This window comes from Neurospora tetraspora (genome assembly GCF_033439725.1).
Source record: "Neurospora tetraspora strain CBS 560.94 chromosome Unknown B0H65scaffold_6, whole genome shotgun sequence".
In the NCBI taxonomy this organism is placed as follows: domain Eukaryota; kingdom Fungi; phylum Ascomycota; class Sordariomycetes; order Sordariales; family Sordariaceae; genus Neurospora; species Neurospora tetraspora.
Genome location: NW_026944388.1, coordinates 1,112,507 through 1,349,872, shown reverse-complemented (window position 1 = coordinate 1,349,872; position 237,366 = coordinate 1,112,507). Strand labels below are relative to the sequence as shown.

General features: G+C 49.3%; 52 protein-coding genes and 2 non-coding genes across 54 annotated transcripts; 27 read left to right on the top strand and 27 right to left on the bottom strand.

The window, feature by feature from the left end:
- Positions 1 to 1,714: 1,714 nt before the first annotated feature.
- Positions 1,715 to 4,235, top strand: B0H65DRAFT_431600 (microtubule associated protein-domain-containing protein; the record flags this gene model as incomplete). The annotated part of the gene is made up of 3 exons (XM_062824954.1): positions 1,715 to 1,825; positions 1,900 to 2,164; positions 2,224 to 4,235. The coding sequence occupies 3 exons, from the start codon at positions 1,715 to 1,717 to the stop codon at positions 4,233 to 4,235; spliced, it is 2,388 nt and encodes a 795-aa protein (XP_062679300.1).
- Positions 4,236 to 8,157: 3,922 nt separating this feature from the next.
- On the top strand, positions 8,158 to 8,239 carry B0H65DRAFT_t371. The gene has a single exon. It is a non-coding gene; the product is annotated as a tRNA-Ser (tRNA).
- A 942-nt stretch (positions 8,240 to 9,181) lies between these two features.
- On the top strand, positions 9,182 to 12,170 carry B0H65DRAFT_256308 (uncharacterized protein). The gene has a single exon (XM_062822561.1). It carries the CDS (start codon positions 9,354 to 9,356, stop codon positions 12,066 to 12,068), a length of 2,715 nt encoding a protein of 904 aa, XP_062679299.1. The 5' UTR covers positions 9,182 to 9,353; the 3' UTR covers positions 12,069 to 12,170.
- Positions 12,171 to 12,857: 687 nt separating this feature from the next.
- On the top strand, positions 12,858 to 14,251 carry B0H65DRAFT_256296 (uncharacterized protein). Its single transcript, XM_062822559.1, has one exon. It carries the CDS (start codon positions 13,067 to 13,069, stop codon positions 14,054 to 14,056), a length of 990 nt encoding a protein of 329 aa, XP_062679298.1. The 5' UTR covers positions 12,858 to 13,066; the 3' UTR covers positions 14,057 to 14,251.
- A 3,215-nt stretch (positions 14,252 to 17,466) lies between these two features.
- Positions 17,467 to 19,101, bottom strand: B0H65DRAFT_432030 (uncharacterized protein; the record flags this gene model as incomplete). Its single annotated transcript, XM_062824975.1, has 1 exon — positions 17,467 to 19,101. The coding sequence occupies one exon, from the start codon at positions 19,099 to 19,101 to the stop codon at positions 17,467 to 17,469; it is 1,635 nt and encodes a 544-aa protein (XP_062679297.1).
- A 9,262-nt stretch (positions 19,102 to 28,363) lies between these two features.
- On the bottom strand, positions 28,364 to 28,984 carry B0H65DRAFT_472076 (uncharacterized protein). Its single transcript, XM_062827131.1, has one exon. It carries the CDS (start codon positions 28,870 to 28,872, stop codon positions 28,660 to 28,662), a length of 213 nt encoding a protein of 70 aa, XP_062679296.1. The 5' UTR covers positions 28,873 to 28,984; the 3' UTR covers positions 28,364 to 28,659.
- Positions 28,985 to 30,181: 1,197 nt separating this feature from the next.
- On the bottom strand, positions 30,182 to 36,189 carry B0H65DRAFT_256241 (uncharacterized protein). Its single transcript, XM_062822558.1, has 3 exons — positions 35,270 to 36,189; positions 30,834 to 35,207; positions 30,182 to 30,768 (listed from the first exon to the last, which is right to left on the bottom strand). Exons 1-3 carry the CDS (start codon positions 35,723 to 35,725, stop codon positions 30,205 to 30,207), a joined length of 5,394 nt encoding a protein of 1,797 aa, XP_062679295.1. The 5' UTR covers positions 35,726 to 36,189; the 3' UTR covers positions 30,182 to 30,204.
- A 55-nt stretch (positions 36,190 to 36,244) lies between these two features.
- B0H65DRAFT_472073 (uncharacterized protein) lies at positions 36,245 to 39,786 on the top strand. The gene is made up of 4 exons (XM_062827130.1): positions 36,245 to 36,907; positions 36,960 to 39,025; positions 39,083 to 39,232; positions 39,344 to 39,786. Exons 1-4 carry the CDS (start codon positions 36,641 to 36,643, stop codon positions 39,636 to 39,638), a joined length of 2,778 nt encoding a protein of 925 aa, XP_062679294.1. The 5' UTR covers positions 36,245 to 36,640; the 3' UTR covers positions 39,639 to 39,786.
- A 294-nt stretch (positions 39,787 to 40,080) lies between these two features.
- On the bottom strand, positions 40,081 to 42,376 carry B0H65DRAFT_528738 (mitochondrial processing peptidase alpha subunit). Its single transcript, XM_062828902.1, has 2 exons — positions 42,022 to 42,376; positions 40,081 to 41,965 (listed from the first exon to the last, which is right to left on the bottom strand). Exons 1-2 carry the CDS (start codon positions 42,163 to 42,165, stop codon positions 40,379 to 40,381), a joined length of 1,731 nt encoding a protein of 576 aa, XP_062679293.1. The 5' UTR covers positions 42,166 to 42,376; the 3' UTR covers positions 40,081 to 40,378.
- A 1,177-nt stretch (positions 42,377 to 43,553) lies between these two features.
- B0H65DRAFT_256210 (uncharacterized protein) lies at positions 43,554 to 46,338 on the top strand. Its single transcript, XM_062822557.1, has 3 exons — positions 43,554 to 45,166; positions 45,260 to 45,365; positions 45,442 to 46,338. The coding sequence occupies exons 1-3, from the start codon at positions 43,776 to 43,778 to the stop codon at positions 46,108 to 46,110; spliced, it is 2,166 nt and encodes a 721-aa protein (XP_062679292.1). The 5' UTR covers positions 43,554 to 43,775; the 3' UTR covers positions 46,111 to 46,338.
- An 875-nt stretch (positions 46,339 to 47,213) lies between these two features.
- Positions 47,214 to 50,093, bottom strand: B0H65DRAFT_528733 (vacuolar protein sorting-associated protein 16; the record flags this gene model as incomplete). Its single annotated transcript, XM_062828901.1, has 3 exons — positions 49,816 to 50,093; positions 47,635 to 49,741; positions 47,214 to 47,559 (listed from the first exon to the last, which is right to left on the bottom strand). The coding sequence occupies exons 1-3, from the start codon at positions 49,961 to 49,963 to the stop codon at positions 47,214 to 47,216; spliced, it is 2,601 nt and encodes an 866-aa protein (XP_062679291.1). The 5' UTR covers positions 49,964 to 50,093.
- A 356-nt stretch (positions 50,094 to 50,449) lies between these two features.
- B0H65DRAFT_510498 (autophagy-related protein 16) lies at positions 50,450 to 51,274 on the top strand (the record flags this gene model as incomplete). The annotated part of the gene is made up of 2 exons (XM_062828404.1): positions 50,450 to 50,534; positions 50,667 to 51,274. The coding sequence occupies 2 exons, from the start codon at positions 50,450 to 50,452 to the stop codon at positions 51,272 to 51,274; spliced, it is 693 nt and encodes a 230-aa protein (XP_062679290.1).
- Positions 51,275 to 51,562: 288 nt separating this feature from the next.
- B0H65DRAFT_256068 (putative DOT1 protein) lies at positions 51,563 to 53,888 on the bottom strand. The gene is made up of 2 exons (XM_062822556.1): positions 52,911 to 53,888; positions 51,563 to 52,821 (listed from the first exon to the last, which is right to left on the bottom strand). The coding sequence occupies exons 1-2, from the start codon at positions 53,591 to 53,593 to the stop codon at positions 51,909 to 51,911; spliced, it is 1,596 nt and encodes a 531-aa protein (XP_062679289.1). The 5' UTR covers positions 53,594 to 53,888; the 3' UTR covers positions 51,563 to 51,908.
- B0H65DRAFT_256067 (uncharacterized protein) lies at positions 53,889 to 54,933 on the bottom strand. The gene has a single exon (XM_062822555.1). The coding sequence runs from the start codon at positions 54,788 to 54,790 to the stop codon at positions 54,185 to 54,187; it is 606 nt and encodes a 201-aa protein (XP_062679288.1). The 5' UTR covers positions 54,791 to 54,933; the 3' UTR covers positions 53,889 to 54,184.
- A 2,624-nt stretch (positions 54,934 to 57,557) lies between these two features.
- Positions 57,558 to 61,002, top strand: B0H65DRAFT_256025 (uncharacterized protein). Its single transcript, XM_062822553.1, has 4 exons — positions 57,558 to 57,934; positions 58,003 to 58,330; positions 58,394 to 58,896; positions 58,955 to 61,002. The coding sequence occupies exons 1-4, from the start codon at positions 57,806 to 57,808 to the stop codon at positions 60,650 to 60,652; spliced, it is 2,658 nt and encodes an 885-aa protein (XP_062679287.1). The 5' UTR covers positions 57,558 to 57,805; the 3' UTR covers positions 60,653 to 61,002.
- A 3,892-nt stretch (positions 61,003 to 64,894) lies between these two features.
- Positions 64,895 to 68,694, top strand: B0H65DRAFT_528720 (DNA ligase 4). Its single transcript, XM_062828900.1, has 2 exons — positions 64,895 to 65,237; positions 65,301 to 68,694. The coding sequence occupies exons 1-2, from the start codon at positions 65,134 to 65,136 to the stop codon at positions 68,386 to 68,388; spliced, it is 3,192 nt and encodes a 1,063-aa protein (XP_062679286.1). The 5' UTR covers positions 64,895 to 65,133; the 3' UTR covers positions 68,389 to 68,694.
- A 2,007-nt stretch (positions 68,695 to 70,701) lies between these two features.
- On the top strand, positions 70,702 to 75,912 carry B0H65DRAFT_577934 (uncharacterized protein; the record flags this gene model as incomplete). Its single annotated transcript, XM_062830711.1, has 6 exons — positions 70,702 to 70,766; positions 70,998 to 72,840; positions 72,880 to 74,058; positions 74,143 to 74,390; positions 74,472 to 74,973; positions 75,271 to 75,912. The coding sequence occupies 6 exons, from the start codon at positions 70,702 to 70,704 to the stop codon at positions 75,910 to 75,912; spliced, it is 4,479 nt and encodes a 1,492-aa protein (XP_062679285.1).
- Positions 75,913 to 76,479: 567 nt separating this feature from the next.
- On the bottom strand, positions 76,480 to 78,087 carry B0H65DRAFT_431430 (CrcB-like protein-domain-containing protein; the record flags this gene model as incomplete). Its single annotated transcript, XM_062824942.1, has 1 exon — positions 76,480 to 78,087. The coding sequence occupies one exon, from the start codon at positions 78,085 to 78,087 to the stop codon at positions 76,480 to 76,482; it is 1,608 nt and encodes a 535-aa protein (XP_062679284.1).
- A 1,047-nt stretch (positions 78,088 to 79,134) lies between these two features.
- Positions 79,135 to 79,955, top strand: B0H65DRAFT_510492 (uracil phosphoribosyltransferase-domain-containing protein; the record flags this gene model as incomplete). Its single annotated transcript, XM_062828403.1, has 2 exons — positions 79,135 to 79,414; positions 79,552 to 79,955. The coding sequence occupies 2 exons, from the start codon at positions 79,135 to 79,137 to the stop codon at positions 79,953 to 79,955; spliced, it is 684 nt and encodes a 227-aa protein (XP_062679283.1).
- A 746-nt stretch (positions 79,956 to 80,701) lies between these two features.
- B0H65DRAFT_444350 (mRNA capping enzyme, catalytic domain-containing protein) lies at positions 80,702 to 81,984 on the bottom strand (the record flags this gene model as incomplete). The annotated part of the gene is made up of 2 exons (XM_062825680.1): positions 80,702 to 81,731; positions 81,806 to 81,984. The coding sequence occupies 2 exons, from the start codon at positions 81,982 to 81,984 to the stop codon at positions 80,702 to 80,704; spliced, it is 1,209 nt and encodes a 402-aa protein (XP_062679282.1).
- A 678-nt stretch (positions 81,985 to 82,662) lies between these two features.
- B0H65DRAFT_255952 (sorting nexin-41) lies at positions 82,663 to 85,280 on the bottom strand. The gene is made up of 5 exons (XM_062822552.1): positions 84,995 to 85,280; positions 84,555 to 84,862; positions 84,227 to 84,493; positions 83,080 to 84,171; positions 82,663 to 83,019 (listed from the first exon to the last, which is right to left on the bottom strand). Exons 1-5 carry the CDS (start codon positions 85,089 to 85,091, stop codon positions 82,924 to 82,926), a joined length of 1,860 nt encoding a protein of 619 aa, XP_062679281.1. The 5' UTR covers positions 85,092 to 85,280; the 3' UTR covers positions 82,663 to 82,923.
- Positions 85,281 to 86,837: 1,557 nt separating this feature from the next.
- Positions 86,838 to 88,071, top strand: B0H65DRAFT_431596 (uncharacterized protein; the record flags this gene model as incomplete). Its single annotated transcript, XM_062824952.1, has 2 exons — positions 86,838 to 87,075; positions 87,131 to 88,071. The coding sequence occupies 2 exons, from the start codon at positions 86,838 to 86,840 to the stop codon at positions 88,069 to 88,071; spliced, it is 1,179 nt and encodes a 392-aa protein (XP_062679280.1).
- A 446-nt stretch (positions 88,072 to 88,517) lies between these two features.
- On the bottom strand, positions 88,518 to 91,739 carry B0H65DRAFT_255891 (RabGAP/TBC). Its single transcript, XM_062822551.1, has 3 exons — positions 91,587 to 91,739; positions 90,578 to 91,512; positions 88,518 to 90,507 (listed from the first exon to the last, which is right to left on the bottom strand). The coding sequence occupies exons 1-3, from the start codon at positions 91,607 to 91,609 to the stop codon at positions 88,700 to 88,702; spliced, it is 2,766 nt and encodes a 921-aa protein (XP_062679279.1). The 5' UTR covers positions 91,610 to 91,739; the 3' UTR covers positions 88,518 to 88,699.
- Positions 91,740 to 92,096: 357 nt separating this feature from the next.
- On the top strand, positions 92,097 to 94,494 carry B0H65DRAFT_472027 (uncharacterized protein). Its single transcript, XM_062827129.1, has one exon. The coding sequence runs from the start codon at positions 92,442 to 92,444 to the stop codon at positions 94,236 to 94,238; it is 1,797 nt and encodes a 598-aa protein (XP_062679278.1). The 5' UTR covers positions 92,097 to 92,441; the 3' UTR covers positions 94,239 to 94,494.
- Positions 94,495 to 94,734: 240 nt separating this feature from the next.
- On the top strand, positions 94,735 to 96,523 carry B0H65DRAFT_472026 (PGAM-domain-containing protein). Its single transcript, XM_062827128.1, has 2 exons — positions 94,735 to 94,974; positions 95,422 to 96,523. The coding sequence occupies exons 1-2, from the start codon at positions 94,939 to 94,941 to the stop codon at positions 96,412 to 96,414; spliced, it is 1,029 nt and encodes a 342-aa protein (XP_062679277.1). The 5' UTR covers positions 94,735 to 94,938; the 3' UTR covers positions 96,415 to 96,523.
- Positions 96,524 to 98,782: 2,259 nt separating this feature from the next.
- On the top strand, positions 98,783 to 101,101 carry B0H65DRAFT_444345 (uncharacterized protein; the record flags this gene model as incomplete). Its single annotated transcript, XM_062825679.1, has 6 exons — positions 98,783 to 98,838; positions 98,965 to 99,058; positions 99,973 to 100,119; positions 100,463 to 100,492; positions 100,524 to 100,616; positions 100,643 to 101,101. The coding sequence occupies 6 exons, from the start codon at positions 98,783 to 98,785 to the stop codon at positions 101,099 to 101,101; spliced, it is 879 nt and encodes a 292-aa protein (XP_062679276.1).
- A 615-nt stretch (positions 101,102 to 101,716) lies between these two features.
- Positions 101,717 to 103,481, top strand: B0H65DRAFT_255658 (uncharacterized protein). Its single transcript, XM_062822550.1, has 2 exons — positions 101,717 to 103,220; positions 103,296 to 103,481. Exons 1-2 carry the CDS (start codon positions 101,843 to 101,845, stop codon positions 103,415 to 103,417), a joined length of 1,500 nt encoding a protein of 499 aa, XP_062679275.1. The 5' UTR covers positions 101,717 to 101,842; the 3' UTR covers positions 103,418 to 103,481.
- Positions 103,482 to 103,988: 507 nt separating this feature from the next.
- On the bottom strand, positions 103,989 to 105,522 carry B0H65DRAFT_255594 (KptA family-domain-containing protein). The gene is made up of 2 exons (XM_062822549.1): positions 105,493 to 105,522; positions 103,989 to 105,402 (listed from the first exon to the last, which is right to left on the bottom strand). Exon 2 carries the CDS (start codon positions 105,306 to 105,308, stop codon positions 104,181 to 104,183), a length of 1,128 nt encoding a protein of 375 aa, XP_062679274.1. The 5' UTR covers positions 105,309 to 105,402; positions 105,493 to 105,522; the 3' UTR covers positions 103,989 to 104,180.
- A 1,444-nt stretch (positions 105,523 to 106,966) lies between these two features.
- Positions 106,967 to 110,736, bottom strand: B0H65DRAFT_255559 (uncharacterized protein). Its single transcript, XM_062822548.1, has 2 exons — positions 108,988 to 110,736; positions 106,967 to 108,910 (listed from the first exon to the last, which is right to left on the bottom strand). The coding sequence occupies exons 1-2, from the start codon at positions 110,383 to 110,385 to the stop codon at positions 106,979 to 106,981; spliced, it is 3,330 nt and encodes a 1,109-aa protein (XP_062679273.1). The 5' UTR covers positions 110,386 to 110,736; the 3' UTR covers positions 106,967 to 106,978.
- A 13,995-nt stretch (positions 110,737 to 124,731) lies between these two features.
- Positions 124,732 to 124,802, top strand: B0H65DRAFT_t372. Its single transcript has one exon. It is a non-coding gene; the product is annotated as a tRNA-Sec (tRNA).
- A 4,069-nt stretch (positions 124,803 to 128,871) lies between these two features.
- B0H65DRAFT_255515 (dual specificity phosphatase) lies at positions 128,872 to 131,600 on the top strand. Its single transcript, XM_062822547.1, has one exon. The coding sequence runs from the start codon at positions 129,111 to 129,113 to the stop codon at positions 131,556 to 131,558; it is 2,448 nt and encodes an 815-aa protein (XP_062679272.1). The 5' UTR covers positions 128,872 to 129,110; the 3' UTR covers positions 131,559 to 131,600.
- Positions 131,601 to 132,583: 983 nt separating this feature from the next.
- On the bottom strand, positions 132,584 to 134,664 carry B0H65DRAFT_528682 (UAA transporter). The gene is made up of 3 exons (XM_062828899.1): positions 134,161 to 134,664; positions 133,259 to 134,061; positions 132,584 to 133,114 (listed from the first exon to the last, which is right to left on the bottom strand). The coding sequence occupies exons 1-3, from the start codon at positions 134,385 to 134,387 to the stop codon at positions 132,891 to 132,893; spliced, it is 1,254 nt and encodes a 417-aa protein (XP_062679271.1). The 5' UTR covers positions 134,388 to 134,664; the 3' UTR covers positions 132,584 to 132,890.
- A 1,027-nt stretch (positions 134,665 to 135,691) lies between these two features.
- Positions 135,692 to 137,176, bottom strand: B0H65DRAFT_255445 (uncharacterized protein). Its single transcript, XM_062822546.1, has 4 exons — positions 137,125 to 137,176; positions 136,591 to 137,061; positions 135,974 to 136,539; positions 135,692 to 135,916 (listed from the first exon to the last, which is right to left on the bottom strand). Exons 2-4 carry the CDS (start codon positions 136,997 to 136,999, stop codon positions 135,773 to 135,775), a joined length of 1,119 nt encoding a protein of 372 aa, XP_062679270.1. The 5' UTR covers positions 137,000 to 137,061; positions 137,125 to 137,176; the 3' UTR covers positions 135,692 to 135,772.
- A 3,053-nt stretch (positions 137,177 to 140,229) lies between these two features.
- B0H65DRAFT_255353 (uncharacterized protein) lies at positions 140,230 to 144,136 on the bottom strand. The gene is made up of 3 exons (XM_062822544.1): positions 142,401 to 144,136; positions 140,637 to 142,344; positions 140,230 to 140,551 (listed from the first exon to the last, which is right to left on the bottom strand). The coding sequence occupies exons 1-3, from the start codon at positions 143,847 to 143,849 to the stop codon at positions 140,280 to 140,282; spliced, it is 3,429 nt and encodes a 1,142-aa protein (XP_062679269.1). The 5' UTR covers positions 143,850 to 144,136; the 3' UTR covers positions 140,230 to 140,279.
- Positions 144,137 to 145,163: 1,027 nt separating this feature from the next.
- Positions 145,164 to 145,974, bottom strand: B0H65DRAFT_255402 (uncharacterized protein). Its single transcript, XM_062822545.1, has 2 exons — positions 145,609 to 145,974; positions 145,164 to 145,543 (listed from the first exon to the last, which is right to left on the bottom strand). Exons 1-2 carry the CDS (start codon positions 145,884 to 145,886, stop codon positions 145,432 to 145,434), a joined length of 390 nt encoding a protein of 129 aa, XP_062679268.1. The 5' UTR covers positions 145,887 to 145,974; the 3' UTR covers positions 145,164 to 145,431.
- Positions 145,975 to 150,276: 4,302 nt separating this feature from the next.
- On the top strand, positions 150,277 to 152,739 carry B0H65DRAFT_444336 (uncharacterized protein; the record flags this gene model as incomplete). The annotated part of the gene is made up of 2 exons (XM_062825678.1): positions 150,277 to 152,485; positions 152,714 to 152,739. 2 exons carry the CDS (start codon positions 150,277 to 150,279, stop codon positions 152,737 to 152,739), a joined length of 2,235 nt encoding a protein of 744 aa, XP_062679267.1.
- A 1,116-nt stretch (positions 152,740 to 153,855) lies between these two features.
- B0H65DRAFT_471977 (uncharacterized protein) lies at positions 153,856 to 156,163 on the bottom strand. Its single transcript, XM_062827126.1, has 3 exons — positions 155,662 to 156,163; positions 154,544 to 155,599; positions 153,856 to 154,456 (listed from the first exon to the last, which is right to left on the bottom strand). The coding sequence occupies exons 1-3, from the start codon at positions 155,741 to 155,743 to the stop codon at positions 154,164 to 154,166; spliced, it is 1,431 nt and encodes a 476-aa protein (XP_062679266.1). The 5' UTR covers positions 155,744 to 156,163; the 3' UTR covers positions 153,856 to 154,163.
- Positions 156,164 to 157,759: 1,596 nt separating this feature from the next.
- Positions 157,760 to 163,360, top strand: B0H65DRAFT_471957 (uncharacterized protein). Its single transcript, XM_062827125.1, has 4 exons — positions 157,760 to 158,527; positions 158,592 to 160,710; positions 161,029 to 161,679; positions 161,737 to 163,360. The coding sequence occupies exons 1-4, from the start codon at positions 158,229 to 158,231 to the stop codon at positions 162,868 to 162,870; spliced, it is 4,203 nt and encodes a 1,400-aa protein (XP_062679265.1). The 5' UTR covers positions 157,760 to 158,228; the 3' UTR covers positions 162,871 to 163,360.
- A 44-nt stretch (positions 163,361 to 163,404) lies between these two features.
- On the top strand, positions 163,405 to 165,898 carry B0H65DRAFT_471951 (ATP-dependent RNA helicase mrh-4, mitochondrial). Its single transcript, XM_062827124.1, has one exon. It carries the CDS (start codon positions 163,660 to 163,662, stop codon positions 165,532 to 165,534), a length of 1,875 nt encoding a protein of 624 aa, XP_062679264.1. The 5' UTR covers positions 163,405 to 163,659; the 3' UTR covers positions 165,535 to 165,898.
- An 18-nt stretch (positions 165,899 to 165,916) lies between these two features.
- Positions 165,917 to 168,563, top strand: B0H65DRAFT_590489 (putative phospholipase C; the record flags this gene model as incomplete). Its single annotated transcript, XM_062831070.1, has 2 exons — positions 165,917 to 167,954; positions 168,013 to 168,563. The coding sequence occupies exons 1-2, from the start codon at positions 166,373 to 166,375 to the stop codon at positions 168,561 to 168,563; spliced, it is 2,133 nt and encodes a 710-aa protein (XP_062679263.1). The 5' UTR covers positions 165,917 to 166,372.
- A 603-nt stretch (positions 168,564 to 169,166) lies between these two features.
- On the top strand, positions 169,167 to 169,629 carry B0H65DRAFT_431215 (mitochondrial import inner membrane translocase subunit tim-13; the record flags this gene model as incomplete). The annotated part of the gene is made up of 2 exons (XM_062824931.1): positions 169,167 to 169,259; positions 169,462 to 169,629. The coding sequence occupies 2 exons, from the start codon at positions 169,167 to 169,169 to the stop codon at positions 169,627 to 169,629; spliced, it is 261 nt and encodes an 86-aa protein (XP_062679262.1).
- A 187-nt stretch (positions 169,630 to 169,816) lies between these two features.
- On the bottom strand, positions 169,817 to 172,012 carry B0H65DRAFT_254945 (coiled-coil domain-containing protein 55-domain containing protein). Its single transcript, XM_062822542.1, has one exon. The coding sequence runs from the start codon at positions 171,541 to 171,543 to the stop codon at positions 170,221 to 170,223; it is 1,323 nt and encodes a 440-aa protein (XP_062679261.1). The 5' UTR covers positions 171,544 to 172,012; the 3' UTR covers positions 169,817 to 170,220.
- A 1-nt stretch (position 172,013) lies between these two features.
- B0H65DRAFT_254907 (concanavalin A-like lectin/glucanase domain-containing protein) lies at positions 172,014 to 174,068 on the top strand. The gene is made up of 3 exons (XM_062822541.1): positions 172,014 to 172,640; positions 172,731 to 172,801; positions 172,868 to 174,068. Exons 1-3 carry the CDS (start codon positions 172,455 to 172,457, stop codon positions 173,625 to 173,627), a joined length of 1,017 nt encoding a protein of 338 aa, XP_062679260.1. The 5' UTR covers positions 172,014 to 172,454; the 3' UTR covers positions 173,628 to 174,068.
- Positions 174,069 to 175,317: 1,249 nt separating this feature from the next.
- Positions 175,318 to 177,598, top strand: B0H65DRAFT_255053 (cAMP dependent protein kinase A catalytic subunit). The gene is made up of 4 exons (XM_062822543.1): positions 175,318 to 176,433; positions 176,492 to 176,745; positions 176,810 to 177,184; positions 177,240 to 177,598. Exons 1-4 carry the CDS (start codon positions 175,540 to 175,542, stop codon positions 177,265 to 177,267), a joined length of 1,551 nt encoding a protein of 516 aa, XP_062679259.1. The 5' UTR covers positions 175,318 to 175,539; the 3' UTR covers positions 177,268 to 177,598.
- A 985-nt stretch (positions 177,599 to 178,583) lies between these two features.
- On the bottom strand, positions 178,584 to 181,089 carry B0H65DRAFT_550783 (transmembrane amino acid transporter protein-domain-containing protein; the record flags this gene model as incomplete). The annotated part of the gene is made up of 7 exons (XM_062829768.1): positions 178,584 to 178,737; positions 178,827 to 179,224; positions 179,292 to 179,357; positions 179,418 to 179,578; positions 179,660 to 180,072; positions 180,140 to 180,826; positions 180,902 to 181,089. 7 exons carry the CDS (start codon positions 181,087 to 181,089, stop codon positions 178,584 to 178,586), a joined length of 2,067 nt encoding a protein of 688 aa, XP_062679258.1.
- Positions 181,090 to 183,452: 2,363 nt separating this feature from the next.
- B0H65DRAFT_254818 (3-isopropylmalate dehydrogenase) lies at positions 183,453 to 185,485 on the bottom strand. The gene is made up of 5 exons (XM_062822540.1): positions 185,460 to 185,485; positions 185,120 to 185,236; positions 184,935 to 184,955; positions 184,626 to 184,697; positions 183,453 to 184,548 (listed from the first exon to the last, which is right to left on the bottom strand). Exons 2-5 carry the CDS (start codon positions 185,168 to 185,170, stop codon positions 183,589 to 183,591), a joined length of 1,104 nt encoding a protein of 367 aa, XP_062679257.1. The 5' UTR covers positions 185,171 to 185,236; positions 185,460 to 185,485; the 3' UTR covers positions 183,453 to 183,588.
- A 3,154-nt stretch (positions 185,486 to 188,639) lies between these two features.
- On the bottom strand, positions 188,640 to 191,083 carry B0H65DRAFT_550781 (uncharacterized protein; the record flags this gene model as incomplete). Its single annotated transcript, XM_062829767.1, has 3 exons — positions 188,640 to 188,651; positions 188,795 to 190,943; positions 191,058 to 191,083. The coding sequence occupies 3 exons, from the start codon at positions 191,081 to 191,083 to the stop codon at positions 188,640 to 188,642; spliced, it is 2,187 nt and encodes a 728-aa protein (XP_062679256.1).
- A 2,798-nt stretch (positions 191,084 to 193,881) lies between these two features.
- On the bottom strand, positions 193,882 to 196,603 carry B0H65DRAFT_254759 (uncharacterized protein). Its single transcript, XM_062822539.1, has 3 exons — positions 196,534 to 196,603; positions 194,735 to 196,484; positions 193,882 to 194,673 (listed from the first exon to the last, which is right to left on the bottom strand). The coding sequence occupies exons 2-3, from the start codon at positions 196,415 to 196,417 to the stop codon at positions 194,239 to 194,241; spliced, it is 2,118 nt and encodes a 705-aa protein (XP_062679255.1). The 5' UTR covers positions 196,418 to 196,484; positions 196,534 to 196,603; the 3' UTR covers positions 193,882 to 194,238.
- A 6,297-nt stretch (positions 196,604 to 202,900) lies between these two features.
- On the bottom strand, positions 202,901 to 204,106 carry B0H65DRAFT_528638 (uncharacterized protein; the record flags this gene model as incomplete). The annotated part of the gene is made up of 1 exon (XM_062828898.1): positions 202,901 to 204,106. One exon carries the CDS (start codon positions 204,104 to 204,106, stop codon positions 203,297 to 203,299), a length of 810 nt encoding a protein of 269 aa, XP_062679254.1. The 3' UTR covers positions 202,901 to 203,296.
- Positions 204,107 to 205,090: 984 nt separating this feature from the next.
- On the top strand, positions 205,091 to 207,946 carry B0H65DRAFT_254630 (actin-like ATPase domain-containing protein). Its single transcript, XM_062822537.1, has 3 exons — positions 205,091 to 205,385; positions 205,447 to 205,525; positions 205,596 to 207,946. The coding sequence occupies exons 1-3, from the start codon at positions 205,346 to 205,348 to the stop codon at positions 207,721 to 207,723; spliced, it is 2,247 nt and encodes a 748-aa protein (XP_062679253.1). The 5' UTR covers positions 205,091 to 205,345; the 3' UTR covers positions 207,724 to 207,946.
- Positions 207,947 to 209,294: 1,348 nt separating this feature from the next.
- On the top strand, positions 209,295 to 211,581 carry B0H65DRAFT_254633 (uncharacterized protein). Its single transcript, XM_062822538.1, has 5 exons — positions 209,295 to 209,483; positions 209,867 to 209,950; positions 210,014 to 210,075; positions 210,138 to 210,319; positions 210,383 to 211,581. Exons 1-5 carry the CDS (start codon positions 209,397 to 209,399, stop codon positions 211,483 to 211,485), a joined length of 1,518 nt encoding a protein of 505 aa, XP_062679252.1. The 5' UTR covers positions 209,295 to 209,396; the 3' UTR covers positions 211,486 to 211,581.
- Positions 211,582 to 213,511: 1,930 nt separating this feature from the next.
- On the bottom strand, positions 213,512 to 216,110 carry B0H65DRAFT_254606 (kinase-like domain-containing protein). Its single transcript, XM_062822536.1, has one exon. The coding sequence runs from the start codon at positions 215,645 to 215,647 to the stop codon at positions 213,656 to 213,658; it is 1,992 nt and encodes a 663-aa protein (XP_062679251.1). The 5' UTR covers positions 215,648 to 216,110; the 3' UTR covers positions 213,512 to 213,655.
- A 2,676-nt stretch (positions 216,111 to 218,786) lies between these two features.
- On the bottom strand, positions 218,787 to 219,338 carry B0H65DRAFT_254596 (uncharacterized protein). The gene has a single exon (XM_062822535.1). The coding sequence runs from the start codon at positions 219,155 to 219,157 to the stop codon at positions 218,873 to 218,875; it is 285 nt and encodes a 94-aa protein (XP_062679250.1). The 5' UTR covers positions 219,158 to 219,338; the 3' UTR covers positions 218,787 to 218,872.
- A 6,326-nt stretch (positions 219,339 to 225,664) lies between these two features.
- Positions 225,665 to 225,877, bottom strand: B0H65DRAFT_429809 (uncharacterized protein; the record flags this gene model as incomplete). The annotated part of the gene is made up of 1 exon (XM_062824846.1): positions 225,665 to 225,877. A coding segment is annotated over one exon (213 nt), but the record flags the coding sequence as incomplete, so codon positions are not given.
- Between the last annotated feature and the right edge of the window lie 11,489 nt (positions 225,878 to 237,366).

Genomic DNA, 237,366 nt, shown 5'->3' with positions numbered 1-237,366 from the left:
CTATCATTGTTGTTTTCCGAGTACGAATATGGAGGGTTTGAAGATGGATGTTGATGACTTGCATCTGTCTTCTTTTCCACAGGAAAACAAGAAAAGATGGACCTGAAGGATGATGGTGGGTTGGTCTGCTTTGTCTGGTCCATGGTGATTCGCGGAGATCTCCCGAGCATGATCTTTGCCAGCCATCAACCAGGTAAAGTGCCTTAGCTAGTGCCTTTGGACCAACGATGCCCTGACTAGAAATAGGATACATATGCATGGAAGAAAAGGGATGGCTGCTGGCTGCTTGCTGCATGAGAGATGTCGCAAGCTGTGTTCATGCCTGGTGCATCAGGAACAAAGGATGGAGGTTCCGAAGCTACGGTTACGGACATGACTTTGTTCCATTGCTGTTGCTGAGTGAGGTGCTCTGGCAGTGGAAAGAGATAAGACAGGAAGCAACAGAGAGGCACCGCACGAGGGATAGAAAGACAAGATTGGTGCAATGGCGGGCAGGCGGGGTAAACGTCCTGTTTCAAAGCAAGGAACGGGGAGTGGAAACCGGAAGGAGGCCTGGGGCGCTAGGAGGTTCCGGTGTGTGGGCGTGGTGGGCTTGTGGGCTGTCTCAAAGCTCTTATCCCAGGCTGAGCCATCAGGGCCAAGACTATGCAAGGAGGAGAGGAGGGGAGGAGGATTCATCATGGCTTGGACCTACCGTAGCTAGTAGTCGGTGAACCATGGCGGCATGGTCTGAGGCGCTCTCCCTTCTAGTTCATCGGATCAGTCCTTCTCCTCCTGAGACATTCTTTTCCCTTGGGTTCGTCGCTCACAATCCCACGAATATCAAGGCGCTGGAAACCGAAGACTGCTTACCGTGCTGCGCTTCCACTTATCGTCCATCTGCTGGGACCCGGATTCAGGTCGGAGCAAGTTAACGGGAGGACCTGAAGAGTGGGGACGCTGCTGTGGGGCGCATCGGGATCTGACACTAAAAGCGGGCGTTGCTCTGGATACGACGAGAAACAGGCGCCAAACAGCCGCACACCAGGCCGTCCTCGTCCGTGCTCTGCCCGTCGCAAACACTGAAAAACAGCCAGTGGAAGTGGTTGGTGGTTGGACCAGGATCCTGTCAAGTAATACCTACGTACGTACCTGAAAAGTACCTGAAGAGTCTCAGCTGCGAACCTTAATTCAGAGCAAAAAAGTGCATCTTGGACGGACAGTCAAGAGACTCGGCCACAAACCGTCATTTCCTCAAGTTGTTCCTTCCTGGGACTATTCACCACCTTGTCACCACTTCCACTTCCTTCTTTCCGCCATCTCTCTCCCTTCATTCCAACTTTCTTTCTTCTCATCACCTCATCCTCACCCACCATCGCTTGTTCTTCCCTTCCCCCTTCATGGAATGTTTGTATGCCTCTTGATTTGAGCGCATCGCATATACTTTCCGACCGACTACTGCGGTGGAATCTCCCGTCGACTCGACTCGTGTAAACCCAGCTGCCCGCCGTGTGGTTCCAGGCCTCACAGCTGCAGACCAGAAGCAAGTCCCAGCTGCACGTCATAACTCGCCCATTCTTTCCTCTCGCTGCAGCCAGATATCACCTTATTGGTACGCCCCGCGCCTGTCCTGCTCGACACGACGCTCCACCACGACGACAACCTCACCGTCGTTCACCTGCATCATACTCCCCACTCGTTATACCATATCCGAGAGAGCACAAGTCCACCCAACATGGATACCAGCTACCTGGCACAACAGGTCAACACCATTATCGGCCAGTTGCATGGCCTATTTGACGAGATCGGTGTTGCCCACAATGATCGCGAGCATAGAGAGGCCGAGGTGAGCAAAAACAAGCAAAGGCGACAATTGGGCATAAGGCGCGGCGAACATTGGCTAACCTATTTTCGCAAAAGCTCTTTGCAGCTCTATCCGAGGCACTGCAGAATCAAGTGCGCCGTGTGACAAACGAGAAGCAGGAGATGATTGAGGAGGCACAGAGGATCATCACAACAATCCGGCAAATGGAGGTGGCCATGGATGACACCAAGAAGGCCCGCCGGTCACTTGAAGACGATGGACTCAAGATCACATACCCACTCGTCCAGTGCATCCAGGGTCTACAAGAAAAGCACAGCCAGGTTGCCAGGGCGCACAGAGAGCGATACGAGGAGATCAAGAGTACGTTTTCTACCAGCTCTTCTCATGGAAACCCCCAAGTTGTACTGACACTATAGCAGAATTGGCGCAAGCACTGGAATCGTATTCTCTACACCTGGAACCAGGCTTTGTCAAGCTCGAACTACCTCCCACCGGACCCGATCAACCAGTATCAACAACTTTCGATTTGACCGACTCATATGTGCAGAAGCTGGACGAGCAGTTCACCAGAGTCTTTGAGGAGTACACTCGCCGAGTCGCAGCCGTAAAGTCTGTGGCAGAAGAGATTATTCAGCTATGGGCTGAGCTTGGGACACCGCAAGCGCAAACGGATGGTGCTATAGTCAAGTACTACCGGGATGCGCCAGAACAGCTGGGTCTCCACCAAGTAGACATCGAGCGACTCCGAGCCAAGAAAGACAAGCTGGCCGATGAGAAGAAGAGCCGAGAAAACCGCCTGGCCAATCTCAAGGCAACAGTTGGAGAACTATGGGAAAAGCTTGGGGTGGACGAGAGTGCGCGCAAGGCCTTCCTTAACAGCAACCGTGGCTGCGGCATGCGACAAATCAACGAGTTTGAGGATGAGCTGGCGCGCTTGAACGAGCTTAAGCGCCAGAACATGCACATTTTCATTGAGGATGCTCGCGTCAAGCTCCAAGGGCTGTGGGATGCTCTGTATTACTCGGAGGACGAGATGCTCGAGTTCACCCCAGCCTTCTCTGACGTGTACAGCGACGCTCTGCTTGAGGCACACGAGCGCGAAATCGCTCGTCTGGAGACCTTGAAAGAGCAGAGAGCTCCATTGCTGTCTCTCATTGACAAGTACAAGAGCCTCGTTGCTGACCGTGAGGAACTGGCAGCTTCCAGCCAGGATGCCTCACGCTTGCTGATGAAGGGACAGAAGGGCGAGAGGCGCGATCCTGGCAAGCTTCTTCGGGAAGAGAAAATGAGGAAGCGCATTGCAAAGGAGCTGCCCAAGGTCACAGTGGATCTCCGCAAGTCTTTGGAGCAGTGGGAAGAGGAATATGGCCGGCCGTTCTTGGTTCAGGGAGAACGGTTTCTTGATGCCATTGAGGAGGAAGATCCCAGGGCCGGGCTTGGGACGAGCAGACCCAAGACCCCAGGAGTATCTGCTTCGCCAGTCAAGCCCAGAGAAAGAGCCGCCACATTGAACCGTGCTAACAGTGCTCACGCATTGAGGGGACAACCACCAAAGAGCCCTACCAAGACACCAAGCGCTAGCACCTCGACACTCCCGGCAAGGAGCGCGACTGTGAATGGGAAGTCCGGTAGCCCAACCCGTCTTCCAGCTCGAGCGCCCCTTTCAAACCTTACTTTTATTAACAGCGCTCCGGCTGACCGTATCACTGGTCGGCCGGAATCGAGGGTGGATGGGACCGGAACGCTCCGGGGCGCTCCATTACTGAGGGCTCCGCCGCCCAAGATGCGTTCCCTCCTACCACCTCCGGATCTCGAGAAGCCGAACAACCCTTACAATGGTGCTAATCTTAGGTCGAGCATCGCCCTTGTTCGGGAAGTTGAGGCGGAAGATATGTACGATGATAGGGGCTCATCCAGGTCCTCCACTCGGCCTGGTCATTCCAACTCCATCTCATCGCACACATCTCGCACTTCCCATTCCTCTTTGACTTCCTATACCGCATCACAGTCATCGTTCAAGCAATTGCCTCAAGCACCACCTCCTCCTGTGCGCCAAATTTCCGACCGTGAATCTGCAGGCTCGGCGGTGTCGGAGTCAGAGAACTGGCAGACGTACGAGGATGGTTCAGATCTTGAGGAAGAGGCCGGGAATTTATACCTGCATAAGGTGCGGGGGGCTCGCAGTCTGGGAGGTTTCAGACGGTCGACGCCTGATGATTCCCGACCTCAGTCGCATTCTAGCCAACATAGCCAGTCACAACACGGGTTTGGCCAGCTTCAGCAGGCGGCGCAAATACGAGCAATGAAGCAGAGCGGACTGCAACCGCCGGCGCATGCAGGCCGTGTCGCCTTGGTGGACGCGGATGGGGATAGAATTATGGGTGGGCAAAGCGAGTGGGCTGATGAGGATGGGTATTCTCATTACCATTGAGTGTAGGGATTGGGATACGGCATGGATAGGTGTTGTGGTGGGGTCTGTCCCACTCCCCTTCACTGGCATTGTCACGTGGGCCCAGCCAGCCCACACCACCATGTATTTTAGCCCTCCACATTTCTTTTCCCTTTCTTCTCTAGCTTAGGACAATCAACACACTTCTTGTGCCCACGAGTCCAAGAGGTTATGAGCCCTCTACACGCGATCGCATTGTATCGCATCGCTGCGCGCAGCTATCACGAGTATTGAGAGCCCCAAGAACGAGCCCCGCGTTGTTGCAACACCGAGTGCACATCGCTTTCGAGACCAGAGATTGTCAAGCGACAACAGAACCCAGAGATCAAGACCAAGCCCTGGACCATGCGGTTGTGTTCTCTGATCAATCCATCGAGGATGTTGACAAGGTCTTGGAAAGTAAGAAGACGGTGTGGATCACTGTGAACAGACCTAAACCCGTGGAGGTGATGGGAGGAGCTCAAGAAGGACCAAAGGAGAAAGAGAAGGAGGAGGAGTTGATGGAGGAAGCTGAGCAACCGACGATTGAGTCGATTATGGGTATTAAATCAGCGAAGGCCGGGATCCCAGTACTCCCTACTCCATCACCAAGCGTTACTCCGGTTCCAGAACCAGTACCACCGACTCTGTCACGGATCCCATTGCCAGGGGACCCATTATCACCATCCACAACAGTCTCGATGCCGTCGACGGTGCAAACAAACCCGACGGAGCAATCTCTAGGCCCGATGGATCAATCCCCAGGTCCGCGTACGGAAACCCCAGGCCCGGAAAGGAGTGATATAGGACCGCCGGTTGAGACTCGAGGTCCAGAAGGAGGACGGGATACTCCGAGGTTGGTCTTGCAAAGGCCGGAGATAATGGGTAGGGAAGGAACACCGAGGACACAGCCACGTGTATCATGGAGAGCAACACCGTCAAATCTGGATATCGCACCCTCGATTGAACAAGATAACGAGGACGAATTCCAGTCGTTCGTTGAGGACGACGACGTTGAGGACGACGACGAATACGAGCCTTTCGATAATTGTCCCTTTGTTGATCCTCATAATCTGGATGAGGAGGAGCCCATTCCATTGAAAAGGAATCCAAGGAGAAGGTCGTCATCCCCAGACCCCCTGGCGATAGATACCCCTTCGAAGCCGCCCAGGATTCAAACAGCGGCAACGATTCCACAGCAAATCCCACAAGAACAGACCTCTACGGAACCAGAGTCGGCGACAACGGAGAGGCTCGAGACAACTACGGGGCCGGAGGCGCCAACAACGGACCGAGCTGGAGAAACTACGGGGGCGGAGGCGCCGGCAACGGACCAACCTGAGGCGAATCCGGGGACGGAGGCAACGAGGACGGCGCGGCCCAGGCGACAAGCGGCACCAACGTCAGGCTCAATGGTCAATCGATGGAAAGTGGTGGACAGCAACAATCGCCCTGTGGATGTGGAAATCCCTAAATTCTATCATGGGTTGCCAGAGAGGGGAGTAGCGCAAAAGGAGGTGGAGATATTGTGCTTAACCGCTGTCAAAGTCATGCATGACCTTGACCGTGAGACATCATCGTCGATACCAAAGAACTATCGCCAGGCAAAGAAACGCGACAACTTTGAGTCGTACTGGAAACCGGCCATGGAGAGACAGCTGGCAGCACTGGAGGAACGAGGCGTTTACGATTTGGTTCCCTTTGAAGAAGGAATGGAGGTTCTCCCTGGAAAGTGGGTATATGATGAAAAGGAGAATGTGGGCTTAAAGACAACCGACCCAAGGGCACGCTGGGTCGCTTGCGGTAACTTTGAACAAGGCTCCTGGGATATCGAAGATGTCTACGCGGCTGTAGCGAACGCAGCGAGCGTAAAGATCTTTCTGGCTATCATGGCAGTCCTGGATCTTGAATGCCACCAGTTTGACTTCAACACAGCCTTCCTGAACGCCTTGATACCACCCGAGAAAAGATACTACGTGGAGCAACCGACAGGATTGGAGAAGGGACCGAGGGGTGTTAAACGACTAGTCTGCCTGCTACGCAGAGCACTATATGGTCTCAAGAGCAGCCCTCTTTACTGGTTCCAAACATTATTACCTATATTGAGGGGTCTGGGCTTTGAGCCAATCAGCGACGATACATGCCTGTTTGCAAATGGGAAGAAGGGAGCATTTCTGGTTTTATATGTCGACGACTTCCTAATTACGGCGCCATCGGAAGTGGTAATCTTTGAGATCAGGGACCAACTGCTTCAACACTTCAAACTGAAGCATATGGGAGAGGTGAGAACGTTTCTGGGCTTCGATATTGTGAGGAATCGAGAGGAGAGAACGGTATTTATCTCTCAGGCTCGCTATACCAGATCACTACTGAGAAAGTTCAAATATGACGACTTGCATGGGGTCAATACACCATGGCCACAAGAAGTAAAGGTTGGGGACCATAAGGCTGGCGACGAGTTGCCAGAGCAACAGAAAGCATATATCAAGAAGACTGGTAGTCTTAATTACTTGTCAATGGGTACCCGACCAGACATCACCTTCACTGTCAACAAGCTCTGTGAGGCCAATGCGAAACCCACAATGGGATCAATAACCGTCATGAAGCACCTTTTCAGATACCTCACGAAGAATACGGACATGGGTATCATTTTGGGGGGGAGGATGTCGCCAAGAGATATGGATATGAGGGCATTCGGAGATGCATCATACGCAGATGATCCTTCGACTCGTCACAGTACAGGAGGTCATATCGTGTTTATTGCTGGGGGCCCAGTCTACTGGAAATCAAAGAAGCAAGCATTCGTCACGACAAGCACTACCGAGGCGGAATTCACGAATCTGGTACCCACAGCGAAGTCACTACAATGGATAGCACATATGATGGAGGAATTGGGCTATGCACAACCACCTCTGAAAGTTCTGTATACGGACAGCAAGAATGCAAGGGATTGGATTCTGAATCGCCGTATGCCCGGAAGAAACCGTTGTATGGATGTTCGATTCAAATGGATCATTGAACAAGTCGAGGGGAAAGAATTCGAGATCATCCACATCAAGGGAGAAGACATGATTGCAGATGGCTTGACGAAGCTGTTGAAAGCGGACAAGCATGCAAGGTTCGTGAGATTACTGGGACTGGAAGAAAGGATCGTTCCCTGGGTTTGATTGAGATCTGAAGACTCAACACCAGGGACTTTTGTTTGTTTACATCGTGATGGATCTCTGGGAGCTGTTTCGGGCTACGGGGGCGTGTTGTGGTGGGGTCTGTCCCACTCCCCTTCACTGGCATTGTCACGTGGGCCCAGCCAGCCCACACCACCATGTATTTTAGCCCTCCACATTTCTTTTCCCTTTCTTCTCTAGCTTAGGACAATCAACACACTTCTTGTGCCCACGAGTCCAAGAATAGGCTGGCTTTGGATGGATTCTCTGTTTTCTTATTATTTTGTGGCTTTCGATTCCCATCCTGTTCCTACTTTCTCATTCTTGTCGTTCATATGGTGCTTGCTCCTTTCTCTTCTCTTGTCTCATTTACCTTTCCTGCATTTACCTGGGTTTTTGTGGTTTTCCAGCGGTTGGCGGGATGAAGTATGGATCAAAAGGCGGTTTCAGTCACATAGCATGCCATGTAAAGGAGGTAGCATGAAGTGATGAGTGGAAGGAAATGGAAGGCGTTCAAGGGATTGTCTCCGGACCTTTTCTTTCAATCACTGCCCATATATCAAAAAGATTCCTGTCATCGAAGCTCTTTCAGCGGTTCCGCCTTGCCGGACAAGCGAGAACAAACAGATTTGCAATATCTCACATGCAGTGTGGTCACTTGATAACACCCAGTTGTCTCTTCGTCCGATGTTTTCGGAAAATGTGGTGCACACCCCACGTGGCTATGTAAACATGAGATTCACACTGATTAAACAACAATAGGCGTGGTGGCAGAGTGGTCTAATGCGCAAGACTAGAAATCTTGTTCCTTCGGGAGCGTCTGTTCGAATCAGGCCCACGTCGCACGATGACCATCAAAAACTTCTTTTTTGGACTTTTTTTTTCTTTCAAAAATTTCCACCTGTGTTTACGTGCTTGGACCTCCATCTCCAGGTATGAACCCAGGGATCATTATAGGGCGTACACTAGCTTCGCTGCTGGCTCTGTGCGGCTATGCAGGGGCACCCCACTGGATTGGTCCCACTGTTGAAACCGCCTGGTTCGTAGCGGGTTACCGCTTTTTCTCATTCAACTGGGTTTTATCCTTCCCTCTTACCGTCTAGCATATCTAGGAGTCACCTCAGAACTGGGGCGCCATCGTCGCCGACAGACTTAGCGGACCACTCAAAGCTTGAATGGCAAGCTGGCATGCAAGTGACTCGCAGCGGCTAGAGCGGATGACACAACAGCGCAAGCGTCCTAGACTAGAGTAGGCCTAGTTTCTGCGGGTAGATAAAACCCAGTTGAATGAGAATTAGCGGTAGAGCTGACACCTGGGACTGGCGGGATGTGCCCCTGACACTTTGACACCTGATGACATCGTGACGATCCCATTCGCAGACATCAGACCAAATCAGCAAAAGGGACTTGGAGGTCTCTTGTGTGGAAAGACCACAAAAGCAGCAGTCTCGCGTCGAACCCGACACGAATGGAAGTGACTGAAAGTGCCAAAACGTGCCTGCCAATCATCGGGATCGCTTCCAGGGGTACCTCTGCTGCGCGCATCCATCCCTCTGGAGCCTCTCTCGCGGACTCGCTTGCTGTTGCAGTCGGTGTTGTCATCCATCATTAACAGCTCGTCGTCACTCAGCTGCACGTCAAAATAGCCCGAGTTTCCACTTGGACCGGCCGGGGTCCCGAACAAACGAACGGCCTAACAATCGCTTAACGAACCTAGAATCCATCCACAACCCATCTATCTCTCCTATGTGCTCGGGGATCATGTCCAGGTAAAAAGACAAGACCCACGTTACCAAACGCAGACCGCAGATCCAGTTCCGGTTCTGCTACTTTCTGCTTTTGGCACTTTGCTGTCACGCCGTGGAGGGGACCCAACGCTCTCAACAAGTCCCGTCAGTAGCAAGTTAAAGACTCCGGCTGTTAACAACACCAACACCAACCCCAAGTCTCCAACTTCATGCCCGCCTCAGTAGCTTCCAGCGATGGCCGTGGTCCTGCCAACCCAACCTCGTCCCTGACAGGGGCATCTGCGAATCCCGCTACTTCCGGTCTTGCTGCTGCTCTCAAGGGCGCAACCTTGGCTTTTCAACAACAGCAGAAGACGGCGGCTAAAGGCAGCGATACCGCCGTTCCACGGGGTCTTGGGGGTTCACGGGTACCGACTCCAGGGACGTCCGTCCCGGCATCAACCTCTAGGACAGTTGGTGGCAGCAATGGGGCACTCCTGGCGGCCACCCTCGCTGCTAGAGAACACTCCCCTCCAACCACCTCGAAGAACGAAGGATCGCGGGTGGTCACCTCAACGTCATCCTCAAGTGTTGGATCAGCGGGCAGGACGAACAGGCAGGAACCGCATGGCCAGGCCACTGGCGGGAGCTCGCAACATCAACAACATGTCGAAGCTCGGGCAAACGATCATGCGCCAAGCAAACGCCCAAAGATGCACTCGAGGAGGCCATCCCTAGCTTCTCTGTCTAGCCAAGCAGCCAACAACTCCCATTCTCATCCTCCTACTCCAACAACCTCAAAACCTGGTTCTGAACCCAAGTCGGCTTCCTGGATCGCTGCAACGCTGGCCGCCAGTAGGTCCGGTACGCCATCACCAAGCCCGTCGGTGAGCTCGACGACTCAGCAAATGCATCCGGCCCTTTCTCAGCAACATGTCCGATCAGGCCGCACACGCAGTTCAAGTGTAGCGACCTTTGACACACCTACTCCTCCGGCTCTTGATTCTCAGCACCTGGATACAGCATCGATTCCACCCACAACATCTTTGGTCGCTATGTTCGACGGTAAACAGGAAGAAGCGGAACCTGCCAAGAAGAAGAAGAAGCCTCGTCCGGCATCACAAGCGGAATATCACCAAACACTAACGTCACCGTCTCCTACACCATCGGAAGGGCTCAGCATGGAAAAGCAGCGGGGAACTGGTGGAGAGCCCGCTGTTGCGTCTGGGAAGACGAAGCTTGCCCCAAAACCGAAACCTAAGCCAAGAAGGGATATTTCACTCAGCACCGTGGAATCGATAGCAAGTTCGACTGGGACCATGGGACGGGAGGGAGAGTCTAGTAGTCAGGAACAAGTTGAGACACGGAACCATAATGGAGATGTCCGTGGCAAAGCTAGCATAGAGGGAGCTCAAGACACGGAAACGGGAGCGAAGGATATAGTATCCGAGAGAACGAGTGGGCGAAAGAGTCAACAGAAGGCTCCTGCAACGCCCCGAACCGTGCAGTCGAAGCAAGGGGTAGACGTTCCTATGGGCAAACGACCATTAACGCCGCCTGTTCCCCAACACGCTCATATATCCGAGACAAAAATTGTCTCCCCACAGCCTAGAAGAGTCGTTTCGACACCACGCCTTGAATCTTCTCCGGCTCTACCAAAAACTACCAAGCCCATTACCAGCTCGAGACCTGACAACAAGCCAACCATCAGGAAAAGTTCTCGGGTTGTCTCATCGAGCATGGACCAGTCTCAGACAGCCCGACAAAGCGCTGAGACCAGTCTCGGGGAGCGCCGTTTGTCTCAAAACTCTACTTCGTCCGACGAAACCTTTGTCTCAGCCTCCTCTAGCCCATCTCCACGACCTCAGTCGCCGGCCAAGGAACCGGAGAGAGTTCGCCCTCGACTGGACAGGGCCAATACCGGCAACTCATCCAGGGCGTCCCGGGTGAGTACCCCGGCGTCTGTGCGGTCTCCGGTATCACAAACTCGACCATCACCCGTTTTGCGTCCGGGGACCGGATTACACAGTTACAGCACTGGGGCCAGCCCAACTCCCGAAATGAGCCTTGACTCCCTTACGAATGCCATGATAGCAAGCAACCTCGCGTCATCACGTCTCGCAGCACTCACCCAGACATCCCTGGAATCAACCGGTCTTCCACCCGTTCCTCCTCCCCGCCGTGGCCATCGTCATCACCACCTTTCTCACCCTCACCTCCGTCACCACACACAGAGCCCTCCCCACGCCAGCCCTTTGGTACCACAGCGCACGGCCGACAGCCTACCACTCCGAACAGGACCCAGCCGCCAGACGGAACATAGCCAGCCAACCAGCCTCCTCAAGACGCTCCGCGCGCCTCGCTCTCTCTCGGACGACGAAGACTTGCGCCTTCAAACGCACCGCCACCGCAAAAAGCACCTGGTCGGCAAAAAACATGCGCACAACGAGGGAGCACGTCGGCGCTGGCGCGACGAGATAACGATCCGCCAGCGACGGCGGTACGAAGCCGTCTGGGCCAGCAACCGGGGTCTCTTCCTGCGACCGGGCTTCGCGTTCGAGCACCCAGAGAACTGGCAGCCGCTCCCGCCGCCGGACGACTCGCTGAGGCAGGTCGACCTATCGCGGGCGTGGGAAGGCCCGGAGGCGGATCTGGTGGTGAGCGTCGTGGTACGGGATATCTGGAGTCGGAGCCGTCTGCCGGTGGACGAGCTGGCGGAGGTCTGGGAGCTGGTGGACCGGCGCAAGTGCGGGGCGCTGGATAAGCAGGAGTTTGTGGTGGGCATGTGGTTGATTGATCAGAGGTTAAGGGGACGAAAGATACCGACGGTGGTCGGGGAGGGCGTGTGGGAGAGCGCGAGGGATCGGGTCATGAGTGTTAATGTGAAGGCGCCCAAGGCGCATCATAAGGGGAGGACGAAGGGGCATTTGAAGGGGGCGTTTTAGGAAGACTCCTTCGGCCTGGACGTAGCGTGGTAGAAAGCGATGGGTGTCGACGTTGGGTTATAGAATAGATTATCTAATACATATTTATTATATATTATATCCTTGTGGCTTGTTTCATCCGGATACCTTTTACCTCACGATGTATGCTTGTTGTGGCCAGATGGGAGGTCATCATGACTGTGTTCAGGAGTCTGTCAACAAATCTGCCAGGTGTCTATGCCACTGCCGGCCCGCTGACAGCTGTGCGCTTCACACCTTGATCGGCTGCACTTCTACAGCCGTCATCCCTACAAGTGCCATCCACTGACAGGAACAGGGGTTCCGGGCAACCTCCACATTGCCCCGCGGACCGAGGCATATCACAACTTGAAGATCAGATAACTGTGTGCGCGTGGCCTGGAAACAGTGGTGAAATTGAAAGCAATCTGGGGAAATGGAACGTTTCTCTGGTTGATGATTATACGAACCATTGTGTCTGCGTAAGCTGACTTGTTGGAAACGACACAAACACGGGTTTATGTTGAACCGTGAGACTGGGTCATCAAATAAAGACGGAAAACGTGGTGTTGGAGCCTCCATCCAAACATATTGGAGAAGCACGACATTCCCCTCTTCGTCCCTTTTTGTCCCCTCGGCTCGGTCCCCTCCCGTACACTACAACCTTGACACTTTGACAAGCTAACCGAGCATCGGCACATCGACCACCGACCCCAGACCATCATACCATTTCATCTGCTTTTTATCTTCTTGGGTCCAAACTCGATCTTTTGGGAGGAACTCAAGCGAGCTTTGTTAAGGGACATACCTACCCATATCCATTTCTCCGCAGTTTATACACGTGGGAGATTCCAGTCGACCGAGTGATTTCCTGTGACTTTGTTCTTCTTTTCCCAATTCCACCGTCTCTCTCCAATATCTTGAACATCTCGGCATATCTCCAACCAACTGCCACCACAACCAACCAACCAACCACCACCACCCCAAAACCAATAATCATAATGTCCGACTCAGCGCCCTCCGTCGCGTCGGAGCCCGTCGCGCCCGTCGCCGACCTTCCCTCCGGCGAACCCATCCCCCCTCCCTCCGCCGCCGGCGCCCTCGAGCCCATCACCTCCGCCAACGAAAAGAAGCAGCAGCCATCGCCGGCCGCCCTGACCAAGGCCCTCTACGCCTCCGACGCCTTCCTCGCCCGGCTCAACAAGTGCCTGTCCACCCCCACGGGCATCGACACCGTCCTCCTCCTGCTCTGCTACACCTCCAAGTTCGCCGGCTCCATCCTCGGCGTGCTCTCGCGCTCCATCCTCCAGCGGTCCTTGCGCGAGTGGCTTGCCGTCATCGCCGGCGCCGTTCCCCCGGGTGCCACGACCGCGGTCGTGGTCGACTCCAAGACCGCAGCGGCCGTCGCGCCCGCCGCCGCCCGCGCCCTCGTCCACGCCAAGCGCCTCAATGCTCTTTCCACGCTGCTGAGCGAGGCCCGCACCATGACCCGCCTCTGGGCGTTGGTGGGCATGTACTTCTGGGGCAAGGGGATCTTTGCCAAAGCGGTGGCCGTGTGGCGCGCGAAGCGCAGCAACTCCTCCATCTCGGAAAAGGAGCAAGAACAACTCCCCTCAACAACCGAAACAGCCATCTCCCTCCTTCAATTCTCTCTCTGCGTCGCCCTCCAGGTTCTCGAAAACGGCGCTTACCTTTCCTCCAAGGGCGTGCTTGGTTGGCAACCGGCGCGCATCGGCAAGGCGTACCTGTGGTCAGCTAGGTTCTGGGCTGCGTATGTCGGGATTGAGATTGGCAGATCCCTGGCGCTGGAGCCGAAGGAAAAGTGGAAGGAGGATAGTTGGAAGGGTAACTTGGCCAAGAATTTGGCGTGGGCGCCGTTGACGGTGCATTGGAGTAGTGAGAAGGGGCTGGTGAGCGAGATGGTGGTGGGGTTGTTGGGAAGTATTCCGGGGTTGGTGCAGATGAGGGAGTTGTGGGCTTCTACTGCTTGAGTTACTTGGGGGGGGGAGTTGAGTTGAGTTGAGTTGAGCTGGCTGTGAGACGGGATGTGATGTGTAAGGGTTGGATATGTGATGGGGAGAAAGCAACTAGGTTTGATGTTGTCATGTCATGGCTTATATACAGAAGGATGAGGCAAGCGTTGGGGTCGTTCATGCGGTGTTCTTTTTCGAGAAGATACTTTTCATGTTGGAGGTCCCGTTTGGGATGGTCGAAGAGGATGTTTATGTCACATCACTACAAAATCTTCAGAATGGTGTTCTTGGTTTAGCGACGTTGTCAAGAGAGACAAAATATGCCATTGCAGTTGTCAGACTCCATTGCTTTCTCTTCTCAAGAACACTATCAGGTATATATACCAAGTGTGTTGTTTTGTCCCTCGTTAGGAGAAAAAGTTATTGTCGGTCGTAGAATATAGGTTGTCATGGACTCTAAAGGTATGTACCACCCAGACCAAAGGCGAGATCACGGTCGGGCAGTCGGTGCTGCAAACCTCAACATCACATCACATCACCAGACATCACCTCATCCATCTCCCATCGTATTCACCTCGCATTTGAGGTGCTATCATCAATGGTTCATGAGCTCTTTCATGGGTTGGAAGAAAGCAACTCGGAGCTTTGGGGCACGTTCTCTCGATTCCATTACCTCGGCTCTATGGTGATTTTTCTGCTACGTTTTTTTTACCACCGTGTCTGTCTGTGATATGGTCTCTAGATACGAAACCATCATTGACAGGATGATTGATGATTTGAAGCGAGCTAGCCGAAAGAAACGTATTCGAAAATGCAAGTTCCGTCGACTTGACGAAGCAAGGCCTTAACTGCGCGCCTGAGAAGGAAGAAAGAGCCAATTGCAAATGAAATGAAATGTCCAACAATACCTAGGTGAAGTATAAGACCGATAGATATCCATCTATCAGTTCACCTTCAGTTCCTTTTCAAATTTTCACCCTGCATCTTCCAGTCCAGTAGAGACATGTTTGTTTGTCAAAGGTAACCAACCTACTGCTTGTTTCGTGTCAGCATAACTACATACCTACATTGCATCCACTGTTGTACCTCTATAATAGTAACGGAATCTTTCTACTGTCTCCTCTATTCTAGTGCCCACTTACTGTCTTTTCTCTTCCTCCTTCCGTGAATGGGTGTGCGAGCACAACCAAGTGCCAATCGACGTCATTAGGTATTCTCGGTACAGCGCAGCCTCCGTCTGTTCGTTGTCCTTATCACCGTTCGTTGTAATGGCACCGTTGTACATACCTAATGGTATCAGTAGCACCATTCAGCGTCCCCCAGAACTTGAACCAGACCAACAGAAGGAACGGGTTCAGAAACCCTTGGTTAAGTTCTGTGCCACTGATGGTACTTACATATACTACACACGGAGCAGTTCCTTCCTTCCTTTCTTTGAATCTGTTCCATTCACCTCTCACCTGGTTCATTCGATATGGGTGGGCATGTGATAAACAAGCAAGCAGAGGACAATGCGATTCTACACTACTCCTCCTTCCTGAACTTGGCTCTTTTGTTTGTCTGGAGACAAAGCTTGATGTATTGTACATCGTAGGAGAGGTGTGTGTGTGTGACCGCAGTACACAACAGTAACTGATAACCAAAGATCGGAACTTAATCTGGCAACTGGCGACTGGCACACATCCTCCCGCTGTCGTGCAAGTGTGTTGCAAGAAAATTTCCAACCAAGCAATTTCATTCCATAACATCAAAAGCAAGAAATCAGAGGACAGCCGGAAAGGCACCAGGGGCCAAATGTCCCGATAAAGCAAGCGATGCCGACACGGGATGGTCGGGAAGGGGGAATTGTTGCACGGCGGTTCACGAAGGACGCAAGATTCGGGAACAACATCATTTGTTGCCACCGTACATCGCAAGGAACGGGAGCTTGTTGACGTACCTGACAATGATAGGCTGGACGGCTACACCAAACTGGGTAAGAATGATGATCTCAGTTGTTACGGCAGAAAACAAAAGTCACCAACATGATATCGCGAGAAATCACAGACCAAGAGACATTGAACGGTTGGATAAACATGGTAAAATAGATACGTATCTACTTGTATGCACTCTTTTCCCTCTAAAAGGTGTAAATGCCCATATGCATGCGAAGGTGGTATCTTCCATTTCTCGCCGTGTCCAAGACAACGGGGCCCAACCACTAACCAAAAACCCCCACCCTACTACAATAACCAAGTGATGAAACGCCTCTCCAAATGCCATGCCTAGGTGATAATGATATGCTAGAATAACGCTGATGATAATGATGATGATGTGCTGTCCCCTTTCGCCGTCTCCTCCAAAAGCGGGAGAGGCATGTGTGACAATGGAAAGGAGATGGGTATGTAACGATGCAATGCCGGAAAACACAATGGGAAAAAAAGGAAATGAAGAAATGTACAAGGTGGTCTTTCGGCCAAAAAGAAAAAAAAATGACCGACGCCTGAAGGAGTAATGATGCCAAGGGCCAGAGTGTTCCAAGTTGCCGCAGAAGCGTTCTCAGCCAAGCGAGCAACCCCCAAGCTCGGAAATCCCGCGAAGACTCGAGAAGACTTTGATCAGGCTGCTGTCGCGTGGTGGCTCATCGGAGGACGTTGGGCTGAATTTCCGCGGGCGAAGACAAAAAAACACTCGATCGGTCCGCATGCAGTTTTCAAGCTCTCCGGTAGTCCAATCCAGTGCATCGTGAAGAGCATCGAACCATCTTGGAAGCGCAAAAAGGGGGGGTCAACGGACCCACTCCCACCGCGTGGGAGAAAACCTGACCCATCCGCCGAGTTGGTGCCATTGAACCGGGGGGCTTGTCGGGATTCTTTGCACCGAGAAAAAAATTACCCTGGCCCAAAAAATTACCAGAGTTGACTCAGAGGGTTTTTGATTGCCAATCATGACCGGCAATGCCCAACGGCATCTGTGAAACCGCCGAATGTGTCAAACTCGGGATTCTCACGTTTGAGAATGACTGAGAATTCCACAGGCGTCTCTGAAAAACTGCGCCTCGCTGGCATCTCAGCTGGACTGTCCACCACCCTCGCGATACCTCGTGACGCGGCCGGCAAACAGTGGGAGAATTTTTATCCAACATCACGTGCGGTGAATTGTGACCGCCAGTTCCGCTGTGAGCTGGTGGATATCGAGCAATGACCAAAACCCTACTAGGTGCAGGACACCAGTGGCCGACAGCGCTGCAGAAACGCGCATCGCAGTGGGATTTTGTCGGTCGGGACCGGTCGGGACGAGGCGGTTCGGCCGAATGTGACGTAAAAGGTTGCTCTTAGCTCCTTGGAAAAATGCGGAGAGCGTTGGTTCCCGTTCAAGCCGGACATATTTTATGCGAGATGCGTCGGGGTCTGGTGATGGTGGATCTTCGAGACGCGCCAGCTACGTAGCTAGTACGTGTAAGTGACGGCGACCCATCGAGCAGGCACCCCGTCGGCCCCAACCACATACGGCTTCGTGCTCGTCTTACGGGGAGGAAGCGCCCACCGAGCTCGGCCCGGCTTCTGGTCATCAAGCTTGCCGCATTTCCGCATAGCCATCTCCATAACCGCAATGCGGATGAAGTCTGAGTTCTCGCGCATCTCGCGCTGTCTTGGCCCAGGCATAGGATACTCGGGTTTGGCGTTGGAGGGTTGCTGCGCTTGCGGCGAAGATGAGAGACCGACGGATGGGCAAGGGACCCGGCTGGAGGAAGCAGAGGAGCCCCGGGCTCGCTGGACCCTATACGTTTGCATCTGGATAGACGCCGTGAAAGCTTTCGTAGTGGGCGCCTGGGTGGCAGAGTGAGGCTGCTCCAGCCGAACGGTCGTAGTCGGGTTAAGGTAGCGACGTAGAGCGGCCGTCGGCTCCTCCTCGAGCAGCGGAGGTCTGCGTTCATCGGTAAAAGGGACTTGTGGGTCGAGTGTCAAGATCGATCGGGTTAGGAAGTCCTCTGGAGGAATGGACGGGAAGTTCAGCGTCGAAAAGGACCTGGCGGCTTGACGAAGCGCACGCAATGACGCAGTAAGGTTCGACTTGAAGACCGACTTAAAGGGCCTGAAGGCGAGCCTGGACTGTTTCTTTTCCTCCACCTCTTCCTGCTTGTCCTCGAAAACGCGGAAATCCAACTCGTCATCCGCAATCTCGGGATATGACAATGGGTGGTCCTCCAGCTCTCCCATGGGGGACGATACGGGCTCCAAAGACCGTCTGGTTGGTTGGGTGTTGCGTCTCCTGCGCGGTGTAGGGGGTGTTTCCAATGACGAAAGCGTGTCGGTGTCGAAAGAATCGCTAAGCGATGGCATCGAGTCTGAAGAGATAGTCCTGGCCGAGAGTAAGGACCCAATGTTGCTATCACTGATGGAGGAAGAATCATCGTCCTCCAGGAGCTCGGGTGGCGTTAGAAGCAGGTCCATAGGGCCTTTGTTGCCCAACGAAAGACTGAACTCCTTCTCAGACTCGTGTGACTGGGCAATGATGGACTCGACTGTCATCCTCCTCTCCTCAAGAGTCTTGGCCCGACGAGCGCTTCGGGCAGCCCTTGGTTTCGGGATGCTCGTCATGGCTAGTAGGGCGGCCACCGAGGGCGGAATAGCATCGGGGGAGTGCACATCCTTGGGACGGTGCGAGGAGTGATGTCTCCGTTCAACATGGTGGCGATGCTGCTTCTGCTGGTGGGCGGCGTCGCGCGACCTCGGCCTCACGGGAATCTGAACAGGGCTCGAGGGCATTGCCTGGACGTAGGGAGCGGTGGAAGGCATTTCGATGACGGGTTTCGTAGTGTTAGTGTATCTGCTTGGTGTTTCCTGGGCATCCTTAACACGAAAGGATCCTGTTTCTGGGCGCCAAGAAGGCGATGGTGACGATGTGTTGATAGGAGTTGTCAGAATTGGATCGGATGTGAAGTGGTCGAGTTTCGAGAGTGGTGGGCGAAGATGCATCTGTGGAGGTTTTGTTGTTGGTTTATGGAGTTCCTGCTTGGGTTGGGAGGAATGACGTTGAGGTTGCCGCTGGCGCGAGACAAGGAACGAAGAGGCAGTGATCATGATGAAGAGGTATCGGCGCAGGCGCGCTTCATTAATACGTAGGGACGGGAAGGAGGGCGTAGACGCAAGCTGTGCCTAACAGTGGGCAGCCAATGGCGGGTGTGTGTGTCACTGCCCAGTGGGACCAGGAACCTGACCCTTCGAAGTACCACAGTAGGTACTCCCAGCCAACCCGAGGCACTGGGAAGGTTTGAGGCGATTTGGAGCCCTGGAGCCCTAGCGAGACTTCTTTCAGTGGGAAATTCAACAAATTGCCCGAACACCAGATTGGATGGAAATTAGGAGCGTGCCGGCTCGCGTGTTTGTCAGTGCTGTTCCGTTCTGTTCCAGGTTGCTGCCGTTGCAGGGGGGCCAAACCACGCCGGAGGGTTCAATCGAGTACGTAAAAGTGCGTCCGAATTGAAGGTACCACGACGGGGCCGCCTGGGTGGCTTCTGACGGGATCCACCGATTCGGGACCCTTTTTTTGCTCGAGATGGATTGGGTTCGGAAATTAGAGTTTCAGGAACTGCGAAAAGTTGGTACGGTACGTAGGGAATAAAGATGAGTCGAGGATGAGTCGAAAGATGTTGACAGGTGAAAGTTGCAGAAGGTCCAAGGTAGAGTGGCCGTGACGTGATAGTCCGTGGGATCTCTTATCATGGAGTGTTCGCCTCTTACTTATCTCGGTTCTGCCTGCCTGGCGCAGCTCGTTGTCGTCACCTGAAAGGCCACCGGTGGGTATCTCTCACGAGAGGTTCTCAGATAGTCTTCCTGCAGCGTGATCTCGTTTCCAGTCACCCAAGCGAATGCCCAACAGGTCCCTGGGTAGGCTGAGGTGTGGCTTGCCGCTGCCCTATCGTGCTCTGGGAACCTATACTGCTTTGTCAGGGGGTGGTAATTGGGTCGGGTGCAGTGTCGGTCTGAGACTGGTTACAACAAATAAAGACCGGCCAAGTATCGAGAGTTGCATTCACACAGACACGGAGGAAAATCTGAGATCTACCGTGACTTGACCTTGATACATATGCCAAACTTTGTCGGCGATTCATCGCGGTGGACACCAGCTGATAAGACACATCGGGGAAATGGCGTCGGACAACTATCTTCCAGGTTGCTCCCTTCCACATGTGCATGCCTGGCGATATGCCTGAGATAGGGAGGTGTAGCACGTCCAGTCGCCGCCCAGCTTTGTGACTTTCCGACTCCCGTTTCGTGGTCTCGTGGTACAGACCCCCAAGGTCCAAAAATGGCAAACAGAAGCATGATAAGCCGGCCTGCCTGATACGGCTTGAAGCTCTATCAAAGGGTACTTGTCGGCGGGCGCGCTTGTGCTAGAACACAAGCCTGTCTTGGCCCGTCCAGCAGGTATCGCTCGTTGTGGGGGTTTCTCCCCTTGTCGTTCTTGTCATTCGGGCTACACACCTGGGCTTGTGTCCTGCACGGTACGACAATGCGCTGCAGGTGACAAAGACTCTTTTCTTTGATATCGCGCTTCACCGAAATCTGTCTTACCTCAGCTTCAGATATACGAACACCTTCTACTTTACAGCGAAGTGAAGAGTGGTCGTTAACCGCGGCAAGTGGGCGCACATTCCCCTTTTCGTAACGAATCGAATTCGCGCCGATTCCAAAGTCGGGGTTCAAACATTGTGGAGGACCGAGACAAGAGCGGGTCGCTGCAAAAAGCGGAGCGACTCACCAAGTGGGTTCGTCCGGCAGCTCAACCGACGAATTGGCAGTTTGAGAATTCCGACCTCCTTCGAGCGAGCAAGTTCCGAGAAGTTCGCTGTCCCCCAGCCCAGCCTTCGGATCGGGCGGGCGGCATGCGCAAACTGTTGAGGTTTCACACCACGGGCCTGGAAATCGACATATCGCAGAAAGGCCCTGTGAGCCTCGGGAGTTTTAGACAGTCAGACACCAGCCTCGTGGATTGCTGTTTGTCCAGCAGTCCAAGTATCAATCTGATATCGACCGTTTTTGGACGTACACAGGTACTCTCGGTGGTCTAGCCCTTCCGGGACTAACTCGTAGCCTCGTGCGCCGTCTGCTGCTGCCGTGGGAAACAAAAATGCACGTCAAAATTTGCGCTTTTCTCCATGATAAAATGTGGGTGGACCTTGATGGTTTTTTTTCCCTCGCCCAGAGCGCCAAATTGGCCGCCGAGGCTCAAAAATTTCTCAACTTGCCCCAATCTATCCCTTTAATGGTGCAAATTTATCCTTTTAGCGTCATGCAGGTTTGTGCCAATCGGTGGTCCCCATTCTCTTGCAGGTTACATCTTAAGCTTGCAGATACCTCGGAAACCCCAGCCTTAGTAGCACTTACTAGCAGTATAGGCGGACTGCTTAGCTGACAAGCCACGTCACCAAGTCCTCCAGGTCTCTTGCAGGGCGCGCTAAAAGGATAAATTTGTATCATTAAAGGAATTGGAAACGAATATTAGGGCTATACGAAAGATACGTACCTTTTCTGCCTACATCTTGCAAGCCAAACCAAACCCAAGTACCTGCGATTTTCTTCACAACCGTTACATTAATCTCAGCACGACCCAGTATATAGCCAACCCATATAAAAAGGCCCCTTTTGGGCGTGCTAAATTTACTAGTGAAGTCCATTTTTAATATAGTAATTTTTTGTAAAGTTGTAGTGAAAGTCTTAAAGAGGAGAGACTTGGGGTTGGACCAGCGACTTGGCGCCAAGAGACACTGCTTGGCCACCAGAAAAGGGCGAAGTAGAGAAGGTACGTATCTTTCGTATAGCCCTAATAATCGATACCCCGAGATTCGAGACCCTGGATCTTCTCGAAGCTTTCCCAAATCATGCATCACTCCCGACACCGGCGGAGCGGCGACTCGTTCAACTCCTCGGGGATCCATGACATGCGGACACACTGACACACGCGCGTCGGCCGAAACTCCTCCGTCCCAGCCGCCAGCATCTCAAAGAATTCCTCGAGATGCTGGGTCCGTAGATACGGTGAGGTTCTCGGCGCTACGCAGCCCTTGACTCCGATTTATTTCCGTCAACGAACGACACAAAGAACGCCGATAACACTGGCAATCCTGCACCCCACACGCCGCCATGAACGCCGGGTCTTTGATGCCCCACCCCCAATAATACTAAGGATGAATCCTAGAAGACGGTGCGGACACTGCCCTGGGGTAGATGTCTTCTACGCCGTAGATAATTCCCATTTCCAACGGATATAATCCAACCACTCTCCTCGCCCACACCTACACCACACTAACACAAGTGATCGGCATCAACCAAGATAACCCTACAAACGCTTCGTTGTTGTCCCGCAAAGCCAAGGCATGTCCGGTTATACTTTTATCAGCAGGTTCGAACACAAAGGGAAACCTGAGTCTACTGGTTACCACTGGATGGGTTGCACCCCCCAACAAGAGAAGATCGATCCACGTGTGAGATCAAGCCTCACACCATCCGCCCATCCCTTTGATTCCCGTCCACTCAAACGATATCAAACATGAAGGGCTCCACTATCTTCTCGCTGAAGTGGTGTGCATGAATGCGGGGTGCATTAGGCCTAGGCAGACCTGTACGAGATGTAGCCCAAAGCTCTCTAAAAAGGAAGATTGTGTTCACTTATTACCGCTTTTTTTCACTCGATGTGGTTTTGCTCAAACAGGTATAGGGCCGGGACCATCTGACAGAAGCAAAGCCAACAAGGGGTTCAACCAATCTGTTACCGAGTTGATGCGGGTCACAGTCGATCGCACGCTTGCCAACGTGGTCAGTTGGTTCCTCGGAACACTTCAGTAACAGACATTGGTGGGATTGTCGGTATGACCTGCATCCCCGTGTTAGGCTTTGCTAGTCCGGACCTTAGCGCAGGTTGAGTAAAACCACATCGAGTGAAAAAAAGCGGTATTCTACATTGACCAGACGTGCCAGACTGCAGCCAGCCCAAAGAAATCACACCTGTGTGATTGTGGGGGCAACAGACACTGATATGAGGAGTTCTATCAAGCGGCGCTTGGCTTTCCTGCTCATCAAACGACTGGCCACGAAGAACTGATTAATCAGAACAGCGGATCAGAAAGGACTCGAAAGAATCATCCTGTTGAACAACACGAGACGATCTCAAATCCCCAGGACAATAAAAAAATTTCCTCTCGGCAGATTACAGATCCTACGAGCCAAGACAGAATGGGCACACGACCTTCTGGAAATGTTCTTTGCGCCGAAAGTGGGCTTAGGTAGCAGCGTAGCAGGCCTCGGCTCTTCTCATGATGCTGTGGCGCTCCTGGCGCTTCTCACAAAATATCGTGGCCATGGTCGTGGTACTGTAACTATAACATTGACAGGCCATGTCTTGACTCCACCAGCTCCATCGGTCAAAAAAAGTTAATCGAAAGCTATTCTCCAGCGACCGAATTGAGAAGGCAGTTTATCTGGAGAAGAAGACCAGGGGGATGGATAATGCGACATGTGCAGCATTCGAGAGCGGGATTCAGGAACCAACAGTACCGATCCATACCCGTTGGTAGCCGTATCACGGCGCGGCTTATGTTCCTTATCAGTCGAGTGGACAGATCTGAAAAGAAAAGTCATGTCATGATTTCACGTTCAGGCGTTGACTGAATGGTAGGTACGTATGGTGGTGTAGCATTGAGAAGAATTCCCGTGGGGAGAAAAGCTTATCTTTGGCGCAACGTCATAATCCGTCCTTTTTACACTACGACTGCCGATCGTTTTCAGCCCGCAGCAGCAGAGTGCTTCGAGAAGCTGTGGTAGTATCTCTAGAAAGGGGACATGGTGTTGCTTGTGGCAAAAGGTAATTTCAACTTCTGTCTCGTCCATCAACCTCGACCGGGCTCACAACAGCTACTTGTATAAAAGCAACTACATTACGCTTCATTCTCATTTTCGACATTTTTGTATCGACGGCGGGAACATCTCCACGACACTTTCAACGTCCTCCACCTCAAGCACGTGGGTAATAAATACATAGAACAAAAAAGTCCGGGGTTACATACTAGGTAGGTCTACTCGTTCAGTATCCACCTATGCACCTTCCTCCCAAGTCCCAAGAGCCAAGAAGAAGAGCCCTTTGTTTAGGCTCACCAACACCCAAATAGGAAGGACAGAAAGGGCCTCCTTGAAGAAAATTTCCCACAACCCAAGCAGGAAGCAGCGGGAACTCAAAAAGCGGCCCTGCCTGCCCTTGCTGGCGACGGACCAACGGCGACTCGGGGAAATTACTTGGTTGGTGCTAAGGGCCTAATCGGCTGGATGTGCTTCCGTCGGGAACACGCCTTTTCTATTGCTTTTTGACCGCCAAGATCGATTTTTTTAGGAAGCTAGACCAAGATTAGCAATAGATTACCGCTGTGCGCTGTTCTTGACAGCCTGTGTGCTAACCAGGGTGCCAAATTTCGTACCGCGCTAATATGGACCGTATCACCTCCCTATTTAGGTTTAAATATTTCCACTTTTTATAGTATTAAGCGCTATACACTCGATATTCTACTAGAATCAACGAGAACTCCCAAACTACATTCATAATCGAACATACAAAGTATACGAATATATAGCAAATACAAATATAAAAAGTCCAACTAAATCAATATAGTTACGGGATATAGTTAAGGCTTTATCGTATCTAAGAATATTTTGTCGTAAAATATTAGAAACGACTACTTGCTATAATGCCTATATAAATCAATTCTTTAAATCCTAATATAAAATTAATATAGATAATACTAACCGAATTACTTTTACTTTTACTGCGGCCAATACGATACACATTCTTTTTAACAGGAGAAAAGACTGTAAATTACCTACCCCCATATACCCGGGCGGTCTAAAATACGCTAAAGAACTAGCAAATACTATATACTATAGATCTAAGACCTAATTTAAAGACCTCTTTCGCATAGATCGATATACCTTCAATACCCTAGTGCAATAGCTTCAAATCCATACTGGTATAGAATCGACTAAATACTAAACTATACGTTAAAAAATGATAGTAGTACTATATATCCTAGCCTATATAGAAGCTTAAAAAACTATAATATATAAGTTCCAGATTAGTTAAAGTATTATAAGCGAGATTATAAAAGATCTACTCCTTAGATTAGTCACCCTCTATTAATATTTTGTACGGTTGCTAAACGATAATTATCTAGACTTTAATATCAAATTAGATCTAACCCTCAATACCTTTAACGGTTATATTAATATTATTAATAGGATTTACGTAGCCGCCTATATACCGCTACAGTAATAACTTCGGTATTATATTTAAAAAGGCAATATTACCCAAAATATATTTACTATAGTAAAATTCGACTATACTTTTACGTACGTATTAGCGGGCGTAGAAGGTTCTCTTAATAATACTTTACTTTCTGCCTATATATTTAAGAGATCCTTTCGTATATTAGAATTATATTATTACGTAATAAATACGGAGTTTAGAATACAGCTAAACATTATAATTCCTTTCTCGAATATTAGATATTATTTATAAAATTAAGATAATACGGACAAACTGCCAGAAATAGCAAAGGAACTATACAATTTATATTATATTTGCATCTGTATTATCGTAGAATAAATCTTTAATTTCGTTAAGAGAGGGTAGAAGATTGTGAGGGTTGCGCCTATTAAATACTCTATAAAGAAATAAGTCCAAATTATTTATGCGATAACCGGGCTTTATAATTTCATTATTACGCATTCGAGAAAGGAACCGAAGGTATTAATGTAAGTAGAGGAGAAGATAATAAAAGTAGTACGTCGGCGAACGAAATAATTAGTAAAGAGTATTCATTTTAATAATATCCGTTATAACGCGGCTTAATTAATAAATAAATAATAGTAATCGATTTATAGAGGGTACAGGAGGAGAGAGGAGGGGAGGGGAGAGGAGGAGAGATAGGGATTCTTGTATATAAAATCGAATTATTTGAACAAAATTATATAAAATCGAATAATCTATATAAATCGAATAATATATATAAATCGAATAATATATATAAAGATTTCTATATAAAATTAAGTATTTGATTTTACTTAAATTTTACTAATATTTTACTAGGATAAAAAAAAAAGGGTATTTACTTCTATAATTCTAATAAAATTATTAAATTTTTAATTTATACCCCTCTTTTTTAGATCCCTCTTTCTAAATCCCTCTTTTCCATCTATTTATATACGTACCCTTTATCGATTCGCTTAATTTCATTTATATTATCGCAATTAGCAGATTATTTATAACATAATTAATATATACTATTATCTCTAATTTGATTATCTTTTTAGTAAAGCGCGTTTGTAAATTATTAATAGTAATATTAATATTAATTGTACTAGGAAGTTTAGGAATTTGCAATAAGGCCGTTACCTTCTTTATCGAATTTCCCAATATTGCTATATTAAACTTCTTCTTACCTCCTCCTCCTCCCTCGATATTTATAAATGTAATGGCTTAATTAATTAAAATCTTATTTAGATTAGTAACGAAACGGTATTTCTATACTTAATTTATCGCTAGTGTAATAATAGCAGCGGCGGCAACGGTACGCCTTCTCGAAATCGTTATAGATAATTTAAATTTATTAGTATCCTTTTCTTTATTGCTTTTATTAAATTTCTTTCCGCCAATATTTTACTTATCCTTCCCTACCTCTTCCCCTACCTCTACATTATCGAATAAATTATTATCGTTTACATCTTCCTTAAAAGTTTAATTAAAATTGGTATTAAATATATCCTCTTATTATATTTTACTAGTTTTAATAATATTGTATCCCGTCCTATTTGCCTTAAAGAAAACTTATTTATATATATCGATATTACTAAGAGGCTAGCGGCGGACCTAATCGACTTTATATGTTTTAATAATATAGTATTTAACGAAAGACTCCTAGTACTTATTTGAAATAATAGGTAATTAAATATTAAAGTCTAGGTTAATATTAGAGTACTTAGAGAAGAGGCTCTATTATATTCTATATCGATGTATTTCGACCTTCTACTTACCGTTAATATATTTAAAATCCTAATGATACCCCGGCTATATTTTAATATATATTTCGATAAAGTAATCTTATACGTCCCTATAATCTTTAATATAGGTATTATTAAATTACCCTTTAATCCTACAATATAGTAGCTATTCTATAAAGGTAGTAGTGGTTCTAAGAGTGAACTTTATAAATTTAATACTATCGAATATAAGCGTAACCTTCTTTACTAGAGCTCTAGGTTTTTTAAGCGCCGTCTTATTCACTAGTTTAATTAGTACCTTCCGCTTTGCCTTAATTATAAGTTAGGCTAATAAAAGAGTACTTTATATAGTAGTAACTTAGCTAGTGGAAGGATTAGGTGCCAGTTCCTAGATTAATTGGTTTAGTATAATAATTAGGGAGGGGAAGGAAGGCGGCTAGTCATTATTATGGCTAGCGGGCATTGGGTTATTAAAAATATTCTAGATAGGCTCTAACAATAGGTCGTCTTCTATTAAACCTAAAGTTAGGGGTTGGGTATAGAGCTAGAATAAGTCAATACCCTCTATAGTATTGAGAGGCTCTATGAGGTCTTGGGAATTTATAATATCTAGTTATTTAGTCGATTGCTAGTATTATTTACTTCCTTTATAATATTACGAGTTACAACGACGACGAGCAATAAGGTCAACCCCTCTTTCTAAAAGCAGTATAGATTCCTAGGCATTAACTATATTAAAAAGGGTTACTCCAGTGCTAATGCGGGTACCCTAGTTGACTCTAGTTCAAATACCCCTTAAAAAGTAGTATAATTACTAGCTCGCTTGGTTGTAGGGCACTAGATTATATTGAAATATCCATGTGCTCGATGCCAGCACATCCAGCCAATCAGGACCTAAATAAAAAAAACTTCATAACTTTATAGCACGATGTAGAGTAGCATGGCATCATGCGCCCCATCGTCGGTGTTCCTGACTGACAAAAGTCTCTCACTCATGCTCATACGGTAAGAAGTCGGCACAAGGATAACATGTGCACCACAAGATTGTTTCTGTCGTTCGTATAAATCTCGATCTCAGGATCATCATATCTTCGAGGTAAGCGAGTGTACATGCACACACGCACGTATATACGCATTTTGGTTGGGAAAAAACGTGGGGGAGAATACTTAGGCGGCCAAACATGACCCGGGGGGAAATAAATGTCCGGCAAACTTGGGTAGGCCGATGATATCCAGAATCCTACAACGAAACCGATCATGATACGTGGGATTATTATCATGAAGTGAGAGTAACAGGAGGGAGGGAAGACTAACGTACCTCCAAGAGGAAGGTAAGTAAAAAGGGGAAAACGACGCAGACAAGAACAAAGTTGTTACAGCAAAAATACTACACAGAGATCCTCCGATCTGAGTCTCCTAGAGGTCAGGTAGCAGAGGTCAGGTAGCCACGATCAGAAACGCTTCGCTGCCTCTACACTCTCTTCTCATCACTCCGACCCTACTGTGGCCCACTACTGAACGGACGTCAAAGGGCAAAAAAAACTCTTTTAACGCTCCTCAAATGACTACCTAGTAGCATTGATGACAAACTGGAACCTAAGTTCCAAAGTCACATCCAGGGTGCTCCTCCTTCCCATTTGGCGGCAGCCAGAAGGACAGCATAAAAAAGAGATAATCGCACCTTCCAAATATGAGTTGAAGGGTAATAAGGGAGTCGTACCTTCCATCTTCTGACTTCACATTATAGGTAAAGTCATAGAAAATGGAGCTACAGTAAGAGAGGGAAAAAAAAAAAGAAACAAAATACATACATAGTACAAAACCAGGGTGATTCGCCGGCCCGTCACTTGCTTGCTTACCTGGAGGTACCTAGGGAGAGCAGAATGGGATTCCACTAAGTTTGCTCAAGTGCCTACCTATGGTCGTATGTTGTTTAGTTATATCCGCGTCGTAGTCTCTCATGACAGTCGTGCTCCGATGTCAGCCCCCATCCGCTCCGCCGCCACACGTGGCGCAGTCTCTTTGTCCTGCGGGTCCAAATGGTGTGACATTATGATTGGTGGGTGGGTGAGTGTGGTGGGGATGTCACAACCATTTGGACCCGCAGGTACAAAGAGATACGCAAGGGCCATGCGTAGGTGGCTGAGTAAATGAGACTACCGCGTCGGACAATGCTTCAGACCTAATGTCCTTTCTTCGTATTAGGTGCTGATGTCTGATGTCTGTTGTCCGACGACTGCGCCGCCTTCGTCAAGTCGCTTGAAAAAATATAACGGGTAGCAATACAATACCATTGTGATGCATCTTGTGTGTATTCATCGTGGGAGTATAGGTAGGATATAGCAGGGTCTCTCTGTACGATGGTAAACAAAACAATTTAGGAGCTTAAGCCAGTCAGTTAGTTAGTGGCCTAGTTGACTTCCTTTCTCTCCTCACAGATAGATGCCTTGTACTTGGTAACCAACAACGGAGAAACCCTCATGTGTCTGTCTAACAGCGGGAGCAAATGCTAGAAAATACTTCATCAGACAATAGTGGAAAGCAAGTACGGTTCAGGGACAAAGTTGTACCATGCCATAGCTTGGGTTAGTTGTGGAAGATATATCAAAACCGAACATGTGTTCTTATTGTTTTTGGTTTCGTGTTTCGATTTCTAGTCACACCCCTATCTCGCGCCGTGAAGAATTGTGGTTGACAAGAAGAAAACATAGATAGGTAGGCAGCGTGGAGAGAAAGAGAGGATATGCAATATCAATCAACTTCTTACATGGTCGTCACCGGGGCGTCCGACCGATGATCTAAAACACAATTGACCTTCGATGGAAAACGAACGGGATCTCAAGTTCTACTAGGTCCATTCATATCCAATTCTTACAGCCGTACATGTTCAACGATTACAGAAAAAAAGTGATTGAGACCAAAACATATGAAATATTTAAACATCAGCCTTTGAAAGTAAAAAAGACAACCGAACCCTATATAAAAAAGTTACTACAAAGGCGCCTGGGCATGCTCCTCCTTTTTTCCTGCTGCCTCTCTATAATCGTGGACGGGTGGGTGGGTTGGCAGCGAGCCCTAGCCCGTCTTCTTCTTTAACAGCTCAATCAAACAACCGTAAAAGGGATATCATCTTCATCACATCTACTCCTCATCCTCGCTCTCCTCCTCCTGCGCCGCAGAGGCAGCAGCAGTCTTCTTCCTCTCAGCCGCCGTCCGCGCCCACTCCTGCGCCTTGGCGCTGACTCTCTCCCTGCTCTTCTTATCACCGTTCTTCTCCTCCCACTGGGCCCACCTCTTGAACCAAGCCTTAGCCTGGCGGGGCTTGAGGCCCTTGGCCTTACTACCGCGATCAAACAGGTCGCGGACGACGCCCTTGTCGGCGTCGGCCGCCGAGGTCTCGAGGTCGATGAACTGGTTCCACAGGTCGAACTTCTTGGGGTAGGTGGCCAGCAGGTTCTCGAAGAGGGTGCGGCCCTGCTCCTTGTCGCCGTTGGGCGAGCGGAACTCGAGCGCGGCGAACTTGGGCAGCAGGGCGAGGTACAGGTGCGTCTCCTTGCCGAGAACCTGGGTGGCGCGCTTGAGGAGAGCGCGGGCGCGGTCGGGCGAGTGCGCGGTGGTGTGCAGGAAGTGGGCGTAGTTGACCCAGACTTCGGGTGACTTGTAGCCGAACTCCTTAACGATCTTCTCAAAGAGGTCATCGGCTTCCTGTTGGAGAGAAATCAGGTTAGCGAATATGCAATCATAGGGGATTAGAGGGGGTGGAAGCTTACCTTGCGCTTGCCGGACTGGATGTAGATAGTGGCCAGACGCTCGTAGACCTCCTGCTTGTCGTTGTATGTGCAAGCCCGCTTGAACACCTCGTCAACGGTCTCCTCGTTGCCATAAGCAACCTCCAAGTTGAGGTAGGCAATCCAGACGTTCAACTTCTCAATCTCCTCCTTGATGTTGATCGTCTTGATAGCACGCTCGGCAACTTGTCTGGCAGTGGCCAAATCGCTCACCTGCATCTGGAAGGCCATGTAGGCGATCCACAGCTGGGAGGAGTCAGGCTGACCAAGAAGGAGACGCTCGTAGTCGCTGGCGGTTTGAGGTCCATTGACATCGAGCGAGGCAGTCTTATCGACCGTAATCTGAGGTTCGCGGCGAGCCTTCTTCTTCTTGGCCAAGGCCTCGAGATCAGCCGCAGAAGCGTCAGCCTTCTCGTCGGCGTCCAGAGAGGCAGACCAGTCGAAGCCACCGGCCTCAAGACCCTTGACGTCGGCGTCAGCCATCTCGACATCGCTGGCCTCATCCTCATCCTCGGAGTCGTCCTCGACGTTGTCGGTACCGGTGATTTGGACGGCACCGTCAGCATCGCTCATCTCCTCATCAGAGTCGTTGTCCTCACTGTCCTCGGCAGCCTCCTCATCAACGTCCATCTCATCCTCGTCATCCTGCTCGCCGAAGTAAGATGGCTTCAAGCCAAGGTTGATTCTCTTGGCAGTAACATCCACCTTCAGGACCTTGGCCTTGACCTTGTCACCTTCCTCATACAACTTGCGAGCATCCTTGACAGACTTGTCAGACATCTCGCTGCGATGGCACAGACCAGAGAGGTTGGCGGAGCCATCGATGTCGATGAAAGCACCGAATTCCTCGACCTTACGGACCCGACCAGTAATGGTCTGGCCTTCCTTGAGGTCGGAGATGGTGGTGAGGGGAACGTAGTCCTTGTCGACAACAGAAGGCTTCAAGCTTATCTCGATACGGCCGTTGGCAACAGAGATGATGCGGCCCTTAACGAGCTGATCAACCTGGAACTGCTCCTTCCAATACTTGAGGTAAGCATCAGAGAGGTTCTTGATCTGGACGAAGGCCGTAACATTGCCACCAAGAGTGACGAAGAGACCCTTGTCAGAGACGTTCTTCACGAAGCCACGGACAATCTCGCCAACTTCGAGCTTAGTGTTCTGGGTAATCTCCTTATCCTTGACAGGGAGAGAAGAGTTGAGAATGCGAGAAGGTCTGGTAGACAGACGTATCCTCTTATTGCTCTTGTCAACCTCTACGACAGCAACACGGACGATCTCGTTCTTGGCAAACTTGGCAGGGTTGGCCTCTTCGTAGTCATCAGCAAGATCAACCTTGTGTACGGGACCAGCCAGGCTCTCGCTAAGCTTGACAATGACCTGGCGCTCATCGATCTTGGTAACCTTGCCGACAAGGATGACATCCTGGGCGATCTTGTCCCAAGTCAACTCGTCCTCGGAACCAGGAGATCTGGCAGAGAGATCGAGGCGCTTGGACTCGGCATCCAGAGAGACGACGCGGACACGGAGGGCCGAGCCGATAGGGAAGTTCTTAGCAAGGTTGGTCAACAACGACACATCGTCGGAGGCCTCCATAGCATTGACTCTGCCGCGAACGGTGGGGGAAAGGTTGACCCAAAGGTGGCCTTGGCCAACATTGTTGACGAAGCCCACGTAGCTAGAACCAACCTTGAGGTTGTCGAAGGACAGCGGCTCGGAAGCGGCGCCCTCCTTGACATCGCTCGGCTTCGCGGACAGTTCAAGGACGGAATGGCTGGATCGGTGGGAGATAGGGAGGAAGCGGTGGTTGCGAGCGTCATGGACGCCCAACACGCGGACGGGGACGACCTGCTTGGGCTGGAATTTCTTCAAGGGCTGCTTGGTGTCCTTGATCTGCTCCCAGTTGTCGTACACCTGAGAAACATCGATACGACCCTGGATGTTATCAGCGAGCTGGACGTTGACCTGGGTGTCCTTGACCGACACAATGCGAGCCTTGGTCAGCTTGCCAATGGAAATATCATCCAAGGAGGTGATGGATTCATCCACGGGGTTAGCGAGCTTCTCGCCCTTGGTCTCGACCTTCTTAACCTGCTCCGCAGCGCCGGGGATAGCAACAACCAGGCGGTTGAGCTCGTTGTTGACGGAAGTGATCTTGACAGTAATAGACTGAGACTTGAACATGCCGAAGTCGGGCTTGTCCTGATCCTCCTTGGGAATCATAGACTTGGGAAGCAAGGCAGTCAACTTGCCACCGAACTGGACGAAGACAGCTGTAGCAGTGATGTTGCGAACGTAACCAGAAACCTCATCTCCGACGCGAGCACCATCGAGAGTAGTAAGGAACTTGCCTTCCTTGCTAGCCTTGACGAGGCTGGGCTTCTGGGAGAGAATAATGGAACGGCGAGCCTCGTTCTTTTCCAAGATCACCAACTCAGCAAGAGTCTGGTTGACGTGGATCTTCTTGAGGGCAGACTGAGTCTTGCTGACCGACTTATCCGTCAAGTGAGCAACGGGGAGGATGGCCTTGAGAGAGCTATCGGCAAGCTCAACGAAGACATCGTCGTCAGTCTTCTGCGTGACCTTGGCCGACACCACATCACCGATCTGAAGCTTCTTGAGGGCCAACTGCTTCTCAAGACCGAAGGCAGATGGGTCCTTGCAAGAAACAATAAGCTTGGCAGCGTCGGGGTCGAAGCTGATGACGTAGATGCTGACAGTCTGGCCAACGCGGAAGTGCTCCTTGGGGTCGTGGATGTAGGCCTCGCTCATCTCAGAGACTGGCAAGAAACCACGGAGCCTGCCGTAGAACTGCACAATCGCACCGTGTTGCAAGACGTTGATGATGGTACCGAGCGCCTGTTGGCCAACCGCAATCTGCTCATATGACTGGATGGCAGGAAGATCAGAGTTGACGAGCGTCTTCTTGAGAGTAAGGCGAATCTGGCGAGAGGCAGCATCAGTCGAGAGCACACGGGCCTTCACCTTCAGGCCTTCCCTGAACTTCTTCTCGGGGTTCTGAAGGTGAACATCGGCGAAGTGCATCTCAGGTACCAAGCCAGAGATACCATCAGCGATCTTGACGATAAGGCCACCAACACCGGCGGCGTTGACCACCATCTTCTCAACCACACCAGAAACAACAGCACCGACAGGAATGTCCTCGATGCGAAGGAATGGTTGCTCGAGAACAGTCTTCTCCAGGGAAATGAGATACATGCCGTCGAAGGCGTTGTAACCAACAACTCTACCAGCGTGAACAGATCCCACCTTATAAGGACCGCTGTTCTCGAAGAGAGCATCAACCTTGCCATCCTTGACACGGGAAATGTGCACGAAGCCAGACACGCCCTCGACACCGACATCAACGTAGAGACCAATTTCGGGCTCAACCTGCTTGACCGTGCACTTCTCCACGATTGTTGAGTGAGGAAGAGCCTGCAATGGCACAACTGGTTGGTCGTCCTTGGAAGCGGTCTTTGGCTTCAACGATGTGACGTGTTTTAGTACGGAGATACCCAGCTTGGGGTTCTTTGCAGTAGGGAAATTGCAGATGACTCTGGCCTTTAGGCGATCGCCAATCTTGTATGTGTCTTCGAGATCAACGCCGTCGGGGCCAGCACCAGAGTGAACCAGATCAGCGGTGACATCCAGCGATCCCATAATCTTGCCAACAATTCCGTGGTTGGAAACCTCGGACACGAGCACGTCGGCGGCAGTACCGGGAAGGAATGTGTCGATAGTGGTAGCAGCCGAAGGGACGTTCTCAACGTTGCCAATGGTTTCACCCAATGTGGACAACTGAACGACCTTGCCCTTGGCGTTCTTGGTGACGATGCAGAGGAGGACGGCACCTGGCTGCAGGGCCTCCTGGGGGATGCTCTTGTCGACCTGCTTGCGAGCAAGGAAACCTTGCAACTTGGAATCGGCGATCTCGATGTCCATGACATAACCGTGGTCCTCGACACTGGCAATGGCGGCCATAACTGTGCTGTTCACAACGACGTCTTGCTCCGCCATACCGGTGTTGGCGAGAGAAGGCTGAAGAGAGAGTTCGATATGGCGCTTGGCCTTTCCAGGGGTGTGTGTAGAAGCCTCGTCGACCGTGGATACGACGTAAGCGCGCACATACTGGCCGATCTGGAAGATGGATTCGAGGTCAACGTCGTTATCGTTCTCGTCGTCCGACTCTTCGGCGTCGTCGTTGCCGGCGCTGGCCTCCAGGCGTTTTGTGAGGGGGGCGGAAATCGCAGTAATGGGGACATGGCCGATAATATTATTAGGTAAAGCAACGGCGATGTCGAGGGGGTTGATGGCACAAACGGAACCGAGGACCAAGGAGCCCTTGACCAGACGCTGCGAACAGTTAGTACTTGGACCAGACTCAGACTGAATCCCACGAGTGTTCCGGCGCATACCTTGAAGTTGAGACTTTCGACCTTAACGGCGTCCTCATCGGGCTTCGCGGGTGTGTCGTCGCCCTTTGACCTCTTCTTGGACTTCTTCTGCTTGCCCTCCTTCTCAGTCTTCTTGGTGGCAGCCTTGGCGGACTGCTCCTCGAACAGGGCGTCGCTCTTGGCCTGGACTTGGATTTGCTTGTATTCGAGAGGTGTCAGAACGCTGGCGCCGCCTCTGGGGAACATGGGCTCCTCTTCCTTGAGCAGCGTAGAGTTGGCCGGGGCCGAGGGAGCAGGAGGAGCGGGCTTGTCGGACTTGGGGACCGGTTTGTTGCCCTGCTTGCCCGTCTTTGCGCCCGCCTTGTTGCCGGCATCGTTGGACTTTGGCCGCTTCGACGGTCTCGATTCGGAGGCTGGTTGTGTTGATTTGTTGACCGGGGCGCCGCCCGGGCCTTCCTTGCGCTTTTGCGCACCCATGATGAACTGATGGGTATAAAGAAAGGATGGATGGATGTGTTGGAGTTGCAATTGGAGAGATATCCGCACTGGATCCCTCGTCCCTTTGCCCGCCTTCACACTTCAGAATCGACAGCACTGACAAAAACTGACCCAGGCCGCTTCCACTGTCCGCTGCCGAAAATTTTTGGTGGGTCCGTCGTCGTTCACCGTGGCCCGATAACGATAAGGAATGCGGTGAGCAACGGCTGCCATTCTGCCATCTCTACGGCGTGCATGTCCACTGGCATTGGGGTCGTTGGGGTTCTGGAGTCTTGCGGGGTTGCCCCGTCGCGCCTGTCCACGAGTGCCACGGCATCAGCTGACAGGACGTTGTTACATTGGCCGGGTACCTTTTGCACAGCGGGTCAGCCGCATGCGTTGCAGGGAAGGTTAGGTACAGTACAGTACGGTACTGCAGGCCGTTCGGTTGTTAAGAAACTGCAATCGAGGGTTATTGGATCATTGCGAGGTATAGCTGTTCAAGACGTGTGACGACTACACGTCCTTAAATGCCATGTTCGTACAGGATTGGAATATTCTTCAGGCTGATGGAAGATAGTCGTCGGGTTCACGTGGTTCAGTCTAGGTACCTCTTTGGTTCCCTGGACTGTGCGCTACCTGGCAAATGACGTACATGCATCCGAGCTGGAGCCTTTGAATAATGGATGAAAGCGCTCCCTCCCCGGTGACCGTCTAAGTAGAAGTACACCCGGAACATCGGATTGTAGCCTGAGCGGTGCCTCGTCTTGTCAACTTGTCCCTGTCGGCGCCACGCAACACTTGTCGCATTCCCATTTTCCATCATTTCGACTCGACAACTCAACAAAACAACCGGCAATGCGGCCCAAGTTCGCCCTATAATCTTAGAGGTATCCGTTGTTGACCTTGCTCGCCATGGTCTTCACCATGGGTCCTCGAAAGAAGGCGAAGCCAAACCCTCCGACCGAGACGGCGGAATCCTCAACGCCCACATCCGATATGCCGCCGAAATCGTCCTCAAGTCTGGCAGCCTCTATATGGCGTTCAAAAGCCGTTCCAACGCCGACCGCTTCGAACTCAGCTTCGACCACAACCTCGACACCCGATAAGACTCCCTCAACATCCCAACCTAATGCGGCCGCAGATACAACATCCATCTCGAGCAAGCGAGCGTTGAAAGAGGTAGCCTATTCCTCTTCTGTTAGTGTTACACACGATGCTAACAGACTCCCAGCCCCATAAAGCTCAAAGTTGGTACGGCTCATGGCCACGCAAATCGACACCCTCGACACAAGTCGCCCGTGAAACAATAATGGGCGGGACACTCAAACCGAAAAAGCGAGCAGACTTTAGCCGTTTTGATACAGAAAGGAGTACCGACAGTGTCAGTCTCGACGGTGCAGCTTCATCTTCGTCTCTCCCAAACATGTCACGATCCGAGAACCTTGATGATAGGGGATCCACAGGCGGTGAGGTACCAAAGCCGGGGCAGGCAGTGGACGATAACGCTGCCAAGACCGACCAAGTCGCTGTTAGTACCACTGGCAGCAATGAAGCCGAGGATCGCCCATCACAAGACACCGAACAACAACAACAACCGATGCCAGATACAAATGGTACACAACAGCCTGCGGAGTCACAGTCTACTACCACAGAACCACAGTCGGGAGAAGCTGCTTCCTCCAGCTGGCTAGGGTGGCTGGGTCAGTCTGCATATTACTATTATCCAGTGTTAACTGCCTCCGCCCCGGCTATGCCAAAGCCCAGCGAACTCAAGTCCAACGAGAGCGAACCTGAAGTACCTGAACCCCCCAAACCGACCGACGAACCCTCAAACAACATGCCGTCAGACGGAGATCCGCCAAAGGCCCCAGATGCCCAGAAGCCTACGTCACAAGCTGCAACTCAAGAAAAGCCGACTTATAGTTACGGAAGTTATTTATTTGGGTTCTGGTCAGGGAGTGGGACAGCAGAAACAAAACAGACAGATTCAACAGCATCGACGGGGGAGCCACAACAGGAAACAACAAATCAGCCGCCAAAGGATTCTGAGGATGTTGAGATGCAGGATGCGCCTCCAGTAGAGGAGGCTAAGCCGGCCCCAGCACAACAACCAAGATCAGGGTCTACTTGGGCGTTCTGGTACCGTGACTCAGGGTCGACGTCAAATAAGAAAGATGGCCAGAAAGAGGAATCTGGCCAGCTGGCTGTGATGGGGGAAAGTTCCGAGTCCCAACCGAAGAACGCAAATGCGACCGAGCCGGAGACAGAGCCAGCCAAAGAGCCATCACTAAAGTCGGTAAAGAAAGACGACCAACCTAGAGCGGCCACACCTTCATTAAAAGAAAGCTCGTCGAATAAGGGCAAACGGGCAAGACCGCAATCCATGGTCGACGAGCCCATTTCCCGCCCTGATACACCCAAGGTTGAGCCTATTGCAAAGGCTGAAGGAACACCCAAAGCTGGAACTTCCAAGAGTTCGAGTTCGATCAAACTGCCGCCTCCCAACCTTGTCCTCCCATCATTCCACAATGTGTACCGCATGAAAGAGAACCCTTCTATTGTCAGACAGATTAAAAATTACCTACTACGAACGCAACAACCGGCGCCCAAGCATGTGAACCTGGCCAGGGAGCCGCCAAAGATCAAAAAAGCCATAGCGTTTGGAGTACACGGGCTGATCCCCACATACTATTTGCGTCCGTTAACAGGACAGCCGACGGGAACATCGATAAAATTTGCAAACCACGGCGCTGAAGCGATTAGAAGATGGGCCGAGAGTCACGGCTGTGGGGATTGCGAAATTGAGAAGGTCGCCCTGGAGGGAGAAGGCAAGATCGATGAGCGTGTGGAAAATCTCTGGAAGCTTCTCTTGAACTGGATTGACAAGATCCGCCAAGCGGACGTCGTGATCCTAGCATGCCATTCTCAGGGAGTTCCCGTAAGCATCATGCTGTTGGCAAAACTGTATGAACTGGGTGTTATCTCTCCAACAGCAAAGGTCGGTGTTTGCGCGATGGCGGGTGTGTCTCTCGGCCCATTCCCGGATTACAAGACGGGACTAGAGATCATCATGGGATCTGCAGCCGAGCTATGGGAGTTCGGAGATCCGCAAAGGGAGGTATCCAAGAAGCTTGAAGCGGCTGTCAAGGCAGTATTGAGCTACGGGGCTCGAATCACTTATATCGGCAGCATCGACGACCAGCTTGTTCCCTTCGAATCTGCCATATACGCTCCCGCTCATCACCCGTACATCTACCGGGCCGTATTCATCGACGGTCGCATCCATGCTCCTGACTTGTAAGTGACCCTCTATACACAAACCAACTGTGCTTTACTAACACGGGTAATTCCCAGCATCGCTCACCTGGTCGGTTTCGTACTGAAACTACGAAACCTTGGCGTCACAGACCACGGGCTCATCCGTGAGCTCTCCGTCCCTCTGGCTGGCAGCTTATACACAGGCGATGGCCACTCTCGTCTTTACGACGATGAGCAAGTCTATGAGTACGTCAGCCCCTACCTCCCTCCTCACCTTTTCCCTCTACATTCCCCCTTCCCACTTTCCCTCCCTCCACCCACCCATAACCGCCTAACTAACCCACCTTTCCCAACCAGCCTAGCAATCTCCCACGCCCTAGAAACAACCGACATCAGCCCTTCTCCCACCCGTCCCAACAGCAAATCCCCCATTCCCTGCGACATGGCCACCCGCCAACCCGGTACCCTCTCCAACCCGAACCCGTACCACCTGCCCTGGATCATGCGCGGCCTGCTGGAGGAGGACTTTGTCAAGTCGGAGCTGTCGAACGAAGTGGAGGAATTACTGAAACAGTTTGACGATTGGAAGCCGACGACTAAGGCCCTGAAGGATGTTAAGTATCGGTTGGAGGCTGTTAGGTCGAAGCTTTGAGGGGTGGTGTGGTTGGTGAGGCGTGCTTGATGGGTGATTTGAAGGACACATGGTGGTTGTGGCGGTTGGAGTCTGTTAGCGATGGGTTACTTGCGTTACATACATGAGAGGTGTTTTGGGGTGTTTGATGCTTTTGATTTCTCGGGGCGCTGGGAGTTGGTATACAAGGATGGGGCAACATCACATTTACATGTCCTCGGTATATGTACACGCATTCTAATGAGGAGTTGAGAGGGTGGTAGCGTTGCTTCTGTTCGCGGTGGGATGATGTTTGGGATACTTTTGCTTGGTTTATACTTGCACTTTGGTGGCTGAGATCATATATACGAACGTGTAACATAGACCCAATAGAATAAGAGACCAATAACGGAAACCCCTCGACTGTGGAAATGACAGAAAAGAATACCACCGTAATTTGGATGCTTAGCAAGTATAGCACATTACGAGTTTTGACTTTATATATTCAGAAATCTTGCTATAGTACAGTTTGATATGTTTGGTAAATTGTATACAGGCATCTCGTACAACTCACCAAGAAAGAGTTGTGATTGTACAGAACAACCAACCATCTAGCCTCTTTGCCTCTATATCACAGTCCACCGCCAGGATGCTCAATGGTTACCTAAAACGCCTTTTATCGTTCGTTCCGACATGCGTTTCGTTAACCGAATACCGACTGCTCCTCCTACAAACTTCTCCACGCCCAGTTTTTATTTAGTCATCAAGTTCCTAGCAGACTTTTACCGTCTGCCAAGCTTCCACTGAGCAATCGTATCCTGGATCTGGTCCCATCCCAGCTCCGTAGTCTTGAGCCCTTGCACCGTCGCCTCCTGCAGCACCACCGTTGGGGCACCGCTTCCCTGGCCGGCATTATTCACCATGCCACCAACCACGCGCTTGGCGACCCTTCGGAGGTCCTTGACCGTCAGCTCGTTGATGCGGCGCGTCATCTCGCGGACCGGAATCTTGCGGCCGTGGACCTGGACCTGGCGGCCCAGATCCTCGAGCTCGACCATGCGGCTCTCGAGGTTCATCAGCAGGCTGCTGCGGAGCTGGTTCTTGGCGCGCGAAACCTCGATCTCGCCCAGGGCCGAGTACCCGTGGTCCGTCGTGAGGGCGTGCAGCTCGCGGCACATGACCTGGAGCATGGGCAGGGTGCGGCCGGGGTAGCACGAGGCGGCGATGCCGAAGAGACCGGAATCCGTGTACGAGTGGTTGAAGGCCACGCAGGACTCGACCCAGCCGTGCTGGTTGAGCACGTTGGTGTAGAGGCGCGAGTACATGCCCTTGCCGGGACCGCCAGCGGAGAAGGAGCCGCCGCCGCCGAGGAGGGTCTGCAGAGTGGCGAGGGCGTAGATGTCGTCGTCCGAGATGGCGAGGCCCTCGAAGGCGAGCTGGATGTGGGTGAAGGTGGGAAGATTGGGGTTGAGCGGTGGAGGCTGTGGTGGGAGGGTGAGGAAACCGCCGGTGTAGTGAGCGGGTCGGGTCAAGTCCTCGGTGCTGATAGGTACCCGGGTGAGGAAGGGGTTGGGGGTGGCCTTCTTGGCCTTGGGAGAGAAAAGCTTGGAGAGCAGCCCACCGCTCGACTCGGAAGAGTCCGGAGGGGATGAAGATTCACTCGAGGCCTCGCTGGACTCGGACGCTAGCGAGTCGAGAGAGGTTTCGGAACCTGTCCTCGAGAGAGCATCAGAGGCCTTCATATCACCGAAATACTTCTCGGCGAGCTTGACGGCCTTCTCATGAGGAACACCAGCAAAGGCAACGACAATGCGATCGGGTCTGTAGAAAGCGTCGCGGTAAGTTTGGATGACATCCCTGTTGATGTAATCTAACCTCTCCTTGGGGCAAAGCAACGGGTTGCCGAGAGTGTTGTCCTTGAAGGCAGCCATATGCACCAGCTCGGGCAGAATCAGTTCGGCCTTGGACCAAATCTCGTTGACCTCATATTGCGCCGTCATGATCTGTCCCTCAAGCTCCTCGTCCGTAAGCTTGGGATCGCGGATGGTGTCGGCCATGAGCTCAACCGCGGTGGGAATAGCCTTGTTGAAGGTAGCCGCCTGGTACATCATGGACTCGCGCGACGAGGCGCACTGAATGTTACCGCCGAGCTTCTCAACCGTCTCGAGCATCTCGTCGGCAGTCCTCGTACTTGTGGACTTGAAGGCTAACCGGTCCATGATGTGACTGGCACCCCGAACATAGTCGTTCTCGTATCGGGACCCCGCATCGATGTAGACACCCACGCCGGAGAAGGCATCGGGAAGGTCCTCGGAAGCGACACGGACGCCATTGGAGAGAGTGGTGATGTTGTCGCGTTCGGTCGGTTCCTGGAGGCATAGTCAGCATGCATCATCATGGCCAATTTTCAGAACTTGGAGCGTACCTTGGTGTTGACAGCGGCGGCTCTCGTAGCCAAAGTCCTAATTGCCAAAGTGCTAACAGGCAAGGGACCTGCCCGCGCCCTCGTCAAGGGCGAGCATCTGGAGGATTGGGCTACTAGCCGCGCTGGCCGGAAGCGATTCAGCATGGCTGCAACAGTTGTGATGCGGCAGCGTGATGTGGGTGGTCTACCTCGTCCGGTATAATGTCATTGCTCAACCGCGACTTCTGGGCACTTGGATGCAAATGCTGCCGTGCCGCCAGTGGCCACTCAGTGTTGCCGCCAGTGAAAATGCGGCAGGGCACCAGCCCACCAGGCAGCTTGCCAGCACCAGGGCAGCGACGGGGAGGCACCCCACTTGATCGGCCCAGCGTCAATGCGCAGGTTCCGGGCATTCAGAACTTCAATCCACTCTGCCCCACAACCCATCCTGGCTCCCCTGCAAAGGCGCCTTATCGATTGCCAAGGCTGCCCATGTCCACATGCGAGATGGCCCACAGCGCGGGACTTGGCACGCAAGCACTTTGGCTTCCGGTCTTTGCTCAGCTGAGCACTGTGGCACTCTTTTTGGAGGTTGCGGTTGCTGCCGCGTGAGTGCGAAAATGGAAAGAGTTACACTCGAGGGTTTCATGGAGGTTTTAATGGTCAACCTGGGAGAAGATTGTCCGGAAGCAGCCGCTCGCCGGTAAATGCCATGAGTGGGTGCCTTCTTCAGATGAGAAGGAGACTCGCATGTCGACAACATGGCAGACAGCGGACAACGTGCAGCAGTGTACCTACACAGATATCTACAGCCTCATGGTCTGAGGATTCGTGATATGTAAAGATAAGATGAGTACCTGTAGTGTATAGGGGCACCTGAGGTGTCATATCCAATGTGCACCTGGCCTCATATAGCAACATAGCCGCATGGGGAAAGGTCGATTGTGCTTTTTCCAATCCATGCCTCATCTCCCACGCCAGACTCCTGCAGCAAGGAGCATTCATCAGCATCTAGGGAGGCAGCTGAACCACACAAGTCAGCACCCAGGGCGATATCAAGGGCATCATCGGCATCATGGACATCATGTATGGACAACGGTCGCATGTGGATGGATGGTCCGAGGGCCTCGTAGTGACGACGTGACGGGCACACGGCGCACCCACCCCCCATCCATCCATCTACGGTACCATGCCCATTTCCACTTTGGACCGCTTGTCTGCTCTGGGGTCTCTGGCTTGGTCGGCACAGCTCGACAGGCACGACATGATGTGAGGCCTTGAGAATCGCCCAGGGACTGGCAGAGGACCCCCATCAGAGCCACCAGAGGGGGACCCCCTTGGGCCTTGGAACCTGGCTTGCCTGGGCTAGACTCCTGGTCAACTTTCCAGGTTGTTTGCGGTGGTGGATGGATGGTAGGTACGGATAACGGCTCTCTTTAGAAGAAAAAAACATTAACAGTACAAAGTTGCTTGACTTTGACAGGTCCTGACCTATTAACCTCTCCATATCTCTTTTTTTACAAATCTACCGCCGCCTCGCTGTTATTTCTTTTCTCTCCTTTTCCAATCTCTGACTCGGGATAGTATTCTTCAGTCCGCCCAACCTCTTGGTTCCTTCTGTTTGTTTATAATTACCCCCTTGTTCCTGCCTCTACCGCTGGTCGAGTCGTATACCTACATCGGATCTGATACAAATCGATCCATCTGCCTGCAGCTGTCACCGGCACCTTCCTCTAAATACCCTCCTACCGACCTTACATGTTACTTCTAGAGGGATGACAGTGTTCACCCACTCGACCCCAGCGCCCTTTCCGGGCTTTGGGAGTGACCCGGTCGCTTCTTCGCCAGGTGTTGCTGCCTCACCCACGTCCGCCGCCGCTGCCACTGGAAGCTCGGGGTCAACGTCGAGAACAAGCCGACTGCGCGGGCTGAGTTACCTCCGGAATTATACCCAGACTCACATCCTGTCGCGGGATCACTCTTCGCACAACACGACGGCGCCCAACTCGCCTGTCAACGCCTCGGGACATCACTCCGTGACCTTACACACCGACACCACCCACCAATCCGCCGCCAACCCGCAAGTCTCCAACTCGTCAAGCGGCACGGTCAGCAGCACCACCTCTGCTGGCCCTGGTTCGGGCCCCGAAGCCCCCACAGCCACAGCACCAGCGTCCGGTGTAAAAGCTGCCGCTAACAACAACAATAACACCGCCATCCCCAGCGCAAACAACGGCCGCACCCATCGCCAGAATTCCTCCTCTCTCTCCGCCATCCATATCCCCTTCATTTCCCGCGGCCACAGCGACCCTGCGCGCCTGTCCGGACATTCGCCTTCGCTCTCGACCAACGACGCGACCGTAAATCCCAACCACTCGGCCTCTGTGCGGCCCAATCGAACGCCCTTTTCTCTTCTTCCGCACCGTTCCCACTCCATCTCCCTCACCGACGGCATCGCTTCTGCGTCTCTGGAGTCGCCTACTACCACCACGCCGACGACATCAGTACCTCGAGGGACAACCTCAGCCGGACCCTTATCCCCTCAACTCTCGGATGACAACGGCATTCGGGTGGCTGCAGACACTTTCGATAGCAACAGCTCCTCTTCGGATAACATTAATAATCACAATAACGCGCCCATCATGACTAGGGCTCGATCCGCGACTACAAGCGACGTTGCGAGCAGGGCTGAAACCGGTGGAAGCATGGAGCCACTTCCTTCGATACGTTTTAGCATCTTCTACGATCCTCGGGCAACACGCCCGTCGCTTACCTTCTCTCCGATCTCACGCACTCTACCAACCGGAAAAGAAGTCATTCGCGTCGGCAGATATTCCGAAAGAGATAAACCTTCAGCGGTTCCGCATAATGTGCCCTCGGCAGCGCCCGTAGGATTTAAAAGCAAGGTCGTTAGTAGGCGGCATTGCGAGTTCTGGTATGAAGACGGAAAGTGGTTCATCAAAGACGTCAAAAGCAGTAGCGGAACCTTCCTCAACCATATACGCCTTAGTCCTCCAGGGACCGAATCCAAGCCCTTCCCCGTCAATGATGGCGATATCGTACAGTTGGGAATCGACTTCAAGGGAGGCGAGGAAATGATATTCCGCTGTGTTAAAATGAGGCTCGAGCTAAATCGTGGCTGGCAGGCCAAACTCAACGCCTTCAAGTTAGTATTCCACCGCTTGCCGTCTTGTCCTACGCTGCAGGCTCTTTGACCTGTCGTGCGTTCTCTTTGACATATCAGCTGACTCTCTCGCAGTATGAACACGCACAAGAGGCTTAGAAACATGACAGCCCAAAGTTCTGCGAATGGCGCTTCCCAGTCATATTCGCAAGACTGCTCGATCTGTCTTAATAGTATAGGGGTTAGTAACCCACAACCTTTCATCCCATCAACTATTTCATCTTGCTCTGGTGACTAATCAAACCTTCGGATGACAGCCCTGCCAGTCTCTGTTTGTTGCCCCCTGCTCGCATACATGGCACTACAAGTGCATCCGATCATTATTGTCATCGCCATCTTATCCTCAATTTATATGCCCGAACTGCCGTGCCGCTGCCGATCTTGAGGCTGAAGTTGACGACCCGGAGGATTGGGAGGCACTGGAGGCGGATGAACAGATGGAAGACGCCGTATACGTTCAGGATGGAAGTCAAGCCAGCTCCAACGACGCTCAAGCTCGACCGGTAGCGGCCACGCCGATTCACCAGCACGAAACAGACGCTAGCGGCGACGTAACGATGCTGTATTCGAACCCGCAACAGCCCGCCGTATCTAATCCCTTCGACGGGACTAGCCGCCCCGTGGTCTCGCATAACTCAACGTCGCAGCCAGTGCCCATTCGGCAGAGCCCAGCTGCAGTCAACGGTCAAGCAGATGAAATTCGTCGAGATGCCGCCAGGACTCCGTCGCCCACTGGAATCGCCCACGTTGTCAGCACTCACGAGGGTCCGATCACACCACGTAACGACGTTGGGCCTTGGGTCTTTGATGGCGGCAGCACCACACGTACGCGAGCCAACGGAGAACCCGACAGTGCTTCGAGACTAGCCAGTCTCGAAGCCGCAGTAGCAGGTGCTCACATCACTGGGGCTCCTGGGAGTACATAGCCTCTGTTCCTGTCCCCAGTGATTCTAGTGTACATCAGCCCCCTTTTGCATGGGCTAGTACGGTCTATTACGGGCTACAGTCTACGATCAACTCATCAGCTATCCAGCACCTGAACCACGACGGGCCCCTTTTTGCATGGGCTAGTACGGTGGTCTAAGGTCTGCGGTCTACAATCAACTCAGCTATCCACCAGGTTACCCACGGTGACACTCTGGTTAGCGTTTACTGCATGGGGCGTTATTTGTTCTTCACCATCTCTCCTTCGTCGGTCATGGTGGATTAATTTTTTCTTATACTATATGCTGTCAGTTGGGTCTTTGTCGATAAGGAGTATGGACGCTGGCATCTAATGGAGTTGCGAGGTCTTTGTTGATCTGGGAAGTCAAAGGAGGAGGAAGTGTTTGCAAGTTGTCTGTCACATACGACGACACGGGGCATTTGTCACAAGCGACAAGTTAAAAACCATTGCCCGGTGCTCGATCTCTGCTTTGAACCTTACAAGAGGAAAAAGGCCAGAACACAACAGCTATCCAGGTCAGGCAGGAGAGAGGCAACGTCGTTGAGTCGGGAAGGGAGGAGAGTATAGAGGAAGAAACGATTACATATGTTAGTGGGAGGGGAGGATAAGTTGATAGTATGTAGACAGCATCATCATTGTCTGTGTCTTGAGGAGTTTGTTGTGGGGGAAAAGAAAGGCTTGATTCATTTTCTCGGATAGTGCGATCACGGGTTTGGGCTGGCATAGTTATTTACTGTCAGACCTACACATAGCGATATTGATCATGGCGAAATAATGGGGCATAGCGATACGAGTTTACTTGGCCGCCAGATAATATACGTGCCGGAGTCTTGTTGATTGAAGTTTCGGCTGCGTATTGATACCACGCTCAAGAATGAACCTCACATCGATGAGTGACATAGAAGACATATTTAGGAAAGGTCTTCCTGGTGATGTTTGTTCACTTCAACATGAAGTCCCCTGATCAACAGTCATACCACGTATATTCGCATCATATGAAAATTTCAAAACGCAAAATGCCATAACGAAGTCATAACTCATACCCATCCATCCACCAACCAACCCAACCCAACCCAACCCACCTCACCTCCTAAAAACACTCCCACCCAACCGTTCAATCTCCCTCCCCTCCTGCGTGCCCCTACCCGCCTCCTCCAACAACCTCGCCCAAGCTTCCGCATCCCTGTACTTGACCGCCTCCTCAGCGGCCTTCACCCGCATCCCGCACTTCTCGTACATGCCGATCGTCGCGCCCGGTTCCAGTCCTCCAGCAGATGCGCACTTGGGGATAAAGGTAGCGGCTAGTCGCTGGTTACCCGCCTGCAGGACTTGGGTGTAGAAGGGTTCCCACCCGATCGGGGATTTCCGGTTTTTGGAAGAGAGGTCTTCGATTTCGGACCAGTCGCGTTTGGAGACTAGGGCTTGGAGACTGTTTTTTTTTTCCGCTATTAGTATAGTAATAGGGGGGCGAGGGGGGGAGGAGAGACAGAAAAAAAAAACATACCGAATCCACCAAGCAATCTTCTCAGTCACCTTAAACTCGCTCTGCACCTTCTTCGCCCTGCCATGGTATCCCAATCTAATCAGCTTGAAGACGGTCTGGTTGACCGACAAGCCCGTGAACGTCTCCGGGTGCAAGTCGCGATCAAACGCCTCCTGCATCCTCAGCAGCGTCGTCGCTTCTTTTAGGGCAGACAGCTCAAACGCGTTTTCTTTGGCGTTGTCCGCCAGCAACTTGGCTGCTAGCGCGAGCTTGTCCGCTGCCGTCCTGGCTTCTGGTTGGCGTAGAGCCTCGCGCACGAACACGTCGGACCCGTCGACGCGTCGGTCGTCTTGGTAGTAGAGGTCTTTGAGGAGGGCGGTGTCTTCGCACGTGGTGCTGCCGCTTCCACTTTGGCTGTAGTTATGGCTGGCAGCATGGGCATGATGGTCCTCATCAACGTTACCGAGCACGACACCACCGCCGAGTCGCGCCGACGCCTCCACCAGCGCCGTGGCCGTCGGCCGGCTGCTGATGACCCGGAAGAAGGTCGCCAAAGGCAGCTTGCGCTTGAGCTGGTGCAGCACAAAATAGACGAGGTCGGTGTCGCCGGACTCGATGGCCTTGTCCAGGGCTACTTCGTCTTCTTCCATGCTAAGCAGCAGCGGTACCTGTCGGCCTGCGCGCGGCTCGTGGTTGAGCAGTTCGGTCGCCAGACGGCCGCGGCCTTCGTCGTAGGCGGCCCGGGCGATGGCTTCAAAGGAGATTCCCGGTTTGCCGGACAGCTTGTCGACGATCTTGCGGCAGATGGTGTCGTCGTCTTCGGCGCCGACGCGCACTTTGGCCGAGGCCCAGTGCACGTAGATCTTGTCGGTGGGGAGGCGGAGGTAGCCGGCGATCTTGAGGGCGAGGAGGTATTCGCGGCGGTTGAGCAGACGGGCGATTAAACCCGAGGGGGAAAGGCGCTGGTATTGCTCGTAGGATAGGGGGAGGCCGATCTCGAAGAAGCGCACGGCGTTGAGCACGCGGAGGGTCTCGCACATGTCGACGAAGTCGTCGCTGTTGTAGATGTCGAGGACGGACTTGCCGAAGGAGGCGGCCTTGAGGAGCTGTTTTTGCCAGTGGATGCTGAATTCCTGGCCGGCGGCGTTGACGCAGGTGTCGACGGCTTCGACGAGGTTGGAGCGGATGAGCTGGATGTTGTCGTCGGCCTTTGGTGACTGCATCTCCAGCTGTTCGACGGCGTCTAGCAAGATGGATGAGGGCGAGTCGGTACCCAGATGAAAGACCTCTTCGATGACGTCGGGGACTTTTTGCAGGAAATCGCAAGTGTCGTTGGCAAGAACACGGACGCCGTCGAAGTCGGGGAGGATATGGATCCGGCCATTGTCATAATAGAACCTGGCTAGTGAACCCCCTGGGCCAACGAGTCGAACTTCATCCTCCCAGGCGATGACGACGGCATCGTTGCCGCACCATTCGAAGTATTGTGGCGGGATCTTGGATTTGGACACGTATTCGCTCAGGCGAGTCTGGAAGTCGCTGCTAATGACATGAGCCTTCCCGGTTGTTGTGTACAAGGCAACAAACTTGCCATTCGGCGAGATGCTGATATGTGAAAAGGGCCCGATATCGATGAAGCGGTCTTCGCATTCGCTTGCGTCGGAGACGTAGATTGTTTGACCGATGCTCAGCAAAACCTCAACGGATCTGGACAAGGTGTAAGCAGGCGGTACGAGAGACCATGAGTGAACCTGGCCTTCCGGAGGTTGTGCCAGGAGTTTGGGTCTCGGTTCATCATAAGCCGAGACCGATACGAGCGAGTTGTTGTTCAAGAGAGCGACGAGACCGTGGCCGTAGAACTTGCATGACCGAACCCCAACCTCGTCGGCGTCGTGTCCAAGCGAAAACTGGGTGAAGTCGCCCTGAAGATCGTAGTAGCACCTCACGGTGCCGTCTCCGGTGACAACCAGAAGCTTCTCATCCTCAGACCAACCCAGGCCCTTGATGGAGCCCTTGTCCCACGGAATGCGCCTGATGAGCTTTCCGGCACAGCTGTAAATGTCTATGCTCGGTTTTGAGGGCCTTCCTGCAGCGAATGCCACCAACTTCTCCTCATCGCGGTAGAGAGCTGTGATGGCAACGTCAGAGCATGACCTTTCTGAAACACGTCATCATCGAGTGGGATCACAAGGAAAACAATACCAACAGCTCCGCCATAGGGGGCACCGGCAACAATGTAGTTGTCAAGGTCTAGGTCCGCATCAAAAACTTGGGTGTACAGTTGGGTCTTGCGGTAAAACTTTTCGCCAACCTGTTCCCATCCTGCTGTTGGATGAGGGACCTCCATCATATCATCATGTTTGCATATTGTGAGTGTGAGTGAGAGTGAGGAATGAGCATGAGGTCTCCAGCAAGGTACGAGATTCCCCAACACCTGCCCAGCTCAGGCTGCACTGCAGGCGGTTACTGGTGCGCTAGCGGAGGTTCCTTGGATGACCTGGCAGGCGCGCACAGTGGGATGCCTCCCCCTGCCCCCTGCTCCTGTCGGGTTGTCGTTGATCAGGCCTGCGTGGAGCCGGAGTCACCGTGTGGGGACAGTACCCAGTTGTCAGCCCCACAAGCCCCTCCATGCGCTAAAGACAAAAGTTCCCGGTCCGACCAACGTCGCTACCTTATGTTTGCATCATCTCCATCCTCCGGCACAGGAACGAATCAATGCCGGTTAACCTGTACCAACTCCCAACTTTCCGGAGCCTTATTCTTCTGACTTCCCGCTTCTTGATTGTTTGAGCCCAGCTTCCCAGCCATCTGTCACCTAGAATTCGTACCCAACAAAATGCCCGGCTGGCGCGACGAGTACCTTTCATCCCTCATGGATGCCGACCAGCGGAATCCCGTCAACCGAGAGCTTGTGGATACCTGTCAGTTGCTTGCCCCGGCCTTGCCCTGCTTCCTTGTCTTGTCTTGCTTGCTTGAAGTCCCACCGCAACTCCCTTTCATTCCTTCAGAACTTACCACCCAGCAAACATCATCCTGAATATGCAAGTCTCCAGGCCAGCAACTCTTCGACCGCATATCCGTACTAGAAGCCGAAAAGGCGGCCCTCCAACAGCAAGTCGAGACCTACCTATCGTCCTCCTCGTCAAGTAGCGGCGCCGCCAACAAGCCCCGAGACCGAGACCCGACCAAGACCGATGCCGCCGCTGACTCGACAACAACTGCGCCGACCGCCGCCGACTCCGCCCTTCTCGCCCGTCTCCGTGTCGATCTAGCCGAAGCCCTCCGCGCAAAGGGCGATTTCCAACGGCGCCTAACGGCAGTCGAAGAGGAGCTCGTCCGCTTGCGCACGAAGACGACAGCCGACAACAAGGCATTACAAACATTGACGGCTGAGAGGAAAACGCTCACCATCAAGCTCCGAGACCGCGAGGAAGAGCTGCGCGCCAAGAGCAAGATGTTGGCGGACGTGCAGGATGAGTTGCAGGTACTTAACACCCACCTGGATCTTGTCGAAAAGCGGCGCTCCGAGATGGAGGCGGAGAACAAGCAGCTGGTAGCGCGCTTCATGAAGCGGGTTGGGCAGGAGGCGGAGGCCATGAACATGGCGAATGATTCGACGTCGGGTTCCGGTCATCGGTCATCTGGTTCCAGGAGGAGATAGAGGATGGAAAGCAAGGAATATCGAATGGGGGAATCCCAGCAGCGGGGGAGCGCAACAAAAACCGAGACTGCGCATATAGACGACAAGAGGAGGGTGAAGATGACCGTCCGAGAACGCCAAGAAGTTTCGACAATCCATGCCAGCACCCTGATACAGCAGCGCCAAAGATACCACAAGGAAAAGGCGGACGATTTACGATAATGTGATCGGCATAGCGCAGGAGTTTCGGAAGGTTGGTTGGTCTCTTTGCTTGTATGCTTCACAGCCAGCATATTATTACTACACGGGGACTGTTACAAAAGGTATGTATGTACTTGATATAAAACCCTGGTAATCCTTTCCCTTTCCCTTTTGCCCTTCCCTTTCCTTCCCTTCCACCTCTATTTTACGCATACATCTGGATATATCAGATGAAACAAAAACCCATACGACGCGGATGATACAAGCTCGCTTTTCAGGCGCGCCATCCAGAAACCGCTATGCTAGAATAACAAGACACATCATACGCGCATACTCCTGCGAATATTTTGATCCCAGGTATCATCATGGTACCAAGAGCCCATCAAAGCAGGAAGAGCTCGCTAATCTCCTCCATCTCCAAATCCAGCACAGCATTTACCCCCTGGCCATTTCATCACCTCCGGGTCGAGATACAATATGTCCCGCTAGCGCCAGTCCAGCTGACATAGCCTTCAGGATACGTAAGGTGCTCGACATCCAGGATCGACGTGGCCACGTCGTTCTCTGCATTCTTGTTGTCGTGCACAAACGTCTTGAGCGAGATGATCTTGCATCCGATCTTGAGGTCCAGGAACATGCTGACGAGGTTGTCGTTGAGCTGCGACGTGAAGGCCTGGTTGTTGACGAGCACCACGTCGGCCCGCTTGAGCACCTCGAGGACCTTCTCGTTCTTACGGAAGTCCCCTCTCTCCAGGCGCACCTTGCCGGGCTTGACCCCCCACAGCCGGCAGCGGGCCAGGAACTCGTCGTACTGCGCCTCGGCCAGGTTGCACGCGTTCTCCATCATCTCGCAGCCCCAGCTCTCGCACCCAATCTCGAGCGCCGCCTGGAGCGTGACGTTGCCGACGCCCGAGCCGAGATCGACAAACACCTTGCCCGAGGTCAGGTTGGTCCGCTCGAGAATGTCGGAGATGAAAGGGTGGTTCAGTTCGCCGTAGACGTTGTCGCTGCCGTTCTGGTACTTGGCCAGGAGCTCGACCCGTGGGGCGACGGTGCGGTCGTATACCTGGTCGAGGATGAAATCGACCAGCTCGCGCGGTATCCCGTGCATCTTGTCGAGGTTTCGGACAATGACGCCCTTGCGCATGAGCTTGAGGAGTTCGTCATTGTATTCGCGGAGGGCGGCTTTGAAGCCGGGGCCGTCGGATCGGTTTTTGCTCTTTACGAGCTTTCGGAGGATGCCTGTCTGGTGGTCAAGGAAGATCTTGCCCTCTTCTTCTGTAAGATAGGTCGAGGCGACTAGTTGTACAACTTTTTCGATGTCCTTGACGGCATCAATCTTATCTTTACCTTCTACCAATTCGTATCTACCATGCGCGCGTGACAGATTAGCTTCATGTTCCAAGACGAGTATATGGTGCGGGGAAGGTAAAGAAAATCGTAAAGGGCCACCCACCGTTCAGGATACCTGACCCCAGGGTACTGCAACCTCACAGCAACCTCCTCGTTCTTCAGTCCCAGTGCGGGCTTGCACTTGTGTTCCAGGCTCGCGACCTTGGCCGCATGTATGATTCCCGATCCGGGTATCCGCTCCACCTGATCCGCATCCTCGCCCTTCCAGATCTTGGGGTGTCGTAGCTTCCGGTTCACGTCGACGGGTCGCTCATCGTGCACCCGCTTGCGACGCTTGCGCGCGTCCAGGTTGTCCTCCCAGTTCTCGTCCCCGTTGCTGTCCGAATCCGAGTCTTCAGAGAAGTGCGGGCTGATGGGCGACCGGCTCGAGGCCTTGGCCGCACGCCGCTTGCGGCTGCTCCGGCCGTCGCCGCTGATGGACGGGTTGGGCGACGCGCTCTGGACCCGTCGTGCGGTCGAGGTGGTGCTGACCTTGGTGAGAGAGGCGCGTGCGGAGGAGGAGGTAGAAGTGGTGTGCTTGGTTCCGTTGAGTCTGGATGTGGACGAGGCGCGCGACAGCGATGACCCCGCCCCCGCGGTCCGGACGTTGGAGTGTTGTGAGGAACCGGTGGTGGGTATGCTCGAGGAGGATGTCGACGCTTTGAGTTTGGGGCGCTCGACGGTCTCGCGGACGGTGCGGATCTCGGTCTTGATTTTGAACTTGGATTTTTGGTTGAAAATGCTCATGTTTCTTGTCTTTCCGCCTCCCGGTCGTTCGGTCGTTCGCTTTGCGTGGCCGGCTGTTGGTTTACCTTGACAGTAATATGGGTTACTGATGACAGAAAAAGAGAGAGTGACAAGAAGGGACAACGACGTATGACGACGAAGAGGGGCGCAAGGCTTGAAGAGAGCCTAGTCGAGCTGTACGGCGTAGCTAGGTAAGCGTATCGGTACGCTTTTTTGGGCTTTGTGAAAAGGCAGGCGACGGAAGTGGATTCGAAGATCGAGCTTCCGTTGGAGCAGGCTCAGCACAGAAAAAGATAGTATGGATTGGGGTCTCTTCGCTTCGGGAGGCCTGCGCCGAGAAAAGGCGCGGCGCGACGGAAAGGTGGACTCGCCCCGTTCTTAGTTCGGTGGAATTGTTCGGTGGGTATCCCGTCTCGGCGGAACCTAGTAACGAAATGCCTTTGCGTCTGGCTCTGGTCCACGTTCGGGGTAGGGTGTTTTGGTGTGTAAGCACGCCTCGCTCGCTATCTCTGTATTTGTATGGAGATGATATGTCCGGATGATCGAAAGGCTGAAAGATGCAATGGGCGCTCGGCGACAGTTGAACCAAATCTATTGGGTATATGGCATAGCAAGGTGTATCTTCCTGCAGGTGGTGATCTCCAAGGTGAAGAAAAGGGCAGAAAAGTGGATAAGGTGGCAGGCAAGAACAGACAAAAAAAGATGAGGAAAGTCAAATGCAGATTCCATCCACCATGCCGGGCTTTCCACTTCTTCCACTGTCGCTGCACAATGCACGGGGCTAGCAGAATTGCCTGGACTCCCCAAGACTCCCCAGGCGGGTGCAACCTTGCGACCCTGACCTTCCAGTCGGCGTCCAATCCCGCTGCTTGTTGGGGAGCGCTGGAACACGGCGTGAGGCGAGTTGACAGCTGCAATATCTCGCCGCATGGCCAATCCTGTAGGCTGCAGCTGCTGCTGCCAGTCATTCTCTTTCTCCAGACTGTCAGGACTCGGCACCGACCCCTCACCGACGGGCCCGTGCAACACAGCACTTACCCCGCATACAGCCCTCTGGAAGGAAGGCATCAATATATATACAAAAGGAGCCCACGAAGATAAGAAGAGGTTATTCAGAATAGAAGGAAGCCAAGTACACGAGGAAATCAGGTACCTAGCAAGGCCTAACAGGAAGGATAGTTGGGGACGGATTTCCATATATTTAAGACTAGCCGCCCCAGGCTTCCAGAGGTTCTCATTTTCCTCCTAATCTTCACCTTCTTCTACCAATCAATTCAATTGACACAAGCCTTTTCCCTGACACAGACTTCCAGCTCTCGCTTGGCGCGCCGCTGGGTGGCGCGACGTCGACTTTTCAGATCCGTGATCATGTGACTCTCTTTATTGATATTGATAGGTGCACAGACCAGCTTCGTTATTCCCGTCATTCCGTTCACCGAGGTGAGACAGCGGGTGCCCTCAGCCTTCACCGACGATAGACTGTTCATTCCATGCCAAGCATCACCATCACTGAGCTTCCATTATATCGGTGAGATAAGGATAGACAGATAAAGTATATTGCATTGGATCTTATTAGCTTCTGTTCTATGGACATGTCAAATGCGAGTTCGTGAGAGCATAACAGCAAGTGAAAGTGACATACGCCTTCCCGCCATTCTGTGCTATCAGTGTTCGGGTTACATGCTGTTCCTTAGGAGATAAATTGTCCTGATTGTCGGGTGTGAAATGTGAATCTCTTCAACATTTCCACATTTTGGTCGTGGATCCAGTGACCGAATGATTGATCTGTCACTGTCTATATAGACTATAGGTAGGGACAGGCAATAAGTTCCGCACTTATGAGGCAGCAAGGTTGACAGCTTGAGGTTATTTCAACGTCGCCTTACAGCCCAGCCTTATAAGCCGCGCTTCAAACCCTTGATGTCCACACCCAGAAATGGCCATCAACATTGCAGTCGGCAGAATCTACCGACGGAAGAACTCGAATATCAGCCCGTATTTTACAAACCAGAATCATACATAACGTTTTACCTCTCGTCACGAATGTACGCTCTACGGAGGGAAAGGGAAAACGGCTGATCGATGATCACTATCGACAATCACAACCGTTCGCTGCCGATTGTGCCGTGGCCGACAGCGGCCATTCGGGGTCCGTCTTGGCAATGGCATGCATCGAATATCAACAAACATGATGCAAGGTGGCTTGGAGGTTCACCATTGTGTGGTGATGAAGCTTGATGATATTCGATGGCTTCAAGTTTTCCAGGGTCTGGGCTTCCATGTTTTGTTTGTTTGGACTGGAGGTTGCATTGATTGTGGCCCCAGTCCAGACCGCGCCAAGCCTTGACCCACAAGCCGGCGGTCCCACATTTCGTGACGTCATGGGCTGCGATTTTATGTGCTGGATTCTTGAACATAACTATCAAAGTCGCGTTTGTAACAGCGCACGGAATTGGTCTCCTTTTTGTGCTCAATGTTAGCCAATGGCCCAATTATATCGGAAGTTACGTCAAGCAAACTCATGATATCTAGCACATTCAGTCACGGGTTGGGAGAGAAAAAAAAACTTTTGACACTCGGAGAGAGTTCGGGCTATTCTCGATCAAAGGGGCCGATGGATGATACATAATTCAGTCGTGCGGCGGCCCACGAGATGGAAGTGACCCTGACACCCACATGGTGCATGCCGATGTAAGGCAGCTCACTCGGATTTGTTTCGTTTCTCGCTGCAGAAAGCGAAAGCGTGGACGTTGGTGGATGGTGAATGGAATCGATGTGCAATCACGTCCCAGCAGGGCTGGGAATGGGGGATGGAAGCCAGCTTAAGTGCTGCCCTGACTGCCCTGCTGAGGCAGACCCGGGCATTGTATCACCAAGATGGCTGGCCACCGCAGCAGTAAATACAAACACAAGCGGGTGGCCTGATATTCTCGAGAGTGACAAAGAGGCACCTAGAGCGTCCTGAGGCCGTCTGAACTGCCGCTTAATTAGCATGAGGGACTGATTCACACTGCCGACGTCGCGCAAGTGCTCCGTTTGTGTGCATTTTGGCGCAGCCACGGGGTGTGCCAGCCCCTCATCTGGAAGGTCTTTGTTTCAAGACGAATCAGAAAAGACCATTTCGAGATTTTGGAGAGGGTTGAAGGTGTGACGCACGTATTGAATCGTGATGCATCTCGTCAAGCTTCCATGCTTGGCTTGGTCTACACTACTTGACCCCCCTGGCCGCCCAATTGGCGTCAAGACCCCCGTCCATATCTCAACCGATCGTCACGGTTACCACCCGAGTCCCAACTTTTCCATGGAGTGTCCCTTGAGCTTCACCCTTGTCTGGCAGACAGCTCCGTGAAGGGGATCGAGTGGATAATCAACTGGCATGTTTACTAGCCCTTCTAGAAATACATAGCAGGTAAATGCGTGTTCCAAATAGAAAGTAGGTACCAGGGAGACTCGGCGAGAATGGAGAGCAAAAGTGAAAAAAGGGAGAGAGCATTGGCATCGTCACTCCCTCAGATTCCCTTTTCTTTTTTTTTCTTTTTTCTTGTGAGATTTCTTCTGCACCACCCCTGCCTTCACATGTAGACCCCCCTGCTTCTCCTACCCTCTTGCCTTACCTACCCCCCGGAAACAGGTCTGGGCTTTCTGCTTCCTCAAAGGGCTGTCCAACCCCGATGTCTTGCGTGCCTTCCCTATGACGCATACCATCCCTCCGTGCCGAAGGTAGGTTGCTCCCACGTCACTCAAGAACAGAACCTGGCGTCAAGCATCAAGCAAGCTGCCCTCCCGGAAACGCACACACTCCCCGGACTGTGAAAGGTCAAGTCTGATTTTGGTCCCTTCCTGCTATAAACCGACTTATACCACCTGGCACCCACCCCGTCTCCATTTCAACCCTTCACCTGCATCGATCTCGACTTGGACCTATTTTCCATTAATTTCTTACTCAGTACCAAAACAACAACAATACGATACCCGATACCCAATACCCGATACCCAATACCCCATACCCAATACCCGATACCCCCGCACTCGTCCGCGTCTAATCGTCGTTTGCTTTTCCAAGTTGAGGACCGATATTCGAATAGTCCAGCATCCTACCCGCCTCACCTCACGGTTTTCCATTTTGTTTTCCTGTGATACCCAGCAACCATACCAACAGACACCCTAATACCATTGCGCGTCCTTTGATTTCAGTTCTTTTAATCAGTCAATATGGCGACCGTTAACGGAAAGGCAAACGTCAACCGGCCGGTTGATGCTAAGCAGAAGGAGGCCGATGTCAACCGCAAACTTCAGCTCTACGGAATCGCCAGCGCTTTCCAGAACGGCAAGGTTCCTTCGGTATATCTACCCATCGCTGTATGCAGTCGCAGTTAGATACAGACCACGCTGACTGTTTTTTTTTGTAGAACGACCAAATCGATGTTGCGTTGAACAGCTTCCTCCAGTCCAAGGCACTCACAAACCCATCCACGAAGCTCTCCACAGAGGGACAGCAGCTTGTTGCCGATTTCAGGGAGGTTGTGAGACAGGCCAAGAATCTCCTGCTCTCCAAGAATGAGGGAAACCTTCTCCAGGACTTCATTTGGCAGACACAGCAGTTCGACCCCAAGGCTGTCAGCGTCCCTGGTGCTCCTGTGAATAAGGAACAGGCCCAGCAGCATGGCAACCAGGCTCTCGAGGGATTGCGCACTTTGGGCACTCTTATTATCACCAACGGCCAGTTCCGCAAGCTGCGTAAGTTGAACTGTCTAACCTGGTTGTAGACATTTGCCTGATACAGATGCTAACAAACACCAGTCAAGGATGCTACTGTTTTGCTCCGTGATATCGCTGGCGATGCTGCTACCAATGCCGCCGCTCGCGTGAGGCCTTCCCAGGAGGATCTCCAGCAGATTGATGCGCCCGCCCCCGATAACACTTGGCACGAGAAGCCTGAGCTTTCCCGTGATCAGGTGAAGAGCAAGTTCAACGACTTCTACAAGGGGAACCCCAAGGAGGACGCCAAGCATGTTATGGGCGAGGCCACCTCTGCTGCTCACCCTGATGGATCGGCCAACCCCAGAGATTTGGCCAACACCGCTGCTCACGATGGCCGCACTGGCGCCTCTTCCGGTATTGACGCTCAGAAGGGCATCTCTGCTGCTGCCAACACCGCTCAGCGCAAGCTTGACCAGAACCTTGATGATGAGACCAGGGAGAAGGCCAAGAACAAGAAGGAGGAGTACAAGGCCCGTACGAGGGAGTATTTCAAGAAGAAGGTTCCCCAGGAGCGTCGCGAGCAGACGATCTGGCGCTTGAAGGTATGTTTATGCCGAGAAGTGCTAATTTCAACTGACAAATAGCTAACATTATCTGAAGAAAATGGTTGTTGAATGCCAGCAGCACCCTGATTACCAGCGTGCGATCACCACTTTGCTCAACCTCGCCGAGGAGTACGGTCGCCACGTCAACAGACTTGCTCAGGAAGGCACTGGTACTGTGAAGGATACCCATACCGCTTTGGCCCAGGCCGAGGGTGATCTCAAGACCCTCATCGAGCGCTTTGCCAACGGCACTTCCAGCGATGATCTCTGGGATTCCATCAAAACCATCTATGAGGATGCTGACAGAGATCCCGAGTTGAAGAATTGGTTCAAGGCTATGAACAGCTACATCCGCCGCTGCCTTCAGGAGGAGGGCTACATTCTCGATGATGCTTCCAACGAGGAGTGGAACCGCCTCTACGACCACGGCAACTACCTTCTCCGCAACAAGTATCGTGCCCACACCGACCGCATTGTCGATGAGCTTAAGTTCTTGGCCGATCAGTTCGACCAGGATCCCCAAAACAAGAGCTTTGCGGCTTCCCTGAACAAGTTGTTCACTGACCTTGGCAACGATGAGAACGGCAAGCCTACCTTCAAGCCCCATCTCATTAAGGATATGACCGAGGTGATCATTCCCGCCATGTTCGAGAATGTCGCTTACATTCCGGTTCCCCGTATCGAGTACTCTGATCACCAGATCGACGCTGTGATCGAGAACCTTGTCCTTGAAAGCGACAACTTCATGCCCAATGTCCTCGAAGTTGCTAGTGAAAACTACATGCGCTTTGGTCGCAAGAAGATCGCCAACAAGAACAAGATGTCCGTTGATGTCAAGGTTGCCGGTATCCAGATGGATCTGCGCGATGTGAGCTACTACATCAAGCGGAAGCAGGGCTTCCCTTCGCTCAGCGACACCGGTATTGCCAACATTTTGCTCGAAGGCGATGGCTTCACCTTCAGAATGAAGATGTCTTCTGCCGATGCTAAGGACAGGCAGAATTTCTTCAAGATTGATAAGGTGGATGTTGATGTCAAGCACTTGCGTATCAAGTTGATCAAGTCCAACCACAAGCTGCTTTTCAACCTCTTCAAGCCCATCATGCTCAAGGTCCTCCGCCCCGGTCTCCAGAAGGCTCTTGAGAAGGCCATTCGTGACCAGGCTGCCAGACTCGACAGCATCCTGTACGAGATCAAGCAGGAGGCTGACAGGGCTCTTGACGAGGCTCGCGAGGATCCCGAGAAGACTCCCAACATTTACAAACGCTACGTCACGGCGGCTCAGAAGAAGGTTCTCCAGGGCAAGCAGAAGGCCCAGGGCGTTGTTGCCGACAAGAAGGTCAACTATGCCGTCACTAAGGAGGACAGCATCTTCCCCCACATCAGCCTTCCCGGCGGAATCAGCTCCAAGGCCACGGAGTACAAGGAGCTCGCTCGCAAGGGCGACAAGTGGGAGAGCCCCGTGTTCTCGATTGGTTCTGCTGGAAAGAGCCGCGACATCCCACCCGCTCCTCGTGTTGTCCGCAAGCCGCACTCTGCCACTAGCACTAACGGTGCAGCCCACGGCACTGGCAACGGCCACGCGCTCCACAGCGGTCCTGGCATGAACGTTGGCAATGGTAGCCTGAACGTCGGCAACGGTGGCCTGAACGTTCCCGGTGGTGGCTACCTTCCTAGTGATCCCAATGTGAGCGGCCATGGAATGAAGACTGTCGGCAGTGCCCCTAATGGCCGCGTTGCTGTCGGTGTCTAAAGACATGACGAGATGACGTTTCTTTGGAATGAACCTGGAAAGCTTGCTTTTGCAAAACTAATGATTGAATGCTGAATTACTGAAAGGTCCATGATTTATACCCATTGCAGTCTAATTGTAGGAGGAAGCAAGTCAAAAAATACCCAAGGAGGAATGAAAAGTACGGGATACCCAGAGACTGCGTAATACGGTTCGATTGGTTTTACTGAGCACCTACTTTTCCTTTGTAATATTTCAGTAACGGTTTCTTAACAACACACTCCCTACGAAGCTCCAGTAAAAGGAAGATAGTCGGTTAATTCTACTTGTTATAAAAGCTTGATCAGTCTTGGTGCACTCGTGATGGCCGGTCGTTGTGCTCGTGTAAGGATGTGTTCCATTCGGTTTTTTTTTAGCGTTTTCACCAGGTGAAAAGCTCCGGTGGAAATCGGGTTCCCCGAACAACCTCGACACCTTTATACCTTTTCACCGGGTTAACACGTCCGTGCACGTCTTAACCACCCGGTGAAAAAAAAATCCCCGCTTTTCGACCTTCTAGCTAACCAGAGCGCAAAACCACATTTTCACTTAGTGAATAGAAAAATTGCTATTTTACAAGTCGCAACTGGATAGATTTTTACAGATTTTAATGCTAAAACTCGCCATCCCCTTCTAAAACTCAATATTTATAATAATTTCAATACTACATATACTATAATACTATATATCGTATAGTATATTACCTCCTCGAACCCTCTCAAATACAGCGCAAATCCCCCAGCACCACCGCAATTATAGCACGCAAACGTAAAATATATATATATATATAGCCTCCTTTCTAATTATTATAGCGGTAATACAATTAGGTCCCCGGCTCGTTATAAACCTTAATTCTTTAAAAGGAATCTTTATTACTAAAAACCTTTTATTTAAGCATTAAGGTCGATTATAATCACTCATCTGCATACAAGCAAATACAGTATTTATACTAACCGTATAACTCTAATACAATACTAAGTTATATAGGAAAAGGACCCTACAACCATATAAAAAGGTTATAATCTTCTTATTAATAACATTATAGGGTACCACTCGTTAAATATCAGGATGGATTATTAGGCGAAGCACTTCTATAATATATAGGTTAATATCGAAGTCCTATTAAAATTTAATAACCTATATTTACTTCGATTCTCTATATAAATAAAGCCTTTTACTAAATATTAAAAGCTTATATTTAATTTACCCAATCGAAGATTAGACTTCCCCCTTTATATACCCTGACGAAGATCGAGAAAAACCTAAAGTTATATCCTTACTTTAATAAAGTACTAAGTACCTTCGATAATTCCCACTTTCTTATAAGGGTAGGTAGTAATAAGTAACCTACTTAGCGAATCTATAAGAGTAGGCTCTTAATAAACGTTATATTCGTATATAATTTTAATAACTGTATTATATATACCCTACCTGGGTATAAAGGCTCTATATATAACGGTTAAATATTTAGGGCTTCGCTAGTACGTGGCTTCTCGATTCTAATAAATTGCTTTTATTTAGCCGACGGCGGGTATAGTTATTTATATAGACTATTTATATTATATCATAGCGTACGATATTATCTATAAGAATCAAAGAAGGGGGGTATTAGACCAGTAATATATAAGGAGTTATATAATTTGAAATATAATTAGACTAGGGTTATTATTGAGAGGGTAATTAGTAGGTTGAAATTGGCTTTTAAAATCCTTACCTACGAACTAATCTTTTCTAGTAAAATGTAAATTCTTATTATTTATATTTATATAGCAATCTTAAATTTTATATTAAAATATAACAATATTGACTTCGAGGATAAGGACGAGGCCTTTACGTACTTTGAGGAGGAGGGAAAAATCTTAGCAGATAATAACGAAGAAGAGGAAGTACTATAAATTAATTTTAATAAGGCGGAGATACGGAGTAGAAAGAATAATTTAATATATAAGCATTGTAAGAAAATTGTAAAATAAATATAGTGAAATTATTACGTATATTTCGAAAGGATTAAAGGGGTAAAATTATAAATGGGAGAAATCAAATAAAAGGGAAAGTCGAATAGAAGGAAGAATTAATTAGAAATAAATCATTTTAATAATTATTATTAAAAATAGGTAAATATATTTAAAATTGAAAACTTCGCCAAAATTCGAACGAAGAGAATTTAAAGGGGTATTTATATAAGATACGTCATACTAAAATCTTAATTCCCGCTAGCCCGCCCCTATTAGGAATCCTACTTCCATTTACTACCACTTTTATTTCTAAACTTTTATTGATAATAATATAAAATCACTAGTATTTATAACTCTTCGAGACGATTCTAGCATTCTTTTTATATTAAGATTTGAAGGAGTATAAATTTTATTATATTATAGTAAAAACTATAAAAAAAAACGAATATAAAGTCAGCAGGAATACCCGCGTACTAATTTCGCTAATTAGGGGAAACAAGGCGGCAATCGAATTTAATATAATAAATACCCTCTAAAATATAGTAGGATTACAAAGTATTTATAAAAGGTATAAATTTCAAATACTTTACTATCTATCCCTCCTATTATTATTAATCCCCTTCTAATTCCTCCTCAATTTTATTAAAGTACCACCTTATTCTCTCTAACTTTAATCGATAGAAGCATTCAATCTTTCTCTCAAACTTCCCCTATCTTCTTTAAACTTCTTTAATAATATCTTCAAATATATAATTATCTTAATCTTCGTTAAAAATCCCTATTGTAATCGTAAATTACTTCGAACCCCCCTTAATCGTAATAGCCGTAATAACCGTTAATACACCTTCGAAAATAGTCTCGTTATAGTTTATCCGCTTCTTTTTCTTCGAATTAATATTAAAAAAAGCCGACAAACTCTTTTAAAGACCGCAGGCATAGCAAGAAACTGGCAAAAAATCTTCATTATCATCGTTATCATTATTATTATTATTATTATTATCGATTTATACAACTATCTCTTCTTTATTACCATTACCTTCGCCTTCTTTAAATAAAGTAGAGTTAACTAATAATTAAAAAAGGGTAACCGCGTTCGTACTAATAGTACTTTAATTACCTTCGAAAACGCGCTCTATAAATTCGAAGTAGGGGAAAATAGTATACTTAAATTAGGAAATTTTAGGGTATTCCTATAAAATATTACTTTATTAATAAATCCTCTCCCAAATAAATATTTTAAATAAAACTAATAGCAATTAAATTATCCTAAACGTCTAGCAGCGCCGTAATTACGCCCGTATTATTATCGCAACTAAACCCCAACTACGAACAAATAAAGTCCTAAAGCCGCTACTTCGTTTTAAAAGTCCTATATTTATTACAAACCTACGTAATAGTAAAAGTAGTACCCTTCGCAGCGAACTGACGTACAATTAATTAATACGTACCTTCCTTAAAACTATTTTATAATACGCCGCCGCTAGTAACGGCTTTAACGAAAATTTTAAAAGTAACTTCTTTTTAAACTGGGGTCTATCGAATCTTTAAAACGCTAACTTTACCCTTACCTTTCTTACTAGAAATAGAAAGGGTAGAGAGGGTAAAGGATTAAATAAACGAAGGCCTAACTTAATTAATATTAGCGATACTCAATTAAATAAAAAATTAGAAAATATTAGAAGAGGAAGTATATATTATCGAATTTTAAAAAGCTATAGCGGGCGGCTAGGAGATTAGTACTAGCGGTTATAGAAAAGGATAAACGAAATTAAGTATATAAATCGATATTTATCGACCGTTTTATACGACTTAAGTATATCGAAAATTTTCCCCTTTTTGCCACAATCGACAGATAGTCCAGATCTATAGCCAGATTAATATCGGGAGGGGTCTCTAGTCATATAAATATATACGTTGAAGGACCTTCTATATTATAAAGGTATTTACAGCTATCTAGGGACTTAATTAGTAGATTTATCAAAATACGTTTATAGATTTCATGAAATACGATTTTCACTGACATTTTCACCAGAATACCAAGCTACCTAAACGCTAAGGCTAAAACCTGGTAAAAATTAGTCTATACAACCTTTTCACCCAAAGTACCTAAAACCCAGTGAAAAGACCCTAAAATTTCGTTATAGAGCACACCCTAAGTGGTAGTACAAAAACAAACTGGGTTAGGGTTATGTAAGGGTTTTTTGTCATAGTGCCAAGTTTTAAGTGCGATGCTGTAGCCTGCCAACCCCTGTAACCCGCAGCGCGTCATAGTGAACTCTGCTCCAGGCAACAACCGCGTCCGGGACAATGAAATTCTTATATCCATCCGGGAACTACTAGACAGTTCTGGTTGATTGACTTCCATACTTTCTCTTTATTTCCGCAAGGTTTGGAACTGGGGTTGTGTTCGAAAGTCGTGATCTCATTGTAATGATTCAGTACACTCGGACATCTTTGAATCACCTTGAAAACACAACCATTTGAGGTAGCCAGTGTGACGCTTTCACAATGAATACCAACAGACGATCCAGATCACCAGATGAAGAGGCATTGGAAGAAGACCAACACCAGTACGGGGCTGGTACTCTAAGCCTGGAAGAACTTGATGAACAGTGAGTCTTCACCATCATGGAAACCCCATCCATCTGTCCAGTCCACTAATTCAAGAAAAACAGCTTCCCAAACAGACCACGAAACCATTCCAAGACCTTTCCCTTCTCCGACCTCTTCCGCACCCTCTTCAACCCCCTCATCGACTGCAAACCCTCCACCTCCGGCACCGTCCGCGGCCCCAAACCCGGCCGAGGCGGCCACTTCTCCAAGGTATCCTACCATGAACAGCGCCGCCACATCATCGAGCGCTTCATGTTGCGCTGGCGCTCCGAAGTCGGCAACGACTTCTACCCGGCTATGCGCCTCATCCTGCCAGACAAGGACCGCGACCGCGGCGTTTATGGGTTGAAAGAGAACACCATCGGCAAGCTGCTGGTCAAAGTCATGAAGATTGATCGGAACTCTGAAGATGGGTATAACCTCATGCACTGGAAGCTTCCCGGGGGTGGACAGAGTGGGATCAGTAGGTCTGTGGGCGACTTTGTGGGGCGCTGTTTCGAGATAGTTAGCAAGCGCGCGATGTGTGCTCAACCTGGGGGGATGACGATCGCGGATGTGAATGTCATGTTGGATAGGCTGGCGGGCGCCAGCGGGGAGGCGGAGCAGTTGCCTATTTTTGAGGAGTTTTATCGGGGGATGAATGCGGAGGAGATGATGTGGTTGGTGAGGATCATATTGAAGGATATGAAGGTGGGCGCGACGGAGAGGACTTTTCTGAACCTGTGGCATCCGGATGCCGAGGCGCTGTTTAGTGTGAGTTCGAGCTTGAGGAGGGTGTGCTGGGAGCTGTATGATCCGGAGTTTAGGCTGGAACAGCACGAGACGGGGATCAAGTTGATGCAGTGTTTCCAGCCGCAGCTGGCGCAGTTTCAGATGACGACCACGTTTGAGAAGTTGGTGAAGAATTTGGGTGTGACGGAGGAGAACCAGGAGTTTTGGATCGAGGAGAAGCTGGATGGTGAGAGGATGCAGATGCATATGCAGGAGGATGATACCGTGCCCGGAGGATTTCGGTTTGCGTTTTGGTCGAGAAAGGCGAAGGATTATACTTATCTTTATGGTGAAAGCTTGGGAGACGAGCAGTCTGCGCTTACACGGCACCTTCACAAGGCCTTCGATGACGGCGTGCGGAACTTGATCCTCGACGGCGAGATGATTACTTGGGATATCGATATCGACAAGATGGTGCCCTTTGGAACGCTCAAGACGGCCGCGTTGGAGCAGCAGAAGAACCCGTCCAAAGCCGGTCCTCGTCCCCTCTACCGTGTCTTCGACATCCTGCTCCTAAACGACAAGCCTCTTACTGAGTACACCCTCAACGACCGGCGGAGAGCCCTTGAACGCGCCGTCGTCGGTGTCCACCGCCGCTTGGAGATTCTTCCCTTTGAGCGAGCCACCTCCCCAGACGCCATCGAGCCCCTTCTGCGACGGGTCGTGGCCGAAGCATCAGAGGGCCTAGTCCTCAAGAACCCGCGCTCTCGCTATTCACTCAACAGCCGCAACAACGACTGGATCAAGGTGAAACCCGAATACATGTCTGAGTTCGGCGAATCACTCGACTGTGTAGTAGTAGGCGGCTACTTCGGCTCCGGCCGACGCGGCGGCACGCTCTCCTCGTTCCTGTGCGGTCTGCGTGTGTCCCAGAACTTTATTAAAAGTGGCAAAGCCGCCACCGCCGAGAAGTGTCTCTCCTTCTTCAAAGTCGGCGGCGGCTTCAAAGCCGAGGACTACGCCGAGATCCGGCACCACACCGAAGGGAAATGGCACGACTGGGACCCTTCCAGTCCACCCACAGAATACATCGAGCTCGGCGGCGGGGACCGTTTGCAGTACGAGAAGCCGGACGTGTGGATCCGACCGAGCGACTCGGTCGTCATCTCCGTCAAGGGGGCCAGCATCACGCCGTCGGACCAGTTCGCCATGGGCTGGACGCTGCGGTTCCCGCGGTTTCGAAAGCTGCGGCTGGATCGCGCGTGGGACTCGGCGCTGGACATGGACGAGTTTGAAGCGCTGAGGGGAAAGATCAAGGACCAGGAACAGGAAAGGAAGAAGATGGAGATGGAGAATCGCAAGCGGAAACCGGCGACCAAGCGCGCGAGGAAGGATCTGGTTATTGCGGGTATGTCGGATCCCTATTCGTTGGCATCTTCTTCTGCTACACCGGTGATTGTTGCACCGAGAGAGACAAGAGAGGCAAGCACCCACTTGTTCAAAGACTTGGACTTTTGCGTCCTTTCGGAGTCTCTTAAACCAAACAAGATGGCTAAGCCGGCGCTGGAGAAACTTATCAAAGACCACGGTGGCCGCATCCATCAGCAGGTTATGGACCGACGCTCTGGTGAGGGGAAGAAGATAATCATCCCTATAGCAGATAAGAACGTGGTCAAAGTGGCTAGTCTGAAGAAAGCCATGCCGGAGATGGATATTATCAGGCCTAAATGGATCTTTGACTGTCTTGCGCAGCCAATGTCACAAAAAGAAAAGGGATATCTCCTCCCCTTCGAAACCTCCCACCTCTTCCACGCCGGCAGCGAACAAACGCAAGAAGAAGCGGAACAAGCAGCAGATAAATTTGGAGATAGCTACACCCGTGACTTGGCAGATACAAATGAGTTGAAGGCGGTTATGGATGGTATTGAGTCTGATGATTATGTTTCTGATTCTGACTGGGATTCGGACTCTGGCGGAGGAAGGGGAGTGGGTGGTGGGTTTGACGTGAACTATTTTCTTGACCACTTGGAAGCGCAGGGGACTTCGCTGGATGAGTTACGGTCGTTTATGTTCCGGAGGTGTAGGGTTTTCTTTGCTCTAGCTAGCAACGGCACCAGCGATGGGACATCGGCAGCAGTCGTCTGTGAAAACAAAGCCTTGAGACTAAAGAACTATGTACGATTTGGGAACGGGAAGGTAGTTGACGAGCTGGAGACGGCGACGCATGTGGTTGTTGTTACTGCTTCTTCTGGTTCTGGGGCAGGAGAGGAGAGTAAGAATGCAAAGACTGAAGAGAGAGAGATGGCGGCGGAGATTCGGTATAAGATTAGCTTGGGAGAGATGGGAAGTCCGGTGCCGAGGATCGTGAAGGGGGAATGGGTGGAGGAGTCGTGGAAGGAGGGGACGGTGGTTGATGAGGAGGGGTATGTGGCTGGGTGAACTTGATGTTTACCTACTGAGGAAGTGGTATCTAAGGTTGTGGTTATGTGATGTTGGTGTTGGGAGGGCAACGGATGGTTCTGTTTTCAGGTTATTGGGTGCCTTTAGTTTGAATTGGCGCCAGAAAGGGGCGTCTAATGAATGGTAACTGGTTTTGTTGATATTGCATGGTGTTTCTCCATGGAAACGAACCTTTTGCTTGTTTTCCTTTGCAAGTGCCTGCTCAAGGCGACTGTCTTGAAGGCTGCTTTGAAATCGTTTTGGCGGCTACTTTCGCCTTCTGCACAAGAAACGTCTTGACTTCACCTTCTTGAACTAGGATATTCACTGTCCACCTTGAACGACGGTTTTGAACAACAGTATCCGTTTTGTTTTTCTGCAGTACATGGTTGTCTGCCTTTTTGACCCACTTTTTCTTGACGACAGAGGAACTACCTACTGTCATCATAATCCTTTTCTTAATCCTGTTGGCTCGTAGCCCGTTATCGCCATCCCCACCCTATTTTGCACCTACGGTCCAACATTCCTACCCTCATGACCATCGATACCTGGCTCTGCCTTGTCTTGGTATCTCAACCAGTTTGGTACATTGTGGTCATCCTTTTAGAACCAAGGTATGGTCCGGCGAATGGCTTTTGCATTATTTTTGTGAATCTGCTTCTGGAAGGTTCAGTGGAGAAGTGGAAGTTAAGCTGACTGTATTCATTCATCTGAACTTTTGATGACCTATGAATGGCATTGTTAGCGGGGATGAAAAGATTGGTAACGACCGGCGGAACATTACGTCTCTTGCACATCGCTCAACAGCACATTTTGCAAGAATGCCTCAGAAGGGTATCACACAATAGAAAAGGGTACGAAGAAGAATCTTGAGAGATAGCTGCAAGGTCTTTGGCCGAAGCATATTGACATTATCACTGAGTGTCTTGGGGTGGAGTTTGGTGTACTCGTCAGGTGCCCGCCCGCTAGTCAGACGGTCAATTTTGTAGACCTGACGAGTACCTAATACGTGGAATGGTTCAATCTGGTAAGGTATATTTGAAAATTTGAGCTGTTAGTAATTTTCTCAACCGGAAAGTTAGAGTGGAGACTTTCGGGCATGAAATCACGGGAATATTAAGGCTTTGGAATTGCAGATCAGGTTCAACTTCGAGCTAGATGATCTTGGAGGTCGGTGAGAAATGGGTGTGTATAGGTTCCATTGTTGTTTGTACGGGTTGGTTTCGACTTCATCAAGACGAAGTTGACACACCCAAGAGATCCCACAAGTAACCCATTACTAACCAATACACAGGGTTAGGTATATCTTTAACCACATCCATGCTGACTTATATGGATTTCCGATGTCTACTTACCTTCAAATTAATGCCTGAAGACTTCACTTCTAAACTAGAGTCATGGAGCCAAAAGCTGGGCATCTGATAACAATCTGACATCGGACAGACACTCGAAATATTTGAAATGTTCCACACGAAACAATAAAAAACAATAAGCATGAATGGAATTGGCATGTCAAAGAGAACAAGGAAGCATGATTTGGTTTTGTTCATGCTTGTTTTCCTTGGTGATATAAGGAACAAGGTGTTGGGCGCAGGATTGCTTGGGATATATCGGTCCGCGAGGATTCCTGTACCAGTTATGTTGTATGTATGGGAAGCACTCTTGAAGATCACGTTCAGGCAGTCCTGCTTCAGGATTCCAGTAAGTGTCTAGATCCTGACTGTCACTAGTCAAGACCGAGATTCGGCTGGCGCCCATGGTGTCCTGGCCAGCAAGAACCAGGCCGAGGGCCAGGCGACAGTGTATTCGGTCTCCATGTAAACAAACCCCCTGAATCATCTCTCACTCTACTTTCAACATCATACCACCGGCCCGGTATTTTTACCTCTACTCACCGCCCCACGCGAGGTACCTTCCAATCTGTCTCCTCGCGCAGACCCCTTTTGCTGCCAAGGCTAACCTATTGTGAACCTTATTCAATCGACTGTCCCTTAATCCGCACAATACTAACACCTTCACTGAAACCACCCCGCCCCCTTTCTGGTGTTTTTATTCTGGAAATTCGACAATAAGTTCGTGCCTCTCCCAGATTCCTCCCCTCGACTCTTTTCACAGACTTCCACAACCAACACCATCATCTCACTCGCAACAATCGCTTTCTACCTTACAAGACTTGTGCCAAACCATTCTCGACTCCCATCGTCTTCGAAATTTGTTGTCTTCACGAACAAAAACTTAAATCAACGACCTTCTACTGCAACTTAGTCGTAACCCACCATTCAACACATCACCCCACCTTTTCTCAACGTCGCCATGGATCAGACTAGCTCTAAGAAATCGGACACCATGGATAAGACTAGAGGTACCCTCAAGAAATCGTAAGTCTCACTAAATACTTGATTCTTTTCTTTCGCATTCGTGGTAAATCAACCGTCCTTCGACGACGTGGTGTCTCCGTCCAGCACCAACACCACAGTCACCCACTTCTCAAAAGCATAGGGAATCACGCGCACACGCGTACTCTCCCTCACTCCTTTCCCTTCAACCCCTCTCTTTCAGTATGGAATATCCTAACCTACCCGGCATCTCACTAACTCATCACCTGGTAGTATTCTCGCCATTGATCTTGGCAGCACCGCGCTCCGCGCCGCCTTCGTCGAGTGCGAAGCGCCCTACAATTACATTCCGATTCAAAACAGAAATGCACAAGCCAATCAAGACGCAGGCGCACCTGTCTCGGGCATGGGCGACTTTCCCGTTACTTGCTGTCCCCTCGACCCCAACGATCCCTTTGCCAGGATCGGAGCCGATGCGGCCTCCGAACCTGGCCATGTATCCGCCAAGTATTTAATGTACATCCTCGCCAACGTCGATGACTCGGTCTTGGCCGATTACCCTCTCCCGGCGGACCTTATGACCCTTAAGGAGGACGCACAGCTCCGTGAAGACTGCCGAACTATCTTGGCCGTGCTGTTTGGACGCCTGAGAGAGCGCGTGGACGAGTACACCAAAAGAAGGGACCTGTATTTCGACGAGATCATCTTGACCATTCCCAGCCAGTGGGACGCAACTTTCGAGGCAATTTACGAGTCTATTGTCAAGGAGGCTTTCGCCTATGAGAGCAAGGATGGCGAGAAGATCGAGAAGAATGTCCACTTCTGCGGCGAGGCTGACGCGCTGGCGCGTTATATCATCCTCCATGAGGAAAAGGAGCTCGATGACTGGGAGGTCGTTCTCTTCCTCGACTTTGGAGGTCACTCCATGTCTTTTGCCACTATGGAACTGAAGAGGACCAAGAACACTGGTGGCTCTGACAACTCCAACATGACCTTCCTGGACCTGGACTCGGGCGGCTGTGCCGGTGGAAGCGAGATGTGGTCTCACCAAGTCGGCCAGTTGATCAGCGAAAAGCTTAGGGAGACCGGAGTGGCAGATGCTAATGAAAGGAAGAAGTTCAAACTTCTTAGTTATTTCAACAGCAAGAAGATTGGCTTGATGGATCAAATCAGGGAGGGTGGTGTTCTCCCCCTTGTTTGCTGGGATGAACATGCTACCCTCACCACTATTAATCTATCACACGAGGAAATCAAGCGCTGCTTCGACACGGCGCTTGAGAGACCAGTCGCAATGGCCAAAGAGCAGCTCAGGAAGTTGAAAGGCTATAGCGGAGACAAGAAGATCGGCGTAGTGGTAGCCGGAGGAACTCTCAAGAGCAACACAGCAAGGGAAGCAGTCTTCGCCGATTGTGATATTCCGGAAAACCGGATCAAGTATACAACCGAGATCGATGTCACTTGGCTTTCATCGTGCAACTGTCACGGCGCAGCATTGGCCCACGCGAAGAAGATGACGGTGGCCCAGTTTTTCGAGCAGGGCGCTGTGATTGCTCTTCAGCAGAAAGGTCCTGAACGCAACGCTGAGTGGGAGGGTTTCGCCTATCTCCTGGTCGGGAATGATAAGAAGTATGTGGCGAGCGTGTATAACAGAAAGACGGGCGCGGAGTTCAAGTTAGTCTGCAATCCCAACTATGCTCAGAAGGTTACGGCAGACAAAAACGAGCAGGACAACGCCGGTGAAGCAGGAACAAGTGCTGGTTCAGTCACAAACGCGCCAGACAACAGCGACTCGGACCCCAACACCAATTTCATCATCCCAATCGAGGAATGCTATGATTTGTGGCCACTTGGCCCCCAGCTGGCTGGAAGAGTTATTATCGAGGCATCCTTGACCTCACCAAGCGGCACTGCGTCATCTGAGAGGACTCTCCATATTTCAATCAGCCGCAAGAGTCAACGAGCTGGTCCAGGAGATAAAGTCATAGACCTCCCCCTATTCCTCGACCCCGGACACAACGCTGTTCATGTTGATGTTGACGCGCTCGGCCCAGAGGCGTCCAACCAGCAAGCAGCGTTGAGACAGCGTGAAGAAGAGGAGGCAAAACCTGAACACGCTGTGTCAGAGCTTCCAGAGCCTGCTCAACCCGAAAAGGAGACAACAGAGGCTCCATCTGAGCAAGGCTCTGGAGTCAGGCCTAGTAGTTCTAATAAGTCGGCTACAGCAAAGGCATCTAGGACCAAGCGGAAACGGAAGGACACAAATGCTGCTCCGGCCCAACCCAGCAAAAGGCTACGAACCCGTGCCGATCTTGGCTCCGACCACGAGTTTCAGCAAATTGACTACTATGCCCCCCCTGTGCAGCGCAAAAGAAAAGCGACTGCCCCTGCTTCTTCTACAGCAACGAAGAAAGCACGAATTGCTACCCCCGCCCCCCAGCCCAACACCCACCAGATTCCTGGCAACCAGTCAGATGAAGACCTCCAAGGGCAGCTCCAAGAGCAGCTGTCCCGAGAGTCCAATGCCGCCCAAGATGACGAGCAAATCGAGGAGCAGCCACAAGAGTGTTCCCATACCCAGGAAGTGCCCCAGCACAATGACGAGGACACACATGTCCATATCGACGACCAGCTCGACAACGAGCTGGATAAAAACCACGAGCCTGCCGCCACAGCAAGCGGCAACCACACCCAACCACCACCCCCACCCCTTTCCCCTGAGCGCAGCAGCTCCAATAACCTCAACGTCAACGGCAACAACAACAACAACCTCAACGGCAACAACAACAACAACCTCAACGGCAACACCTCCAGTTCCACTCGAACCCGAACCGCCGCGAACGCCAGGGGGGCCACGGCCACAAGGACTAGGTCCCATACCCCTGCACATGCCGACCGGCCGGCAACAACATACACCAACGGCAGGTTCGCTCCGAGGAGCAGCCCGCCCAAAAGACACCGGACAGAACCCCTTCCGGAACAACGTGGGCAACCCCAGCCCAGGCGATCAACTCGCCAACAAAAGGGGAAGTCACCGGTGGTTGCCTCGCCAGCAGCCACCCGGCAACAGCAACAACAACAGCAACAACAACAACCTCAAAAAGGGCAAGAAGACCCTCAACCCGGTCCCCAACACGCACCTCGCCCCGAGCAAGAGGCTAGACCTCAAGCCGGGCCATCACAAGCCCAAGCCCAAGCCCAAAACGAGGCTGATGATACCACACCCCCCGCTACCGCCGCCGACCCCAACACTCTCCAACAGGTCGCCACAACGGTTCTGGCATACGTGGCAACACACCCTCACCTACCCCCCCGTCCCACCCGCATCCGCCAGCCTGTTGCCCCCGAGGCTCCCCGCCGCACCCGCGAACAAAATCTCGCCAAGGCCGAAACCCAGGCCAGAAGGGATCAGTGGAGGAAGGCTCCGGAGGGAAATAGGGAGGACGAGGGGGTGATACTAGATAGTATTACGGTTAATCCTGACCCTGATGATCCCCAGGCTGATCAGGTCAATGTCGATGAGGATGACCAGGTTGATGATGATGACAAGGAAGATGATGACGAGGATGAAAATGATGGTGACGGCGGCGATGATGGTGATGGTGATGATGATGGGGATGATGATGGAAATGGGCCGGGGTTGCCGGATCTTGCGAACGGGGAGGGGGCGTCTACTTCTCTTCCTTTTGCGTCCTTTACTTCTTCTTCGCAGCGGCAGCAGGAGCAGCAGCGGCAGCGGGAGCAGGAGAGGCAAGGCAAATCATCTTCGTCTGTGCAGAATCTACGGGGGGAGAGCTCTGGCAGTGGAAGTGGTAGTCGCAGTGGAAGTGCCAATGGACGGGGACATGAGGACGAGGCGGAGGAGGGCAGCGTGGGGGAGGAAGTCACCCTTCGCGGCCCTGTCCCCTTTTCTCGGCTCCCAAGGTTTCAGGCCCGCGCCTCCGCTTCTCCACAGGCACAGGGACAGGCACGCGGCGAAAGGGGTAATCGGGTCAACGCTGCTGAGAGGAATAAGGAGAACCAGCGGCAGCAGACGACCGGGGCCGGGACTGGGGAGGAAAGCCGACCCAGACCCAGCCGCGAAGAAAAAGGCAAGGGCAAGGAGGTTGTCAAACCTGCGCCCAAGCCTGCACCCACGTCCACGCCAACGCTCGCCCTGCGGGCTTTTTATGGTCAAACCTCCTCCGCCGCAGCCTCTTCTTCCTCCTCTGCCTCCGCCATCCCCAACACCGCCCCGCCCTCCAAGCCCAAGGTGAACAAGGGCAAAGGCAAAGGCAAGGTCGAAGAACCCATCCTCGCCGCGACGACCACCACCACCACCACCACCACCTCCTCCTCCTCCTCCTCCCAGTCTTCCTCCTCCTCTGCCTCCACCATCCCCAACATCATCCCTTCCCCTAAAAAGAAGGGCAAAGGCAAGGCCAAGGCCAAAGAAACCACCACCACCACCCCCGCCCCTCTCGCCCCTCTCGCTCCGACATCCTCAACCGTCCCTCCCTATCCACGCCTCTCGCGCCTCCTCCGCCCAGCACACAAAACCACGGACAAGGGCAAGGCCAAGGCCAAAGCCAAAGGAGCCGAAATCCTCGCCCCTCTCTCCCGCACCGCCCTCGCCGCCTTGATAGAATCAACCGGCCCAACCGGCCCAACCGGCTCAACCGCCCCAACCGCTCCTCCGCCCATCCCTCCCCGCCCCAAGCCCACGGACAAGGGCAAAGGTAAGGACGATGTGGTCGTCCAAACGACTCCGATCCCTCTGCCTAGATATGCTTCGGCGTCGAGGGCTGGACGGGGGGTGGACGGGGATGGGACGGAAGTCGAGGGGGGGCGGGAGCAGGTCGTGGACGTGGACGGGGACGAGGACAGTGTCGAGTATGGGAGTAGAGTGCTTCGTAGTGGTATTAGGGGAGATAACAACAGCAAGGGGAAAGGGAAGGAGAGGGAGGAGGTCAACCAGACGGCTGGAGAGAGTAGCAGGACCGGCGGCAGCAATGCCAATACACCTCTAACGAGGAAGAGGGCCCGTATTGGCATTGAGGACCTCCTCTCGTCTCCGCTTCAGCGTCAACCTCAACCTCAGGAGGAGGACGACTCTTCTCCGGCGAGGAAGAGGCAAAGAACAGGTGGAGGTGGAGCTGGAGGAAAAGGAGGAGAAAGTTCGAATGCGAAGAAGAAGAGGAAGCGCTCTTGATAGCAGAGCGTCTTTGGGTGTGTGTGTGTGTGAGAGAGAGAGAGTGAGAGAGAAAGAATTGATGAAGGGGTGATGAGATGAACGAAGAAGAAAAGAAAGAAAGGAAGGAAAGGGACGTACGGACTTGTTTGCTTTGAGAGTTTTTGCTTATGGTTTGTTGATTTTTTTAAGGCTTTGATAAAAGGGGTTACTAGCTGGAGAGAAGGATTTGTATCAAAGAGTTCTTGGTCAGATTGGTGCTCGTAGGATATTTTTGCTCAGGAGGATATCGATTAGTTCATTAGCTTTGCTCGTCCAGATGCCGGTGCTCCGGGTCTTTGATCCTCTCGATCGCTACTGTCTTTGGTAGAAGATGATTAGCGTAAGAGCATTACTTTTAGAGGGGGTATCGTATTCTAAACATTAAATTACCAGCTTCTTCCTTCCCGTGCTCACCCATCCATCCTTCCTACCTTCCTTCCGTCTGCAAAGAACATCCCCTCGAGTGAACAAACGCCTAACTTTTCACTCCCAGTTCACCCTCATTACCTATTACCTAGGTACCTACCACCACATTGTATCAATGCATCAATGCAAACACCTAACCTCCCCAAACCCCTCCGTCCATCTCAAACTCCCCATAACAACCACCAACAACGCCAACCCCCCACCCACACTCACACCCCCATAAACATACGCATGTCTCCTCCTCAACGCCGCCAACTCGGAAACCCACGTGCTCACCGTCGTCAAGCACCCGCAAAACCCATCCGCCACCCCCTGCAGCACCTGACACCCCACCACTCCTCCCAAGCTCGGCATATGCGCCAAGTCCCAGGCCATGCCCAGCACCGCAGTACCAAACATGTTCACCACAAAAGTCCCCAAAGGAAAACTGGGTAGTCGGCCGTTGAGATGCGCCGAGGCGTAGAACCGCAGGAGACAGCCGAGCGGAGCAAAGACGAGGGCGAAGGTTGCGGAGCCGCGCCAGCGCTCTTCACTTTCATTCGGAATAGAGTGCCGGTCGGGTGGGAAGATACTCAGCAACACAGCGCCTAGCCAGCAACCGAAGCCCAAAAGGACAGCGAGGCGGTCGAGGATGCGACTAACGAAAGTGTAGGGGAGGGTCAAAGAGAAGCGGGTAAAGAGGGGTGAGAAGGCGATGGCGAGGTGGGCTCCTAGAAACAAGCCGGCGAGGGAGAGGGAGATGGTGGTTATGCCGACGGAGAGTAAGGCTAGGAAGGAGTAGCCGCCGTTTCGGGAAACTGGGGTAGTATCATGGGCGGCGAGGTCGTTGGAGAGCGCCAGAAAAATATCCCGGATGAAAGAGGAGAAGGAAGTAAAAGAGCCGCAGAAGCCGGTTGCGAGACCGATGTAGAGCGGGATGGTCTTTTTGAGGGAGAGGTGGGCTTTTTTGGCTGCTGCTGGGTCGATATCGGCTTTTTCGGCTGGGACACTGCCGCCGGTTTCTTCATCGTCATCGTCCTTTTTAGGTTTGGGGGCTGTTGTTGATTGTTGACCCCAGTCTGATGCCCGGAAGAGCATGCGATCCTCGGCTAGGAAGCCCATGACCACACAGCCGGCGAAGTTGGGCCATATCGAGGGGAAGATGATGGGTGATTGTGGGTACGAGGAGGTGAGGGCTTGTAGGCCCAGTCTGGCGAGGGTGCCGAGAAGGGAGAAAAAGATGAGGTAGGAGATGGTGTAAAGTTCTGTGGCGAGGCGGGAGACTTTTTGTTGTCTTTTGGCGTGCTGCTCTCCCTTTTCCTGTCCCTTTTCCCTTTCGTAGTAGTTCTCTGATGACTCGGGCTCTTCCCGTCTTTGCTGCTTTTGTTCCCGGAGGTAGTCCTGGTCACGACTCCTGACTTGTTCTAGAGTCTCATGGCGAGTGATGGACTCCTCGTCTGGGTTCTGGACTGGTGATATATTGGATGCCTCGAGGTTTGCGTAGTCGTCTGGGACATCATAGTTGACGGGTGATACGACTGAGGCACGACGCGAAGAGGCTCGAGAAAGGCGGCGTTGTGATTGTGCCTGGTGGTGAGGATGTAACTCTGTCCCTCCAGTTACATGTCCCTGGTTGTATCCATCATTGTGTCCGTGATTGTGGTCGTCGACGAGGTTGCGCTGACGGTTGCGGTCAGGTGAATCAGGGGTACTGGCAGTGTATCCCTCGGTATTACTTGGGGCCGTCATCATCACCAATTCGCAATATCGATAGGGCCGTCCGTGGGGGAGGGATGAGATACCACAGCAGATTACGCATCACCATAGGCCTCGATGTTTCCATTACCAAAGGGTCGTGGTTCGGGCTCGCTCTGATTCGCATGTTTGTTTCAAGGTCTCTGTAATTTACCTGACAGCCGATGACGGATCTGAATCTGATAGTGACAGTGCCGTTGCGACAGTGACTGCTAGCGGCTACTGTACGGGGTCTATCTTATCGCCGTGAATGGGGAATGGAGACCGACTGGAGAATGACGGTCCCTTGTCAAGCGCCCCGCACCCCACTTGATCGTCCTCAATGCGGAGATGTCCCAATCACTGACAGAGTGACCTTCCCTGTAAAGTACCTTGCTGTCCTTCCCCCTCTTTGATGCTCATCATGTTCACCGTCCGGTCCCTTTGAAGCCGAGTACTGTTGCCTGGATTACAATTCAAAGGTGATGGGGATGGTACCCAACCCGAGTCCGTCATTCATAAACCTCACGATGTTGTTCATGTGTTGTCGTGATGCTCTTAGTGCCGGGTCACGGTGTCTTACGTATACACCAGACTCGAACACAAGGTGAGTTGCTGATAGATTCGCGGATAACAAAACTACGCTAGAGAATGAGTGCAACCTGCCCGAGCTCCAATGCCCCAATCCCACTCGGAACACGGCGATGGGAGCTGCCATCTCACTCGCCGGAGTCGCCCTCTCAGCTATGTGGCCCACTCGGGCTCTCTCTGTCTGATAGAGCTTGAAGACAATATGTAAGGCCGGCCAGCACCTCCATTAGATTCCCGAGAGGTCTTCGTATTCTTCCTGTTCCTTCTCCCCTTCTCTGTATTCGTGAACTCTTTGTTATCCAAATACACCATCGACAGTCGTGACTTCTACAACCTTGGGTCAGCCACCTCATCACATCATCTCGACACCACCACCACCACCGCTGGGATAGCAAACCTGAACCAACGATATCAACACACCGTCGAGTACACCAACAACAACAACAACAACAACAACACAAATCACCCACCATGTCTTCTCTACCACCCAACGTCCACGTCTCCACGCACCCCTGCCTCCTCGCCAAGCTCTCGCAGCTGCGGTCCAAGACCACCAGCGCGCGAGACGTCAAGACGTTGATCCACGAGATCTCTTTGCTCCTGGGGTCGGAAGCCCTCGCAAAGGCCATGACCACGGCCCCCGGTCCCCAAGGGGAAACGCCCCTCGGGTTTACTTACGAGACCACTACCGCTGCGCCGGGGAATATCTCGCTGATTCCGATTTTGAGGAGTGGATTGGGGATGGTTGAGGGTATGTTTTGCTTTTGTCTTCTTTCTTTTATTGTTTTTGTTTTTGTTGCCGTTCCCGTCCAGTCCTCTTTCCTGCTACTTACTCATGCTCTCCCTCCTCTATTACAAAAAGCCCCGCTAACAAACCCTCCCCCCCAGCAATCCAAACCATCCTCCCCCAGCCCGTCCCCGTGCACCACCTCGGCCTCTTCCGCGACCCCATCACCCTCGCCCCCGTCGAGTACTACAACAACTTGCCCAACCATCTCGTTTCCCCCACGCAGGAAACCGCATCCGACCTAGCCATCATCCTCGACCCCATCATCGCCACCGGCGGCACCTGCGCGGCCGCCATCCAGACATTGATCGAGTGGGGCGCCAAGCGGGTGATTGTCTTGTCTGTGCTCGGTGCCGCCGAGGGTGTGAAGAAGGTGGCTGAGGAGTGGCCTGAGGGAACGGAGATCTGGCTGGCCGGTGTGGATCAGGAACTGACGCAGGGGGGTATGTTGAGGCCTGGTTTGGGGGATGTGGGGGATCGGTTGTTTTTGACTATTGGGAAGTAAGATTAGATTAGATGGGAGGTAGAGTAGGCGGGGTTGAGCTGCTGTTAGTTAGTTGTGACTTGGATATATAACACAAAGTTATATGCTTGTATTGTTTGTGTGTCTTGCTATGGTTATGTCCTGGTGCTTATACAACCGGTCTCATCCAAGTTACCTACTCACTTGTGTTTGACTTGGACTCGAGATGGTAGTTTGGTCTCTTTGTATATGGACTCGGTGGGAGAAGACATGTCACTCCGTCGGGGCATAATGACCGATCGGTTCTTCCAGCGCCGTTCACCTAGTTAAAGCAGTAAGGTGGTTCACTGTTGTCCTGTCTATTATGTCACTGTTGAGTAGTCCAGGGGGTATCATCACCACAACTCGAAACGAGCATATACCCAGAACCAAGTTAAATGATATACATAGATAGAATGGATCAAGAAGTCGTATTCACAATCTTCACACAGCGATTGCTTGGCGTTTCATCAACATGGGTAACCACCGCCGTCTATTCCATATCACCATTGGAAACTGAAGGTAAAAAAAAAACATGCATTAAGAGCTAGAGCCCAAAACAAAAGCCCAGTCCCCAAACGCCCAGGTATAGTTAGTTCACATATCAAGCACCTCTTTAAAACCCCAGACCACTAAACACCGATTTAAAAAAAAGAATAAGGGATATACCAGGAAGCGAAGACCAAGCTACGAGGGCCAAGCCCTTCTTCATCCAGATTGAGAAGAGGACCACGAGTCCGCTAGCGCTTTCAGTGCTTAGGCTGCTGCTGCTGCTGCTGCTCCTTCCTCTTCTGCGCGCGTATCTTCCAGCTCTCCTTAATCGCCGTCGCCGCGCTGAGGAGTTCCTGATCCGACACGCCATCCCTTATACTCGCCATGACGCTCGTGACGGTACTCGTATGATTCGCCTCATTCTTGTCGTCGCGGAACCTAAACAGCCGCCACCGGTTTTCGGCATCCAGACAGCACTCCACCACGCGGTCCTGCAACGGGTCGCCCAGCGCCTTGAGCGTCTCCCACTCGTCCTCGGCGATATAAAGCGGGTCGGGAAAGAGCTCGTATTTACTGCCGCCTGGTCCGTCGTTGCCGCAGAAGATGTGTAGTTCCGCTTGCGGGACGGAATCGTAGTCGGTGAATTGCTCGGGGAAGCCCTCGTCAAGTTCTGCTTCGGTGGCTTGTACCAGTGGGAAGTTAAGGCGCATGCGGAAGTCCAGCGTGTTTTCGTGTGGCGCTTTCCATTTGAGAATGTGCGGGTCGGTGCCGAAGTGGTAAGGGGTGGTGCGACACGTGAAGATGAGGCCGTCGCTGTCGTGTTTCAGGGCCGGTATTACTTCGCGGAACATGGTCTCGATGCCGTACGACAGTTCCATGCGCTTCATCTCCACCTTGAAGGCCATAAAGGGGATTTCCTGGGGAAACTGTTGGAGGAGCTTCTTGTAGGGTTCGTATACGTAGGCGCTGAAGTAGCCGAGGCGCTTGTCGAGGGGTTTGTTTAGGAGCTCGGCCTTGTCGTCGAGCGCGAGTAGGTCGAAGACGAGGAAGCGCGGTTCTTTTCGACCGTTCGTGCCGGGGACTGTGTCCATTACCAGCTCGCCGTCGATGATGGTGCCCCGGTGGAATGCTTGGATGTCGTTGGGCATGGGGAAGTGCATGCTGTTGCGGGGGAGGAACCAGTAGTCGTTTTTGCGATCGATCAGGTATTGGACTTCTTGCCCTTCTTCGTCAACCGTGAGGTAGAGGAGGTAGCGAATACCGTCGGATTTTTCGCAGACATAGTAGCTTTACACAAGTGGTCAGCCTGAGTTGTGACATGCGCAACCGCACAAAGAATCTCTAGACGGGGCCTTGCTTACTCTTCTCTTCGTAGTTCCTCTAGATGCTTGCGAGCAAAGCTAACAGGTTGTGCTCCGGGGAAGCCAATAGAACTCCTCCCTAGAATCCGGGCAACTTCTTCTCGCAGAGAAATGGCCAGATCGCGCGGCGCTTTGATGCCAGGCTTAGCAATGTCGGCAATGGGCCCTGGTTGTTCCATTGTGAGGGCGGCAGCGAGAGCGGATCGTGGACGACTAGACGTAGACGGTGGTGATGGTTTGCGACAGCTGTCTGGAGTAACGCTGGCTATAATCGATAGCTGTGATATGCCGTATATTCGATTCGATGTTCCTTTGTTTAAGTCGTGTCGCGGAAAGAGGAATCGAAATAATGCCGAGTGGTGAACAATGGACTGTAAAAGTTGTTGAGTTGGTGTTGAAGGCCACGAATTGGCAAGTCCTCGACGAGAACGGGTCGTCATGAACTCTTGGGCGTGGCGCTTATCTTATCGCATCCCCTGGACGACACGCTATAAGTGCCATGCCAACAGGGACAACCTGAACCTCCATAGCCGTGAAGAGCAACCAAGTGAAGGCGAAGCTACCGCCGTCATTCACCATCTCTATATGTAGTCAGAGCAGGTTCCTCGGCCGTAACCATTCACGTCCAAGGTCTACAACATACAGTGACAATGGTTGAGCAACCTCGAATCCAACGCTGATCATCCCTTTGTTCCAATAGTAACTATTTGTTTGGGCCTATGCAAGGTACGGTGCACTGACACCTCCAGTCCCCCCGAGATCCCCTGAAAGAAGTGTGGAGCATGCCCGTTCGATACACGTTGGAGGTTGTGGTTGTCTGACCATTGCAACCCGTCCAGTCTTTACTCAACATGCCTGGGCTAGAGAAGTAAAGGTATAAATATCATAAACCGGTCTTATTCCATCTTAATGCAATAACTCTCATTATTCTTATTCTCGTCTAAAAGTAATATTCCCGCCCCGTCGTCTGCTAACGGCATCGTCATCAAGACACAAACAACCCTTTTAACATCTCCTGAACGCCCGGAAAGTTGTTGCTACACTTTCCACATGATAAATCATTCCTCATGACGTTTAATATGAACCCATCGACTCGGAGGACGAACCACTTTGTCCGACTAAGACTCGTTGATCTTGTTGACCTCGGCCTTTGCTTCCTCCCAAGTTTCCTGGTTCTTCTTTGCCCACTCAATCTGGCTCTTGGCATACGCCAGCTACGACCCAAAGTTAGCAGTTGGTCATGATTGGTATACTGTGGATCGAGGTGGTCTTACCATATACCGCTTGAGGTCATCCTCCTTCTCGCGTTGGAATCTCTTGAGATCCTTCAGAACGCTCGCGCTCGCGTCCTTGACATCCTTGGCCGATGCAATCTGTGCTTGCTCCAGTTGTACGATTGATTCCCTGGTCTTTCCAATAGTGTCACGCCGGGTCCGCTCAGGATCAACGTCCACCACTCCTTGAACTGCGTGCCGAATTGGTCCAAAGATCTTGTTCGTAATCGAGGTGCTCGCCGCCTTCTTATGACTCGGGCTACCTCCTGTCCGCTCTGGCGCCCCGATCTTAGCGGATGGTGCCTGAGAGAAATCGCCGTGCGTAGGAGGAAAGTCCGAATCGATAGATGCAGTGTCCTCGCCACTCCCGTCCCTACGGTGTTGCGCCGGCGCTTCCCTCCTAGGGGGCTGGATCTGCTGGCTACTGCTGAGATATTGATCGATCCTCCTGGCCTCTGCCTCACTTCTCTCTAGCGATTCCAACAGGGCTCTCTTTTTGTTGAGTTCATCCGTTGTCATCTCTTGCTGGACCCTCTTCAGAATCCTATAGCGCAGCACATTTCGTACCACCCCGGCGAACTGCGCACTTTCCCGCATCGGTTCGGCAAAACTGGCGCTCAACGAAGTGGAAAGCTCCTCCGTGGCAATGTATGACGAGTCTGCCGCCTGTCCAACCCTCTCAATGGCCGCTGAAACGGTAGGCGCGGTCTCTGACAAAGCAAAGGCGTTGTATCTGGCACCTAGTTCTGAAAGGTCTGAAGCCAACGAAGACAGATGGTTCAGCGTGCGGCGGTTCACTTTCTCGATCGGCCCAGTGAGTAATGCTTCGAGGTCCTTGATGGAGGTCTCAAAGGCAATGAAATAGGCGTCCAATTCTTGCTCGCTGAGGGAGTTGGCGTCAGGCGGAAACCGAGCAAGGGACCCGGGCGCAGCACTGTCGAGGGCTTGCGTCGGCAACGTCTTCAACTTGGCCGAGCTACTTGGCACAGGAAGGAAGTTGTGTCCAGGAGTCGGGTTCGCAGGATCCAGGGGAGGCGCCTTCATAATCTGCTTCGGGATGGAGGACACGGGATGCGAATGGAGTACCTCCGTCTTTGGCTGCGTTAGCTGGCTGATCTGCTCCGTATCAAAAGGCCTTGTGACTTACCCAGCTTGAGTTTGGATCCAGGAATCGCCACCATACACCATCGGTACGGACCTGCTCCATGCGCCTGCACCGGTTTAGGAAAACAGCAAGCATGCGCTTTCGCAAGTCGATAATCTGCTGGTCTTGTTTGGCATTTGTTGGGTTGGCAGCATAATCGGCCATGGTATGCTTCTCTGGTATGGGGGGAATGACCAGCGTAGGGTGAAGTCTCGTAAGGGCGTCTCTTAGCGACGCAAACTCGGAGTATCGCCGGCGAACGGTCAGGTCCTAGGAAACAAAACTGGTTAGCGAACACAATGCCAGCTAGTCGAGGGAAGCCGAACCTTACTCCAGTCTTAATGGTATACACAATGAATCTTCCGCCGCTCTCCTGGCTTTTGCCTGCCTCGGTAATCAAAATGGGTAGTTCGGGATTTTCGTAGAGCATCTGTTCGATCCTGCTGTCATAACCACCTGGCTTGCGCCGTGGTACAAGCTCGCCGTGGGCTTGGTCATCCGCCTCGTCATCGGTCGCAACATCGCTTGCTTCCCTAGGGTAACTGGGACCTAGTACCTCGTCGTCACCAGCATCCGAGGACGTCAGGGGAGCATCGTAGCGAGCATCTTGGGGAGTTGGGAAGCGAGCGTCTATGGAATCTATCAAGGACCAGTCGGTATCAGCGTCATCATCGTCATGGGCAAAACCCCCCAGGGATATATCATCCAACTCGCCGTCCATGGCTAGTCCAGAGCAGGCTTAGAATGGGCTGTCAAGATGGTAGAACTCACAGTCGCGAGCGGTCGGAGAAGCGGGATTGGTTGACGAAGCAAAAGAGTCACGGCGCTCAAAGCTCCCATAAGGGTTGTTGTCCTCGTCGTTCCACATGACGCAACGTTTCTTTCTGGACTTGAGCGGACGGTGGCAGGAGAGTCAGAGAGTTGACAGGACGGCGCAGAGTCTAGAACCTGAGACGGGATGTGGCAAGCAATTGGACCGGGGTAGGAGACGAAGGTAGACAAGAGACGTGGGTTCGCGGGACCAGGACCAGCACAATGGCGGGGTTTCGAGACCAGAGGCCGAGGGCAGGTTTGGCAGACGGAGATGTCGAGGGCCACAGACGAGAGTCGCGAGTAGAGGTGAACGTTGAGGGTAGACGTAAAGCTAAACGGAGTCCAAGAAATGGGGACGGCGCATATGTAAGTATGAGTGGGCGTATGATGATCACAAGAGCTTCTGCTTGGTTTGCTTGGATAACGCGAACAGATGCGGGAGGTTGACGATGGAGAGGATGGCCACAACCCAGTACTGAGTGCGATCAAGATGATATGGAGAGAAAGTGGTGAGAGGATCCCTGGAGTGGAAAATGGGAGTTGTTCTTTCTCAAGAAGTTCCAGTTGTTGCTTCCATGGTCCAAGGTCAGTTCATGCATCATCCAGGGCGGCGCAGCTCGGGGCGGGCACGGCGGGCAGCGGGCAGCTCATGGCTATCACCCCAGGAATGACGACGACTACAGCGCTGCACGGACCATTCTTGGCGTGTACCTAGTACAGTGAGGTCCATGTACGCTGAAGTGGAAGGCTCGGCTTACATAAGGTATTGGGGCACAGGGCAGGGCACGAGGACCTCGACGGTCCTGTTCAGGTTTGTAGTGTATGATTCCTTTCCACATCCTTGACTCGAAAAGAAGCTTCTTGGTTTTCGATTTGGTCTTTTAAGATCTCAAAACGCCCTGCTGTAGTTCTGTCAGGCGCTTTATTAAATTTCGTTTGATCTTGCCTAGGTCATTGGCCACTGAGCCACTGTCAGAGGCCTACCCAGACTTCTGTCTCGTGGTCGCTTTCCTTTTCTCCAAGTACGCAACGCGCAGTGCGTCGGGTCGCCATTCCTCTTGTCTGAAAGGACAAATTGTCCAAGAGAAGGGCAGTCGTGAAGCTGTTCTTCAACCGTGCCTTCCTTCAGTTTGCCGGCAGAGTTTTCAAGAGCGACAACCCTCCGTCATCTGAACATCTCTTTACAATTCAGCTCTCTTCACTTTCTCTTCTTCTCTTCAAATCAATCAGTTGCCAACGTATTTCTATGGCTTCACTTTACTCCGCTGCACCACCACTCACAACAAGACTTGCAAGGTTTCAGTCTCGTTGCCCCGTTACCAAGAGGTTTCTTGGAGATACTTGCAGCTCCAGTGCCGGCTCTGCGCGCATCCTGCACTCGCTCCGGCTCCAAGACGTCCTCGGGAAACGGCTCGTCACATATTGCTCCAAGATTCCGTCACCAGCCATCTCGCAGGTCTCGCGTCGACAAACGATTGGCGACATTGACGCGTACGAGGCTGCTCTGTCCGGTCAACTTTGCCCAGTCATCCTCAGTGAGAAGCGTCTTAGTGGTCGTCTCAGTGACCTTCCCAGTGGCCTGTAGGTCTACCCCACTCTCGCTGCGCCTCTAAGGTTGCCCTTCAGTCAAAGCTCTTCATCCTGTTCTCAGGCTTATCAGATATAAAGCACCATGTCCGACTCCAACTCTCAGTCTAATAAACGAAAGCATCTCTCAACATCTTTTGCTCACCACGGCGGAGAACTACACAAACGAAGCAAGCAAGGACTCAACGGGGCAACAACAACCGTGTTCACAGCCATGGAAGTCGACAAGACCAACCGCCACCCCAATGCTGTCCCCGTCGGAGCGGCCATCTTCGACGAACCTGTCTCATACCTGGACCTCAAGGCCTGGATCGCCGAACAAGAAGCGCTACCCCAGCCAGAGCCACTCACTGATATCCAGAGGAGAGCCATTCTGGACCTGAAGAGATCCATCGTCAAGACGAAGCATAGTTTTAGCATCGACGAAGCTGATTGGGTCTCTCTACTTATGAGTAAGTCTATACCCTTGTTTCTATGCAGGCTCCTACTTACAAATGCACTACACAGGATACCAGCAGGCCCATCAAACGGAAGGATGCGAGACCGAGTATAATGATAACCACCAGAATCAGGTCGGCAAGGTTGGCTTCATGTGCTTTGTCTCACTTCGAGTTACCAGGGACTGGGAGCCGATACTCTTCCCCAGCGAAGCGAATGGCCTGTTGCAGGACGAGACTACCGGAGCAGGTTTTGTACCGCAATTCACCAGGAAAAAGGACGCAAAACGGTACGCAGCCAAGTCCGCTATCGAGTGGCTTATGTATCAAAAATACATGCCCTCAGATTGCCAAAACGTGACTTTCAAGACAAAGTCCAAACCTGCCAATCACCAAAACGGGCAGTCGAAGCAAACGCCTCGAGTTCCGGCTGCGGTCCCTTCGGCCATTACTCCCCAGCAGAGCCCTACGGCACCGGTCAAAAGCAACGGACTCGCTAATGGTAATGGCGTCGTGTCTGCGCCCATCTCCATCCCCGCCACGCCATCGCCTCCCGCGACCGGGGAATCGGAATCAAACAACAGTAGCAACGGTGCCTCCCTAAACCCAAATGCCGTGAGTAACACCGGGAACTCATTGGCACCCTATCTTGCCAAACCACCTCCGGCTGCCCAACCTACTCGTAGGAGAGGCACCGACAATCTTCTTGATATTGACGTCCATGACAATAGTATCTCGGTTCAACAACGAGTAGCTGAGATGTGCAGGAGATTGGGGATGAATATGCCGCAAATTAAAGTCGAACCGATTCCTGATACTCAGAACATGTTTCGCGGATGGGCCATCTTTCCGATCGAGGCCGGGCCGGTACCCGAGCATGTCGGGCGAGTGGAAAGCGGTTTATTGAAGACCCCCACCAAGGAGATGGTGGCTGAGCAAGTACTGGAATTTTTGTTCCAACTTGAGCAGGAACGGATTGCGTTGTGCGAATCTTTCATTGCGGATGACTGAAGGTGCACAGAGAGTGAATATTGTAGGATCAGGCAGAACAATAATAAAGTTGGTGATGGGATTCATGGTTGGTAGCGCATACTTCGTGGTGCTTACCTCGGTCGGTATTTGGTTGCCTCTCTCGGACGATAGGAGAAACATGGCGCAAGCATCTGTCCAAGCCACGATCTCGGAGCGGTCTTGGAGTTGTCAGTCTGCCCGTAGGTGGGATGAGGCTTGTGTCGTTCACGGTATAACTACCATCTCGCAAGTTTACTGCGGACATCCCGCCTCGAACCTACGGGTGAATTTGTTAACCATCATCGTTCAAGGCAACATCAGAGCAGCGAAGTTACTGTAACACTACGATCAGCGATATATATCTTCCATCAAAAAGCGTTAGGCCTCAATCTCAGCACAAAATAGGATCCCAGGCAACCATGCTCTCTTATTGCTTGTGGTGTAAATGCCACGCCGCAGAGAGTCATCAAGGCAATACCAAAGCGATGGTCTGTTTCCGTGCTCAACGCCTTACCAAGGTAACAACTCAACCACTAGGATTACTAATGTATAAGTGGAATTTCCATGGTATCCCGCATCAACTCAGCTCAAGTGGAATCCTCACTACAGTACTCAGCCCTAATCGGTATCATTCCCCCCTCTCAGCCTCAGTTTCTCCTTCTCCTTCCACCCCTCCTCCCCCTTTCCCATCCTCCTCCCCCTTCGCACTGCCCTTCTCCCTCTCCCTCTCCTTACTAGTCCTCGAAATAACCTCCAACCCAAAAATCCCATCCCCCAACGACCCCATCCCGAGTCCCAACTTCTTTCCTCCCCCTCCAGCAGCCTGGTCCTCCCCATCCTCATCGCCAAAAAGAAACGCATTACGTTCCCTCGAGGCGTTACTCATCCTGTTACTCTTTCCGAGACTTTTCTTCCTTGGCTTTGTTTTCGTTCCCGCTGTTCCTGCTGCTGCTGGTCCTGCAAGGATGGAATGACTAAAACTAGATGGTCGACCACGGCCTAACTCGGGAAAGGCGGTGGTGGGTGGTGAGCGAGGTGGGGGGAAGGGACTGTTGGTTGTGTGTAGTGTTGATGAGGAGTTAGGGGTGATGAAAGAAGGGTCTTCTGGCTCGAGCATCCAGGCGAAGGAGGATTGGGCTATTGTTGAACGGGTGGGGAGGGGTTCAGGGCGGTGAGGCGGTTCTTGTTGTTGTTGTTGTTGTTGTTGTTGTTGTTGTTTTTCTGGGGTTTCTGGTTGCGAGGGTGAGGAAGAGGAGGAGAGGGGGTCGGGGTTGGCTGGTGGTGGTGGCGAGGATGGTGTTGGTTCGCTGGGGTTTGTAGAGGGCGGTGATAAGGGTGGTTTTACATGGATGGCGGCGGGAGATGGTGAGGGGTCATTGCCGTTGGTTTCAGGCTTCTTCGTGGTAATTTCCGGCGTCGTCATCTCCGTTGGGGTTTTGGGAGGTCCATCCGCTTCCCCTGTTGATCCTGGCGCAGCTGCAGGTGGAAGAGTGGTAATAGTCGACGCTTGTGATATGCTAACTTCCGCTTCCGCTTCCTCTTCCTCTTCCTCTTCCACGGCAGACGAAGTCATCACCACGGGCGTCGTATCCAAGGCAACTGTTGGCGCCCTTGAATCGGCACTACCCCTGTGGTGCGAAGGCGAGAGGCTGAGGGCGTTGAAAGTCGGAGCAGAAGGAGGCGGGGACGACGGTGCTTGCGGCTCACGCTCAGCAGGGGCAGACTCCTCCAAATCAGGGAGTATCAGAGATGAGTCCTCCAGGCACGCCTTGACAAACTGGATTTTTGCCGCGGTAATCTCCACGGTTTCGATGTGCTTCTCCTTGTCGGCTGTTTCCCCTAACCCTGAAGCGGCGAGGTGCTTGAGACTGGTGATGGACTCGTCCAACAAGGCAGCTAGCTGTCGGTTCCTCCTCTGCATGCTCGTAACCGTGTGTTGTGGTGGTTGGTAGAGATACCCGTCGCGCAAAGGGCTGCGGCCCGCTGCACTCCTACTAGACGAAGAATTACGAGCTTCCTGGAGACCCTTCTTGATCTCGCCCATGGCGTCCCGTACGGCCTGGTTGATGCCTAGCTTCTCTCCGCGTTCGATCATGTTCTTAGCAGCGCCGGAGAGTAGGGCTTCAACGCCACCGGGTTGTTGCAGGGAGGATAGTGGTGACCTGGCTCCTAGAGTCCGTTGGCGTAAGCTACCAAAGCCGTGTTTGGAGGGCGAGGCTGGCGGTTGAGGGCCAGGACTCGTGACTGAAGGAGCGGCCGATGACAAGAGTGGGTGCTTTCTGGTGTGTTTGAAGATGATGGTGGCGCCGCCAGTAGCGTTTGGATGGTCTCGTAGGTATAGGGCGTCGTCGACGAAGGTGTGAGGTCCTTGTGAGTCCGGAGGAACTGGGTATCGAAGGAGGAGTTGTAAGGCCATGGCGTAATCGGATTCGAGTACTGTGTGTTTTTGTTGATGTCAGTTGCTCAGTTTGGCCTAGAAAGAGTGACAAAGAGTGAGTGGTCTCACATGTCCATCGGATTCTCAGTAGCATGGCTACACATATCAGATCTATCAGATCCAAGTTCGGGTCGAGAGCAAAAATAGTATCCCATAATACAAGCAACTGTTCAAAAGGGAACTCTCTGCCGAACAAAAGGCGGATCCAACGAATGAGGAATATTTGAGGAAGGATTTCAATCTCCTTTAGATGGCTTGCAAGTTCGGGATCCACCTGCATGAGCAACTCGTCGTGAATGTGCCTACTCTTCTCGACGATGGTGTTTTGTTCGCCCGTTTTGTCACTACCCACTTCGTAAAACGCGCTTGCACGTGCCATGAGCATCGAGAAAATAGTGTAAGCGTCATGTTCAACGTATGCTGAGTCCAACATGTCAAGCATAAGAGGAGGGCCAACCTCTTCATCGGCTGCCACCGTCTTCTTTCGGTCCAGAGCGTCCTGGGTGAGAACATGAACGATAGGGGCAAGCAGTTCGTGCATCCCCTGCCGGTAGCCGCCCACACCCGGATTGAGTTTGCAGTAGAGGAACAGTATATCAAGGATCATGGCCTGGACAGAGTCTTGGTGATAAAGGGGGTCATCCGGCAGCCGTTGGACATCCTGCAGGATCTCAGACCGGATGAGCTCATCTTTGCGCACAAGTTCCCAGGGCGAGTCGGGGTCGTCTGCCAGAGGATCAACGGGTAGCTCGGCCAGCAGTTCGGGGTGCTTGATAAAGCGAAGATGTTTCTCATGGATGGATGTATAGGAGCTGCGACATCCGCTCAAGATCTCGGCCCACTTTTCAGTTGGCGAGTCTCGAAATAGAAGGAGGATCTTCCAGCAGACGGAGCGACAGCCTGTCAGACATGGACTGTCTTGGGGATGGTGCTTGATTGCCTGCTGGAGATCCAAGAAACTGGAGGGCTTGGAGCTATATCGCATTGTCTCTTCCCATTTTGACCTGAGGACAGGTCAGTATGTGATGTGGTTGATAGTCTACAGAGTAGTCGTATGCGGCATTGTGATATAACATACTTTGCTTCGGACAATGGTCTCATGACTTGGGTGACGGTGTGACGTCGTTGATGGTACAGCCCAGTATCTTCCTATTTTATTTTCCGGGTGGTCACCTCGGGCGATGTGGCTCAGTGATGCTATCACGGAGTTGCTTGTTGTTGTTGATTAAAAGGTTGGTCAGGATTGGAAATGTTAAGTACTGTATATATCTCTTTGGGCACAACGCCATCAAGGACGCTGAACTGTGAGAAAGATGAGACGAAAGAAATGCCAGGAACTTGAATCCTGAATGTTCACCTCGTCAGTAAAACTGAATCTGGGAAGGCAAGAGTGGTACTGATGAGTGACGGTGGTGAGTGACCTGACCAGTGACAGTTCTTGGCTGCCAAGACTTCTTCAGCGCTCTGTGAGCGTGCGAGTGCACTGAATGGTGGGGCACCTCGGCGGTCAGGGGAGTGTAGAGTGGGGCCGGACTTGTCCGCTGTTCCGCGTTGACGACCAACGTCACGCTCGCCCGGCAGGCATCCCGTCCATTTCATCCTCAACTCTCAACACCATACAAAAGACATTTGCCTCTCCACGATCTTTTAGATCTATCTTGGCCCGCTTTGGGCTACCTAATCACAAAGGGATTCAAAACGGAGCAATAAAGCTGTGGCTTGTTCTACCCACCACCTTCAAACGCCAACAACGCCAACGTCGCAACGTCGCCCCGTGAGACGGTGAAGATTGGGGCTCAAGCTTCCTCGACAACACTTTGGCCCTCCAACGTTCAACTCGAACTCTTCCCCTTCAACTTGTCGACATATTGCCATTCCCTGGATAAGACCCGGTGGGATCACCAAATCCTTCGATTCCTGAAGCACAACCATCATGTCAGCCGATCTTTTTGCGGCCTTTGGGGCCTCATCTGAGGATCAAGGTTCTCAGTCGAATCGGAACAACCCTTCAAATCCTTTAGCTAGCGACCCTTTTTCTTTCCTGGCATCAAACAACAGCACGTTTCCATCACAACCACAACCACAGCCGCCAAAGCCGCCGCAACCACAACAGCAACCAGTTCCTGTCTCTATTCAATGGCCGTCAGCACCGCCTATTCAACCTCAGATATCAAATGTATGGGGGGATCTCGGTACGCTAGGTGGATCCCAAGGAGGATTTCAGAGTTTCCAATTTGTATCGCCAGTTCCGGCACCCCCGAAGCCCGCTGCGCCGGACGTAGAGGATGAGGACGGTTGGGGAGACTTTGAGGTTGCCGCCCCTACAACGACAACACAGCCCATACAACCTACACCAAGCGCATTCTCTCCGACTAGCAACGCCGAACCGCCACGGAACCGTCTCGTCAGAAGCCCAACGCTTGATTTGGTGTCCAATAAGCTCGTCAACCTGGACTTGTCCTCGACTGCTACTCAGCCATCTGCCAATAAGCCAGCTCAGAAACAGAAACCTGTGATCAAGCCTATCCGGAACGCTGACCCAAATGTCTTGTTTGATGCCGATGACTTTGAGCTCCAGGGGGTAGACGGTGATGATGACGACGACGACGAGTTCGGTGACTTTGAAGGCACTTCAAGTCCCGCGCCAATTGTCCCAGCCGCCAGTTCTGGCACGAAAGAACCCAAGAAACAGCCCCCTGGCCTTTTCTTATCGGGTGGCAATTCCCAGACGCTATATCCAGAAGCGCCAAAGTCTCACACTCGAAAACTCAGCGATGTCAAGGAGCTCAAGATCAAGACACCGGTGACCTCCGACTTCCCCAAAGAGGTCAAGGAGCGTGAACCTTCCCCGGTCACAGCTTGGCCGTCAGGTACTGGTGATGGTTTTGGGGATGATTGGGATGAGTTCAAAGACCTTTCCGTCAGTAGCACCAAGACACCGGCAAAGACGGCTGGTAATACCAAGACGCCAGCAAAGAAACCAGACCTAGACTCTTCTTTTGACTCAGACTGGAAGGACTGGGGGGAAACAGAGAACGAAAAACCAAAGATTGTCGGAGTTGCTTCCCAACCCACCAGCTCTGACAAAAGTCCTCCGCCTACGAACGTGCCTCCGCCATCCATCTTGCTCTCCATACTACCCCAGCTCCTCGACCTCTCCAGAACATCTCTTCTCAAGATCAAGGCTCTCCCCGCGGCCAAGCAGCATGCTGTTGTTTCCGATCCTGCCACAATGACATTCTTGCGCGGTTATCTGGCCCTGGCTACTGTGACAGGCAGGATCATCGCTGGCCGGAAGCAAAGGTGGCAACGCGACAAGTTTCTCATGCAGGGCATGTCCATCTCAGCCGCGGGAGGCATGAGGGGAATGAAGCTTGCCACTGTTGATAAGACTCAGTCTGCTAGAGATGATCATAGTGCCGTTGCGGTTCTGGATGTCTGGACCCAGCAAGAGGGAAGTCTGCGCTCTACAGTTACGGCAGCTAATGCCGCCTCGGATACGAAACTCAAGGTCCCACAGCTTAAGCTCGCTCTCCAGGTTCATGTAGCCAAGAACGTAGCCACGGCACCGAAGCCCTGTGTGATCTGCGGCCTCAAGAGGGATGAGAGAGTTACTGGCGTTGACTTCGATGTCGAGGACAGTTTCGGTGAGTGGTGGATCGACTTTTGGGGGCATAGGGCATGCAAGAACTTGTGGGTAGAGCACGAAGCCAAGTTGAGACAGCGATGATCACCACTCTACTCGCTTGTCGCCAAGCGTCAACACCATAAACCATATGCGGGCATCCGGGCCGAGTAACCACCAGGCGGCCAGTAATCCAGGAGCATTCAACTGCGTACGTACAACTTGCAAGTGGACGTTCATGTGAAGAGAGTGTCAACGAGTGTGTACGCCAAGCCGTACTGTACCCAGCTCAACAGGGGCCAGACTCCCACATTAGCCCCGCTCCTTTGGTGATAAAGTGAATGTACAACTTCGATCTCATCCTTGGCTTTACATAATATCAACTATTTTTGTCTAGACGCTCTCTTACCACGATAGCGACAGGTCACATATGGGCAAGTGCTAGCGTGTTAGCGAAGTTAGCCAAGCACTAACGGCTTACCCCGCACTTGGCATGTGAAGCTGTTAAGAACTGGTTTAGGCCGTTATCAGCCTTCTCGGGGGGGCAATTGCCCGATCGGTTTCGGTCCGGGTCAGGACCCGGGAATTAAACATCCGGACCCGCTAAACCTCGGCGCCCCATCTAGACAACAACAACATCCGCTTGTTTGGCTCTGACATCAACAGACAGACAGCAAGTCAGAACCAGACACCAAGCCGACACACCATCAACCAGCCAATCTCCCATTACGAGAATTGTGACATCTCTCACCTCGCTCCCACATTATTTCCTAGAAAGGTCATTATTTGGCATCAGTCAGAAACCATGACATTGGAGGTTATCTACGTTACGCGCCACGGTGTAAGTGCGACTGATATCACCTTCCCTTTCCCCGTCCTTTCTTTCCTTTCTTATTCCCCATTGTCAAGCCTCGGTTCCGTCTTCCCCGTCCGCGGTGAAACTTTAGTATGCTACCCAATACTTGGTCTCGGCTACGCAACGTGACACCAAATCCCTCTACGCAATGGACAATGGGCGTGTCCATGACCACTGGGGGTCAGTCACCGCCGTGCCGTGCCGTTCAAAGTTGCGATTGGTCTCCGGAGATCACTCCGCTGGCCCCCGGCATGGACTATCACGAGTGCGACGTCGGGAACAACACAAGCATGGAATAACCCATACCGGTACAATATGGATAACATGCTTTCCCATAGCAGACCTCCAGCTAGCTACCAGAGTGCTGCTGGCTCTCTCGAGAATTACGGCTAAAAAGTAGAATTGAGCTGACGCAAAAGGGATGGCTCACAGTTCCGCTCCAACTGGCTGGTTGACCATACCAACGGCAGTTACTCGTCCAACCTCAGATCCCCTACGGGTATTGCCGCAGACCCAGCCCTCACAGCCCATGGCGTAGATCAAGCCAAGGAGCTGGGCCAGCGTTTGGTTACAGCAGACCCGCCCATAGAGCGTGTTTACTCTAGTCTTTACTACCGTTGTTTACAGACGGTAGAGCCCTTCGTCCGATCAGCATCGTCCTCTCCGTCGTCTGTGCCAGAAGATGCCGAAAAGGGCACTCGCCACTGCCAGCGACAGCTGCATGTTCGAGGAGAGACAGGATTAGGCGAGTGGTACGGTTCGGCGCCGTTCGAACACCCCGTACCTGCGAGCCTTGCCACGCTCGAGTCTCATTTCCCTTCCCTGCTGGACCGTGATTATCAGCCGGCAGTAGTACCGACGCGGATGGGCGAGAGTGTCGATGAGCTGCATGACCGCCTTGCTGTCACCTTGGAGCGGCTGGTTGCCGAGTGTGATAGGGATGGCATCCGTGCCGTTCTCCTCTGTTCGCACGCTGCCCCCATCATTGCTCTTGGCCGTGTTCTGACAGGCAACATGCCGGAGAACATCGAGGTCGAAGACTTTCGAGCCTTTACCTGCGGCCTTAGTGTGTTTCGGCGACGAAATGGAGCTTCATCAGGAGCCAACGCATCTCTTACGGCCATCAACCCGGTCAGTGTAAGTGCGAATGCACCTCGGGCCCAGACGGTGACGGATCCCAGCACCAGCAGCAGTAGCAGCGGCGCGAACAACACCAGCAACATCCTCGGCAGCACTCCTGGAACGGCAAAACAAACCGCCAAAGCAGGTACCGACGATCTTCAGGGTGCGGAGAGTGATCCACGGGAGCAGGGTCTTCATGCTCCCGTAGTCTGGAGGGGTGGCCGAGGCGTAGGGGGTGGTTGGAACCGCGAACTGAACAGTGACTGTTCACATCTTTCTCAGGGAGAGGAAAGAGGATGGTAAGCGAGCTTTGATTAATCTAACGCTTTGTTATTTTGATGCCCACCCCTGATTTTAAAAAGAAACACGACTACTAACCAAGCCACGCAGGCGGTTCTCGGGCGACGAGTCCTTTAAGAATACCCCCAACAAGAGCATGCTGGATGCTGGAATATCACTGGGGGTCGTCGTGGAGGGCAACAAGGAGAGTGGCAAGTCTCACGGGAAATCTTCCACCGGTGGCTCTCGTCTCTAAACCGGAGAAGATGAGAGGACGAGACTCGCTCTCCCTTACTTTCACTACTGCAAGTCAGTGAAAAAGAAGCCGAAACGGCATGTATGACAGAAACGACGAGACGTGGTCCTTCATGCACAAAACACGACAATCAGGCCAAAAGGCCCACGATGTTCGAGACCGCCATGTCGATCTCGCCGATTAAGCATTGACACTTGGACGCTTCATTATGGCAACACGCTCCATTGACCATACGATTTGCGGCATTCATCACAGACATGCTTCTGCAGAAAGGGTCTCGAGATATGTCGATTGCCGTGAGAATTTTCTCGTTACCACTGTGGTGAACGTCTGACAGCCGTTGGTGTCTCGAGGGTGTGTAACGAGAGAAGAAAGAAAATGGACAATCTCACAACTGTCCCTGCTTTCGCCGTGCCCTCCCCGGCTTTTACGCCGTGCCCCAGGAAACGGATTCAGATGACAGGATGGGGAACAGCTAGTTACACCAGATCCAGCAGGCGGCCAGTGAGCATCCGGGCTACCGCTAATTCTCATTCAAATCGGATTTATCCCCCCCCCTGTCCTGCCAACTATGTGGCTTTCTGAGGTCTGCATGCCCCGTTGAGGCGTCGCTGTGAAGGTCTCTCTCCAGATGTAATTGGCTAGTATAGTGTGGGGATAAATCCGATTTGAATGAGAATTAGGTATTGGAACTGGTTTTCCTAATTGCTGCTGCAAGCCAGAGGGGTTCGCTCGGGCGTTGAGGCGTCCATACGAAGGGCTGACGGCGTTAGAGAAAATAAGTGAACACGATAGTGTGTACCCGAAAACTGGGTCCGAAACAGTTCTTACACCAATGCCACTTGAAAGCTTCTCGTCAAACATTCCCTTCGGTCTCGAGTTCGCTTTTTCTTTGCTTCTTCTTCTTCAGAGTTTTTCGTTTCTCTCTGGTTCTTGAGCACCACCGCACGGGAATGTTACCCGTCATCTCTCGGCCGATGACGAATTTGAGTTCTCACTCCTCCATCCCCACGGGTGTCACCCACCATTATCGAAAACCGAATCTTGACGGCCTATCCAATCACTCCCACAATGCCCTTTCTTTCCCCCCTCCTACCCAAACTTGTCTCGTCAGCTGTGCGTAATCGAGGCGGTCAGAGAGGCAGAGAAGCTGCATGCTCTTTCACAACATGTTGTGGCAACGCGAGATGAGAGAAACGATGGGGAAGATTGTGTCCCGTGGTTGTAATGAGATTCCATGCTGAAGGGCGGTAGGGAAAATCTGATACATCACAATGTTTCCCCTCCTGCTCCGTGTCGAAAACCAGGGAAATATTTTCCATGGCGGTTTGACACACGGCCCTATCTCACTGAGAGATATCGGCGGTGCGCCGCAGTGGCTGCCAAGAATCCCTTGCAGGCTTTTTCGACTGTATACAGCCCAGCAGCAAAAAAGTAAACAAGGGGATTGACTGGAGGGAAGGAAAGCTTACCGCAAAGAAAGGGAAAAGTGCCCTTTCCGAAAATGGTGGTATTATACTGTACACACGGTACGGTCCCAGCTTTCTGTCCACAGCTTGCGAGTCCCGTGAGAACGGACAGACTAGATTGATAGGATGCAAGAGCAATCGAGATGAGATCCGATCTCGTCGACTTCCTTGTCATTACTATTACTTTTCTGGGACCGCGAAGCAACCTCAAGGCTACTGCGCTACACCAAAAGCAAAATCCAAGGCCGAGTCGAGTTAACTCGAGGAGTGCCTTCCTCTTAACTAGAGAGAAAGTCGACATACCAAGAGATGGCGTTACCTATATGAGGCTATGACCGACGGGACTAGTCGACATGCCAAGAGCTGTCAGGCTGGAAAGGGAGTACCATGCCTATTGTGTTCTGACACCGCATCCAAAGGGGCCCTGGAAACGTCCTTTCCCAACTTGGTCAGAAGTGACGTCTATCGGATTGTTGCGCAGTTGCAAGGGACAGTTGCAAGTGCGTTTTCCTCATTGGCCAACATTGGTTAAAAACGGCAACCTCTAGGCATGGTTTCTCTCACAGCCTTCACCATACACTACGCTATGGATTTCACTTTCGCCGCGTCTAGCCCTACGTGTACTGTGGTACATCACACTAGCGACTGCGTATCCGTATACTAATTAATGCAGTCATTTACGGCCAAGCCTCGTGACATTGACGTATTCTGTACACTCACACGGTACGTCAAAACCGTGTTAGGTACCGGCCGCACTTAACACCGAAGAGCAAGAAAACCTCATACTACTGATGTCAAGCACGTTGTTCGGGCACACCAAAAGTAGTGGACACTACCACCAACCTCAAGGTATCGTGGTGTCTATCGTCCCGTTGTGTCAGGCCTCATCATTCCCGTCTACCGCCTAACCGCCCACGTTCCCGCTCCCGTTTCCCGGGCTGTGGTAAGGACGATGCTACCCCGAACGAATGGTATTGTACACTACGTATTTATTCCATCCACATCACTGCCACCCTTGGCAACGGCAAGTGAGAAGGCGGATCCCTAGCATCAAATAACATGCAACCATGGAAAATGTCGATCGAGATCCACGGTCTGGACAAGATGGGATTCTTACAGGCGGGCAAGGCACATACATACCTCTACGTGTACACGGAGGGAGGCATAGGGCACCGCTTTTTTTTTTTTTGATAACACCACTCGAAATGGGGAAAGCATCAGTCACTTCAATATCCGGGAAAGGTTACCGGATCTACCGATATCAGATCCGATATCACAAAGGTCCCGGGATGTCGACCTACTACAACTCTGGGTTGGGTCCCAGCAAAAGCTTAGAGGCGGCGTCCTGGCGTCCATCTCTTTCCGTTCCCCTGGGTACGACTGTGGCTTATGTTGAGGGGAACGCTGCCCTCTCTGGGCTGGAACAGCAACAAGAGCCGAGGTTCATCAGGTTACATTTACTTGTCTATCAACACCGCCACAACCAACACGAAACACTAACAACCACGAAGCAACCGCCACGGGTATGTATACCAGATAGCTGGCTCGCTGAAAGCGGTACTTCCTTGCGAGAAAAGAATCGCGGAAGAACCCGCGAGCTGCAGACCTGCAAGCGAATGTGCCTGTGACACTGGCAGACAACACATCTTCTCAGCGGCTGGAAAGACCATTCAGACACCACGCAGTCCTCGAGGGCATGAGGAGTCAACTCCTGCACCGACCTGAATCTTTAGTTAAAGCTGAACTGTTCGAACACACCAATCGCCGACGTTGGTGACTATCCCCGGTCCTTGTTTTAAGAACCGCAAAATGAGGGGGGAGTTGACGGGGTTAAGCTTCTCTGAGCGACGAGTACAGTATGGGCAATTTCCTCCACACCACCATGGATGGGGAGAGGATGAAAATGCACCTGAAACTGAAAGTAGTATGGTTCCAGATATGCCATCCAAGGCCATTGATGGCTACGCAGTATGTGAGAAGTCAGGCAAGTCCAATACGCACAGTGTAAGGCTCTGCCATAGGTATCTCTTTCGCTTTTTCTAAAACCCGAATACTCACACCTGTTGCTCAAAACCAATCGACAAACGTCGCTAACCGCAAGTGGACAGACCTGCCTTCTTCAACCACACCCAATGATCCCAATTGGCCAAGTAAACAAAAGGGTTTTAGGGTTCCCTACCTACATGAGGTACTTCCAACAAGTAGACCGGCGTTCGGATGTCGAAAGCGAGATGCTACACTGCCACACAGTCGATCCCGGACCATTTCCTCCACCAACAAAAAGGCAAGACCCGGCCCAAGCATTATTGCGCCCCGATGTGACTGCCTCTTCCAGAATGCGGTACAGTACTGCTTGACACTAGAGTCGTCTACAACGGTAAGTTCCAGGCCTTTGGTGCCTTGGGTAGAAGGACCCCTTCTTTTACCTGGCCCCCAATGCCGAGCCGAGATCAACATCAATGACTGCTACATCACAATATCCCTCATCTTCTGCTATTTCAGTAAGCATGATGACTTCAAATTCCAGGTTTTTGGCAACAGACAGATGCCAACATTCATGGATGAAGCTTGTTGGAGACTTCATAGTACGCCTGGAAGAAGCAAAACCAGTTCGTCCCTGCCCCGCAACCGAGTGATACCCCTTGAGCCAGACGAGCCTGAGTCAACAAAAAGGCATGGCTCTCGGGCCCCCGGACGAACGTTGGAAGTGCCCCGGCGGCTGATTGAGACTAATTCGCCGCCTGCTTGTCTCAGACATTATACCGCTCATGACAGGACTTGGCCTTCCTACGTCCTGGTTGCAATACCCGGCCGGGGCCACCACAGTTACGACTTACGAACGACACCAACATCCCTTACTGCCACATACCTCTACTACTCATCTAACTGGAAAGTGCTTGTCGTTGTCCAAAAGTTGACATGCCCATCGGCCAACGGCCGCTTGGCGAATATGGGGCCCCACGTCGACGACATGGTTTCCGTTTAGGGAAGGCATAACTGGTAGGGCAGAACGGGGCCTGACAAGGCAATGAGGAGAGGGATCAATCAGACTGGCTTACCACTGATGGGTGACAACAACAGACACACATGTTAGGAAAGAAACTAGACAAGGTAGTATACTCATTTAGGGTCTGGGTACTAGTGATCCCCACTTGTCTACCCTACCTACACTGCTAACCTCACCAGCTCACTGTACCTGTTGCTCATTCAGTTTCTGGCTAACTGCCCTGGGAGAACAATGCATACCGATTGATTACGGATAGGCTAGTCTGTCTTTTGGGCTGCCTGACATGTCTATGCTATCATGAAACTCGCATGCTGCCAAATGCAATGGGGGAAGATCTCTATCTGCCACACCTACGGGATGCCTGTCTTCGAGACGATGGAGGCGACCAGGTTGCAGATGTCATACCTACCCCCCCTCCTCCTCCTCTTCTCTCCCCAGACCCCATTCGTTATGTATATAGGGGTTAAAGGTCCCTTGATGATCTCCATCCAGGGTCTCGGATTGTCCACAACCATCATTTGCATACTTGCTTTGTATCATCACATTGTCTGTTCTTGTCTATCGTTTGCCTCGCTTCAAACCCTCAAAGTCGAGAAAGTCTTTACATAAACCTCTTCGAATCCCACCTCCTCAAAACCACGATAGTTTCACAGCATCGGTTTACTTCAGTCATCATCACAACCTCAAAGAACGACTTCACTACTACATAAAGTCATCATCATGTCTTCCACCACTTCACAGCGCTTGTCTTCTCGGGAAGAGTTCGAGTCGAGGACACTCGCTTCTCTCAAGCTCCCAAACATCCGAATCAACGAACTGACCTTCCCATCACCACCATCGACACCCAATTCAGTTCAGTTGAGCCCAAGCTGCAGCTTTCGATCAGTATCATGGAGCAGAAGACCCTCGGTCGACTCGGACTACTTCTCCGGAGCCCTCTCCGGTCTTTCAATCACTTCATCAGTGTCTTCTACTGGCTCGGACTTGAAGAGAAAGGCAAGCATCACCAACTTGGATACTCGCCCAGGGTCCAGCATGCGCAGTCTGCTCGGACCCCAGCAGCAACAACTCTCCCTCCCTCCCATTTCCCACATCTTGAATGCTGTACCCTCACCCTTTGAGCATCAGCTCAGCCAGCACCGAGCCCAGACATCTCCTGGTCATCCCTCACCACGCTTCGCACCTTTCCAGCAAGGCATGTTCACCCCACTGCCATCACCAACCTGCAGCATCTCATCGTCATCATTTTCAAGCCAAGCCCAGCGCCAACCCTCTTCCCTGCCACGGTCTTACTCCGTCCCAGACGTGTGCTACAAGAGTTTATCTGCTGCTTCGCTGTCGATCACCAGTCCCCAGAAGAAGAGACAAGCATCGACTACCTTTGAAAGTGGTGTCTCCTCCCGTTTCTCCGCCTACACCAACAAACTTCAAGTCCGTCCAAGCAAGAGTCATCGCACGACGAGCAGACGGTCTCCCTACGAAAGCGCCGTTGTTCTGCACCGGGGCAGCAGCGACCGCAAATCATCCACCTGCTCATCTACCTCCTCTTCTTCTTCTTCTTCGTCATGCTCGCCTGGCCCTACCACAGACGACGAAACATCCGACCACCCTGACGAGGACGAAAAGCTCGCCACGTCTTCTAGCAGCAGCAACAGCAAAGGCAAAAAGCAAAACATTCAACACACCCCCGAACAAAACCTGTTCATTATCTACCACAAAGACGACCTCGAGCTTCCCTGGGCCGAGATCGAGAAGCGGTACAACGAGCGCTTTCCCGGTCTCTACCGGACCGCTGGTGGATTAAACTGCAATTACTACCGTTTGAACGCCAAGCTGCCGCGGACGGAGGAGTCGGACAAGTTCTCGCTGATCTTTGACGAGCGCCCCCGGTACGACCCGGAGAACCCAGGAAAACTGTTGCCGTTGACGTGGGATGAATACGAGGGGGTTCGGTTCCAGACCATCCATGTCCAGGTTAGGCAGGCGGCCAAAGTGTTGGGGCACCCGATTGGACTCATGTGGAGGTGTCCGGAGGAGCTGGTGAAGAGCGAGAATGAGTGGGTGTTGGAGGAGCATAGGGTTAAGGCTAGGGAGTTGGGTGAGTTTTTTTCTCTTCTTTTTCTGTGATATGAAGGTTTGGTGAGGAAAAGAGGCTAACAATGGTAACAAACAGCTGCAAGAAGGTATTACCAGAGAGAGGCGTGGAAGAGGAGTCAGCAGTTGCAGCAACAGCAACAGCAGCAGCAGCAGCAACAACAGGAACAACAACAAACAGACTCTTACGTTCAAGGCTGAGCAGTTCCGATAAAGACATCAAATCTCGTTGTTCCTACGCATATACATCAAGACTCCCACGAGTTTACCTCAACTTCTAGTACATCCTGAAACCGCATACATATTCTTCCTCTTTCTCTTTTATATTTTCATCTTTCGGGGTTTCTGTACAATTTCTCGTATTTCTTTGCATGTGTATCATCTACAAACATACGGGGATACGGGGCAACACCTGCCAACCATGATACCCTTACTAGAGGGAGGCAGTCTCTTTTGCATTTTTGGTTGGCAGTTAGGTGTTCAAAGGCGAAATAATGGCAGTCATGGGATTCTTGAGTTGATCGTGCTCGGGGACTGGTATGGGACTGGTATGGGACGTGGAAGGGAAAAAGTGGTTGCATATGTTTTCTTTCGGTAGGGTATGGTTGGTACTGGTAATTGGGTGATGAATGGAACGGTGGGGGTTAATGAACACGGGTTAATTGAGTCCTTTTGTAACCATCTTTCCTTGTCATTCCATGTCCATGTACTATTATCAACAACAACAAGTGTCTTGAACGCATAGTCCTTACGGTAGCCATTGGTTGGGAAACATGGCTACGTTTGGATCATTTTTGCGGCATTGGGTGCCTACACTGCTTTTGAAATTTACAGCAACTTCAAAGAACAAGAAACAGGTCTGGTATCCCGATTTGAACCTTTCGTTGCTCATCTTGATTCGTGACTCCTTCTCTCTGTCCCATCTACCGCATGGTAGATAGGGGTAGTCTATCGACCCATCCATCTATTGTGAATCCACCTCCAGATGCTTCACCTCCTCACCCTTTTCCTTTTCCTCTCTCCCCCTTCCTCCTTTCCCGGCACCTCCCCTTCCACCACCACCGCGTCCATGTCCACCACGTCCTCCACCTCTACCGCCCTTACCACCACCACCACCAACACTAGCCCTCCCCTTACCCATCGGCATCCTAATCTCCAACCCCTCCGGCAAATCCGCCACCTTCTGTCCATCTTTCCACAACAGTCCCACGCCCTGTCTCCTCCCCCTAACCTCCTTGAAATACTTGAGCGGGACCAACCCGTCCTTGTCGCCCTCCGTCAACACCACCCCATTATCGCTCATCCACCACTTAATCCCTTTTTCTCCGTCCCCGCCTTGCTCCTCTGCGTCCCTGATACTCCTCTCGACATCCACAAAAACTAACACCTCCGCATCGCTCCTCATCCCACTAATGACACCCCTTTCCGTATCCTCCGGCAATCCAGTGGAGAAATGCACGTGGTTCCTTCCCATGGCTTTGAGTCCGCCGCTCTGGACGATCTTGTCCCAGAAGGCGAAGTAAGTACCGTGGATTACCGTTTCTGGGACCGGAACGGTTCCTCCCTCCGTTTCTCCCTCCTGCTGCTGCTGCTGCTGCTGTCCCCCCTTACCCTCCTGACCAGCCAACACCAACCTCCTCAACAACCCTTCACTCTCCAATTTGATCGAATGCCCCTGATTAGCTCTAATCAGCCAATCCTTCGGGTCCTCACTTTCCTCTCCCACCCCAAGCGCGTTTTCCTCTTTTCCAGGTGCCAACTTGATAGCAAACCTTTGCTTATCACTCTCCCTGACCGCCTTCAAAATCTCCTGAAAGGTGGGCTTCAGCGAGCGGATCGGTCCCCACGCTAGAACCTTGTCCAGGGGCGCGTACCCTTCGGCGTCGAGGGTGATGCCTGCTGAAGAAGCTTGGTGGCGCAGGAGGCGGGAGAGAGCGCGCGAGAGGTCGACGTCGCGACCACCCTTGCGATGACCGCCATGACCGCCACGGCCGGATTTGGGAGCGCGGTGACCACCGCCGCGACCACCGCCGCGGTTGGAGTCGGCGAGGTCTTGGTAGTGGGTTGCTTGGGCTTGGTTGGGAGACGCCATTTTGAGGTGGTAATGGCGGGGATGATGGCGGTGGTGATGGAGTTTGGTTTTGGTTTTGGCGGGGGTTGTGTTTGTGTTTGTGGTTGTTGTGGTGCTGAGGCGGGTTGGTTAGCCGAATTCTCTTCTTTTTTCACGATGCCTGCAAGACAGGAGGATCCCTTTATACTGTGTATGGGGAGCTTGCTTGCTTACCTGCTGCAGGTGAATGTGCGTGCTTCTTCTTGTCTGGCGACGATGAGCCTCGAAAGATGCAAAGTTGGAGGAGTGAATCGAAGTTTTCCAACAGTAGTCCCAACTGTCCACAAAGGGTTGATGTTGCTGTTGCTGATGCTGATGCGATGATGAAATTTTATTGTTAGCAGACTGGGTCACTTGGGTGGGTGAAGAAGTTTTTGATTCAGTCCAGGGTAGGCAGGCAGCAGCAGCAGTCAGAGAGGACAAACGCACCTTCTCATTCAGATTGGATTGAAGAATGAATCTCGCCTCGTCGTGGTTGGTTTTGACCAAGGGGATGGGGATGAATAACTCGAATGGTGAGACGAGATGGACGGGGTGCCTGTACAAAATAATTGTGACACGATGATGGAAACCTGACTTGTCAATAGTCAGCCGACAGATTTTGTTACCGTAATAAACGCAGTTTTTGCGTAAAGACCCGCACTCGCCGCATCATGAAATCATACAGACCGTTACAATTCGCCCCAGATACAAGGTTTCATTCAGGTGAACAAAATCAACCACTTTGATGATTCATGGGCTTGTTGACCCGAAACTGCGAAAATTATCACGCCGACATGAGTCACTGCCGAGTTCAACTTACGCCTTGCCAAGCTCACCGAAGTGGGAGACCTTGGGGACTATGGTACGCTTTTCTTGTGGTTGTAATACATCCAGTTTTCGCTTTGCTGCTCCATGATTATGTTTACACCGATGATGCACGCTGACTGACGCCCATACTAATGACCCGAACACAGTACAAAGATGAAGATAATGGATCAAAATTCCAAGATATCTAACCATCCCACCACATTCCTCGCCTAGTGATACAACTTATCGCATCCTCGCGACAAACCACAGCGTTTAGCTCTAACCATCCTACCCTCACCGTGTCACCGTCGCCCCGTACCGTCCGTGTATACATGTGTATACATGTGTAAATGTTCAATGTAACAGCTTAATGAGGTACCATATGTAGATGCATGCATTGCACAACGCGCTATGCTGTATGCTGTCCGTCCGGTCCCTTTTCTCCCCCTTTTCACCGGCTAACACGGATGGTTGACAAAAGAGATTCGTTACAGAAAGATGTGGTTTGTTGCGCCTCTTGGTGCGTCGTCGTAAACACTGAAGGCTCTCTCTAGCCCCAGCCCTCTGAAGATAAAATATTGAAAGAAAAGTTTGTGTAGGATGTGGGTTCCTCCCGACTTTCCGCTTCGTATCTGTCGATTAAACAGACACGAAAGACGGAGAAAAAGAAAACGAAAAAGGTATAAAGACAACGCCCAACGCCCAAATGGTATATGTCGAAAGTGTTGTTGTTACATTCATGAACAGCATGGTCTGAACGTCATAAGGGGGCATGATTTTCCCGCAATTTTTTACTCTCCTACCAACCGCCACCGCCACCATTACCTCCTCTCCTCCTAGCTCCTCAACTCCTCAACTACTCCTCATCTGTATCCGCCAACTTGTTGCGCGCTGGCTTGTTGTTGATGTTGCTGCTGTTGCAAGTTCGACGTGGAAATGCTGGGTATCCCCGAGTCACGCGTCCGTCGGCTGATACTACCAGTCCGATTGAGCATCGCCGTCTGACCCAGCGACAGCTGGCGCTGCGCCCTCTCCTCCGCAAGCCTTTCCGCGTAGCTGCTGGCAACGACGGTCTCCCGCTCTCCACCTGCTGTCCTGTCGAGGTATCGACGGCTGGCCGAAGGCTGAATTACAGGAGCAGTAGGGGCACTCAGCCTGGAACTTATCGAGGTAGGGACCAATCGCCTGCGGGGCAAAGCTGAAGAGCCAAGCGGAGTATTGTCAGGAGGAGACGAAGTTTGACCGGTGAATTCACGCGGAGTACCTCGCAATCCATTGACCTCTGTTATGGCCCTGGATGGGGTGCGATACCGGTCCTCGTCCTCCTCGTTAAAGACTTTCCGGGAACGGAGCAGCAACGATGTCTTGCGGCCCTCCGCAGGCATCTCTTCTTGTTCCTCTGGTCCTACTCTCCGGCTCCTCAAAAGCAACGACGACCTTCTGCCATTGACTTGCTCCTCCGGTTCCTCTACCGCAACCCGGCGGTTCCGAGCCAACAGCAGGGACGATTTTCGCCCGGGGGTACCAAAGTCAACGGGGGTAGCTGGCACGGCTGAATTCCTGGGACTCGGTAGAGCACTCGCAGCCAAGAGTGATATCCTTCGCTGTTCCATTGTCGTTGGAGCCCTAGGACTAGTAACGCTCGGTTGTGGCAATGCTGTCTCTACAATAATGCTCGATCGTCGCTGGCCCGTGATGCCTGTGAACTTGGCCGCTGTTGTTGGTGTTATGACCTTTTCAGTCTCGCGGTTGGGAGCCGCGGGCTGAGCTGGCTTGGTCTGGTTAGCTTCATCCGTCAATGCGATGCATAACTCAGTCAAGCTCCTGCAGATACTATCCGCTTTCCTTCGGAGCTGCCGATCCGTGACACCACTACCATAGCCCCCAACAACACTCGCGCCGCTCGATATCGGTCCCGGCTGTCCGGCAGCACCAATCATGGAAGTCAAAGCCAAGGCGTCATTTGCTGCCGACTCAATAGCATTGAAGACTTCAGCACTGATCAGGCCTTTTGTCTTTAACAGGGCTGATAGAAGAATGGGCTGTGTTTCTCGTGATGACGCATTACTAGCCGTCTCTCCGTGGTTAACAGTAGTTCCTCCCGATCCACGCTTCGGCGACGCGGACATGGTTGTAGCATTGGTCGTCGCTGTAGGCGGACGCTCCTCTGAACTCCTGGAATTTCCTGCTCCTGACGGTGGCTTCTTCCCCGTCAACTCCAACCTATGAATGCGAGACTTTAGGTCGTCCAGCTCATCCCAGACAGTAGAGGGGTCCGCCGTCGATGTTGATGAATCCGTCCCTTCGGCGCCTTGATTTGTCTCCACGTTCTGAGGTGGTTCTGGTCTTTGCGGCTCAGGAGCCCGGGGAACTAATGGCGACGAGTTGTAAATCCGGCCGCCAAGGGCAAGGTTCGAATTCCGATATTGTGAATTCCTCCCAACGGACGAGATCTCTGCCATTGACGATCTTCGTGAAAGTCCGGCGCCCGCCTCATAAGCATCCTGGAACGCTATCTGCCGGGGGGTTGGCGGGGCTTGTCTCAGAGAGGTTCGAACAGACTGGGAGCGACCAAGATCCTCCTGCGGTAGGTTGGTAATGAGACGATCTCTCGTGATGCCTCGGAAAGGTTCGCGGGCTGTTTGTGAGTCGGAACGCAGCCGGCTTTTGGACGAGGTTGTGTCGCGGGAATCGGAAAGTCGCCGAGAAGACACCTGGGGCGGTGATGACGTCTGATAAGATGGTATCGCTGTAGATAGTGGCCGGCGATGGGAGGAGGTTCGATTTATGCGTGACTGTCCGCCAGTTAGCCAATAAGCTACCGCGCAAATTCCGTAGGCGAATAGCAAACACCCCAGATAAACCGACTTACAATTGCGCTCTGATCCTCAGTCCGGCTTTGCGCCGGCCGCGGTGCTGGATCCTCGCGGGCAATATTCATAAAGATTTCGGCCGTATTTTCATTGTCGGAAGCGGCAGCAGCCGAATCTGGTGGTGTCATCCGCGACATATCGTCATCCCGTCTGCCCTCCAGGGCCCTCAATGCGCGTTCTCTCTGGGTTGAGTTCGACATGTCCCCCTCGTTTGTATCGCCCGCGGTGCGCCCGGGATCGTAGTCGTCGAACAACAGGTCGTCGCGAGATGTCGACGAGCGTAATGTTCGGGTCGGGGAGGTATTTGCTTGCCCTCCGGAGCCGGGACCGGAGGCACTTAGGACAATGGCGGGTTTGGAAGAGGCTGGCGGGCGGGATCTCCTCTTCTCATTAATCTTCCTCGACTTGGTGGTCGCGGGCGGTACCGGTTCACGTGGGCCCTGCGCAGTATCGATGGAAGGTGAAAGTCCGATCGAGGTCGTTTGGCGACGTTTCCCAACGGGTGTTACGATAGATGCAGACCGGTATCTCGACGCATACGGGCCCCTGGCGGCACTTTGACTATCGCAGACGGAAGAGGCTGGGCGCTTTGAGCCAATAGACGAGTGCTGTGCTGTTGGCGAAAAGGGCTGGAACGTCGAGGCTCGAATGGCAGGAGAGTCTCGTAATCGCTTGTGGGCTTGTCTTGGCGGTGTTGCTGCAGTAGTAGTCGAGCTCGAAAGCTGTGGGTGGTTGACGAGGTTATGATTAAATGGGCTAGTCGATTGCTGCTGGTTAAATTGTGGTGGACTGGCAGTTGCGGCTAGCTGTAGGTCAAGAGGTAATTGCAGGTGCGCAGGGTCTCCAGCTGTCGACGAGACTGGGCCCCGTCTAGATTTATTAGGTGAGGGTGGGATGTGGATGGGCTGCAGGAGCGGCAGCGAAGGGAAAAGCGACCTGGATGCGTCCTTTTTCTGAAGGTCGGCGAAGCGAAAAGCGGGAAGTTTGGAGGAATTGTGGTTCTGACGGTGCGTGTGATGGACGTTGCTCTCATCGGCAGTCTGTGAAATGCCGTTGTTGAGGTTGTCACTGCCGTTGCCGGTTGCTAGGCGAGCGGTGGTGGTGGTGACCGTGGTGTTGTAGGTGTCAAGGTTGGATCCAGGCCCGGGCAGCTGGTTGGTGTTGGAGTTGGAGGTGATGACGGCCGAGTTGTGCTTCTTTCCCCCAGGAGCTCGAGTTCCGGCGCTAGGGCTGTCCGTGCCCTTCTTCTTCCTGTCAGCCCCAGTGGTGGTTCCTCTTCTGCGCAATTGTGTGCGTGCGCTGAACGAGTCCACTGTGAAGTGAAATGTGGAAGCAGCCCCAGGGGCAAGGCCCTGGCCCGGGCCCGCCGCCTGTTCCCCCAAACTGGACGATGTCATGTTGACGAAACTGGACCCGCGCCGTTGCTCTTCGAATCCCGGATTGTGGGCACTCGACGTCCCTGTTCCTCCACTGCGCAATTCGGAAATCCCCTGTCTCCCCTGACTGATCCACGCCTAATAACAACCCGATCAGATAGATCGTCTTGGGCTCTTGGGGCCTCTCCTTGTTTGATTTCACACCAATCTATTGTTGGGTTGGCTTCCAGGTCGGTCTTTGCGCTCCTGACATCCGCACAACACTAACAATGACACGGGACTTGGTCCACGGGAGACCAACGCGTGATCCCCTAGCTAACAGCGAGCCGGTCGTGCGCAATACCTAGGTGTTGAGCATTCAACTCCCAAGCTAGGTGAACCACAGCAAGATTTCCACTTGCTGCCGGCGAGACCCGAGTGGGTATAGATGATATTAAGATTGCAATCGATAACGGACTTGTTAAAGGGCCAAGGAGTAAACAAGATGATGGCGGCAAGGATGAGAGTGGAAAGAGTGGAGAGAGTTTGATATGACAAGCGAGGAGACACTCCTACCCAGCACGATAACCCCCCGATGAAATGAGATGAACGGGTGATGTGACTTGACTTGGGCGGTCTCAACCCTAGATGAGGGAGCACAGATGGCACAGATAGGTGGCCGGTGAGCAGCTCCCAAGGAGAAATATGAAATTGATGGCTTCAACACACATACCAACACAACAGTCAAGCCACGAGTGAGGCGACCGATGGTTGGAAGAGAGGATAGAGCGTTCCTAGACACCTGACGGTTACCTCATGCCACTGATGTCCGGGCCCGAGAAAGTAAGACTCGAATGTCGACGAGCCTCCACTCGGATTGGTATAAGACGGACGGGCGAACGATGGGATTGGCCAAAGCTGCAGACGATGCAGAACTGCTGCGTCGTGTACCGGAAGATATATGTAAGTGTTCTGCAGGGCGTGCGCCGTCGACTTGACTGGTGGGAAGCCAGGGAGTTGCGGCATGATTCTGCAATCCCGCCTCCAGAAAGACGGCCCGTCCATCGTCGTCAGTCATTGGGGGCAGCAGCAAGGGATCGATTGGGATCCAGAACTGCGGGAACGGAACGAAGCCCTATCTCCAAAAGCCGTCATCGGCTCATCGCAGAGTTTACGAGCCTATGAGAGTCTCAAGAAGCCCTTCACGACCAGTTCAAGAAAAAGGCCAATGCTAAATGCTCCCACACTCCCTTTCCGGCTCCTCTTTGGCCATGTGCGCATGAAGCTAAAAAGCGGAAGACTACCTGCACGACTATAGCGGTTCAGGGCCTGATTGGGCTGTCTCCACTCGCAAAGGGGCAAAGTAAAGATGTTGAATGTCATCATAGCTCCATTCCAAGCAGAGCTTTTGGTGGATGTGTGATGGAGCCAATGAGTGAGCCTCTTTTGCACTTGAATCAGCAATATTCCAAAGGTTATATTGTCAGTAAAATGTGTTGAAAAGATGTTTGAAGAGCCTCTCAACCCGCTCCTGAGATGGCCCGGTCGAGAAGGCGGCGCAATCTCCCGTCTGCCCACACGCCCAACCCGTCTTCAATTGAACCCCGCATACCAGCGTCGTTTTTTTCTCTTCGGCTCGTTTACATGTTGTTTGGAGGCTTCTGGGGAGCAATACCCCCAGTCCGCATTGATGCCTCATTAATATTGGGGGTTCGATATAATATTCAGAGGGTAATATGTCACCCCGACCCGGTGATGTCTCGCGTGTGTGCCGTGTTATCAGGGTCTGTTTGTCAAACTGTCCTGGTAGTTAATGTCCCCTTGTCCCCCTTGTTTGGCTCCTGAGTCCTACCCTAACCCCGGTGCTTCATATCGACCTCCAACCCGCCGAACCCCCAGTGCCCCCGTGCTCTGTAGCACCGAGTTTGGAGTGTTCGAGGTAGGTCCCGCTGTGCTCGATAATTGCTTTTCTGTGCTAATAAGTATCCAAGAAACCGTTCATGAGGATACCCCTTGGCTTGGCCTAGGGGGCTAGGCTTGCGAGTGTGTAAGCGAGGGGAGATCTACCCGAGGATGAGGCCGGAGAGGAAACAAAGATGTTTTGTCCCCATGCCAACTGCGGTATGGCGGTAGAACTAAAGACCACAAGGGTTGAGGAGCTTTAAATGATGGAGAGGAAGTTTGAAGAAAAGAGTCTCACGTCACCACGGGAACTGCAACACCACAAAGGTCCCAATGAAAGCGCGACTTGACCAGGCCTGGCCTAACCTGGGCTGCTCTCCCAGAGTCCTAGGGCCAAGCAAGGGGCATACGTGGAGGCTGCATGCTATCAAATGTGACGGTGCAGAATTGATTGATTGAAGAGTATATGTGACTAACTCGCCCAGAAGGTATGGGGGGTGCTGGAGTAACCTAGATATACCTAGAAATCAAGCAATATCAAATAGCTAGAGCGCTAACCTCCATATAGTATAGCTAAAACCACCCTTAAATATAACACACCCCCTCACTTACAGACCTTCCAAACAGGGTAAAAGTAAAGCTATTTATAAAATCTCTCTTCTAATACGTTAATTTCTCTAACTAAACTATAAATATCCTCTAAAGCATCATCCAAAATCTCCTTATCCATCCCTATCTCCTTACAAACTAATATATTCATTATTCCCATCAGTTCCCAGAATTTCTCATAATCCAATTATCCTAAAACCTTCGTCAATCTATCAGCTAGTATCTTCTTCGTCTCCAAATACTCAACTTTAATCCTTCCCTCCATAATCTCCTACCTTAACTAATAATAATAAATATTAATATACTTCAACTTAATTATCAACTTCACTACCTCAATGATTAACACACAAATTATTTATATATTATTATAACCGATCACAAATATATCCTTATCGAAAGGAATATCAATCTTCTTATATAAACGCATAATAATAATAATTTCCTTAATAACATTTAAAATGGATAATAACTCTACTTATACTATTAAAATAGATACCGTCTTTTATTTAATTATACCCAATAAATTAAATTACTAAAAAACTTAATTGTAAATATATATAAATTCTTTCAATTTAAAGAATTATTAGCCTACAATATATTTAAAACGATCTCGAATTTCGTTAACTTATTATAACAAAGGGAGAAATTAAAATAATATTAAAAATAGTACAAAACCTTATTAACAACCTTATAATATTAAAGACTAGGATTATAATTATAATAAACTAATCGGCTAGCAGCAAAAATAATATTAAATTAGGTAATTACAATAGCGTATATTATAAAACTGATAACGACCTAATATTTTCGTATTTTATTAAAAGAAGCTATGATATTATAAAATATAAATTCTTTATTATTTATCGGAATAAAGGCGAAAATATAGGGATTTTTAATCAATTTAGTAATTTTATAAATATATTCCCGTTACGACAACCAAATACAACCTACCTCTTAGTCTCGAATAATTTCGATACCTCAAAACTATTAAGAATTATTACTACTAATAAACTTATACTTCTCCTCCAACTTCTTCGTAACCCATATAATTTTATCGTACTATAATTTATTAAAGGCGAAAATAATATCGTTAATGTAATTAAAAATTAAAAATCTATTATATTTAAAGATATATAGGTCTTTAAATAATAATTTAAACCCTAAACTTTCGAAAGTCCTATTAAATTTTCGTTACTATAATAAAAGAATTCGTTAAAAATTATAAAAGGCCTTAAGGATCTTAAAAACAATATTATACTTTTGATAACTAAGGGGTATATATATATAAATCTCCTTATCGAAATAGGTATTAACGAAGGCATTTACTATATCATATTTAATAAATTCGAAATCGAACTTAATAATGTAGGTAATAATTAACCGAAATAAATAATTAATTAATATAGAAGTATAAATTTTTTATTATAATTATACTATTAGTTTCTTCTAATTACGAGGCGAACTTTTACTTTTAATAACCAATTATATTTATTAAACATATATATATATATACCTATATACAATCGAAAATTTAAAAACTTTTAATACGGGAAATATCTTTGTCAATTTTGACCTATAACATCATCTCTTTATAATTATCGAAATATACTTCCTCCATTTACTTAAAAAAATTACTTAAATCGTAATATTCGAAATCGTAATAAATCTTTAAAACTAGAAGGAAATCTTAACATTTAATAGACTCCAATCTACTACCCTTAGAAATTAAATAATTAATTTCTACCTTTATAATTATTTTACCCTACTACTACCTAACTAATTAAATAAATTTCTTAACGTTAAATGTAATTTCCTATAATTCGAAAGTCGGGAAGGAAATAAACTCTAGTAAATCTATTATAAGGCCGGTAATAAAAGTAGCTAATAATATACTTAATAAAATAGGGTAGCTAAATATAAAATTAATAAATATTTTACTCTAAATAGTAAATTCTATTAATTTCGAGATAGTTTCGTTACTATCTTCTTAAAATTCGTTATCGAAGAATAATGATAAGAGAGGGGTAAAACCGTTTTTTTCTATATTTTAGGTTATATTAAAGGGCTCGAAATATTGCATAGATAATTAAAGAGGTTAATTAATTCAATTAAGTAAATTGGCAATCTCATCGCTAATTAGCCTTAATCCTTCTTTAAAATTATTAAAGTTCCCTAAATAAACTAAATCTTCGTCAAAGAGTATATTACAGGTATAAATAATATAATTAATTTACGGGTTCTAAACTTAGTAAATAAAAGAGGCAGTATAACCAATAAAGAATCCGATTTAAACTTTTAATTAAAACTTTTTACGCTATTATTCTTTTTTCTATATAATACCTATTATCGCATATATTTTATAACTATAAACACGTAAATAATTGAAATTAAATTTATAGGGTTTAATTTATACCCCCTTATAATAGGCCACGAAAATATAAAACTACTTATATAATAACTTCTAATTATAAAAATACCTAAGCAATTAATTAATAAAATAAACCGAAATTAAAATAATTTAAAACTAAAGGTTATAAGGGAATATAATGCTATTTATTATTATACGCGCCTTTTCTTTAATTATACCCCTTAAACGTTCAATACCGCCGTTTTAAATTTAAATATTGAATATTAAAGGCTCGAAAATAATAAAGCGTATAATTAGCTTATCCCTAATATCTTAACTATTAAACTCGTTATCATATTCAACGTGTTTAACTTTAATATTATATTAATAATTAATTATATTAATAACAGAAAGAAATTCTTCAATAATAGCCTTAACTATTTAATTCGCTACATAAATATCCCAAACGAATCCAATCTATCAATCAATAATAAATATAATGTATTTAAAGCTACCTCTCCCTATTTTATATTCGAAGAAATTGACGGCGAAACGCTCTCTCAGACTAAATTTCCTATTTTATAATTTTCATTTAATTTGTCGTTTAATTTTTAAAATACCGTACGTATCACACTAGTAAATAGCGGGCCCTTTAAATTTAGCGCCTTCAACGTTATAAAAGGATTTAAAAATTTAAAAACTATAATAACTGAATTGTTTATATTAGAATTTAACGGATATTTTATATATACGACGGCCGGTAAAGGAATTAAAGGGATTTCGACGAATAAAGAAAACGGCATAATTAAAAGAGAGGGGAAGGTATTCGAAGAATATTTAATGATAAATATTTTAAAAGAAATAAAAGAGTAAACCATTTAGCCGACGGAGGTAATTATTAGACGGTTTATAATTTTAATAAAGACCTTACTTTTAAAATAAATATAGTAATATAAAATTTATAATAAAATTAGGGTAGAAGGCTACTTCTTTCAATTGTAGTTTTAGAGTTCCTTTCTCTCCCTATATTTCTACGTTAATAATCCTAAAACCCTTAATAAATCTTTAAAATTTACTAGCCTAAACGCGGTCCTTTAAGTACGTTATTCGAAACGAAGAGAAATAATTAATTTTATTAAAAATATAAATAGAAAACCCGGAATCGAAGATTATAAAATTTTTAAATAAATAAGTATTACTCTTACTATTATTTGTATTAAAAGTACTTTATTTAATAAGAAATACTAAATTATAAGTACCGATTTTTCATCTCCTTTAATTTTTCAAAATAATAATCTACGTAAAGGTAATAAAATAATCCCGTATTTAATTCCTAACCTTTTCAACCTCTTTACTGATTTCGGGATACTTTTTAAAATTCTTATTAATAAACTTTTAATTAAAGCCGCTTAATTTCCATTTAAGATTATCCCTAATTTTAAATATTAAATACTAATAGCGCATTATTAAGTGAGAGCTTCGCTCGTAAACCTTATAAAGTAGTGTCATAGGGCTAAGGCCTAGGCTGTAGCGCTCTGGTTATCGACTAGAGCTATTATAAAGCGCCGTAGCTATATCTATACAGCCCCTATTAAAACCTCGCATTTCTAATAGAGCTACCTCTCAAACAAAACTTTCCTTCTTTGTAAAACTTCAATTAAACTATACAACCAGCACCTATATTAATCGTACTATCTCCGTTATATCAAATTCTATTGTAACAGACCTAATAGAATAAAATAAACAGCCGCTACAATAGTAGTAATAAAGCCTACCTACCTAAATGGCTGTAGTTAGAATTTCCGTGGAATTTTCCGCCGCTATAGCCGCCGTAGCCGTAAAATAAAAAAAGGCTACGAAGAGAGAAATTATACGCCTTGTACAAAAGAAGGAAGATTTTGCTAGGACGTTATTTATTAATAACGCATTTGCTTAAATAGTAAAAATAATATTCAATATATAGCATACTATTTAAAATTAATAAAACCCCTTCAACGTTAATATAATTACCGTAATAACTATTATTACCCCGAACGCTGTAATTAATATTATATAAGAAGCTGCTCCCTATTATAATTCTAAACGTAAAAATATCCGCTGGCTGAAATAGGATGGAACCCCCTCTATATTTAGTTTCTATCTTACCTAATTACGCCTTATATATAAAGAAGAGAAATTGGTAGGAACTATTACTAATAATAAATTAGATTAGTTAATATTATTAGACGCCTTCCCGGCCGATAAAATAGTTAAAGTAGAAGCCTTCTAGCGTTCTAATAGTATTAATAGTATCCGTAGATTCGAGGATTTCTTTAATTACTTCGAATTAATTTTCGGTAATAAAAATGAAAAAGAATTAGCTTTAACCCGCTTACGTACTATATAATAGAGAAAGAACTAATCCCTATCGGATTAATTTCCTACGTTCGAAAAGAACCTTACGAAAGTTAAGGGCTTTATTTAGGAAAATAATTCTAAATTACCCTAATTAAACACTTTTATATTTAATATTCTCTACGATTAATTAATTATAATCTGTATACCTGAAATTTACGATTTGTATATTAAATAATTAAAAGATATTACGTAGAAATTTAAAGCTAATAAAGCCTTCCGTAATATTAGGGGTAATGATAAAGAATATAATTATTATTATTAGAATTCCCTTTTCCGGCGCGACCCTACCCCTATTTTTAAATATTTTAAAAATATAAATAGTAATATTACGATAGGCTATATTAAAATAAAGGGTAATTTTAATAATAAGGACGTTAAACGTACTAAATAAGTTTCTAAGACGAAAGAAATAAACGCCGTACTTTAAATTTCTATTTCTATTACAGAGTTAATAAGTATATAGTCAGTAATTATATATATTAACTAATATAACGTCCTCTTATAGGCAATAAATTTATTAAAATTAAGTTTAAAGTAGAACCCGTATTAGAAGATAATAATAAATATTCTTCCTCTAAAGAATCGGAAAAAAAATAACTCCCTTATAAAGTCAAATAAAAGAATATTCTAAAGTACTAAGTAAGGAAGCGAGAACTAAAAGCTTCCCAGGACCTATAAAGATAAATATTATTAAAATACCTATTATTATTAATAATAACAATTATTTCTATACCCTCGTCAATAAAGGTTACTAATACTATACTGTAATTAGTAAAAATATTATTAAAAAACTAAGAATTCCTATTATACCTATATTTAAAAAAATAAGTACGAAGAGCCTCAATAAAAATAGAAAGGGCGGAAATTAAAGGGATTATTTATTTTAAAGTAAATATTTATGAGTATAAATCTATCGTCTATATTTATATAGTCTTTAAATTAGAATTCCCTATTATTCTAGAGAAACTATAATTGACTATTATAAAGGCCTACTCTATCCCTTATAAATATAAACTTTGGTATGGAGTAGCTGATTACTAAATCCCGTACTTAAAATATTCCCCGAAAAGTTTTTCCTTAAAAATTAAAGAATTTAAAAAAGTAATATACTATTCAATAACTATATTCGTAACTATAATAAATAAAATTAGGAAGAAAAGCGGCTAGTAAGCTGCGGAATTAACGATATTCGTAATAAGTTTACGAAATATTAAGAAGGCCTTTAAGCCTAAAGTCGGTATAATAAATAGAAAACTACGAAAAATAATCCTTATAGAAATATATAATTACCTATTCGTTTAGAAGTAAGAGGAGCTTAATAAAGTTAATCCTAACCGCTTAAATATCAATTATAAAATCGAATTTAAGAAAGACAAAAACGGTAAGAAGTTACTTTTCTTTTATAATTACGTTTATAATATATTACGAAAAGAATTCTTAATACTAAAAAAAACCTTTACAAATTTTCTTAATAAGGGTTTTATCCGTATTAATAATTTGATTACCGTTACGCCAATTCTCTTTATTAGGAAGCCGGGAAGAGGTTTTCAATTTTATTACAATTATAAAATTCTTAATATTATTATTAAAGTAGATTAGTACCTATTACCCTTAATTAAAGAGACGTTCAAAATTATCATTAAAGCGAAATAGTTTACTAAGATAGATATTGTACAAGTATTCTATAAAATCCGTATAGCTGAAGGAGAGAAAGGGAAAACGGTATTTCAAATTCAATATAAATTATTTAAGTAATTAGTTATAGTTTTGGGATTATTAAGAATATTAGTAATATTTTAACGGTATATTAATTATATTCTAGGGAATTATTTCGATAATTTTACCTTAGTATATATAAATAATATATTAAATTTCTTATCAAGTTCTAAAGTAAATTATTTAGTTGAAGTGTACAAAGTTATTAAATATATAATTATTATTAAATTCTATTTAAACCCTAAAAAATAAGAATTTGTAGTAAAGAGCGTTAAATATTTAAATTTCATTATTATTATAAATATTAGTATTCAAGCGGACCTAGAAAAGATTAGAGCGATTATTGAATAAGAGGTACTTATATTTTAAAGAGGGGTACGAAGTTTCTTTAAGTTTACTAACTATTACCGGATATTTATTAAAAACTTCTCTTCGGTTGTAGGATTGCTAATAGCCCTTATAGGTAAGGAGGTCCCTTTTGAACAGACCGAATAATACGATATAGTTTTTAAAAAAATTAAAGGAATTATTTATTAAAGCCCCTATTCTTACTTAGTAGGATCCCGATTTACTTACTTTTTTAGAAGTAGATTATAATAGGTATAATTCTAGTAATATCCTTACCTAGGAGAGCGATAGGTAGAAAATAGCGGTTATTTATTATTCCTAAAAGTTTACCCCCGTTAAATATAATTACCCTATTTATAGTAAGGAGATATTTGTAATTATTAAATATATAAAAGAATAGTTTACGGAATTTAAAAGCTATAAGAAGTTCGTTATTATTATTAATTATTGTAATTTCGAATATTTTATAGAAAGGTAAAAATTCTTTAAACGGTAAGCGCGATAAGCCGAATTTTTCATATAATTTAATTTCGAAATCTTTTACTGTCCGAAGAAATTTATTATAATTCTTAATATTCTATTCCGTTGGGATTAAGACTGCCTTAATAAGGAGGATGTAAACGTTAGGGAAATGTAATTAATTCTCTAATTTGCTCTCAAAAATTATATTTGTATAGTCGCTTCCTTTATTATAGTAGGGGAGGGCGTAAAAGTATTTAAAAATTTAAATTTGTAATAATTTTTCAAAAAAAGTTTCTTAAAAAGACGAAGTCTGTTAAATTATTTACTAAGCTGTTATTAATAAAGATAGGACCTTCTTAATTTCTATATAAGGTTTAAAAATTCAATTGGGTAAATATATTATTAATAGGCTTAGCAAGTTATATTACAAAGGCTGTATTTAAATTCTAAGAATTTTTATTATTATTGAAGCTGTAACCTTGTATATATCCTTAGAAAATATTGAAAGGAATGTTCTCTATACTTGTATTATTTAAGAAGTATACGATTCGAAGGCTCTTGGGTACCCCGGAAGAGAAGGTACTATTTATATTATAAATAAGGATTTCTATTGGCTGCTAATAGGTATTTATATCTATTGGTTCTTAGCTAACTATAATATTTATAGTAAGGTAAAATACTAAAGAAATTATAAAAAAGGGTTATTAAAGCCTCTTTCTATCCTAAATTAATTCTTTAGAGATATTTAAATAGATTTTATTACTAATTTCCCCCCTATAAAAGGCTACGTTAACTTCTTCGTTATTAAAAATAAATTTAGTAAATTAGTAATTCTAGAGCTAATATCCTCTATAGAAGTAAAAGCAATAGCGGAAATTTTCTTTAAGTATTTCGTATAATATTATAAGTGGCCGCAATTTATTATTAATAATAGGAGTATTAATTAAACTAACCAATTTTAGAAGTATCTTTATGATTTATTAGGTATTAATTAATTTTTGAATACTACTTTTTATCTTTAAACTGACGGTAGCCCCGAAAGAATAAATTAGGAGGTATAAGTCTTCTAAAAATCTTCGTTAATTACGCTTAAAATAATTTGGATTATTAGTACCTAATAATATAATTAATAATTAATAATCGAATTAATACCTCTATTAATATATTTCTATTCTTTACTATCTACGGTTATTATCCGCAATCCCTAATAGCCCTAGTAGTTTCTCTAGCAGAAGTAGATTTTAAAAACCCGTAAGTAAAAACTAAGGATTTCATCGCAATACTATAATAAATTACGGATTTATATTAAATAATTATAATAATTTTCGTATAAAAGTAAGAGCGTTTCGCTAATTGTAAAAAGTAATTAATTAAAATTCTTAAAGTAGAGGATAAGGTTTGGCTAAATTTTGAAATTTTTATTATAGCGCGCCCTAAGAAAAAATTCGATTAAGTTTATACGAAATATATAATATTTAGAATTTTCAACCCTTTCTTAAGAGAATTTTCCAATTTCTTTTTAAGGGTCTTTAATAAATTTTATATAGATTTATTTAAGAGGGTTTGCAATAACCCTCTACCGGATTAAATTATTACCGATTTCCAACCGCTAACTATTATAATAAATAGGAAAAAGGAATATATTGTAAATGAAGTTTTCTACTATACGATTAAGAAAGGTTGTAGAATAATTTTAGTTAATTAAATTGGCTGGGTATAATAATTTTAAGAGCTACTAGAAAAATTTATTAATATAATAGCCTTAGACCGCTTCGAAGTGAAATATAGCCTAGCCGATATTAATAATAGATTAGTTGAATATTTTAATATAGAATATATAAAGTAATAGAGACGGTAGTAAAAGAAGAAAGAAGGAGGGTAGTAAATATCGATTTTAAATATTTTTATTTTTTCTTCAGTATTTTATATTTCTAATTATTCTTAATTTTTATAACCTCTAATTATTTTTCGAATAATTCGAAGCGGGCTATTAGCTCTACTATAATAAATTTTTTAAAGGGGAGGGCGGGGGTCGGGAGAGTAGCCGGGGTAATAGGAGCGGTAAGGGTTAGGGGAACGGCGGCGGTATTATTAAGGGCTGAAAGGAAGTGGCTATATTTTTATTTAAAAACTTTAATTAGTTGAAATTTATTTTTATTAAGGTAAATAAAATAGAAAAGATTTACGAAGAGATAATATCATTTTGATATAATTTAGCAGCGTAATATTAGATAATTATAGTTCTACGGACGTAGTTAAAGGCCTTCGTCTTATTTTTACCAGAAGTCGCCGTTTCTCAAATTATAGTAAACTTCTAGGTTAAAGACGAAACCCGGTTATATTATTTACTATTATTATAGTAGGCAATATATGCCCGGTTTTTAAGCTTAGTATAGTATTCGTGCGGAACGTTTAAATATAAGATATACGGGATTTCGGAGAGGTTATAATCCGCTTAAAGAATAAATAAGGTTAATAATAATTTTTTAAGGTAGGAATAATAGGGAAGATTTATTAATAAGTATTTAAATTTTATAAGTTTAGACTTTTTAGGGGTAGCGACAGGGTTTTTAGTACGTTTACAATAAGTACCAGCCTCCTAGGAAGGGGATTAGGAGCTGTGCAATAACGGCGAGGACGAAGCCTCGCTCTCAATTGGCTAAAATAAGGACGAAGATAATTTAGACAAAATTAAATAAAATATTTACTTTAGTTAAGAAAGGCAAGCAAAAATTAATTAGGGGATAGTAATATTTACTTTAGTAATTTGAATGACGGTTAAAAAAAATGGAAAGGAGAGAAAGAGGGAAAAGAAATTGGGGGAGGGGTTTTTATATATAATTCTAAAGGTACGTATATACGTACGCTATTGCTTATTATTTACTACTTTCGTCGGTCGGGATAGAAGGAGCGAACGTATAGAGGGGTAGGAGAAGGGAGGAGGGGGCAAATATTATAGGGCTAAGGCCCGGACTATAGTACTCTAGTTATTGATTAGAGCTATTATAAGGCGCCGTGGCTATATTTATGCAGCCCCTATTAAAACCTCGCATCTCCAGTGGAGCCGCCTCTTAAATAGAACTTTCCTTCTTTATAAAACTTCAATTAAACTATACGACCAGCATCTATATTAACCGTACTGTCCCCGTTACAAGTAGTATAACGCCTCCTTTCTTTTTCGGCTGTAAAGAATTTTTTACGTTTTATCCGTACTACGTTTCTTCCTTATATTTACCTTCTACTTCTTTTTGCAATTAAAATTAAAAACGTCCTCTTTATTAAATACGAACTCTTACGAACCAAAGCAGCCAATACCCTAAACGCTACGAACTACAACCTTTTTAAAATTAACTAATAGTATAGTACGTTTTAATATATTAACCCTTTTAAAATTAACGGATATATCCTTATATTTTAAAATATTTCTTTAAATTCGTTATTAAACTTTTAAAAATTGTTAGCCTAAATAAATTTATATTTATAAACTATATTAATAAATTTAGTAAATTATAAAATAGGGAAAATTACTTTACTAATTCCGAATCTCTTTCCGTTTATAATAAGGATCTCCTAATCGGATAACTACTTTTCGAAATCCTTAGATTACTTCTTTATAATTTCTTTAATAAAAACTCAATAATTTCGACGAACTTTAGCGATTTAATTAATAAGTTAATAATTAATTTAATTCTTAATTTCTCTATGTTAATCGTTAATCGATTTATTCTATTTAAATAAAGTATTAGTATAATAGGCGGCGATATAGGTATTTATCTAATTATAAATTCGGGTATTAATATTATTAAAATCTTTTTAATCTTTGTAGTAAACGTTGTACGTATTATTAATTTAATCGTATACTACTTTCCTAATAATTATCAAATTAGTAGAGGGGTTAATAACTATATTTTCTCTAATATCCTATTTAATATAATATTTATTTTCCTCCTCTTCCTCTTTTTCGTCTTCTTCTCCTAAACTCCCTTCTTCATCGTCTTCATTAACGCCGGTAGCGGCTTCTTCTTAGAATTAGGTAGTAATAATAATCTTAATAATAGTACCGTTCGTATTAGTAGCTATAGTAATAGTAATTATTACAGTTATAATCACGGCCTTTTTAACCTAAATTCCTCTATTAAATCTAACGAACTCCTTCTTTACCGCCAAAAGGCAGTCCTTTACTTACTTAATAAAGAAGAAGTCTTCCGGCTTCGGGGGTTAAACCTTCTAAATTATAAGTCCTCCTTTAAGCAATTAATTACTAAAATCCTAATTACTACTAACAAATCTCTTAAAAATTCTATACTAGTTAGGCTAATCGGTAAAGGTATTAAGAATAACCGTAATAGCCTTATTAGTAAATTCCTTTAATAAAAATATAATTAACGTTATTAGTTTCGTAGGGATCTTACTTATAATCAATAATCGTAGCGTTAAACGTAAATACGCAAATTAGACTATTAATTATCAAATGTAATGGTGCAAAATTAATTAATTGAAGAGTATATATGATTGACTCGCCTAGAAGGTATAGGAGGTACTAGGGTAACCCAAATATACCCAGAAATCAGGCAATATCAAATAGCTAGAGCGCTAACCTCGGTTAAAAGAGTATAGTTTAATGGTAAAATAGAAAGCTTCAACCTTTAAATTCTTAGTTCGAGTCTAAGTACTCTTGCATCGAGTCCTCCCCCCTTGAATACTTTTATCGCCTACCTGAGTATAAAGTTGTAAATATTGCACCAATAGTAGCTATGATATATACAGCTACCCCTGAAAAACTAAATTGTCCATAAGCAGACTCTAAAATAAAATCTTTACTATAAAAACCAGTCATGTATGGGAAAGCCACTAAACTTCCATATAGTATGGCTAAAACCACCCTTGAATCTGACACATGCACCCTGACGACAACGGCACGAAACCTCCCGTTTGTATGGGGGGTGATTCCGATCCTATGTAGAATTGGGCCGGCATCGAACAGGGGAAGGGGAGGAAAGAGAAGGGTCGTTTACAAGATCCGCACGAAGCGACCAGCAACTGGCAAAATGCCGGGTACTGTAATTTGAAGTGAGTGGTGCTCTGCGGGTTTTAAGCGTGCCAGTTTTCTCGTAAACGTCGATAGCCGAAAGCATGGCCGACATCCTGCTTCCGCGGTTCTTCTCGGATGTGGCGATCCGTTCGGCCTGTAGTGTACAGGACCAGGAGGATTCGTCTTGGTTGCGGAGATCAGTTGTCTGCGAGCCTGAGGACTCGTGGAGTTCAAGGACTGAAAAGTGGTGACTGCCAGGTCATGAACTGGAGCCCATAGACGAAGTCTCTAGCGGTTTCAGTGCTAACGAAACCGGTGTTTTGATTCCATGTCCTGGGAGCGATCGCCCAGGTTTACAACCTGGAACCGGAGCCCGGATCTGAGGACTGGACCAGGCGAGATGGGTGAAATAGAAGTTACCGGTGTGTGTGCGGTAGATGTATGGAACTGCCGGAGTGGTTTCGTCTGCTCGGATGCATATGTCGCGGAGAACGCTGCGCAGAAGCAGACCGGCCCCGACCGTTATAAGGACATTTTTATCGGAGGGTCGCCGAGATCGGATCCACACGGGGCCGCCGAAACCTGTCATCCCTCGGGTCAAACGAGCGGGCTTTCCGAATGCCGCATTCCATCTTACAAGAAGCCGTGTACACTAGCCATGTAGCCTTTCTATTCGAGGCGGAATATCCCATTGTTAACGTGAGGGAGTGACAAGTTGCATCTGAGATGTCTCATGCACAGCTCACAGGTTTGGAATGTTTGCATTTATCGAGCCAGCGTCAACAAGGTAATGCAAGGTACGTAAGAGGAGAGCTTCATACAAAATCGATGCCATCACAAACAGAATCGGTGATTTCCTCCTGTGACAACATCAGTCATGGAGAATTCGTGATGGCCGATTTTTCCAGAGGTCATCCCCGTGATGATCATCGGAGTGACCGTGACATTTGAAAGGAGCTGCAAAAGGCAGATCAACGTGCACAACTCGTCGATCATGGTCGATGTTGAAGAGGCGACCGAGGCGATGGTGGTGAAGGCGTGGAATGGTTTTCCGTTCTCGACGAGTGAAAATGGTCCAAAGTGTCTTCCCCAACACGAGCCAGCTTCCACAGCGAGGAGAACTCCACGATCAGCTAAAAGGCCATCCTTGCCTTGTCTACCCGCTCTTGTTTCAGGATTCAGCTCCGATGTCTGATTGGTCTTCAAGGCTGCGGTTAATACTCCACCAGTTCCAACTGAGAAATTTTGCCGGGGGCACAGTTGGAAGGAATGTTACAGCGCACTGTAAGTACTTCTTGGAGATCCATCGCTGCGTTGAGTGCAGATGGAGCGCCGTCTCGGTTCCAATTCCAAATTCTACGAGACGTGTGATCTTCCTCTGACTTGAAGCCATAGCAAGCAAAAATAATGGCTCATATCTTGACCATAATATTCAAACTAGAGACTAGGGAGAAGTGATTGAATGGGTCTTGAGAATTGACATGTCTCAGTCTTGTACGTTGAGTATTGTACACTTTGCGGTCTACACTGGCAGCTGAACTTTTGGGTGGAAAGAGAAGGATCATGATACAAGCTTTTCTCAGGACGGCGGGGACCCCGCTTGCTTGTGGCTTCTCTGAAGGACAGGAGCTCCGTTAGTGTGAGTGCTGCGGCTCCGTGAAGTGGATGCGGACGGACGGACCTCCGGTATGGGAATGCCCTCCGGCCAGATCTCCGACCGGCGGCTATGGACGGACCTCAAGTCTAGCGGGCCACGCGGGCCTCGAATTGAGGAGATTGCGGCGTAGCAGCTATTCCCATGATATGTATATAAGCGCCGGTGGCAATAAATTACGAGATGAGTCGCAAATGTGAGCCAGTCGTTCTCAGCTGTCCGCATCGCCTAAACTCATCACGAATCCCTCTCGTGAAGATCGTAAGCGCAAGAAGTCAAAGCTCCAGAAGCAAAGAGCTCAATGTCACACTATTTAAGGACCATTGGAGTGTCAATAATCTCACTTTAGCGCTGTGATGTTCGAGACAACTTCATCGCTCCTTGCCCGAGTTGAAGAGCTCAAAGAGCCGAAAACATCAACTTGGGAAAGCTGAGCAAAAGAGAGCGAGAGAGAGCTGGGTGATCATCCATTTCAGTCTGGTCAGACAAGCCAGCCGCGGGTGACTGGAGCAATCATGATAATCAAACCAAGGGCAACAGCCAATCATCGACCAGGACAATTTGCGTCTATTTTTAGCATTGAGTGGCAGCTAGCCGCCGGCCGCTGTAGCTGGCAGCGGAGGCCACCTGCGACGCTTCTCTGATTGGTTGTAAGTGTGCCCCCTTGACCCACACTAGCGGCCAACAGCCTGCACGCAACCAGGAGCACCTAGCAGCAGTGGCCGGGAGCAGCAGAAGCAGAGAACTCGACACCATTCGTTCGCTTTGGGCGCAAATAAGGTATCCATGTGAAGGGCTGAAGATACCGCATTTTTTCAGTCGTAACGGAAATCCTCAATCGGGGAAGGCCACACCTTATGCGGGCGTTTTGAGCTTGCTCTTAGCTGCATATGCAGCATCTTGCCAACTGGATTGGCTCATAAACCTTGTATTATCCACAAAGCATTTCCGTTACGACTGAGTAGATGCGGTAGCACAGGGAGGGCAGCAGGGCTCTAACTTTGCCCCAAGCTCCCGTCTGGACGGACTCGTGGAAGCGTTCATTGCTTCGAGAGCCTCTCTCCTCCTCTGCTGCGAGTTCGCTTTCGACCAATGGTGAAGCAGTGTGCAGTGTGCAGGTGAGCGTGACAGGGCCGATACCAAAAAAAGGCTGGTGCAAAGACGACCAGCGTTCCCTGTTCCCGTTCACAGGTTCTTGCCCTGGCCCCACAGTGTACCTGCCTACAGTGTGAGAGTGTCAGAGAGTGTGTGGCAGGAACCTCTCAACCTTAGGAAGGTGCCTGCGTGCGTGGGTGCAGCGCAGCAGTGAAGCACTTTTGGCACTCCGTCCCAGCTCGTTCTAGCCTGGAGCGTGCCGTTCCATTCTGCGTCTCTCCCTCTGCAGTGAATGTGGCTCTGCACCTGTGTTGTCTGCTTTCTGCACGCTGCTTCCAATTTTGTTCTCTTGTTCACAACACAACCTCACAATTCCACCCACTTTTCCCTTCTCTTCAACACCGCACCCGGTCTTCCAATTCGTTGAATTTGCGCCATTCCCATTTCCCTTCTGGCCACCCTCCTTCGTAATTCACACATCCTCCACCTCAATTCCTGATCTCCTCTTTTCCTCCACATCTTTCCACCCCCCAATTCCTCCACCTTTTCAGCTTTCGAACTCGACGAGGACTTCAAGTGTCAAGACGCTAAAGAGCTTGGACCGCACCAAAGGAACAGTCTGGATTGGAGGTAGCCCAGGACAAAGAAACCTCTTCCCCTCCTCTTCCTTCTTGTCAGTCCTTCGATTGTCAATCGACCACAACCCGACGACCGCTCTTCTTCTCATGCCGCCTTGGAGGCTGTGACCCTGCGACCTCTCGACAGACCCGATAATGATAATGTCTTGACGCCCAAGGCTCCTTGATCACCATCCCGTCCTCGCGCAACCCTTCTCTTTTCGTCCGATCTCGATACCCACGAGGCGACTCATTGCGACTTTTGTCGACCAGCAACGACTTCAACCCGCGCTCTTCATCTGCGCATTCACATAATTCATTTCTACCTCAAGGCTTGATTGTTTTCCCTCGGGTGGGATAACAATTACAAGTCGATTACAGTTGGGAAAGGAAGAAGGATTCAGCAGTGCTGTCCCGCCTGGCCCAAACTTTGGCTGTTAACCAACACTCACGGCCTTACTCATTCATTCATCTTTGTTCTTATTTCAAGTTAACCGACAGGATCCTTTTCCTGCGATATCGATACCGTGGTCGCGACTCGACCGCAGCAAGCGACGGTGACCTGTTTTCACACACCGGGTATCGAACATGCCTTCGGCCACGACACGGCGGTTGTATGAGGATCAGATCCCTTCGTTCATGTCCGTGTATGACCTAGGCCCAGAGGGCATGGACCAACAGAGTGCCATCACCGTGGTCGACCCGCAGTCAGTGATGTGCCTCGAGTCCGGAAAACTACCCGGCGATACACAGCCACCCCAACTACGACCAAATGCAATGCATGCGGATGCTGCCCACAAGCATCACAACAGCGCGTCAAGCCGAGCAACCGAGTCGGCCGAATCCTCGCCTACTACGACTGTGTCGTGTACGGATTCTTCAGATCTCTCCGATCCCTCTCCATCATCTTCTCCGGACTCGCCAGTAAACCTACTACCTCTTTCTACCTTGGCGGCGCCGACACAACCCTTCACAAGCGATTTGTCTCGCATGGCCAGTCTCTCAGTATCGGACCCCAACCTTAGACAACGCCCCATGACCTCGCCCGCGCCGCGGAGATCTAAAAACATGAAAGGGCTTTCCATCCAACCGTCCTTCAGCTCCCTGGCTTCCTCTCTGGTTTCCGAGCCTTCCTCTCCATCCTTCATCAAGCCAACAATTCCTGGCATGAAGCGGAAGCCAAGCTTGCTCAGCCTCAAGACGAACACTTCAGACTTGATGAATCGCACAACATTAGAGGTGCCCCCTTCACCTTCGGTCCCTCCTATCCTCCAGCGCCGTGCATTAAAGCATTCCACCTCGACCCCTCACATGCTCTCTGGTCTGAAGTCTGCAACATTTGGTCCAGCAGGGGGAATGACAATACCGACTGTCTTGGAGCGCAATGAATCTGGACTTTCAGAATTCTTCAGGCCATCAAGACCTTTGGCACCCAGTGGCTTAAGCTCTACCATTCCGGAAGAAGAGGCGCCAATCAAGGCACAGGTTGCGAACAAGGCGATATACGAGGTCGACCCGTACCATGAAGTGGAGAATAACGAGGACCAGAAGTCGCCAGGCTATCCCGATGGGCCAGTATGCATCTATAACGATAACGTTTTCCTGTATCTTGAGCCTACCGCGGAGGAAGCTGCTCGTTTCGATGTGGTCATCAACGTGGCGCGCGAGGTCTCGAACCCGTTCAAGGTTGGGATGGGAAGCAAAAAGGATTCGGATTCCCAGGAGAGACCAGATATTGACTCCCCAGTACCTGATACCGCGGTTACCACTTGCAGCTTCGCCACGGCATTCGAGTTCATCCCAGAGAGCGATACGCCAACAACCCCCAAGGCTCAATCTTTCAAGGAGCCAGAGTACATTCACATCCCATGGGATCACAACACGGATATTGGAAATGACTTGATGACACTTTGCGAGATGATCGATAAGAGGACCAAGGAAGGGAAGAAGGTTCTCATTCACTGCCAGCAGGGCGCCAGTCGATCGGCTAGTTTGATCATCGCCTACGGAATGTATCAGAACCCTGATCTCACTGTCAACGATGCTTATCATGCCGCACAGGCCAAAAGCAGGTGGATCAGCCCCAACATGAGGCTGATGTACTGCCTACAGGATTTTCAGAAGGAGGTTTCAAAGAGGAAGCTAACGACCTCGAGCTTCAAGCCACGCCTGGGAAGAGTCCCTTCAAAGCACAGGATGACTTTGTCAGTCGATAACATTGATCTACCGGTGAAACAAGAGCCATTGACTGCGCCATTGCCAAGGGAGGATGTTGCGTCGAAACTCGCCACGCCCGAGATTAGTCCTACACGAGGCCGAGGGCACTCTACTCCCAAGAGAGGGGAGCCAATATCGCCAGGTCCATCATCCGCTCCTTCGACCTTTTCATGGGCTATCAAGGAAGACGAGAAGGATCCTGGAAGATTTGGTCGCTTTGACATTAACTTCAGCAACTTCAGCTTCAAGTCTCCCGAGCCGGATAGGGGAAGGTCTTCCACCCCATCACCCCCGTTGAAACTGAAGCCTTCTCGTGGACTTTTTGCTCCCACGTTGGCAGAACCTCCGAAGTCACCTGGCTTTGGTCCACCTCTCGAGGCAGCCTTCTCCAAGCCGCCACCATCCCCGGGTTTTTCAGCTCATCGGTTCGGTTCACAGGCAGGGTTCGGGTTTGTGCCGTTGACACTAGGAGCAGCGCCAACACTGGGAGCACCGCCCAAGCGCAAAAAGAGCAAGGACGTTACGCCTCCAGAGAGGCATGTAGCCGTCGTACGAGACTTCGAGGATGCCGCACTCATGTCACCGCGTGCCGAGACAATGACAGCGAACCCTCTTCATGAGCCCTTTGCAGGCATTCCCGGTATGCAGTTCGTGGAGGTGCCGCCCACACCAGGCGAAGGGTTGTTCTCACCCCGGGAGACACTGTTCCCCCGCGATCCTTGCTATCCGTTCGGGCGGCCAAAACAGGTGGCAGACCCTAGGAGTCCACCAACAAAGGGAGAAAGCCCCATTGTTCGGTCTATTGATGAACTGCTATGAGGACGCTGGACAGTCATCAGTCTCTGCAGGGAAATCATCATCCTTTGTATCTATATCATTACTGTACTCATTGGTTCAGCATTACTATGCCAAGCATTGAAAGGTGGCGTTATGTTGCGGACTTTGTTCTTTTTGTTTTGTGCTGGTTGGTGGTGTGGTTTGGTAAAAAGGTGTCAAGGTTCGGGGTCTGGTGTGAAATGCTATACACGTTTGTCCCGACCTTTTCGTTTCTGCGATTTCCCCTTGATTGGGTGGCCTACTTATTCTTTTCCCTTTGTTCTTTTTCATGTTTGTTTGGGCGTTGTTAAGCCTCTTCTTGGTTGTTCTTTTGTTGGTTGGTTGTTTCAGCCCGGCAGACACACAGTGGGAGGAAGGTATAGGGGCAACGGATGTGTTCCGATTTACATGGTGAAAGAAAAGAATGAATTCACACAACTATTCACTGGTCCATTTACGAATCCTCGCCGCTGCGCTGTGTCTACTTGTGCATATTACCAACAATGATATGGACAATGAGCAAATGTCAAACACTTGATCATCTGAGAATGGGAAGAGTTGTTGCGGAGATTTGATGGTCTCAACGAAATTCGACATCTGCTTGGTTTATCTGGGGAAAGGATATCCATCCGCCTCATAAAATAGGTGGAGGAGGAATACAAAACTCTGGTTCGTAGGTAAGTAGACGACAGTACGCCTATCTGTCTGTCTACTTTACAAAACATGAAAACTACAGGCACGAGTAGATCAGAAGGCGCAACTCTTAAGAGATCGCAAACCTTACCTATGATTCATTCTTTATGGATGATCAGTTAGTTGGACGGGGACATATGTGAAGAAGAACAAGTACACGACGGAGGAAGAAATGAGACGAGATCTACCTAAGGATCAATTTACCCGCGGGCCGATGATAATCGAGACTATGTTCTTGAACAGCATTTGCCAACAAATACCACTTGTGTGTGTATACCTACCTACCTACCTGCCTTCTAGACCTTCGCGATAACGGATATAATCACGATTGAGTTGTTTATGTACTAGCAGTATGTGTTTTCACACTAGATATATATATATATATGTACATGCGAAATACGCCTAGACCTCCCGAGTCACATCCTACAAACAAACAAACAATATTCGTACACAATAAAAACCTCCAGCCCCAAGTAACCAACTGAACATCGGCACACATGCATACGTGCATGATATCGATCAATATCACATCCTAACCTCTCCGTCTCTCTATCTCGCACCATACCATCTACCTATATAGACCGAAATAATTGCTTCAGTTTCATTTCTACCCGACATGGAACTAACTGAGCAAAACCCAAATCATTGCGCCTTCGCCTTCCTCTTCGCCTCTTCCTTAGCCAGCTTCTCACGCCTCGCGATCCCGGCCTCGACACCGATACCACCAAACACGAGACCGACGCCGAGCCACTGCATTTGAGACAAGCGGTGGCCGAAAGCCACGACGGAGAGGATCATGGTGAACATTTTGCGGGTGACGGTGACGGTGACGAGGAGGACGGAGGAGAAGGTTGAGAGGGTATGGACTAAATGATGGGTTGTTAGTCACGGGTCGAAGAGTGAAAATAGGGGAATCAAAAGGGGGAAGCAAAACGGGAGAAGGGGAGAGAGAAAAAAGGGGAAAAGAGAAGGAGGGAGAAAAAAAAAAAGAAGAAAAAAAACAAACTCACAAATAAAAACCTGCCCAACACACCCACAAACCGCGAAACCCAGCACATCCCTCCAAGCCTCGGGATGTCTCGCCAAAAACGCCAACGCGCCCGCCAGCTCCCCTTCGCTGCCCGTAGCCTGAGCCATGCCAAACCACTCGCCCAACCCGGTTTTAACCAGCCACGGGGACAAAACCAAATACCCGCCCGTGATCACCGACGACAACAGATTATTCGCCATCATCATCTGCGGGCCCGTATAAGGCTGAAACGTCTGGAAAATGTAATCCTGCGTGCTGTTGGTCAGGCCGTCAAACAACAGATTGATCCCCAACAACAACAATCCCCAACTTGTCTGGCCTGAATGACTAGAAGAAGTCTTGTGCTTTTTGGAGCCAGAATGCAGCGTAAAGACCGCCACGCCCGCCGTCACCGCCGCCACGACTAAATACTTGTAAAGCGGATACCTTTTTCTGAACAAAGTAATATGCAAAAACATCACCGGCAACAGCTTACAGCTTTTGGCCAGGATGTACGTGATGTAATCGATATGACCGAGCGCAGCGTACCCGAAGGGAGCGGCGAGCGCGTTGGTGAATGCTACTAGTAGCAAGGGAGGTAAGATGGCGCGCGAGGGGATCATGGCGGGGACTGGCTGGCCTTTGGGGGTGGACAGGACGGTGAACAGTTTGCCGCCGAGGGCGGCGAAGAGGGATTGGATGGTTAGGAGGAAGACGGGAAATTTGAAGCGTTCGCCTTTGGAAAAAGAAGAGGCGCCGTAGTTGGTTGTTGTGAGCTTTTCTTGGAGGTAGGCCCAGGTTAGACTGTTTCGTGGGTTTTGGTTCTGTGTTAGTTGCTGATTCATGATTCAATGCTTCTTCTTCCCCGAGACCGGGACCGGGACCGGGACGACGACGACTTACAAAGAAATGTAAATGCCCGCAACGTCAATGAGGAGCGTGACGACGCCGGCTTCCTTCTTCATTGGTACCGCAAGGGATGATGATGATGATGATGACGGCTTCACACTTCCATCTGCGCCGGAGACAACAACTGCTTCCTCCCCAGTTGGCGATTTTCGGTCGGCTTTGCTGATATATTCGGAGGAAACCTCACGCCGTACGGGCGTTGGCTGCTTTGCGCGAGCCATGATGACGGTTATGTGTAGTGTTCGGGGCCGGTTGTGTTGTGGTTCGCGGTTGTGTGATGCTACACTCGAACGGCCCTTGACGAGGGAGGAAGAGAGGGAAGGGAGACAACGGGATATGATCAAAGGTCCGTTGAGAATTGGCTCGAGTAAAGACAAAGCCGTCTGGAAAGAGCTGGCTGGTCAATCAATTGGAGAGTGTTGGTCAAGGAAATCCCATGGAAAAAATAATTACGGAGGAAGCTGTCCGTAAAGGTTCTTGTATGTAGATCCGTCATCCGGACAGGGTGGCTTTTCCATCAAGCTCCATGCCCCATTTCGCGCGGCCAGCCCTGTCATCTTGTCAAGATTGGCCGGCACATGCGCCGTAATCACCACTGCGTTGCGCTATCTAACCTTATTTGGTGGGAACCAGGGGTCGGCCTACGCTAGCGCCGCCAGTTTCACTGCCCTTTTTGCGGGGTCTAGCGTAAGATTCCAGGGGCAGGTTCCCCTCGACAAAAATGTGCCGAAACCGGGGACGTTAAATCCCATCTTCAGCAAGACATGTCAACTTCATAAACACGGTTCACGGATGTAAAACTACGCAAAATAGAATTAGACCAAAAAACGACTTTTATTGCCCTTCATTTTTGTGCTATCTACGCCCAAGTAACTACCAAGCAGGTTTTGACCCCCACTTAACAGGTGGTTAACGTTCTGGCCAGATCCAAGCACAGTGATATAGTTCCTGACGATGGACATTTCAGGACTGTCGTATGTATCAGCGCAGTAAAAAAGATTCGGTGTAAGAGATGCGAGAGGCCTCGGCGGTAGTGCTGAATGCCGAGAAAGCACGCCAACAGGCTCGGGTGATGAGATGCGGGAAAGATGTTGAACGGTGTAAGGAATCGCATGGGTGTCTGCTGCGAACACGCTGGACTATCCCATGTCGATGCTGGAATCGGCTCGTGGATACAAACAACGACACCAAGTCAAAGACAAGGCTTGTAGTCTGAGTGCCCTCACACGAAAATTTCCACCACCCAGGCCGGCTTGCGCGGCCTATCTAGGCAAAAAATGTGTGAACTGGCGAGATAAGGGAGGTGTTGCCGAATACAGTGCGGAATAAGGAATGACCCAGTTCGTAAAGGAGAACCAAAGGTGGTCCGTCGACTATGCTTTTGATCAAGAAATTGTCGTCCTGTCGTGCTTCCTGCCACAATTCCGAGCCTTGCGGCTGTCATTTTTGGAACGACCCGTAACAAGGGGCTGCCGAGCGTACTCCTTTAATGTAAAACAACCTGGGTAATGTGGTCAAATAACTGAAATATTGCCGCCATCAACTCTTTCAGCAAAGAGGAGAGTCTCGTTGGCTACAGCCTCGGGCCATAAGATTCCTCCGCACTCTACTCGGAAGGCTCAAGAGCCTGGGAAGAGCGGCGCGTCTTCTCCGCCTCCAGGTTCTCGTAGAGGAGGTACAGAGCGGTCTCGTTGGCCTTGGCAGAGCCCATAATGGTGAACATGCGCTCGCCAGATTCGTCATGAGGACCCTATCAGTCGTGTTAATAACCGTTTCACCTTGAACATATTAAAGGCTCATCACTCACCTTGGCAATCGAGATGCGCGCACCAGAGGCCTTGCGGATCTCGCTAATCTTGGAGCCTGCACGTCCAATGATGCAGCCAACCATATCAGCGGGGATGCTGATGTTCTGGGTCTGGATTTCCTCTCCGTTCTCATCATGGGTAGGAGGGCCACGAGAGGCGGCGTCGGAATCAGAACGACGGTTGTTGTAAGGGCGTCCACCACTGTTGCTGCTGAAATCGGCACCATTGCCAGTCCGTGTGACACGAGAGCTACCGTACGATCTTTCCTGGGGATAGTTGCGCTCGCCGCCGAGAGGTTGGCCACCGCCACGGACAACAGGGTTGTACAAAACGGTGCCGGTGCCCCGCTGCCAGTCATCGACCAGGCACTTGCAAATCTCCCAGACAGCGCGCTGAATGCCCTCGGGAGTACCCTGCACCTCAACTACGCGTTCGGTTGATTGCGGCAGCATCTCCTTCTGCGCAACCATGCGAACGCCCGAGACATCCTGGATGTGCTTGATCTTGAGACCTTGGCGGCCGATGACTGTGCCCATCTGGTTATGGGAGATGAGCAACTTGATGGCTACACAGAAGGTTAGCGGTGCTCAAAGCATTTCAGTGGGTTCAATCGTACGATGAGTGCCGTTGGCAGAGATGACGCCACCCATGCCAACAGACGGGGCGCCTTCGAGAAGGGAGCGAGCGACAACAGCGTACGCCTTGGAGACAGCATCGCAGCCACCGGTAATGGTCAGGACGCGGTCATGAACACCCTGGACAACCTTGCTAACACCGGCCTTGACGCCAGTTTCGTCACGGAGGTTGGCAACGTTCTGGCCGCCCTTGCCAATGATCACACCAGCTTCCTTGGAAGACACGATGGCTCTCAGAGTAAGGGTAGTCTGTGCGTATTCTTCGTCGGTTCTGGGGGCGGGCTCGCCATCGGGGCCCAGGCGGGGTTCATTGTCATCGAGCTTGAGGTGATCGAGGTTCTCCTCGATGCTGCCACCGTTGGCGGGAATGGAGTCTTGGCTGGCAGACATGATGTATTTCCGAGAAGCTGGGAAGTGAATGGGTTGAGAGGTTGGAGGAGTAGAAGTCCGATCTGGATGGAGGAGGAGGGGATTAGTAGACGAACCACCTAGCTTGTAGACAGGTAGTTGTTTACGTTGAGAGGGAGGGCTGGTTGGGGATAGTTTGACTTGATGGCCGAGGGTGTTGGGGGAAGTCAGGCCAAAGTCAGTGGGCAATGTGACAAAGAAAAGCTCAAGCTCTTGTTGCTGCACCCCAAAAACGGCAAGAGCCTTAGGTAAGCCACAGGGTAAAATGACAGATGGAAGGAAACCAACAGTACAAACTTGAGGACCAACAGAACAGGTGCCCTTTCTTTGATAGAAACTCGAAATAACAGATACTTGGAAGTGATGGAAGGCCGCGAACGCAGCAAAACAGAAGGAGAAATGGTGGGCCGTTGCAGAGCTGTCCCTGCAGACGGTGGAGTGGGAGGCTCCCTAGTAGCGGGGCAGGCAGGTCCGGGGGATGCACGTACCTTTTTGGGCGTTTGAGCGGCAGGCAAGCACTCAGAGACGGGATAGTCAAAGAGTCTAGCTGGGCACAGATAGAACGTGTTAGTCGAGGTTACCTCGAGTCCTATCAGAGACTAGAGCTCGAGAGCGTGTGGTGAATACAGTCCGCAGTCGGAATGCTGCCGGTTTCCTCCCCCAGGCGCAAGGTAGCGAGGGAGGTCAAGGGCAACCGGGGAGGCGATGCTTTGCGTTGGAACGACGGGGGAAGACTCACAGTAGATCAAAGTGCCGAGGAGGGGAGGAGGAGATAAGAAGAGGTCCGGAGACGAGGAGGTGAGGAGGGGCGGATGGAGTAGAGGTAGAGAGAGAGGTAAAGAGGAAGGGATTCGGAGCGGACACGAGAGAGGCGTGGAAGGTTGAGGTGGGAAAGTGTAGAAGGGGAAGAGGTAGAGAAACAGAGAAGGTAGAGAGAGGTAAGGTGGAAAAAGTGGACGGGAGGGGTGATGGAAGACGGTTAAATTTCACACCAGCAAATTTGGAGAACGAACTTGCAGGTGGATGGAAAGACGAATCCAGCAAAAAGAGGAAGAGGGGTCGACAGCAGACGGGTAGGGGAGTGGTGGCAGCCCCATGGTGCAGGGAAGCTCAGGAGCTCTCCCCTAGACACGCCTACGCAAGGTACGGTTGGAAACAGCCTGGGGTTGGTACCACTACCATTGCCTACCACAACAAGGTAATGGCCCAGCACGTCAACGAACTTTGCCCTCTTTTGAAGATATCGAGGTTGTTTCATGAAGCTGTTGATGTCGTTAATTATTGTATCACTTGTTTCTCCATCAGAGGAAGCAAACCAGAAGGCATCTAGAATGGCATGCCATGAAGACAAGGGCGTCCACGGCTCAAGTTGTTGACACTTGATAGTGACTTCATTCACCGAGTGGGGTTCCCGCCCTGTGCTACGCTTGCTCCGCTCTCAGTGGCTGCTTCTGACGGCAAGGGCAGGTGGGCAAAGTATCTGGGAGGTGCCTTGTACCTGTCGCCGGCTGCCGGTAGGTGTTGTCCTGTTTGCGTCGTTCTCGCCCATCAAAGGTACCACACAATCACAACCTCAGCTGGCCTGAAATACCATCAGAAGAAGACTGAGTCGCCATGACAGAACAATGTCATTGCTGCCCTTCTGTATACGAGTAACATCAACTCGTCCCATTCTTCATCCCTCGTCAATTTTCTAGCCAATACTGGAGTACCCACTTGCGCAAATGACGAGCGTTTGATCGTTGTGGTTGAAGGTGTTCACTAACAGCCAGACTGACGGCTCAGTACCAGGGCAGGTACCTACCTACAAATCGCATAACTGCCATTCTTCCCAAAACCCCATTCCGCTTCCACCTCCTGGGGATGACTTCGTTCACTTTTCTTCCTGAACTTATGATCCCAGCCTCACAGTTTTTTCATTAACATTCATCTGGGTGCTGTGACAGTTGAGCGACACTGGGAGTGTCACACACGCCAACAACACCAAGTGACTAGAAAGAACTAAGCCTGCTACGTACATATCTGAAAGTCCACGTTAGCTGAGAGCTCCCGTCGTACCTCCAGTCAGTCGAGGGTCGTACTGCGCTCCAATTTGCCGTGGTTTTGTCCTTTTTTTTGTTCCTTCTACTCGCGCATTATTTAATTAATCCCGTCCGACTGAGGGGGATTGACCTGACGGAGCCTCGATTATCAAAAGGGAAGAGAAAGCCTTATAGCTGCGGAAGGGTTTCCAGTTCCATATCTGAAAGTCCACGTTAGCTGCGAAGCTCCCGTCGTACCTCCAGTCAGTCGAGGGTTGTACTGCGCTCCAATTTGCCGTGGTGTTGTTGTCCTTTTGTTCCTTCTACTCGTGCATTCATTATCTAATTAATCCCGTCAGAGGGGGGATTGACCGACCGAGCCTCGATTATCAAAAGGGAAGAAAGAGAAAGCCTTATAGCTGCGGAAGGGTTCCATCATGACAGCTCAAAGAAAGGCCTGTCAACAGAACGACACATACATACACATCTCGATTTCTCTCCGCAATCAGGAAGAACAGACATATGCTGTGTGACTCGATCCTGCAGCCGTAAGCAGCCGGCGGCGAGCGGGCGAAAGTTGAACATGGCTTTGAGTGGCTGCCGTGATCGATGGACGGATGTGTGGCATTTTAAAGGTGTGTTGTGTTGGGAAGAGGCTTTGGACCGGAGGATGTTGATCCTTCGGGGATATGATTGAAGGCGAAAGAAGTTATTGAGTGTGAAGCGTACAGAAGCATGACTTTCATAGGTAGACATCATGGAAAAACACAATTGTTGATTGCGCTATGAGGTCGTGGTCTATCTTGTTTATCTCATGATTCCACAAGAACGAAATGGTTTTAGAAAATATCTCCAGATAAAAGCTAACAGGTGCAAATGTAGGTAGGTAGGTAAGATATGCTCATGACAAGAGAATCATAAAAATAAAAAAAACGCCTCTTTTCTAACAACCAAAAATACTTGATGTTTTTAGGTTGATGATATGCAATATGGATATGTCGGTATCATGGGTAACAAGGAAGAAAGAACAACCACCACCAACCACTTTTCTCCGTCGTTCCCACCCCCCCAGGCCCCAGGTATCTCCTCTCTTATCCCTGCTGGCAGCACACGCTCAGAACATACAACATCTCCACGCGTAGTAACAGAATTCCGTTTCATTCATTCACATCAGCTTTTCCTTCCTCTTCTCCCGTCTACGCTTTTCTCCCTTGACTTAACGCGCGAACAGAATCCGGACCCTAATCATCCTCCATATTACACCAAGGATGCGCCAAGACCTCCTCGATTGTCAACCGCTTCGAGACATCGCGATCGAGCATCTTCCGTATCAAGTCGATACTCTCGTCGCTGATGACGTAAGGGACGCGCAGGTCGCGATCCATGATCTCGTCGATACTGTAGAAGGGGTTCTCCTTGTAGATGATGGTGTAGAGGAGGATGCCGAGGGCCCAGATGTCCTGTTCCTTGCCGCCGTAGGGCTTGCCGGCGAGGACCTCAGGGGCGGCGTAATCTGTAGGTTGTTTCGGTTAGTATGCTATAAAAATCCTCGAAGGAAAATGTTGGAAGGGGAGGATAAGGAGCAAAAAAAGACTTACCAATGGTACCCACAAACACATCAAAGGGTCCGCTCTTGATGTACGCCGCGCTTCCAAAATCGATCAACTTGACCTGTCCCTCTCCGTCCAGAATGACATTCTCGTCCTTGATGTCGCGGTGGACGACCAGCGCCTTGGTGTGCAGATGGTGGATGGCGCGTACGACCTGTACGAAAATGCTACGACACTCTTGCTCCTCCATGTTCGTGCGAAGCTCAATATAGTCGAAAAGATCCATGCCGGGCAGCCCATGGGGGACCATCTCGATGTAGTAGTTGATGTCGTCCTCGAAGAAGTCTTCCATTTCGACGATGTTGGGGTGCTTGAATCCTTCCCTTCGCAGGAAGTCGAGAACGTGGATCTCCAGAGGCACGGTGCCGAGTCTTCTGTCGCGCGTCCAGGTGTCGACGAGAATGCGTTTCTTGGTGACGTACTTCAACACGCACTTCTTGCCGCTGTTCTTGTACCGAGCCAGCTTCACCTGACCGTAGGCACCCTGACCCATGTCTTCCAGAATCACAAAGTCGTCGATTGTTTTCTTCGTTGGAGGCTCCACCGGCTTTGGCGTCTGAATGTCTTCCTTTTTGGGCTCGACGGCCTTTGGTGTGCCCGTGAGCTTGGCAGCAGCTGTCATTGCGACTTCCTTCAGCTGGCGGGTGATGAGTGAGGTTGCGGATTCCCTTCGCTGGCTTGGAGTCTCCGATTCTGATTCCGAGCTCGAGTCGGAATCCATTTTCGGAGGGGTATGGGCGGGAGTTTGTCCGGGTGAAGGTTGATGTAGTGGAGTTGCTGTTCCAGATAACAAGGGCGATGCGGAACCCAGATTATTTTTGGTGGCGTGAAGGTGCCGTGAATAGGTAATCCAAAGTGCATAAACAAGTTCGGACTGAGAAACGGTGAAACTGTCCGTCATGTCCGCGCCGGACACTGACTCTTCATCCTCACTTTCTTCGACGATTGCTTGATCCGATATCTGCGTTTGCTTTTCGCTCTTTACAACCCGCATTTGAATATCGATCTTGAGCTCAGACCCATCACGATGCTTTGCAGGAAGTCCTTCGGGGCGCAGTAGACTTGTTGCAGCATCCGGACGTCCTTCTTTCAATGCAAGGAACGCTGCAGCTTTTCGGAAGGAGTGTTCGGGTACAACGATACCGTCTACCAGGTCGATGCCATCTTCGTCCGTTAGAATGCGTATTACACCTGCAAAGTCCGGAACGAGATGACTGATAGGCAATCCATCGGGCTTTTCGTGGCCGAAGAGTGCACCGCAGAAGACCGAATTCGAGCTCTTGATGGTAAAGGTCTGAGGATCGACAACCACAATACCGGCGATATGCGGGAAACTTGCTACTCGCAGTTCGGACTGACCCCTGACTTGGTCAATCGTTGCTGGGATGTTGATTTTGTCAGAGTTGCGGCAAGTGTAATATCTTCGCTTCGCAATCTGTGCGTAATCAATATCTCCAGTGCGTGGGTCGAAACCTTGGCGGGGAATGCGAGGTATTAGTTTGCCCACATCCATACCGGGCTTCAAGTTCTCATCGCCCCAAATTGGACCGAGAGCTCCAGAAAGCTTGAGGACGATGCCCTCCTCATCCAGCGTCAAATACGCAACGTCCTCATGGATCTCTTCAAGAACCCAAATCAGACCCACTTTTTTCTCCTTGACCCAGAGACTGGCCGAACCCGTCGCGCCATTGCGTTTCTGTACGTCTGGTTAGTGCTAGACTTTTAATTATTTTGCAAAGTGCCAGAACTTACCTGAATTGGTACCACATCGCCGCAAAGCAATACGCCCCTCGACTGGGACGCAGGGTGATGACCTTGTCCTGGTTTTGGTGGTTTCGGGTCGCCATTGTGAATCGTCGCTGCTCTTCTACCGGCGTTGCTTTTTGGGGGTTGGTTTCGGGAGTTGGGCTTGCTTAGGAGCTTCGCGGTTATTCCTCCGCCACGGGATCCTAGGATACTGGACATGGGTGGAGGGGAGACTGGCTTAACGATCTCGCTCTCCGATCCGTCACCAGCGTCGTCGGATGATCCCTGAAGTAACTTTCGCTCCAGCCACGCCCTCCTTTCCCCCTGCACGACTTCTAGAATTCCCATCTTCCTGACCTCGGCTTTGGTGACTCCAAACAAAAGGCACGCAAGATCGTTGGCGGCAAGAATCGTCCAGGGGGGCTTCGACTCGGTAGTAAAGATGGCTTGGGCAGCGGGTGCCCACCTTGTCGAGTGACCATGGACGGCGGATGAGATTGCAGGTGGCTGACTCGAAATGCTCGAGAATGACTGTCGGGCGGGGGAAGACAGGTGGTCTTGTGGACCGGATTCGACGGCAAGAAAAGGTGTCGCCATGACATCCATGAGCTTCTGCTGCATCTGCGCATGCTCCGTATCGGTCATGGTTCGCTTCAAGAAGCCTGGACGCAGAGAGGTTGATGGCGATGTCTGCGCAGTAGTACCGCTCTCGTTGGTTGTACTCCTGGATGAGTGTTCGGAGTCGTTGCCGAGGCTGAACTTTGCTGGCCGGGACGTGTCTATTTCCTTTTGACGTTTTGTCGCTCCAATAGTCTTCTGAGAGGCCGGTGATTCTGGCGCTATGCTGTCGTCGTCCTCGAGTGGCTCTGGACTCGCGACCCTGGGTACCATAAACTGTTTGTCGAAGATGTTCTCCCCTGACAGCTCGGCCGGTCCGGTAAGAGGCCCCGTAGACAAGGTCACAGCACCGTTGGGGAGGCTCCCAGCTCCCACCAGCTGTGCCCGTGCCAACAAGTCCAACATGTTTTGAGTCTCGACGTCGCCTGTTACTCGTGCTTGCGCACTAGCAAGAGCCGCATTGGCGGTATTGGACGCCACTGACCACCCCATGCGATCCTTCATAAACTCGATAGACCTCTTCAGAACGTTTTGGCGGTTGTGTATCAAGTCTTCAGACTGGTGGGCGAAGGAGAAGGAGTGGAGGGATTCGGAAGGGAAGCGGCTGAGGTCTTCGGTGAAGGCTATGCTTGGCGAATTGGGGACCGAATGTAAGGGTATCGAGTTGTTGTGCACATCCAGCATGGTTGAGACGGAGGCAGATCTGGTAATGGCCGACCCGAAGGAAGGTTTCCGACTTCCGGGTGCTGAGGGCAGAGTGCCGGTACGGAGGGGAGGTGGTTGCTGTCGAATGCGTCGCAAACCGGAGAGACCAAGACCGTGGTCGTGGTCGGTCATGACAGAACTTCTAAGGAAGGGAGAGGAAGTCAGCAAGCAGGCTGGCAGGGTGCGAGATATGGACGGGCGGTGGCGGTGGGGGGCCCCGAATCAGATTGTGCGACTGTGCATCCGCAAACCGGTGAATGTGAGACAAGTGAAGGGCTTCCAGATTCGAAGCAGCCTTGCGGCCCTGTGAACCTTGTGTTGACTCCTTGCAACCATGTAAACATTTGCTAACCTTGTCATGGCATCGTACTCAACGGCAGCCGGGCCGGCATCGAAGGAGAAGCGAAGGCGCGCCCTTTCGGAGCTGTCACTCGTTACGCAAAGGTTCCCGGTGCTCTTGTTCTTGGGCAGATGCAGGGCGGGCGACACTGACAGCGAGGCTGACCGGCCTTGCCCCTCCGCATCGTGTCGTTGTCTTTCTTCGCCTGGGATCAATGGCACGGCATGTGTCAGTACAGTCTGCGCTGCGAATCATGTTTGAGAGTAGAAGCAGTGCTTGGCTGAATGTAATGTCCGGGCAACAGGGGCACGCCGCGTACGGGATCAGACTGAAGGATGACGGGCGCATGCATGATGATGATGGGACGGAAAGATAGTTCGCGGGAAGGGGGACAGGGCCAGAACCCACCATTCTCCAGGTTTCCACCATATATCCCGAGCATAATTGAGCAACACGCTTGTCAAACTGGAGGCACGCCAAATTCAAGCTAGACGACGGGGCGCAAGGAGTTGTCGCGTTCCTGCTGATTGTTTGGCCCCGAGGGATAAAGGAAACTCGGAGTGTTGCAAATGTGTGTTCGGTCGGGGTCTCGCAGGACTCGCAGGTCAGGCGGGCGGGGCTGCAGATCGAAAGTCGAGAAAAGCTCTGTCGGAGTGTCGGGGGTGCTCCGCCTGCGCGTCGTAGTCGGGGCGTCTTTGGAAGTTCGATGTTCTGCGATGCGAAGCAAGGACTGGAGAGGGGGGGATCTGGATCGAAATACAGTTGGCGATAATCGGATGGACAATACGCAAGTCGAGCGGATGCGCAAGCGAAGCAGCCGGACGGGACCGTTGGGCTAGACCAATGTGACCTCTGGACGGAGGCGTTGCTGCCCCAAGAGAACTGGACGGGAGCGTATGGCGTATGGCGTATGGGTTCGTAAATGTCGGGAAGAGGTGTCCGGCCCTCGGAATTGGCCAAGTGTTGGTGGTTTGGAGGTTTGGATGGACGGGAGTGTAAAGGACGGAGGTTAGGTAGAATGGTTCGTTTAAGGGAGATGGCAGCGGGAGGCGTCACGGTGGGTTTCAAGAACGGGACCGACCCAAGTTCCAAACCCGACCCGAACAAGTGACGACGCTCGGGACCAGTTCGTCGGTGATCCGGGATTCCTAGTTGTACTGAGGACCCCGTCAACACGCCAAAAACACGCCGAAAAAAGGGACACCGCGCTGGCCAGTTAGCGACCGGAGCTTGGGTGTTAGTGCGCACCGCAACTATGAACCGTACGTAAACAGCCTGGTATAGTAGTGTAATATCTCACAAGTGGAAACTAACAGAATGTTTCCTCTTCAGTCCTTGGTCGGACAAGCTTGTCGAGGTAGGTAGAGGTAGTATCTAGACCGTCTTAGGTGCGTCTTCCGGCCTACCAATTGGGATAATTGGTGTCTTGACTTGAAGCTCCGGACTTGAGAGAATTATATCCGTTTGGGCTGCACTGATGGCGCAACTGCGACGAGTGTATACGAGCTGGAGTTGGCGATTCAGTTCTCTCCCTTTCGGGTTTCGACTTACTCGATAGCAACTGTCTGGAGACAGATATAAGACCCAACTCGAAGCGTCGCGGTTGGCTTCGGATGCTTCTCTTGTTCGCAACGAGAGGCTTTAAAAAGTCGCACTGCGCACGTTTTTGGGCTTGGAAGATTTTGACCTGTCACGCTTCCCAGTCCGAACCCGCCGTTATTTTTTAGCGGCAGTACGATCTGAAGGCCATGCAATGCAAGGCATGACGACCTGGACGCCCAAAGATGGAGAAGAATCTCAACACAAGAGGGTCCCGTCCGACCCATCATCCATGGCCACCCACGCGGTAACGGAACGGAATAGTACTGTACAGTGTTGTCTACACGGCCCTCACCTTATCGCTGCAGCGATGGAACACGGCCGGGCCCATTCTTGGGCTGCCAGGCATCAACAGACAACAGGTGTTTTTTTTGGCCTTTGGACAAATGAGGCTTCTGAGTTTATAACTAAGTGGTAGTGGGGAAGACTTCATTTGTCAACTTGAGTGGAAAACATAGGAAAGATATGTAACAGATATTGAACGTTCTCTTGTGTGCGACTTGGGCACAGTCGATACCCAACCGAGGCATACTGTGTGTTCGCCTCAGATCATGATCTTGAAGCTCACTGCATGTTTTCTCAAGTTCCATGCTCTTGGTTTTCATCACTTGGAAGACAGGGCACTCAATCTTGTATGTGAGTATTCATCATGAGACCATTGACCTAGATTGGTATCAAGACTTCTCGTCTGTGAGATAACAGAGAAGCCAAATACCGCTTTTTCTCACTCCCGTCGGATTTATCCCCCCTGTCCCACTAGTCCTACTCAAGTTTAGGAGTTGTGCTGTCCTGCCATCCACTGCGAGTCACCCGCATGCTGGAACTTGCCAGTCGTCTTGAGTGGCCTCGCTAAGTCTGTCAGCCCCATCTGCTACGTTGGCGCTCCGGCATGCAGGTCCTTTCCCCGATCTACTAGACCGTATGTGGGAAGGATAAATCCGACGGGAATGAGAATTAGCGGTACCCCTGAAGTGTCCATCACCTTGAAGCTCCGAGTTGTGTCCTTCATTCGGGCTTCCAGGGGAACCGGAACCCAACAATGGAACAACCACGGTGCATCACAGCATTGCCTCAAAGAGATTGATCGACAAAGCCAAAACACGGCACACGCAATACACAGGCATGATCAGCAACCCACGCTTCAGTTAAGACTCTTTGCCTCGATTGTTCCAAGCACATGAGAAGATGAGCGAGTCTTGGAACGCCAACTCCTTAGCGCCGAGGTTGATGGCTTCGGTTCTCTCACTGAGAGCGGCCGGGGGACTTGGCAGGTCGGGTTAGCTCCGACCGGTGGGTCTCCATTATCGGCGCAATGGCGCCCCGGAATGCCGGGGCGCGGGATGCGGACAGGAGGACTGCAACTTGGGATTTAACTGACACCCGGCCGGACGGTTCATCGGGAATCCAAGTCCGGATGACAGACCCCCACATTTGCCGTTGGTGTCGTCCGCACTTTGCTCCTCCACGTTACTCCAATTCCATCCCAACGTTGCTGCGCTAGCCCGACAGCCCGTGTAAGTCGGCGGCTTGGCGGGGTTGAAGGACCGCAAAAATCGGATGACGGGCCGGCACCTTTCATACAACTAGCGAGACAAAATTCGAGATGGGACATGAAGCGTACATATAGTATAGTGATCTTCAGACTATCAATCAATGGTCGTTACATAGAACTACCCCAGGCTCGCCAGGTCCGTATGGCAGGCAGAAATACTCAATTTTGAAACATGATCTGCCATGCGTAAAAAGGAGGGTCAGCTGGATAGGGAATGGTTTTGGATGAAGTGATATTCAAATCCCGTGCTCGTTCCCTGGTTATCTTCGTCGTTTTTTTGTTTACACTACACCTCTGCATGGATATAACTTGTTAGCTTGGTACGTTGATTCTACGAGAAACAGGGGCCAAATAAAGGACAAGCCAGATATTTCTTGTGTGAAATTTAAAGTTCTTTGCCACCCCCAAAAACCACGCTAACAAGTTATATCCATGCAGAGGTGTACAGTCAGCAGAGCCGAGTGTCGTGTGACAACCTTCAAGAGAGTTTCCACCTGACCCGCCATCCACCAGTCCAGCCCTACGGCTGTACCGTGATGAGAGGTACGTCTTGTTCGAGAACTGTAGTGGTCTCCTTGTGGTGTGGTTCCTTTGAGCCTATTGACGGCTCTTACAAAGTCGTTCCATGGTGTTAAAAGATGTCGAGGTGAAGTCTGTGTTAGATATCTCTTAGGATGACTTTTAAGCTTTGTGATGCCGCATGCCGCTTTTTAAAGGTCTTGCTTGTTGATACACGCATTGAGGTTATACTTTGTGCCTGGCAAATGCGTGTCTGTACCTATTCCGCGTACGTAGGTGTTGCAGACAAGCAGGTCGTTGACAATGCGTGTACCAAATGCAGGTCGACAGTTCGTCAACAGGCCTTGTGGTCGAGTTTGTTTCTTCTCAACTTGAGAAAAAGAAACGTCAAAGAACACGGGCAATGCCCCACTATCACTGCCACCGTCAAGGGTCCCCGGATTCTGGACGCTCCTGGCTTGTCTGTGCTTTTCGCCTCAGTGGGGTACGCTGAGCGCATACAGTGGGGACTGCACGACGGAGCGGGGCATTGCTGATCAACTGAATGGTCGGTTTCTCTTTTCCATTTCTGCCAAACATCAACATTGTCGTCGGATGTCAGCATCATCAGGAGTTTCATCTCATTGAACAGCACTGTGATGAAAAGCAACGAACGCTCTTTGATAAACTCCGAGTTTAACTAACACGAGTGGCTTGACAGGACAAGGGACAAGTACAACATAAAGAAAAACTTGACGGGGTCGCACAGGAACAAGGCAACACAAGCACGCCCAACTTCAAAGAGATTCCAAATGTGCAAAGAATTGATGGTTGTCAGAAGGCTCGGTCAAATGTCCCAAGCGAGGGACGGAAAGTGATTAGCCGCCAGCCACATGGGAGGTCAGCAGCTGCTTTGTGCGTGCTCGAGGCGTGCAAAGACCCCTTGGACCCCTAAAACCAGCAAGCGGCCAGGTGGCACGCCGGCATGATCATATGCGGTCCGCCCAGGAGAACCCAGACAAATGGGATTCTGGCATGTCCGATATGGAACAATGGATTCGGCCTGGATCATCAGCCATTCAGCCATTGCCCGCCTGCCCGCCTTCGAGAATGGAACCCAGCCCGCCCTCGCCGCCCGCCCCCGCCCATCCCCGTCAGATCAATGCCTCATGTCTTTCCTCCAGTCTGTTCCTTCGACAGGCCTGGCAGGGAGAATACTGTGTACACTATGTGCCAAGCACAGGCGTGACAGACTGACAGGATACCTCTACACCATGCACTGGTCTCGGTGATCCCTTTGAGGCCGGTTGCCAGCTGTATCTCTCCCCACCATGCACACCACCTGGGGCTTCCCATCTCCAATCGGCCCCCCCTCGGCCAGCCAGTGCTGCCTCTCACACATCCCCAATCCGCTCAGCTGGCTGCCCAATATGCGATAAGGGACCTCACCCTATGTCGTGCCACCCGGGAAAATAACCGCAAGACCCCCCTGCCTTTCACGGCTGTCCATCCAATATCACAGGAAACCGCGTCTTTTTTCCTCTCACCTTTGCTAGCGTATGATACTGTAGCCCGGTGTCATCTGTCAGCTTACCTCTCTTATCTTGCCCTCTACATCCTCAAGATCGTCCGATCCTCGTTCCTCTTGAACTATTCTCTCTTCTTTCCTCCTACCCATCCCCAAGAAACAGTTCCTAGCTTACACGTGTAACCGGAGTGGGAACGACTTATAGAGGCCGTACAACAATAACGACTCAAACGTTGACTGGCTGCTGTTCGAATATCATCACAGCTCACGACGGAACTACCGACAACTACAACGACGGAACTATATACGAGAGAGAAATAAAAAAAGTGTGGAATCCCAAAAGGCTGGACTCAATATTCACAGGTCCCGATATCCCGACCTTCTCCCCTCGTCTCCAACTCCAACTGACATACCCCTGAAAGCCCCCCTCTTGCCCCTCCCCGCACTGTTGATCCTCGAGCGGACGGTCGAGCTCTGCGAGTTTGGGAACAAAAGCCAGCGATATTTTCTGGGGTCCCTGCACCGGAACACTTGGAAGAACACTTCCCGTCACCGAGCTGCCGATCCTCCGCCTCACATTCCATGGGTTTATAGTCAGAGCCGTGCTCCCCGTGGTCTCGGAGAGGGCGTGCCTTCGTTCGCTCATCGTTGGGCTTCTTTCCGTTCTTTGTTCAACTCCGTTTGTCCCGAGCCCCTGGTCACCTTGCGTCTGTTGTCTGCTCAGGCGATCCATTGGTTATCATTTGTCAGTGTCCCTTACTCGCTCTGTCCGCCAGGCTGGCCAGACCCCACACACCATCATCATCGTGGAGAGACGAGCACACTATTTGAAGTTTGGGTGCCTACTCGACAGCGCCACCGCTCGTCTCGCTCATCTCTACTGCTGGAAACATTGCTTGGTCTGTCGACACCCAGTCAGTTAAGGGCAGATAAACACCGACTCGTATCAGTGGTCTTTTTTGAGTCTTTCCTTAAGTACATCGAGCCGGTTTCGATCACTTATACGGAGAACTCGCGGCAACCAACCACACTCGTTGCTATCATGGATTCACAACTAAGCAGGCCGTCAACGCCCAGGTCGGCCAGCAATGGCGCACTTGAGAATGGAGAAGGGATAAGGGGAAAGAGCAAAGGACGCCAAAAGCTGCTCCGAGGTCTCCAACGTATCTCATCATCACCGGCCTTGGCTCCCTTTCAACGCCAAAGGTCATCGAGCAGTCCTTACCACGGCCATACCAGTCTGTCATGCGTTAGTCTGGCCACGCCCAATGCGCCATCTCCGTTTGGTCAGGCCAGCATTAGCTCTTCCTACTTCTCCCACGGAGCGTCCTCAGCTTCTTCCAGCGTTCCTTCTACGGCTCCGACCACCCCAGGACTCGACACGCCCGGTTGCGATGTTTCGGATCCTATGCTGGCGGTCCGCAAAGTCGGCCATCCCATCCACATGACGACTTCGATCGTCTTACCTCATCATAAGAAAAGGTTGACGGCATTCAACCTTTGGGCCAACATGCCGCATGAAATCAGAATCCATGTCCTCTCATTTCTCAGCCCCAAGGAGCTGGTCCGCGCATCGCGTGTCAGCAAGGAGTTCTACGACATGTGCTATGACGGGCAGCTTTGGACCAGATGTGACGCTTCCGAATTCTATCAACAGATCCCGGCTGAGGCGTTAGCCCAAATCATCGTTTCAGCGGGCTCGTTCATTAGGGATCTCAATCTTCGAGGATGTGTGCAGTTGGAACACCACAGACGCGCAGAGATGGTGGTGAAAGCTTCTCGGAATCTCGTCAACGCTACCCTGGAAGGTTGCCGAAACCTACAACGGCAGACACTACACGATTTGATCAAGAGGAACAACAGACTTGTCAATCTCAACCTTACCGGCCTGCCAGCCGTCTGCAACACAACACTCAGACTCATTGCCGAGTCCTGCCCGCAGTTGGAGATGCTGAACGTCTCCTGGTGCAAACACATGGATGCTAAGGCCATCCAAACCGTGGTAGAAGGATGCCCAAAGCTCAAAGACCTGCGAGTCGGTGAGGTCAAGGGATTCAAGGACCTGGAAGTCGCAAAATCCATCTTCACGACCAACAACCTTGAACGCCTCGTCCTGGCAGGGTGCGAAGACCTGAGTGACGCTGCCCTACAAGTCATGATGCACGGGGTGGATCCCGAAATCGACGTTCTCACAAACACCCCCATGGTGCCACCTCGGAAACTTCGTCACCTCGATCTTTCCCGATGCAATCGACTCACCAGCCAGGGTGTCCAAGCCCTAGGCCACCTGGTTCCAGAGCTCGAAGGTCTAATCCTCTCCGGCATCACGACCCTGACCGACTCTGCATTGGAACCGATCCTGGCGTCTACTCCCCGCCTCACTCATCTCGAACTGGAAGACCTCGAGGAGCTGACCAACTCTCTCCTGTCCGAACATCTAGCCAAAGCGCCCTGCGCGAGCAAGCTCGAACACCTCAGCATCGGCTACTGCGGCAAACTAGGGGACACGGGCATGCTACCCGTCTTCCGTGCTTGTACATCGCTGTGCAGCGTAATCATGGATAACACGCGTATCAGCGATCTGGTCCTGGCCGAAGCAGCCTCCATGGTCCGTCAGCGCGCGATGGATGCCAAGCGTCAAGCCATCTCTCTCAACGCTCAGCAGCAGCAGCCCTCAGGCTTGCCAAAAGTCACTCTACACTTAACCGTCTACGACTGCGGCAACGTCACCTGGACCGGAATCCGGGAAGTCCTTAGCCGAAACACCGAACCCATGAAGATTTCGGTTCCCACCACCACCACCCTCCCTACCACCACCACCGACTCGCAACCATCATCACCCTCATCATCCGACCTCACAACCTCCATCTTCGACACCGACAACAAATTCGTCACCACCACCACCACCGTCACCCCCATCAACCCCCCTCCCACCACAACCACAACCACAACCACAACCATCACCACCCAGAACCTCCCCCCCACAGAAACCATCGCCCTAAAATGCTACTACGGCTGGCAACAGACCGTAGACGAGCACACCAAGCGCGTCCTCCGCGGTTCCTTCCCCTCCGCTCGTCGTCTCGAAGCCAAGTGGGCGCAGTACATGCAAGCCGAGGAAGAGGAGCGAGCAGGCGGGGACGGTGCGGGCCGCAGACGGAGGAGGAGGAGAGCGAGGGAGGCGGCGATGGTGCATGCTGATGAGGAGGGGTTGGGTGGTCAGCTGGGTGAGGATGGTGAGGATGGTGAGGGTGTGTGGGGAGGAGCCGGGGGAGATGGGGCTGGTGAAGGGGTGGGAGCGGGGGGGAGGAGGAGGGCTAGGACTGCTGTTTGTGTTGTTATGTGATTTTGGGGGGTTGTATAAAGGGTGTTTTTTTGGTTTCTTTTGTTGTTGTTGCTGGGCAGGCAGGGCCTTTTTAGAGGCATGTTGATATGGGTTCGTTATATAAGCGCATGTTTGTGGCATTTTGTGGGTATAGGTATAGGTTTGGGCATGCATGGTTGAGGCGTTCGTTTTTAAATGTTACAGGAGATTTTTGGTCCGGTTCAATTGGGCCAAATTACACAATAGGGGGGCGAGGAGAAGAGTAAGAAAGGAAGAGAGAAGGAGAGGGAGAGTGAGGGAGGGGCAGAAAGAAGAGAGACAGAAGAAGCTGGCACCAAGAAAGACCTTATAAAGGCTACACACGGGGGGTTTACAGCAACTTCCATGTGTTTGTTTGGGTTGATTTGATTTATTCCGTCATTTACACTTTTCTTCTCTTCATCTTCGCTCTCTATGTTTTATATATCATCATCTTCGTCAGTCATTTTGCCCATTTACAACCCTCCGTTTTAGCACGTTTTGTCAATTTCGTATTCAAGTGTGTTCATAGACAGCAAGCAGTCGTGTAGTTGTTGTTGTACGTATATCAAGATCTCTTCATAAAATAAGAAGAAGAAGAAGAAGAAGCTACTACATCTGAATTCAAACTTTACCTCTACTACTTGAACTTGTTCTTACTGGTTGGTCTCTATGCGCGTTTCTTATATACATACATACATACTTTCTACTAGGCTTACTTACATTGGATGTTTTACCATCTGAAAAAGATACCTATCTGGACTTTTACTGAGTGGTACATTGGCTTGGGCTATACTATGACTATGCTATGTTATGACTGACTATAGTGGAATTTCTGTACATTGATTGTATGGAGAGAAAGCACTATTCAGTCTTTCAATTTTTATGTGTCATGCATGTGTTTGCCTGTCCTCAGTGCCTCGAGATATATTCCGTTCATGATGCTTTATAAGAGTTGTGCCTCTCTCTGTACGCCCCAGTCAATCAATGGCTTCCTGCCAGTCTTGGAACTCTACGTACTGATTGAGAGGCGCACTGCCACTTCAGGGGCACATCAGGTTCTACAAACACAAAAAGTACAAAAGTTGGGAGAAAGGCTTTGATTCCATGACACATTCGTTAAAGAAACCTTTTTGCGTTGTGGTGGTGTTTTTTTCTAGCAAGTTAAATGGTAGTAGTGATTTGATGGTATTTTGTATGGAAAACTGGGGTATGCACACAGACTTTTGCTGCATCACTGTAAGTCAAAAGCACGGGAGGTAATCTCTTACCAAATAGTTTGTAGAACGAATATGAATGGAGTTATGAGGAAGTTAACTATATCCTAACTCTATCCGCTCTGCTGTGGTGTTGTAACAACTACCGCCGGTGCAGTCCATATATTTACTGCTTTGTGGTATGCCGTCATACTACGCACTATGTGATAGCCTATAAGCAAGTAATCCACCTTGAGTATGCAATCATAGTATAATGACTGACGGTAATACTCCCTTCAGCCACCTCCTCCCCTCTCCTCTCGCTCGGGTATCCCATAAACCTAACCTCCACGTACCAAGCCTCCCAAGAGCCAAGCATCCCTATCAATCCTATTCATAAGGGAATCCCCTCGGGAACCCAGCCACCGCAGGCTCCGGTCTATCTCCATCATACCCTCTCGCATAAGCAACCATATCCGCCATCTCATTACTAGTCTGCCAGACATGATCCATGAATCTCTCGTCAGCTTTGACGAAGTCGTCGTCGTCGTTGTCATCCAATTCGGCGTCAAACTCCTCCCTATCCGAGGCGTTGCCCGTGACGTATTCGTAAGGGTTGCGGTCGAGCTCGTCGTCCCATTCGAGGTCTTCGTCGGGGTAGTCGGCTGCGTAGTAGTTCTCGTCTGTTTGTTGTTGGCGATGGGTGTTAGTGCTGTATATCGAATAGAGGGCAAGGGGGGAAAGCAGGGAAGGAAAAAAAAAGCACATACGGTTCTCATCATCTTCATCCTCCGGGAACTCATACTCGTCATCCTCCTCCGTGCCAAAGAAGAACTCGGTCTTATCGGGCTCGGAATCAAACACCAGCAGACCAACCTGCGTGGCCGCCACCTCTTCCTCGTTGAGCCGGCTGGCGGGCACGCGGTAGTATTCCTCAATGACGTACTCGTCATCATCCGAGGTGTCCATCATATCGATGTCCATATCATCATCCACCGGCGCAGCAGCAGTGGCCTGAGGGGCCGCCTCCTTAGTAGGAGCAGCCGCAGCCGCAGCCTCCGGGTGTCGTTGCGCGTACCTCAGCGCGGGAGCCTTGGGCTTGAATTTGGCTTTCCTCTCCGCAGCCTTGGCACTTGCCTCGTCCAGCTTGCTCAGATGGCTGGTAATAGCGCTGAGTGTGTAGGCGTCCATTTCCTGGGCGAGCTGATCCATGTCGACGTTGACATTGCGATTGACCAGCGATGGGGGAAGAGCAGGGTGGGCTCCGGGTTTCGACGACTCAGCCGGGGGTTGGAAGCGCCTCGTACCGGGCCGCTTGTATGATCGCTTCACGCCGGTGTCGTTGGGATCGGCTGGAGGAGGCTCCTGGTAGGTGTAGCCGGTCGAGGGCTTGGGCTGAAGGGCGGCCGGACCATTTTGAACGCTCGTGGGTTTCGACTGCTCGAGAGCTTGGTTCTCGTGAAGTGACTTTCGCTTGGAACTCCGCTCGACGAAGATGGCGGTGTTGGCGCGCTTCTTGGAGACGGGTCCTGATGTTGCGGCTTGCGATACAATGGTTTTGGACAGGTGGAATCGTCGAAGAGTGGGTTCCTTGGCCGTCTGGGACGTAGATGTCGGCTCGGTGGATGGCGTAACGTCGGGCTGGGGTGTAATCCTCTGCGATCTCGGACGGGGTAGAGGCTTGATGATGCGTCTCTTCTCATCGCCTTCTTTCGTGGTCTGAATGGTCGGTATGGTTGGCTGCGGGGCTATGATGTCTGTTGCTTGTTTGAGCCGATACACCCAGCTGCCTTCTCCATTTCGAGAACGCTTGCTTCCCTCGACCCCTTGAGTCCAGTAGTTAGCATTGCAACTAGGAATTGACAGAAACTTGTTGGAGATAACTAACTCAGGAAGTCGACAGGCGCGTCTTCTGCGCCACGCTTGCGCCGCTTGACCGTGATGGTCTCGGGGGGCAGGAAAACCGACATGTCGACCAAAGGCGTGGTTACACGTCAATTGATGCAGTGGTTTACGGTTGGATGTTGATTGTTGAGTGCGGCGCCGATCCCGTTGCGGATAGACCACGGCAAGGTATCGGATCCGGTAGGTGGTCTCGGGCAAGTGATTTGTTGCTGGTTCTCGGAATTGGTGAGCGATTCGTTTTATTGAATTCGTGGGTAGATATTTTCGGAATGTTCGTCGCGGGGTTGTTGATTTGTCAGAAAAATCTATACTTGCCGCAGGGATGAAAAGGTTGGGAAAAGGCAAATTCACTTGTACGTGAATGTTCAATTGGAAAATAATGATGGGCCCTGATGCCGAGTGTTTAAAGTTTTGAGATGGATCTGAGACAACCATAACCTTGCATGTCAGAATAGTTCACAACAAGGGTGGCATGTGAATGGAGGCGTCAGAACAAAGGCGGTCGTTGAAGGCATGAAGCTCTGTGCCGATTTTCACCGCCCAATATTGCCCACTTGACCACTTACTATGGTAAGATCCATGTCGCCAACCTGGCAAATGTCCACCTTCAATGCGGGGGATCTGCACCTCGAGAGCCCGTGCGTTTAGCGCCATCGGTACATGGCGACAACGAAGCCAAGCTCTTTTGCTTTGTCAGTTGAGCATCTGGACTTTTTGTAGCGTCTTTTTGCATTTCTGCATCACCAATCGGCAAACGGCTCGAGTGCAGCTAAATTTGAGGTTGTTGAAGAGATTTTCAAAACTATTCTTGCGGTGTGCCCTGGTGTTCTTCTCAACAAGAATCCATCAGCCTATCAATCGCGCCCGACGTGCAAAGGGTGCAAACTGACGGGAACCCACTGCAATTTGTGTTTCTGGCCTTGCTCGTCCTCGTTCGCGTAAATTTGGTGCAGTGGCACCACCACTTGCCACTCGGTCTGACCTTGGACCGCAAGAGAGGGACGGGAAGGTGTGCTCATGTACACAAATGCTGCAGCTCCGCGCTTTCCAGTTCGTTTATCTTTGTGCAGCGTTCACAAGCAAGGGTACCTATGTATGCAAGGCAGCCGAAGCAGGGCACACATCCATGTCGGGACGGTTGCGGTCTTGATTACATTGATGCAGTGAGGTACCAGTAGAGGTATGTATGTTTGAGGAAGAACGACGAACCGTCAAAAACAAAAAAAAGACGAGTGTCGGGTGGCTGTAGGTAGGCAAGCACGGCAAGGTAGGCGTAGGTCAGCACAGCAAGCTTCAGATCACTACACTGCACTGCACTGCTAGCGCCGTACAATTGTGCCGAACTGCAGATCCAGGGAGAATGAAGAAAACCTGGAAGCTGAAGAAAACAACCACCTACCTAGCCGCCTTCCCTTGTCCGCACCGGTCAAGGAACAACGTCCATTCTGATCATGATAAGTTGATAACAGCCATCGAACGAGATGCTGCCATTTCCGTAGACGAATTGCGTGATAGGTTGCACTGCGACAATTCCTAGGATAAACATCGATCAGCCATATCCCGGACTCATATGAGGTAAACAGACTGAAGAGGGGAATTTCCACTTCTCTGGTCTGCACCTGCCTCGTCCATTTCTGATTCCCCGCGCGTCAGACCTGCCAGTGAGGGGCTTCATCCAGCACTGCACCTCTCCCCGAACACACCAAGGACTGCACCACCCACTTGCACCCAAGCACGCACCGCACCTCACAGTCGAGCACAGCACACACAGTATCCATATCCCTTAGAGGTATCCACAGTCAATACCACCCAACAAATTCAGGCCCTTATCTCGGAACTGGTCTGCCTGCCTAAATAACCCCGACTGCCTCGAGATCGGCTCCAGTGGTGAGTTGTCCGTCCGATTCCTTCTCCCCCTCCATTTTCCCAACCAGCAGCTGCTCGACCTGCACATTTCGCTGGCAGCCTTGGAACATCCATCCCACATCTTCTGCAAACCAGTGTTCGACGCTGTCATCCTCTTGCCGTCGCGTAGCGCTTCTATCTTAGACGTCACCATCTGGTCGAGGCTGAGCTTACGATAGACACTCTGAAGAGAGACAAGGTACCCAAAACTCCCAAACCCCGCACCTCACTCCAGCACAAGCACATCCCGTCAGTCATCAGCCCACCCAAGCAACATGGAGAGAGCTTCGAGAAACGAGTTTCGAGCTTCTGTTCTTCTGTGTTGCGCACCTTCGCTTCCAACTCCCGTCGCCTCTCCACTGTTCAAGATCCACTCCATGATATCGCTTGTCAACATACTAATCTCCATGATTCGAGCAGCTGGTTGATCCCGTCAACAAGGCCTGTGCGACTCCAGCTACGAACCAGCAGCTAACGTCGAATCACCGCCAACCTACAAAGCTACCCTAGAGCGCTCTTTCAGGAGCTATCACTTTATTTTATCGGTGCACAGCATTTGGGCATCCGGGCCAATGACCCAATAGTCTCAAATTACACTTCAACTCCCCACACTTTCCATCTATCGAAACCCTCAAAGCCCAAACCATGGCTTCCACCAAGGTGTCTACGACCATTACATTCCGGTCATCCGGCACTCAGCCGCCACTTTTTATTGCTGGCTCTTTCTCCGAGCCAGAATGGCAACCCCAGGAGATGGACTGCACCACCGGTGCTGACGGAGAACACGTCTTCACCAAGGAAATCTGGGGTGAAGTCGGATCCAAGGCAGTCTACAAGTTCCGTATCGGCTTGGGCGATTGGTGGGTCCTTGACGAGGGCGCGCCTACCGTCACAGACAGTTCTGGGTTCAGAAACAACGAGTTGGAGTTCCAACACCCGCCAAAGTAAGTGGAAGACTGCCTTGTTCTTGTCGTCGGTACCAACTACTGACCTGTACACCGTATCTAGGGAGGAACCCAAGCCCGACCTTCCCAACGACGAGGCAACCCCAGAGGAGAATGCGCCTCAAACAAATGGAGATACTGCTCCCGAGGTTGAGGCTCCCCAAGAAAAGGACACTGCTACAGAAATCACCGCGGTCTCAGAGACAAAAGACACCCCGGAGCACGATGTTGTCCTCAAGGCTGAAGATGTCTCCACTACCGAGGCTCCTGGCGCAGATGATACTACCTCCAACGATGATGCTGTTGCCAAGGACGACGCTGCGGCAAAGGACGACACTACCTTGGAGGCTCACACTGAAACCAAGGCTGAAGCCCCTTCGACTACTGAGGCTACCTTGAAGGATGAAGCTCTCTCGGAGGAAGAGGATAAGACCAAGACAAAGGATTCCACAGAGAGCAACGTTGCGCCCGTTGAGGTCTCAACATCAGTCGAGGCTCCTTCATCCGCTGAGACACCTTCCAAGGAGGAGGAGGCCACCCCAGAGGAGGCCACCCCAGAGGAGACCAAGGTCGAGACAGCAACCGATGTTGAGGAGACCAGCTCGAAGCCCGAGGACTCTCAACAGCACGAGGCGGCCCCGAAGGAGGAAGTCCTCGCCCACGAGACTGCTCCAGAGGCCGAGTCGGCGCCCAAGGAGTCCCTTTCTACAGAGGAGGAAACCTCTGCCGAGCCTACCATTGAAACGGAAGAGTCTAAGCCCGAGGAGACCACCGTTTTAGACGCTGAGCACAAGAAGGAAGCTGAGGTCGACGCGGAATCACCCGTTGAGAAGGCTGATGTTCAGGAGGAGAGCACCTCGCAAGTCGAGGCACAAGAGGAAGCCACTCCAGCTGAGGAGACTGTTTCCGCTGCTCCAGAGGCCGAGACCACCCCCGAGACCGAGACAACCCTGAAGGAGGAAACTCCTGCTACGGAGTCCGACTTGCAAGAGACCACCGAGTCTAAGGAGGAGGTCAACCACAGCGAGGACATTACCCACGAGACGACTGCCCCGGAGTCTGTTTCCAAGGACGAAGAGACCCCTCTGGCGGAAACTGAGAAGGAGGACTCTGCGCCCATTCATGAAGATAAGGTTCAGGAGGACACCTTGAAGACCACTGAGGAACAGCCTTCTGAGGAGAAGCCTGCTGAGGAGGAGACTGCCCGCGAAGAGGCCAGTCCGGAAAAGGCCACCGAAGAGAACGCGATCAAGGAGACTTCGGAAGAGCCTGCCCACGAGGACGATACCAAGGACAAGGCCACTCGGGAGGAAACCGCTCACCAGGATACCCAAACCGACGATGAGGTCACTCAACAGACTACTCAGGAAGAGATCACCCAACAGACAACCCCTGAGGAATCCACCCAGCAGACGACCCAAGAGGATGTCACTGAGGATGCCCCTGAAGTTGCTGCTACCAAGGACGAGGTCGACGTGAAGGATGACACCACTCCTCACAAGACCGATCTCAAGGACGAGGCTCATCCAATTGAGGTGTCCGAGGAGGAGCCCACTCAGAAGGAGGATGCCGAGGAACATGCCGTCCATGAGACTGCTCAAGAGGAACAGCCTACCAAGGAATCTGCTCCCGAGGAGACAACAGTAACCGATGAGGCCACTTCGGAGGAGGTTGCGCCGGAGAAGGCTGATGAGGAGGGAACTGACGCCAAGACCTACGCAGCTGTGGCTCATGAAGCTCTAGAAGCCGAGGCTTCCCCAGAGATTACTGAGGCTGCTCCGGAAGCAGAGGCTCCTCAGGCCGAGGAGACTGCTCCGGCGGTTGAGGCGGCTCCGGTTGCAGAGGATTCTGAAGTTGATAAGGCTGACGTGGCGACCGAAGCTGCTCCTGCTGAAGAGACTTCTCCTGCTGTTGATGTTGCTCCTGTTGAGAAGGCCACCCCAGTTGAGGACGACGCTCCGGTTGAGAAGGCCACCTCTGTGTCTGAGGAGACTGCTCCCGTCGCTGAGACCAACTCTGCTGAAGAAGCTGCTCCTTCTGAGACACCTGCTGATGTCTCTGAGGAAGCCGCTCTTGCTGCCGAGGCTACCCCCGCCGAGGAGACTGCCCCTGCCACTGAGGCTTCCCATGTTGAGGAGGCTGCGCCTGTTGAGGAGGCTTCCCATGTTGAGGAGGCTGCGCCTGTTGAGGAGGCTTCCCATGTTGAGGAGGCTGCGCCTGTTGAGGAGGCTACGCCTGTTGAGGAGGCTTCCCATGTTGAGGAGGCTGTGCCTGTTGAGGAGTCTACTCATGCCTCTGAGGATGCTCCTGTCGAGGAGGCTGCTCCGGCGGTTGAGGCGGCTCCGGTTGCAGAGGATTCTGAAGTTGATAAGGCTGCCGAGGCTACCCCCGCCGAGGAGACTGCCCCTGTTGCCGAGGAGACTACTCCTGCCACTGAGGCTTCCCATGTTGAGGAGGCTGCGCCTGTTGAGGAGTCTACTCATGCCTCTGAGGATGCTCCTGTTGAGGAGGCTCCTCTGGAGGCCGCCCCTGTCTCTGAAGAGCTCCCTGCTGAAAAGGCCGCTTCTACCGAAGAAACTGCTCCTGCTGTTGATGCTGCCCCTGTTGAGACCGCTGCAGTTGAGGAGGCAACTCCTGCCGAGGAGGCCGAACCCGTCCCGGCGACCTATGCTGAGGCCGTCCAGGCGACCCATGCTGAGGAGCCCGCTCATGTTGAGGAGACTGAGGCTATCGAGGAAACTACTCTTGATAAGACTGCACCTGCTGAAGAGGCTGCTCCTGTTGAGGAGGAGGCGGCCGACACGCCTGCTGAGCAGCCCGAGCCTGTCGCTAATGCGGCCAAGGAGATTCTTGCCCGCTCGGAACCTGTTACCGATTCGCAGTCAGGTGCTGCTACGCCAATCTTTGCCAGGACTGCGGCGGAGGTCGCTGATTCTGCTGCACTCCTCAACGAAGGAACACCTGAGGATCGCGTCTCCGATGAAGAGGCTGGAAGGACTGGTTTCCGTCGCTTGTCTGCCACGCCCATTGCCGAAGTTTCGGAAACTGCCGCGGAGGTCGCTGATAGCGCGAAATATCTGGACGCGCCCGTTGCCGAAGTTGCGGACACTGCCGCGGAAGTCGCTGATAGCGCGAAATACCTGGACACCGAGGTGAGAATGGTTCTGTAATGCTTTGAATGATTTACAGTATGCTAACATTACAAACAGTCAACGGAGGCCGATCAATCTGAGCTTGCTACTCCCGCCGAGGACGGCCCCCATAATCCAGCTCTGTTCTCACATGAGTGCGCCGGTATGTACGGCGAAGAACCTTCGATCACGATTGTATCCGAGGACGTGGACCAGGACAACGAGATCCGAGAGGAATCACCGCTCGACGAGGAGAATATCGATATTAACGATCCCACCCTAGAACGCTTCCCATCCAACCGCGACGAGATCATCGATACTGTTCGGAAGCTTGAGACTGGTCTCGAGGAGGACCAGGTTCTTATCGAGGACGCTCCCCCATCACCTATCATCGGCTCTTCGAATTCACGGAGGGAATCTGAAGTGTCCCACGACACCGCTCTCGGAGCAAGCGTGATCCCCCGCACCGTGAAGAGGCTAGATGTTCCCCATTCACCTCGTATGTCCGTCAGCTCGGCTCAGTCGTCGGCCTTGTCGCTGCAATCGATTTCGGAGAGCGAGGAGCCGACCAGCAGCAAGGAAGATGATTCCTCAACGGTTCAGCTTTCGCCTCCCCACAAGACCGCAGCGTCAAACGAAACTACACCTAGGGAGGCTGTTGAGGATGAAGGAATCTCTCTAAGCCCTGACTCGCCGAAGAAGACGAAGCACACCGAAGATCTGACCACCAAGACGCTGGAGCCTCAGGCACAGGATATTCCCGAAGTCGCAGTACACACTGTCTCGGTCGAGGCGCCTGTTGAACCTACCGCTCAGGAAGAGCAAGCACCTGAGGATTCCAAGCCCACGAACGGCCTCCTTCCCAGCCCAGAGGTTGTTGCGGAAACCACCGAACGCTCGAAGCCATCTCAACCTGATGCTCAGCAGAGCACCGATGAGCCCGTTGCTGCCTCAGATGCTACCGGTGCTGATGTCCGTAGCGAGGCCGAGGCATCGGTCACAGCAACAGGCGCGGACACAGACAACGCCAACACGGTCAGAAAGAGAGGCGGACAGGGAACACAGGCCAGCTCGCCGCCGCCCAACGATGCTCCAGTCATCAAGCAGGACCCGAACGGCGGATGGTTCACCACCTTCTGCAAGCTGATTATTGTGGACTTCATCGGCGGTATCCTGAGCCGAATTGCGGGCAACCGCAAAAGACAGACGTAAGGCATACACTGAGCTCAGACGATAACCTTTCTTCAGATTATCGATTGACTCTGTGTTGCTTTAGGCTGTTGGCAGCAGGCACCGCCGCCGTCGCCATGGGGGTCGGATGGTGGAGGATCAAGGCCAATGCAGCTAGGAGCGCTGCGGGTGAATTGTTGAATTAGCCATGTGTTTTATGCAGGGACGTGTAATGGGTGTATATGGGTTAATGAAGAACATGAGACATGGATACAGTATGCGATTACCTATGGTTCCCGGAGTTCAAGTTGTGTTGGCAGAGACACGACAAGGCCTCTTGAGATTGTTTTGATGAACGAAAAAAAAAAGAAGGAAGAGAACGACCTAGTACATTGTTGAGTTTTGTTATTCCCTATAGTCAATATCCCTACAATAAGTAGTACTCAGCTCTTGAGTTCCTTGTCACGAATTTGTGATGTGATTCCATGTCGAAAGTGAAGGCATTCCCATCATGAGTTTAGTGTACAATGACATGGACTTTTACAGGGACATGGTGGTGAAGAGACCCCTGAAACACAACGCTAAGCAGAGACCCCTACAGGTGGTGAACAGTGGCAGAACATTCCAGCAGTCTGAGATTGCCGATAAGCACCACTGGTTTGTTGGCGCTTGCCCCTCCTCTCTTTCAAACTTTTGGAGAAGGTTGGGGTAAACACATCACGAAATTCGCCTGCCAAAAATTTTGTCGACGACGGAATCAGCCAAGAAGAGCAAGACGACGGACAGCATCTCTCGACACCACAGCCGTCGGCGCACGGGAATCTCAACATAATGTGGAAGACAGCGAGGGACTCGGTGTGCCTCATCTGCCGTTCGGCCGCAACGACAAGCACATCGACGTCAGCAAGAGCAAGCCTTGAACCATGGGCCGGCCAGAGAACGTTTTCGACACGGCGCGAGCAGCGCCCTTCGCGCATGGTGCTGTCCGATCGTGTTGCCCGACCACCACCAGTACGAGGCCCTGGCGAGGGCAACAAGAAGCCCCGGAACAAACCTGATGGCCCTTGGGCGGGCATGAACCGACGAGTCGCAAATATCGACCCGCGCAAAGCACCCAAACCGAAGCCGGTAGAGGAGGACGACAGGAGGGACAAGAGGGACAAGAAGACCAAGGGACAAAAGGCACTGAAGATGCAACGTGCGCTCGCGACCATCAGCTACGGACAAAGAACAAGCATCAAGGAACGGATGCAGGAGATGCAGTCTTTCGACCAGTTCGACCTGCTGCCGGTGGTGAAGGAGGCTATTGCGCAGGAGGCACTCAAAGGCATGACGGAGATCAAGCCCACGCCCGTACAGAGATTGGCTATCCCGGCTCTGCTAGGGCAGCCGATGGGGAAGAAGCCGAGGCGACCGAAATCAGACAATGGCAGGGAAGAGTTCCTTTTGGCTGCCGAGACGGGATCTGGCAAGACGTTGGCATATCTGGTTCCCGCTGTCAACGCCTTGAAGAAGGGTGATGCTGATGATGAGTTGGTCGCCTCATACAACGAGCGTCTAGCTGCCGAGAAGGAACATCGTGGAGGTGCGCCGGTGTCTGAGTGGATCGAGAAGTTCGAACCTCATCCCAACACGGCCCGGCCTCGTGTGGTTGTCCTGGTTCCTACGGCAGAGCTCGTCGACCAGGTCACCAGCGTTGCCAAGAAGCTCGCTCACTACACCAAGTTCAAGGTACGACCTCTGTCCGCCAGCATCAACCCGCTCAGGAACCAGCGCAACCTGTATAGCCCCATCGGCGTGGACATGATCGTATCGACACCTCACTTGCTCGCCACCATCGCCAAGTCGGATCCCAACGTTTTGTCCCGCGTCAGCCACCTCGTCATCGATGAGGCCGACTCCCTGCTCGACCGCAGTTTCTCCGGCGACACCACCAGCATCGTTGACCGCGCCATGCCCTCACTGAAGCAGCTCATCCTCTGCTCGGCCACCATCCCGCGCCGTCTGGACACCTACATGGAGGAGCAATTCCCCTACATCAACCGCATCACCACTCCCAACCTGCACGCCATCCCCCGCCGTGTCCAGCTCGGCGTGATCGACGTGTCCAAGGACCCGTACCGCAACAACAAGATGCTCGCCTGCGCCGACGCCATCTGGTCCATCGGCAAGGAGGCCGCCAAGCACGAGGGCCCCAGGGACGAGATCGACGTCAAGCGCATCATGGTCTTCGTCAACGAGCGCGAGACCACCCAGCAGGTGGCCGATTACCTGGTGTCCAAGGGCATCGACGCCATCGCTCTTCACCGTGACACGGAGGAGCACCGCAAGTCGGAGATGCTGGCTTCTTTCACGTCGAACGAGCCGATGAAGATCAGCAAGCCTGCTGAGGATGTTGCTGCTGCTGCTGCTGAAGGAGGCAAGGCCGGTGGTGCCGTGAGCAGCTCCCCTACCAGGAGGCATCTGCCTAATACCAAGGTCATTGTGGCGACGGATCTGGCGTCTAGAGGTATCGATACCCTTGCTGTGCGCTTTGTCGTGTTGTATGATGTGCCGCATACGACTATCGACTTCATCCACAGGCTGGGCCGCGCTGGTCGCATGAACCGTCGTGGTAGGGGTATCGTGCTGGTGGGCAAGGATGATAGGAGGGATGTCGTTGCTGAGGTTAAGGAGAGCATGTTTATGGGCCAGGCCCTTGTTTAAAAAGGCCGGTGTACAACATCAAAGATGGGACTTGTAAGACTAAGGGTCCAATGGACGATAATCTCAATTGTGTCGGTATCATATGATGTCTGATAGATATACCTAGATCTAGACTACTGTAAAGCACACAGAAACGGACGGGAACCTGGAGGTCCTAAAAGGGAAAGTAAACATTTATAGCACTTGGCGTTACTTGGTGGTTTCAACAGACATTGTTACACTATTTTGTATGTCTACAGGCCCCATTTTTGTTAGTTGAGGCTGAAGCTATCACCGTCCCCAACCCAACCTGGAACTTTCCACGCCAAGTTGAGACGAAACAGCAGTCCGGTCTTAGCACCCCTGACCTGGACCACTAACGGCCGCCAATCCGCGCCAATCTCGCTGTTCGATCTGATGGCTAGGGGATGCCCCCACTGGTCAATGACACGGGAGGGGTCCTGTGGGGTCCAAGAGCTTCCACGGCAACGGCAATGTTGGAGATGGATAGGTCGTGATGAACCGGAGCCTGAAGAGCTGTTCAGCATCATTTATACCCAATCATCACCTCATTCCACCTCTATATTTTTCCCTCCTCTTTCCCGCCGGTCTCCAAGTTCACAACCTTTGAAGAAGTCAAACACCATCAAACGCCAGGTCAACCTTACCAACCAACCATCAACAGCTTCAAGCGGGGTCGCGGGGTCCCCTGAATCGTGAGCTAGGTCTGGGCCCGGTCTGGCCTGTCTGTTGGCTCTTTGGCTGCCTCCTTGTACAACCCATTCTCACCTTCTGTCATCGTACAGACATTGGATTCACGCCTTTTTTCCCCTCGGTCGTTGTCTAGTGCTCCCATTTTATGCATCGTCTCAAGTCAAATATGTCTCTCCCCGATGGAGCTCACCAAGGAGGCGGTGGCTTATCTGGCGCCGAGCAGAAGGTCAAGACATTCAGTCCAGGCATTGCGGCTCATTTACAACGCATCTACAGCGCACACGCCGATACCGTGACCAAGGCCTGGCGCCAGGAAGATGTTTCTGTCTGGCTCAGGTGCTGTCAAGGCGACGACGAAGCCGAGCTGGCTCGGGACTTCCCGCTTCACCAGGACTGGGACTATGAGAGTTTTGTTCGGTATATCACTTCTTCAGCCGCCAACTCGATTGCGCCTCCGCACTCCCATGACCTCAGCTACCCGCTCTCGAGCTACTTCATCAGTTCCAGCCACAACACGTATCTGACGGGCAACCAGCTCTCCAGCGAGTCGAGCGCCGGTGCGTACAAGAACGTGCTGTTGCGCGGGTGCCGCTGCATCGAGGTGGACGTCTGGGATGGCTCGGATTCCGAGTCGGAGGATGGTGATGACGACGATGCCGAGTCGGTGACTTCAAGCAGTTCTAGCTCCAGCTCTGATGCCTATGGCAGCGGCGAGGAGGAGACGGCGAGCAAGATGAAGAGGAAAGCCAAGAGTAAGCTGCCTAGCTTTCTCGGTGGAAGGAAGAAGTCCAAGGACAAGAAATCTCCGCAGCCCACCACAACAAAGACGGCGGCGGCGGCGGTACCAGCGGCACCGGTAGTGGCGCCGGCAGCAACAACCAACGAGACCGCCCCGGCAGGATTGTCAGCGGAAACGAACCCCCTAGAAAAGAGCAAGAGCGGTGGCTCTGCTTCCTTATTCCAAACACTCAGTAGGAAGAGCACCAAGGAGCCGCGAGTCCTGCACGGGTACACGCTAACCAAAGACATCACCTTCCGGGACGTGTGCGAAGCTATCAAGGACTACGGCTTTGTCACAACCGACCTGCCCCTGATCGTCAGCCTCGAGGTGCACTGCAGTGCTGAGCAACAGGAGAGGATGGTCGACATTATGCGGCAGACCTGGGGGGACCTGCTGCTTCCCGAGCCGGAGGAGGATGCCAAGTGTCTTCCCACCCCCGAAGAGCTGCGCGGCAAGATCCTCGTCAAAGTCAAGTACGCTCCGCCTAACAACGATGGGGGCTCGACGACCCCCGAGGACCTAGACAGCACAGTCTCCGCGGCTTCGGGGCTACCAGAAGAAGCAGGCCAACCGAAGCAGCGGGCGAAGAAGCCATCGAAGATCATCTGGGCTTTGAGCAAGATGGGCATCTACACGCGCGGCGTCACGTTCAAGAGCCTGATGCAGCCCGAGGCCAACATGCCGACGCACATCTTCTCTGTGTCGGAGGGTGGCGTGATGGAGCTTCACAAGGAGAGTCGGAAGGCGCTGTTCGACCATAACAAGCGCTACCTGATGCGGGCGTACCCATCTGGTATGCGTATCTTGTCGTCGAACTTGGACCCAGCCGTGTTTTGGAGAAAGGGGATCCAGATTGTGGCGCTGAACTGGCAGAATTGGGATGAGGGTATGATGCTGAATGAGGGCATGTTTGCTGGGACTGGGGGTTATGTTCTCAAGCCTGCTGGTACGTCCACTTATTCCACCCCTCTTTAAGGCAGACAAGAACACTAACAAGACCCTAGGCTACCGCTGCGGCAAACTAACCGGCGGCAACCCCTCCCCCGAAGCCTCAGACACCCAAGCCGACGCCGTCCAGCACTACACCATGGACCTAACCATCGACGTTCTCGCCGCCCAATCCCTCCCCCTTCCCCCCGGTGACACCAAAATCGACTCCTTCCGCCCTTACCTCAAAGTCGAACTGCACGTGGAAGAGCCCGGCGAGCGACACGGCACGGACGAGCTGCCGCAGGACGGCAAGGAAAAAGAGGGCGAGTACAAGGCCAAGACGAAATCTCTTAAAGGTTACGGACGCGATCCGGATTGGTGGAAGGGTGGTAAAGGAACACAACAGCTCAAGTTTGAGAATATCCCCGGTGTGGTCCCGGAGCTATCGTTTGTGAGGTTCTTGGTGCTGGATGATGAGATTGGAAGGGATTCGTTGGCGGCATGGGCGTGTGTGAGGCTGGATCGGTTGAGGGAGGGGTATCGGTTTGTGCATTTGTTGGATGCGAAGGGGATGGAGAGTGATGGGGTTGTTTTGGTGAAGATAAGCAAGAAGTTGAGGTTGTGAGTGGGTGCGGTGCGGTGCGGTGCGGTGGTTTGTCTCGCTGTGGCCTGTGGGAGTGAAGGTAGGAGGGAGTTGAGTTTGTCGAGAGCACATGGAGCGTACATAGCATGGAGCGTTGAGTAGTAATATTTGGCCATGTCATTCATGTTTTTAGCAGTGGTCAATTTAACTGGTCTTGTCGGGAACTGATGAAACTATTTGTATACGGCTTCTACACCAACTCCATTACCCGTGGGTCTTGAGTGGGTGTAGTCTGGCCAGCCTCCCTTATATAAGCCAGCCTCACACCCACGGGTATTGTTGTGTTGTTGTTGTCAATTGTTTTGTCAACTTCCTCCATAAAGGGGCCCCCTTTTCCTGCCTATCCAGCACTTTGCCTGCCGGGAAAGAACTGCTTTTGCACCAGCCTCACCTTATCACCGGCAATCACCACTAACGCCACACCTCCATAACGTAGCGATAAACAATGCGTTGCATCCGGAGCTTCGAAGTTCACTGCATCATTTGGTTGAAGCCGTCACCAAGATCTTACTTAGCCCCGCCAAGATCAATTCGTATCTAATAACCAACCACCACCAAACCCAAACATCCACAATAACCGCAACCATGTCCGACTCAACCTCCGAGACCGTCAAGAAGGCCATCATCAAGCAGGTCCTCATCGAGTCCCAGAGCGCCAATGCGCGGACTTTGATGGAGGTACGTACCTCTCTTTCTTTCTTTCTTTCTTTCTTTCTTTCAGTCTCTCTCTACCTTCAGTTCTCTCGCAGCTCTCCCTCACAGCCGAGCCCCCATTCCCAAGCTATACTATACACCCCTCAGCTCTTTCTCCCCCAATCCAGCTACTTTTGAAATATATAATCCCAATCGTTTAACTAACCTCTCTTGTAACGAAAAACAGAAAATCGGCGAAAACTGCTTCACCTCGTGCGTCCCCAAGCCGGGCTCCTCCCTCTCCAGCGCCGAGAAGACGTGCGTGGCCCAGTGCACGGAGAAGTACATGGCGGCGTGGAACGTGGTCAACACGACGTACTTGAAGAGGATACAGCAGGAGATGGGTAACCAGTAGAATGGGTTGAGGAAGTACGGGGCCGAAGCCGAGAGCAAAGAGGAGAGGGAGAAACGATTGTTATTTGAACGCCATGCCAATACCGTAACCGACCGCCGGACCAACCTTTAACTTGTTGTTTTGAATGGAAACTCTGGACGATAAACGAGGAATGGTGGATGGTGGTGGCGTGGAGAGTTTCGCATTGGGCATAGGGTCCGGTTACGGCTGAGGGTTGGAAATGTAAGAGGGCAGGCTAGAGCAGAGAAGCGAAAAGCAAGGAACGAACGAACGAAGGGAAAAAGAGCGGCTGTTTAGGTTGGGGAGGTGACATCGTTTTCCGTACCGTATACGTACGTGTGTATCAACATCAGCGCAATTACGGGCAAGGGAAATGGTATAGGTAGAAAGGGAAGGAAAACGGGGCACAAGGCTTTTTTATAGACCTTTGGAAAAGTAGCATTTATTTTCCTTCTTCTGGCATATGCTTTTACTGGGGACTGGGCGTGGTCTGGGCCAGGTTCCCAAAAAGAAGGGGGTATCTCATGTCAACAAAAACGGAAACTAAACAAGTTAAAAACATAACAAAACCGAGCTGTTCAGAAAACAACACTACGGCGCAGCACCCTCCTCCAGCCCCTTCTTCTTTGCCTCCTCGGCCGCCCTCTTTCTCGCCAGGTACCGCTCCTTCGCGCTCGAGATATCCGCCTCCGTCTTCCTACTCTTGGCCACCAGCTCCACCTTCTTCCTCTCTTCCTCTTCTTCCTCTCTCGCCCGTTTAAGCCTCTCCTCAAGCTGAGCCTCCAGCATGCGCGTCTGTCTTTCCCGCATTGCCTGCTTGTTTCCGCCATGGAACACGCCCTTAGCCGGTCCGCTTGCCGCAGCGGGCTTTGCCGCCTGCCGAGCCTTCTCCTGTTGGTGTTCGACCTTCTTCTTGGGCGCCACGTTCAAACCGCCCTTGAGCAGTTGTCGCTTGTCCACCACCTCACCGTCATCATTGATAATGACGTTGCCGCCCATGGCATTAATCTCTTTCGCCTTTTCCGCCGCCCTCTTTTCCGCGTCCTGCTCTTCTTCTTGCCCTTCCCCTTCCCCTTCCTCCCCCTCTTTCTTCTGCTGTGCAGCTTCCGGCCCAGCCTTAACCCGCTCCTCAACAGCCTTCATCTTCGCCACATGCTCCAGCTCCTCCTTCTCCAGCATCTGCTTATAAAAGTCCGTTAACCCTTTATTCTTATTCTTCTTCGCCTCTTCCTCCTCCCTCTTCTTCTCTTCTTCTTCCAGCCGTCGGTTTTCTTCCTGCTGGCGCTTGTACGCCTCCGTGACGAATTTCTCTTTATCGGCAAACGCGTCCCCCTCGGCTTCGCGCTCGCGTTTTAGTTTCTTCTCTTCGGCGATCGCCCGGTCGCGCTCGCGCGTCTCGGCCGCTTTTTGTAAAGCGTCAAAGTACCGGGGCCGCTTTTCCTTGTTGTCGGCTTCCTTTTCTTTCTTTTGGGGAACCTTGAAGGAGTCGTAGACGGCGTCGTAGTCGTAGATGGAGGGGTCGGCGTCGGCGGCGGCTTGGGCGTATTTGCGCGATTCGAGGGCGGAGGAGAGGTCGCCGAATTGGGCGGCGACGGGAGGTGCTTTCTTGTTTGAGGATGCTGATGCTGATGATGTTGATGCTGATGCGGACACGGGCGGTGGTGGTTGTGGTAGTCCCTTTGATTTCTTTTTCGATTTGCGGTCTTCATCTCCTGTCTCTATAGGGGTGCTCGTGTTATCGTCGAAACCGTCCAATTCGGTGATTTCAATGGCGGCGATGGGCTTGGGCTGGCCATCTCCAGCTGTCGTGTTTTCGTCATCGTCATCGCCGCCGAAGGTCGCGGGTTTCCTCTTGGCCGGCGCTGGTTTTGAGGAGGCCGCGGCCTTTTTCAGTCCAAAGGAGAAGCCCACCATGATGAAGCTTTGGTAGATCGATCAATAAGTGAAACAGTTGAGGAAGAGAGCGTTGTCCTTGAACAATTGGCGGCGACTACAGTGCACTTGGAGTGAAGAATAAGTGGGTCGCTGCACCAGCCACGGGCTGCTTATCGCTTATCGTTCATCGATAAATCACATAGCTGCCTCCCGGCAGGCAAGAGTCTGGAGCTTGCCCAGCTTTGGTTCCACTGCGTTTCCCTTTCAATCTTCGAATCCGCAACTCATCATCATCCACTGATTGCAAGCTCCTAGGATCCCTGTCGTAGAAGCCGAATGGTCGAGCAAAGCTTCTGTGGGTAAAAGATGGTAAACTTTGTAAGATACGATTGTTGTTTCAACCATTTGTTAGTTAGTGTCACAGAGTTAGACCGTGAATAAGCCGAGGCATTAACAGAGAGGCCAAGAGTGGAAGGTACTGTACGGTATCACCACTGATAATTACCAGCCTCGCATAGGTCGTTGATGTGTCGCAGGCTCGCTGCCAAGCTGCCCCAGATTCCATTTTCTGCCTCTCGGGCGCTGCACGGTCTCACGGTGACCCCCTCGTTCTCGGCCTGCCCGTGCGGAAAGGCCAGCTAACCTGAGGTTTAACAGTTCGTGGTTGGTTCAACAACCGCATCAAGAACCACCAAACCAGCGGCGCGAAGCGACACCACTTCGGCTCAAATTCCGAAACGACATTATCTGAATACCTTCTGCACGCTCATTTCCCCCCTCCCCTTTTCCTATTCCTTCGTTTTCTTCAATCCCATTCTTCTGCATTTAACCCCCTTGCGGGCTTCTATCGAAACAACGACAACAACAACAACACTATCATTACTACTCCTCCCCCTTCTCCTCCTCCCAAAGCAGATCCGCCGCATCGTTAGGTTAGGTTTCTGGGCATCATGATGTTGTTGACGTCGGCACTGTCGGCCTTGTGGCTGGCCACGGCGGCACACGGTGCTGTGCAGCAAGATGCAGAGGGCAACGTGAAGAGCATTGGAGTGAGTTCCGGAAGCTCTGCCTCGCGCCATTCTGCGCATGGTACTAACGCTTTCTTCCAACAGCTCAGGACGCATAGCTTGAACCAGGTATGCGCGCACAATCTCCGGATCCCGAGGGCCTTGTGTCGACAACGTCTTGTTTACAATGACTAACGCGGTGTTGTTCACAACCTACAGCCATACTTGGACTCGGACATGCAAAGTCGGTGGTATGACTTTGGAGGAGACACCATTATTCGCACAGACCAGTGAGTTGTTCTTCAACGTCGGATAGGAGGCCAAAGAAGACGTCGCTAACCGTACTTCTTACCAAGGTACATCCGTCTCACATCCGACCGGCAGTCGCAGACGGGCAACCTTTGGTCCAAGGTGCCCTTGACAGCAACCAACTGGGAAATCGAGGTCGAGTTCAAGATCCACGGAAAGAACACGCTCTACGGCGATGGATTTGCCATGTGGCTCACGAAGGAGCGCGGGAGGGAAGGACCTGTTTTCGGCAACCAGGACCGATTCGAGGGTCTCGGCATCTTCTTCGACACGTACAAGAACAACCGGCCCGGCGTCGTCTTCCCCTACGTCATGGCCATGGTGGGCGACGGCCGGACCTCGTACGACAAGGACACGGATGGCAAGAACCAGGAGCTGGCCGGCTGCTCGGCCCGCGGTATCAGGCACGCCAGCGTGCCGACCAAGTTCAAGCTGTCGCACTTTCAGGATAAGTACCTGAAGCTCGAGCTGCAGTACAAGAACGAGGGCGAGTGGGTTCTCTGCTTCGAGACCAACGAGCCGCCCACGATCCCTCCTGTGGCCTACCTTGGTTTCACGGCCGAGACGGGCGAGCTTAGCGACAACCACGATATCATCTCGGTCAACGCCAGGAACCTCTACACTACCGCTCCGCCGACCAAGTCTACACCTGGCAGCGGCAAGGGCAAGAAGGTGACGGGTCAGCAAACTGAGGGCAGCTGGACCTGGTTCTTGGTGAAGACTCTCTTCTTCTTCTTTGCCGTGGGAGGCGCCTATGTCGGATACACGGCGTACAGGACGAAGCAGCAGCGCAGCCATCGTTTTTAGGGGATAGGATATGCGGTGATTACAATGGAGTGGTGGTGGTGAATCGCGACACGCAATCGAGAAGAGGAGAAAAAAAGAGGATGAGGATTCGCACATATAGTTTCTGCATCGGCGCGGGTGGCACGGACGGTCTATTTTCTTTTATGTTTGTGTACTTTGAGCTTGCCCCTCTGTCGAAGAGGTGGTATTCCGAGACGACTGCCCTTTACTCATTGCGACGGTCAAAATGAGACTTTTCCTATCTATCTGCCTTTACCTGTTCCCGAGATATATAGGCCCTGATCCTGGAGGTGACTGTACTTGTAGAAGAGGCGCGGGTTCCAGCCTTTTACAAACTGCCGACAAGCGGGATCCTATGCCGGTGGGTATAATGACGGGCCGGGTAGCCTCCCCGAGTGTCCGCCGAGTGTCAATGGTCGGTTGATAACAGTATTCCCAACTTGGGAGCTCGGAGTTGAGGACATGGTATGTAATGGACCATTTTCTGACCCCCAGTTTCGACACGAGTCCAAGGTGACGTGATTGGATCCCGAAGGCGATGACGATGAGGCGGGTTAGCGACAAGTCTATCCAACAGGGACGATCCCTTCCAAAGGGTAAAGGAAACCCCACCTTTTACACCACCAGCCGCTCCTCGGGCCCCTCCAATGTCACTGGAATTCCACGACGTCTTCAAAAGGAGAGGGTTGGATTCGGCCAAGTGTACAAAAAGTCTATCTAACCGCTCTCTCTAGGGATCGTCTCTAGCAAGGGGAACTTGAGACTTCACCAGGGGCGCGCTCCACATGGAGCCAAACAAGAAAAGCAAAAGGCAACGAAAGCAAAGAAGTCAGCTACCAAAAAACAATTGGGGCGTGCGTGGCTCCAAGTACAAAGGCAGAGAGACGTCTCCCTATGGAAATAGGACAAGCAGTCCCAAGAAAGAGCGCACATGTCGTCCTGACCGTTCCCGTCTTTGTCAACCCTCTTCTTGTTTCCTCAATCTCGACATCCCTCTTCTCCTCATTCAGCCCTCAGCCCTCAGCTCCTCCATTCGACAACACGTAACAGCAACAGCAACAGCTTTCCCAGCTCAGTTTGTTTCACGACACTGACAGGGTTCCAGTTCAAAACACCTTACCCCATCCCGCCCTACAAGGAAAAAGCAACCTGCAAGGGAGGGGGAAATATATCGCTGCGTGACTTCACCTCCGGCTTCAATTCCTGACGTCGCCGCACCTTTGCGCTTTGCTTCACCATAACATATACGCAACTACTCGAGCTTTCTGGCTTCTTTCGTCTTTTCATCCTCTCAGCCACACACACGAGCGCTCGCTGGGTAGTCCTGTCAAAAGGTAGCAAGTTGTCTGGTATGTGTCCAACTAATATCCAAATGTCAATAAGCACATGTCACTGCACTGCATTGCTCTACACCCCTCCGCTCCCGTCTACCTTCCCGCTATCACATACTCCATTTCAACGCGGCGACGCTGCTTGTCAATGCATGAGGTCCTGAGGTGTTCAGTTGCTGAGATAGCACCGATACCGCAGCCCGAGTTGCATCGCGACTGCTTTGATCAGAGCGTTTGCGCTTGCCCTCCTCGAGCTTGCCGTTCCCTATCTCTTTCTTCTTCCGGTGTCACCCAACATCAAAGCTCAGAAGCCGGGTCGTTCCTTCCCCATGCGCTGCAGCAGCCGCATGTGCCAATTGGCTTTTCCTCCGTTGAAGCTTCGTGTTTACTGATTGCCTTGCATTCATCCTGCAGTCGCGACAGCCGCCGCCGCCTCCTCCACTCCTGCTCCTCCTGCTCCTCCTGCTCCTCCTGCTCCTGCTCGATTCTCTCCTCCGCGTCTCGGTCCCGGCCCCCGTCTCCAAGCTCCCCAATTAGACGGCCCAGGTCTCGCTCGGCTGTCGACCCGAAAATAGGATTTGATGCCTTTGCCAACCCTCGGTTTCCTCAAAAAGAAACGGACGAAAGAGGGCACGACTAGCCACCCAACCAGCCCAGTCACCCCTAACTCGGCCTCGAGCTTCGACCACAACTCCATCCAGAGCAGCATCGCCCAGGCCTCGTCGCACTCGAGTGCGTCGCAGGCCACTTCCCAGTCAGCCACGACCGGCACCACCACCATCGATACCGCCCATACGCCCATTACCTTGCCGCACGAGACTCCCGTCAACATGAATTCCCTCCCGGTTCAACAGCATTCCTATCCCCCTCAGCACACGCCCTCTCCTGGAGCAGCGGAGCAGCAGAACCTCCCGTCCATCTCCAACCTCATACACCAACCGCAATACGACCAGCCCGGCTCCTATCAACAGTCGTCTAGATACGTTCCATCTGTATCCCCAGCTAACGGCGGCCTGCCTGCGCCGCACACGCCCCAGCCCTCCATGCCTCAAACACAGCAAGCATCACTGCAGCCGCCGCAGCAGCAGCAACAACCCCAACAGCAGCAGCAGCAGCAGCAGCAGCAGCAACAGCAACTACAGCCTCAGCCCAGTCAGCCCAGGGCCACCAAGGGCAAGTATTCGCTCGCCGACTTCGAGATATTGAGAACCCTCGGCACCGGTAGCTTCGGCAGAGTCCACCTGGTCCAGTCTCGGCATAACTCGCGCTTCTATGCCGTTAAGGTGCTGAAGAAGGCCCAAGTGGTCAAGATGAAGCAGGTCGAACACACTAATGACGAAAGAAGAATGCTAGCGGAGGTCAAACACCCCTTCCTGATCACGCTATGGGGAACGTTTCAGGACGCCAAGAATCTCTACATGGTGATGGATTTCGTGGAGGGTGGCGAGCTCTTCTCGCTGCTGAGGAAGTCCGGAGTGAGTTTAAATGGTCTTTTAGTCAAGGAGTATATGCGGCTGACACGGGACCTTATAGCGCTTCCCTAATCCCGTTGCCAAGTTCTACGCTGCAGAAGTCACCTTGGCTCTGGAGTACCTGCACTCGCGGGATATCATTTACAGAGATCTGAAGCCTGAGAACCTTCTTCTTGACCGCCACGGCCACCTGAAAATAACGGATTTCGGGTTCGCCAAGCGGGTTCCAGATAAGACGTGGACACTATGTGGTACTCCAGACTACTTGGCACCAGAGGTTGTCTCCAACAAGGGTTACAACAAGTCTGTAGATTGGTAAGGCACCTACCTGTTCGGCAACATTTCATTGCTTTCAATTGCTAATATGAAATCTACACAGGTGGTCCCTGGGTATTTTGATTTACGAAATGCTTTGCGGTTACACACCCTTCTGGGACGGCAGCTCTCCCATGAAGATCTACGAAAACATTCTCAAGGGCAAGGTCAGATACCCTCAGTGGGTCAACCCCGACGCCCAGGACTTGTTGGAGCGGTTGATCACGGCAGACCTGACCAAGCGCCTTGGAAACCTGTACGGCGGGCCGCAAGACGTCAAGAGACACCCTTGGTTTGCCGAGGTGACTTGGGACCGACTTGCGAGGAAAGACATCGACGCGCCCTATACTCCGCCGGTCAAGGCCGGAGCAGGAGACGCAAGCCAGTTCGACAGGTACCCTGAGGAGACTGAGCGGTATGGACAAGGAGGGACAGATGAGTAAGTTTATTGGTATTGAAGGTTCATATAATATGTGGATGCTAACGCATATCAGGTTCGGCCACTTGTTCCCGGACTTCTAAGCAGCTTCGAAGATACGAACCGCTGTGGATTCGAATGGTGTATAATCAGTCCTCAATCAGCTGTAATGCGACCGTGCGGATCAAATACGCAGAGGCCAGAGAATCGGCATGACTAACGGGAACATGTTTTTTCCTCGACCGAACCAGCGGGCTTCGAACCCCGGCTGTTTTTTGTATAAATCTGAAATTCGAACCCAGAAGTATAGCAGCAGTGGATACGTGTAGCATGCGTTATGAGACGAAGAAGGAAATGGACTCCTTGCCTTGGGTATGCATAGTCAACTCAGGATGAGTCAGTGGGGAAATAGGGGTGGGGTTGCAAAAGGGGTGGCCAGTTTTGTTTACGTCTACGTTCAGGCTGTTGTTATTGTCCCCCTCCCCCTATTTTTGTGTAAACAAATCATACGGATGGCGCCCTGGAATGGGGTTTGATGGCGCGATGGTCTAAGTGAAGCAGTGAGTGAATGGCAGACAACATTGGAGTGAGGAGTAGTGGCTGGCCGTTTTTGGCTTATCGTGGAAAAATGAAAGAACGACATACAACGTTAGGCACCTCGTGTCACTTTCGATGGTGGTGAGCTCCTTCAACTCGTTGTTACGTGGAAATGATCTTGTTGTCTTGTGAGCTAACGCACCTCGACGACGTCTCTGAAGCTTGCTTGACCCTAGGTGCTGACATTGGCTCGAATATCCTGGGTGCTGATGCCTGACATTCGTGTCAAGGTCCTTTAGCAAACATATATGCGGTGGCTTTCATTTCGTATTGTCACAACAAGTGTATTCAGAGGAGGAAGAGAAAGCAAAGCTACATTGGATGGGATGAAAGACCCAAGGTTCTGCGAGTCAGTGCTGGCATGTGCCATCACGCATATCGTCGACGTCTTTTCACTCTGTACTCGGTTTCGACTTTTATACTCGAATGGACACTCGCTCGATGCTATGTTTCTTGAGCTAACAGCCAGCCAGCTTTATTCAAACTGAGAAATTACCAGAGAGAGTAGTAGCAAGACACACGGGAACTAGACTAGTAGACGGTTGAGATGGAGCCGACAATTGACAATGGAATGAATACCTATCATAGACATCATATGTATGTGCTTTGGCCGGAAACCATTTGATAGCAGAAGGTTGAATGTGAATGAATGTATCCCCCCATAAGCATTTAAAGAGCTAACCAGACCAGACCAGAACAGATGCAAAAGCGACACCACCATGATACAATGCTGTATAACAATGATTCATCCCACCAAACCAACACCCATAAACATCAACAACATGCTATGTTCATATGCAACACCGCCCTGCCCTGGGTCCCACTATTCAGGAACAAAAAGGGTCTTGGGCAGGAAAGCCCAAACAGTGCCCACGGTAGACAAAGTAATCGATATCGCAAGCAAGAAGTAATTAAAAATCCTCTCTCTACGCGAGATGCTGCTTCCGAAGAGCTTGAGGTGGAAGAGGATCGGTAGACTGTTTGTCGTCAAAAAGTTGCTTGTTAGTCTCCACGTACGCATGCATACCAGCCAGTGAACCAAAAGAGCAGAGTAAATGGAACTTACATGACGCAAATCTGGAAACACAACGCACTCCCCATAAAAGCCATGATACTATCAAAAGCCGGAAAGACGATCGAGATAACCAGGAAACAGAAGACGGTCAGCGCGCGAATGGCAATCTTCATGACGCCGCGGAAGTACATGGAGCGGCCCACGAGCCCGGAGCTCAAATCGGCGACCGTCGTCGTGTGCAGGCCGAACAGGACCTCGAGCGTGGCGATGATGGGGCGTGCGTTGAGCGGGATCTTGGTGAGCGGGATGATGGCGACGAAGGCGCACATGAAAAAGGTCAGGACCTTGGGGTAGCTGGTCTCGAGCAGGATGTTGGATGTGATCGCGTCGCGGACGTCGTCACCGAACATGAGGAGACCCGCGACTGCTGTGGTTGCGTCTAAAATATACTGCAACGCAACGGCGGTTAGTAAGTGCTGCTGTATAAATAGGGAGAAAAGAAGAGAAGCGACTCACAGTAAACGAAAAGGTTATTTTCAACGCCTTTGTATACTTGTACGGATGTCTCATATCTCGGTAGATCTGGGTAAAGGAGTTAGTATATGATGACACACCTGAATTTCCCAGAACTATTCATCTTACATTGGGGAATACGCCATGGCCGCCCCAGGGAGACATGAGCAGACCAAAGGAAAGAGGCAAAGTCAACCAATTCTCCGGGAATATGTAGGTTTTGGCAGGCTCGATAAGGGAACCAGGCGCTGTGGGCTTGAGGAAGCCATCGGTAAGCAAGATGAGAACAACTGCACATCAACTAGTTAGCCATGCCCCATAACAGATACAGGAACCACCTTATGAGAGTAGAACACTTTAGCGCAACTTACTCGAAAAACAGCAGAAGATGCCAATAATGCTCGTAAAGCTCAAAAGCCTCAACGGCAAAAAGTTTACCGGCACCATGATGACCGCACAGATGATCTTCCACCCTGTGACCGACAGGAAGCCTGGGAACAGCAGATCCAGAGAATCGGCAAAGAGAACGATGAGGGCGACGCAGGCAGCTAGTAGCTCTAGCGTGAAGAGGATACTGGTGGCTATGCGCGCGTTTCGGCCGAACGAGATGAAGGCGAGGTCGGAGAAGGTGATCAGACTAGGATCCAAATCCATGCATTTCGCCAACAGCTTCGCGGTGTAGACGGTTACGGCGGCGCATAGAAAGAGAGTGATCATGCCGCAGAGCCAACCGGCGTATTTGATGCCCATTGGCAAACTCAGGAGGCCGACTCCAATGAGGACACTATAGAAAAAAAGCCCGTGTTAGTAAGAATGAGACGAAGTTGAAGAGAGTGTGAGAAGCGCCTTACTTGATAGAGTTAAACACCGTCTGCGGGAGAGTCGACTGTCCCTCAACAGCCAGAACGATCTTCCCGTCCTGCTCAACCTCCTTCACCAGAATAGGCGGGATCTCCTGATCGGGCACGTTCGCCGGCACCTCTTGCGGTTCCCTCCACAGAACCGAGACCTGGTCTATTGACTGCCTGCTGATGCTACCCCTGGTCCGTATCGTCCCGTAATCAGGAATCGTCCCATAGCTGCCCACGATGGGCGGAGTCGCCAGGTGTGGCGGAACAGCAAATATCGATCCTGCGCTTCCTACACGAAATCCCTGGGCCAGCTCATTTTCGAGCGCCTTCGCCTCGCGTTCTCGGTAATCGGTCGAATGCCGTTGCGTCGTCGTTGTTGTCGTGCTAGGTTCCGCGACTTCGCCTTGAGGAGCAGAGCCGGCGGCAGATTCAAAGTGTTGTCGCAACAGAGATGACCGGGGGGGCGTTGCCTCGCCAGCTTCGAGATCACTCCTTCCATACTGAATGGGAGTCGCGCCGGAGGGCGGTACTGCTATTGGGGCTTGATCCGGGGCGAAGACGAAGGACGGACGTTGGGGGATGACTTCGCTGAAGCCGGCGGCACGCTGCCAACTCCTGGTGAAGGAGCGGATACTGTTGACGCCACCAATGTCGGCCACGGCGGAAAGACGGTTGGTGATGGAAGATCTGCGACCGGTGGGTGGTTAGCAGTCGGTCTCGTGCGTCTTGTTGAAGAGTAGTTAGAAAAGTTGGTCTGCTCACCTCCTACGCCTCAACTGTGGCCATTCCCCATCCTCGCCGTAGCCATTAGCATCAGCACTGCGGCCAAGCAGCGACTCGTTCTCGAACTGAACGCTTCTGTTTCCCACCGAGGAGAAGCTGCTAGTTCTGCCGGGAGACCGACCCCCGCGCTCGTACTGGTCCCAGGTTGTCGGGTTTCTTGACGACATGGATGGTGTGACCTTGGGAATAGTCTAAGATCGTTTCTTGTACCACTATGGTGTTGTAGCGAGGAAGAGTAGATAAGAAGAGAGAGAGAGAGAGGAAAAGAGGGAAAGAAAGCGAGGCGATCACGAAGAGACAAGAGACGACGATGGATGGAGGATCATACTAGACAAAACACAAGACACAGCTGGTGAACCCCCCCGTTACCCGTTCCACTTCCAGACCCGACGTGGCGGCAATGACCAAGACTGATTTGAGATCACGATTCGGATTTCCCTAGCTTCGCAAGTTGCAACGAACCGGGCCCGGTAGACGCGTTCGGTTCGACGATGGGCTAAGTCGAGGGCTACTGCGTACTGCGTCACACGGCAAGCCGGGGTGATGCCGGCTCCAACTGGAGGCTCGAATCTCAAGTGGAGATGGGATTAAAAAAGCTGGAGTGTTGGTGGACTCGACGCTGGTGAGGTGTGTGACGGGAACGGGCTGTGGATCTGTTTGTGGGACATGCAAAGCGGAGAAAAGAAAAAGATCGAGGGATCCCTGGTTCTTTTTGGGGTTTTAGGTTGGTGTTTTTGGAGACAGTTGAGACCTGATTCAAAGGCTTGTTGGGTTAAAAGTTGAAAAGCGGGATAGAGAGAAAAAGCTAGATTAATCACGAGGGAGCATTGGGCTGTCATGGTGTTTCCAACACAACAAGAATCGCATGTGCGTGCAGTGGTCGAAATCTTCGAATCCTGTAGAAAGGACGAGGCCATACACACACGGGTATAGGCGGCGGGGATCGGGGGCGGGACAAGGAACCGACGTCACCCATTGACTTCCACTTTGGAGGATTGCTTTTTGACCTCGCTCCAAAACGTTACACCCCTACCAAACACAACACAACCGAACCCCCTCCTCCCACGCATGCTTCAACGATAGCGACCATGAAGTGAAAAGGGAAATTGACCAATCACCAGTCAGCGCGCTGCATTGATTGGAATTGCGCGTGCCGCGCCCGCTATCGAGATAAGAACCGGACCGAGAGACTACTTTTTACACAGTGCTCTTATGTTTTCTTTCGCGGGTAAAAGAGGCTCTTTCAGTCTTGGTTATCTGGGTAGTTATCTACCTTAGCTACAGATGACTAATGAAACTAGTGTGTGAGGGTACATACCGAGTGTTTTCGGCTGTGGAAAAGGGCAGGAGTCCTCCGGAGCTAGGTATGTATCGTTGAACCGGGGGCGTGAATCGTGATGGATGAAGCCGTGACCGGACTGCGTAGATATCATACCGCGGTCGGTAACATCTCGTGCATGCTGCGTAGGCATCACCTCACATGTTCACCTGCCTCTTCCTTCCTTCTTGCTTTGAGCGTCTCGCTCATGTTATCCATTCAGCGCATCCAATATCCAGTATCTTCTCAAAGTAAAACCCAAACCCCGGGTTTAGTTTTCCAATAGTTCATAAAAGCAGAGCAACCAAAAAATCAAGTTTCTTTTCGCAAACTACCTACTCCTCACCCCATCACCCCTTGGTACCTACATACCTCCAAGTGTATGTACATATGCATTGGTGTTCCCTCCCGCGCTCCCGCGCTCCCGCCTGCCCAGGAACTGAAGGAAGCGATGGAGGCGATCAAGACCAATGATGATGCATTTGAGCACACAGTCAATACAGAAGTGAGGATTATAAGTAGTCTCAAAGAGAGAAATAAGCACATACGACCATAGATGGTAGAAAACTCGGGATCCCGTCCGCTCTCCCATAGATAAGCTACCAATCGCCTGACTAGTAGTTGGGTCGGTGACGACCAGCGAATCCCAGGTGTTGTATGTTTTTTTTTTCTTTCTTCTTTTTTCTTTCTTCTTCTTTCTTTCTTCTTCTTTCTTTCTTCTTCTTTCGTTCACACCCAAGACAAGACAAGACAAGACAAGACAAGAAGATCGCATGAACTCTCCGGCAGTGTACCGTGACATGTCGAGTTCCTGTTGAGTTGAGTTACTCCGAACAACCTTAAGAGGTGATCTACCGTGCGGGCGCCAACCATTTCCATTTGCCCATCGCGCGATTCGCAATGATGACTGCGTCACCCCACTGCTTGTTTGCTACGAGATCTAGAATTCTAGATGGTCTGGGCGAAAAGCGGTTTCGTATGTACTACCGGATGCCGGATGGCTATAGCTGTCTCCGATGCGGCTACACAGACAATCAGGGCATCCATCAGTTAGCCAAGCCATGTGGAAATCTGTGATTTTGAACTCAATATAGCCTCAATTGCTTTGGTATCTCGTTGTATATCCTTGAGGAGGGGACCGAGTCCTTGCCCTCCTCCGCCTCAACTTTTCCAACATATATGTAAACTCCCTTTTGAGCCTTGTTTCTCTCTTGCATAACTTTTCCATGTATAGCTTTTTGATCCCCAATATTTCCCGGAAACTCCTAGGTATAATACATCGCAAAGGCAATTGCTAGGATCGCACCCCCTCCCGACACCCATCTAAGTCCAGATTTTAAACAAAAATCTAAGCCTTAAGGATCTTCTCCAACTCAGCAACAACAGCGTTACCCATATCCGAAGTAGTAGCGTTACCGCCGAGGTCCTTGGTCTTGGTGCCGTTGTCAATGGCAGCCTTGACAGCGGCCTCGACAGCGTCGGCCTCCTTGGGGAGGTTGAGCGAGTAGCGGAGCATCATGGCGACCGAGAGGATGGTGCCGACGGGGTTGACGATACCCTTGCCCGAGATGTCGGGAGCGGAGCCGTGGATGGGCTCGTAGATGCCGTTGCACTTGCTGCCATCGGGGATGCCGGCCAAGCTGGCGCTGGGGAGCAGGCCGATGGAGCCGGGGATGACCGAGGCCTCGTCAGAGATGATGTCGCCGAAGAGGTTGCTGGTGATGACGACGCCGTTAAGGGCGCGGGGGTTCTTGACGAGCAGCATGGCGGCGCTGTCGATGAGCTGGTGCTCGAGCTGGAGCTGGGGGAACTCCTTGCTGATAACGTCGGTCACGGTCTTGCGCCAGAGGCGGCTGGTGGCGAGCACGTTGGCCTTGTCCAAGGACCAGACCTTGGCCGGGGGGTTCTTGGCCAGGGCGAGGAAGCCGGCGAGTCTGGCGATGCGCTCGATCTCGGCGCGGCTGTAGGGCTCGGTGTCGCAGGCGTAGCCGGAGCCGTCATCCTCGGTGCGGTCGCCGAAGTAGATACCACCGGTAAGCTCACGGACGACAATGAAGTCGGTGCCGCGGCAGACCTCGGCCTTGAGAGGAGAGCTGTCGACGAGGGACTCGGAAGCGAAGTTGCAGGGGCGGAGGTTGCCATAGGTGCCGAGCTCCTTGCGGAGCTTCAGGAGACCTTGCTCGGGGCGGACGGTGGAGGAAGTGCCCCATTCGGGACCGCCGATGGCACCGAGAAGGACGGCATCAGCAGCCTTGGCGGCGTTGAGGGCCTCATCGGTGAGGGGGTCATTGTGCTTGTCAATGGAGGCCTGTAGCACGAGTGAAGATGCGGTGTCAGTAACCGTCCGGCGCCAATTGCCTATTAAAGGGTTGAAAGTAAACTTACACCGCCAAGGAGGTGGTTCTGGAGGTTGAACTTGCCAGCCGAAGGACTGTTGGTCTCGATCGCCTTGAGGACCTATTGACAAGCAAAAAATACAAGTAAGCTCTCTGGTCCAGCTAAAAGAATCCCGCGATCATTGGAAGGCCGCATGGTACAAGGTGCCTTCGTGGTTGGGGAGCTGTTCAGGTTGGGGAGCGGGATCGGAAAGCTCGTCCGTCATTCTTGTGTCGCGTGGGGCCATGGATCGCAAAGGTACCCGAACGGCGCAGCGCAGTGTTGATGCTTGCGAGTAAAAGGCATGGAAGCACGTACCTTTATGGCCTCGACGACAACCTATTGTCAACAGAGACTTGTTAGCTATTTGCGCTTCCCCGAGAGTTTGTTGCGCTTTCCCAATTCCCAGCCCAAAGATCGGTGGCCGATAACCGGGCATCCCATGCTTTGGCTGGGAAGCTGAAGCTAGCTAGAGTAGCAGAGAGGACAGGGCAGAAGCGTACCTCAGGACCGCAGTGGTCACCACCGAACACGACAATGTTATGAGTAGCCATTTTGTAGTAATAGAGAGCTTCGAGAAGCTGGAATTATCAAAGCTGTATGAAAATTGGAAAATGGATCTGTGGTGTGAAACGGTAAGCTTCCCGGTTGCGCAAAGCAGGTCAAATAGCTTTTGACATGGAACCCAATTCGTCAAGCCGCCGAAAACCGCCTGCAGTGGGTAATGAGCACCAAGGACAACAACGTGGGCTAGTACATACCAAAAAAGGTCGAAATGGGTATCACACAAAGCTCAGCGGATGATGTAAAAGTAACAATATGAAAAGGGAAGAAAAAGGATACAGTGACGTTTTGGTTCTCAAAGTTGAATTGGATTGATTGACAGCTGCCCCGCGCTTTTCTGCCATCCGGTCTGCCGCACTGCTGATCTTTAAAACAGCACACTCCCTGAGCTCTGGGCGCGCTGTCCGTCTCGTCAAGTCATCGCATTGCTCCACGCACAACGCCGACCCCGCCTTCCGAAGTCGGCGCTCCTGATCCGTGCCAGCATGTTCTCTCCTTTTCAATCTTTGCCCGAGGTCCAATCACCTCACCGGCTTGCCATTTTCCGCTGGTAGAGTCGCAATTGGAGCCGTCTACAAACTCCGATCGGGTCCCGCGTTCCCGTTGCCAGCTCCGTTTTTAGCAGGCGCCTTGGACTCCAGGTTTCCGGATGACAGCTCCCGGTGCCTAGAAGTCGCGACCCTACAATGCATCCCCCCCTACAGTGCATCGCGTCCCACATCGCATTTTCCCCTCAACAATAACCACACCCTTAATCTAAGAACAACTATAACTTCATCAAATCAACCTCGATTACACTCAAAACGGTCGCGATAAGTTTGGTAAAGGACCGCTTAATCGATTAGGCTATTAAAACTATTCACAACAGCCTATCCCAACGCACTACATCAAAGTAATATAGCGTCGCCCAATCTACTTTATCCCAGCGCCTACAGGGTACTACATCTACGCGTAACTCGAAAATTTCGACTCAACGACTATTACTAATATAGGAGGAGTTCATCTGTAAGTGGATATTAAATAAAGAAAAAGCTAGAAGGGCTCCCAACTATCGTTAATTAAATAGCTTCGTAACTTCGATATTAAAAAAGAAGGAAATTATAATAAGCTGGGCACCTATTAGGTAAATCGATTCCTAAAGAGAAATTCTAATATTAAAACTAAAATTTTAAACCCCCTCAAATTAGCGAAAATTCGAAAATTTACTAAGGAAGCCTTTATAGCCTTCTTCGACCTTTTAGAAGCCTAAATTTACCATAAGGGTATTATTCCTGCCAATATTGCTAATATAGACGAATATAGACTTTAGGAATTGGAATTAGCGAATAATAAAGTACTTGGGACTGCCCTAATAAAGAAAGTATATTTAATAACAACTGATATAATGACCTAAGTATTTATAATTGAATATAAGATTATTGAAGGTAAGCGGTTAACTCCCGTCGTAATATTTACTAGTACCTCCCTCTAAGGGTAATAATTCTCTGATATAAACGACGAATTTAAGGTTTAAAAGTATAATAGCTCCCTTACTGGCTAGAATAATACCTAAGTAGCTTTACAATAGCTAAAAGAAATTTATTTACTTAAAATTAAGCTAAATAATAATAATTAGCGCCTTCTAATCCTTAATAAATATTCTAATTACCTAATAAACAATTTCTTAGTAGAATACTTCTATTATAAGGTCTAATTCTTCTTTCTACCTTCCTATACTTTGTATAAAACCTAACTATTTGACCGCTCTATCTTTTCAACTATTAAATTGTATTTCAAAGATTTAACAAGAGACTTCGCTTCTTTTCCAGTATTTACGCTAATAAATAAATAACGGTTTCTCTAATATTATTAAGAAGCCTTACGAAGGGGCGTAAGCTCTAGAAACTTCAAATTAGAGTTCAAAAAAATAAGAATATAGCTAATAAATAGATTTGTTGTTATCAACGATCCTAAGGCTATTCCAAATAACGATACCTTGCCCGCCCAACCATTACTACCCAGAATACTACTAAAAAGCAATATATTAAAGGACAATTATACTTTCAAACTCCCTAAAAGTCCAGGGATATATTAGGAGGCATTTATAATAAATTATCTGCTATCGATTGTAATATTAAGACTATTTATACTAAAGTAATTAAGGCCTTCGATATTAAAAACGCTAAATTCGCTACTAAGAATCACTAAATTCAATATCTATAAACTCAATTAACTTCCTAAAAGTCCAAAAGTAAAAGGAAGGTTAAAAAAGGGGGTCATAATAAATTTGCACGTATAAAGGATATTCTGGAAGCTCGTAATACCTTAAAAGAGGCCCCCAAACGAAGGAAGATTGCCAAGACAATGATGACAGTAAACCTAGTGTAGGCAGTAGAGAGAGTATTCGAATTAATACTGTAGACTATTTATGAATATTAGGATCAGTAAATAAATATTTTAAACGGTTGAAATCCCTACAAAATTAGCTTATTTTCGATGTTATTCGAGTTCTAGGCATAAAATTACATGTAATACGTTGTAGGGGGTGATGCACTGTGGAGTCACGATGTCTAGCCTATGAACGGCCCGGAGCTACTGCCGACACCGCAGCCAGACCCAAAGGCTTCCTCTACCAAGAGATTCACCAAGGACCGGTTGTCCGGAGACTAATTGCTGTCAATCCTGCCCCTAGTCGGGTCCCTCCGTCCAAGCCCGGATACGGCTCTCGAGGGCGAAGCCGGAGCCCGAGTTGTGGAGCCAAAGCCGGATCCCGACATGATCTCCGCAAACATCTCCGTTTGCACACGACTTCGGACTGCCGATCCCATGAGCTCGGTCACCCCCTTTTTGGATCAACAAAAACAAACAAACTGTCATGGAGACACCTGCCTGTACGCAGTCTCAATATTATCCCAACATCAAAATTCGGGATACATGGCCATCATCAAGCTGCATCCTGTTCCTCTACACAGCTCCAGGTAATTCGGGTATCATTGTGCACTTCTGCTCCGTGCTCGTTCCGTTCTCCTCCGGAATGGCTAGCTGTCTGTCGCATTACCTGCCCTCAAAATCAAAAAGTCAAATGTTTTCGCTCCTTTCCTATTCCCATCACTTCCACCAAGGGTTTTTGGTTTTGTTTCCCGGTTTTCGTGCACGTCGTGCCGTTTCCTCTTCCGCAGTGCCACATACTTGAGACAGTTTCTTCAACGAAATGACTTGAAAGAAGATTTGTGTGCCAGCGGTGACCCCAACGACGACCCTGAAGCAGGTCTTATTGTTGTCCCTTCTCCTGGTGTCCCCTTCCCAACGACTGCGGATTGTCTCACAGTCCGTGACGAGCTACTATAAACCCCATTGCCGCCGCCACTGCGTTGTACGCGGGGTGTCGTCGTCTTCAAGTTGGCACAATATGCGCAGATATAAATGGACGGCATTGTCCGCTGCGAGGCAATCTTCACGCATTTTCCGTGTAGCCACATCTCACATGATTCGCTGTGTAGTTGACAACCCATCCTGTTAGCTTTGCTTTACTCATATTTTACGGCCACGCAGGAGAAGAAAGGAAGATATACATACCATTGAACCATAAAGGCATTCCCTGGGTCGAGTCCAGGCCTTTTGCAAACACAACGCACGGCGCGCATCTTGCTGATGCTAGCAGTTGCATCGGACGACGAGGGCGTGGGCAGACTCGTCTCAGTCAGTGCTGTGGGCGAGGCTGTGAACCGACTGGCAAAGTTCATGCTCGCAATCGTCCCGGTGCTATTGCTGTGGCTGCTAGACGTAAGCCGTCTCATCTTCGAAGGAGAAGGCTTCTGCCTCATCCGATTTTCTCGCAGCTTGAGGAGCTCATTGACGGCATCGCCTGACATCTTGCTGGTCGGAGTGACCTCGTTCAAGAGAATCTCTTCATCGCTTTCGTCGTCCAGACCCTGGAACCCACCGCCAGACCGGAAAGAACCTAACGACGTAGTGCTTTGCGCACTAAAACTGAAGTTTGGCTGCGAGTGGCTGAATGAATTAACAGCGGTCCTCGATTTGCGGGGGTCCGGCATAGAAAACGAAGTGTTTCTGCTGGGGATGATGATCGGCTCATCGTCTGTTGACGACTCGTCGTCATCTTCCGAACACCAGCGGCGACAGCCACCTACTGACTGCGAACTAGTCCGCTTACGGACGGCCAGAGGGTTGTCGCGTTCAACGACCAGCGTCGTCTCTACACGAGCCCGACCGTTCTCGTCGATGGTGAACTTTGCCTGGGTCCTTGTTCGCGGGCCCGCCGTCTCGGGAATGGATGTGAGGCTGGGCAGCCGTTGATGGCTGCTCTTTAACGGCGATAACCTGCCACTTGACCTACTGGGCTGTGAGAAAACAGGGCGGCTAATGCCCAAACCAGCACCGTTGGACAACTGAGACTGTGGACGTGGAGCCGGTGCTAAAGCCGGCAAGATGGCTCGACTTCCTGGCCTCTTGCCTCTATTCTCACTGAGACTCCTCCCAAGCCCGGGACGGCCGATGGGCTTGACAGGAGAGGTAGCTCGTACTTTGTCCTTTTTTCGGGGCTCCATCTCCCTTTCACTGGCTGAGCGACGTAGCTCACTGCGCGAAGGCACCTTTGCAACTGACGCACCTTGGCTTCCCGACTGGGCGGCCTGAGAAATCTGACGTGACGAGCCACGCGACGACCCTTGTGCCACGGCGTCAAGGGAGGCATCCATACTAGCAGATGACGGCCGACTGAAGAGCAGGCCCGGGTCCACGCCGGTGTTGATTATCCCAAAGGAGTTATCGATAGCAGTAGCATATGTATCAGTATACATGGATTGATCCGCTGATGAGGCCATCAGGGCCTGCATGGGCGCTTGAGACACCATGACATGTTCACTTCCACCACCTGACACAACCCGACCGCCATTGACCAGCACATTCTCCGGAATAAAGTGGTTGGGGGTTGAAGTTTCCCAGTTCAGTGAGTTCATGGGCCTGGATGGTGGGTGCGGCTCCTGTCGAAACAAGCTGCTGCTCGCACCATTGAAGTCGATATCCATCCCCTCCAAGCTAGGATCCGTCTCCCAGAAGGGTTGCTGGTTAGCGAAATCGCCTGTCGTGGTTCCGGTGAGCTGGAAGTTAAACATATCGCCTTGGTTTGTCACATAACTGTCCATGTCTGGCTGATGGGATGTCTCCAAAAACCCCTGCTGGACAAAGTCCTGATCATTTTGCATAACGCTGACGTCAAGCCGAGTGGCAAGCTTACGCTCGCCTTTGTGACGTGAAGGTGGAGGTGTTACGGTCTGGACTCGGTCTGGATCAACGGTATCGAGCAAGATCTTTTGGGCCGAGCTGGTTTGCGCAGGGTGAGGCAGTTGGTTCAAGAACGCCAGACTGTTGAAGCTCGATGCGACCAATGGCTCTCGGGGCAGGCTTAAACCAACCAATGGCTCTACCGGAGGCAGTAGCTGTGCTGGATATGAGGAGGAGGGGTTCGCAGAAGCAGTCAGTCCCGCAGCAACTCGGTCCGCTGACAGCGACCCCTTCTGGCCAGACGATGAGATGGCCGGTTTCTTCGAGCCAAACTCTTCAGATGGACCTTCTTCTTCTCTGGGGTATCCTGGTGTGTTGATGAAGAGGGAATACTCCTTGGCAAACCCAGGAGTCCAGCCCGCCGTTTCTTCAGCGTAGTTCCTGTTGGCCTTGGGCGTGTGTAAGAGTGGGCTCGAGGAGGTGTTGGAGATCGGGGTTCGGGTAGGTGTAGGCGGCTGAGCGGTTTGGTCACCAAAGCTGCTATGAAGTTGAGAGGGTCAGTAAAGAGAGGAGCAACATGAAGGGAGGGATGGGTTGCCGGTCTCTCAAGGAGGACAATCCGGGGTAACAAGATGGTGGTATGAACTGGCTAACCTGCAAGCCAGCTGATCCCCGCTCATATCAGTTTCTGTCTTGTGCCATACATATATTCCAATGCCAATCTGAGGTCGAGGTTGAAATCTGCTGATGAGTGGGTTGGTGTGTAAACGGTGAAAAGAGATCCTTCAGTCGTTTGCTTCGGGTATAGTTCGGATGGGAAGGGACCGAGGATGGATTATGGAGCTGCTGGCAAGCTGAAGAGGCTGGAGAGTGGTAACGGTTGTTTCTTTGCTGACTTTCGAACTTTTGGACGTTTTCTTTCTCAATGATTACTCGAACTTGGGGCTGGTGGAATTCCCTCGCCGATCGTAGCCGTGACAATCGTTATGAACGTTTTTGGACCCTATAGGGAACGGGGAGCGGATGATAGTCCTCTGGTTAGTGCACGTCGTCCTAGCGGAAAATGAGGGATGGATGCGAATTCAGGAGGGGCGTCAGCTGGAGGGAGCTAGTAAACAGCGGGCTCACCTAATAACACAGGGAGAAGAAGAAGAAGATCAAGGAAATAAAAGACATGAGATTCGCTAGAAGACGAAAGTCGATCCGGTATGTAGCAGGACTCGGGACAAGATGGGGATGGAATGCCTGGTCATGATTGTGTAGGAAGGAAAAGGTAGAAAAGTTCCCGTATTCTTGGGGCTGAAAAACATCAGGCTGGACGACGTCTTGCGAGAAATTCGGAAAGCAAAAAAAGTTACTGTATTCCGTACCAATGTATCGTGTATGTGTGTAACCTGAATGCGTGTCCCCGTTGCTTTTGCGTTTCCATACCTTACGGTACCTCCTGCATGCAGGTATTACCGCCTGAGGTCTGTGCTAAAAGACAGGTGCTTTGCAAGCGCCCTCGGTGGTGGCACAGGTCTCGACCCCCGCTGTCCCTCTCCGCTCATCAGGGACTTCCCTGTGCTACAACATGCCATTTTACAGGAACAGACGATATTATTCCGCCGGCAAATACAATCACGGCATTCAATGTTAAGATCAAGAAAATGGGGAGATGGGTCAAAGATGCAAAGAATTACTTGAGCTGTGTTTAGAGGTACCTAGGTGTTCAGTCAAGATGACACCTGCCATCTCCTGCACAAGGCACAAGGGGACAGAGCCAGCCAGCCGTCGTCTGCATGTCTTGCACCCGTTGCCGGGTTGGGGACAAGTCAGGAACGGTCCGGGTTCCAGGGCGACGCCAACCGACGATGATCTCGTCCTTTTCTGGCACCCTTCACTTTGCCCGGATGGTATTATATCATTCTATCCCTGGCAAGTACTGTCCTCAGCAGGAATGCTGCCCATCCTGTCGTTATCTTTCCAAGGGACGATGTGAGTCAAGATAAAAAAGCTCGGACGACGCATCAAACGGTTGGGATGCAGTCAGTTCTTCCCGCTGTGCTTTCAAGTATTCACGCCGTTGTCTCGATTGCCTTACAGCTTGCCCCGCCTTATATGTAGGACCACTTTGCGTGAGCATTGCTCGGCCGAACGTTCATTGTTGTAAACTTCGGGATGAACCTGACCCGGAAGCCAGTGGAGTCTCGCTCGTCCCCCTCCCCGTCTCCGAGCACCGCCGGTGGTTGCCGATTTTCAATGTGGATGCCATAGAACCACTCCGAAACGCACGGCCGTCACTGAGTGGCAGGCAATGTTTTCTCAAATCCATGCCTTTTTTTTCAAAACATCGTGACTGAGGACTGCGCGGGCGGTGAAGAAGCTGTTGCTCAATAGGAAGGTGTTATCACGTTATAGCCCCTCTCTATAGCGTGCAGCGTGCCAATCAGACACTAGCCGTGCCTGGCGGCATGTGTTGCACTTTCCTTCCTTCCGTCGGCCTCGGAGCCTTTTCGCTCCCTTGCTATCGTTTTGTCTGTCATGGCCCTATATACGTACATAGCTCCAGATTTTGCAGACTGTGAATGTAAAAGCCTTTCAACAAGTGTCGGTTTTAATGGATATCCTAGAGGCATTTGCTGGTCACAAATCTGATGCAATGCCATCATCTGACTTTCCATTGCACAGGTGCGCCCAGGCCATCATCCCATCCCAGCTGTCGTCTGTTGAACTGTCATGCAAGCACTTTAAACCCCTGCCAGCCAGGTGGCACCAGAGGCCGTTAGGGTCCGCAGGGCCGACAAGCGTTTGTACAAAATTAGAATACATTTTACGTACCGGTAAACAAATGCGCAAGACTTCGTTTTTGTGACCCTGCTACGTACAGAATTGGCCGATATAATACTTGGTATGTCGGGTTACGAAATGTACAGTAATAATTCGGGAGGGGCTTTCAATGAATCGTAAGAGGAAATGTGAAAAGAAATTTGTTTCCAGGTGGAACAATTCTTGCGCATACGTCACTTTATTCGTTTGTTTATTTGTTTACCTCCACCCGGTCGCACCGGCAACCGTGCACATGTGGCCCCTGTCAAGCCGAAAATCTAGGGGTCCGTAACGCACGTCTCGCAGTTATGTAGCTTGACAATTTGCATGGATATGGTGGTCATCAGCTCGTATTTGGGTATCATTTCGCTCATCTAGAGCTGCTGAGAAGAGTAACATGAACCTACGACAAGAAGCATCAGAGAGGGGAGAGTGTGCGGGAAAAGTCCTGTGTATAAAGGGGACGAAGGAGAGTATAGAAAGTTATGAATTTCGAATGGTCAATTAGAAGCCAAGAAAACGAGAGACAGGAAGACGGAAATAAGGAAATTGGGTATCCTCCACCACATCACCGCCGCGCACTGAATCGTATTCACGACGCCCGCGTTGAATAGATCAGGTCGACATATAGAGAGAAAGAGACATCATAAAAACGTGTGCCAGTCTAGGTAAGTATCTAATAAATCGCCCTGAGCCCCAATTCTAAGAGATCATACTCCATTCCCGAGGAGTTGTTTGTGTGTACTTGCTTTCCGCTTTTCTGATTTCCGTGTGTGATCATAACGACATCTCATGGTAGCCAGCTTCCGTAAAAAGGTTGGGGATTAAACAAGCGAGTTTGGGGGTGAGGAAAGAACAGACCATGGTTTGTTGGCACCTTAGGAACACCACATGGTTCAGTGAGCAAACTATGTTCATGAAGCTGAAAAAAACGGAAATGGGGAAATAAAATAAGAAATGGTGTGGATTGGACGTAGTAATACCCATTCCAATCAGAATTTCTCAACTAATCAACCGTTGTGGACGGTCACTGGTAGTTGGCCACTTCAGCAGTGAAGGGGGCAGGCCAGGAACGAGGGGCAGATGTGATCTGGGCATGAATATTATGGCGACGCCCATCGCGTAGAGGAATTGGCGGCGGTTGCAGTTTATCAACGTGTGAACTCAACTCGGGAGGTTGGCATAGCTCCGATTGTTGCTCGGTGGGTGGCTGCGGTGTAAGAGGCTGAATCGATGGCGGCGACAATGATGAACATTGATCCTCTTGTGCTTGCTCGAATTGGCTCTCCCCCGACGTCTGGGATAAGGAAGGTGTTTCCGCGATCGAGCTGTCCTGCATTTGACCTCCCAGCGGGCTAGAGATCTGCGGTTCAGCTTTGGCTTTGATCATGCTTGATGGTCGCGTGTGACTGCTCCCCCTTCGCCGCTTTGGTGTGTCTTTGATCTTGGTATGCGTATGACACTGTTCCAGAATAACTATTAGCGATATGCACTCAATATGAAAGAGAGAATTCTTGACATACCTTGTATGCGTGTCTGAACCAGGTGGTGCCCTTCTTCTTGTTGCTCACCAGCGCGACCCAGTCACGGCAGGTGCCACAAAAGCCTTCCCATACTTCCGGGTTTCCTTCCATGCGCCTGATCTTTTGTGGTTCCTGGAAACGACATCCTGTCGGTGCGCTAATGCCGTGTGTAAAGCTCTTGTCGTACCAGTACGCTGAATTCTTGAGCACTAGCCAACGTCCTGGCTTGCAGATTCCGCACCATCCTTCCCTCTTGTTTCCGTGTCCGCGTACCCATTTGGGGGTGTAAAGGTCACCGTCGAACCTAAGTTCCTGCTCATGGGGGACCATTTCGGGATCGTCGGGATTCATATCTTCGGGCGGAGGATCGAGTTGTTCCTCCTGAAGGGCAGCAAAGAGATCAGGCGGATCCGAAAGGTCTGCGTAGTGGTGATGCAGAGAGCTCGGGTCCGCATTGCTCGAAAGCATACGGAAGAATCCATGAGAAAGCAGCGGAGGCGGCTGCTCAAAGTGGTGCTGCACTGGGTGGAACCCATGGGATGGCAATTGCGACGGAAGAAGCATGCCGCTATGCTGAAGTACTGGACCATTGCTCCCAAGCAGATAGGGGTTCTGCTGTACTGCCTGTAGGTTCCCAAAGCTGAGCGGTAGTTGAGGTTGAGCAACCGTGGGGGAGGAGTGATGGGACGGCATCCGGGGCTGAGAGTAGAAGGGTTCTTGCGATCCGTGATGGTAGACAAAAGGCGAAGGTCTTCTGCTAGCAGCTGTGCCGTAAGATCCCGTTGACCATCTCTTACTCCTGCCACCATCCACGCTGTATGGGGCAGCGCGCGATCCGGGCCGGGGAGAAGGCGAGGCGCGGCCTCTGCTCTGTGTCCGTACGAGATCCGACCGTGTTTGAGGAGTCATACGTGGAGAAGCGACGGGTGAGAGGTGTGTTGAAGACATGTAGGAGTTCCTGTTCGAGGTCGGCCGGTAATCGGAAATTGACTGCGCATCAGAGAGCGAGGCAGAAAATTCGTCGTACGAAGGCATGTCGGAGAAGGCACCGGAAGTCGACAAGCTGAACGACGATCCAGACATTCTGCGCTGATTCAATCCGCCGTCGAAGTTCATCTGATCGCCTTCCAACTGCTGATGTCCCTGATACTGAAGGTCCATGGGAACGACCTCGTCACTAGTAAATGCCTGCCCAATTGCAAGATCGTCGTCCAAAGGTGGTATATCAACGTGTTCTCCGCAATGTCTCTGCCCCCATGCATCTGATGGAACCGTTAGCTCCTCTACATCATCTTGTTTCCTAGTCGTTTCAGTCGTCTCACCTGTCGTTTGCGGGTAGAACTCGTGAGGCATCGAGGTCGGCGGGAACATGGCGTCGCTTGGGGTGTGTTGTGCTTGCGGGATGCTCAATGAGGGTTGAGTCCACGCGGGTAACGTTCCAAAGCCACCACCCATACTATATGCGAATCCTTCATGGATAGTAGCCGGTCGTGGCTTTATACCTTGAGAGGTAGGGTTTGTCCACATTCCATGAGTAGGCGCCATCGCCTCCATCTCGGTCGTCAACTGATTCCCAGGCATAGTAGACATGGTATTTTGCTGATGGAAAGGCACTTCTTGTCTCTTTGAGAACCCAAAGGAGAAGGGCAACCGTCTGCGGGATTGCTCCTGGCTTGCGTCCATGACTACCCGATAGGTCCAAAAAGATCACTCGGGTCCACTGGTTGTTGACCGGAAGTCACGGGCACGGCTGTGGATGTTAGCATGAACATACGTCCAGGGGTCATGGTTGAACTTACGCGATGTATGACGGCGTTGTGGTTAGCTCGAGATGAGAAGATGTCTTGACTGAAAGAGGATACAGGTAGCACTGCGAGCCTTTCTGAGTAGGTGAAGTGGTTGGTGGTAAATGAAAGCGTTGATGGCTGGTTGATTGGTGGCACGAGCGGTCCGTGTATAACAAATGTTGTTAAGGATTGTAGAACCTCGGCTTTGAGGAATAATAAAATGACCAGAAAGGACAGAGAGGAAAATTGCGAAATTGCGGCTACCCAAAGTGAAAGGAATGTCGGTGGCTCCGAAGTGCTGGAAGGAAAGGAGTGGAATGAGTTGTACGAGGCCAACCCGTTAGACTATCACCCACACACTGGTGTCCAAGAGGAAGAGAGCCAGCTCTTGGTGTATTATAAGCCAGCAATCGATAGTAAGGACTGGTGGTAGTGAAGGAGGGTCGGGTAGCCAGTGAGAAATCAAGAATGAAAGGACGGGAAGGGTGCAAAAGGAAGAGGCCAGTGAGTGGGCACTGACATGCCGTAGGTATAAAAGAATCTATCACAGACCAAGACACAGCACCCCTGGACGGTCAATGGTCCAGTGAGGCCAGGTTGGGAACATCGGTAGCAGCTAAGCCGGGTCTCTGATACATGGTACAGGCTTGCCCTGCGTCTATGAACGTGGAGAACAGGTGGTGCACGAGATGTCTATGGCCTGTTCCGTTGGGAAGAAGACAGACGACAAGGGTAGAGACGAACAGGGTTGAATCTGCCCATCGAAGACGGGACAGAAGGAGCCATGTATGATGTCGCAAGCAGGGACCAGGGGGCTAAGTAGCCTGTGGATCAAATGATCTTTTTGGCCATAGATGATGAGGCTAAAACGTTGGCAAGTTAGATTCCCAAAGTGAAAGTCTTGATGGCCCGAAAAGCAATTTGGTTAGAAAGTAGTGAGGAAGCATCGTGCTTCGGTTGACTGAGCCCGAGTGCCTACTAGCCCAAATACTAGCCAGGGGCTTGACCGGGACTCCCCCTACCAGGAAGAGCCACCCATTCGGGGCAGCGCAGGGCAAGGGGCTGTCTGAGAAGGCCTCTAAACCCCTTTTGGTCAGGAGTGTGTATGTTTAGCAAAGCGAAGATGAGATGGGGGGGTCATCGTCCATGTACCCAGAACTGTCTGTGTAAGGCGCGAAAAGGTACCGATGGTGGGTGGCTCGTTTCAGATCCATGCCTTCTTGTCGGTAATAGGTGGCAACCAGGCCTAGTTTTCCGTGTCTTGGACGATCCGGATTCCAGGCCGATAGTGGTCTAAGCTGATGGACTGGATGACGAAGAGGACGCCTCGCGGCAAAGCGATGGTGTAGGAGGTCATAGAGGACCACACTATTCTGTCGTTCCCGTCCCTCTGGCGCCCGTCAGATTGAAAGTAAGCAGATTGACTGCGGTTATCGGCCGTCCTGAAAGCGATTAGACAGCTACCCTGAGGCATCAAGCCAGGCCGGCCATAGAGGAAGGGGACAAAATCTCGATAGGCGGGAGTGATGCTCGAAAGAAGCTGGTAGTAATGGTTCACAAGCCTGCACTTTGCCTCGAGGTCCGGGTTCAACAGTCAACCTGACTGCCCATCCAACTTCATTGACTGTTGTTGTTCTGCGAGACAACAGCATCGGACTTGTAGGTTGAGACCTAACCCAGCAAAGCAAGCGCCGGTCTCTCAGCATCGGAAGTGCAAAACCAAGACGGGCATGGTGACGCGTATGAAGGTTACGTGATCGGAAACTCTTCCCAAGTTCGTGGATCTAAGGTTTCGCTACTCGGAAACTTGATACAAGCCATAGCGGATTCGTCAGATCGGCGCTAGAGGCTGAGGTTGCTCGGGGCGAGTCAGCTCGGGACTGGCTGAAGCCTGAGGGCCGGGATTGAAGAAGACTTGAGGCGGAGTGAGGATTACACTAGTGTTGAGAGCGGGTTAGCAGTCTCATTGCGGTCGGAACGAGGAGGTAGCGTAAGCCTCTTTTGGTTCAATCCCATGTCATCAACTCGAGAGCGGGCAACAAGTTTCTAGAAACGGGGTGAGGGGAAGCAGGGCAGGATGGCAAAAATAGCAAGTTCCAATCAAGTGGAGGATGATTCGCGACACCCGTGTCTTGATCCTCCTTGGGTTTCCTGATTCGTCGGCAGTCCAGGGCTCGAGGCAGGGCAGGGAGTACGGTTTCGATTCCGATCTTTCAAGGGGTTTGGTGGGTTTTGTTCTTGCCAAGTTCAATTGAGGAACTTGGAGGACTCTTGGGACCTGCAGGGGGAATCCCGTCTTGCCGACTGCAGATTGCGGATGCGGGGATTCGGAGACGACCGCGATTCGTTGACAGGGCTGGTGGTGTTGAGCCACAAGCCGACGTTGTTGAAGGAGAGAGACAATTGAGAGAAAGGGAACAAAGAGATTGTGTGTGAGTTGGAAATTGACCCATTGGACGAGCGGATGGGGGGAAGAGCGTACAGCCACAAGGGCAACTCAGGCTAGGTATTGACACCATGGACATGTAAGGAAGGAGTGGGCCGGGGGAGAGGAACCGGGGCTCGCGGGGCAGGAACGTCTCAGATCTGTCGCAGGAGGCAGTCGCACACCACCTGCAGCACTCCTAGCCCCGCATGCCCCGATGTCACCATTGGTACCTTTCTTGGCACGCACCAGAAGACTTCACCTCAACCACCTCCAGACCTCTTGCCTTCCAAGTTCCTACACCTTCATTGTGTAAGCAGGTGAAGAACCTCAAGGCGCTCTTTTGCGATCATCCGTCCACATTCCTGATTCTCCATTTGGTGTCCTCCAACATGCGTATGCTACAGTTAGTGATACTGTATCCATCCATCATGATCTCTCGAGTTCGTATTCCCAGGTCTCACCTTGCGAATGGTCCGCCATCAGCCGATTCTGGCTCCAGAGAAGTGGAAGGACTCGACAAGAATTGGCGGTCCGAATGACCACTCCCGTCAAAAACAAACCAGAGAAACTGTTTGCGAGTCATGTCAGAGATGAATAATCACCCCAGGATCGTCAATTGGACCGCATCGGGACCACAGAATGATAGCCGCTCATGGTGTGTTCCTCTGGCGCGCTTCTCACCACGCATGCCCCGTCAATTTCCTCACCGCAGTGGGAATACTACCCCAATCTGTTTCGCTTTGAATTCTTCTACCACGGCTTAGATCTACACTATGTTTAAAGCAGTCCGTCTGTGCGTTGCCTACGCATCACAAGCAATTTCCAAGAATAGCCTCGAGTTTCCCAATCCTCAAAGTCTGAGGATCAAGGCTTCAAGGCTACGACTTCATCACCCCGCTTGATCACCAATTGCTTCCCACCCTTTCTGCCGCTCAGACGCTAGTGTTTCTTCTAGAGACATTCCACGTCCTTGTTCAGTGGAGCTTCCCGGAAAATCCGCTCCAACACAAGTGCAGCTGTTCTTCCGCTTGGGCGCACCACGCATAACAATGAGTGCCCTTTTGGGAAATTGTTCGCTGTTTAGCCGTAGGGAACTCGCTGCCTATAGCTCGGGTTTTATGTAAATCATGGCGGACAATATTTCACGCATGACGGCATCCTTCTGTCTCTCCTCCCATCCAGGGCCCAGGTATCGACGAGTGTTCTCGTAGGGCAAGTGCTCACCGCCAGGGATCATGGTACGCGTCTCGCGGGTTTACCGAGACAACCAGGACGAGGACCACTTCCGGCAAGATGCCATGGTGTTGTCGTGGCTCACGTCATAGCAATTATGATATACGGGCCTCTATAGTCGTTAGTGGTGAAAACGCAAGTCCATGGTCAAGGAGTGTAGAGATTCTCAAGCCAGAGCCTCGGACCATCAACGCAAACAGACGTATATTCCGCTTACCTTATACATGACTAGTACGCAGAGGTCGCTTCGAAAATCAAGAACACGGTTCTCGGATGACTCATTCTCGAGTGTTCCATGGCTCTTACTCACGCTGAAATACCTTGGTTCCAATTGGCCACGCCGAGGCAAGCGTAAAATCATCGTCCAACGATGACCCGACACTCGGTGTTTCCGGTACGAGAAACATTGCAACCATGTAAACAGTTTCCTGAAAGGCAAATTGATTCGCGAGCAATCGACAAATCGGTTGAAACGGCAGTCCAATACAGTCAGGTATCTGTGGTTGCCTTCAACTCATGAACCAAAAACGGCGAGCATATCCCATGCCCCTGACTTTTACCCTTTTCATCCTTGGAAACAAGTACTTCATCTTATCAGATCCGTCTAGAACGGGAGCTGATGCTCGAGCGCAAAGGCCCGGACATGGATACGACCGAGCTAGGATCCCGTCGTCCAGAAAGAGACTTCAACACTGGATCTTGTTGAGACCCCAGGGAGGCCGCCGGCTGATACCACCATGAATGTTCATGCCTCCACCGAGCTCATGTGACGCTAGGGTCTTCTGCCTTGGAGGTTCAACTAGTCCATAGAAAGGGGCAGAGCGTGAGTTACTAGTACACACGTTACCGTTACAGGTATCAGTAACGCTGGAAACATGGAGCCGAAAACAACAAGTAAGTATCGTATAATTCCATGTGTCCACGATTAATACCATAACTTCTCCTTTAATTTCACGAAACAGACCAAAATGAATTATTTCTTCCTCATGACATGTTACAATCCCACTGTCATAGTGAGTAATACCTCCTATCTGATCACTGAACAGCACAACGGTGACTTTGCGTGTTATGCCCGGTGCATAACAAAATTATCATCGACTGGCCATTAAGGGAAGCTCTCTGTGAACACTCATTAACGATCGTCGAATAAGGTTAAGAAAAACTACCTACAATATACTCAGAATTGCAACCCCGACAGCTTCCCAGCTTCTCAGTCTCAGACCCTCATCTTCCCTTTCACTAGTGGCCTAGCCCCTTTCCATAACTCAAAGCTCTCCCAGATCTCAAGCTCTCAAGCTCGAGCCTCATACCCTCCAGTATTTCCACCAAGGACACCTTATCTTATGCCCTCATATAAAGGTCATTCACTGGTAGTGCCATCCCCCTTCCACTCCTCGAACGCTCCCAGTCCTCCAACTGCGGGACTGCGGAACTCACTCTGACGTACGTGAGACTCAATTGCTTCCTCTCAGTCTCTCAGTTTATAGCTCTCCATTTCGCAGCATAACAAGCACATACGACCATACCCACTGGAAAACTCGGGATCCCGTCCGCTCTCCCATAGATAAGCCAGTGAGGGCCAGACTAGTAGTTGGGTCGGTGACGACCAGCGAATCCCTGGTGTTGTATGTTTTTTTTTCCCTCAAACCAGGAGGCAAAATATCAGCTAAAGTGTCAATAGACCGAGCAGGACGCCGAGACAACATCCTGTCCCATCCTCTTGTTCTCTGAGGTTGAAGACATTTCCTCGAACATATACTGACTCGTTCCTTTTTAGTTGAGAGTCGCACACAATGGATTCCAACCAAATGTGACTACACTGGAAAAGGAAGCTGATTCAGTCAGATAAGCAAGAGATGTATGTAATCGTAAACTATCTCACATATTACAAGCCATCTCGAGCCTCTGTTAGCGCACACGTACTTCGTTCGGGTGGTTTGCCAACATCTAAGTCATAATATAGGTAGCTTCCGTCTATCTATGATGTTTCTTGGTGTTTGCGTCAAAGAGCTCACGGAAGAAGGGAGACTCAAGATAACTTTTCGAGCTTTGAAGACTGAAAACACGAATTTGAATTAAGGAAAGCTGAATCCCATGCTTACCTTGATGTGATGTCCTCCCTTTACGATTCGATTCCAGTGCAGTTGACCAGCTTCAAAGTGATTACTATGTAAGTAGACACAAAGCTCTCGACGGCCTGGATAAACGGACACTGCCCGCCATAGGTAGTCCCATTGGAAATTTCTCAACGCAAAGGATGTTTGACATACTTGCTTCCCTCCTGCCCGCCCGCCGTATTCCATCCCAACTGCGCCTGTGGCCCCGAAGGACATAAGGGTATCCCGCAACCTAGCGCCTGCAGGAGGGTATATGTATCACTTCCCGCGTCATCATTTCCGTGGCAAGCTGGTCGGATGTCGTAGCGGTCGTGGTTGTCGCCCGCTCCTTTACTTTCCTCTCTTCTGCCCCTCCTTCCTTCTCCCGAACACGCTGCACGTTCGATCCAGCCTTGTCCACACTTTTTTTTTTCTTTTTGCACTTTTCTTCTGATTGCTGTTTTTATGTATACATTGTCCTCAAGCTAAATGAAGGTTGAAAAGAAACATTCTGATGTGTTTATAAAAAAGGGCTTTGGATATGAGTACATGGAGGTAAGTTTCTGGCCCAATGTTGTTCAACAATTACCAAATTTTTTTTTTCAGTTTTTTTTTTTCAGTTAGTCTTGTTGATAATACTTGACATGAAGAGGTCACGCCGTAACTTGCAGTCGTTATGTAGAGTGCTCATAATGGTATAGAACGGAGTGTCCCTCTTAGCCATTTTCCCTCATCACATTCAGAAATTCATGCCATATGTAAAAAAGCAGAAGTTAGATTGGGATATCGAATACTATTTCCCATTTCCAACCGAATAGAGAATGAATTCCATCACGGGTCTTTCATGAGACAACATGGACCGGCGAAGTCAGACATACCATATCAATCCCAACACTTTCTGACGCCACACACGCTCTCAACGAATACGAAACATACACCTTCGCCCTCCTTCCTTCTCACTGACACTACAATGGAAGGAACCCCCCGGCATACTGCGTAATAGGCTGCCCATCTTCGACTACTTCTGACTATTGATCCTCTTCCACACCTCACTCTCCGCCTCCGCCACCTTCGCCCCCGCATCCTGAATCCACTTCTTGGCCGAGTTCCAGACCCCTTCGTCGTCATCACCACCACCACCACCACCATAACCACCACCGTGACCGTGACCATGACCCCCATGAGAAGCAGCATACTCGTGCGCCGCGCGCTGAGCCTGGTTCATATCCGACGCCATGGCGTCTTGTTGGTACCCGGGAGGGTGGGAGAGGTCACCGCCTCCTCCGCATCCAAATCCAGATCCAGCTCCGGGTCGGGGTCGAAGTCCAAGCTCAGCCGGGGAGGCGCCAGGGAGATAGGTCGGTAGGGTTCTCGTGGGAGGTGGTGGGACTGTGTTGGTAGACGTTCCGCGTTGGGAGTAGTTGTAGGAAGCGGTGGGTGGCGGGATGGACATTTGGTGCGGTGGACTGGTTATTGGGCCGCTTGGTGCTGGTGCTGCCGGGCTTCCTGGGTAGTACTGAGATGAAGGCTGGGGTGGGAGATGGGGGTACTTGACGTCTTGCCCCTGGCTCGTCCCGGTCCCTGTTTGGGCGGGTAGACTTGGGACTGCTCCGGGCTGGGGAGGTGGAGGAGTTCGGTCGGAGGTGAGGTAGGTGGGTGTAGCCTGGTTGAGCGTGGCGGTCCCGGTGGGTTGGGGATCGGGGTTGGCGTTGGGAACTGTTCCCGATTGAGACTGACCCTCTGGGGTTGCGGTCTTGGGGGGGTCCTTCGCATCAAATGCCTTTGCTGCGTTGATGGGGCTATGGGTGTGAAGGTTTATCGGAGGCATGTTTGCAAGTGGATTGATAGATGGCGAAGATGTGAACTGGAGGTGTGGTCAACAAGACGACGAAACTAAACGAGAAGTGCTGGGTCACTGGATTGAGTAAAGTCGAATCAGTTGAAGATGTTATGTGAGATCCTGTGTCGGTCAACAAGATGAGTAAACGCCGAATGTGTAACGTGGCCGTTCTGAAATGTAGTTGCCTCTGCAGTGCTCTTTATTATCGTGTCGTTGCCTGCTGACTGGTCATTGATCACTTGCAAGGGGATGAGTCGCGACTGCCTCGCAATTCGCGAACGGTCGTTGAAGCTGAGCAACGCCGATCAGGAACGACGTCATTGTCAGGTGGCAGGGCAGGTTGCCGGCCGCGAACTGTTGGATGGCAGAGCAACTGCAAGGCAAGGGTGCAGCTGGCCTTCATTTCTTAACATTGAACGGCCAACAACTGCAGTGTTTGCTGTTCTTTGTTCGTTCGAAAGCCTCCAAGCAACATGATTCAGTATCAGTCTCTATGCGGCCTTGATGCACTGCTTGTTGGACAATCAACATGTGGTGGTCAGCCTCGGTTTGGGTCCTGAAGTTGATACTTGTCGTGATCTACGTTCGGAGATGTAAGCAGACTGTGTGAGCGAATGGAGTGAAGTGAAAGTGAAAGTGTGAATGCAGTCGCAAAAGTCGGCGCCGTCGAGGTGAACGTCCGCTGTCGCAGCCCGGAATGGCACGAATGGCTCCATTGGAACCCCCCTGTTCAGCCCTTCCAAGAAGCTAAACCTGGGACGGCTTTAGCGCGATAGAAAAACTCCACGACGGACCAGGTACAACGGGGTACCTATTCTGGGGAGTGCATGTCTGTCCAGCCGAGTAACGTTGTGGATGGTTGCCAAACGTTTTGTCTATCGTGCAGTGCACCGGCCGCCAAACTCAATCAACCCAAATTTATCGGACTGAACCGGTCGAATCAAGGCGAACCAAGAGAACACAGACGAGGCCCACGTCCGCCATCAACATTCCCAACCGGCCGACCGCACCGCCGCAACTCCTCCACCTTGCCTCAACACCAAAACACGGTATCCGCTACATCGACAGCGTCACAAAATATCACCACCTCCAGCTGGCGCGCATTTGCAGAAAAGGTCCCGCTCCACCGTGACCGCCACCTCGTTTATAGGTCAACGAAGCGCGTTATCCCTCGAATAGAAGATTTACCGCGCATCTCAGACCACTCGATTGGCATATCTCTTGAAGATGGTCGGGAAAGTCAGCGAACGCGTCCTCCTTCGGGAAGGTATGTGCTATCACTCTTCAGTCTATGACACTCATGATCAAGCGCTAATAGCTACTCTCAGGGTTGGAGCGTACCGACAATGGCATGAAGCAGACAAGTTGGCCCGACGTCGTTCCCATCAACCAGAAGAACTATTACACGTGCGAATCACCCCACAAGTCCTATTCCTCGCCAACGATCAAGTCCAGCACGCTGACAATGGGTGTACAGTGATTATATGAAGCGGGATGATCAGATCCTTTCCCTCAGACTACAAAGCGAACTGAATAGAGACCGGCTTGTACAAAGCGCCAAAGACCGCGATCGCGCCCTCAACTACACCAATGGCGAAGTACCTCTCCCTCTCGACGAGCTACAGGGCGATGATGGACCGACAGCCACAGCCTATGCCGACCCATCCAAGGTCATCGTCATCCACCCGGGAAGTCAAAACCTGAGAATTGGGTTTGCGAGCGATGCGCTTCCAAAAACCATCCCCATGGTTCTCGCGACAAAGTACCCACAGACAGAGTCGGACATGTACGAAGCGCTACCGAGGAGGCAGTTCGAGGCTAGGACAACCGAGCAGCAATACGGCGAAGATTGGTCCAAGAAGTACCAAAAGATGTGCAACGACCTTAAGACGGACATGCGCGCAAACAGGCGCAAGGTTCTCCCCAACTCAAAAGATCTGGTTCTCAACTTCAACCGCCGAACAGAGGCCGAAGTCATCTCTACCCACAATGATCCCCTTCAAGTAGACTGGACCGATGTCAAGACTCTGGAAGACCCGGATTCGAACGCGTCCGTGTTTATTGGACAACAGGCGCTACGCATTCCGGACGATTCCAACCCCAAATTCAAGCTATGGTGGCCGATACAGCATGGCTGGATGAATGAAGACGACTATCCGACAAAAGCCCACCTATTCAACGATATCGAGACCTTACTTGACCGCGCCTTACGCTATGATTTGGGTCTCAAGCGAAGTACCGAATGGAAGCAGTATAGCTGCGTCTTCGTCATCCCAGATCTGTACGACAAGAAGTATGTGGAGCAAATATTGCACCTCTGCGTGGAGTGGTTCGAGTTCAGCAAGATCTCGTTCATACAAGAGAGTATGGCGGCCTCGTTTGGTGCCGGCTACACACAGGCCTGTGTTGTAGACGTCGGCGCACAAAAGACTTCCATCACCTGTGTTGAGGATGGACTCTGCATCGAGGACTCCCGCATCAACCTTAAATTTGGCGGCTACGATGTTACCGAAACATTTATCAAGATGATGCTTTACGACAACTTCCCATACCAAGAAATCAATCTACGACGAAGATACGATTTCTTGTTGGCCGAAGAGCTGAAGATCAAGTACTGCACGCTATCACAGGCCAACATATCTGTTCAGAACTCCGATTTCCACGTGCGCGCTCCTAACCAGCCCACTCGCAAATACCAGTTCAAATTCTACGACGAGGTTATCCTGGCCCCTATGGGCTTTTATGACCCTTCTATCTTCGACAACAGCACCAAGCTTAGAGGCAGGAGGAAGCTCATCGAAAGGTCGTACAATGCCTACGATGTGGAAGTCCCAGATGATCCTACATCGGCTGCACAGTTCGCCGTCCTGAGCCATATCGCCCCAAGCCTTAACGCGCATACTCTTGCGGGAGCGTTGAATGATCTTGCTACGCCCGGCAAGGAGAAACCGCTACCATTCAATTTCTTGGCGCGCGCCGACACCGCCGCCGGCACACCCGGCACATCGAAGGCGCCATCGCCCGCTCCTGGGGAGGGCGCCAGCACTCCTGTTCCACCGCCGTTCGTCTTCGGAGCAGGCGGCGGTAGTCCCGCCCCCAGTGGACGGAATGGCACTACCCCAGTACTCACCAACGGGGCACCTGCGGCCCCCAACGGCACTGGCGCTGGCAACAACACATTAGCCGTCCCTGGCATGCCAGCTGAGGCCGCCCAGCGCACTCCCAAGTCGATGGCCGCAGAGCGTGACGCCGTGCTGCCAGTAGTGCCTCTGGACATCGCTATCATGACCAGCATTCAGAACGCCGCTAAGGGTGATGAGAAGAAGGTCAGGGAGCTGATGGGAAGCATCATGGTTATTGGTGGTGGTGCCAAGATCCCGCACTTTGCACCCTACCTTGAGGAGAAGCTCAAGGCACGCCGGCCGGACCTGTCGGAGCGGATCTTGGTGAGCAGGAGCGCGAGGGAGATGGACGAGCAGGTCGTTGTTTGGAAGGGAGCGAGCGTCTTTGCGAAGCTGTCGACCAACGATTCATGGATTACAAACTATGAGTATAAGATGTTGGGGTCCAGGGTCATCTACCACAAGGCGCTGTGGCAGTATTGATCGGTATCTGCCGTCAGGTTCTTTGTGGTTTGGGATAGGGCTGGATAGAACATGTATACATTTCGCTTTATTTTTTTCTGGGTGCAGGAAATATGGATGGGTGTCGTGCGAAGCAGCTAGGTACCATAAAATGGAGTTTACGGGCGTTATAGACAGAGAGATAAAAGGGATGGCACCGTATGGTCAAGGACCTGAGGATGGCTGTGGATTTCTCAAGAAACCCAGTCCCGAGTGTTAGCCTTTTCACATATATTTCCGAACCGCGAATCTTGAAGCCATGGAAGCACGATGGTTACGATGTGCAATACAACAACTTGAAAAACCTCCGCATTCCAGCCGAGTTGGATTGAGGAAGATCATCCCACAAGCTCGTTCGGCTCAACAACCGCAAAAGAAAGAGGCACAAAACAAGACGTGGCACCCCACTTGAGGAAAGCTTGAATGCATGTCCGCCGACAGGGGTCTTTTGTTCTGGGGGCCTCCCAGCCACCACCAAAAAACATACGAAGGGGACTGGACGGAGGAGAGGGCACAAGATCGAACGAATGCTGCGGGCTCGCCCAGCCCAGCCCAGCCCCGCCCGGCGTCGACGCCCACCCGTATCGGTGCCGATTTCTCGATATATGTATGTATAGTTTGATAGAGAGGGGGTTTTTGAGAGATGGGTCTTTCATGTGCTTTTTGCTTACCTTTCTCCGCTTCATACTACCTCCCTGGCCAGTACGCTACACCGCAACGGCTCCTGCTGACATGCTGCTGTAGCACAGGAAACCGGTGGAGATACCGTTGCAGCTAAGTAGCATCCATCGAAAATCGGGGGTCGGTATTCGGTAGCGAAAGTAGAGGAAAAGAAAAGTTTCGAACGTTTTGCTGTCGAAGGATTGGACAGGCTGGGGGTTCAGCGCAGGGGGTGTGGGTTCCTCACCCGAGCAGCACCGCAGCCTTTTCTTACCTACGTTCTTTTTGGCTACCTCTTTTTTTGTCCTTAGCTTTGTTGCTTTCTGTCAACCTTTTCTTTCCCACTTCAAGAACTTTCCTCTTTTTGCAATTTCATTTTCTGGGACGGTCGTTATAGCCTCTTTGGACTCTTTGTCTCGGCTTGAGAACATATATCCCGCCCCAGGTTGTTTTTCGACGAAGCTTACGCAGTCGACTTCGGAAATTTATACATTGCGAAAGTTATAGACGGGATCTGCATCGAATATCACCATTCATCACGACGACTACGAGGCTGACGAAGAAAGAGCCCACGAGCCTACGAGCCTATGAGCCTACGACACTGGATGATTTGAACTGAGACAGAAGAGTATATGACACCGGCACGGCACGACTCGAGAAGACACACACATACACGCACAAGACAAAGCAGACATACATACGCTCCCAGTTTCATCCAAATTAAATCAGCTTCATTAACACAAGACGTATACCGGCTGCGGCACCCATTCAGCTCACACAGTGGCTCATAACCGAATCTGGATCTAGCAAGATTCTCATCATCAACCCTCAACCATCGGATCCCTTTGCTCTTGACATCGACATCCTCGGGCCTCGCGCTTCTTCATGACACCGACGACATATAAACACGAAAGAAAAGGATATCAATAATACCAACCACTCAGCTAAGCTATCGAGGAGAGAGGCGGAAAGAGTAACGGGAACAGCAACCAGCCATGGATCAGTACCTGTTCCGGACGCACCTCGACCAGTGCAAATTCGTGGAGGAGACCACTTCGTGGATAGAGATTCTGAATTACTCGGTAAGTAAAGGAACAAAGATGCCACTTGGACGGGAGCGTGGTGGTGGAGGTGGGGGGGAAAGGGGGATATGGGGGGAAGGGACGAGGCAGCGGTTTGGTGTAACATGATGGGGAGGGAGAGGCAGAGGGTGGATGTTTGTGTGAGTGGGAGAGCGTCCCAGTGACAAGTATTGAAACATGAGTGAAAAGAGAAAAAGGGTTGGGGAGGTTGTTGGGTTGGTGAAGTTGAGTGGGTTGTCAGCTTGCTTTGCACCCGGCAACAAATTTATTTCCGTGGGAGCAAAGATGTGGTTGACTTAAGGGTTGAGTTTGTAAGACTGAGGGATGGGAATTGGAGAGGTTACCAGTGTGAAGGCATGATCTGATCTCGTGGATTCGAATAGGATGAAAGTCTCAACACCATTGATGAACACCGATTCGGACCTGATGAGCGACGAGTCGAATTTCACAACTTCTTACACCGACGAGTAAGAGACGATCAGGCTTCCTAATTATTTTGGTAGCACTGAGCTGACAGTTTCGTTTTCTAGGGCGTCTTTGCTCCTAAGAAGCTCAAGGAAGGGGTACGACTTTTGAACGGAATTCGCCTAATGTGAGTACTATGGCCAAGGCAGTAACATAGACGCAGCGAGACAGGACTAACACACTGTTCAGAGTACAGAAGGATGCACAACAAGATGAAACCTTTGCACCTCTACACGTTTCCCTAAAACCCGAGGACTATTCAAGTATGGTCGAGATCATGCGGTTACCCTATCGAGCCATAGAAGGAACCAGTGTCGTCGGTCCTTTTTTCTGGGCAGCTCTGGACCACGATGAAGAAGATCCTCACATGCGTAGGTCATTGCTATTGTCAATTCACCAAACACCCCCCTTCTAACCACCCCTTCACACAACAGAAATCATCTTTCGCAAATCCGACGTCCGCAAAAAGGGCAAAACCCGCGGCTGGGAACTAATGCTCTCGCACTCCTTTAACACCGGCCTCACCTCGGGTTTCGTCAAGGGCACGCCATCCTCCGACATCGACGTTTCCATCAAGACTCTTTTGGCTTGCGCCTCGCAAGCCATGCACCCCTTTTTGCTCCCCATCATCGTCTTGAGTCATGACATCTCCATCAAGACGGACATGAAGCAGCGCGAGGCGCGCGAGTGGCTGCGCCAGCTCGAGCATGCCGTCAGCATGCGACAAGAAATCCGGGAGGAAGAGAGCAACTATATTAAAGAGACCATGATCAATTTGGATCAAATCAACCGCGACTTGGTTGAGTGCCATAGCCAGGTACTCTGGAAACGCCCCCAAGCCTACCAGGAAACCGTCCGCTCCTTCGGCATCGCCCTCGAACAGTTCTGGTCCCTCGCCAAAGACCGGCCGGAAACCTACGGCAAAGACGCCGAAAAGCTTCACAACAGCTTCGTCTCCCGCCTCGATTTCTTCAACGCCAAGTTAAAAGGCATAGAAAACTACGCGCACATCACGCTCGAACGACTATCCATCCAGCGCGCGGCGCTCTACAACATCATCGCCCAAAAGGAATCCAAACTCGGCCTACAAATGGCCGTCGACCAGCGCAAGCTAGCCCACGCCGCCAAACGGGATGCCACCTCCATGAAATCCATTTCCCTTTTGGGCGCGATATTCCTACCCGCCACACTACTCGCATCCGTTTTTTCCATGACATTTTTCAACTTCCAAGACCAAAACTCGGATTTTTCTCCCGCCGGTGACAACTCTTCCTCCAGTTCTTCCGGGGGAAGTGACGGTGGTAGTGTAACAAGAACAGTTTCCCCCTCGATATGGGTCTACTTCGCCATCACGATCCCGCTTACCTTGATCATCGTCGTGACCTGGTTACTGTGGGACAAGAAGCGGGAGGCCGAGTACGCGCAGGAGGATAAGGATATCGAGAAGGGGATCGATAAGATGGAGCAGAAGATCATGGCGGAGATGAGGATGAGGACGATGAGCACGGCTAGGACGTGGAATGTTGCCAAGAGTTGATTTGATGTTAGTTAGGAGAGCTGGGTCGGGCTGGGTCGGGCTGGGTCGGTCGGTCGGGCTTTATGATGGATGGATGATGGATGATATGACGAAACAGATGTCCACGACACGACTTTATATATAAACAGTCATGAAGCTTTTGTGTTGATGAGCGGAAAACAAACATACGAACGGAGGGAGTGAAGGGGCGAGATGAGATGTTTTGTGATACCTTCGAGCATATCGGGCCAGATAAGTTATGATTTACGTATATATATATACCTACCATGTTTGTTTATAACTGATCATATGGCGTCTTCTCACGGTAACTACCCTGTGCGACCCTTTTGCCTAATGATGTATGTATGTACATGTGCCACATTCATACAAGTAGATTTTATCAACTTCCCAATAACGGCTTGAAGTCAATTTCCCTCCAGCCGTCAGGCACAACACTCAGCGAGAAGAAGCAAAGGACCAAACTAACTAAGCTTAACGAACTAACAGACGGAGGAGGGCATACTTGTAAGGCACGGATGGCCGACGGTCTTCATGAACTAAACCAGAGTCGGTCGTGCAAGTCATGACAGCGAGAGACATATACAGAAAAGTGAATGTACATCTTGCTAGGTTTAAAAGGTTTTTTGCCCACCTAGATTAGCGACAGACACCTGGGTAGCTCGGTTAGAGAGAAATAACTATGAAGCGCTTTTACTATCTACTAGTTATCGGTCATGGGGATCATATCTATCAATTACCTACCTCACGCAGCCTGTGTGCCCAAGTACCTACAAACACAGCATAGACATGTCTGTCGCCTATAGTCCGCGCTTGAGCGATATCCACCCACCCGCCTCAACGACTTTCATGGAATGGACTTATTCTTATGAGATACGTGTGATGGCACATGTCAGCAGCACCTGTTAGATCTTTGGTCTTCTTCCATCCGGTCTTTGGTCTTCCATCCCATCCATCTGTCATTGCATCCCGTCTGAGAAACTCATTCCTTCCATCCGATGTAGCCTACCTAGCTTTCTCTTTTTTTCCTCATAATTAAATATCTTGATGGTTTTGGCAGGTCTTTCGGTGCCTCATATCAGACCTCAAAATACGTGCTGCTGTGGTAATATGGCGATTCTGCTTGTCGCGTAAAGCGATACTTACTTTATCTGATGTTGAATATACCTCATGTAAATCACATTCAACCCTGGGCATCCCCGGGTGTGCACCTACGCAGACTCAGAGGCTTGGAGGCTCGGAAGCCTGGAGACACGGGAGAGGAGAAACGGTACAACCTCGTACGTAAGTACGTATGTGCGTGTTTTGTTTGTTTGTCAGTCGTCTTTGTCTTTCGTTGTCGTCACACACACGCGCCAAATAGTACACATGACTGTCCTCCGTCGGAGTAGCCGGCTGGCTGGCCGGCCGGCCGTCGCCGTTGGCCGTTAGCTAAGAAGTTGTTAGTGATTTGGGTTTAACCGCTCGTATACTATGGAGATGGGATTTGAGAAGTCTTGACGTCGGTCGAGTGAACATAGCGTTTTCTTTATATGGATCGTGGCGCGATTCCGTCGATGACGTAACTGTGTTTCTTTGAGCTGGCAACGTAAGGTAGAACTGAAATCAGTCAGTCCTTTCCAATCCAGTTCATCCGGTTCACAAAAGGCATGGATAAAGATATAGTGTTCGAGTGGGTAACTTCTGGTATTTTTGTGACCTTTGAAGGTCTTCACGTGAGATGTTCGGAGAATATCTAATACACAGAAAGCGAGTTGAAACCCAAGTCACCATTCCGCCCATCCACCAATCCCATATAACCGTTCTTGTTTGGTCTTGTAAACCGGAAAAGAGGAAAATGCTGATCCTTCGGGCTCATGTCCATATGTCTCGATCCTATGAATGAAATGAAGTAATAGAGAAGAGAAAACCCAATCCAATTCGAATGTCCAGTTTCTGTATCTGAATGACGCGCCGCTTCGCCCTTTGTTTGTTTGTTTAAACCATGCTATGCAGTATTGTAAATCCCTGAAAATATAGATGACAGACCCGCCCGTTTGACCCCAAGCAACAAAACCCCTGAAAAGCCAAAGTACAACCAAAATGCCCGAAAACTCCGACCAGTATCAGCATATTCCCTTTACCCAAAAACAGTGTGAATCAATGGAGGGCCACAGCGAAGGTGATAGCCCAACTACAAGTGATGAACTGGCACGAGAGGAGCTCCCGTCCAGCCACCAACCCACTCGACATCGAAAGGATGACGCTTCTCCTTGCGCCAGTCAAATGCCCGATCGCGTCCCTTGCTCCAAGGGCACTGCTTGACCGGGGTAGACTTCTTTCCGATGTTGGCAGCATAATGATGAGATGAGTGATTGTTCGAGTGAATAGTATAAGAGTTGTGATGAGTGTTGTTGAAATCATGAGAGGCGGCGCCAAAGCTATGAGGAATTTGACGCGTTCTCGGGATAGACTCGGAACCCTTGGGAGGTGTGGTTCCTGTCGCCCTGCGACGTTCACCCAGAGCCTGCCACCTGTCCAGGGCGCTCTTCCGAGCGGGCGGGGAGTGGCTCATGGGGAATTGGGTGGGTTCCTTCCGTGCGGGAGCATCGTGGAAGAAGAAGCCATCGGCAGCAAGATCGTCGTCGATGTTGGAACCGAGATGCATATCGATAGCCGGGATATCGTGCTCCATGTGAAGGCTGCCCGCCTTGGTAGCCGGAGACAGACCCATGCGAGGAGTGTTCTCGTCATCGTGCTTACTTTCCTGGCTCCAGGTCCTGGAGTTCATTTCCTTCAACGACAGCTGCTTAGCTTGCTCCTCCTCCTCCTCCTCCTCTTCGTCCCACAAATCACTCCAGCTCTTAGAGACAGTATCCTTGCGACCGAAAACCAGTGACAAAGCTGACTGCTTAGGTTGCTTGGCCATGTTGATCGGGAGAGAGCCGGCGGCGACCGAAGGCCTCACGGGGATCTTGGCGAACATGTCCTTGCTAGGTTGAGCGACCGAGCCCATGTTAAGCGACTGCATGGAGGCAGCGAGATGCGAGTCCATAACAGACGAAACGGAAGGCGGGGTCTGGATGCTAGCGGAGAGCCAGTCGGAAGTGGTGGCGGTAGAGGTGGAGAAGAGGTCCTCGGTGTAGCTCTCGTCGTCGGGAATGTCGCTGAGCTGCCTCTGGGGCTTCGCATGGAGCGCCTTGGCCCAGGGGAATGCGCCAGTGTCCATCTGAGGGCTCTGGATCGAGGGGGTGCGAAGAGGCTCGCGGTTGGAGCTGGCAACCACAGGGCCATCGGCGGTGCAGAACTCGTCGAGGATCTCGTCGTCGGTGGTGAAGCTGATGACGCGGAGGAGAGCTTCGCGAGCACCCTCAAGAGAGCGCTTGCGAGGATCCAGGTTCATACACTGAACAATGACTTCATAGGTGTCTTGGGACATGGACGGAAATACGTCGAACAAAGACTGCTTGTCGCGGGAGAAATCCAAGAAAAGCGGGTCGGCCTCGGTCGGTTGGGTGAATGGGTTGCGGGCGTAGAGGACGTTGAGCAAGCAAATGCCAATAGCCCAGATGTCTGCCGCAGCCGGCGAGTATCCGGCACCGGCCGAGTCGAATTGCTCCGGGGACATGTAACGCTCGCTTCCAACCGCAGCCTCGTACGACCACTTCTCGGTGGTGGCAAGCCCGAAGTCGCCCAACTTGGCAGAGCCTGTTTGGGTAAGGAAGATGTTCTCGGGCTTGATGTCGCGGTGGTAGATGCCCTTGGCGTGGATGTGGGCAACAGCGTCGACAAGCTCCAGCATGAATCGCCTCACATGCTCGGTTTCCAAAGGACCCTGGTCCAGACGAATCGCTTCGTAGAGATCGCCTCGCTCGCAGTACTCCAGGACGATGTAGGTATGGGCTTCGGTCTCAAAGGTGTCGATGAAGTTGACAATGTTGGGGTGGGCTCCAAGACGTCGGTGAAGAACCAGCTCCTCAGACTTCTCGTCAACCGCAAAGTCGAAGCCGGCTTCGCTTGCAGCTCCCTTCTTTGTCAGACACTTGATGGCAACCTTCTGACCAGTCTTGAGGTCGCGAGCCATGAAGACCATGCCAAAAGATCCATGGTTGAGGGGGGAGATCGTTTGGTATCGGCCAGCGAGGAGAACTCCAGATTGGAACTTGTTCCGAAGGCAGAAGTCCATGGCGAATGCTGGGGGGTTGACCTTTGGGGGAAAGATTAGGGTATAGGTTTTGAGTTTTGTTTGTGTCCGGTGTAGTCGAGACAGGTATCTCTCTCAAGGTATCGGAAGAGATATGAGAAAAGAGACGCCGCAAAAGCAAGAAAGATATGGAAGAATGTACAGGGTTTGAAACAGTGAAAAACAAGTCGAAATCGTTCACGGTCTGAGGCTCATAAGCGGGAGAAAGGTGAAGAATCAACAAAGGAAATGTGACTGTAGAGTAGTCGATCGAGAGGGGCCGTCGAAACGGTAAAGTGGTAGGTGGAGGGAGAAAGAAGCTGTTGTTGTTATAGTAACATCGAATCGAGATCAGGCTGAATGTGAGAGTTGAAGGCCGTTTCAAGCTGCTCTGAGAGTTGTTGATGTTGGTGTTGATGATGCTTGTCCAGGTGACTTGAGCTTGGTCGAAGTGATCACCAATGTAAACACCGGGTGAGCCGGGCTAAAGGGCAAGGGGGGAGCCTTGAAGGCGACGACGGCGTGGTTTGGCAGCGTATCTCGATGGCTTGATGTTGTTGACTATGATGAAGAAGTGTATCGGAGATATCTCAAAAGGGTTGACCGATCGTCGTGTATAAGTGTCTCTCAGGAACAGGTGGGCTGTGGAGATGACTCTTCCAACCCTGGTTCGGCACGCGAGATGTGATTCACACTGAAAAGTGGATACCGGGCCTTCAGGGATGCAGCAACTTGGTAACGGACGATAGCGGAAGTTGCGGGTCGGCGATGATGGAAGAGGCCGGGGGAGCCAAGCAAGTAACCAGTGGTCTAGGTAGTCCGCGAGTGTGTGTAAACTGACTGGAGACTCGGCGGAGTGTGGAAGACGGTAGCGTGATGCAACTGAATGCGCGATGCTGTATGCTCTTCGATGTTGCTTTTTTAAGGCTTCAAAACGTTCTCGTCTTGCTGGTGTTTCGTGTTCTTGACTTGGGAAGCAGACGGAATAAGGAACCAGTGTTCGCAGTCGGGGACCCAAAGGCTGATGTGTAAGTTGGGTATGGGGCCAGATGTCGATGCAAGGCTGCCGCAATCAATGACGGTATCGGATCGGACGAGCGAGGTGATGCGAAGTCGGATGAGGTGCGTCGAGTTTTGACAGATTGATTGCTTTGATTGATTGCGAGGCGGATGCGAGCTAAAACAGACAATGCGATGCACGACAAATGGAGCGCGACGAACGACGGCGAACAAGGCGAGTTATACAGGAAGAAGAGAGAAGAGAAAAAGGTGGTGGAATAGGGTGAGATTCGGGGTGGATGGGCGGTGGTGGGTATTGAAAAGGAGCCTGAGAACTGGAAAGCAGTGGGAAGCATGAAATGGAACAAGCAGGCAGGAGGTGGAAGGGGACAGAACCGCTGCGAGCGTCAGAGGTCATGCTGGGTAACGCTCGCCGTTGTTGGCTGGCCCTGGTTCTAACAGAGTGACTGGGAGTGGGAGTCGACACCAGCGTGGGCTGAGCATGTACCCGCCGAATCAGGAATGGCCGACTTCGTTGCTGAACAGTGTGACCCCGGGCCATCCCAGGCCAGCGACAAGCACGACTTCCACTCGCTTTGTCACTCCATCGCTCGCAGCTGCCCAGCAAAAGGCCGCTTCGAGCAAAAGAGACGGCCAGGGTCTGCCGATCGCTGCGTCGCGAAATGGTGGGCGAGCACTGGGTTGCTGGCTGGTCGCACTATTGAGTCTCAACGTGTCTGGCTTTTGTCGCGACACGGTCTGGGTGGCTATCTCGACAAATGACGACGAATGGCATTCTTCGCTTGCTGCCACGCACTGGAAACGACCTGGAACTGACCCCAAGACAGAACACACCAACCAAGACACACACCGCCCTCGGGTCCCTGCACGAGCCCGCCGTCTTTGGTATCATACTACCGACCTGGTACCTCGGTACCTTGCTTACCGTCACAGTGGGCTAAAGTAGCGCACAGGTACATACAACACGTAACGCCCTGACGCCCATGTATTAAACACCATGTAAGGTAATGTTGGGCAGCTCCCGTCTGGCTGTCAATCCGTTCCTTCACCTGGCAGCACAAGAACAAGCCAGACAGGCAGTCATCATTTTCAGGGGCCCCCAATTCCACGTTCCATTGTGTGAGATGAGTTGTGTGAAAGTGCGGGAGTGCCAATGCAATCCGTCAATGTTTGACACCGTGTCCAGACAAACCTACCGACGGAAGTGCATACCGGCAACAGCATAACTGAGTGAGCGTCAACGCACGTCGAAAGGAGTGACTGACAGCTCCTGTGACGGCCGCGGATAACGGATGGCTTCTTGCTATCGAGTATCGACGCCGACTAGCGTGGCCGTAGAGGTTCAACTCCGTACACCGCCGATCTAGGTTTCCCCGCGTCCGCCGTCTATCCGACTATCTGTCCGTTTCTCGGCCATTGATAAGGATGGTTGCATCTCCACGTGCTCGAATAGCTTTCCTAGATCTTCCGTCTTTGCTGTCACTGCCGCCAGGTGTCGGCGGCAACAGGAAGCCATTCATTCTGACTGATATGCTGCAGAGGCAGGAATTGCTTTTCATACGCCAGGGCCGCACGTGGGCCGTTATTACGAAGTTACCTCTGTGATGATGATGCCCCGCCTGATCATCCGTATTAGTGACATATTGCTGTATTGGGTTAGCGTACCGTATTTACATTGCCGTTTCGAAATTTCAAGGCCTCCAACGTCAAATGCTATGACAGTGGAGACGAGCCGAACTTGATATTCATCAACTGCCGTCACATCGAACGAGAAGACCATCATCGCATGATTCCAGGACAACCGCGACAAAGGCAATCGCTGTCAGAATTGCACATCTGACCTGAACCCTTCAGAATCCCAAACGAGACTGAAGAGGGGTGGCCTGGAAAAACGTGGGAGGAAGCTAGGGGTACGGACGTACGCAGCACTGGCACACTTGCTGCTGCGGTACGGCGGGACGAATGTAAGGGGCACAAGCGAGAACGGAGCTGGGAGGCAAAAGCCCAGGGCAGATGGATGATGGAAACTTGTCATCAATGGCGAGCATGGGTAGCTTCAATTCCCGAAAGCTATCACGTCGGAGTCATCACCAATTGTGCACTGTTAATCTTCCTTCAACACGAAGCTGCCACTTGTCCAGACTGTATTCGTGTTTCTAGCTGGTTTCCGTTTTTGAATCATTGAGATGATCTTGCCAATCCCGTCAATCAACAACACCACCACCAAACTCCCAACATTCTCAACTGTTTCAGTTCACACGCTCCCGTCGCGCTCGCTGCTCCACAGTCATTGGTCAGCGGCGGCAGCAAAACGACATCTTGCGTCTCTGTTTTGGCTGCGTCTGGATCATTCTTATTCGTTCCTTTTGCTCTTTCAGCGAGTGAGCGGCACTCCACGCGGCAGGCAGGCAGGACAGGTACAAGCAGCGCTGCAATGACAATAAAAGCACGGACGCACGCGCCCATCCATCCACCCTGCGGTCCGCATGCCATCCTGCAATCCTCATTGATGATTACATCGCTCCAGCGGCGCCCTCTCCTTCAATCAAAATCGTTGCTCACTTTCTTGTTCGGGATTCCAAAATAGCAACAGGCGCTGTCGATTGGCAATTCGCCCGCCCGAGCGATACGTACACACACGCGTTTCTTGTTTCAGAAAGAAGAGATGCCACGCTGCCTCTTTCGATGTTCATGGGACAATTCACGCCATTGCTCTTCGGGGTGTGAACAAAGTCACGGTCTCATGGAACATGAAACTTACAAGCTAGCCGCATATACTTCCCCAGCTTTCTGAGAGAGCATTCTCGAGTCTCGACGTTCGCCGCCAAGGGCCCAAGATCTCCGTTCAAAGATGGTCACACAGTACCGTCTGCCGCTATGAGCAGCGAGCAATCAATTGCGCCATGGCAACTCAACATTTGTCGAGGACTGCCACACGGCACTGAAAAGATCTCTTTTGTGACAGGACGACTGGACGAGTTACCAGAGTCCCTTTTACCCCACAAAATGCAGGTCATTCGGATGAAGTTGGGGGCGTGCACACACTGCTGGTTACATAGCGCATCAACAAGGGGGTGTTGATCATGCTCCTCCTGAAAGACAGTCGCCGACTCGCCGTGGCCGGCGATAAGCTTCAGAGACATGGAGATTCTTATCGCGTATCAGTTCCAAACAAAGGAAGTGGAAGGGAAGTGGCCAGCAACCTCAAGGTTCGTGAAGTGCTCGCATCGCCAAGCCCGGGCTTCGGCATGGTGTCGAGGGTGTGTGGAACTTCACGTTGCTTCACACCCACACGTTCGCGATGTGCCATGCCATCCGATAAACTACGATAGACTATCGGATGAAGGATGGGGCCTACCGGTATGATCCTATCTAATCTACGGACGACATGCATAGTTACAGCACGGGGCTACAGCCACTTACACGTGTAGGTAAAAGGCAGGTAACAACGATGCAATCAGTCAATGACCAGCTTGGCCATCTCAAACAAAGAAACGGCCGAAGGCGACGATAGCGAAGGACGATGTTGTCATAAACGCCGACGATGATGTCTAGGCTCTCAACAGAGGGGACGGCTATGAGCGAATCCAGTATCCAGATCTGATCCCGTGACCGACCCCAACGGTATTGAGACGACATTTGGCGCAATTGCCGGGGCGAATTGGCACATGTATCGCAATCGCAGTTGGCATTGGCCCTTCTTGCCATGAGAAAGGGGCCGCTGCTTGAGGGGTAAAAAAGAACTATAGGGGACACATGATATCATTTTGCCATGGTAGACATGGGAATCCCTCTTTCTCATCACCACTTTTTGAGGAGGTTTGGGGACCATTCGACAAATGGCCTGCTCCAAAAATGCTTGGCCATTCATCAAAGCCCGTGTGACCGGCAACGGGATGCCCGCCGCCGTTATCGCTCTCCTGTCAAACTACACTACAGTAATCGCCGCGGGGAACATCCCTAGCGGCGTCGGCGGCAGCAGGAACCAACTCTTTGAAGAGGAGTGCGTGACCTTTGCGTTCCTGTCTATCGGAACTGGGAGGCGAAAAATGGAAGTGACGGGAAGTGAAAATGTTTAAGTGTGACTCGAAGTGAGCAGTTGTTGTAATTGTTGAGCGCAACCGGACAGTCAGCCACGAACAGTCACAACATTGTTCACCATGATGATGACAAAACTAACCATTACCTATTCAATTCACAATCACCATGAAGCCCGGTTAATTTGACCCCTTGTGTTCCAACGCCCTGAAGATACAGTAGCGCCCAGCCGTTTCGCGTTGTAACCTCACGACGTAGGAAATGATACCTCTACTCTACTCGAAAATTGTTGTAATTGATTGCATACCGAATTTGGTGTATAATTCCCGTTGTCTTGTTACTTTTGTGACACATCGGGCAATATACGAATGTTACAGTATCAATTATCCAACTAAGCTCAAGACAAGACCGAGACCTGAAGACCCTTTTTGTTTGTTTATTACTACACTTGTAGACTTCCAGAACGCAATCCTCATTCCAATGGAGGTGTTTGCAAAGCCCCTAGGCCGGTCATTACCACTCAAGGAATCCAAAGAGTCTCAGTTGTGTAACGATATGTCTGAGGGAGGAGTGTGAACTGTCAATTTGGTGGGCTATATCTAGCCAGTAAGACGAGGGTTCTGTAAGAGGACTAGCCTCCCAACCACCCTAATAGCGCTATAGACCTTCCTAATACTCTAGGATCTCCCAGCCTATATATACAGTCTTTCTACTCTATATATTCAATTAATATAGCGATTAACCTATATTCTCTATATTTATATAACCGTATAATCTGACAATTAATAGTCTAACTTCGCAATCCTTATACTATATAAGTATATTTAAAAGTATAAAATCTATCTATATAACCTTATATATAACCGAAACTATATCCCTATTTAAGGAATCTACTTCTAAATCTAACCGACCTTACTTTGACGCCCCTTTAAAATTCCGTAAATAGAGTAACGAATTCTTAAAATATATTAAAGGTTTAAACCTTACTAATTATCTACTAGGTTTCAAGCTAATTATTACTAAGTTTTAGGAGCCTCGTTACTCTAATTATACCTTTAAGGCTATAGTTACCCGCCGTATTAAAAGAATTCGAAAATCCCTCCAACGTTTTAAGGCCGGGCGCTTAATTTACTAGGCTCTAGTAACCTTTAATGCTATTACTATAGTTATTAACGAAAATAAGGCCGAAAATGCCAAAATTACCAACCGCCCTAAGGAAGATTAGTTAGCCGAAATTATTATCCAATTAGCCGACCTTACCCTTCTAATTATTACGGAATACGAATATAATAATACTATATATAATACCCACTAAAAGATTTATAAATCTTTTAAAACTAATAATATTAACCTTCGAAAGTAAATATAAGAAACTATATACCTAAATTATAAAATTAATTTCTTTACCCCCTTAGAATCTATTATTGTATAGTATACCCGGGTCTATAATATTTATAACTATTGTAAAGAAAATACTATAATCGAAGTACGCTAACGATACTATAATTATATTAAACCTTTATCGAACGAATTTAATAAGAGTTTTAATAGAATAAGTAAATAAATTAATAATTAGGATTTAATAATAATTAACGCTATATAATATAAAATTTTAACGGTTAAAATAGCCGTTATTTAATTTAAAAATCTATTAAATTATTTAAAACCCGTATACCCTAATTAAGTATCCGGAATTTCGAAATTCTTTAGTAAAGAAATTATAGTTAATACCTTTAATTTTCGTATTATATCTGGGGACTTTCGTTGTAAGGGCTTATATAAACGACCTTTAATTACCGCGGCTAAGGCTAAGGGGTATAGGGGAATATTTAAAGTAAGTATTACCTTTAACGGTTCGTAAGATAGCAATATTAAAAACGAAAACGTTCGACTTAATACAATTTATAATTAATAAGAGGAAACGTAATAAAAAAATTAAAAATTATTCCCTTTGCTATAAAATATATAAAGAAGATATATATATTACTAAATAATGTTAATATATATTCGCTATTCTAGTTACGGCTGCAAATCCGTAATAGGAACCCAATAAGAAAATTCAAAATAAAATTATAAAGAATTTTAAAAATAATGCAAAATTAAACAGAGAGGTCGAAATTTATAAACGGGAAATAGTAAAATAATAATAATAATGATCTTATTCACGCTTTAACTATTCTAATCTAGTCGCTTTATTTAGGCATGCGGTCCTTCGTTATTCAAAGCCGGGCGGAAAAACCGTATATTCGTTGAGATACCAGATAAAAACCTCCCGCGTCTTTACATTTTAATGTGGCCCTTCTTTCAATCTAAACCTTCCTTCGATTTTTCCTCCTATAGTCAGCCCCTCCACCCCTACCCTAAGGTCTCTTTTCGCTGCCCAAATACGTCTTATTATTAGGGCGGAGACCGAGGGAGGGGGAGGGAAGAGGGGACTTACGAATTTCGATCGGCGTTCTTAAAGTCTTCTTTCGGCCCGAAAGCCCTAATTTCAGAGGCGAAGGCAAGTATTATCCTATTTACTTAGGGGATTGTTCGCTAATTAGGCGGATAGCTATTGTATTACTATATGGGGTGATTACTTTTCGAAGTAGGGAGAATCGACCCGAATTTATTTTTCGGCGGAGTACCTAAGGTTTTAGACTAGGGAAAGCCCTATAAATTTAATTACGTGTTTAGAGTGGGAGAAGAAATTCCAATGCTGAATATGAAAAGATCGGATGGAAGAGAGGGGAGCGGGATTCGAACTTACGACCTCACGGAAACAACTACAAGGTAAACCAAGCCTAGATCTTCCCAATTGAGCTATCTCCCCAAATAGTAAAATAGTACGCTTAACCTCTCCCTAATTTCGATAATAAAAATAATTAATTTTCTAACGAGCGCAATTTATATAAAATAACCTTCAATATTAATGAAGTTACTCTTTATATAAAGGAAGGTTTAAATATTTACTTTCTTAAAAATAATACGATTTTTGACTTTAGGAGCTCTCTCTATATATTTAACGAAATTTCTTACTTTCTTAACCTTTATTATACTTCATATAATAATAAGCTCTAAATTAGGAATTCTCGTATTCCTATTAAAAGATATAGTAATGTAAATATTATTATAAAAAAAATGAAAAGACTTAAAAACTTCGTTTTAACGACGTAGCCTTCTATTTAAATTTTATAATTAATTTCGTATCTCTTTACTTCTTATGTAAAAAAAAAAAACCTCTATTAAAATTATAAACCCCTAAATAATTATTTATATGCCTTAAACGACTCCTTTTTTTATAGCCTCTTTATATATTAAAATAGTCTTCCCTTGGGCGGAGCCGGATATGCCCGAGGGAGACAGTGAAGCGCCTATGAATCCACATCTTAAGCTGTGAAAAGCTGGATCCACATACTCACCAGAACCAAAACACCAAGAAAAACATCACCAGATATTACTAGACATTACCAAAACTCACTCTCTCGCTCAGATTTTTATTATTATCCCAAACAACTCCAAATAACTTAAATAATACTCTAATCGTCTTTATAATCTCTACTTCTCTTATCTACTATCGCCAGCCCCCGAAAGGGGGTGCCATAAGGGCCCCATAGTATAATGGTATACAGGGACGCCCAAAGTACCGCTACTAGTATAAGTAGACTACAAATTCGAATCCTATCTATAATACTCTTTCTTCCTCTTTCTTCTATAATGTGACTATTAAAACGCTTTGTTCCGTCTGCGCTAACCTCTCTCAAATCTATATCAACTTATCCGTCGGAGGAGACCGAACTAGAGAGACCGAATTAGGGAATCTACTTACAAAAGTCCTATAATATTAGTATAAGGTAAAGAAATTAAGGTATAGGTAAGTTACGGGCTATCCTTCAGAATAGGCTTAGGAGACTCGTTCTCTAGAAATTTAGGGTAGGGTTTGTACTATAAGTCTTGAATTCTTTTTTACTATTTTATATATATATTATAATAGAAATCTTGTGAATAATATATAAGAACCATATAAAAACTATATAAATAAATTATATTAATTATTCCCCTCGATTTATTCTCCCCTTAATTACAACGGTCTATTAATATTAGTATTCTTACGGGGTCTTCCGTGAAACCTTCTTATACTAGTACTAATTATATTACTTGCTTTGCCTAGAGTACTACCAGCTCTACTACTGGGCAGTCTTCTACGACGATTACTAGATTTGGAAGTATTTGAAGGTCTACTACGGGGTTTACTACGAGCTCTATCCTATACTCCCCTTCCCCAGCCCGATTAGCTACTATCGATATTATTATTATTATTATTGTTAATATTATCGGAATTGGGCGGGAATTAGTATACCTAATTAGAAACCGGAGGATTGCCCAGGTTACGGATATAATATAGCAGTAGGGGTTAGTTTGGTTGGAATTATTGAGGTATACGTTTAATTATATCTATAGTTCAGTAGGTATAAATCTTAGTATTTTTAAACTACAAGGCATTTATCTCGAAGCTCTCGTTGAATATAATACTATCGAGGGTACGAATACGAGAAATAGCTACGTATAATAGACCAATTATAAAGTCCTTCTTTGAGATATCGATAACCGCTTTATTTAATATTTAGCCTTATAGTTTGTAGATTGTAATGGTATATGTAATCGTTAAAGGGAATTAGATTCTTTTGTAAAAAAAAGTTCCCTTTATAAACCTTCGAATAAATTAGAATATCAGTATAATATATTGGGGGTTTTTAATATTAGGGTAATTTAAGTTTTCAAAGTAGTTAGATTCTTTATAACTAGGGAAATAGACGAATATAACGAAAGGGGGGTCGCCGGCTTTTGGATTGTAAAAGAATTAATAAACTGGGTATTAAAGATTGGATATATAATTTATTAAATATTATACAATTAATTACTATCCTATACAATATTAATAATAGTACTAATCGAACTATTAATTAAGCTAGCTTCAGTCTAGAGATTCTCCGTAAGTATAATTCTATTACCCTTAATATAAGTGAACTTGGTATGTAGGTTGCTAGTATTAGTATATTTGACGTTTTTGGCGTTAGGAAGGATATTGGTAAATTTGATGATGAAGATTGGAGATTGCAACTCTTCTAAATGATGAAGGTTATGTTCGTTAACTATAGTATTGGTTGGGTAAATTCGTAAGGCGTTATCGAAAGTCTTTTACTTTGGTACTAGTAGTTTGAATTTGATACGAGTAGATAATAATTTCTAGTTGTTAATAGTAGGGTTGTTGGTTTGTAATCTATTTAAGGCTTTACGGAATGTAGCTTAAGTATTGCCTTATTAACGGAAAATTTATTTTAATTCAATATTCTAATCGAAATCGAAGTAATAGGCTCGACTATTACGTTGTACTAAATCTAGTTTACTTGCTAGCCCTTTCTTTCTTTACTCATTTGTTTTATTAGGAAGCTTATTTGTATTATCGTCGTTATTAAGTATTTTAAGAGGGGTATTAGGATTATTGGCAAATTTAAAAGGTTCTTAGTAAAATAGGGGCTTTTGCCCAATAGGTAGTAACTAGAAGAAATCTCTAAAAAGAAGAATGTTAATACCGCCAAACCGTTTACCCTAGTCTTTAATAAAGGCTTGGCGAAGACGGTTATTAATAAAATATATATTCCTTATGCCCAATATAGATTTCTCGTTAATGATAAAGTATTTAAAAGGTTTAAATTTATTTTCCAAGTAGGTAAGATTGTTACCTTGTAAATTAGTTAAACCTTTAGCCCTAAAAGGAAGCTATAGAAAGGAATAGGGGTATAACTTTCTATATTATTAGTAGTTATACTAGTAGGAGTAGTACGAATAATGGGGTTTAAAAGGCGATAGTTGGTAACTATTTCCTTAAACTTGTAAGATAGTAGTCAAATAAGATAGAATTTGCCGATATTACTTCTACTATCAATTTAGATAAGTAACTATTTTGGACTTTGGTTATCGAGTATAGCTTAATAATAATTGATAAATTAGTTAAATACTATACGTTATTTAATATTGAAGGTATTATATATACGTTGTATAATGAGCTTTGTATTAGGAAAATTAAAGCTATTATTTCGAGACCCCCAGTAATTTGCAGTTAAAGGAAGGAATTCTTGGAACCTGGTATAGTGTTGATGCTAGTCGTAGTCGATATTAATATTACAACGACCTAAAATTTTGCCTTCGAAATCGTTATTATTTATACGACGATTGGGGTTGTCTTTAGTAATATTTTCCTAATTAGGTTTATTTAGTTCCTTTTTTAGTATAACAGGTCTGCACGAGAAAAGCACAGCGTACAATCGTATAATTAAAATACTATATTTAATTGAGGAAATAAGAGAGGAAAGACTATATTAGAAGAGTGTAGTCGAAAGAAGGTTTTGTGTAACCAGTGCTAAGACCGTACGGGCTAGGCAAGTATATAGGTCTGGCTAACTAGAAAGCTCGCATCCTTATTAATAAGATAGGATACAGCTTAGTAATAACCAAACTTAACCCCTAGGCTCTAACCTTATAACATTACCCTCCTACTCCCCCTTAGGGAGCGCAGTCCTACCGTACAGAATTCATCGTAATTAAATCTACGGAAATGATTAAAATCTAATATAACCGCACCTAACTAAATACTTATTTAAATGGGGAAGAAATTAATAATATTAAGAAAAATATTTATACTAAGCCCCTAAATAAACATTACAAAACTACTTACCTCCTACCCGAATCGGTAATAATACGCCTATTACTTACCCTTATAGAATTGCGCTATAGCTTGGCACTAAAATTAAATTAGGGGATATTTCTAAACCTTACCTAAATTCGGGGTCCTCTTTTACCGTATGATATTAATAATTTATAACGGAGATAATTAGAATTAAAGCTATTACCTAATGCTTCGTATTATTCCATTTCGCCTACTAATATTTAGCTACCTTCTTATTCCCTTGCTAGGGAATAGCTTTAGTAATTCTTATGCTTACGAAATATTATATTTATTATCCTCCTACGGTTGCGTTTTATAATAAATATCATTAATAATATAATTAGGCGGCGAAGGGTATTATATAGTAATCTTACTACCTATTTAATTAATCGATAATATACTTAGTAAGCCGTAGAAGTCCCTCCTTTTAAATATATAGTACTCTTTTACGCCTAATATTATTAGGGCTGCCCTTAATAGGGTACTACTTAATTTAAAAACTCCTCCTCTTAACTATTATCGTCGTAACCGTTTAAACCCTTACCGGATTATATTCGAACGTTATTTATCCTCGTCTTTTTATACTATTTAAATTAGTAGGAGCCACTCCTATAATTTATATATTTGCCCTCCTTCTTCTATTTATTCTTCTATTTCTAAAATGGTAATAAAGCGGAGAATTCAGTTATTAAAGTATTAATAGAGGTATTTATAGGATTATTAACGTTATTGTTATTAATTGGACTACCGCTGTATTTCTAGGAAAAGTAAAATAAAATACTTAAAACGAAAGAATTATTATTAAAACGGCGAAGGTATTTAAACAATTGAAAATACTATTTAAGTATATCGGTTCGGTTAGAGAGGCGTTGCTTCTACTTATAATTTAGGGAGGCCGTCAATTGACTAACTTTGGCGGCTTTTAATTACGAATCCGTATAAGCGTAGTAAAGTATTTTCTTAAAGCGAGCGAAGAAGGCCGCTATAGATTCTTTAAAGCCGGACTTTTAGCATAGTTAATAAAATTCTTAATTAATTCGTTTAACGGTATTAGGGTCCCCGTATATGAATTTAAGCTTATTAATAAATTTATAAGGAGATCGAAGAGTGGCGGCGAATACGACGAACGGTTTTTTAATAGCAAGCGATAAATAGGTGAATAAATAGTAAAATTATATTTCTAAATCGCTAATAGCGGGCCTAGTTATATAGAGTTTAGCTTATATGCTTAAAACTTAGGTTTTAAATTTTTTTTACTCTTTAAAAAATTTTCGAGGTGCGGAAGCACCGGCTTTCTTAACGGGGTTATTAGGTCGAAAGAATTGAAAGGGGGGGAGGCTATAGCCTATTAGGCGGCGCGAAGGTTCGAAATTTCGAAAATTAATTATTTAATCGAGGAGATAAATTATCGTTAGCGTTTTAAAAAATTTGTAGACTAAACGATTTGAAGGAACTATTATTATTAAAATATTGTAGATAGGGTGGGAAGAACTCTTTAGCGTACTTATAAGAGAAGGGTAATAGTATTAATTTAAAAAGAGGGTTAAATATAATATAATAGGTCTATACGAGAAAGGTATAGCGTATAATCATATAGTTGAAATGCTATATTTAATAGAAGAAGTCAGAAAGGAAAGATTGTATTAAAAGGGTATAGTTGAAAGAAGGTTTTGTATAACCAGTGCTAAGATTGCACGGGCTAGGCAAGTATATAGGTCTAGCCAACTAGAAGGCTCGTATTCTTATTAATAAGATAGGATATAGCTTGGTAATAGCTAAGCTTAACCCCTAGGCTCTAGCCCTATAACATTTGAATTTACTTTAAATTCCTCTTTAAATTTAGGAGGTGGAAGCTTGTTGTAGTAGTCTTCGGGGTATATTAGTTCGTTAATATGAATTTTATAATATATTGCGTAAATATTATCGAGGTTATTATATTGAATATTATTGATAATATAAAGGTTATTAGGCTTTCAATAAGGGTGGTATAGTATTAATTTAATACGTTTAAAATTCCGCTGGTTCCTTTCGTTATCTTGTTTATAGATGGGGAAGTAGTTAATAACCCTCTTTTTGGTAAGATCCGTTAGAGGGGTAGGGCGTAACTTAGTATGATTGAATTTAGTAATATATTTGAACTAAGAAAAGTGAGAATAATATTTATTATAATTTATATATTTCTAGTAGATTGAACGGGTTTGTTTGGCTTCGTTGGTTGCATTGATATAAATAATTTTAGTATTATTATTATTATTATTATTACTACTACTAGTAGTAGTAAGGGCGGCTCTTCGATCAGTAACTTAGAGATTTGTTTCGGGATTAGGGATAATAGTACCTCGGTTATTTCGATAACGATAGTCTACTATAATAATTATACGAGTGCTTTCTTATAAAGGAAGGTTTAATAATAGATAATAGACTTCTTGAGTAGACTAGTTACGTTTAGTAATAAGTTTATTTATGAATTTGGTTGTAAATTATTTAATTAGATTCCTAGCTATAATTTAAAGTATTAATTCGTTGGTAATTTTATTATAAAATTTTGTCCTCTTTTTAGCCTTAGAGACGTACTTAGCGACGTAATTGAGTATAGTATTTATATTAGTATATAACTATATATTTGTATTGGCTATCCAACCTATTATAATGAGAGGATTATATTGATTGAGAATATTATTATTTCATTTACTATCGAAAAGTTAGAATCTAGGGTTGATACAGGTTATAAGGAGGGGGTATTTATATAGTTTCCTGGCAAATTGAAAGCGGTAGACCTTCTGTTTGGGTACTGGAAGTTCGAAGTCCGGGATTTGTCGCTCGCCAGGAAGGGCTCGGATTTAACGGCGGGCTCGAAGGTAATAAATATCGTTGTAAGTGTATCTTTACATCCGGTTAATCATAGCTGTAAGCTCTTAAAAGGTAGGTTTAACCTTATCTATCCTTCTATTTAAGATATCGTTGCGTTCAGAGTATTTAGGAAGACGGGAGATCGGGATTGGCTAGTTATTATTTTAACTATTAAGATTCTAAATATTAGGAGATAGACCTTCTAGATCCTTACCCTCCCCAAATTAGGCTTTGGTTACTTAATACCCTCAAGTATTGGATTCTATATTATAATATATAAATTCTATATTTTAATAAATTATCGTCGGATTTTTGGATCGGCCAAATTAGGTATATCGATATTATTTACCTAGTATATACTATAGGTATGGCTAGTACTTCGAGCTTAGAATTCTAATCTCCATTAATAGTTATCGAACTTAAACTTTAATAGTAGGATATACTCTTTAAAAAATTGAAACCTTCGAAGGAAGTGGTAGGTAGGAATATAAAGGTTTTAGAGAATATTGACCTTAGAAATATAACGACAGTCTTTATTATTAGAATCTAATTAATATTGATAGTTTGGTATATATTTTACTAGACTTTCCTAATATAAATCGGCAGCATTAAACGTAATAGATATGGCCAGTATACCTAAGAAGTTGACATATAATGCTAATTCACGGGACTTCTTAATCTAATATAACCGAGTGCTACGAAGTATATTAGAGAATCGAATAATAGATTCGAACAGCTTTTTTACTTTATTAATTCGATTTTCAAATTATTTATTAAATAGATTTATATTAGCGAAAAGCTTTGGGTCGAAATTAGCATTCCGAACGTAGAATAAACTCTTCCTATAGACTTGGCTACGATTAAAGAATTAAAAGCGATATATTGAAATTTATTATATTTAGTAAATCGACTATTGTACTAACGTATAGTATATTGAATATATTTATTATAATTCACTTTTTTTATACGAGAGTTAAAATATTTAACCTTTCTAGTAGGATAGAAATTGGGAAATGCCTAAGATAATAATACTTAGTTACATTGAAATTCGTTAATTGGTTGGCTTCGAAGAGGGCCTTATTGAATATAATAAGATTTGGGTAGCGAGGTGGGAATTGGAACTACCGGAGCCGGGCTTGGATCTGGAGCGGAAGCCGGACCTGGAGTTGGAGCCGGGCTAAAAATTGGTATTGTAGCCGGAGCCGAAGCCGGACCTATAGGTTGTTATTGTTGGCCTAGAAGTTATTGTTACTAGCCTAGAGGTTATTATTATTAGCCTACAAATTGTAGTACTTAGCTTAGAGGTTACTAATTATCTGGTAGATTTACGAATCGGGCCGGTAGAAAGTTGGGGTCGGGTATACGATCCCTACAAAATTGTACTCTAAATTGTCCAATATCCTTAAGAGTACTACTTAATATATTTGGGGCGGTATTAATTTCTAGTTTATTAGCATTTCTTAAGATTTCTTCTAACCTTTCTTCTTTTAATATAATTAACTCTTCGATAATAATGTTATTTATTAGTATATTAATTACTTTTTCTATAATATCGCCGTTTTCTAGCAATGCATTAAAACGTTCCTAAATAATTTCGATATCGGTATACCTAGGGTAGTTTTCTTTTAAGAACCGAAATTATATCTCGATTTCACAGCGGTTGACCTTAAATTCTTTACGTATTCGATTGAGGTTTAGGTAATTCTAAATATTACGGGGCCGCAGTAAGACAATATTGATTTGTTTTAGTAATTTAGGTAATTGATAGTAGACGCATAAAATATTGCGAAGAAAATTAATATAATAACCCCTATACTTTCGTTATTACTAGCTAAAAGTATAATATTTAGTAACGTATTAATATATTTACATAATTTAATAACGGAAATAAAATTAAATATAATTTCCTAATATAAATGTAGACTCGTATAATAAATATCTCTTCTATTAGATCGAAGGGGGGGGGATAATATTCCGGAGAATTTTGATTAAAAGTACTAAAATTTATATTATTCTCCGCATTATATTTAAAAGGTTCATCCGGTCGTAAATTTATATTAGTACAGCGATATCGCTTATATATACCCGTATTAACAATTCTCAATTGGAACTATTTTTCGTTATAACGATTATACTTTTCTATAGTTTTAGTATCTAGTATAGTTTAGTAATTACAAAGCTATTAGTAATACGAGTCCGGAATAGCTCTAATATTTATATCGCCATTGAATATTAGGTCCCGTTTAAATTCAATACCGGGTATACCCGGAATCGAAGCCCGGCTACCTTTAGAATTAGGGGTCTTGGCCGTCCTAGTTCGCGTTGACCTCGTCTTCTTCGTTAGGAAGGTTCGGGTTGGGATTGTATTTCGAGAAGGCTATAGTCCTCAACGAAATTATTAATATTAAATATAGCGCTAGAGTTATTAAGAGGATTATTATTCCGCATTCACAAACGGGGTAGCTATTTAGCTTAAAATAGATTATTATTATCGTTATCGAAATTATAGAAATCGTCCCGATTAATATTATCCTCCTTATCGTTTTCATTAATTAATACCCAATACTTTCTACAATAATTCCGTTCAATATCTTGTCTATCGAAGAAATTGGCACGGGGAAAGTTTCGATAACAATTAAAATAGACTTTATTTTCCTATCGAATATTATATTTCGGATTAGTATTAATATATACTACGTAGAATCCGGTAATAAGATCCCAATTAATAGGACGGCGTACCAATTTATATATTAAATAAATAAAATACAGTAAATCGTCTTGGTTAAATTAAATATTAGCGTTCTTATTATCAGTAGATTATATTAAAATATCGGGCGAATTAATTGGGCGTTTACCCTCATCCTTAGCTCTTCCTAAATATAGGATACAATAGTCCCTTTTATAATAGTTTTCTCTAATATAATCTGAACGTTAGGTTATATTATTATAAATAATATAAACTTTTCGTTGAAAAAAGATATTATATTATAAATCGGATAAACAAATTACGCAATTACCAGTATCGGGATTAAGGTCGCTAATATATCGAAATAAGTAATAATTCAGGTAGAGAAATCGATTATTCTTATTATAAATAATATAATTACCCGTATTATTCCTGTCTATAAGGGGTCGAATTATATAATATTTCGGGTAAGTAAATTGGTTATCGTTATTATAGAATCGATAGGAGTCCATAGTTAGGTTGCGGTCTATACGAGGTAGTATAAAATAATAACGACGATAAATAAATCTATCGTTATTATTAAATAGTTATTATAAATTAAGATATTTACAAGCGATTAATATTACCAATAAAGGGGTCGGTATAATATCCTCTTCTTAATTGCGATAGCAAATACGATATTTACATTAAATTTAATATTTTTCTCGACGGGCTTCGGCGGTCTCTTAGTCGTTCTATTAATAAAATACTAATTAAATACTAAATATTAAAACCTATTAAATTGAAAATTTATACTTATAAACACCTTCTATCGAACGTAAACTTTAAAATTACCTAATTAATACGGGTAGCCTTATCCTTAATTACATAGAACTTAGGGGTATAAGTCTTAAAACGGTAAGTACTAGTAGTAGTCGATTAAATATCAACTTATTGTAGCTATAATAATTAAACCGAATGGTTAATAGGCCGTTATAAATCTAAATTAACTCTTTAAGCCGGTTGGGGTTAGATTACCCATTGAAATTAAGGTTAGGGGGGTTATTATTATCCTTAATGTTATTTGGCTTCGAACTTTTGATGTGTGATTGTATAAGGTTCGAATTCGCCTTAATATTATTATTACTATTGCCGTTCAAATTATAACAACTCTTAAGTAGCGATATCGATTTCCTTGCTATTAAGACGTTAATAATGGGGATTAAGACGTTGGAATGTTAGAGGTTGAGCGGATTGAGGGGGTTGGAATAGGACTAGTGCTTAGAATATACGAAGTTGAGGGTTGATATTATTAGGATTAAGAAACACTTCGGGAATTAGCAGTCGATAATTAGCTCTAGTTCGGCTCTCCTTTAATAAAAATAATATAGTAGTACCGGGACCTCTTTTATTATTAGTATTAGTAGCGGTAATTCGTATATTAAATTCCCTTTAACGTTACTGAAATCGATTTTAAGAAAAGAAAAGGTTAATTGTTCAAAATATAGCCGGTCAACTAAATAGCTAGCCAATGTATTTGAATCGCACCCGTAACCCCCTATGGTTCGGATTATAATATTACTTTAACGGGTATTTTATTTACCCGAAAGTAGTGAAACAATGCGGTATATTGGGATTTTATTAGTAGAATTTACGTACTTTAAAAGATTTACTATTAAATAAATAATATTAATTGGTTGATTAGCTAATAGGAGAGGACTAATAATAGATTGGATAATAAATGAGGGGAGGGATAGTTTACTACGACATATTTATTACAATATACGTTATAAGTGACTATAATTAGGGTAGGATTATATTTATTAATAAATACTAATATTAGCTTCTTTTTACTACAAATATAATACCTCTAGGTAGATATATAACCTTACTCTTAGTTACTAAGCGGCGGCTCTTAATTAGACTCTATCTTAAATAATTAAATAATTGAATGACTAAATAATTAATTAATTAAAAGATTGAAAGATTAAAGGAATAAAAGCTAAAAAGCTAAGAAAGTTCTAGATCCGTTAGGAATTTTAAATATACTTAAAGCCCTCGTTGAAAGTTAAAAAGCTAAAAAGCCAAAATGAATCTAAAATAATGAACTTAAGAAAGGATTTTGAATATATTTGAGGCCCTCGGATAAATAGTATTTAGCTTTAACTTCGCTTTAGGGAGCTCGATGTAGTCGATACTTAGTTTAAAAATTATAGGGGGGAATGTTTTTTTTCTCTTAATATTAACGCCGAAACGGATGTGTCTTTAATAGGCGTATCCTAGTATTTAAGAGCTATCTATAAATACTTCGAGAAACGAGATAATAATTTTGGCGTACTATCGAAATTGGCTATAGCCGTTGTTTCCTACAAATGTAGTTACATTGTAATTTACAATATAAATTGGTTAAATGGCTAAAATAATATACTATCGCAAAAATAGAAGGTCAAAGAACGAATTTTATAAATTAAAAAGATATTAATAAGCCGAATAATTAAATAGAGTATAGGAAGGAGGGGGGAGGGGGGAGGGGAATTTATTACTTGAGTAATAGAGAAATAAATTCCGCCAGTTTATAATCGATACGTTTTACGCCGGCCGATAATTAATACATTTTATTTCGTATTATAAAGAGTATTATTAAGAGGAGAGATGCGAGGAAGGGAAATAGGAAGGGGAACTCACCCAGCGAAAAGTAATTTTGAGCCTAGAGGGCCGCTTTGAGAGCGATGTAAAAAGTTTTTAGAGTAACGTAGAAAGAAAGATTCTAATCCGCTTCTCTACAATATAGAAGAGGTTAATAGGGACATAGGATATAGGATATAGGAGATAGGAGAGAGGAGAGGGGAGAGGGGAGAGAGGAGATGGTAGATAGGAAATAGGAGAGGGGGAATTAACTCGGAAGGAGGTAATTCTAGGCCTAGAGGGCCGTTTCGTTATTACGGTAGTAAATAGACTTTATTTGTTAGGAAACGTGCAAAATAGTATAATATATAAAGTAATACAATATACGAAGTAAGGAAACAATTCGAAAGTAATCTTAAAAGATTTTTAAGATTAAGTATAGAAGTTAATTTCAAATATAAGAATATATATAAAGAGGAGAAAGTTTGAGAGTTGAGAAAGGTAAGGGGAGGGGGATTTTTATACCCTTTTAGGAGGTAGCCAATAAGTATTAGAAATTTCCTATCGGTTTAGTTAATAGGCGGACTATTGCCTATTACGCGTTTATTATCGTTGCGATTATTTTATTTAGCGGTAAAGTAGGTAGCAATAAAAGTGATTTTAGTATTGAGATAGAAAGGGTGACGGGTAGTAAAGGTACTAGTAAAGTATTGAGACGGAAAGAGGCATACGACTTTAAAATTTCGGGTAGGCTCTACGGTTTATTAATTAAATAACGTACTTTATTAGATTAGCGATAATCGTTAGTAGTCAGGTTAGCGGTTAATAATTACTATATTAATATTTTGAGACAGAAGGTAGTAATAAACTTAGAGTAGCGGTTAGGGTAAACGATTACTTTTATTATTGTAAAATAGAAAGTTATTATAGGGGAAGTAGTATTTGTACCTTCCTCGAAATACCCTACTCACTTTAGTCTAGCGATTACGATTATAATATAAAGTAATACGCGATTGAATACAACGTATAAAAGTCGTAAAAATACGCGTATAGTCGTTTAAATGCTTAAAATTAACGATTCTAGACCTTTTTTAGTATTGTATGATAATTATAGTAATAAAAGGTTAAAGTATTGGGTCGGGTATTAATATTAACAATATTGAGGTGGGGGTTTATATTTACTTTGCCCTGTTGGCTTATCCAGTTCGGGCCCAACCCTAAAATAATACGCGATTGAATATACTCTATAAAAGTTGTACAAATGGTCGTCGTAGCCATTTAAAGGCCTAAAATTAAAAATTATTAAAAATTATAAATAATTCCTAGTATTGCATGATAATTGTGGCGATAAAAGAGGTTAAGGTTAAAGGTATTATTAGTTGAAGATAGTAGAATTGAAAGTAGTAGAATTGAAGGTAGTGAGGTAAAAGGTAAAAATAGAGATAGCCGGCTCGCCGACTTGCCGGGAGTGCTAGAATTGCCGGGAAGTAAAGGTAGCCGATTTACCGGGACTATTAGAACTATTAGAATTATTAGGACTGTTAAAGATAGTTGCACGGTCGTATATAAGTTATAAAAGTCCGCCCGCCTGGTCGCATTGGGTCGAATACTATAATACTACCTGCAACCGTATTTTACGTTACATTTCTTAGCGGAAAGACATAGTAGAATTAGACGAGTTTGCTATATTTAATAACATTTTTCGCATTTTAATGCACGCAGTTGTTATTGAGGTATGACAGTCTGAATGCGTTGAAATGCAGTATAGTCTGCGTTGCTATCGAGACCGTGTTCTAACGATTTCCTATTTGGGCG

What these genes read in the sequence shown, in the direction of transcription:
- B0H65DRAFT_256308 (XM_062822561.1), top strand. Translation starts at nt 9,354, where the DNA reads ATGCCCGCCTCAGTAGCTTCCAGCGATGGCCGTGGTCCTGCCAACCCA.
- B0H65DRAFT_256296 (XM_062822559.1), top strand. Translation starts at nt 13,067, where the DNA reads ATGTCCGACTCAGCGCCCTCCGTCGCGTCGGAGCCCGTCGCGCCCGTC.
- B0H65DRAFT_472076 (XM_062827131.1), bottom strand. Translation starts at nt 28,872, where the DNA reads ATGTATTTTGTTTCTTTTTTTTTTTCCCTCTCTTACTGTAGCTCCATT.
- B0H65DRAFT_256241 (XM_062822558.1), bottom strand. Translation starts at nt 35,725, where the DNA reads ATGGGTGCGCAAAAGCGCAAGGAAGGCCCGGGCGGCGCCCCGGTCAAC. An exon ending in TCGAAAGTCTCAACTTCAAG is followed by an intron (nt 35,208 to 35,269) that starts GTATGCGCCGGA and finishes AACTGTTCGCAG; the next exon opens with CGTCTGGTCAAGGGCTCCTT. An exon ending in TCCAGTCCGGCAAGCGCAAG is followed by an intron (nt 30,769 to 30,833) that starts GTAAGCTTCCAC and finishes TCTCTCCAACAG; the next exon opens with GAAGCCGATGACCTCTTTGA.
- B0H65DRAFT_472073 (XM_062827130.1), top strand. Translation starts at nt 36,641, where the DNA reads ATGGTCTTCACCATGGGTCCTCGAAAGAAGGCGAAGCCAAACCCTCCG. An exon ending in GCAAGCGAGCGTTGAAAGAG is followed by an intron (nt 36,908 to 36,959) that starts GTAGCCTATTCC and finishes ACAGACTCCCAG; the next exon opens with CCCCATAAAGCTCAAAGTTG. An exon ending in GACGATGAGCAAGTCTATGA is followed by an intron (nt 39,233 to 39,343) that starts GTACGTCAGCCC and finishes TTTCCCAACCAG; the next exon opens with CCTAGCAATCTCCCACGCCC.
- B0H65DRAFT_528738 (XM_062828902.1), bottom strand. Translation starts at nt 42,165, where the DNA reads ATGCTGAATCGCTTCCGGCCAGCGCGGCTAGTAGCCCAATCCTCCAGA. An exon ending in CCGCCGCTGTCAACACCAAG is followed by an intron (nt 41,966 to 42,021) that starts GTACGCTCCAAG and finishes CTATGCCTCCAG; the next exon opens with GAACCGACCGAACGCGACAA.
- B0H65DRAFT_256210 (XM_062822557.1), top strand. Translation starts at nt 43,776, where the DNA reads ATGACAGTGTTCACCCACTCGACCCCAGCGCCCTTTCCGGGCTTTGGG. An exon ending in GCCAAACTCAACGCCTTCAA is followed by an intron (nt 45,167 to 45,259) that starts GTTAGTATTCCA and finishes ACTCTCTCGCAG; the next exon opens with TATGAACACGCACAAGAGGC. An exon ending in TCTGTCTTAATAGTATAGGG is followed by an intron (nt 45,366 to 45,441) that starts GTTAGTAACCCA and finishes TTCGGATGACAG; the next exon opens with CCCTGCCAGTCTCTGTTTGT.
- B0H65DRAFT_256068 (XM_062822556.1), bottom strand. Translation starts at nt 53,593, where the DNA reads ATGAGCATTTTCAACCAAAAATCCAAGTTCAAAATCAAGACCGAGATC. An exon ending in GGGGTCAGGTATCCTGAACG is followed by an intron (nt 52,822 to 52,910) that starts GTGGGTGGCCCT and finishes CGCGCATGGTAG; the next exon opens with ATACGAATTGGTAGAAGGTA.
- B0H65DRAFT_256067 (XM_062822555.1), bottom strand. Translation starts at nt 54,790, where the DNA reads ATGGAAATCCGTCCCCAACTATCCTTCCTGTTAGGCCTTGCTAGGTAC.
- B0H65DRAFT_256025 (XM_062822553.1), top strand. Translation starts at nt 57,806, where the DNA reads ATGGCGACCGTTAACGGAAAGGCAAACGTCAACCGGCCGGTTGATGCT. An exon ending in AGAACGGCAAGGTTCCTTCG is followed by an intron (nt 57,935 to 58,002) that starts GTATATCTACCC and finishes TTTTTTTTGTAG; the next exon opens with AACGACCAAATCGATGTTGC. An exon ending in AGACGATCTGGCGCTTGAAG is followed by an intron (nt 58,897 to 58,954) that starts GTATGTTTATGC and finishes CATTATCTGAAG; the next exon opens with AAAATGGTTGTTGAATGCCA.
- B0H65DRAFT_528720 (XM_062828900.1), top strand. Translation starts at nt 65,134, where the DNA reads ATGAATACCAACAGACGATCCAGATCACCAGATGAAGAGGCATTGGAA. An exon ending in CTGGAAGAACTTGATGAACA is followed by an intron (nt 65,238 to 65,300) that starts GTGAGTCTTCAC and finishes CAAGAAAAACAG; the next exon opens with CTTCCCAAACAGACCACGAA.
- B0H65DRAFT_255952 (XM_062822552.1), bottom strand. Translation starts at nt 85,091, where the DNA reads ATGTGGAACGACGAGGACAACAACCCTTATGGGAGCTTTGAGCGCCGT. An exon ending in TGTATACCATTAAGACTGGA is followed by an intron (nt 84,494 to 84,554) that starts GTAAGGTTCGGC and finishes TTTGTTTCCTAG; the next exon opens with GACCTGACCGTTCGCCGGCG. An exon ending in ATGACCTCAAGCGGTATATG is followed by an intron (nt 83,020 to 83,079) that starts GTAAGACCACCT and finishes TTTGGGTCGTAG; the next exon opens with CTGGCGTATGCCAAGAGCCA.
- B0H65DRAFT_255891 (XM_062822551.1), bottom strand. Translation starts at nt 91,609, where the DNA reads ATGAGACCATTGTCCGAAGCAAA. An exon ending in AGACCATTGTCCGAAGCAAA is followed by an intron (nt 91,513 to 91,586) that starts GTATGTTATATC and finishes ACCTGTCCTCAG; the next exon opens with GTCAAAATGGGAAGAGACAA. An exon ending in ACTGAGAATCCGATGGACAT is followed by an intron (nt 90,508 to 90,577) that starts GTGAGACCACTC and finishes AAAAACACACAG; the next exon opens with TACTCGAATCCGATTACGCC.
- B0H65DRAFT_472027 (XM_062827129.1), top strand. Translation starts at nt 92,442, where the DNA reads ATGTCAGCCGATCTTTTTGCGGCCTTTGGGGCCTCATCTGAGGATCAA.
- B0H65DRAFT_472026 (XM_062827128.1), top strand. Translation starts at nt 94,939, where the DNA reads ATGACATTGGAGGTTATCTACGTTACGCGCCACGGT. An exon ending in TCTACGTTACGCGCCACGGT is followed by an intron (nt 94,975 to 95,421) that starts GTAAGTGCGACT and finishes GATGGCTCACAG; the next exon opens with TTCCGCTCCAACTGGCTGGT.
- B0H65DRAFT_255658 (XM_062822550.1), top strand. Translation starts at nt 101,843, where the DNA reads ATGTCTTCCACCACTTCACAGCGCTTGTCTTCTCGGGAAGAGTTCGAG. An exon ending in GGTTAAGGCTAGGGAGTTGG is followed by an intron (nt 103,221 to 103,295) that starts GTGAGTTTTTTT and finishes GGTAACAAACAG; the next exon opens with CTGCAAGAAGGTATTACCAG.
- B0H65DRAFT_255594 (XM_062822549.1), bottom strand. Translation starts at nt 105,308, where the DNA reads ATGGCGTCTCCCAACCAAGCCCAAGCAACCCACTACCAAGACCTCGCC.
- B0H65DRAFT_255559 (XM_062822548.1), bottom strand. Translation starts at nt 110,385, where the DNA reads ATGACATCGTCCAGTTTGGGGGAACAGGCGGCGGGCCCGGGCCAGGGC. An exon ending in CTGAGGATCAGAGCGCAATT is followed by an intron (nt 108,911 to 108,987) that starts GTAAGTCGGTTT and finishes ACTGGCGGACAG; the next exon opens with TCACGCATAAATCGAACCTC.
- B0H65DRAFT_255515 (XM_062822547.1), top strand. Translation starts at nt 129,111, where the DNA reads ATGCCTTCGGCCACGACACGGCGGTTGTATGAGGATCAGATCCCTTCG.
- B0H65DRAFT_528682 (XM_062828899.1), bottom strand. Translation starts at nt 134,387, where the DNA reads ATGGCTCGCGCAAAGCAGCCAACGCCCGTACGGCGTGAGGTTTCCTCC. An exon ending in GCGGGCATTTACATTTCTTT is followed by an intron (nt 134,062 to 134,160) that starts GTAAGTCGTCGT and finishes CCCACGAAACAG; the next exon opens with TCTAACCTGGGCCTACCTCC. An exon ending in TGTTGGGCAGGTTTTTATTT is followed by an intron (nt 133,115 to 133,258) that starts GTGAGTTTGTTT and finishes CCCATCATTTAG; the next exon opens with TCCATACCCTCTCAACCTTC.
- B0H65DRAFT_255445 (XM_062822546.1), bottom strand. Translation starts at nt 136,999, where the DNA reads ATGTCTGCCAGCCAAGACTCCATTCCCGCCAACGGTGGCAGCATCGAG. An exon ending in CTCTGCCAACGGCACTCATC is followed by an intron (nt 136,540 to 136,590) that starts GTACGATTGAAC and finishes CCTTCTGTGTAG; the next exon opens with CCATCAAGTTGCTCATCTCC. An exon ending in CGCGCATCTCGATTGCCAAG is followed by an intron (nt 135,917 to 135,973) that starts GTGAGTGATGAG and finishes CACGACTGATAG; the next exon opens with GGTCCTCATGACGAATCTGG.
- B0H65DRAFT_255353 (XM_062822544.1), bottom strand. Translation starts at nt 143,849, where the DNA reads ATGACCGACCACGACCACGGTCTTGGTCTCTCCGGTTTGCGACGCATT. An exon ending in GCGATGTGGTACCAATTCAG is followed by an intron (nt 142,345 to 142,400) that starts GTAAGTTCTGGC and finishes CCAGACGTACAG; the next exon opens with AAACGCAATGGCGCGACGGG. An exon ending in TGTGTTTGTGGGTACCATTG is followed by an intron (nt 140,552 to 140,636) that starts GTAAGTCTTTTT and finishes AACAACCTACAG; the next exon opens with ATTACGCCGCCCCTGAGGTC.
- B0H65DRAFT_255402 (XM_062822545.1), bottom strand. Translation starts at nt 145,886, where the DNA reads ATGATGGGTCGGACGGGACCCTCTTGTGTTGAGATTCTTCTCCATCTT. An exon ending in CTCCAGACAGTTGCTATCGA is followed by an intron (nt 145,544 to 145,608) that starts GTAAGTCGAAAC and finishes CACTCGTCGCAG; the next exon opens with TTGCGCCATCAGTGCAGCCC.
- B0H65DRAFT_471977 (XM_062827126.1), bottom strand. Translation starts at nt 155,743, where the DNA reads ATGTCGGTTTTCCTGCCCCCCGAGACCATCACGGTCAAGCGGCGCAAG. An exon ending in CGCGCCTGTCGACTTCCTGA is followed by an intron (nt 155,600 to 155,661) that starts GTTAGTTATCTC and finishes ACTGGACTCAAG; the next exon opens with GGGTCGAGGGAAGCAAGCGT. An exon ending in GGATGAAGATGATGAGAACC is followed by an intron (nt 154,457 to 154,543) that starts GTATGTGCTTTT and finishes AACAACAAACAG; the next exon opens with ACGAGAACTACTACGCAGCC.
- B0H65DRAFT_471957 (XM_062827125.1), top strand. Translation starts at nt 158,229, where the DNA reads ATGGCTTCCACCAAGGTGTCTACGACCATTACATTCCGGTCATCCGGC. An exon ending in ATGTTGAGGAGGCTGCGCCT is followed by an intron (nt 160,711 to 161,028) that starts GTTGAGGAGGCT and finishes GAGGATGCTCCT; the next exon opens with GTTGAGGAGGCTCCTCTGGA. An exon ending in CGAAATACCTGGACACCGAG is followed by an intron (nt 161,680 to 161,736) that starts GTGAGAATGGTT and finishes CATTACAAACAG; the next exon opens with TCAACGGAGGCCGATCAATC.
- B0H65DRAFT_471951 (XM_062827124.1), top strand. Translation starts at nt 163,660, where the DNA reads ATGTGGAAGACAGCGAGGGACTCGGTGTGCCTCATCTGCCGTTCGGCC.
- B0H65DRAFT_254945 (XM_062822542.1), bottom strand. Translation starts at nt 171,543, where the DNA reads ATGGTGGGCTTCTCCTTTGGACTGAAAAAGGCCGCGGCCTCCTCAAAA.
- B0H65DRAFT_254907 (XM_062822541.1), top strand. Translation starts at nt 172,455, where the DNA reads ATGATGTTGTTGACGTCGGCACTGTCGGCCTTGTGGCTGGCCACGGCG. An exon ending in GGACGCATAGCTTGAACCAG is followed by an intron (nt 172,641 to 172,730) that starts GTATGCGCGCAC and finishes CACAACCTACAG; the next exon opens with CCATACTTGGACTCGGACAT. An exon ending in ACCATTATTCGCACAGACCA is followed by an intron (nt 172,802 to 172,867) that starts GTGAGTTGTTCT and finishes CTTCTTACCAAG; the next exon opens with GTACATCCGTCTCACATCCG.
- B0H65DRAFT_255053 (XM_062822543.1), top strand. Translation starts at nt 175,540, where the DNA reads ATGCCTTTGCCAACCCTCGGTTTCCTCAAAAAGAAACGGACGAAAGAG. An exon ending in TACAACAAGTCTGTAGATTG is followed by an intron (nt 176,746 to 176,809) that starts GTAAGGCACCTA and finishes AAATCTACACAG; the next exon opens with GTGGTCCCTGGGTATTTTGA. An exon ending in GGACAAGGAGGGACAGATGA is followed by an intron (nt 177,185 to 177,239) that starts GTAAGTTTATTG and finishes AACGCATATCAG; the next exon opens with GTTCGGCCACTTGTTCCCGG.
- B0H65DRAFT_254818 (XM_062822540.1), bottom strand. Translation starts at nt 185,170, where the DNA reads ATGGCTACTCATAACATTGTCGTGTTCGGTGGTGACCACTGCGGTCCT. An exon ending in TTGTCGTCGAGGCCATAAAG is followed by an intron (nt 184,698 to 184,934) that starts GTACGTGCTTCC and finishes GCTTGTCAATAG; the next exon opens with GTCCTCAAGGCGATCGAGAC. An exon ending in AGAACCACCTCCTTGGCGGT is followed by an intron (nt 184,549 to 184,625) that starts GTAAGTTTACTT and finishes CTCGTGCTACAG; the next exon opens with GCCTCCATTGACAAGCACAA.
- B0H65DRAFT_254759 (XM_062822539.1), bottom strand. Translation starts at nt 196,417, where the DNA reads ATGGACGCAAGCCAGGAGCAATCCCGCAGACGGTTGCCCTTCTCCTTT. An exon ending in GGTTCAGACACGCATACAAG is followed by an intron (nt 194,674 to 194,734) that starts GTATGTCAAGAA and finishes ATTCTGGAACAG; the next exon opens with TGTCATACGCATACCAAGAT.
- B0H65DRAFT_254630 (XM_062822537.1), top strand. Translation starts at nt 205,346, where the DNA reads ATGGTCGGGAAAGTCAGCGAACGCGTCCTCCTTCGGGAAG. An exon ending in ACGCGTCCTCCTTCGGGAAG is followed by an intron (nt 205,386 to 205,446) that starts GTATGTGCTATC and finishes AGCTACTCTCAG; the next exon opens with GGTTGGAGCGTACCGACAAT. An exon ending in AACCAGAAGAACTATTACAC is followed by an intron (nt 205,526 to 205,595) that starts GTGCGAATCACC and finishes ATGGGTGTACAG; the next exon opens with TGATTATATGAAGCGGGATG.
- B0H65DRAFT_254633 (XM_062822538.1), top strand. Translation starts at nt 209,397, where the DNA reads ATGGATCAGTACCTGTTCCGGACGCACCTCGACCAGTGCAAATTCGTG. An exon ending in ACAACTTCTTACACCGACGA is followed by an intron (nt 209,951 to 210,013) that starts GTAAGAGACGAT and finishes TTCGTTTTCTAG; the next exon opens with GGCGTCTTTGCTCCTAAGAA. An exon ending in TTGAACGGAATTCGCCTAAT is followed by an intron (nt 210,076 to 210,137) that starts GTGAGTACTATG and finishes CACACTGTTCAG; the next exon opens with AGTACAGAAGGATGCACAAC.
- B0H65DRAFT_254606 (XM_062822536.1), bottom strand. Translation starts at nt 215,647, where the DNA reads ATGGACTTCTGCCTTCGGAACAAGTTCCAATCTGGAGTTCTCCTCGCT.
- B0H65DRAFT_254596 (XM_062822535.1), bottom strand. Translation starts at nt 219,157, where the DNA reads ATGGCATGCGGACCGCAGGGTGGATGGATGGGCGCGTGCGTCCGTGCT.